The 220,161-nt window shown below is 42.9% G+C and overlaps 9 protein-coding genes and 2 non-coding genes across 14 annotated transcripts; 3 read left to right on the top strand and 8 right to left on the bottom strand.

The window, feature by feature from the left end:
* The first annotated feature begins 9,499 nt into the window (after positions 1 to 9,499).
* Positions 9,500 to 14,206, top strand: PTPMT1 (protein tyrosine phosphatase mitochondrial 1). The gene is made up of 4 exons (XM_090261429.1): positions 9,500 to 9,920; positions 10,022 to 10,102; positions 12,292 to 12,483; positions 13,929 to 14,206. Exons 1-4 carry the CDS (start codon positions 9,534 to 9,536, stop codon positions 14,085 to 14,087), a joined length of 819 nt encoding a protein of 272 aa, XP_090117555.1. The 5' UTR covers positions 9,500 to 9,533; the 3' UTR covers positions 14,088 to 14,206.
* Positions 14,207 to 15,151: 945 nt separating this feature from the next.
* KBTBD4 (kelch repeat and BTB domain containing 4) lies at positions 15,152 to 19,219 on the bottom strand. 3 transcript variants are annotated; one of them, XM_090261393.1, is made up of 4 exons: positions 19,048 to 19,219; positions 17,520 to 18,137; positions 16,621 to 16,727; positions 15,152 to 16,171 (listed from the first exon to the last, which is right to left on the bottom strand). In XM_090261393.1, the coding sequence occupies exons 1-4, from the start codon at positions 19,202 to 19,204 to the stop codon at positions 15,311 to 15,313; spliced, it is 1,743 nt and encodes a 580-aa protein (XP_090117519.1). In that variant the 5' UTR covers positions 19,205 to 19,219; the 3' UTR covers positions 15,152 to 15,310. The 3 variants fall into 3 exon arrangements, with proteins under 3 accessions (XP_090117519.1, XP_090117525.1, XP_090117533.1); XM_090261399.1 differs by having other exon boundaries at positions 18,942 to 19,094; XM_090261407.1 differs by having other exon boundaries at positions 17,520 to 18,133; positions 18,942 to 19,094.
* Positions 19,203 to 23,873, top strand: NDUFS3 (NADH:ubiquinone oxidoreductase core subunit S3). Its single transcript, XM_090261419.1, has 7 exons — positions 19,203 to 19,271; positions 19,382 to 19,450; positions 20,527 to 20,624; positions 20,835 to 20,984; positions 21,830 to 21,955; positions 22,081 to 22,200; positions 23,622 to 23,873. The coding sequence occupies exons 1-7, from the start codon at positions 19,214 to 19,216 to the stop codon at positions 23,787 to 23,789; spliced, it is 789 nt and encodes a 262-aa protein (XP_090117545.1). The 5' UTR covers positions 19,203 to 19,213; the 3' UTR covers positions 23,790 to 23,873.
* A 1,076-nt stretch (positions 23,874 to 24,949) lies between these two features.
* On the top strand, positions 24,950 to 27,314 carry FAM180B (family with sequence similarity 180 member B). Its single transcript, XM_090261380.1, has 3 exons — positions 24,950 to 25,070; positions 25,898 to 25,968; positions 26,178 to 27,314. Exons 1-3 carry the CDS (start codon positions 24,986 to 24,988, stop codon positions 26,574 to 26,576), a joined length of 555 nt encoding a protein of 184 aa, XP_090117506.1. The 5' UTR covers positions 24,950 to 24,985; the 3' UTR covers positions 26,577 to 27,314.
* A 354-nt stretch (positions 27,315 to 27,668) lies between these two features.
* C1QTNF4 (C1q and TNF related 4) lies at positions 27,669 to 32,082 on the bottom strand. Its single transcript, XM_090261370.1, has 2 exons — positions 32,004 to 32,082; positions 27,669 to 28,773 (listed from the first exon to the last, which is right to left on the bottom strand). Exon 2 carries the CDS (start codon positions 28,766 to 28,768, stop codon positions 27,794 to 27,796), a length of 975 nt encoding a protein of 324 aa, XP_090117496.1. The 5' UTR covers positions 28,769 to 28,773; positions 32,004 to 32,082; the 3' UTR covers positions 27,669 to 27,793.
* Positions 32,083 to 48,701: 16,619 nt separating this feature from the next.
* MTCH2 (mitochondrial carrier 2) lies at positions 48,702 to 62,999 on the bottom strand. Its single transcript, XM_090261348.1, has 13 exons — positions 62,812 to 62,999; positions 60,763 to 60,847; positions 60,502 to 60,608; positions 57,889 to 57,915; positions 57,631 to 57,693; positions 56,006 to 56,063; positions 55,706 to 55,757; positions 55,076 to 55,135; positions 53,798 to 53,891; positions 52,819 to 52,866; positions 52,117 to 52,184; positions 50,753 to 50,828; positions 48,702 to 49,069 (listed from the first exon to the last, which is right to left on the bottom strand). The coding sequence occupies exons 1-13, from the start codon at positions 62,896 to 62,898 to the stop codon at positions 48,983 to 48,985; spliced, it is 912 nt and encodes a 303-aa protein (XP_090117474.1). The 5' UTR covers positions 62,899 to 62,999; the 3' UTR covers positions 48,702 to 48,982.
* A 13,384-nt stretch (positions 63,000 to 76,383) lies between these two features.
* AGBL2 (AGBL carboxypeptidase 2) lies at positions 76,384 to 113,030 on the bottom strand. The gene is made up of 16 exons (XM_090261359.1): positions 112,963 to 113,030; positions 112,661 to 112,724; positions 110,517 to 110,651; positions 107,976 to 108,161; positions 106,057 to 106,164; positions 98,501 to 98,654; positions 95,615 to 96,397; positions 93,591 to 93,747; positions 91,017 to 91,143; positions 87,824 to 87,924; positions 86,526 to 86,656; positions 82,556 to 82,622; positions 80,909 to 81,034; positions 80,114 to 80,221; positions 78,279 to 78,368; positions 76,384 to 76,848 (listed from the first exon to the last, which is right to left on the bottom strand). The coding sequence occupies exons 1-16, from the start codon at positions 112,996 to 112,998 to the stop codon at positions 76,675 to 76,677; spliced, it is 2,547 nt and encodes an 848-aa protein (XP_090117485.1). The 5' UTR covers positions 112,999 to 113,030; the 3' UTR covers positions 76,384 to 76,674.
* A 1,324-nt stretch (positions 113,031 to 114,354) lies between these two features.
* On the bottom strand, positions 114,355 to 151,537 carry FNBP4 (formin binding protein 4). 2 transcript variants are annotated; one of them, XM_090261331.1, is made up of 17 exons: positions 151,164 to 151,536; positions 149,868 to 149,960; positions 143,928 to 144,064; positions 143,393 to 143,579; positions 142,201 to 142,348; positions 141,964 to 142,081; positions 137,741 to 138,079; positions 136,611 to 136,821; positions 133,291 to 133,415; positions 132,338 to 132,442; positions 131,399 to 131,532; positions 130,223 to 130,410; positions 125,210 to 125,520; positions 124,937 to 125,081; positions 123,744 to 124,096; positions 117,243 to 117,400; positions 114,355 to 115,420 (listed from the first exon to the last, which is right to left on the bottom strand). In XM_090261331.1, exons 1-17 carry the CDS (start codon positions 151,519 to 151,521, stop codon positions 115,330 to 115,332), a joined length of 3,201 nt encoding a protein of 1,066 aa, XP_090117457.1. In that variant the 5' UTR covers positions 151,522 to 151,536; the 3' UTR covers positions 114,355 to 115,329. The 2 variants fall into 2 exon arrangements, 1 of the variants encoding a protein (XP_090117457.1); XR_016507899.1 differs by lacking the exons at positions 114,355 to 115,420; positions 117,243 to 117,400; positions 123,744 to 124,096; positions 124,937 to 125,081; positions 125,210 to 125,520 and adding an exon at positions 130,976 to 131,078 and having other exon boundaries at positions 130,342 to 130,889; positions 151,164 to 151,537.
* On the bottom strand, positions 149,523 to 149,659 carry LOC150017866 (small nucleolar RNA SNORA2/SNORA34 family). Its single transcript, XR_016509522.1, has one exon. It is a non-coding gene; the product is annotated as a small nucleolar RNA SNORA2/SNORA34 family (small nucleolar RNA).
* A 1,626-nt stretch (positions 151,538 to 153,163) lies between the features above and the next one.
* On the bottom strand, positions 153,164 to 153,268 carry LOC150017864 (U6 spliceosomal RNA). Its single transcript, XR_016509413.1, has one exon. It is a non-coding gene; the product is annotated as a U6 spliceosomal RNA (small nuclear RNA).
* A 721-nt stretch (positions 153,269 to 153,989) lies between these two features.
* Positions 153,990 to 195,054, bottom strand: NUP160 (nucleoporin 160). The gene is made up of 36 exons (XM_090261321.1): positions 194,920 to 195,054; positions 194,539 to 194,650; positions 189,793 to 190,003; positions 189,271 to 189,493; positions 187,505 to 187,583; positions 186,915 to 187,029; positions 186,062 to 186,220; positions 184,698 to 184,775; positions 184,349 to 184,446; positions 182,433 to 182,517; positions 180,666 to 180,734; positions 179,057 to 179,140; positions 178,594 to 178,764; positions 177,747 to 177,846; positions 177,310 to 177,475; positions 176,821 to 176,948; positions 176,572 to 176,732; positions 174,467 to 174,600; positions 173,722 to 173,792; positions 172,833 to 172,992; positions 171,916 to 171,985; positions 171,276 to 171,374; positions 169,956 to 170,075; positions 166,181 to 166,276; positions 165,987 to 166,081; positions 165,794 to 165,890; positions 165,596 to 165,701; positions 159,846 to 160,006; positions 158,711 to 158,771; positions 157,863 to 157,973; positions 157,566 to 157,689; positions 156,837 to 156,938; positions 156,109 to 156,250; positions 155,866 to 155,991; positions 154,856 to 154,960; positions 153,990 to 154,405 (listed from the first exon to the last, which is right to left on the bottom strand). The coding sequence occupies exons 1-36, from the start codon at positions 195,017 to 195,019 to the stop codon at positions 154,316 to 154,318; spliced, it is 4,209 nt and encodes a 1,402-aa protein (XP_090117447.1). The 5' UTR covers positions 195,020 to 195,054; the 3' UTR covers positions 153,990 to 154,315.
* Positions 195,055 to 220,161: the final 25,107 nt, after the last annotated feature.

The raw sequence follows: 220,161 nt of genomic DNA, 5'->3' as shown, positions 1-220,161 counted from the left end.
CGGCGAGGAACCGTCAGCTTCTGGAGCTGCAGGGGCGCATCTCTTTGTCTCTGAGCTCTCCCGGAGGGAAAAATGGGGAGACCCCTTGCCTGAGAATCTGAAGTTCTCGGCTCTGCGTACCGCTCTGGATGACCTGGTGGGCAAGGATCCCTGCTTGGCACTAAATATGCGCATAACAAAGTATTTGATGAATGAATGAATGAGTTGAATGGAGTGGTGTGCTTGGCCAGCCTTGGACACACCCTCCCTTCGGCTCCTCCAGACTAGCAGCCGAATCCGGGCCTTCTTCCTTCCTTGCTGAGATGTGGAATGTGAATGTATTGCAAGCTTTTAGAATTAGGGGAATGCTTTCTAGCGGGTTGATCACGGAGAGAATGCACAAGCTTGCCAAAATCCCTGCCGCGCCTGGAAGCTTAGGAGGGTTCTATTAAGAAACCGATGGATAGCCCAGCCCTAAACTGCTTTCCCCAGACGGAGAATTTTTTCCTAAACAATGCAAGTTAGGACCTTAAAGACCTCCTTCAGAGTGCCTCGGGAATCCCGGGATCTAGGGAAAATGCAAACAGTACAATAGTTTGGTTTTTGAAAGGCTAACGTCATTTATCCCGCAGGTTCAACACCTTGTGGGACTGAAATACAGATAGAGAAATAAAACTTAGCTCTGGGACCTTTTGGCCCCAGCAACATACAAGTAACTCATGGGTTTGCAAATGATTTTTCCATAACATCGTCTGGCCTCCCAAAGCAAATATTCTTATACCCACAAATACTGATTATACCCTCCCTTACCACACAGAAACAAGTGGACTCCCAAGAAGAAACCTCAAGGGTTTTCCAATGTGTTGAAAGCACCTCTTTCCCCCATTGGGGAGGAAAAAAAAACTACCCACAGGTTTTCTGGTACCGTATAGACCAGAACAATTAGCCTATAAGTTGTACACTGTCATATTCCCTAATTGTACTCTGTAGTTTATCATTTTATATTTATTATCATTTATTATGCCAATATGTAATCGTATTAATAGTTTGGTGTGTAATTTACTGAAAACATCCTATATTCATAGACCATTATAGCTTGTAGAATGTATACATTACTACAATTAATATTATTTTATTTATTTATTTATTTTTAGAGAAAGGGGAAGGGAGGGAAACATCGATGTGTGATTGCCTCTCACACGCCCCCTACTGGGGACCTGGCCTGCAACCCAGGCCTGTGCCCTGACTGGGGATCAAAACGGAGACCCTTTGGTTCGCAAGCAGGTGCTCAATCTACTGAGCCACACCAACCAGGGCTGAGAGTACATTTATTAAAGCTGGGGACAGTGAAAGGCTTAAGATAGAAGAAGCAATGGCAAAGAGCGTAGGTAGGACTGCTTTGGCTCTCCAGAAATACCACAGGAAAAAAGTGAGGAAAGGCAGGGCTGCTGTCAGCTCATTGGAAAGTCAGAGAAAATGGGCCCTTGGAAACAGACCCGGGGGTTAGCTTGGGAGGAGCTGCCGCTGCCCACTGCTCCCCTGTTTGCAAATCTCATGGGGACCCTTAGGGTTTAGGAGAGGAAAGTAAAGATGTACATCTGAGCAGAGAGCACTAAATGTCTGAATTTTAAACAAATTCTTGGACTGGGAGTTCATATCCATTAGCTTCTTCAACTTCAGCACCTGTCTCATCCACAGTAGCTTTTCGAGAACTACGATCCTCACAATGAAGCAACATAAGTTTTCCCAAATTTGGACTTCAGCATTTTGACTTTTCTAACAAAGACACCATGGAGCAGATAAGTAGATTGGCAAGCCTCTTCTATGTCTTTTCCAACTTTATCTGGAATCAATTTATTGACCACTACTTTCAAGTCATTTGTCCACACCTGTGGAGTCATGACTTCCAACACCTTCTTCCAGATTTGGCAGACCTGTTGATGCTGAGCCAAAAAGGCTTTTGAATCTGATTGTTGCCTTGTTTGTTTGTTTGTTTTTTGTAAAACCAACACAGAATAGACGAAGGAAATAACCACTGCTAGTTCTGACATCAACATGAGCTTCAGTTATGATCTGCCAATTTTTGACCATAGAGCACATTTTCTCGTGGGTAAGATCCATGCCATGGAAATTAGGCAGGCAGTTTTTGCCCTAAACATCCTTGGTAATTAGCTTGAATTTTCAAAATGGGACTTCATAATTCTGCAGATCAGCTAGGCTCACTTCGAAAACAGGACACTTGAGAGAATCAAATGTGATATTGCTTGCTTAAGTTCCCTTGTCTAGTGTTCTTCCAATATTTCTTATATTGGATATAGCTGGTGCTTTCACGTCATACTAGTTATCTTTCTTAGAAAATCAGTCAACCACTTTCTTTTGGCTCCCTTTTCTGCCACCTTTCATAAGGTATCTGTTCCTGCTCACCATCACGGTGCTACTCAGAGGGCCAAAAGACACACAATTAATTTTATATTTGCCTTGCAGCTACCATAGATTGCAGAAACCTACAGAGAATCTGTCTCACTCTTTTGTAAACCATAGAATCATCAAGATATCCATGCGGCTCTCTTTGTCACCTCCTCAGGGCTTGACTTAAATATCCCCTTCTCAGTTGGGCCTTCCCTGATTACTTTATTTAAAATTTCATGCACATAAGTTCTGCTTCCCATCTCCCCTTTTTGCTTTGTTTTTATCCAAAGCACTTATCACCACCTAACATAGTATATTTTGTACTTCATACTTGTGGTCCCTGAGGAATGTAACTACTAAAAAGGGCTCCTGGTGGCTAACTGGGCTCAAATTTAAAAAACAAGAAAACAAAAAACAAAAAAACAGAGCCTAGCAGCCATTTCTACACAGGGGCCTCTCATGTAAACTGCCCTTCAGGGAGAAGAATGCAGCGAACTACCTGCCTCTGCACTGAGCTTCCTGCATACACCGTATTTCTGCCATCTGAGCCAATCCTTATTAAGGAGCTCCTGGAATCCTATTTCAATCAATAGGACTGAGGCTTTCCCCATCCAAGTGGAGCTGTGCCCCTATATCTACCCCTCCCCATCAACATCTTCGCCAACCAATCAGAGCAAATCCATTCTGACCAACAAGGACAGTGCCTTTTGAACCAATCAGACTTCGAGGATTTGGAGTCCTCATTTACATGAAGACGAACCAATCAGGGACCAGGGGTGGGGAACTTTGTTTAAGTCAGCTCCCCTCTGGCTCTAAAAGTGAACTTTCAAAAACAAAAGAAAGGGTTCACTTTCCCTGTCTAGGGCAGACTGCAATTTTCTGGCTGGCCTGTACAGGCAAGAGCAAACTGGCACAAAACAGAGCCAACTAGAGCAGATCAAAGTGGAAGAGTAGAGCAGAGTTGCCTAGCCAGAGAGGGGTCTGGCCCCAGGGCTGCTTCACAACTATGCTGTTTTCACAGCTGTGCTGTATCACAGTCGAGTTGTTTTGAACTGAGTGGTTTCCTTCTTCACCACACCCCAAACTGGGGATTTCTGTTGGTGTTAAATTGGCACCAGCGACCATCAGTTGATGTATTCTACTTATTTTATTTGTAGTCTTCCCTCACCAGAGGGAAACTCTTTGGGGACAGGGACTTTTATCTGCTTTTTGTCAGGGTCTAGAATAATATCTGACTCATAGTAGGTGCTCAATAAATATAGTTTTTATATTTGATTTATAAAATATATAAATCTCAAGATATATATATATATATGTATATTTACCACAATTAGTTAACATCCATTATCTCATATAGATATAAGATGGTTGAATTGCACAGACATAATATTGAGCAAAACAAGCCAGAATAAAGGAGCATATTTATATGAGTCCATTTAATTGAAGTTTGAGAAGAGGCAAAAGCAATAAGAAAAGTCAGAAAAGAGGTTACCCTTGCCTGGGAGAGAGTATTGACTGACTAAAGGGAACATGAGGGAGCTTTCTGGAGTATCGAAATATTTTATATCTTAGTCTACATGATGGTCACATGGGTATATAGACATGTAAAATTTATCAAATCATACACTTAGAATTTGTGCACTTCATATGACCAGGAAGAATAACAACAATCAACTTGTTAGACAAATCAGCAAAAGAAATGAACATGCAATTCATAAGAAGAATCTGAATGGAATGGCCAATAAATGTAAGATGCTTGATCTCAGCTCACAAATGAAGATATTCGAATTAATGTGATTTTTTTTACTGTCAGATTGGAGATACATTCAGTAACTAAAATTTAAAGGTTGATACAGTTATGAGAAACAGGCACTCTCAGTGTAGACAGATATAGCCATAGTGGAGGGAAATTTAACAATTGTCATTAAAATAAAAAATATTCCCCTTCTTTATATAAAATGCTAATTTATAGTGGATGGGTGGTTTCCAGGGAACGGGGTCTGAGAATATAGACGTGTGGGAGGAGGAAGTTACAAAAGGGCATGTGAAGCTTTCGGAGGTGATGGATATGTTTCATCTTCATTGTGGCGATCGTTTCACAAGTGTATACATGTATCACAATGTGTTAAAATGTAGACTTTATTTTATGTTTTTAAAGATTTCTTTATCTTTAGAGAGAGGGGAAGGGAAGGAGAAAGAGAGAGAAACATTGATGTGGGTTCGGTTGCCTCTCGCACGCCCCCAACTGGGTACCCGGTGACTCTGGTTTGCAGGCTGGTGCTCAATCCACTGAGCCACACCAGCCAGGGCCTAAAATGCATACTTTAATTATGTGTAGTGTATGTCAATTATACTTGACAAAATTATAAAAAGTTCTCCATGACCTCTTAGAAACATGCTCATATCTTTTATTTATTTATTTATTTATTTTTAGAGAGAGGGTAGGGAAGGAGAAAGAAAGGGAGAGAAACATCAATGTGTGGTTGCCTCTTCTCAGGCACCCAACTGGGAATCTGCCAGCAACCCAGGCATGTGCCCTGATTGGGAATCAAACTGCACAGGCCAGCACTCAACCCACTGAGCGAACCAGTCAGGGCATCTTTTCATAGAGCAATTGTATTTCTAGAAATGTTTCCTTCAGAAACATAGGTGGGTGAAGCATATACAAGGGCATTTTCTGCAACATTTTTTTATTCAGCCAAATAGTATTAATTGAATGCCAACTATGTCAGGCACTGGGATAGACAATGAGGTTATAGCTATGAATAAAGATAGGGTCTCTGCCCTCGTGGAACTGACTATATTTGTTATTGGTCAAAAAAAGAAAAAAGTAGAAGCTAACCATTTGGGTTCCCTATATGTTAATAGAGAAATGATGAAAGAAATGATGGTACAATTGAAGATTTGCATATCAAAACCTATTAGGAAAAAATATATGTTTATAAAAATATATATATACATTGACTGACATGGAAAGTTGTTCAAGATACATGGTTATACCATGGCTAGTGTGGCTCAGTGCAGGCCTGTGAACTAAAAGGTCACTGGTTTGATTCCCAGTGAGGGCACATTCCTGGGTTGCCAGCCAGGTCCTCAGTTGGGGGCATGTGAGAGGCAACCAATTGATTTTTCCCTCCCTCTCTTTCTCCCTCCCTTCTCTCTCTGAAAATAAATGAAGTCTTAAAAATTTTTTTTCTTAAAGGATACATAGTTAATTGTCAAAAAGCAAGCTACAAAATTCCCATTTTTGTTTTTTAAAAAAGGACATATATGTGTGTCTGTGGATAGACACATATATATGTGTATACTATATATATAGGTATATAATGTCAATTCTTGCTCATTGTTAACAACTAAGGGAAGAGATATGTTCTCGTGTAGGAGGGAAATATGGGGAGATGTGACCTTGGGAAGGAATGATGAGAAATAAAAAGGTCCTGGCAGCATTTGTGTCCCTGAAATGCCTGTTGCCATTTTCCCACTTGCCCTTTCTGAGGGTTGTTATGTGAATTATAAATTACCATTTTTGCCCAGGCTTATTAAGAGTTGGGCTTCAGAACCCAAGTGTTCATCGATGAATGAATGGATAAACAAAATGTGGTATATGAGGTCTGTCCAGAAGGTATCCAGCCATGCAATATGAAAAATAAAGACATTTACTGAAGAAGATACAAAATACAAGAAACACTGTACATAGGACAGTGATGCTTCAGTCCCCTTCAAAGTAGGCACCTTGGGACCTCACACAGTTCTCCCAATCGCCATCAGCTACCTTGTAGTATTTTCCTGAATCTCATTGATCACCTAAAAAAATCTCTTCCCTTTCACAGTTGATTTTAGTTTTGGGAAAAGCCAGAAGTCCCAGGGCCACAAATCTGGGCTGTAGGGGGCCTGAGTCACCTGGGTGATTTGATGTTTCGCTAAAAAACTCTGCAGGAGACGTGATGCATGAGCAGGCACATTGTTGTGATGAAGCTGCCAATCACCAGTTGTTCATAGCTGTGGCCTTTCGAATCATCCAAAGTTTTTATGAAGGAATGTTAAAGCTAACACAAAATTTGATGCAGATTCATTATTTCACATGCTCAGTCATTTTGAATGCAAAGGCCACATAGTACACATGCTCACCCAGTGGCATCTACCACCCCCACTGACTAGTACAGTGAAGTCATCATTGTTCATGCACGTGCATTCCTATCCACTCTCCTTGGCTGCCAGGTTACATCAATGTCACACAAACTGTTCTTTTATATTAACAATGATTGGACTTTTCCCAGACAGACCTTGTATACATACAATGGTATGTTGCTCAGCCTTAAAAAGGAAGGGAATTCTGACACCTTCTACAACATGGATGAACCTTGAGGACATGATAAATGAAATAAGTCCTAAAGGCCATATACTGCATTATTCCACTTATATGAGGTATCTAGACTAGTAGTCAAGATCTTAGTGACAGAAAGTAGAACAGTGTTTTCCAGTGGCGTCAGGGAAGGTTATCATGTCTCTAGGACTCCCCAATCTGAGGCAACCTCTCTCCCATTCTTTTTTTCATGCTTTACTTGATAAACCAACTAAGCTCATTTTATTTTTTTATTTGACAGAGAATGAAGGAAGACAAGGAGGAGGAGGAGGAAGGATAAACATTGATTTGTTGTTCCACTTATTTATGCATTCATTGGTTGCTTCTTTTTAAAAAAAATATTTTATTTATTTTTAGAGAGGAAAGGAAGGAGAAAGAGAGAGACACATCAATGTGCAACAGATACATCAATTGGTTTCCTCTTGCACGCCCCCAACTGGGGACCTGCACCACAACCCAGGCTCATGCCCTGCCTGGGAATCGAACTGGTAACCTTTTGGTTTGCAGGCCAGCGCTCAATCCACTGAGCCACACCAGCCAGGGCACTGGTTGCTTCTCATATGTGCCCTGAGCAGGGATTGAACCCCTCAACTTTAGCATGTGGCCAGGGCTGAGTCAGTTGTTTCTGTAAAACGTTATATATTCTGGACTTTTCTGTTGCTCCCCTGTGATGACATTTAACTTATCCCTCTATCACCTATGTTTCCTGTACATGAAAGTTAACCTGGCTGGTGTGGTTCAGTGGATTGAGCATTGGCATGGAAACTGAAAGGTTGCCAGTTCTATTCCAGGTCAGGCCACATACCTCGGTTGCTGGCCAGGTCCCTGGTTGGGGCCATGCCAGAGACAATTACTGAACACTTCTCTCACACATCAATGTTTCTCTCCCTCTCTTTTGCTCTCCTTTCCCTTCTCTCTAAAAATAAATAAAACTTTTTTAAAAGAAGTTAGCTCTTGAGGCTTGGTTAAATCCAGTTTCAACTTTTTTTGTGGTTGGTGCTGTGAACACCACTTCTGGAGGCCAATGATGTCAGGTTGTCCTGTTTTTATCCATGCAGAGATTAATCAAGGTTAGGTGGCCTCAGCCCCATCCCTAATGTGCATTTCTCATCAGCGTTTCATCTCATGCTTTTATCCACTGATGACCATTGACTGGATCAATTATTTCACCAGGGATTGCAAAATACTGAGTTTCTAATTTTATCATTCCTTCCACATTTATTACTGGAATGCAAAATATTGAGTATCTAATGTTATTATTTCTCCCACATTTATTAGCAGGAGGTATGCTGTAGAGAAAAACTTTCCCTCACCTACTAGGGATACTTGGTTATCCCAGAATACAGTTCATACAGGAAAGGCGAGAGAAGAGGGCTGCGACCCTCACTGGTGTTGCTCACTGACGTGTCCCAAGCGCTGGAATATTGTCTGGAATATAGAGGCCACTCAATAAACATGCTTAAAACCAAACTGAAAGCCATATATTGGAATACTGTGTAATTCTCTGAAAAGGATAAAGTAAATATGTATCTGTCTATATTGACATGGCACAATACTTATATTGTTGAGTGAAAAAAGGTCACAGAACAGTAAATAATAGGATTAGTCAACTTTTATTTAAAATGTATATTTTATGTTTCTTCTTTTTAAAACAATGTATCTTTCTTTAAATTTTTAGTTTAAATGTATCAAAAATAGGATAGATTAAAGGGTGAATTTGTGATTAAAGAAACAACAGTCCTGGTAGCACAGTTGGTTAGAGCATTATCTCCATATGCCAAGGTTGCTATTACATCCCTGGTCAGGAACATACAAGAATCAATCAATGAATGCATAAGTAAGTAGTACAACGAATCAATGTCTCTCTTGCTCTCTAAAATAAATTTTAAAAAGAAGAAAGAAAGAAACAATAGCCCCAGCCAGTGTGGCTCAGTTGGTTGGGTGGCGTGCGGCAAACCAAAAGGTCGCTGGTTAGATTCTGGTCAGGGCACATACCTGGCCTGCGGGTTCGCTCCACAGATGGGGTGCGTACCAGAGGCACTTCTATCTCTATGCCTCTTTCACATATTCATGTTTCTCTCCCTTTCTCCCTCCCTTCCTCTCGCTCTAAAAATAAATAAAATCTTTTTTTTTTAAGCACCAGATGCATATATCAGACAACTATTTAAATGTAAATAACCAGCATTTTACAACCATTCCTTTTACCACTTTGTCGGTTGCAGTTTTTATATTTAAGCGTATCATATTTTTCTTTATTTTTTTTTAAGATTTTATTTCGGGGGAGAACATCCAACCAACTGAGCCACACTGGTCAGGGCATATTATTTTTCTTAATGACATATTAATGTCTTTTCATAATATATTACAGATATTACATTTTTTCCATAATTTGCAGCTGGGCTAGGAGGAGGGAGCTGTAACTTTAGGCAAGTGGGGGGAGGGGAGAAGGGACGTATCAACCCAGGCTGACTATGGGTCCAGGGTCTGGCCGCTCCACCAAGGCAGTCCTCTGCTGAAAAGCTCAAAGCCCCTTCCACTCGCCCCTTCAGGGATACCCCTACCACGAGGCTCTAGCCGGTCTCGTCTTAGGCTTGGGTGCGGTCACACCCTCACCTGGGGTCACAGCCCCCTCCCGAGGGAAGAGGCGCACGGGCTCCAGGCATGGGTCGCACTTTGACACGCGGTACAGCCGCAGGCCTCTGGGCCGCCACTGGCGCGCCCTCGTTTCCCGCCCAGGAAGCCCTGGTCCCTCCCCCGAGGCCGGCGGCCCCGCCTCCAGGTCATGCCGTGGGTCCCGGGGTCCCAGGCGGAGTCCCCCGGGGTCGGGCCAGAGGTCGCGGCGCCCGAGGGGCCCGCGCCTACCGCGTCGCCTCCGCAGGAGGCCTCGGACGGCTCGCGGCCCTCGTCCTCGTCGCCCTCCTGGCCGTCCTGGCGGCCGCCGACCGCAAGCCCGGCGGCGGACGAGTCGCTGCCGCGCCAGGCCGCGCGCGGCGGGATGGCGTCCGGCACGTTGCTGGAGGCCGGCCTGGCCCGGGTGCTCTTCTACCCGACGCTGCTGTACACGCTGTTCCGCGGGAAGGTGCCGGGCCGGGCGCACCGCGACTGGTACCACCGCATCGACCGCACCGTGCTGCTGGGCGCGCTGCCGCTGCGGAGCCTGACGCGCCGGGTGAGCCGGGCCGGGAGGCCGGGCCGCGCCGGGCCTGGGAGCCGGGCGAGCGCCGCCCGGGCCTCGGCCGCCCGTTCTGAGCCCCCTCTTTACCTCGGCAGCTGGTAGAGGACGAGAACGTGCGCGGGGTGATCACTATGAACGAGGAGTACGAAACCAGGTTCCTGTGCAACTCCGCGAAGGTGAGGGGCCGGGGGCCGCGGGGGCCGGGGCAGCCGCGGGGCGCTGCAGGGGACCGTGATCCGGACGCCGGCGCCCCGGGCTGTTTGGCCTCCTCGGGAGGAGGGTCCAGTACTCGAAGCTTAAATGGCTGCGGCTGAAGGTAGAAACTAATTGTGAAACAAAACTGTTGTGAAAGGCGTTTAAAAGTAGAGTTGACAAAGCCTGATTTCCGCGGGGTGCACAAATGTAGTCTTAATTTCGGCCATTAAGACTGTGTAACTGAATTTGAAAGGCAGCTTTTCTTTGACCTGCTGATTTCATTCATTCAACGCTGAGCCCTGAGCATAGGTCAGGCGCTGCCCTAGGCATCCGAGATGAAGGCCCTGTAACCTGTAAGAAAAGCTGTGCCCTCTCCCCCACCCCCAGAGTAAATGTATCATAAAACAACGCACTGAAACACTGCATCAGGTTCATTTGGCTCTTGATTTGAGGGAATTTTTATTCATCTGTTAGAGATATTGTGGAATTCCAAAGTACTCTCATAACAAAGTTCAGCCCTAAAACATAATTTTCGTTAAATGTGAATGCCTGTTTGTGGAACTCTCCACAATGGTTTAGACATCGCTCTATCTTTAAATAAAGATGCTGCCCTATCTTTATAGTGTTTGACATCTATTGGCATTACACAATTATCTTTCTTGTTTACTGTACTAAGTAATACAGCCTGATGAAGATGCTGTGATTTCAACCTGTAGTTTTTTTGAGACCTTAAAAATATTTATGACTCATATTTAAAATATTTTGACTAGTGCTGGGATGCATTTTTAAGGAATGGATAACAGTTCCTTGCCACAAAGCCTCAGGAGCTGTTAGCCAGAATGGTAAATGTGCCTTAGTGTGGTCAGTCCTCTGGGGCGAGAGGAGTCACAAAAAGTGCTCCGTGTCTTGGATGCGAGGCATTGACATTTGTACGACTTTGCTATCTCATCCCATTAGCCTAGAAAAAAGAAATCTCCAAGGCAGGCAGTGGTTCTCACATTGTACTATGTCTAAGAATGATCTGGCAGTCTTGTTCAAATGTCAGATTCCTAGGTGCACGCCTCAGAGATTCGGACTCAGGGACTTCAGGGTGGATTCCAGGAATCTGAATATTTAGCAAGCTCCGTGGTTGTTTCTGGTATAATTGAAGCATAAGTCACATGCTCCAAAACTGCTCTTTGTTAATTTCATGAGCACTGTTGACCATTCAGAGTCCTAAAGTCTGGTTCTAACTAAAAAGATGAATAACCAGAGTAGCTTGAGCCTATCTGAAGTCTTAAAGCAAAAAAAATAAAAATAATAAAGTCTCCCTGTTCGCCAGAGACCTTTTTTCTCCTATTTCTGATTTTCTTCTTTGCAAAGTGATAATATGCCACAGCAAAGGTAGGTGCATTGTTTGAACTTTAAAATAACTCTACCATGTACCCTCTCGAGAAAAAAGTGGTAAAAAAGTGGAGACTTATGCACAGACATAAGAAAGCTCTTACAAACTACAGTAGTCCAACCCCACAGCTAGGTCACGGCACAGGCCCCAAGATTATGCAAAAACACAGTTGCACAACTTTTGTAGATGAATTTTATACAGCTAATGTTTTGCAGCTAAAAATTCAAATGCCCAAAGAGCACTTTAATAACATTCTACGTCTTGGACATAATTCTAACTCAGCAGCATAGCTATTGTTTGATGGTTATGTAGGTCAGCCATTTAATATATATATATATATATATATATATATATATATATATATATATATTAGATTTTTATTTATTTTTAGAGGGGGAGGGAGACACAGAGGGAGAGAAACATCAATGTGTGGTTGCCCCTCAGGCACCCCCAACTGGGGATCTGGCCGTAACCCAGGCATGTGCCCTGACTGGGAATTGAACCACCGACCCTCTGGTTCACAGGCTGGTGCTCAGTCCACTGAGCCGCACCAGCCAGGGTTTTTTAAAAATATTTCTAACACACACACACACACACACACACGAAAAAAGAAAATAAAAAGTATTTCTATAAGAAGTTTCTTGTTTAGAAAACAGTCAACAATGTATTCACATGGAAGTAAACCCTGACGCTTCCTTATTGCTTTGCTGCCCCTTGGGAGCCCATCTTCATACTACTAACATCTGGCTTATTTCACTCTCTTTATGCTGCTGGACCTGGTTGCAGGAGTGGAGGAAAGCAGGAGTTGAGCAGCTGCGACTCAGCACAATAGACATGACTGGAATCCCAACATTGGCTAACCTCCGGAAAGGAGTTCAGTTTGCTCTCAAGTACCAGTCACTGGGCCAGAGTGTCTACGTGCATTGTAAGGCTGGGCGCTCCAGAAGTGCCACTATGGTGGCAGCGTATCTGATTCAGGTAGGAAGGGTCTTTCTGGACTGGTCCCACTTACAGCAATTTCCAGAACTTCAGTAGCACAGTCTGCAGATGGGTCTGGTGGAAGGAGCCTTGTCCCTGGGTTCAGCTATTGGGAGGTGGAAAGCACCTGAGCTCTGTAGATAAGACTGATGTGTGGTTTTTCACCTGCCAGCTCTGTGACCTTAGGCAAAAGTGGCTTCTTTCTCTGATGCTGTTTGCTCAAATTAAAAGTTGCAAAGGATATTAACATCAGCTAACGGCTAGAAACACTTGTTAAAAATAGCAGGTCAGGAAATCTAGTACTGTAAATGGTGCTGATCACTTACAGCTCTACAGTGCTCAGATTTCTTTCAGTATTTCAGGGTACAGTTCTGGACATTAGTTTCTAGAAACAAGATCCAATGGAATTTTACCTATCAATTTGTTATGATCAGCAGTTGGAATACTTTAAAAAAATATTTAGAAGCCAATAACTTATAATTCCCTGTTATATACCTCTTGCCTGGCTCATCTTTGTTACCTGTCTAGCCCCTGCAGGGCAGTTACTAAGTCATGTGGATAGTTTAAGAAAAAGGGAAATGTAAAGATAACCAGCCTGGCCTTGTTTGTATTGCTGTGCACTGCTGAGTGTGTGATTTAGCAAAGCTTTGGTCATTAGGACTGTTTGCTGGAAACGGGGTCTCTGGAGGATATCTTGGGCCAAGAGAGAATGGAACCAGCAGGCTAGAAATCTGTATTTCCTTGATTCCATTGAATTCTAAACTAGTTAAGTTTCCTTAGGACAGAAAGATAAGTCTCAGGCAGATTTTAAAAGTGCTCTTTTCCTAGCCATGGGAACAAGTTGCATAAAAACATCTCTTTCCAGGAAACTTGCACCCAGGGGTCCAGCTCAGGGAGGACACCTGGTAGGCCTAGGCAGGCTTGAATTTAGGATCTAAGCTTCACATGTTCAGCCCTCTTTTGCCAGGGTTTGGCAGAGCAAGAATAAGGTAGAAAGACTGACTTCTTCCCCCCGGCCTGTTGCATAGTAATCGGACTGGTTAACTGAGGGCGCTAAAGTACTCTCCCATTTATAATATATGGAACATGGTTTTTAATTTCCCCCCAATGGAGTTTTCTTTCCTTCTTTCTTAAAAAGATTATGTATTTATTTATTTTTAGAGATAGGGGAAGGGAGGGAGAACGGGAAAGGAACACCCATGTGTAGTTGCCTCTTGCACACCCCCAACTGGAGACTGTGGCCTATAACTCAGGCATGTGCCCTGACTGGGAATCGAACCTGTGACCCTTCGGTTCGCAGGCTGGCACTCAATCCACTGACCCACACCAGCCAGAGCTAGTTTCTTAAGAAATGAAATTCTGGGAGCCCATTAGCACCTGTCATCAGGTCAAGGACACCATATACCAGCTTCTTTCTTTGCTGATTTCCTGACCCGGTACTGCAGGTGCACAACTGGAGCCCAGAGGAGGCGGTAGGAGCCATCACCAAGATCCGGTCGCACATCCACATCAGACCTGGCCAGCTGGAAATTCTCAAAGAGTTCCACAAGGAGATTACTGCAAGGGCAGCAAGGAATGAGACGTATCCTACATCACAGACATGAAGTATGTGGGTTAGAAGAACTCAAGACAACCGTGATGGCAACAGAATGAAAAAGTTTTAACCGGACCAATGGGGCTTAAGCCCAGGCAACGTAATAGAAGTGTGCTGAGTAGTGGGTAATTTTGCTCCCTTTGTCTTGATTTCATTTTCCTCAACATTGGTTTCAGTGTTCTGTTGTAGGGCTGGGACGATTTAGCATGGCTTCTGTTCACAGGGAATGGGGGTATGGGATAGGGATGAAGGTGTCTTATTTTTTTGGAATAGGGTCAAAGAAATCTATCATGCCCCTAACCTTTTATCTACTGATACTAGCACCATAACTTGAAGACATCTATCACTAGGGGAAAAGGAGAAATACTTGGCTCTGGCCAGACTCAATTCATGGACTTCTCCCTTTTAGAGCAGTGATCCTGTGTAAAAAGGGAAATATGGGATTCAATCAGGACTGCGGCTGACTTAGAAATGGGTGCACATATAATTAGCTTCCCTTAGAAAGTCACCCCTTCAGAATTCAAAACAGACACACATAGCCCTTCAAAACTTTTATTTGTATGAACAGTTCCTAGCTCTTGACTTTTAAAAGAGTAGAGACCTTATATATTTGAGTTTCAAAAATGTTTCTGCTATTTAATTAGAAATAATCCTTTCTACTTTTTTCTGGCTTATTCCTTAGAGTCAGCCAAAAATCAAACCAAAGTATACATTTCCTGACAGATAGTTGAGGAAACAATAGAATGTCCAGAATTCTAGAGTTGATGCTTGCTGGTGAAGGACACCTTCAGCTTTGTTCATTCCCCCAACCAAAGCCTGAAGGAAATCTCTCAACACCTAATTCTTTGTGAACAAATTACCAAGTAGCCATTTTGCAGACTAGAGAGAAAAGGAAGGTTGGGCATCTTTCCATTTGTCCTGGGTTCAGGAGTGCTTCTATTTGACATTAATCAGGTAAAGGGGGCGTCTCTGCCTAACATTCGAGAAGAGGCTTGCTCTCAGCAGTCTGTGGTGAGGCACAGCATCACCAGGGAGGGCGGAGAGCAGGCTGGACTATGCAGCTCAGGCAGCCAGCCCAGCAACAGCTGTCTTTCTCAGGGCTCCCGCTATGGGCTGAGTGCTGCCTTTCAACACATGCCAAAAAATAACATTGTACTCTGAACTGGGACCTTGGGGACGGGTAGGTGCTGGAAAAGGGGAGGACAAAAGTCAGCTGTCCCTCCCACCACGGCCTTAGGCCAGCACGAACTGCAAATTAGTAAGGAGCACCTTAACACCTCTGGTGACGGTTATCGTTGAAGTGGCAGGGTCAAGCTTGTAGGTGTTGGCATCTCCCTTTTTATATCGGTCCCGAAAAACATAAATGCTCCCGTTACAGCTGGCAATCTTCCAGAGGGATGGGGCAGAGCTCCAGGCCTCGGGAAGGCAAAGCCGGGTAAAGCTGTCTAGCAGGGGATTGTAGCACACCAGGGAGTCCCCTTCAGCCACGATGAACACCAGATCCTTATGCACAGCTGCGTGCATGCGGCCCGCAAAGGGCAGCACATAGGGCTTTACGTGGCACTTGTCTGTCTCTGTATCAAAGCACTGGATGAGTCGGGAAGGCTTGGTAAAGAAGTCCAGGTCATTCTCCTCCCCCCCCAGTAAGTAGATAATCCCGTTGAGGTTGGCTCCAGCGGCCCCTGACACAGCCACCTCTAGCTGCGTTGTCTCTGTCCAGACGTTATCACCTACCCGGTAATAGATAACTGCATTGGAAAGGGTATCCTGCAGTGTCTTGCCACCCAGGGAATATATGGCATCTTTCCCAGGCACAGACACCAGGGTGTGCTGGAGCCGGTCTCGGGGCAAGGGCGCACACCACTCCCAGTCCACGGTGGCATTGTTACACTTCCACATGCGCCGTGGGATGGACCCTCCCACCACGTACAAGTCTCCACCGTGCTTGCAGGCTGCAGTGATCTGGTGGCACAAGCTGTTTTGGCCACTTACGCTGATGGAGTCATCTTCTGCACAGTGCAAGGACACGGCCAACGAGTGGGTACGAGAGGACTCCTTCCCGATCAGATAAATGTGCACATTCTCCCCGATTTCCTATTGGAAAAATTAAAATTATAAATGCTATATATCAGTCCTAGGTTAAGGCTCAGCTGAGATGCATAAGCCTTATGGTCCTGGACCACACATTTGCATTTGGCTCTAACCTACTCCCTTCTAGTTTCTATATGTTACCCTGACAACTCCAATCACTTTCTTTCAGGGGTTTTTAAGCTGGGGCAGAGAATCTGTTGCACACATACTTTTAGCTTCTCAAAACTATCATGAGATGGTGACTCAGACAAAAGGTCCTTAGGATTGTTAATGCAATAATGGAAGTAGTTCTCTCAAAGAGGTTTTGGGCTCACACAAACATCCTCTTCCCTGGCTCCTATTAACTTCAAACCAAGGATGACTTATTCACCAGCCATCAAAGCAACCAGGCCAATGGACGGGTGTGACGCATGGCTATTACAGTGTCCTCTCACTAAAGAAATCTGCCTTACCTTCAAACTACTCCTGAGTGACTCTGCAAAAGCTTCTCTTTCCTCTTTATTAAAATTGATCCAGGCTTCTATTGCCTCTGTTGGGTTCTGGGAACATGGAACTCCATCTGTTGAGAGCCAGAGGGAAGGCATGGTCAATGGCACTCTTGACGTCTTAAAGGGAGGGTTACAGCCAGGGGCTTTACAGGTGTGAACCACTGTGTTAGGCTTACCAGCATGTATGTGTGTGTATGTGCATAAGGAATTAATCTAAAACTGCCTTGTTTCTTTTAATCAGAATGACGGTTTGATATAGCCCCATTTGCCACAAAAGCAATCTACTAGAGCTCACACCTAAAGTATGGTTATACCTCACTTGCAGGGTCAGGAAAAGTGTTTTGGATATCTTGACTCATCTATCATAAATTTACTTAAGTAACAGGTACATGCAGAGTGCAGGACAGATAAGAACACTTACGCACAGGGGAGATTACAGAATAAATATAAATACTTCCTCACTATCTTCTGTGGGTAAGTGCTACTGCTTTTATTTTCCTGGAGCCTTCCTCAGAAAGGGACTCTCTGACAGCAGCTGTACTAAATTTCAACTCAATTTCTCTCGGAAGCTATCTAAATTTCCCACCAATAATACAGTGAACTAATACCAAGAAGGCTGAGGGCTGTGGCTCAGTGGACTGAGCGTCGGCCTGTGAACCAAGTGTCGCTGGTTCGATTCCCAGTCAGGGCACATTACTAGGTTGTACGTCAGGTCCCCAGTTGGGGGTGCGAGTAAGAGGCAACCACACAGTGATTTAAAAAAAAAAAAAAAAAGGCTGAGGGTTCCTTTCTCCTGAACTACAACATTCAATGAGCATCATATCTAAGTAGGTGGGTATGATACGCCCTATCCCTCAACTTACCGGAGATGATATCAGTGAGTAGATGGTGGGGCAAGTGGAGAAATTCCTCTGTGCCCTGCAGCTGGGCCAGATGGGCCTTGGCACAGTGCTTGGCAGCAGTGTAGAGCTCAGGATCACTGTGCCGATCTGCCAACCACATCACCTGAAGGCAGTTCCCCACCTGCACTGTGCGGGCCAAAAACCGAGAACATTCCTCAAAGAGAGATGTCAGCTGATACATGTCTGACACCTCATAAATTTCCTGCAGCTCATCAGCTCGAAGTTTCACAGTCCCATGGTAGATATAATCAACCAGGAGCTGGAAAACAGACTCACTGACGTCCTGCAGCACAATCACTCGGTTGTGGGCCTCCTTCAGGTTGGAGGTGAACATGGATCGGAAGAAGCAGCTCTGTGCTGAGAGGACCAGCCGGTGGAGCTGAAACTCCCGGCCTTCCACTGAAATGGTGACGTCAGCAAAGAGCTCTTCTTCTAGACACAGTTTCATGATGCCCTGAGCCACACGGCCTGAGTGTGACCGATCTTTGAAAGTGTAGTTCACAAAGTAATTCTCATCCATGGATGCTCCAGGCTCCTCCGGTGATTCCATGGTAGCCAACTTCTCTCTCTGCCAGCTGTCTGCAAAGCAATGTCACCCTCAGTAACTTGGGGAGTCCACAGCCACAGTCTATTGAGAGCAAAGTGAGCTCAGGCCTTAGTCCTGGCCCTGCCCTTAACACCTCTGATGATCCCCTACAACCACAGCTGGGTTCATTCTCCAGCAGTGGCACCCCATCCCTAATAAAATCAGTAAAATTTCTTACTCTGGGTGTTTCCATGAGAAAACATTACTGTTCCTTTCTGTGATGTAACAAAAGGCCAGGTATTTTTGGTTAACTGATGAAAGGACTGGGCTGGAAGAAGCCCATGATCTTAAAAGTCTGGCAGAGTCTTGCAAACCAAATAATTAACTATCTGATATAAAACTAGTGAGGGTCTCGAGAGCAGAAACGGACAAAAGACCCCCAAGTCCCTGTGTCCAGGTAGAACACATCCCCGACCCCTTTCCCCACATTCCCGCGCGCATGGAGACCACACCTTCCAAGATGAGGCTTGGCTGGGACAACTGTCAACCCCACATCGGCTCTTTTCTGAGCTTCTCCCCTGCACTTCCCCGCTCGCCCTAATGACGCCCCAAACCTCCCTCTCAGAACCTGAAACAGAGCCCAGTTGTCCCCAGCCCCGGTTACGAGGAGGCCCATTGCCACGTGCAGTGTCGCGGCTATGCCAGGAGTCACCTGGGAACGGTCGCCAGGGAAACCGTTCCCCACCCCCATCCCCACCCACCATCCCCACCAGTCCTAGTCAAAAGCTTAGCTTAGAAAACGGGGGAGGGGTGGGGAATGTAGAACCCAGAACCCTCGACCCTTCCCCTCCTCTCACCCGTCCGGTTGCTTAAGAGTCCTCGCCTTCTTTCCAGCCTCTGCTACACCAAGCTAGGGTCAGGCTCACCTCACGGTTTGCCCACCTGCTCGCCTCGTTTTCTCACCTGCGTTCCCTCCTTTCATTCCGAAGCCCAGAGCCCGGAACCTCTGCTTCCGGCCTCGCGTCCGCCCGGAAGAAGATATAAGGTACACTTCCGCTACCGGTCCGTGCCCTTGGGGCTCCGTGTCCTGTGGGTCTTGCCTCCGGTACTTGGTCTGCATCCGGGGAACATGGCGGCGTCTGGGGCTTGGTGGCGGGGGCTCGTGGGGGCCGTGGCCGTGTCCAGGGGTGAGCAGGGGATAACTGAATGAGGCCTGGGACAGGAAGCAGCGGCGCAGCCAGCGCAGGGAGACCCTTAGGCCTCACTCTGCGCTCCTGTTTTTTATCTCCCCGTGCAGTGGCCGGGCGCCCATCAGCAGCGCTGTTGCTGCCGGTGAGAAGGGAAAGCGCTGCAGCCAATTCGCGCCGTGAGTATGTGCGGGTCCGGCCCTTCTCGGTACTGCAGGCGGGGGCCCGTCATCCCGTTCGTCACATGTTTGCCCTTGCTCTGGGACGCCTTCCCTGCGTCCTGGCAAGTCTGCTTCTCCTTGCAGATTTGACTGCAGTGGTCTTCACTCTGTAGGCAGAATCGGGCCCTGCCTGTGCCATTAGGCCTCTCTGTTATGGCCCTGATTCCTTCTTGTCCATTTCCAGCATCCCCTTTTTCTCTGATTAAACTGTCAGCTGTTTCAGAGCAGGAAACATAACATTTGGGCCGCAGAGCCCAATATAGAGCCTGGCAACCGCGAAGTGTTTTTATGAATGACCTTATTTAGTCCTCACAACAATCCTATGAGGTAGATAGTATTGCTTTTCATACTGTAGATCGGGAAACAGTCCAGAGGAAGAACGTGCTCAGGGTTACAGCCCTAGTGAGTGACAGAAGACTGGCCCACTGCCAGAGGCAGAGAACACCTAACTGTTCCCCTGCGGTCGATTATGCGCAGGTGCTCAGTGATTTAAGGTTGGACGAATCTGTGTAGAAATGGTTACAGTCAACGTAAGCCAACTGGAAGTCAGGAGGCCTGGCATTTCCCCCTTTTGGGGCCTCAGTTTCTTCATCTGTGCAAAAATAAATAAGGTTTCAACTAGATAATCTATGAGGGCTCTTACAGCCCGAAGTTTTTATGTTTAGAGCTTGCTGTGAGCCAAATGCTGAGGAGATACACAGAAGCGAATGTTCTGGTTCCCACCATTAAAGAGCTCCTAGTCTGGTAAGAGAGCGGAGACATTCTGCTTTAGCAGAAGTGCAACCATTGTGAAGGAAGAACCATGGAGTAGTTTTGAGAAAAGGCAACCACGCCAGCTTCAGTAATGAGAGTCTTTGCAGACTGAGTAGGTGGCATTTCCCCTAAATTTTCATCACTTCCTATTTCCTGGAAGAGGAACCCTGCACCCTCACCTTTCTCAAAGTTCTACAGGGTGCCCCATATAAGCCCCAACTGCATGCAGGGCTGGCTGCTGCCATTGCCCTTCCTTTGTTAAATATGCCTTCTCCTTCTAGCCACTGTCAGACCACAGAATGACGTGGTCCACAAACAGCTCTCAGCCTTCGGAGAGTATGTGGCTGAAATCCTGCCCAAGTATGTCCAGCAAGTTCAGGTAATACTCATTACTGTTGTCTGGTCGGGGTCAAGAAAGAACCGTAGTCTCAGGTCAGGTGGGAGTGGGCAGCCCAGTATCAAATAAACCGCCGATTCCTCCATCCCAGCTAGGGCGTCTTTCCCTGCCTTAAATCAGGAGAATCAGCTGAAGTTAGCTGCGCCCTCGGTAGCTCTTTGTTGTCTCTGCCCCCCTGTTCCCTGTCTGCAGGTGTCCTGCTTCAATGAGTTAGAGATCTGTATCCATCCTGATGGAGTCATCCCAGTGCTGACTTTCCTCAGGGATCACACCAATGCACAGTTCAAATCCTTGGCTGACTTGACAGCAGTGGACGTCCCCACCCGGCAGAACCGTTTTGAGGTCAGTCAGGAGATTTGAGAAGGTTTGTGGCATGTAGGCAGGAAAGGGGACAGAACACTTGTAGGGTGACAGCTACCAATAGGAACCATAGCCTTCTTAGTTTCAGTTTGGGTCAGACAGTTCAACAAAGCAGTTAAACTGGGGCCTCAGAATCAGGCATACCTCAAGTTTGAATCATGGTTCTGCCACCTATTGGCTGTGCAACTCTAAGCATTGTGTTTAATCTTTCTGAGTTTTAGTTTTCTTATATGCAGAATAAATATAAAATTGTCCCTACCTCATAGGGTGGTTGTGAGGACTAAATGAGATAGTATAGGTAGATTGCTAGCACACAAGGTCTCAGTATGTTTAGCTATTGATATTTATTGATTGCATACCATTGGCCAGATTCTGGGATAGAGAGAGACGCAACACCCAATAACTGCCCTCCAGGGGTGTTAGAGACATGCTATACAATGCAGGAGGGCTGCTTAGCCCTGTCTGGGAGGCTTCTTTGAAGGGGGAGAGAATGTGTGTGCTGAGTCTTCATGGGTGACCAGGACAGTAGGACTTAGCCCCGTGAGGACTGGGGGTGGGGAAGGTGGGTTTGGGAGACGCCCCAGACAAAGGGAGCAGCAAGAAGGATGACAAGCGTGCTGTCTGCTGAGCCCCGTGCCACCATGGCTCAGGCCTTTGGAGTCCAGGAGGGTCTTGAGGTTTTGAGCTTCAGGGTGGAAGTCAGGTTCATAGGGCGGAACCCTAATTCACCTTGTAGCCCCATCATTGATGTTCCCCCTCAGGGACTTGCGCCTCAGACCCTTCAGCCTGTGGCCGTCTTGGTCCTCCATTCCCTCTGTCCTCCCTAGATTGTTTACAACCTGCTCTCTCTGCGCTTCAACTCCCGGATCCGAGTGAAGACCTACACAGACGAGCTGACGCCCTTGGAGTCCACTGTCCCTGTGTATAAGGCAGCCAACTGGTACGAGAGGGAGGTGAGTCACTGCACGTGGTGGGTGCTGCCCCTGGGCCAGAGCTGCAGAACTGTTGAAGCTACTGTGTGCAGCACAGCGCCTCACCCTGGTGTCGGCTCGGTCGCCTGAAGGCCTCTTTTCTCTAGATCTGGGACATGTTTGGAGTCTTCTTTGCTAACCACCCTGACCTGAGAAGGATCCTGACAGACTATGGCTTTGAGGGACACCCTTTCCGGAAAGACTTCCCTCTGTCTGGCTACGTGGAGGTAGGAGACTTGGGCCCATGATAGCAGCCTCAGGGAGGGACTGACGGGGACCTAGGGGACCCTGGGCATGGCAGGAAATATGGATTGTGCTGGTTTAAAAGTGTAGGCTCTGGATTCAAATCCTAGGTCCACTTTTGAAAGCTGGGGCAACTTAATTTCTCTATGACACAGTTTTCTCATTTTCAAAATGGGAACAATAATAGTACTTAACCAATAAGATCTGCCAGGTGCTAAGTGGTGTATGTGTAATGCCTGGTGTATCCTAAATGCTCAGTTGATGTTGCCCATTACTGTAGTGATCATTTTAATGACCTAGGCAGCCTTGAAGACACACTTAGTCTGTCCTCAAGATCTGAAAGTGCAGCATTCATTTTACCCTGCTCTGGATCACCGAGGAGAGAGCTAACAGGGAAGATACTAACGTTCAGCCTTGAGAATGGCCAGAGGCAGGACCAGGAACATGTGACTATAAGGGCCTGGTAAAGAATTTCAGTGGTTTACTTACTACCAATGCAGGAAGCTGGAGTATTATATACATACACACAGGTGACTTTGCAGCAAAGTAACTCCTTAGAAATATTGAGATCGGGGCAGTCCAGCCCGTGTTTTAGTGTCCAAATGCTCCTGTTTTCTTGGTATTTTGCATGATCACATTTCCTTCTCAAGCTACTTCTGGTCAGAGTTATTTCCCCCTCTTCTCCTTTCTGTCACCCCAGCTGCCCCCCTAATGTGGATTGCCTCTTCACACCAGCACCTGTTTGTTTTTACCTCATCCAGTTGATCCTCCCATAACAAGAAAAGCCATAGCCCTGGTCAGGTAGTTCAGTTGGTTAGAGCACTGTCCCGATACACCAAGGTTGCAGGTGCAATCCCCAGTCAGGGCAAATACAAAAACCAACCAGTGAATGCATAAATAGGTGGAACAACAAATCGATGTTTCTCTCCTGCCCCGTCCCCTTCTCTCTCTGACATCATTTTTTTTTTAAGAGAGAGACCATGCTAAGATTTCCTGCCTTGTATCTAATGCTCTAATGCCAAGCCATAGGACCTAAACTGGAGTTCCTACCAGTTTAGGCTACTTCTTCCAGCCACTGACTTGCTCCCTAATCCTGGGCAGATGCTTAGCATTACCTTATAAAGTGTGGGGATGGGTGAGCAAATTCAGTTCTGCGGGAAAAGGAGCTCAGAGTTCACGATACGGTGGGCAGGCGAGCCTGACCCCATGATGGCAGGGCATGAGGTGGCAGCCATTCTGGACTGTGGGTGACAGGTAACAGGGTCGTGGATGGAGACTTGAAACGGGCTAGGAGTCGAGCAGAGAGGTAAAGGGGCTGGAGAAGTCACCCGCGGCCGTGGGAAAGCGGGCTGCTTACTGTGGCGAGGCCTGCCTCCGTGCCCAGACCTGCCCCCTCCTTCCGCAGCTGCGCTATGACGATGAGGTGAAGCGGGTGGTAGCGGAGCCGGTGGAGCTGGCCCAGGAGTTCCGCAAGTTTGACCTGAACAGCCCTTGGGAGGCTTTCCCTGCCTATCGCCAGCCCCCTGAGAGTCTCAAGCTTGAAGCCGGAGACAAGAAACCGGAAACCAAGTAGCTCCAGGGAAGGCACATGGATCTGAGAAAGCACCTTATCTGTAACTGAGTGTTTGTGTAAATAAAATCCTACTTGAACTCACCACTTCCTGTGTCCTCATCATCATGAAGCTGTGACTCAGGAGAGGGGAGGTACAGGCAGGGGTTCTTCCCTGCTCCCTCAGAGGGACTGCCGGACCAGTGGTTGTTTCAGGGGGACTAAACAGCGCAGGTGCAGACACGGTGACCTGCAGGCCTGGGTGCATTTCTGAGAGAGGGACTGTGCAGTGGAAACAAAGTTCTCATGGTGTACAGGGCTCAGGGTGGGTGTGGCATGGCCTCTTCTGAGAACTGGAAGGGTCTCCAACTGCTGTGGAAAGCCCCTTGGGGTAGCCGATGGGTCCAGGGCAACCCCTACCCACCCCCATTCCATCCAGACATCCATGGGGTTCCTTCCATTAGGCAACAGCCAGAGCCAGGAAGAGCCGCAGCTCATTTTTGAGTCTTGAACTCTGCATCCTGCTCCCTGTAACCTGACAGCCCATCACACTTGGGCTAAGGGAATTGTCCTGGACTCTGGCCTGAGCCAAGAATGTTGTAAACAGCAAAGGAGATCCCAGGGCTGGGACAAAAGAAACTCAGGAGCTGCGGATCTGTCTTCCAGGGGGACAGCACTCGTACTCCAGCTGGCCTGGGGCCGGCCCCGCCAGTCTGGCTGAGCGCCTGAGGTGGAAGTGCTCGGCTCTGCCTGTCCATGGGGCTGCCCAGCCAGGCCGCCATGCATGTGGAGGACCGGATTTTGCAGCTGATGTTTCTGGAGGCTGAGCTGGACTGGGCCTCAGGAGCTGGGCTCAGCTGGAGGATGTTTCGGGTGTGAGGACAGATAGTAAGGTAGTGTTACTACGTGGGGTCTTTCCTACCTTTTGGGAGAGCCAAGCTCACTGTTTGCTACCAAACACCTTTTTTCTATTAACTGAGCACCCCGCCTATCTGGTAGGAATGGGCTGAGGGCCTGACAAGCAGGGAGCCAGGCTTCTGCCAACAGCCAAAGATTCCACGTTTCCACGGGATGGAAAGAGCCCCTCCCTATTCAGACTGACACGCAAAGCAGGGAATGCCTGAGCAGCCTGCAGTGGAAAGTTGGAGCCCTGGTGTGTGGCAGGCAGATGCAGGAGCAGAGAGCAGCTGGGCAGAGTAAAACTCAGGACGTGGTGGGGCATGGCGGGGAAAATGCGGTTCCCGGGTTGGCTGGTGGTAGCCATTTGCCTCTTCCCTGGGGTGACAACAAACCAGCACCGTGCAGGTACCGGGGCTTCAGGGTGGGGTGGATGGGAGCCAAGGAAGGCTGCTGGCTAACAGCAGTCTCAGTGGGTTCTATCTGAGCCTAGCAGGACCTACAAACGGCATGGTCTGTACCAGGCTGACCTGTGCTATGGGGGCTCATGGCGTGGGTCCCACCCCCAGAACTGGGACGGTTAGGTGAAGTGAACGGCGATAGCCCTAGTTGCCCTCAGTGCTGGCCCTGGACCGAGTTGGACCTGGGCTTATTCCAGTTGATGCCCAAAGCAGCACCCCTTAATCTACCTTGGGCTTGGATCAATCATCCCCAGGGCCAGGGGCACCCTGGGGTGGGATGAAGGAAGCTGCAACAGACATCCTGCCCTGCCTGGCCTCCCTGCCTTGCATACGATCACTCCTGAGGAGTAAGGAAGTAGTGGGTTCTTCCCAAAGGGGTCCTCAATCTTTGGGGACGGTCATTGGCACTGTTTTAGATACACTGCCCCCAGATGCTAGGGAGGAGAAGTGGGAAGTAAAGTGTCTTGTGACCCGTTGGCCTGGAGCTCTTGGCCAAGGGACTTGTAGGAGTTCAAGGAGGAGTCCTGGACACTTGCCAAGGAGGTGTCTGGGTTTGGGATGGTGATTTTGGGATTGTAAGACCTATGCCTGGGTTAGTAAATGCCGCTGTGCATTTGTGTGTAGGGGAGAGGAGGACGTGGAATGGCATTCCTGCACTTTTGCAGGTGGGAGAACCCCTAGGCACCCCTGCCAGGCAGCCGAGAGGCATTTCTGGGAGGCTGGGGTATCGAGGGTGGAGCTTGGCGGGGGCCTGACTTCTCTCCGCTGCTCCAGGGCAGCCTGTGGACGGCACCAGCGCGGGAGGTGGCCGGCAGCAGCCAGAGGCCCCAGAAGTGATGTTTGAGGTCTTTCCTCCGGCCTGGGACGTGGGGGGTGGGAGCATCCAGAAGTCCCTAAACTCAGGGCTGGGGAGGGGGATGTCTCAAGCTGGGCCTGCGGGGGGAGGGGGGCAACCCAGCATGGGTCTCACTGCCTGCTTATGCCCCTCTGGCCCACTCGCTCCCTGCCCTGTCCCCGAGACCCCAGCCCACTCCTTACATGGCTCCCCTTGCAGCTGCTCTGGGCTGGGCTGCAGCTGGATGTCATGGGGCAGCTGCACATCCGGGACGAGGAACTGGCGTCCACACACCCAGGCCGCCGACTCCAGCGCCTCCTGCAGCATCACGTGCCCAGCGACTTGCAGGGTGCTGAGCGGCGGCTGCAGCAGCTCCAGGACCTGCGGAAGGAGCCTCCTCCTCTTAGCCCTTGGGACTTTGAAAATCTGCTCCTTACAGGCCTCTCCTGTGTCTACCGGCTCCACAAGGCTTTCGAGGCTGAGGAGAGGGGTCGCTGGGCCCAGATCTTTGCCCTCCTAGCACAGGAAACACTCTGGGACCTGTGCAAAGGCTTCTGCCCCCAGGGCCAGCCTCCTTCTTTGGGGCCCTGGGCCTCAATCCTTGACCGCTTCCCCTGACCCTCTTCTTTCACCTGCCAGCCCCCCACCCCCCACCCCCAAGGCAGAACCATCCTGGGTAGGGGCTTCCAAATGGCACCTGGTTCTTCCCACTGTGTCAGGTCTCTGGGCTTGGCTTGCACCCTGGACCCCCGTTTACTTCTCCCCCTTCTTTTTCCCTGGCTCCTGATAAACTGATCCTGGGCTCCGGGTCCTGGACAGCATGTACAGAGCTGAAGGCAGGACTTGCAGGGAGTGTGCATGGGGTCCGGACTGAGAAGAGTGCTTAAAAGATGCGGAAAGGGAAGCTGCCCCTATGTAAGGCTGGGTCAGACCCTCCTGCTCCTACCCTGGCAGTCCATGAGAGTAACAGGAGCCTTCTAAGTGCCCGGTGCCCAGTCCTAACTTAGACTCCCCTGTGAGCCCAGCCACTGCTCTGGGGTCTCTGAACCTCAAAGGTCCCCATTTGGGCCGGGAGAATAGACTGGACATTTTTAGTTTGGTCGTTGGAAGCATGAAGGGAAGCAAGTGGAGAAATATATTTTTAGGGGGTAGGGGGAGTGTTCTTTGATCCATCTCAGCAGTCTCAGATGACACCGCAGAGGAAGGCATGAGGCTGGGAGGGGCCTGAGTGGCGGGCTGAGTCTGGCTGGCGTAGACCCTGATTCTGTGCAGCTCACGCTATAAAACGTTCTGCTCCTGCCTTCTGCATCCTTCCGTGTCAGAGTAAGCTGTTTGACCCCGGTCCTGAGCAATCATCCCCACTGCTCACCCCATTCCCACGCCCTCCTGGAAGAAGCTATGTGCTGCGTCCTCAGAGAGCTAGGAGGGTGCTGCCCCTGTCACAGAGAGCCAGCAGCCATCAGTGGGCCCTAAGAAGGACGTCGAAGGTCAGTGGCGAGGAGTCAGGCAGAGGAACTGACCGGAAAGGCCCACAACACAAGGGATTAGGTGTGGAGGGTTCAGTCAAATTCCCATCCCCTCGCCTCCCCAGGCCTGGCCGAATTTTGCTCTTTTTCTCCAACCCTCACCCGGTGCCTGCAGCAGTCAGTGTCCTCCGCGCGCCCCAAGGCAAAACCGTCACCATCAAGACAGAGAACAGGACCCCGGGAACACAGGCGCCGGCGCAGGCCCGCTTTATTGGCAGAGCCCAGCCGTGCTGGGCGGGCCGTCATGCTCGCTCCGGCGGAGGGTCCGGCCCGGCATGCACGCCCTCGGGCTCCTCTACGGGCTGGAGCTCAGAGCTCCAGCGGCCCGAGGCCGGGCGAGCCAGTGGGGTCGGGGTCGGGGTACACCAGGAAGCCGGAGAAGGTGATGTACTTGCCGTGGTTGCTGTAGGCCCCGTAGCCGTCGTGGTCGTGGCTCAGCAGCCACACGGCGTCGCCGCGCTGCAGCGCCAGCATCACGCTCTGGCTCTGCATCTCGCGGCGCCGCGACGCGCCGTCGTCATAGATCATGGCCTGCACCTCGTCGCGGTTCTTCATCAGCTTCACCGACAGCGTCTTGCGCGGCAGCTTGCCCAGCGTGAAGGAGAAGAAGTAGGCGCCGGGCAGGCGGCAGCGGAACACGCCGGCCGCCGCGTCGAAGTCGCCACCGATGTTGACCAGCTCGGTGTCGAAGGCGAGCGGCCGGCGTCGCGGGGCCTGGCCGGCGTCCGAGCCCACCAGGCTGCGCGTGCGCGCCGCCGAGAAGGCCGAGCGCGGCTCGGGGGGCGCGGGCGGGCCGCGCGCGGGCGCGTCGGCGTCGGCGTACACCAGGTAGCCGCTGAAGGTGGCGCCGGGCGCGCCCAACGCATACTGCGGGGCGCCGTGCAGCCGCAGCCACACCGTGTCGCCGTAGTCGAGCTGCAGCATGGCGCTCTGGCTGGCGGCGCGCCGCGCCCCGGGCCGCCGCTGCTCGTCGAAGGCCAGCGCCTGCACCTCGTCGCGGTTGCGCACCAGCATCACCGACAGGCTCTTGTGCGGCGCCTTGCCGGCCGTGAAGGAGAAGAAGTAGGCGCCGGGCACGCGGCAGCGGAACTGGCCCGTGGCTGCGTCGAAGTCGCCCCCGATGTTCACGTACACCTTGTCGAAGGTCACCGCCATCTCCGATGTGCCTTCCAGAGGAGTGGTGCGCGCCGCGGAGAAGGCCGAGCGCAGCTCCAAGGAGCCGGGAGCCGGGCCCAGCGCCCAGCAGGCTACCGGGCTTAATAGGCCCAGCAGGAGTGGCAGCATGGCGCCTGGGACGGGACGCAGAAGGGGAAGGAGAAGAGGGTTGGACGTGGGGGTCCACCTACAGATTCCCAGAGCTCCCAGACCAGGAGACGGATTCCTTTCCCAGCCCTGCCCTTGACCCACAACTAGGATTCTGTTTCCTACGCACTTGGACTAGATCAGTGATTCCCAAACTTAAGCAGTCCTCAGTGTCACCTGGAGAGCTTGTTCAGACACACATAGTTGGGCCAGTCTCCAGAGTTTCCATTTAGTAGGTCTAGGATATAGCCTCAGAATTTGCATTTCTGACATTCCTGGGTAATGCACATGTTGCTTTTCCAGGGAACACAGTTTGGGAACCATTAGATAGACTTAGCAAGTCTTCAAGCTTTTTTTTTTTTTTTTTTTTGTAAGCACCAGAACCCCTTCCTCAGGTGAAAGCTGAGCGCATCACACAGATACAGGCAGAAATGCTCTCTTTGTAGGAACCCATAGCCCTGTCTACTGGGTTTACCCCATCCCCTTCCCCTTGGCACCCAGGGGCCCTGGAAACACAGGATTTGGCTGGTAGTGGCGTGGGGGTGGGAGGTTTCTGAGTTTCCTTCAACCTCCAAGTTGCTGCATTTTTCCTGTGGCTGTTCTTTGGTCCTTGACTTGCCTCTCACTCAGGCACTAAGCTTGCTGGACTGATGTCATCCATATGGCCACAGTTTCAGCCCCCATCTGGGCAAGAATAGAACTAGTCACTGACCCACACAAGGGTCAGCGTCCACACTGGACCTCTGGACTCCCCAGGGGCCCTTTTTGGACTAAAGAGGCCAGAATAGTTGAGCTTTGAGGCAGCTTCTCCCCACCCACGCCCACTCCCCTTCACCCCCAGGAAATTAGAGTAAGTGAAGGTGACTCCTTCCCCTGAGTGGAAGGAGGCAGCCAGGAGCTGCTGGGAACAGAGGGAGTGCAACAATTCCAGCAGGATTGTGAGGTCAGCAGCTTTATTCCTTGGTGGCGGAGTGGAGAGGACAGACTGCTGAACCTAGGCTTGGGTCCTGGCTCTACCACTTACATGCTGTGAAACCTTAGGCAAATTCCTTAACTTCTCTGGGCATGGCTACCTCTGTGGAAATGGGAAGGAGACCTCTCTCACAAGATCACTGTGAGGATGCTCTGAGATAACAGGTGTGCACACAGTTCATGAATGGTGGTGCCCCCCAGGTGTGTAGATGCTTCTGCTCTTGGCCTTGAGAAAGCAATCTGATCAAGTTCTTAACATAAGGGGTTAGGGACTCAGAAACTCCTACCCCTGGGAGCTTGGTGAAAGCACTGCTTAACTCCAAGGAGTCACTCTCTGATGGTGAGATTCCATCATGCTTCCTAGTAGGAACAGGCTTTGGGGATTGAATACCCAAAGGCCCTGAAGTGGACACAAGGCAGGACAGAAAGTGAGCTGACAGTCTAGGATGTGGGCTTCTATAGGCAACATCCTGGAGTGTGTGTAGCTTTGTGTCTGCTGAAATGGTTTGCCAGATGTGTCCTACACAACAAGAACATCCACCTGAGGGTAGATGGGCACTGGAATCTAGCCCACATTATACTTCCCCACAGGTGTGGGGCTGATGCACCTGGGGGAAGTGTGCCTTTTTATAATCCTCAGAATAAAGACCCCAAGTGCCAACCTCAGCTGAACACTCTTCTTCCAGATAGGTCCCTTTCCTAATTCCTAAAAGTGGGCTAGCCATTACCCTTTGTGGGAAGGGAGACTGGAGGGAGCCCATCCATCTGCCTTTGCAGAGGTAAAGATTGTACCCCACAGTCCTGACCCGAATGGCTCAGTGGGTTGGGTGGCGTCTGGTAAAGCAAAAGATCACCTGTTTGATTCCTGGTCACAGCACATGCCTGGCTTGCAGGCTAGGTCCCAAGGTCCCCAGCTGGGGGCATGTGAGACATCAGTGATGTCTCTCTCCCTCTCTTTCTCCCTCCCTCTCCTCCCTAAAAATAAATAAATACAATCTTAAAAAAAAAAAAGAAAAGATTGCACTTTGCATTCCCCTTTACAAAACTCTTTGGAAACATATGGGATCACGGCAAACCTGGGAGGCAGGTGGGCCCTCTCACACATTATAGATGAGAAAAGCTGAGACTCAACAAGGTCACCCACGGAGCACTGAGGCAAGCTCGAACCAGGATCTTTTGACTCCAAATTCAGTGTGCCCTTCTTTCTATCACCTTTACCTGCTAGACAGATATTTCCTAACCTGTCCTCTGCCTCAGTTTTTTTTATTTGTTTTTTGTTTGTTTGTTTGCAAAAACAGGAGGAGGGGGAAGTGGAATCAATCTTGCCATCAGGGGTGAAAAAGAAAGAAAGCAAAACCAAATAGAACCAAAGAAACAAAAACTAACGTTTTGCCTTCTGAAAGTATGGGGACACCTGAGCTTTTCATGACCCTGCTACTGTCAGCTCTTCTGCCCCAGGAACCTGCCCCCCATATGCCCCCACCTCCCCAGCCCCCGCAAGCTCCAGGCCAAGTCTGGTGCACCCGCCAGAGCCAGAGGGTCCTCCTGTGTGTCCAGGGGCCCGCCCCCTTTTCGCCCACCACTGCCAGGTTCCCAGATGCCTAGGTCCCCGTCCTTCCCTAGACCTTCCCTGAGCAGGTCAGAGGTGGGAGGGTGGCGGGTGGGCATCACATCACAGCTGCAGGGAAGGAAATGGCTGTTCCTCGTTCTGTCCAGGTGGGGCTCAAATACTCATCTTCAAAGAGAAAAAACTGGGACACAGAGAGGTGGGCAGACCCAGAGCCCCAGAAACCAACGGCGGAGGTGCAGCGATGTCAGGCTAAGGGGGATAATAGAGTCCCCTCCCCGCCCAGCCCCACTCCCCAAATACCGCTCCCTCAAGCTCCGCTGGAACCCCTCCCCACCTACCTTGAAAGCCCCCGATGCTCCCAATAAGCCCCCCTTTCACAGAAGCCAATTAATCATATCTCATGAAAAAAAATCCCTCACAAAGGGGTACCCCAGACCCCCTACAGGCAGGCCCCCTCCTCCCAGACGCCCCTTTATCCATCCCTTTGGCGAAAAAAACCCTTCAGCCTCTTTCATTAAAAATGCTCCCGGGTCCTCTTTTCAGGGAAGAAGGTCCCCGATTTCCCCGCGCCTTCCCCGCCCCCAATAAAGGAGAAACCTTGCCACTCCCCCCCGCCCCCCCCCCCACACTGCACCCCACCCCACCCCCGGTCCCTTGCCTCCCAGCTGCCCTTACCTGGCTGGGGACGGCGGTCGGGTCAGGTTCGCTCCGAGCCCGCGATCCGGCTCGGGCTGCGGGCTGCGGGCTGCGGGCTCCGGGCTCCGGGCTTCGGGCGGGCTCCGGGCTGCGCACTGACCGCCTGCGCTGCTGCGGACCGGGCCTGGCGGGGCGTCAGGGGCTCGGGCTGCTTCTCCCGGACCCAAGGCGGCGGCGGCGGGGCGCTGGGACCCCGAGAGGGCGCGGGGCAGCGAGGCGCGAAGCCAGGAGGGCAGCTGGAGAGCGAGCCGAGCAGACGGGCGGGAGGAGAGGCAGGGCAGAGGCGGGATCGGGGAGCGGGGAGCGGGGATGGGAGGCGAGAGGGAGGGGCGCGCCGCGGAGGGGAGCCGGGCAGCGCGCCTAAGGGCACGGCACGAGCGGCCCCTGCGCCGGCTGCGCTGAGCTCTGGGCCCTTCTCCGTGACCTCTCTGGGTCTAGCGGGCAGGCATCATTCATCCAAGGCAGCAGATGGGGAAACTGAGGCCTGAGGCCGAGGCCAAACTGGGGGTGGCCCAGGGCACTCGGCAGACCACCCTCCTCTCCGATTTGAGGAGTGGGGACTGGAACCGGACCCAGATACCAGAGTAGCCTCTGGGCTGCAAGGGCAGTGGAGGGTGAGGTTGTGGCTGGGACAGATGTCCAGGCTGAGTGGCACTGGGGGAGGGGGTCTGAGGGAAGAGAAAGATAAATGGGTCAATGTCGCCAGTACAGGGAGGGCTTTAAGTGACCTCATGTTCTTCCTCGCCTCCCAGTCTGAAAATGCTCGCAGCTGGTTAGGAAAGAAGGAGGAAGACAAAGCCCCCAGACACCGCAGGGTGAGTGTGGGCCGCCCTGGGGAGGGCCGAGAAAGGAGGGGTGTCCTTGGGGCAGAATGAATTTGGCTGCAAAAGCTGCTTTGCCAGCGCCTGAGAGAGGGAAGGAGACTGAGGGGCCCTGGGAGGGCTTGAGGGGCCTGTCGCTGAGGGACTCGGATCCAGGCAGGAGGCAGGGCTGGGAGGGCTGTCCTTATCCCTCAGCACTCCTCAGATGCCCTTAGGTCAGGCAGAGGACACACACGAAGGGCTGGGACCCCACGTGGGGACCTGAGGTAGCTGGAACTCTTCATCACAGCTGCGGTTCTCTCGTGGCCATGGTGGAGGGGGCAGCCGGCCTGGCCCCCAGTAGACTGAGCGGATGGCTTTTGAAGAGCCCTGCTCTGAGGTGCCAGCTGCTTCTGTCCTCTGCCTGACCTGCTCAACGGGGGCAGGAGGCCTGGGCTCCAGTCCTGGCTCTGCCACGGACCCTCCGTATGGTCCCTGAGAAGCTTGGTGCCCCGCCAAGCCCTCAGGAGCGTTCCTTCTGTTACCCCCAAACTTACGTGATCCCAGTTCACTTAACACGTGTTAGTCCTCACGAAGGTGTTGATAATGATGATTATTAGCTCATTAAGTTTCCTTCAGGGTGTTAGGCGAATGGTGAGTGAATGACCGTGTGCCTTAAAGAAAAGGAATGAGCGGAGGCCGGCAGAGGGGTGGAGGGCAAGCACCTGTCTAGCCCATCAGATCACGACTGTCTCCTTCACCAGCTTGAAAGCCCTATGGAGAGGGCATGAGGCAGGGTGAGGGGGCACAAGCCTCACAGGAACGTGGCAGGTGGGCAGGAAGCTGACCTCTGGCAGCCTCAACCCTTCTTAGGGCATTGGTCCTCCTCTGGACCTTGAGGGTGGGGGCTCCCATCTTTTTTGTATTTTTAAGGATTGTATTTATTTCGAGAGAGAGGGAAAGGGAGAGAAAAAGAGAGGGAGAGAAACATCAATGTGAGAGAGATCGATCAATTACCTTCTGCACACACCCTTTCCACCTGGGGATCCAACCTGCCACCCAGGCATGTGCCCCAACTGGGAACCAAACTGGTGACCTCTTGCCTTGCAGGATGGTGCTCAACCAACTGAGCCACATCAATTGGTCAGGTCAGGTGGTGGTGGGCTGCCATCTTGAGGTGCCTTTTGAAGGTGTGATTCCAACAGTGGGGGGAGGGAAGAAGGCAGGACTCTCCAGACAGGACCATTAAACCCCAGTGGGGGGCCTGGCTCAGGCTGAAAACCATTTGACACTTGCCCTGGGTTTCCCCAGAGAAGGCAGGGTCAGGGGTAGAGATAGGTGACTGAGGCAGATGACAGCAGGGTTTGCTTCAGGGGACTGGGACCAGGTAGAGGCCACTGGGAAAGGGACATGGAGGAAGAGGATGCTGTGAACTGTTGGATGGGCTGGTGGTGGTTGGGGGTGGGGCAAGGAGGGTGCCAGAACGGAGGTTAGGAGGAGGTGGCACAGGGTTAGGAGAACAGAGCCCTGAGCTAGGTTGTCGTCCCTGCCTGCTCCTGCCTCGTAGCTAAGTTGCAGCTATCAGAGCACAATAGTAGTTTTAGTAACAGGTACTTTACTGAATGTCACAAGTGCTGTCAGTGCCCCACCACAGGCAGGTGACCTGCAGACAATCCCAGAACTTGCCAAACTTCCCAGGGCCCTCCTGAGGCCTTCTTAGCTGTGGAAGCGAGTGTGGGGCAGGCTGGAGGTGGAGAGTTAGCGCCTTGGGGGCCACCCTCCCCCAAGGAGGCTCCGGTGTTAGTGGGTAAAGAAAAGCTCAGTCACTTGAGTCTGTATGTGCTACTTGCTGTCCTCCCATGTCTGATTTGTGCACTCCCTCACCCTGCTTTTTGGGACCATTTCCTAGATAAACAACTTGCACTCAAATCTGAACTAAGACAATGAACAACTCTTTAAGGATTTTTCTTATTTATTTTTAGAGAGAGAGGAAGGGAGGGAGAAAGAGAGAGAGAGAAACATCCATGTGTGGTTGCCTCTTGCGTGCCCCAACTGGGGACCTGACCCACCTACCCAGGCATGTGCCGTGATCATGGAATTGAACTGGTGACCTTTTGGTTCTCAGGCTGGCACTCAATCCACTAAGTCACACCAGCCAGGGCTGTTTAATTTTCTTAACATCCCCTGAAGTGGGTGTCATTGAGTCAATTTTACAAATGAGAGATAAATAGCTTAATGCAGCGGCAGGATTCAAGTCCAGGTCTGTCTATCTCCGAAACCCAGTCCTTAACCACTATGCCCTGCAGCCTCCCTAGACCTCTGTTCCTCTCTGGGCCTTTTTTTTCATCTGTCAGATGAGGGATGCGCTCTTGAGTTTGAAGGGAGGCAGTGTACTGTATCTCCTGAAGTTAGGCATTGTCAGCCAGATGTAAGCAGAAGCTATTGGGAGAGAAAACGCTCTATAGGGACCCACTCAGCTGGGAGGCTGCTCTTTCTGCCTTCCCTCTTCTCCTCCTGGAACGTGGACACGCAGGCTGGAGCACGAGTGCCACCAGGGGCCAGGAGGCAGCAAGGCAGTGTTCCAAGGCGAAGTGAGGTGGGTGCTCAGAGTGTGGGGTGAGTAAGACCTGGAGACCCTGCCCGAAAGGAGCTGATCCTGCAGCAGAGAGGCTGGGTGTGGACACTAAGAACCACAGTGGGTGAAAGGGGGGCAGTGCTGGGGAGAGGACCGCGAGGTTCTATGAGAGCTCAGGGAGGGAGCAAGTCCGCCTGGAGAGGTCAGGAAGGTGTCCCAGGGCAGGCTGCTTCTGCGTAATGGTGAGGATTTGACCTAGTGAGGAGGAGGTGGGGAGGGTGGGATCCAGGATATGTGCACGGGTGGAGGTGGCGTTGTGGGGGCGGCGGGAGGGAACAGAATGCTCAGTTCAGGAGGGTTTTTCCAGGGATGTCATGGTGGGTGAGGGCTCGTGAGCAAGGAAAAGGGAAGGGACAGGTGGGAGAGAGACTGAGAACAGAGGCAAAGAGATTGACAGAGAGGGCCACACAAAGTCACAATTTAATTAGCTTCCTGGTTTGTCAAGAGATTACAGAGGAATTAGCATAGCTCAGAATCTAGGGACCTTGCTGGGAGTCGAAGGGGAGTTAATGAGAAAGACAATGATGTGCCCCAGGGAGAAATGGAAAGAGGGGAATTGTCAGCCAAGCAGAGCCGCAGGCAGGAGAAACAGCTGTCGGGGTGCTGAGACTCTGCCTGCCTCAGAGACTTCAGACCTCCAGGGGGCCGGCCTTGTGGGTCACGTTCCTGGCCTGACTGGCCGGTTCCAATTCCTCTGGTACTTGATAAGATACCTGGGAGGGGAAAAGCAGGGAGGTGCTTCGAGGATCAGCGTCCCAACTCTCTTGGTTCTTTCCCCAGAGCAAGAACTGAACCCCCCACCCCCAACCCTTCTGCAGACAGGGAGGTGGAGGCCAGGGTTGGGAGATGACCTCCTCATGACCAGATGTGGCAAATTGCACTCTCCAAAGACAGCTGTGACAGCATCTCTCACCACTTCTTACACTGTGACCTTGCCACTCCCCTGTAGGAGGAGAATATAGTTCAGCCCTAAAAGGTGGTACTGCTTCTGCCCCGCTGTCCCTCTCTTGAAACTCTGTCACTTGGAACCCAGCCACCATGACATGAGAGTGTCGTGGCCGGCAGCCTGTGTCTGAGCCAGCGACCAAATTTGCAAGGTCCAGTGCAAAAATGAAAATGCAGGCCTCTTATTCAAAAATAAAGACTTCAAATGGTGATGACAGAGCATGAAACCTTCTACGTGTGGGGCCTTGTGCCGCCGGGAAGCTGTCCCCGAGCCCAGCTGAGGGTCCAGCATCATCTGCTCACAACACGGTGAGGACGCCTTCAAGGTGCCTCGGGCCAGCCTCTGTCTGTCTGCAGCTGCACGAGGGGTCCCGAACGAGAGCCACAGAGCGGACCCCAGTGGCCTCCAGACTTGCAAGGGACAGAAATGGTTGTCGTGTTACGTCAGTATTTTGGGGTTACTGCGGTGATAGATGTTTGAAACGTTGGGGAAACCTGAACTGCTCAAAACTGGGGTGAAGAGGCGGGACAGTCACTGAGTCTCTTCCCAAACCCAGGCTCATTTTCTGAACTATAGTTGCCAGGTCTCCTTGACCTGTGGTGGAGGGAGGACTGGGGGCGCAGGTAACTCCAGCCAGGTCAGAAGGCCCAAAGTCTGTGTGTCTGGCCGTGGAATGCTGTGTGGAGACACCCTGATTGGCATGTCCTTGAGGGCAAACGTCAGCTTTTCAATTGGAGGAGGCTGAGAAAAGACCCAGTCCTCCGTGGGCTGAAATAGTGGTGGCAGCGGCCCAGGCAGAAGACAGTGGGGAGGTCTCCATGGCCTGCAGGAGCCTCAGAGAATGACAGTCCCTGGAGAAGAGGAAAGGAGAGAAGAAAGAAAGGGGGTGTCCTCTCAGGGTGGGCAAGGGAGAGAATCCCTGTGGCCTCTGTGGTATTTTGTCTGTTTTTCTGACAATGAAGTGTCCTTTGATGACAGGTGTTGCATTCTGATTCTGAACAGCAGGTGTGATGTGGGGGAAGAAGGGAGGTGAAGTGTCCCTTTGTGATTATCCCAGTGCAGGGCTGGTCAGTGGGTGCCTCAGCAGAGTTCTGAGGGATTGGGGGAGACGGGCTGGGCTGTAAACATAATCCACAACCTAGCTGAGCATCTGCTGGAGGAAAAGGGAAGGAGACAGTGAGAGGCCCGGACAGCATACAGCAACTTATCATGGTCACCTCGGTTCTTTACAGAGTTGTCATAATAAAAAACACAGATACAATGTAATGAGAGAACAAGGGAAACAATTAATTCCAAGCAGAGGGCTCCAGCAAGGATTAATGAATGAAGTGACACTGACAGGAAGTCATGAAGGCTGCACTAGACCTTGACAGGTAACAGACATGGGAAGAGCATCCTGGGAGAAAGGACCAGGCAGCGGGTGTTCCCCCTGGGTCGCAATATGGAATCTCGGCGAAGTGCAGAGTCTGGCATCAGACTGCTTTAGTTTGAATCCCAGTTCCATCACTAATTGGGTGGCCTCAGTTTCCCCACCTGTAAAATGGGGATAAGGGAAGTATCTATGCCTTGTTGTCTTGTAGCAAACACTTACTAGGTGCTATTGCCTGGTATGTTTGAAAAATGAATAATCACCTTGAAATGGCTGAAGTATGAAATTCGGGGATGTTGCCAGGAGGCAGGTCTAGAAAAGTGGGTTTTGAATGTGCCAGGCTTAGCTTTCTAGACTTCATTCATAACAGCTACTTTGTAATGCCTCCTTTTCCCCTCCTGAAAGGAGACCCACAGAAAATGAATGACACGTGTATTCAGAAGTCAGTGTAATGCTCCAAGGGTGAAATAAAGGCGAAATGAAAGGGCAGTCATTTTGATACAACAATCTGTTTTTGATATGTAAATATTTGGGCACTGCCACACTAGAAAAACCACATAGAGAAGTTGGATGTTTATCCTTCTCCGCAGAATCACAAGGCAGCAGCTACAATACAGGCTGACAGAGTGCGCGGCTGGGAGCCCCAGTACCATGAGGAGCGTTGACTCCTGAAAGAGTAGATGACTCTTTTTGAAGTTCCAAACAAGAAAACTACAATCCACCCTCAATTTACAGGGAAGCTGCCTTCCTGAAAAATTCAGGGTACATTAAAACCATGCAAAAAAGCCCCGTTTGTATAAAAAAACAGAGTTAAGTTCTGGTTTTTCACCTGCATGAATATTGTGAGAAATAAAAGCTAATGTTTCACTTAATGGCCCTAAACATTACAGGACATCGAGCATTCCCCAGCCCTTGCCCACGAGGTCCTTCAATCATTGTGACAACCCAAAATACCCTCCTTCATTTCCCAGCTGCCCCCACCTCCTGCTTTGGGCAACATGGAATGAGGAAGGGGCATGCTATCCTTCTGGCCTTTGTGTAATGTTACGTGAGAAGATGATGCTTGGAGCTACTGCCACCATCTTGCAACCAGGCAGGGAAAAGGGCGAGGCCAAAAGCCAACATGCACACTGGGGATGGCAGGACAGACAGATGACAAGGATTGGGGTCCTTCATGATGCCACCGGACGCTGAGTTCACACAGCCTGGACTTACCCTGCCTAGGAACCTCTTATTACGAGAGATAATAAATCCGCTTCTCTGTCGAGCCATTGCGAGTTGCTTTCTTGTAGTTAAAAGCACTCTGACAAGTTACTTCTCCTCTCTGGGTCTTGGTGTCTTCATCTGTGTGTTGAGAGAATTTCTTAATCTAGGGCCTGTGGGTCTAAACGTGGAGGACTTGGGGACTGGGATGAAGAGGAGTGAAGGAGCTGGAAGAATCAAAAGCCGACTCCACCTCTTGTACTGGGTGTCTGGGAGGGAGAGGGAGGGGGAGTGAATACAGCCTGGGTACAGTGATGCCTAGTTCCACTTTGGGCATTTAGCTCACACTAGATTTGAGGGATGGAAAATCTCAACTGGGTAAAAATTATAATCGCATTAGGAAAACCTCAATGGATAAGCACCAAAATATTTAGTTACTTATGGCAGGTTCAGGGATGATTTTTACTTTCTGTATAATTTTTCCTACTTCTCAAACTTTTTACAACAAACATTTATTGCTTTCATTTCAAAAGTAATTTAAAATATTAATAAAAACTATAATTTCTTTCAAGTGTATCAAAAGAAGATTAATGGAACAAAATATAAAATCCAGTATTAAAACCCAAATACATATTGGAATTAGAATATTACAAAAATGGAATTTTAAATCAGAGGAGAAAAGATACATAATTTAGTAAATTATATGGGAATGACTAGGTAGCCATCTGAAAAAATATAAAGTTGGATCCATACATCATGTCTTATAGCAAATCAAATTCCAAATGGGTCACATATTTAAATGTTAAAAAAAAAAATAAAAAAAAGGTACTGAAAATCAAATGATGATTTTTTTAAAAAATTTTATTTATTTATTTTTAGAGAGAGGAAGGGAGGAAGAGAGGGAGAGAAACATTAATCAGTTGCCTCTCGCACGCCCCCAAATGGGGACCAACCTGTAACCCAGGCATGTGCCCTGATCTGCGACCTTTCACTTTGCAGGATAATGCCCAACCCACTGAGCCATACCAGTTGAGACTCAAGCGATGATTTTCTAAAATTTCCAGAGCGAGAAAGAACTTTGAACAATAACATATATTCCAGAGGTCATAAAAAAGGATGTATACATTTCACTACAGCTTAAAAGGAAAACATGGCAAAATTGCCAGAAACAAATCAAAAGACAAACTACAAACTGGAAAACATATTTGTAACTCATATCACAAAGAGCAAATTTCTTTATAAAAAGCGCTAAGAAAAAGACAACTCAGTAGAAAAATGGGTAAAGGATATAAACAAACAAACATAAATAAATAAATAAATAGCCCTGGCTGCTGGTGTGGCTCAGTGGATTGAGTAGCTGGCCTGCGAACCAAAGGGTTGCTGGTTTGATTCCTACTAAGGGCACATGCCTGGGTTGCAGGCCAGGTTCCTAGTTGGGGGCGTGTGAGAGGCAACCACACATTGATGTTTCTCTCCCTCTCTTTCTCCCTTCCTTCCCCTCCCTCTAAAAATAAATAAATAAATAAATAAAAGAAAATACAAGTATTAGAATAAGAACATTAGAGTAAGATGCCATTATTGTTTTACCTCCCAGGTGGTCAAAGAGCAGCAAGATTTACAACACATTCTATTGGTAAGGAGGTGGAAAAGCAGACCTCATACATTGCTAGTGGGCACAATCGAGCAACCGAACAACAGCTACCAAATTTAAAAATGTGCATACGCTTTGATTCAGTGATTCCACTTCTCAAAAAGCTATTCTTCAGATACATGCCCACATGTTTGAAATAAGTTATTAATTGCAGCATTGTTGTAATAGCAGAACCCTGGCAACAAACGACAGGGTCAGCAAAAGAGGACACAGTAAATAAATTCTGATACATACACACAATAGAACACTATGCATCCTTTATAAAAGAGTGAGGAATCATTTCAAGTAATGATATGAAATAATCTCTAAGATTTACTGATAAGTGAAAAACAAGGTGTACAGCATGCTGCCGTTTATGTAAAACAACAACAACAACAACATGCATTTGCTTTTATGCACATAGAATACATTTTGGAGGGTCTGCTAGAACCCGTTCACAGCAGGTGCCTCCTGGGAAGAGGAATGGCTACGGGAGAGAGACACATTTTTCCCTAGACACCTTTTGTACCTAAAATAAAAAATGGGTGGTGGCTCCTATTCAACCTGTGGCCAGGTGAGGGCCTCTACCTCTTTCTGCAGACACCACTGTCAAGCCAAGCTTCCTTCCTCCTGGGCTTGTGCAGCTGATTTAAAAAAATCTAAATGCAGGTCTTTCTACATTTTTGTTTGGGTGGATGGGGGACCTCAAGAAATGACCAAAATAGGGAGTTTTTATTCTCTTCAGACAAAGAAACAATAAATTTGTGAGGAATTGACAAGACAAAGAAACTTGGTTTGGGTGCTTAATTAATAAAGTAAGCAGAATTTGGGCTTAGGGTAGTTTGTCACTTAACAAGGGTACATTCTTTCTTTCTTTTAAAGATTTTATTTATTCATTTTTTATAGACGGAAAAGGAGGGAGAAAGAGAGGGAGAGAAACATCAGTGAGTGGTTGCCTCTCACACTGATGACCTGGCTGGCAACCCCGGCACATGCCCTGATGGGGGATCAACTGGTGACGCCCTGGTTCCCAGGCCGGCGCTCGATCCCCTGAGCCACACCAGCCAGGACAGGGATACATTCTGGGAAACGTGTGGTTAGGAGATTTTGTCACTGTACCAACATCACTCCTGAGCAAACCTAGAAGTAGCCTAATGCTCCTAGGCGACAAACCTGTACAGCATGTCACCGTACCGAGTGTGGGCAGTTGCAACACAATGATATTTGCTTCTCACTCTTTTAAATTCATCCTGTTGGTTTCAGCCCACTGTTTCAAGATGCTTTAGAATCTTGCTGCTGACATTCAAATATTCGCTTTTGCTCTCAGTAAGTGGTGCCATCGGCAAACACGGGTAAGTGTGGCAGGAGCTGCTAACTGCTGGGCTGACCCAGGGCAGAGTCTAGAAGCATGGGACTTAAGCCTTCTCTCCAGATTTGCATCAAGTGGGTAACCAACTGGGGGGAGGGGCGTGAGACAGGGCAAGCTCTGAGATCATTGTCTTCCTCGTTGTCCCCTCCATTGGGAGCATTCGATGTCTAACTGGAAACAAGGTATACATACTTTGTCCAAGGAATTTTCCCAGTGGCCTTCCAAATAAATAACAATAAATTATTGTTGGTATTACTGACTATATCTTGTTCTTTGTGAAGGTACCAATTATTTTTCTAAATGTTCTCAAGTGCACAGTTTAATATTGTATTCTAGAACAAATTTGGGGGAAAGTCACCTCAAATGCCCCCATCTAGAGTTTCCAGAATCTATCTTTTCCTGTTTTCTGAGTATTAGGACATGTGCAGCCATCAGTCCCTGTGGCCCGTTTCTCAGCCACATTGGCCAGGGTTCCGGGATGTTATCTGCAAAGGTATTTCAACACCTTAAGATTTGCACCTTTTTTATTTAAAAAAAAATTTTTTTGGGGGGGGGATCAGGCAATGGGTTTATTGAAGGAAAAGGGGAGAAGAGGGGAGGAGGGGACAGGCAGCTCCCGGACCAACTCAAGGGCCCGTAGGAGCAAGGGGAATGGGGAGAAAGGGAATGGGGAATGGGGACTCCCAGTCCTCCTTGTGGGCCCATAGGAGTCCCTGCACTTTATTTTAGGTGCTTAGTTTTCTTCTTACCATCATCCCTCCTATTTGGGGTTTCAATTTCCTCTAAACCTTGTATTGCTTTACTCATCCCAGCTCAGAAATGGATGTGTGTTTCAAGATGGAATCCACCAGGAGCTTCTCTAAGAGATATTGGCTCGTTCTCTGGAATTACAAGCTCTAAGAAGTCAAGTGAGTGGGGCCGCCATTTAGCATGTTGTTGCCACGTGGAATGAGCCTGTCTGAAGGGAAAACCAGGCCGAGATGGGCAGACCCATGGGAGGAAAATGGAGTCCTGATTCTCTTGTTTGAACCAGTGGATTAGCCTCTGGCCATTTCTGTTACTTGAGCCAAATAAATTCCTTTTGTTAAGCTAGTTAGTTGGGCTTCTGGGTATGCAACTGTAATAACAACTTACTTATCAGGTTTCATCTTTTAATTCCTTAAGTGGCTTCCCCTATTTTATGCCGGAAAAAAAGTAGGACTCAAAACATGTTCATGGCATATCAGAAGTTCCCCAGACTTGCAGCCACAGGTCTGAATGCTGGCTTTGTTATTTACCAGCCTCGGGCAAACCAGCCAACCCTTCTGAGTTTCACTTTTCTATCAGTAAAATAGGGGTGATGTTGCCTATATGGCTGTTTTATGGGTTGGAGCTAATGGCTTTATGGGCAGGAGATGCAGTAGGCCACCAATAAACACCCTATTATTAGGTGGCAAGTACATTTGTTCCCTCAACAGCATCTCCGTCTCCTCCCTACAGCTGTCTATGGATGACAAACCATTTGCATTTCCCACCCCGGTTTCCAGGTTCGTCATGACCGTAACCAAGGAGAGGGCAGGAATTTATGGGCTTTGGGAAAAGATGGAAGCTGAAGAGGCGGACAGGAATTTCAAAGCTGGAATGCAGGAGATGGACTTAGCTTTGTTTGAGATGCTTGCAGAACCTTACACCCACTTCCTATTTATAAATATCCTGGTCTCAGCCTGGTTCCTCCTGCGCAGGCTTCAATGGAAGATAACAGAGAGCAGCGGCTGGTGGGGTGTAAAGGCGAGGAGCAGAGCGGGTTGGAGAATCGGGCCCAGGATGCAGGGATTTAGGATGCGAGGGCAAGTTGTTTTAAGAAATGTGGGTCAGAAAGAAGTACTTGGTCCCTTGCCGGAAGCCCTCCAGGCAGACAGTCTGCAGACAGTCCTAGCTGTTCTCCAGACTCAGCTCCAGCTTATCTACCGCCTGCTGGGCTGCGCTGATGGCGGGAAGACGAGATAACAGGCCGCTGCACCCGCTGGGCAGAGATGATCCCCCCCAGACGGTGGGGTGGAGGGGAGATGACAAATCCGAGAGGCGTTTCTGAGAGCCTAGCAGCGACTTCTGAGAAGTAGAGGGCAGGGCAGGGACGACTCAGTCACCCCCAGGGTTCTCAGCTTGGGAAACAGGGTGATAACGAAGCGTGCAATGCAGCTGGAGAAGGCAAGTATCTCTGCAGGCCTGGGGGGAGGGGTGGAGATACATAATTCAATTTCAGGATCCTGAAGGACATCCATCCATTTACAAACATGTACTGGGTCCCCTGTGCAAGTTCCTGTCGTGGGCTCTTATTATTCAGATGAGCTTCAAATGCAGCTTCGAAGAAAGGTTAAGACCATTGGAGATGCAATTCCACTTGCCCTCAACTCTTCAGCCTTCACTAACGCCATGACTTTGCCCACATTATCTGCACTTGCACCCTCTCCCTTTCTAACAACTCTTAAATAATACAGCTACCGCATACGACATATTTTCTCTTAATAACCCAATAAAAGGGTTGCTCTGGTTTAGAAATGAGGAGCTTGAGGCTTAAAATGATCAAGTGTCTTGCCCAAGTTCCTGCAGCTGCTACACCTAGTGACAGAGCTGGGGCTTGTTCCCGTCCCAGCGTCCATCCTGCCTTCAGTACCCTCACTACCCTCCCTGAAGTCTTCCCAGCTGCATAAACCATCCCAATAGTCTCGTGGGTCCCGTGGTGCTCGGTTTCAACACCTCCTGGCACACACTGCCTTGTAGGACAGTCACCACCGCGACTGTTTCCGGAACCCAGTGTCTGTCCTCGTTCAGCGTACCAGGCTTTGTTCTGCATATGGTTCCACTTAATGCTCCCACCATTCCCAGTTTTCATGTTCTTGCCACACTGCACCATGAGGACAGGGGTGGATGGACCGCAAGCCCGCACGCCCTCCGCTGACCCTCCCCATGTAATACATTCTAAGTGTGGGGGTCCTTCAGTGGGAGGAAAGGCGTGAGAGCGGGAGGGAGCAGTCTAACGTGAGGTGTGGCTGTTGTTTCCATTTTCACCCTCCTTTTTCGTTCCCAGCCAAAGGACATTGTCACCAGTCTCATGACGCCAGGAGGGCAGGGCCCCAGACCGGACAGAATGCGAGTAGGTACAATTCTGTTTCTTGTCCTTACTTAACCTCTGGGTCCTCACGCTTGTCTGTTTGGAAATCAGCTGCCATACCGAATGGATTTTCCATGGAAATGTGGCACTACCAGAGAACGCTCCCTTCTTCTGGCTGCCTCAGTGAGGCGGAAGTTGGTGCAGAAAACTGTCTCCTGCCCACTGTCACCTTGGAGACTTTGGGAGGGGCGAGGTTTGTTCCATCGTCCACTCTCCCTCTCAGGAATTTGGTGACTCCTGAAGAGCTCCTCCAGGTCCCATTTCTGTTGCTCTCCCGCTTTTCCTTGATGCTCTCTAAAGCACTGTTCTCCAACCATATTTTGGAGTGTGATACTGATCTGAATCTATTTGAAAGCGTTCTTTTTCGGGGTTGCAGTAAGTTGGTTATGAACTTGCCTAATTGGTTCCACACCAGAGACTCAGGCCTGGATTGCAGAGGAATCCACTTATGAGACCAGCACAAGATGGGCTTTTCAAGATTTCACCTCACGGTCGGCTAACGCGGGGGGCGGAGGAGCTCCCCAACATCTCCTTAGGTAGCAAAGAGATGAGGAAGCCGACTCACAGGGACAAAGTTTGTTGGAAGGAGAACACTCGCAGTTGCTTTAGAAAATTAATCACGGTTATCAGATATCCTCCTGAAAAGAAGGCACTAGTGGCAAAAGTACCTTTCATTTGCAACTTGACCCCTACACAAATATCAGAGTGCAAGATTCTGACTCTCTCAAGTCTGGAGACAATAAGATGGGGGCTCAACGGGGGTGGGAGCATGAGATGTCACATGTGACATCCTTAGTTAAGCCCAAAAATCTCTGCAAAGGACGTAGAACACCTCTCTTTATATTTGAAAAACAAATGAACAGAAAAACCCTCCAAGAAACTACTATGGCACTTACGAAGGCAGCCTGAATAAAGCCATTCAATGGGCAAGGATGTTCTAGAAGAATCCATCAGTCCTCCAAATGTAGTAGAAATCCAAATAAAATGGACTGATGGGATCCCTGGGAATCCTTATTGCACAGTAACTTTGCTTTGCAGCTGCATAAACCATCTTAATGGTCTAGAAAAGTAATGGTGATCACTTCTATTTTCAGTTGGTTTACCTGTTTATCATTCTGCAGAGGTAAGAACTATGTTCCTGATTTAAGATTATTCTACTCTTTATCCTCTCGGAGGCCTGCTCTTTCGTTCACTGCTTTGACTAAAACGCAGGGCCTTCTTCCTCGGATAAATGACTTACTCATTGCTTGGTTTGCTGGCTATGCTTTTCCCCTCAGCATTTCATAGCCTCTATGAGGCGGTAACTATGCCTCACAATTTGAAATTCTGGCTTGAATCCAGCTCTGAAACCTGCTATGCAATTTTGAATGAATAACTTGATCTGAATCTCATTTTCTTTATTTCTGAAGGGGGAGAACTACCCTACTAAAGATTACGAGAAGTAAAACTTACGCGACAGGCTTGGCAGTCGTTACTCCCCAAAGTCTGTTCTCTCTCCCGGCTGCCTTACCTGCCACTGCACCTTGGATCGGCCAACCGCAAGTACTGCTGCTTGGCCAGTTCACTTTCCTGTAAAGCCGTTTTAGGGCACCTGTTTAAAAGGGCTAAATATAAGTTTTGTTTTTGTTTTTGTTTTTTTTGTAGAGAGAATGCCACTGCTGTGTAAGCCTTGGACCTGGTTTTGCATGTAGTTTCCTTTTTATCCGTTCAGTTTGTATTATACTGTAGTTACGATACTGGGGGTGGGGGGTGGGTTAAGGCAAAGACCTCCTCCAGTTGGGAGGATTATGAATGAGACTTAAAAAAGAGACGGCCCAAGAACTGAATCTCACCATATAGGAAAAAGTTCAATGCGGAGAGGGAAAGAACATTTCTGAAGTAGATTATAGCAAAGCTAGGGTACGTGTAGGTCGCAGTAAGAAGATGGGACACAGGGTGATGTTTCAGTTTATTTCATCCTAAGGTTGCTTTGTACCCTGGTATTTTTACAACCACCCTAAAATTTCCAGGAAACACCATGCTCTTCAGTCAACGCTTCAGCGACCGTCACACTCCCCAGGAGGGACACTTCCTGGCACTTGAGCTCAGCACGGCCAAGGCAAACCTCTTGCCCAGTTCCACAGGTGCAGTTTGCTAGATACTCCTTATCTATGTTACCTACACATATAATGAGTCAGTTCATTATATTTACGTATTTTAAGAGTACCTACTTGAATTTACTGGTCCCCGAATAAAGTTAGACTTTGATTACATTAATAACTTATACAATTGTGTGGAGGAACACAGGTATAGTACCCTTAATGGACCCATCGCTTGGATGCAGCTAGTTGATTGGACTTGGAACAACTCCAGGCCTTGGTGAGACTCCTTGGCAGCCCAACTTGCATAGGCAAAACCGAGGCCTTGGCGCCCTCTGGTGGTGGACTGCTTCTCACAGTCAGACTCGACTAGGGACGGACAGGCAGGCGGGTAAGAAAGAGCACAGAAGCCAGAGGATGATAAACAAGGCACGTTTTCCTAGATCATCTTTACTTAAAGACTTTTTTTTTGGGGGGGGATGGGTAATGCAAAACATTTTTATATTAAACAAATGCATATAATATTGAATAGAATATAAAATTTACATTACTTTTTGAGACAAAGTGAGAGACATCAAAGACATTTCAAGGTAAGCTACTCATGAGCTTCAGGCTGTTCCTAAACCCTGGGGGAGGAGGGAGACCCCTGCATGCTCACTCGGATATTACGGATATTACAGGGCTGCTGCTTTGATAGAGAAATCGGAGAAGCAGCAAATTAAGTGCTTACTCATTTGGCAACATCCTAGTGGATTAATTACTTAAATACTTGAAACCATACGCTTTCTCATCTTAGAGCATTTTAACCTGCTTTTAAAAGTCCTGAGTAAAGAGAAGCTTTATGCTTGAGTTGAAATTCATTTCCTTCTAAAGAACCCTGCGGGCTGCATCACCTGATAGGAAGTTACAAGTACGCTTTCCAAGGGTGTCCTAAGGAATGAAAAACAAACTACTCACCTTCTGCAACAACAAAAACAAAACAAAAACTGAAGAACAGAAGAGCATACACAATTAGAACTGTGTAATGATGTCATTTAGGGACTGGCAAATACTTAGCTTTTAGGGAACGGGCTACTTGCTGCAGTATTTGCTTTTCATATTTGAAATGACAAGAATTTCTTTTGGAAAAAATAAGCCATTATGCCCTTTTCCAAATCTTGCTTATTTTCTGTAATTTTTTCTTTCTTTCTGTTGTTGGCAACAATTCATCACTTTGCAATAATAGATCGAAGGTGTGTATGCCTCGTGTAGAGAGTTCCTAGGGTAATTTAGCAACATATTGTCCTTTCTATGACAAATGAGAGACAGCGTTAATCAATTATGCTTGGAGGCATATAATGGGAGGCAGATTCTGGTGGATGTTGCTGAGTTTTTAGGGTCATGACCTCCCACATAGTTTGCCTTACTAATTTTTTTAAGTTTCACAGAATTATTTCTCTTTCTTCTTGGGACTGTACTCTTCATTTTACAAAGCCTTGAATTAAGTAAGACTCAAATCACATGACGACCTTTAAGAAAATGCAACTTTCTTCTGTGTAGGTACAATGAAGAGTCTGGAGGAAACATATCCCATTTCAGAATAACTAAAGGGGGGCTGTTCATGGTAAATTATGCCATATCGGGACAAAGAACAACAAAGGCAGACACCAAACACCTCCACTTTCCCAGATTAAATGATTATTAAAAAAGCGCGCCACACTGTATAGAAATCAACATTCTCTCCCATAATTCTGTTCATCTGGGACTATAGAAATGTCACTGTCCCTGTCCCGCATCTTCAAATTAACATTCTCAGGTCGCAACAGTAAGTCTTCCCAAAGGGGACCTTCCGGAAAAACAAGCTATTTCCTCGGCTCATGTTTCCCTGGGGAAAAAGAAGACAAGCAAAGTCTAGTGTGAAATGAGATCACAGACACATAACTAAATGTCCAGGACAAAAGCGGACTATCAGTACAGAGTAGCGATTTGCACTCTGACTCACGCTGCGCTTTTGTGGAACTAACTACAATTTTGCCGCGTGGATAAGGCAACCATTTCTTTCTTATACAAAATTCCCAGTTTGGATTCTAGCTCTGCCACTCGCTAGCTGGGCTATCAAATGAGTCGCTATCTACTAAACGCTGAGAACAGCCCCAGCATTTAGTAAGTGCTCGCTCTCACCCATTTTTTAATGGAATGGCCAGGTCTCTAGGGAGTACTTACAAAACCTTAACATTAAAGTAACAACGTGTGAGCATAACTGAGGAGCCTCTGCAGTCAGACCGCCTGCACACAGACCCCGCTCTCCCAAACACAGGCTGTATAACCTTGAGGCACATTACGGGTGTTATTTAAGTGCTCAAAGCCTGTTTTTTCATACGGAAAGTGGGATAATAAAGCACGGTACCTACCTCCTATGGTTATTTTGAGGACTACGAGCTATAGGTGGAAAGCTCTTAGCATGATGCCTGAGATATGCGGTAAATGTCCAATCGAGATCTGCTGTTGCCGTAAGCACTTACAGGGCCAGCTGTTCCCTAGGTAACGCATTTTCTATCTGCCTTCTTACTGGAGAAGGGGGTTAGTTAGAAAGTAGGGAAAGAGCCACCTTTCCTCTTAAATTGGGATATCAACAGGAGTGTAAAACTCAGAATGAAACCCAGAAGGTTCATGTTAGGTCTGTACAAAAGCCATTCAAGAGTCCTGGCGTAGGCTCACGGAGGGGCTTGCTGAGCCTGCGCACTGAGCAAAAGCAACCGCAGAAGCGCGGAGGCCTTTTCATCTGACTTCAGGCCGGGGAAGCCTGAGCTCTGGGAACAAAGGCCCTTCTCACGTGCATCACTAGTGCTACAATGTAACGCAACAAAGAGCTTCTTCTCACACTTTGTTCTCCAATCCTATACAAAGTGATTCCCATTCAAAAACGACTTTAAACTGATGGCCATTTTAAGGGATCCTGTGTTAAATTTAGCACACAGCCATCCATTACTTTGGTTCCTAATAAAGCCTGTATCTCACAGCAATAACAAACAATAAACGGGAGTCTGAACAAAATTGTGCACTAACAAGACTCTGGAAGTAAGAGACCAGCTCTAACAACATCATTGTGAACAAATAATGTCATAACCAACTTATTTCCCAGTCTCCTGTTTACTACGTTGGAGGAAAACACTTGAATCTATAAGTACATTCTGAGAAGTTACAAAAAGGTGAGACCGAGAAAAAAAAACCTGAAACCAAGGCCATCATTTTAACAACCAGGCTAACTGTCAACCCAGGGCCTCTTCGTAAGTTGCACGTGATCACTCAGGCGGCCTCTGGATCACATCTAGGGATTCTATTTCTTCTTGATCCCTCCTGATGATTTCTAAGCAGCACACTTTACCGCTGCACTAGAGGCACACTTGGGACGTGGGAGAGGGCACTGTAACTGGCAGCTAAATGCTAAGCTACAAGAATTAACCTAGGATTCCAGTGATATTATTTAAAAAAATGAAAAGAAACAAAACAAAATTAAGTAAAATATATTTGGGGTGGGTGAAAGCAAGAGAGAGAATGAGAGAGGTACCTCTTTTTGTAGCACACACCAGCAATCTATCCAAGAAGCGTATGCTGGGGAGTAAGGAGGGCACCCACCAGCAAGCCTGAAACACAACAAAACAAGAGCCATTCAAGTTAGTATGTACAAAACATTCTCTCAATCTTTGTTAAAATATTCTCCTGCCTCAACGTTTCCCTGAGCGGCAATTTAGTTCTAATAAATTTCCCTCCCTTATATTTATGTTTTGAATCAATGAATAAACAAAAACTTGAATCAGTTACGTATTTTCTAAAACACCTAGGTTTTTAATTTATAGGCATATGAAATTCTAGAACACAGCAATTATATGATTAAAGAGTAGGAAAAGGGGATTTAAAAATTAAGTGGTGTTTAAAAGAACCTAAATATAACAATGGATATAAACAGCGGTGACTACATGCTCTTGCTCAGATATAATCACTTCCTCTCCAATGTATTAACTGCATTTATGTAAGGAATCATAATACAGTTAACTCATCCTTCAGGTACGCTCTGGGTTAGAATATGGCAGCTGCTCTACAAATCCCAAGACAAACAGAACGTAGCATGGTATGAAATAACTGTGCTCAAACTCCACCCAGCTTCCCATTTGATATCTTGTTTGAACACAGTGACATGCATGTCTAATGGTATATTGTATCAAGCACTGCCCTGGAACAGAGTTCTTCCGAACTGAATCAAGAGGCGAAACCTGTCCGACTCCGTCTGGTCACTTGGCACTAGTAGCTGGAACTCAACGGTGTCCATATCACACCTCCACCCACCCTTCCTGCCCAATATAGTGAAAGGTTAAGAAACTCTCCATGGACCAAATTTCCCATTTTCTTTTCTTTAAAGCTCACTTTCCCTATGAACCCCCTAGGAAAACAGGTACAGGTTGTTGTTCAATCCCTGATATACCTTTTGTAACTTAAAAAAAAAATAGTTTTTTTGTTATTGTTTTGAGAGAGAGAGAGGAAGGAATGGGGGTTGGGGGAGACAGACAGACAGACACAGAGAGACACTGATTTGTTGTTCCACTAATTTATGCACTCAACGGATGATTCTTGTATGTGCCCTAACCTGAGATCAGACCCACAACCTTGGCATATTAGGACGACACTCTAACCAACTGAGCTTCCCGGCCAGGGCTCTTTTGCAACTTTCAAGAAAAGAGGATAGATTTAAAATAAACGAGGTAGCCGCTTACAGTATAAATTAATGCCACTGCTGGTACATGGGGCATATAGAGGAAAAAATGAGGAAATCTAGTAATAGTATTAATTGTATTTTTCTCCCCCAAATTTCTACCAGGACTGCTCTGCCTATCAAGCATTCAGCTGATGCCTAGATCAGAAACGCAAAGCACTTACCCACAGTTGTTGACGGCCATAAGATTAGAGACAAGCACAAACGGGTAGGTCAACATACTGGCAAAAAACTGTAAAACAGTAAAAAGACAGCTCAGTTATTAGGTCATTCCCAGTCTTTATTCTATTCTTTCTTCTTCATTGAAGTCTAGTGCCACTGTGGTCAAATACTCCAACCCTGGTTTTGCTTTCTCAGGATCTCAGGAAAGACTAAATTACATTTTTGAGCCTGGAGATGCTTCCTTCTCTTAATATACCGTTACAGCTAACATTTTAACTAAAGGCCAGAAGAATTCTCTTATTCTGTGATTGAGTCCTCATTCAAATAAAATTGAACTACAATATTTAAGAGAAAAAGCAAATACAACTTAAATACAATTTCAAAACACCCCTGAAGAAAATAAGAAAACACAGCGGCCTTCCAAGGACAGTGGGAATGCCTTCAGGGTCAAGTACTGGGGCAGAGCTGTGATGAGAGGCCCCCACCCCTGCCGCAAGCGGAATGCCCAGCCGTCCGGGCCTGCTGCCCCTGTTACCGTGCTGCATGAACTCCGGGTTACTCTTATGTCTGACAAACATGAACAAACCTGACTTTGCTGGGAAACAGCTGGTTGCTTTAAAGCAGTGATAATACAGGCCAAATTTAAACGAAACAAAACAATTCTGAGAAGGTTAAGAGTATTAAAAAAACAAAACAAAACTCACTCCTGTGACAGCTTGGGAATAACTTTTCATTTCGTTCATGGTGGAAACCTAAAACAGGAAGAAAGCCTTTATTAGAATGAGTAAAAGAAGTTAAGCTGATAGTAACAGCTAGTGGTCCCCAACCATATCAATATATTCTATCTCTAAATTATCAGTTTCTTTGATAGCTTGAAGTTCAATTTTGAGGGTGAAAACATATTGATTATGAGCATAAAAAGGCAGTGGTTAAAATGATCAACTTGATTCAACATGAACAGACACATTCATAGTAAATGAATTTATTAGATGACTTAGGAACAAATATAATAGCTTCAGGCTTTCCAAAGATGAGACTGGTACCCTTGTCCCATGTCCTAGAAATACAATCCTCAGAAACTACATTTATGGTAAACCTGAAAGACATGTCACCACCTCTCTGTACACCCAGCTGTGTACCAGATGCTTGGTAGATCGGTCTCTATACTCAAGAAGCTTACAACATGGATTCAGTCCTAGCCCTGGGTGTGTTCAATTTCCCACCATGCCATGGGGCTGCCTGCATACAAAGAGGCCCACAACTGCTGAGGCAGGGGAAGCATTATTTTAGGAAAGGTTGATTCCCCAAAACTCCCAAACTGAGGTTTCTAGAAATCCCAACACAGGAGTCCCCTTAACACTTCAGATGAGAAGAAACACCCTGAATACACCAGAAAACTGTCCTGCTTCACGGTGTCCTCTCACATCAGGTATTGATAAAGAGGTGACCTCCTAGAGGCAGAGAGACAGAGACAGACCTCCTGGGCTCACTCTGCTACACCCTAGGACTTCTCAGGTGCCTCTCTCCATGATAAATAGTATAGGTTGTCCCAGTAGTCTGAGAACCTGACTGACGTTTCGCTATATAATGGTGAGCCTGGCACGTAACAAGCTGCCACCTTACTTTCAAGCTAACCTAGCTGCCAGGTCAGCACTCACACATTTGATTAAGGTCACAACCTACCCCGCTGTCCAGCGCGTAGGTATTGACGAGGTAGGCCAGTGAGTTACAGAGCCACAAAGAAATGATGTCACCTAGAAGGCGAGGAATAAGACCCCTACGTGAAGAAACAATAAAAATAAGAATCAAGAAACGTGATCAGTAAAAAGTTAATCCACTCAATACAGGCACTTCTCAAAGAACTGGAGCTTTCAAAATATTATCAGGAACTGAAAAGACACAGAATGCCGGAACCCAGCCCTCGTAACGGGTTTGTTTCAGCTGACACAATGGTCCTTGAGGCTTATCGCTAATGCTTTCACGCCTATTTTTAAGATGCAGGTCAGCCATACCCCCCTTAGCTAAGGCCGCTGGTTCACCTTACTTTTAATAACCGTAAGCGCGAAGGCCAAAAATCTGCCTACTTTGAAGAACAGACTTAAATACGGTTTTTGCTAAACTGTATCTGATATTCAAATTTGGCAGGGCAAGGGATGAGAAAAATTACAAAATGAGAATGGCCCCAACACAGGTACAGCGAGAGACATAAAGTCCCATGTTTCAAGAGTCGCAGTGATCTAGGCGAGGCAGCTTGTAATGGCGGGATAAACATGACCCCACAGAATGAAGAGCAGGTTTCAAATGCCACTTGTATCACTTATCAGCTATACAATCGGCAGCAAATGAAATTCCTAGAGCATCCAATTTTTTAAAAAATCTCTAAAATGAGAATAAATGGCTGTTCTGCCCGTCTTCCAGAATATTCATGATGCAGGAATGAAATAAATTATTCTGAAACACTCTGAAAATTAAAAAGGATCATTTACTTAATAAAGTTTTTACTATTAAAAAACAAACAAACAAAAAAAACAAAACAAAAAATGAGGGTAGCAGTCTTAGGTACTTCCAAAGTAAATTCAAGGTAATACAGCCTTGCAAAAATGTATTCTCTCAGGATAAGGAAACTACATGTTAGATGGCTTCTCCCTTTTTAAAAAATTAATTTTCCTTACTTTATCAATGGTACATACTGGAAACTTACTGTAAGGGTTGAAACCTGGAATGAACTTAATTGTTAAAAAATACAAACAAAACTCTCATTTCAAATGTTTTAGATAACCAGAATCAAAATTCCGGGATCTATCTTTACAAAAGAATTCAAGCCAGCTGGGTCTAAATAGAGCTTAGCATGAAGTAAACTGAGAAAGTACATTTTCCCCAAGGATTAAGTAGTCATGTCTGTATTTTCATTAATGCTTTCCACTTATAAAAATCACACACACGAATCGGCAATTTACTCACGCAAAAAATCCCAGAAGGCCCTCTTCCCGATAGATGGTTACTATGGAGTCACACAGTCCACTAGGTACAGAGGAAGGAAAGGTAAAATACAGTAAGATTATTGTGAAGCTATTTAAAAAAAATGTTCAAAGCCCTGGCTGCTGTGGTTCAGTGGATTGAGCGTCGGTCTGTGAGCCAAGTGTCATTGGTTCAATTCCCAGTCAGGGCACATGACTAGGTTGTACGTCAGGTCCCCAGTTGGGGGCACAAGTGAGAGACAATCACACAGTAAAAAAAGATAAATAAATAAATAAAAATAAATATAAAAAGAAGAAAAAAATAAAATAAAATAAATGTTCAATGATCACTTTTGACAAGGTCAAATCTACACCCTCCCCACCACCCCCTTCTGCCGCCCTCACTCTGCAAAGACAGTTGAATTTGGACACAGAAGTGTGGATACTACCAGTGGCTAAGGACGTAAGGCTCCTAAACCTGCCTGGGCTGTTTCCTTCTATTTACTGGCTTTTGTGCAGATCAAATGATATCCGTTCTGTAAGCTCTAAGGTAACATAACAACGCAGAGCACTATTATTTTAGTCCTTTGGCTTCACTAGATCTCCTTGAACACCTGAAAACGAAACCACTTACCAGTACTTGGATTCTCTGCCAATGAACTGTACCATGGATCTCAGAGTGATCACTACAGAACAGAGAGCAAATAATTTTTAAAACTACACAAGATAAATTTTGATAGACCTAAAAAAATAAAAAGGGGTTTTTCCAACTATGTGGATAAACTAGATAAAAGTCAAAGCATGCAAGCAAACAAAAAGCATGCAGACTAGGCGCCTGACTGGACTCCCACATCAACCATCTAAGCGGGTGGGAGAGATCATGTTACAAAAGGAAGGTCAGCAATCAGATTTCAGTTATCAACTGCAAACATACCGTGGAAGGGATGTGTGATGAGGGTAGCAGCAGAACGAGCCATCATCTCTCGTGTTGTCTAGAAACAATCAACACACACTTCTGAAATCTACATAAGTGACGCTCAAAACCCCTGCGAGAGCCCGTGGGGGTTGCAGAATAAGGATGCGCGGCCCTGCCCTGGAGTCGGAAGAGCAAGGCGCTTGAATGCATACGATGTAATACGCTGTCATTCTATCATACCTTTCACTCGTGGATTTCAATGTCTCAACATTTCTCTGCAAAGATTTGTTCTGTTCTCAACTTTACAGATAAGAAAAACAAAAGCAAAGAAACAGGGAGGGTCACCAGCAAATAGTCACAGAGCTGGAATAAAATTATGAGGCCTATATTTAAAGTTGCTTTCTCATTGTGAGTGACTGCAGAGACTCTGATACATATTCTAGACAAATGTCAGGCTTGATTTAATCTGTACCAACATCTCTGTGAGAACAGAACTTTGTTTTTGAACACAAACCCTATAACCCTGCAGTTATCTTACAGCTGCTATATTTATAATAGTTTACCTTTCTCTTTACAAGACTCCATAAAAAGGTAGCAAAGGAAATGAAGTTACAATTCTTGGAGGTAGTTATAAACAGAGCAGGTCTATCATTCATTTTTGCATTTAAACATTATCTTCAATCACTTAGTTAAGATATTCCTCACACCTATTCCAGTGGTAGTTCTGAAAAGATCCTACAGTACAGGATGGGCTAACTGAAGTTAAGAAAATGCAAAATGTCTATTAATACATTTACTTTTGAATAAATTCACTTCATAAAAATTTACAGAAAACCAAGTTGATTCACCTTAGTAAGGTTTGTTTTGAACTATATATATTTTAGATGATAGAATTTAACAGAAAATTGTGAACCCACTAAAGACAATTAGACAAGGTAAAGACTAAGAAACAAGAGAGTAGTTCTAAAAGCCATCAGTGTTAGGCCAGGAATGAAACAAACTCCATTGGCAGAATACAGGAGTGGGAAATAGGTAATGAGGAATATTCTAAACTCAGAGTAATGTTGTAAAAGCATTTCTGGATATATAATATCCAATCCGCAAAGTGTCTGGCCACTATTTTAACACTTTTGTACTAGAGGATTTCAACTCTACCAGAGGACTTTCAGTAGAAACTTCTTCAATTTTAAAGATGAAACGAGCCCTGACTGATGTAGCTGAGTTGGTTGGGTGTCGTCTGACAAAGTGAAAGGTTGCCAGTTTGGTTCCTGGTTGGGGCACATGCCTGGGTTGTGGGTTTGGTCCCTGGAAGATGGCATGTACGAGAGGCAACCAACTGATGTTTCTCTCCTTCTCTTTCTCCCTCCCTTCTCTCTCTCTAAAAATAATGAAATCTATTAAAAATAAAATGAAATGAGTGGACAAAATTAGTTACGTTGAAATGCATCTATTCCAAATAGCAAGCAAAGCGTTTCCACTCTCTTTTTTACGTTATACACATAGTAAAGCCCAAACTATACTGAAGGTTTAATTTCATTTGGAACAAACCCTGCTCACACAGGCCTGATGATCCTGATTCTACAGCTGCCACACTGTACACCCTGACTTAGGGAAATAGCACAGGACACCAACTGATCTCTTACCTCCTTGATAACTCGGTCAAAGGAAGATGAGACTTCTTTCGGTACACTTCCAGGTCCTAACTCCTGGAAATCAAATACAAGAAGACAGATATCTTGATGCTTTTAAATAGAACGGTTCAAACAGGAGCCCACTCTGCATGCTAACTTAACCCTCACTGAGGCGAAAGGGAAACTGACTGTCCCTTCTCCTAATGAGGACCACAGAGCAGGAACTTGCAAGGGAAGTGGGCCCATGCATGCACATGGGCTCCAACCTACCTCAATCTTGTCAGATTCCTGGTAATGCTGCAAAGGAAGAGAAAGGAAAAGAAGGGGTGGTTAGATCTAGCAATGTCCCTGGGAGAGGACATAATATAAAAACTCTGTTGTTAGAAGTAAAAGCTGATTTTTTTTTTTGCTGCAAATCTCCAATTAACTTCTGATTAGTTTATTGTAAGTACGTCTCTCTAAGACATTTTTGTTGCTAAGTTTAACATACTGGTCAGCTGAAGGGACAAGCAAATGCTCATGAGAACTCTCATCTAAAAGAAGAAAAAGGAAAACAAAAATCCAAGAACATCACTTACTAAACATACATTTAATAGACAAACAAATTTGCGAAAACACAGCCTAGGACTAAGGCTACGGAAAAAACCCTCATGGCTTTTTCATGGAAAAAGCAGGACCAATACCAAATTAGGGCAAGACTTTCTTCCCTGTACAAAAGAACAGAGAATTGGTGCTATGTCTGAATAGCCGAAATCGCCCCCCTTTGTCTTTTGTATCTGTTTCCAAAACAAGTAAGAGATTTTTCTCCTCTACCAGAGAAGAAAACATGAATACCACTGGAACTCAGCCTATACTGAAAGAGGAAATACTATTTGTTGGCTCTTTCAGAAGCAGAAGATGGCCTAGGTGAAATGAAAATCAATTAAGCTCCCAGTCACACCAGATTAAAAACTAGACAACTCTTTTGTAAAAAAGAATTATGTTTTTAAAGATCAGAGGCAGGAACCCTGACCAGTGTGGCTCAGCTGATTGAGCGTCATTCCTCAAAGCCAAAGGCCGCGGGTTTGATTCCTGGTCAGGGCACATGCCTGAGTAGCGGGTTCGGTTCCCCATCAGACTGCATACAAGAGGTAACTGATTGAGGTCTCTCTCTCTCTCTCTCACCCCTCTAAAAATAAATAAAATCTTAAAAAAAGAAAAAAAAGAATAACAAAATAACCGAAGGGTGAAACAGTTTCCATGTGAGGGACTGACTGAAAAACCTCTCTAATTCAAATCAACGAAGGCTGAAAAGCACTTAAAACCTAAGCCACTTAGATCATGCAACTAATTAACAAAATCATGATTTGCTCATCAGATGATAAGGCATTAGCAAGTCTAAAAAATGCAAGGAGGTTATACTGAGTACTAAATAAACTGTTACTAAATGTTTGAAATTTAGCACATGTGATACAGTATATAGATTGAAAGTATTGTATAAATTTGGTTAGCATACACTAACGCCCTTGGGGTCAGCAGGAAACAGGGCAATGTCCTAAAAAACCCCATCAGTTTTATATTCTCAACCTTACTCATGCTGTGCAGGATTCCCATGGACCATTCTAAACAGTACAGAATTTGTATTCATAACGCCTTTATAAATAAAGCAAAGGGCAACGCTGTTTGACCTACATTGTAATTGGTGCAACTGAGAAACCAGTACAATCAAGATCATGTCTTAGCATTTGAAGTTAAAAGAAGCTGGCAAAACAAAAGCATCACTAAAAATGAAATGTAACTTTGATGGTTTTAAAAACATTATGAAACATCTCAAACACACAGAAAAATTAAGAAAATAATTCACCTACATATCCACCACCGAGGTTAAATAGATGTTAAAAATTCTCCCTTTTTGCTTAAGCTCTCTTTCCTTTTTAAAATAAAATGCCACAAATACAGCTAAATTCCACCCTCACTTCCCCTTCCCCAAAATAACCACGACCCTGCAGTTGATATACACCTCAGTGGGGTTTGAAAAAACAATAACTTTCACCCCTGGCTGATATGGCTCTGTAGATTGAGTGCCGGCCTGTGAACTGAAAGGCTGCCTGTTTGATTCCCAGTTGGGGCACGTGCCTGGGTTGTGGGCCAGGTCCCCAACTGCAGGTATGCGAGAGACAATCAACTGATTAGATATTTCTCTCTCTCTTCCTCCCTCTCTTCCCCTCTCAAGAAACAAAAAACTTTCAAATTTAAGCAGATATAACAGGTATAGAAACAGTGCACAAAATATAAATATACAATGCAACAAATAACGAAAAGGTAAGTATCCACGTAGCCATGATCCAGGTCAAGGAAAATCATTTCCATTACCCCGGAACCCTCATCGATATTCCCTCTTCCTCCCTTTCTCCCCACAGATAAACACTATCTTGACTTTTATGTTTACTTTGTTTTTTGTTGTTGTTAAAAATAAATTTGTAACAGAAATCATTTTACTAGAGGTTAACTCTAGAAATGAGAAAATAACTTCAGAAAGAAATACATTTCAATCAGCTTCTTTCCTCCTTCACAGAAATAAAATAAGCTATAAAGAAATCAAATAAGTGTATTTAATTTCTCTACAGGAAACCGGTAAGTGTGTTTAACTTCTGCTCAGAACAACTGGTTCAGAGGAAGAAGGTTGTGTGTATTAAAATCAATTACTTCATTTCACACAAAATCCCCTTGCTTCCCAGGAAAGAACTAAGAATGTTAGCTTCCTGGTCTCTTTTCATGTAAATGTTTCCAAGATAAAGAAAGACCATGGTTAGAAATATATCTTTGGAATTGCTCTTGATCAGTAAAACAACTGCATAAAAGATAATCTAAATCTCTGGGAAGATTAACTCATTTTCTCCTTACCTGTAAAACTTTACCATGGACCACAGTCCCAAGAACTCCTGAACATAGTCTTGGAGTTAGGCCTGTGAACAGCCCACGCTTCCCATCGATGCTTGCAATGTGCTGAGCTAGAAACACAAGTCAGAGACTTAAATTCTAATTGAAGGAAATGGTAACATAGATATTTCAAGGCAACATGTTTTCTATATATTTTCTTTCAGTAACTCCTGCCTGTCATGATCCTCAATGTCATACAATTCCAAATAAATCAAAGACACTTACCGTAAGAAAAGAGCCCAGGAAGCTGACATACTTGCCGCCCAAAAATATTTCGTCCTATTGTTGGAGGAAGAGGTTCATATCCCACCTTTGAAAACAAAAGAATACATCAACACTAAGCAATATTTCCATCAATGCTGTGGTTGCAAGGTCTTGAATTAAGAACAAAATTAGGATTAATATTTAACACAAGTTAAAAATGCAGTGTATGTTTTCCAAGGCAATGATGAAGCATCATCCTTGTCAGGTTTTTGTTCTGTCGATTGATAAGACTGGTTTCCTTTTGGTTCAGTCTATAAAGTAAGCCATTTAGCTGAGACAGACTAATATCAAACTGAAAATAGAATAAGGGAACTCTGTGTTCTGAAAGCAAATGTTTACTGAGGAGGTTAAAAAATATTTTCTGAAGAAAATCTCGCACATCTCATATATTTGGACAAAATGAGAAGACTAAGCTATCAACTTCATATTTGGTTAGCAAGATAGAACACTCATAAGGCAAATGCAGATATCGCCGGCTAATTCACTCGGGAAGTAATTACAAACTAAGGCCATGTTAAAGAGCAGACTGTCATTAGCAATCTAATGAAGGGCATTTTAGAGTTAATGACTATCATTTTATTTCTACAATATATTCTTCTTAGTATTCAAGAGATAACGGAGAGAATGAAAAGGCCTTAGGACATGGCTGGGGCTCTATTACTGTGATTGTTAACCTGCCCAATTAAATAACTCCTGACTGCGCTTGGTGATACCGTGCCACTCTTTTTAAAAACTGTGTGTTTGGGAATTTCACTGAAACCCCTGAGAAACTTGGCCACACACAGATTTCTGTGTAAATAGGATTAAGGATATTTAAGTTTTTGAGGCAAGAGCTCTGACCGTCACTTAGAAAACCCTGCCTTCCGGGAAAGTACTGAGCAGTGGGCTCATAGCAGATTTACTGCAAAATGCTGTCATCGCAGATACTATGTAGCTACAAATGTGCCAATTCTGGTTTAGGCAAGATAGCATACATTTCATTCAAAGTCTTTGTTCTTGGTTCAGATAACCTAATTTGGATTAGCATCAACTCAGGAAATAAGAAATGTGTGCTCCCTAGTGCGTGCATATTTTTGACAGAAAGGTAGATGGTGTGGACGTCAGGGCTTCTAAAAGCCGCTCCCTTCCCTGGCGCAAGGCATGATGTAATTATGTCAACTCTCAACAGAGGTTTAAAAAAATGAATGGCCTGCCCATCACAGGGAAATCTACAAAGGCAATTGAATATACTACGTATCACTTTATCATCGGCTAAAACCTGGCCTGCTTGCCTGTGAATATAAAATACCACTTAAGAATTATTTTACAGCGAACTAGAAACTAACACATACACTTAAACGCGCCCAAACTGATTTCCAGCTCAGACAGATGTGATAGGCACTGTCAGGAGCTACATGGGCTGCCGTTGCTGAGGGCGCCCAGGGGATCCTTCCGAAATCTGACTCGGCCAGCACTTCATTATCACTTCTGAATGAGCTCCTGTGTTTATCTGGGTATCTGGTGCTAAAATCTCGGGACAGAATAGCAGCAGTAACAGTGACAAAATAAATAAATAAAAATCATGCTAATAAAACACTGGCTCCCTTCTAATTTCAAATTTCAACAGATTTCGTGTCTTGAGTTCGGGGCTAGGAAAAGGAGGTGAATGCTAGTTTCAGAGGGGCGAGAGGGTGGGTGTGGGAAGCCCTTGGTGGCGACCGGCCAAGATCGACCTCGGGGAAGGAAAAACAAAGTTCAGAGGAGCCACCGGGCAGGGCAGGGCGGCGGTTGGCTGCGGGGAATGGAGCGGGCCTCACCGCTTGGCGGACGGGCGACACCTCGGGCAGGCCCGCAGGTACCGGAATGGCGGCGGGCGGTGGGAGTTGTCCCTGCGGGGAGGGCTGGGACAGCAGAGGAGCAGCATCTCGGGAGACTGAAGGCCCGGGAAGGCTGGAGCTCCTGCTCAGGCGCCGCGGGCAGCGGCGACCGCAGAGGGTGCCGGGCGGGGAAGGGAATGGCGACGACTCATACCTGGATGAGCACCTTCACGTACATGAGCGGCTGGGACAAGATGGTGAGACCGGAGCCCAGGAGCACCTGACTGGCCGCGTCCGCCATGATGGCACCCGCGGACCGACAGACAGACGGAACCACCAAGCGACCGAGCGGGTCCCTGATCACGTGCCAGGGCTTTCGGCTCCTCCGGCCCGCCCGCAGCGCGCGCGCACGCACGCACACGCCGGCGCGCGCCTCCCCGCTCAGGCCCCGCCCTGAGAAACGGCAAGCGCTCGCGCGCTCACGTAGGGGTCTGGGCGGGGCTTACGGGCCAGGGGCACAAGCGTTTCGGGGTGGGATCTACGCCCTCCACTAGGAGAGGCCGTTTCTCTTGCGCCTGCGCAGACAGGATACAACCGGAAGAAGAAGAATGGGCGTGGCAGTGGGGCGTGTGTGACCCTGACAGCTAAGGCAAGGTTAGAAGAATAAGAATTGGAAGGATTCTTAGTTATGGCTCGCCTCCGCGCTTAGCTTTTGGCCATTAGCTGCATACAGTCCAAAGGGTATTCAGCGTTAGAACCATAAAAATATCTAATGGCCAACAAAAACTAGATAAGATTGATATCCATCAGTAGGTTGCTATTCATGCATTCATTCAATTAATGTTAACGTCTCAGAAATGTCGCCTCTGATTTCTTACTTTCTAGTATATCGTTCTGTAGCACATATAGTTGCAATTTATCTGTTTGTCTCCTCCACTAGAATATAAGCTCCATGAATTTCAGGAACCGACACAGCCTTTTTCATTGTTGTATATTCAGCCCAGCACATAACAGGTGCTGATGAATGAACAAATACTTTAGTGCCCATCAGGCTGTAGAAGAGCAGACAGAAGCCTCAGAATTTGGGGGATGGGGCTCAGTGGAGCACAGCCATTTACCTGAGAGATACCTAGTTTCTTAGTTACGCAAATATGGCCACTCCACTGGCCAAGGTGATGGGAGGGGCTTTGACCACAGAATGGGGATGAAAGAGCTTATGGGGCCTGCCGGAGATTCTGCGTGTGGCCAGGATCGGTCAGCATACTGACTGCGTCACAGGCTGCGGTCAGGGTTTTAAAATAAGGCGGCAGCCGTTTGGGGGAGAGAGCCATGTGGTTTGAACGAGAGCAGAAGCACCCCACCAGCCCGCCATGAGGTGCGTTGCATAAGAAGGTGCCACGTGGTTCTGAATTAAGAGCTGAAGAACACTGCAACATGGGTGGAACCTCCCCAGACAGGCGTGGATGAAGGGGAGCTGCTGTAAACGTCTGCTTTTCTGAAAGACTGTACCTCTGGCGTATTCTGACACTAGCTTGGTTTGGTAGGGGGAGGCAGGACTATGTGTGTTTGGGGGTGTTTTAAAGGGAGTGGGACTTACTTAGCAGCAGAAAACCGCCATTAATCTAAATCTGTATAACCTTTAATAAACAATTCCTTTCCTTTTCACCAAACTCTGTTATTTGGAGTTATGCTTTTTGATGGCGGGCAACTGAACCCTTAATAACTGAACAGCTTGAGGTTCTGTTTCAAGGCCACGGGCTATTAAAGGCAAAAAGAAAAAGGCATTATCTTTACCCCTCGGCCCACAACCCAGCCCAGCACAGAAAATGAAGTACACAGAAGACTTGTATTTAGATCTTGGCTTTCTCTTGTATCCAAGTGATTCAGAAATCATTTTCTCTTCTTTTGTTTTCAGTTTTTGTATCTAAATCAAGAGTAACACTAGTATCTATCTCTCAGGGTTATGGAGCACTAAGTGAAATTGTGTACAGGAAAAGGTTTTTTTTTAAACTGTGTATTAAAATACAAAAGTTAGTTTTAATTAATATTGTCCTATACTTAGCACAGCACTAGATGATATTGGGAGGCAGTTTCCAGAACAGGAAGGAGCACGGTCTTTAAAGTTCGATGGACCTGATCCAAATTCCACCTCTACTGGTTACTAACTGTGTGACTTTAGGCAAATCACAGGACGTCTTTGAATCTTAGACAAATTAGTATAGTAATGTAGTAATGTCTACTTCATACTGTTGTGGGGATTAAATGAGATCAAAGGTCCTGTAACTCCCCCACGCCCTGTTTTCCAATTTTGAGTATGCCACTTGCTAGTTGAGGATCTTGGTTGAGTCACTTAACTTGTTTGTGCTGTATTTGGGATGAATAAACCTCTTTCAGTGGTTCATTGTGATGAGTTTCAAAAGCAATCTGACATTCCCTATTTCCCCTTGCTTTATTCCCCACACCCCCAGCCTTTACACCTTCCAAGTAGTATTTAATCAAAATTTTAATTTGTTTCCCTCTGCACCCCAATACTAAAATGTGAAGTCCAACAAGGCAGGGTTTTTGTTGTTGTTGACTGCGGTATTCTCGGTGCCTAGAATAGTACCAGGGACATAGTCGGTACTCAGTAAGTATTTATTAGAATAATTACTTCTGTGGAAACCTCTGGAATTTACTAGGGAGTGAATGTCAGTTTTCCTTCCAGGTCCAGGCTGCTGAATTCCTTTGTGTTCCTCAGTTAACTATAGATAAGATCATATATCTCACTTACTACTTCACGTATGTTCTTTTTAAATTGCCTTAGTCTTAACTTCTGTCTTAATTATGACTTTTGTGTGCAAGTGACATAAAATCCCACCCACAAAGGGGTGTCAAAAGGGGAAGAGAAAGAACAAGAAATTGGAATTCTATTTGAAAAAATAATGAAAGGAAACTTCCCTAATTTGCTGAAGAAAATAGACATGCAAATCCAGGAAGCACAGAGTCCCAAACAAGATGGATGCAAAGAGGCCCACTCCAAGATAAATCAAAATTAAAATGCCAAAGGTTACAGATAAAGAGGGAATCTTAAAAGCAGCAAGAGAAAAGAAGTTAGTTACCTACAGGGGAGTACCCATAAGACTGCCAGCTGGTTTTCAAAAGAAACTTTGCAGGTTAGAAAGGATTAGTAAGAAATATTAGAAGTCATGAAATGCAAGGACCTACGCCAAGATTGCTCTACCCAGCAAAGCTATCATTTAGAAGCAAAGGGCAGTTAAAGAGCTTCCCATACAAGAAAAAAATTAATGGAGTTCATCATCACCAAACCATTATTATATGAAATGTTAAAGGAACTTAAGAAGAAGAAGGTCAAAACTATGAACAATAAAATGGCAAAAATATACACATCTATCAACAACTGAATCTAAAAATCAAACTAAGCAAACAAGAAGAACAGAGACAGAATCATGGATACAGAGAGCAGATTGATGGTTGCCAGATGGGAGTGGGCTATGGGAGAATGGGTGAAGAGGTGAGGGAATTAAAAAGTACAAATCGGTAGGTACAGAATAGCCTTGGGGATGTAACGTACAGTATAGGAAATGGAGTAGCCAAAGAGCTTATACACATGATCCATGGACATGAACAATGGTGTGGGGATTGCCTGAGAAAGTGGGGGTTGCTGGGTGAAGGGGGACAAAGGGGAAAAATTGAGACAACTGTAATAGCATAATCAATAAAATATAACTTAAAAAATTTAAAAAACTGTTGAAGACTGAATTTTGTCTCCAATGCATAAGGAAAGGAGAAATCTGAGAGCAGATTTAGATCTGAGAGGGCTTCATAGAAGGAGAAGGAACTGAACTAAGGTTTGAAGGAGTGAAAATTCATTCATTCATTCATTCACTCACATTTAAAATATATTATTTGACAGCCTGTATCTGGCTGCTAGGTCCTGGCTGGGGAAACCCACATGAGCAGTGCTGGAAGCAGACAAGAGCATAACTTCAATGGAAGAAAATTTGTGTAGCAGAATGCGTTGGGGTTGAAGTAGGAGAGGTGAGAAAGGAAGGTCCTGGAAGTTTTGATTGTGAGGCCATAGGGAGCCCTATAGGTTTTTAAACAGGGAACAGGCAATACAAATGGGAAGGTCACTTGGCTGGATGTCAAACCTGGAAGTGTACTCTTATTTGCTTTAAGATCTTGCATTCATGACCCTCTCCAGGCTTCAGTTTCCCCAGTTGATAAAACAGGGTGGCTGAGGAACTCCAGTGTACCATGCAGGTGAAAAAATCTGGGTCTATGTGGCTTCAGCAGATGAGTCCTGGGCTTGTGACAGGATGAACTGGACAGCAAAGATGCCATCTTGCTTCTTTCCTGCCAACACCCTCATCTACATGTCTACTTTCTAGCCTGACCCTTCCCTCCCCACACAGGAGATATCTTCTCCCACTCTCACTCTCTCTTATTTTCTTCTCTATTCTTTGGGCTTCAGGATTCACGAAGTCTTAACATTGTACTTTCTTCCTCAAATGACTCAAACAGGCTTAAATAATATAGTGTCTCTTTATTTAGCGTCACAGGAAGACCTGAGTACATGCGGTCTTCTGAATTGGATGAGTCCCTGACTCAAGGATGTTATTGAAAGAGCTGGATTCTTTCCACCTCTCCTTTCATCTTTAGGCTGATAGCAAGGTGGCTTCTGCAGTTTTCAGCTTTTTAATCCAAACACTAACATAGTCAAAGAAAGAAGAGAGGGGTTCTTTTCCCATGGCTCTCTTTTGGGAGAAAGAAAACTTTCCCCAGATGCCTCCCCTAGCAGACATCTCATGAATCACTGGACAGAAGTGGGCCACTTGCCAGTGGTGCACAGCAGGGGGTGATTCGACAGTCTTCGATGAGAGTCGCCATGGTCTCCTGCTTCAACAGTGCTTGCATGTAACGCGGAGCTCGACCCCCATCCCAGCCAGCCGCCCAGACCCATTCTTCTGCCACCACCTCACAGTGCCCTTGGACTGCCCCAAGGCTGCCGCCATCTCTCCAGTGCCTCGAAACTGCCTGTCCTCAGTTGGTTAAACTGTAATGAATCCTACATAACCCGACAGGAAGTTCAAAGCATTTCCTCAATTTTATGAGCCTCTCCTGGGCCAGTGGCCAAGGACGAGCAAGGCAGTAAAATGTATTATTGATGGCTTTCTGTTTGTCCCCTAATCATTTTCTATTTCTAACTCTATTTATTCCTTCCATCTGCTTTTCTTGACTTTATTTGGTTGTTCTTTGTCTAACTTCTTAAGTTAGATGCTGTATTAGTTTCCTATTGCTGCCATAATAAATTCCCACTTAGTGGCTTAAAAACAGCACACATTTATTATCCCACAGTCCTGTAGGTCAGAGTCTAGTAGGCTTGGCTGATTTCTCAGCTCTGGGTTCCACAAGGCTGAAGTCAAGGTGTCGGGCCACTGGGTTCTTAACTGAAGGCTCTGGGGAAGAATCTGCTGCTAGGCTCATTCAGGTTGTGGCAGAATTCAAGTTCAGTTCCATGTGGTTATAAGACTGAGATTCCCATTTCCTTGCTGGCTGTTGTCCAGGGGTTGTTCTCAGCTTCTAGAGGCTGCTAATGTTCCTTGGCTCAGGGCTCCCTTGCTCTGTCTTCAAAGCCAGCAGTGCTGGCTCCAGTCCTTCTCATGCTTCAAATAGCTCTGACCTCCTCTTCTACGAGTCTCTTTTCCCTCTTTCACCCCATCTCTCTACTTGGATAATCCAGAATAATCTCATTTTAAAGACAGCTAATTAGTAACCTTAATTCTGTCCACAAAATTCTTCCCTAGCAATACCTAGATTAGTGTTTGATTAAAGAACCAGAAGATAGGAATCTAAGGGGAGACCTTTCAATGTCTGCTTACTATAGACACTTCTTTCATTGTCACTCTTTCTTACTCATGACTGTAAGTATTTCAGTGTGACCTTCCACTGGAGCACAGCTGCAGCCCATAGATTCTAATACATCCTTCAGTAGTTAGCAATTTTGGTTTTGATTTCTTCTTTGGCCAAGGATTTGTTTGAGAGAGCCTTTTAATTTCTCAGTGGCAGTTTTGTTTTTACAGTAGCTTCCAGATAATATTATTCATGACTGGTTTTATTGCTTTGTGCTTTTCTATTTCTATCATACTTTTTGTAACTTTATACATTTATTTGCTTTGTGGCTTAATATATGAGTGACTTTTGCAAGTGTTTCATGAGCACTTGCAAAGGACATATATTTTCTTTTCTCAGGATTTAGTTTTTGTCCACTCAATCAAAGAAAGTTGAAAAAAAATCTATATTAATATGTATTTATCTAATTCTCCTTGCATTTCCAGTAGTTTTCTCTTTATGAATGTCAATTCAATGTTATTTGGTATAGAGAATTTTTAATTATTAGAGCTTCATTGTATATTTCACCCTTTTAATCTGTTTGTCTTGTTAATTGCTTTGGTCTTGCATTCTATCTTATCTGATATTAAGGCAATACTTTTTAATTATTATTTTTTATTTGCCTAGTGCTCCTCTGACCTTTCATTTTCGCCTTTCTTACTTTGTTTTAGGTTTGCTTCTTGTATACACCATATAATTGTGGGTTTTGTTTGGGATTCGATCTGAAAATCTTATTTTTTTAATAGAATGAATTTAGGAAATTCATATTTCTTTTTTTAGCTTCCTTAAAAAGAAAGATTTTATTTATTTATTTTTAGAGAGAGAGGAGGGATGGAGGGAGAAAAAGAAGGAGAGAAACATTGATTGAACCCATAACCCAGGCATGCGCCCTTACTGGGAATCGAACCGGCAACCTTTTGCATTGTGGGACATTACCCAAACAACTGAGCCACATTAGTCATGGCCAATTTTGTTTCTTGATATGACAGTTATGTTTGGTCAAACTTCCATTATTATACAAAATTTTTTACAACATTTAAAACGTATATGTAACTTTTTAAATAGCTTTTTGTTGATATTTAAAAAAAATAAACTTACTGTATGAACTACTTGCTTTGGGAGTGTGTGTAGGTATATTTGATAGGTTTCTATTTTAGATATAGTGGTTATTTTTGTGACTGCAACTTTATATACCATGCCTTATTCTCTCTTTATTAAATAGTATTCCCGATTGTGAGCAATGTGGAAATAAACTTACATTCCCTTCTTTTCCTTCTGCATCTCCATCACCTTCCTGCCTTTCAGGTTCCACATAATTGTATTCTTGTATTTCACGGAGTTTATACACAGTGTCCATAGTGTTACATACCATAGTGCTTACCTTTATACCCTCAAATGCATTTATACTTCTACTTCTGATCAGCTTTTCATTTCTTCTTGTGTAATCAGTATGGTCACACTACCTCTCACCTTTACTCCTCCTTCTCCCTCAACTAGTATTATAAATATAACTGATGCACTGCTAAGCTTATAATATTTTCATTCCACTCTATAACAATACATTGTCAAGTTTTAAAAAGTCCCAGGTCAAGAGTAAAATAGAATAGCTGTAATAGTGTCAATGAGTCCTTTTACTTATTTATTTATTATTTTACATTTTTATACTCATCCGATGATATGTTCATTGATTTGACAGAGAGGGGAAGGGAGGGAGAGAGAGAGAGAGAGAGGAAGAGAAACGTTGTGAGAGAGAAACATGGATCAGTTGCCTTTTGTAGGTGCCCTGACCAGGAACTGAATCTGCAACCTAAGTATGTGCCCTGACTGGGAATCAAACTCATGACCTTTTGATTTACAGGATGATGTTCCAACCAACTGAGCCATACTGGCCAGGGCTCTATGAGTCTTTTTGATATAGTTTTCTCTACTCACCTCTTGGTTCACTAAAGCTTATTCACTAATAGATTTTTCAAAAGAGGGCCATGGAAAATATATTCCTTCAATATATGCATATAAAAAAATTTAAGATCCTTAAATTTCACCTTGAATTTCAGTAACTTTACTAAGGCATGTCTTAGCGCAGTTTTCTTTTTATTTGATTTTCCTGAGACAAGGTATGATCTTTCAGTATGCAGAGTCAAGAAAATTATTTTATGCTGGGAAGAATTATATCTTTTTAAAAAAATTAATATTGCACTTTCAATAGATATTCTATTTTCTTAGTTCAAAATGAAAACACACATGAAAGGTGAGGACTGTTAATTAGACCAGGTTATGAAACAGTATATGCAGTATGATCTCAATTTAGAAAAATATACTTTTTAAAAGAAAAATAACTGAAAATATTAAAAACTAAAATGTTAACTATGATCATCTCTGGGTAATGGAAATATCGTGTTTTTATTTCCTTATTTTTGTTTAACTGATTTTATAATTTTCTGTAATAAACCTATGTTGTTTTTATAATAAGAATTTAAAAATCAAACCATTTTATTCATTTATTACTTATTTTCTCAGTGTTCCTTTGTGTAACACAAGAAAATTCAAATATGTATTCACATTCCATTCTTTATTACACAAAATGTAGCATTTTATCATACACATTATTTTTTAGCTTATTTTTTTATTTGGAAACATATTCTGTAGAATATTCTAGGCCATAAAACAAGTCTCAATAAATTTAAAATGATTGAAATTATACAACGTATACTTTTAAAAATGACATTAAATTAGAAATAAGAAATAACAAGAAATTTAGAAAATACCCAAATAGTTGGAAATTAAAAAATATATTTCTTAAATAACTCATGGATCAAAATAGAAATAAGAAAGGAAATTAGAAAATATCTTCAACTGAATGAAAACAAAAACACAATATATAAAATTTATGGATGCCGTATGTAAAAGGAAATTTATAGCTTCAAATATTTATTCTAAGAAAGTTCCATGTCAGGAATCCAAGAAGAAGAAAGAAGAAGAAAAGAAGAAGAAGAAGAAGAAGAGAAGGAGAAGAAAGAAGAAGGAGAAGGAGAAGGAGAAGGAGAAGGAGAAGGAGAAGAAAGAAGAAGAAGAAGAAGTCGTCGAAGGAAGAAAATAATAAAGCTCAGAGTGAAAATTGATCATATAATAAACAGAAACAATAGAGAAAAATCAATGGAACCAAAAGTTGGCTCTTTAAAAAAGATCAACATAAATCTTTAGCTAGACTGACTCTAAAATAAGAAGAAACAGACATTCCAAAATTAGGAATGTAATAGGGAACATCAACATAGATCCTGCAGAAATGAAAAAGGATTAAAAAGGAGTATTACAACTTTATGCCAAGAAATTAGACAATTTAGATGAAATGGGCAAATCGTGATAAGGACACAAACTATTAAAACAAATTGAAGAAGAAACTGAAAATCTGATTAGTCCTGGCTTGGTAGTTCAGGTTAGAGCATCGTCCCTATATGCCAAGGTTATAGGTTTGATCCCCAGCCAGAGCACATACAAGAATTGACCAGTGAATGCATGAATAAGTGAAACAACAAATCAGTGTTTCTCTATCTCTCCTTCCCCTTCTTTTCCTTCTCTAAAATCAATAAAAAAGAAAAACTGATTAGATGATAACAAAAAATCAAACTGAATTAGTAATTAAAAATCTTTATACTAAAAAAAACCCTGGCTCAGATAGTGTGACTTATAAGTTCTACCAAATATTGAGAAAAAATAATATCACTCTTGCAAAATTCTTTCAGAAAATAGAGGAAATATATTCTTCTTATTTCATTCTATAAGGCTTTTATTACCTTGATATCAAAGCCAATTGATTCTGGCCAATGATGCATAAGCAGAAATCCTCTGCAGGGCTTTTGGAAAGGTTTTCCTGGCTTTCAAAAGAGACACATGATCACCAGTGATGTCACGTGGACAGCAAGTGCCCCTGATTGATGAAGCACACTCTCTGTAGCAATATTTCCAAAAAAATCCATTACCCCAGTCAAACCATGAAAAAACATCAGACAAACTCAATTTGAGGACAATTCTACAAAATACCTAATTTGTACTCTTTGAAAATATCGGTCATGAAAAATAAGGAAAGACTGGGAATGATCACGGACCAGAGGAGACTAAGGAGACATGATAATGAAATGCATATTCTGAATTGGAGAAAAAGGAGATTAAGGAAAACACTGGTGAGCCTTGACCAGTGTGGCTCAGTTGGTTGAGTGCCATCCCATGGAGTGAAGGGTCACCTCTTTGATTCCCGGTCAGGGCACGTGCCTGGGTTATGGACTGGTCCCTGGTTCGGGTGCATGCGAGAGGCAACCAATTGATGTTGCTCTCACACATTGATGTTCTTCTCCCTCTCTTTCTCTCTCTCTTTCCCTCTCTCTCTAAAAATAAATAAATAAATAAATACATAAATAAACAAAACAAAACACTGGTGAAATCTGAATAAAGTCTGGACATTACTTAATAGTAATGTACCCATACTTTCTTGGTTTTGACAAATGTGCCACAGTAATATACGGTGATAACATTAAAGTAAACTGAAGGTGAGGGAGGGCATATGGGAACTAAATGAAATGGAGATAAACAACCTATCAGATGCAGAGATCAAAACACCGGTTATTAGGATGTTTCAGGAACTCATAGGGTACTTCAACAGCATAAAAAAGACCCAGGCAGAAATGAAGGCTACACTAAATGAAATAAAAAAATTTACAGAAAACCAACAGTTAAAGGGTTGAAGCTGAGAGTCAAATCAATGACTTGGAACATAAGAAAGAAAAAGAACATTGGATCAGAACAGCAAGAAGAAAAGAGAATCCAAAAAATGAGGATAAGGTAAGGAGCCTCTGGGACATCTTCAAAAGTACCAACATCTGAATCATAGGAGTGCCAGAAGGTGAAGACAAAGAGCCAGAAATTTAAAACTTACTTGAAAAAGTAATGAAAGAAAACGTCCCTAATTTGGTGAAGAAAATAGACACACAAGTCCAGGAAGCACAGAGAGTCCCAAACCAGATGGACCCAAAGAGGACCACACCAAGACACATCATGCCAGCACAGAAGCAAACCTACTAAAGAGAGTTCAGAATTTGTCTGCTGTTTTCTTAACCACTACCTCCTAGCCAGGTTGTTCCTGGCAGGAAGACCGTAGCAGGGGGGGAACAGGGGGCTTGAGGCAACGGAGAAGATGTGACATCACCATGGAAGAGGAAGGGTTGGGAGCTTCAGTGTCAGAAACAGGGTAAATTTCCAAGGCTAGAGGAGACACGTAAGTGGTGGCCCTGGGCCACCTGATGGCATGTTCTCCTGCAGTCATCCTGGCAGCCTGGGTGTAGGAGCAGAGAAGACAGATGGCCGGAAAGGCTGGAAGGATCCAAAGCTGGGGAACGACCATGTGGATGTGGCAGAAGGACAGAGAGTGAGGACTCTGGGGTGCTTGCAAGCAGCGGCTGACGTAATGCACTCCAGAGTCTTGGCTGAATGGGTCAGAAAGTGAAGCCCAGAGCTGGAAAGGAGGGTGCCTGGAGCTGAAGCTGGGCTAAGAAGGGGTTCACTGAAGTGATTTCTGGTCACCGAATCCAACAGTCTAGGAATAGCCAGTGTAGGGGACTAGGAGGAGAGATGGCCTTGTCCCGAAACTGGTTGGAAGCGAGATGGGGAGGGGCTGTACTCAGGGCACCAAGTCTTTGTCTTCCCGAAGAAGCTAACATATACAATGGGCTAAAGATAGTTTATTCGATAAATGGTGTCAGGAAAATTAGACAGATAATGTGTAGAAAAATGAAATTAGACCACCTTCTTACACTACACATAAATTCAATATGGATTAAAGACTTAAATGTTAGACCCAAAACCATACAAATCATAGAAGAAAACATAGGCAGCAAAATCTCGGACACTGCTCAGCAATATTTCATCAGCTATATCTCCCCAGGCAAGGGAAACAAAAGAAAAAAAAACAAAAAAAACAAATGGGACTACATCAAACTAAAGAGTTTTACACAGCAAAGGAAAACATCAACAAAATAAAAAGACAACCCAAAGAATGGGAGAACATATTCGCTGATACATCTGATAAAGGAGTTATATCCAAAATCTATAAAGTACTTATAAAACTCAACACTAAAAAACAAACAAACAACCCAACTGAAAGTTAGACTAAGGACATGAATAGACAGTTCTTCAAAGAGGACATACAAATGGCCAATAGACATATGAAAAGATGCTCAACATGACTAATCATCAGAGAAATGCAAATTAAAGTCACAATGAGATATCATCTCACACCTGTCAGAATGGCCATCATCAATAAGTCAACAAACAATTGCTGGTGAGGATGTGGAGAAAAGGGGAACCCTTTTGCTCTGTTGGTGGAAATGCAGACTGGTGCAGCCACTGTGGAAAGCAGTATGGAGATACCTCAAAAAAAAAAAAAAATTAAAAATGGATCTACCGTTTGACCCAGCAATCCCTCTTCTGGGAATATATCTGAAGGAACCCAAAACACTAATTCGAAAGAACATAAGCACCCCTATGTTTATTGCAGCATTATTTACAATTGCCAAGCTATGGAAGCAGCCCAAGTGTCTATCACTAGATGAGTGGATAAAACAACTGCGAGACATTTACATAATGAAATAGTACTCCGCTGTAAAAAAGAAGAAAATTTTATCCTTTGTGACAATATGGACGGACCTGGAGAACACTATGCTAAGTGAAATAAGCCAGTCAGAGAAAGACAAACACCATATGACTTCACTCATACTTGAAATCTAATGAACAAAATGAACTAACAAGGAAACCAGAGACAGACTCATAGATGGAGAGCAGGATGACAGCTAAGGTGAGGGAGGACTGGGGGTGGAGGGATTGAGCAAAAAAGGAAAAAGGACTCATGGGCATGGACAGCAGTGTGCTGGTTGCAGGACAGAGGGTAAGGGGTATAAGGGGACTACTAAATGGCAAAAAATACCAAAAAAAAAAAAGATTCGCAGTCAGTGTGAGTGGTGGGTGGGAAGAGGTGGACAGTATATGGGAACTCTGTACTATCTGTTCAATTATCTGCAAATCTAAAACTGTCCACCAAATGACCTCTAGTAATTAAAAAAAAATAAAAGACAGATACTGGGATTATAATAAGATCTACATTGCATGTGGCTCTAATCTCTAGTCACCTGGGTGGTGATGGTGGCTAAAAGAGTTTAAATGTGACAATGAAGAACATTAGGAAGAAGGTCAAGTCAAATAGGAGGCCTGGCATGCCCTGGAGTGACGCTTCTTTAACATGACTCCAGCATGTTGGTAGGACAGGCTGTAGAGGGCAGATGGTGCCTGTGAGGGATGTAAAATATCTGTTCACATAAGATTATGCACCTGGCTGGGTGGCTCAGTGGATTGAGCACCGGCCTGTGAACCAAAAAGACGTCAGGGTTTTGATTCCCAGTCAGGGCACATGCCTGGGTTGAGGGCCAGTTGGCGTTGCATGAGAGGCAACCACACATCGATGTTTCTCTCCCTTTCTTTCTCCCTCCCTTCCCCTCTCTCTAAAATTAAATAAATAAAATGTTAAAAAACAAAAAGATTATTCAGTTGACCAATCAATGGAGACAACTGGTTAGAGAGAAAGAATTTTAATCAATGGGTTTAAAAACTTACGTAACTGTGTTGAACATGATATATGCAACATTAAATTCCGGGTACTACGTGGGTTGTTTTCTGCACGTGGGAACCCCTCACCCTGAGCAAGCCCGGGATGCCACAGTCTGACCGATCCTGCCTCTCTGGGACGCTCTGACACAGACGTTTTTAACACAGCACACTCCCAGAATACGTTTAAAACAGAGTTTGATTTTTTAAAATTGATTTGTACGTAATTTTAGAGAGAACATCTGTTAAAATGAGGCATATCTGTGCTGTAGTTCCATGAGCACACACTTCGGCTTCTGATTAAAGCTTTTTTATGCGTCATGATGAAACCCCGTTTTGTGAAAAGTAACCGAATGCACGAGGTGTGCACCTCGGAAGCTGGCTCACTGTGCGAGCGCACAGGGGAAGGGCAGTGCACGCGAACACACAACACAGCGTGCCACAAACGAGAGCAGTTACCGGCCATACAACTGCCCTCGTTACAAACGTGTCTAACCCAAAACAGGCCGAGGGAGCACCTGCGTGGCGTGGCCCGGGCGCCCTACGGGTATGTGTATATGTGCAAGGACGGGTACAGTGTCATCGTGGCGCGGCCTCTCCTGGTGCCGAGAAACCTGTTCCTGGGCCACTGTGGCTTCGGGTCTGGAGCGGCCTCCTGGCTGGTGTTTGCGCTTCTCTTTGGAGAGCGTGATACTGTAAATCCTGGCTTTCCTCTCTGCGCAAACAAGATATACAGGTTGAGCTCAGTTTCTGTTGCAATTTCTAAAGTCATAGTAAGGATTTGGGTTGGTTTTAAAAGGAGTCAGTGAGAAGGAGTTGCTTCCCCCCCCCCCCGAAATACCAAAGTAGTTTTTGGTCCGGGGCAGAGGGGGGTCAAGCATTTGGCCAGTCCCTCAGAGCACCAACGGCCCGTGGACAATCTTTAATTGCTCTGAGAAGTTCAGGGGCTGCATTGTAATAAGCTGGCTGGAAGTGAAACGCTTATGTCTCTGTTAGAGACACGTGACACTAGGAACTTCGGGGAAAGGGAGTAAAGGTACAAGTTTGGATGGCATTGATCCAGGTCACCGGGTTTAACTGGGCCCCTCGTTGCATGTTACAGCTTGACTAGCATGTCCCGGTTGGGGGATATGGTTTTAGCCCCCCATAGACTTCTCCTAATAGCTGAATGAGGAAAAACGACAAGCTCATCACTTACTGGTCTGTCAGGAGAGAAACTCTCTTTGATTTGACTTTATTTAAACCTCTTTTCATTGCTCTTCAGTTTCTGTTCTACCAGGTGGTTGGACTCCCTGCCACCCGTTTGCAGAGGACCCCAGCCTAAAGGAGGACCGTGTCTTACTGTTCTCAAAGCGCCCACCCCTGGTACTGCTGGCAAATGAGAACATCAGCCTGACAATTTTCAAGCAGCAGATTTGAGAGGACAGCAGGGACTGCGCCTTGGGAGAACTATGGAGTCTGTATCTAGGACATCCGCGTGACCCAGCGGTTTTCAGTCTCCACCTAGACACGTGAGCAGCCCCCTGCCCCTGCCCACAGAGGCACCCGTGCTCTGAAACAGCAGCTCGCTCGCTATTTGCCCACCTCTTTTTCCTCCTTTTAAGGACAGAATATGCAAGTACCAGTGAGCAAGAGCGATGTTACAGGGATAAACATGAATTCACGCGCACTTACTCTTCTACAGGAGCAAACCCCTCCCGAAGCCCAGTACTGAACAATCACTGTGCCGGTGCCCGGTGCCCGTGAGGCACCTCACGGCTGACTGCAGGGCGCCCCCCCTCATTGTTAACATCTGGGTGGGCTTTTGCATCCTTCAGTCCCTTGCGAGCTGTGCGGACGGGCAACCAGGGAAACAGCAGCAGCAGAACTCCTGAACCTGCTCCAAGGCCCCCTTTTCCCTGACTTTCCACTGAGCTGACAGCAGCCCCTCCTTGGCTCCCTTCTTCCCTATAGCATTCCTGGAGAGCCAGAGCAGCCCTGCCCAGGCTCTCTCCCGTTGCTGCTATCCTAAGCCCTTCCTGTTTCACTGTCCCAGCTTTAATACGTGTGCTCTCAAAACAACGAAACCCCCAAATAAAGTAAATCTCTGGCATATATGTATGTGAATATATATACATGTGTATATGTATACATTACGTAAAATACCTGTGTTCTTTCTTTACTCTTAGTCAGAATCAAGGCGGCTGCTTTTGATGGGTCCAGGGAGATGCCTTTGTCTCTTCCGTTTAACTGTGACTGAAATGAATGAACACATTCTCATTAGAATTTCGACTTGGACAAGAGTGATTATGTATATTATACATTATTTTAGTGTTTTTATTCATGCATGCTGATTCATTATGATACTCTAACACAAAAAGAGAGACAGGATCCAAACAAATAATATTTCAAAGAAAAGAAGGAAACTAATATTTATTGAATGCCTACCATACGCCAGGCACTTTACACACAGTTTCACATCTAATTTTCTCAACCAACCTTATGATGTAGCTATTCTTTCCCCAGTATTTTAGATGCAGAAACAGAGTCCCAAGGTGGCAAAGTAGCTCATTACATGGTAGGGGGGGCATTTTAACTTAAGACAGACCTCAAAGCTTGTGTCCTTGTCACTATTATACTAGACACCAAATGTCCCTTGATGCCGAATGGAGACGGCTGTGCTCTGAGGGTTCTTCAGTTATTGTAGTGGGACCCTGTTATATCTCTGTTCTTCACAGGCAGCCTTCTGCCTGAGGAGGGCCAATTTTACACCTTATCCACTCAGAATTAGCTACTGTTGTACCAAAACCTGTTTTTATACATAAAAGAATCAAGGATTTTATAGCCACAAAAGTCCAAAGTACTAAAAGTCGGTTAGGTGCTTCTCTTCTGCGTTCCCTGCATCCCACTCTGTGATGTCATTTGCTGTTTGCGTGTTGAACTCCAGCCAAGACTCTAAGGTCCCTGAGGCAGGGATGGTTTTGTTCAATGTTGTCGCCCCAGCACCCAGTGGAGGGCCTGGCGTACAGTAGTTACACAAGACAGTCTGTTGAATAAATGGATGGCTGGGTGGAAATGTTCTGGGTCTAAAATCATGAAACACCAATATCTGATGTCAGATTTCAGTGTGTCTAACCTGAAGCAGAGCAGTCTCCCACCTGTTTTAATGCACCCCCGCGCCCAGTGGCACTGACAGGTAAGGGTGACATAGAGGGCGACTCTGTTCTTCACCCTGTGGGATTACAAACCTAAATGGAAGACCTGAAACTGTAAAACTCCTAGAAGAAAACATAGGAGGTAAGCTCCTTGACATAGGTCTTGGCAATGATTTTATTTGTTTTGACACACAAAAGCCAAGGCGACAAAAGAAAAAATAAACAAGAGGGACCACATCAAACTAAAATGCTTCTGCAAAGCAAAGAAAATCAACCACAAAATGAAAAGGGAGAATGGGAGAAAATATTTGCAAACAATATGTTGTTTAGCCATAAAAAAGAAGGAAATTCTGCCACTCATGACAACATGGATAAACTTGGAGGACATTATGCTGAGTGAAATAAGCCAGACACAGAAAGACACACACAACATGGTATCACTCATGATGTGGAACATAAAAAAGTCAAACTCATAGAAGCAGAGAGTGGAAGGGTGGTTGCCAGGGGCTGGGAGGTGGGGACAAAAGGGGAGGGTAGTCAGAGTAGAAACGGTCAGGGATAAGCTAAGGTCTGAAGATCTGACACATAACATGGTGACCGTAGTTAATGATACTGTATCGTGTAATTGAAGTTCGCTAAGAGTAGAACTGAACATGTTCTCACCAAAAGAAAAAAAAAGGTAAAGATGTGTGGTGCTGGATGTGTTAACTAACTCAAGGGTGGGAGTCCTTTCACAATGTATACACATATCAAATCAGCACACTACACTTTTTGTGTAAGTATATTACAACCAAGTTTTTATAAATTTTCCATGAGTGCGTTTAAAAAATCAAGCAAAAATATTACCTCATTCAGCCTTCGTTTTTCATTTTTCATTGTTGAAGAACTGGCATTCTCTGAATGTTTGGAAAAGGTAGACTGCTTTTGCACCATAGAAGCAAATCCTGCCCTTTCCTAGAAGGATTGAATGCAGAGAGAATGTTTTCTTCAGCTGATCCATTGCAATTAATCTGCTCATAATCAACCCAATTTGCCCCACAGTAAAACCCCCACCTCTGAAAGCAATGTCAACGCTAGAGATCAGAGGGTGTGATGTGGGAGCAGCTGCCAGGAGTGACTAGAACGGAGCTAGCCAGGCGTCTTCCACCTGGACTGGGCCTGACCCCTCAGCCCCAGCGGCCCTGGACTAGCTCCAGCCGCTGCTTTTCCAGCCCATCCCACCTCTTCCCTCTGGAAATTCAGACTTGGTCCTCCTGTTCCACAGGAGCTCAGTGAGTCATGGCTGAAAGCTGCCCAGAGATGCCCAGAGGACCCCCGAAAGGGCTCTGAATGCAAGATGACCCAGGGACATGGACAACTAAATGAGGAAGGACTGTGGGCGAGGGGGAAGGGAAGACGGGTGGAGCAGGAGAGAGCAAGGGGGGGGGAATGGGACAACTAGAATAGAAAAACAATTAAAAAAAAAAAAGTACAGATTGCTAGTTACAAAAACAGAAAGAAAGAAAGAAAGAAAAAGAAAGAACGAAAGAAATACAGAGAGACAGAAAGACTCCCCCGCCCCGTGCCTTCTGGTCTGGAGCAGACCACAGCCCTGTCCTGCTGCCCGGGGAACAGCAGCGGCAGGCAGCAGAGCTTTCTTACGAGGGCATCTTCTGCTGGTGTTAACTCCTGAATCAAGTTATTTTTCTGATACTGTTCATTTCGCTGTTTCCTTGTCTGAAGTGGCTTTCTTTTTTTCTTCTTATACATCTTCTTCTTCTGATTCAACTATTCCAGAAAGTACAGAGAAAGCAGGCATTACGGATTCCAGAGGACTCTTCACATAACACTCAGGACACAATGGCTAACCCTGGACGCGGCTCTCATGGAGCTCAATTGTTACTGGTTTGAAGAACAAACAGTTCAGTCACCTCCTTACCAGAGGCTGCTCCCCACCTAACACCTCCCAAACCCACTGTTATACATATACTGCCAAAGAGGCTCCTATACCAATAAGCAAATACCTGTGATTTATAACAGGAAACCAGATTACTTACGGCAATAATGTCAGGTACAGTCAATACTGATTATTAGATGTGTGGTTAAAAGATTCAATTTGGGCCCTGGCTGGTGCGGCTCAGTGGATTGCATGCCAGACTGTGAACCAAAGGGTCACCGGTTCAATTCCCAGTCAGGGCATATGTCTGGGCTGTGGGCCAGGCCCCCGGTTGGGGGCACATGAGGGGCAACCACACATTAATATTTCTCTCCCTCTCTTTTCTCCCTCCCTTCCCCTCTCTCTAAAAATAAATTTTAAAAATCTTTAAAAAAATAAAAGATTCAATTTGGTTGTGGCTACAAGGCAGCTTTGCTAATTAAGCAAATGAAGCTCCAGACTAATTTTCTAGGTACCTACGGTGTGGTGAAGCTTAATCTTATGTTGCTGTAAACCCAGCTGAAGAAACTGGAGGATCCAGTCTAATTTGGCCGGCTCCCTCTGACAGCCGTAATCAGAGATATTTCTTAATGCAACTAGGAAAGCCTGTGCACAGTAAACCACCAGAAGTATTTTGTTGTTTCTAAATATCATCTTATAGATCACCTATGGAAGAGAAAGTCTATGAACAGACGAGGCAACGAAGTTACTTATATGAAAGCCTAAAAAACTATCTAAGACTACAGGAATAAAGAAACACTTTGTATAAAAACATTTTTAAAATAAAAGAACTCTAAAAATCTTTAAATTTTTCATTACAGTTTACATGCAATATTATTCTGCATTAGTTTCAGGTGTACAGCACAGCGGATAGACAGTCATAGACTTTACAAAGCGTCCCCCTGATACTTCCAGTGCCTGCCTGGCCCCATACATAGTCATTACAATACTATTGATTATATTCCCTCTGCTGTCCTTCACATCCCTGTGACTATCCTGTGACCACCGATCGGTACTTCTTAAGACCTTCACTTTTTTCACCCAGTCCCCTAATCATTTCCCTTCTGGCAAATAAGTAATGGGTCATTTTTAACAACCTCTATCTCTTAACATGGTTTTCACTTTCAGATAAAACTTTTTTCCCATTTTTTATTTAACTTTGGGACACATATGGAGTCCTCACATTTCCCCCCCTAGATTTTTAAAACAGAAATTATAAAGGACAAAGTGAAAGACTCCATAACCAGTTAAGATGCTATTGCTCTATTTTCTGCAGCTCTTAGCATAGTTGGAAAATCCCACCACATTATCTATTTGTGTCGCCATTTTTTAAGGCTGACCCTTCCTGGGCACAAGAGTCTTCCTAGTCTCACCTCTTCTGCGATGTTCAGGAGGTGAACAGAGAGACCGTCTGAGAGGGAACTGTCAGAACCACTGGTGCTGTTTTCAAGAGGAGAGAAGAAAGGGAAATGCCTGTTACTAACGTCCGGAAGTGCATCGCGTACCTGAACAGGTGCACGGGGTCAGGCTAGCTAGTCTGCCAACTGCCCCCACTGCCTGTGTTTCAGTCACTATGAATCCCTGAGAAGCACAGCCATTCATTCATTCATTCCGCAAGCCCGCTGCACGCCAGGTGGTGCATCAGGCTCAGGAAACAGGGACAGACACGGCAGAGCCCCTGCCCCGAGGAGTTTGCAATCCGTGTGGCAAAAACAAACAAACAAACAAACAAACAACCCAACCAGCCAGGTGGGCAAAGCTGCCCATGGCAGCGACTGTGAGAGGCTGGAGGATCCTTCACGTGCAGGCCTGAAGGACGCCAGGGGACTGTGACCTGTTTGATGGCAGGAGCTCTGTCATTCGTTCCTGTCTGGCTGGCTCCAGTTCAGAGAGCAAGGATCCTACTAGGTGCCCTTTAAAAATGTGTTCCATATACAAATAAATATACTTAATACAAAGACTCTCTAGCTCAGAGACTAGGGACATCGCTCCTATTGCCCCAATTCTCCCTCCAGAAGTTCTGGATGGGCTACTCTGTCCGTGGTGGAACAGCCGCCCTCTGTCTCGCTGCCTCACTAACAAACTCACTTTCACTTTGAACTCTAACAAAAAAGGAAAAAGTTTTGGATGCAAGTCTAGACTGATCTGAAGTCTTCCCCCACTCCCTGTCCTGCCCCTTTTCTTCGAGGGCTAGGACACAGGAGGCCTCAGATCATCGATTCTTTCTTTTCTTTCTTCTCTCATCGGGTGTCACGTTACACTTTCCTTGTCCCTGGGGTGTGGCCGGCTGGAGCTGACAGTCCAGCTCTGGGACATGCTCTCCACATCCAAAAATATCTTTGGTACAAAACTCAAATCGGGGGAAAGACAGCATTTCAAACCACTCTGCTCAGCTCTGTGTTCTGTCCCTGCCCCTGCATCCCCCTGCCAGTGCACAAAGAGGGGCCCCACAGACAGACAGTGGGACGGAAGCCCTCTCCTCTTTGGTCTAACTCCCAGCTCTCCATTCTCACAAGGCTTTTCCAGTCGGAGGAGCAGCTTTTGAGGCCACCTGATAATAGTTTCTGACGTCCCTTTTGGAGACAGCAGAGAATTTTAACAACCGGGGTAAAAGCATTCCATGCAGCGTGCCCCAGAAATGCTGACGACAGCGTGTGCACACCAGAGCAGGCGCTGGCTGGGCTTGCACACTCAGTCTGCCTCTCTTTCACGGTGAGACTGGAAAGGCAGCACCCACGGGGGGTTCATGACAGCAGCTTCCCACTGCAGAAGCGGGAGAACTGGTTCAATAATTTTTAACTCAATATATCAGTTTCCCTGCTGAGCCTGCTAGAATGCAGTCCGGCTGTTTCTGAGTTGACTCCCTAGGCTCTTTGTGTGCGTTGATATGCAAGGGATGTTTTGTTTTTGAGGGTGGAGGTGAAGCGGGGTTGGTGCACTGGCCCTGGGGAGAAGGCAAAGGATTCTGGGAGAATGGAAGAGGAGATGTGGTGAATGGGGTGCTTGACCTGGCCTGATTGTCTGGGTTCAGGAGACATCTGGGAGCCTCCGCCAGCAGAAGTGCTGTAGGGCCCAGGTGTCAAAGTGCCACAGAGAGTCTGTGGGAGAGCCATCCACTGCCCACTGACCAGCACAGAGCACAGCATAGCTCCCGGCAGAATCCATACCCAGCCCAGAAACCTGTGACTGAGGGCATCGGGCTTGAGGCACCTTGGTGGGGAAGCTGGAGGAGAAGGTGTTCTTGCACACACGGGAGATACCCGCCCCCCCCTTGGGGGCTTCCTAAATAGCTCTGAAGACTCTGAGGGTGGGGCTGAGATCCTACATACTGAATTACTCAGCAAGTATTTACTGAGCTCTCCCTAGGAGCCAGGTACTGTTGCAGATGCAGGAGGTATCGACGTGAACAAAATAAAGATCTCTGACCTTGTGGGACGTACAACCTAGTAGGAAAAGAAAGATAATGAATAACAGGTGCAATAAAATTGTCAACGGTACAGAATGACAGAGGTGATGCAATGCTAGGAAGAACATCGGAGCACCTAAGGGGGGTACGGCAGGGCAGGAGGGTGAAGGCGGGGAGCCAGGTGCAGCAGCAGCAGAGGGATGGAGGTAGCGGGCACACTGAAACTGCTGGCGTGGGAGCAAAGGCGTGAGGGAGGTGAAGCTGGCAGTCCTGTGGACATCTGGGGGAAAAGTATTCCAGGCCCTGCGGGGGGAAATATCCTGGCAAGTCTGAGGAAGAGTGAGGAGGCCAGTGTGGCCCTAGCAGAGCGTGAGAGGGTGAGTGTGGAGGTTATAGAGGTATCGGGCGTCCGTAGGTCACTTATTGTTGGGTCCTTGACTTTTTGTCTGAGTGGACTGGGAGAGCCATAAAGGTATTTTAAACAGAGGAATAACATGATCTGATATATTTTTTAAGGTTTTATTTTTATTTATGTTTTAGAGAGAGGGGAGGGGAGGGAGAAAGAGAGGAAGAGAAACATCAATTTGCGAGAGAAACATCGATTGGTTGCCACTTACATGCCCCCAACCAGGGACCTGGCCCACAACCCAGGCCTGCACCCTGACCGAAAGTCAAATCAGTGACCTCTCTATTCATAGGCCAGCGCTCAGTCCACTGAGCCACACCAGCCAGGGTTGATCTGCTTAAAAAAAGAAAATCACTCGCCTGGTTTTCTTTTGGCCTGGTTGATCCCAACTTGGTCTCATTTGCTGGCTCCTCCCTATCCGTTTGACCTTTTAAAGCTGTGGTACCAGCCCTGGCTGGTGTGGTTCAGTGGACTGGGCGTAGTCCTCCCCCCACCCCCAAGGTGAAAGGTCCCCGGTTCGATTCCCAGTCAGGGTGCGTGCCTGTGTTGTGGGCCTGGTCCCCAGTTGGGGTGTGTGCAATCAGTGTTTCTCTCTCACATCAGTGTTTCTCTCTCTCTCTCTCTTTCACCTTAATTTCCCCTCTCTCTAAAAAAATAAATAAATAAAATCTTTCTAAAAACAGCTGTGGTACCAGCTCAGACTTGGACCTCTTCTTTACTCTATCTGCACTTACTCCACTGGGATCTCATCCAGTCTTAAAGTTTAAATATCTATCCAATGATGCCTCTGTCAGACCTCTCCACTGAATTCTGGACTCACACAGCCAACTGCCTATTCTACGTCTCCACTTAGATGCCTCACAGACATCTCCAACTGGACACGCCCACCTCGAGGCTCCTGGTCTTCACCACCCCACTGACCTTCTCCATCTCAGTTAAAGGCAACACCATCCAGCCAACGATGGGGTCATTCTTTCTCTTTCTCTTGTGCCCCATATCTAATCAATAAGCAAATCCTAATGTCTGAACCTTCGAAATATATCTCCAATCCAACCAATTCACACACCACCAACCACTACTCCTCTGGTCCAAGCCACCTTCACCTTGCACTTGTGGCCTTGAAAGAGCCTCCTAAAGAGTGTCCCTGCTTAGACATTTCCTCTTTATGATCTATTGCCACACAGCAGCCAGAGTATTACTCCTGAAACCAAAACCTGGGCAGATCACAACACTTCTCTACTTAAAATCTTCCAAAGGCTTTCCATCCCCCATGAGACAAAACACAAAAGCTTTCACAGTTGCCTACAAGGCCCTGCACTGACTGCCTGCCCATCCCCCCAACCCCCTGTAGTGCCTACAAGAACAGGCAATCAATACGTAGTTGTCAAAGGAATGAAGTGTATTTAAGTGCGCCACTATTTACTCAATATTTTGAACCTGAGGTTCAAAACCAACAAAACAACAGAGCAAACAAAACAATTAAAAACATAATAAAACTTTTCTGGTTTTTCTTTGAACTGAAGTTTGTTACCTGGATTCAATGTCAGACAAAGAGATGTCATTCCAACATCCTTCTAAATCCACATCTTGTCCAAGTTCACTGAATTTCTTATGGATTTCTTGTTGTAAGAGCTCTTCAAGCTCTGCCAGACACTGCATGAACTGCGGAAGTGAAAAAAGAACCATTTTAATTATTCATTTACTTACTCATCAAATACTAAGTACATGCTAAAAGGCACTTCATTGCTGAGGACATAAGGAGAGTAAGCTGTAACGTCTGCTGTTAAGGACAGGTTACCAGATAAACTACATGAGCTGTGGGAACACACGGAAGTGTTTTTGGGACAGAACACCAAGAAGCACTAGTTTAGCCACTTTTCCTTGGGTACAGCCAGTAATAAGCTTCTTAAACAACACAAAGGTCTGATTTATTTTATTTTATTTTTTGAATGGTAAGGAAGGAAAAGTTAGAACAGGGTTGTTCAGATACTGGCCTATTGCAAATATGATTTAACGGGTCATGTTATGCTCAAATACTCCTTTAAATGTTTTTTATTAAACAGTTGCATCCAGAGGGGGTGCACATCACGTGTCCCCAGGGCTGACATTTCAGAGGGGGTCTGAGAGATGAGTTAGAGACCAGGAGTACAGACTCCTTTTTCAGAAGCTGAGCAATGAAGGAGAATAGAAATAACCTGCAGAGGAAACAAGGCCAAAGGAAACTTCTGTGACTTCAGATGGAAGCAGCTGGAGAACATTTGCAGCTGAGGGGAAGAAGTTAGAGGAAAACACCGAGGACACCGAAATGGGGGCAGGTTATTTATTAATGAGGCAAGACCCCAGGGGGGCCGTAGGGAAGGTTAACAAATGCACAAAGGGCAGGGCTAGATTTGGAGAAGGGGAAGGACAGCGGATTTCCTGAAACAGGAGGAAGGGAAGTAGAAGCGGTGCTGCCATGGGCACCCTCAGAAGCGAGGGAGAGGCCTGCCGATGGGACTGGAACGACGGGCTCCATCTTCTTGGGGAATTGCGGTCTCATCATTTGCTGAGAGTGTGCCGGCTGGGCCTTTCTTAGTTTCTTTCATTATAAAAACTTCAGAAAAATATTAAGAGGAAATGAAGATCTCCTGAAATCCCACTGAGCTGACCTTGGACCCATGCGAAACTGACCACGGCATCAGCATCTCTCTCTCTCTCTCTCTCTCTCCCTCTCTCGTTCTTTTAACTAACCAGAAATCGAACCCGTGACCTTTGAGTTCATGGGGCGATACTCCAACTCACTGAGCCACGCCGGCCAGGGCGCTGCATTTCTGGGAACGCCATTTTTACCTTGGTTCGGTCAGGATCACAGAAATCCAGGAGGGTGTCACAGACGTGGTAACCTAGGGACTTCAGATCCTCAGTGGTAAAATGAGTGTCTCTTTTATTGCCTGGAAAAAAATCCATAAATATTTCTTATTAAATCTTAACGGGCAATTGCAAATCTAATTTATGAATATCTCATTTATAACACCACCTCGGACTTCCGGTAAAGATGGCAGTGTAGGCAGACATGGCTCGCCTCTTCACACAACCACATCAAAATTACAACTAAAATATTGAACCACCATCACTCAGAATCATCAGAAATCAAGTTGAATGGAAGTCTGACACCTACAGAATTAAAGAAACCACATCCATTCAGACTGGTAGGAGGGGTGGAGACATGGGTGGCTGCTCCCACATCCACGTGCGGTGGATAAAAATTTGGGAGCGAGGAGTCCAAGCCCTACACAGGCCCCTCACCCCAGGGTTCCAGTGCCAGGAAGATAAGTCTCCACAACTCTGGCTGCAAAAACCAGCGGGGATTGAGTTGGTGGAAGAAACTGCTGGAGCCCCAAGCAGTTCCTCTTAAAGAACCCACACATGGACTCACCTACTCACTCACTCCCTCTGAGCTCTGGCACCAGGGTAGCAGTTTGAAAGGCACCAGTGGCATACAGGGAGGAAATGAAGTATCTGGCATCAAGGAGAGCAGAAGCCATTGTTCCTTTTCTAAGCCCTCCCCCACAGAGCTGGCAAGCTGGTGCCATATCTGAGGCTCCATCAACCTGGCTAACACTGTTTGACCCACCTAGGAGATCCCCAGAGACCCTGCCCTACCCAACTTATGGGCCCACCAGGCTGCTTTTCCATATGAATGGCTGGGCTTGGCTCATGCTTCACAACTTCCTAAATCCTATCAAATGAGCAACAGTTGGCCTCAGTGAGCCCCAGGCCCAGCACTAGCAGCAGCCAGCCTAGAGTCACAGCTTGGCTTCACCTGGGAATCTCCAAGCCCAGCACAAGTAGCAGCCATCTCAGATTGCTTTGTAGCTCAGGCAGGGAGGCCCTGGGCAAAACACAGGTGGGGGCTGACCTTGGCCTGCACCACCCAGGAAACCCCAGAGCTTGCGCACCCAGTGGACAGCTACAGACCAACATTGGAGCACCACCACCCTGCCCCTGCACAGCTGATCCTCCACGGAGGGTGAAGGTTGGTGGTCGGTGGTCACAGCCAATCCTTGCAGCTGACAGGCCTTGGTAAATCCCTCCCATTGATCTGCCAACAGCAACCAAGGTTCAACTACAAGAGGAGGGTATACTTAGCCCACGCGAAGGGTGCACCTCAAGTACCCAACTTGGTTGATAGGGGAGGCTGTGCCACTGGACCCTACAGGACACCTACTACATTAGGCCATGCTACCAATACTCGGAGCGAAAGTAGCTCTACCATTACATAGAAACAAACGCAGGGAGGCTGCCAAAATGAGGAGCCAAAGAAACATGGACCAAATGAAAGAATAGATCAAAAACCCAGAAAAAGGCTAAACAAAATGGAGACAAGTAATCTATCAGATTCAGAGTTCAAAATACTATTTATAAGGATGCTCAAGAAACTTAGTGAAGGCTTCAACAGCATAAAAAAGATCCATTCAGAAATGAAGGATACACTAATTGAAATAAAGAACAGTTTATAGGGAAACAACAGTAGAGTGGATGAAACTGAGAATTAAATCAATGATATGGAACATAAGGAAAACAACCCATCAGAACAACAAGAAGAAAAAAGAATTAAAAAAAGTGATTAGAGTATAAACAGCCTCTGGGACAACTTTAAGAGGTCCAACATTCGCATCATAGAGGTGTCAGAAGGAGAAGAAAAAGAACAAGAAATTGGAAATCTAGTTGAAAAAATAATGAAAGAAAACTTCCCTAATTTGGTGAAGAAACTAGACATGCAAATCCAGGAAACAGAGAGCCCCAAACAAGTTGAACCCAAAGAGGACCACACCAAGACACATCATAATTAAAATGCCAAAGGTTAAAGAGAGAAAAGCAGTTAGTTACCTCCAGGGGAGTTCTCATAAGACTGTCAGCTGATTTCTCAAAAGAAACTTTGCAGGCGAGAAGGGGTTGGCAAGAAATATTCAAAGACATGAAAAGCAGGGGCCTATAGCCAAGATTGCTCTACCCAGCAAAGTTATCATTTAGAACTGAAGGTCAGATTAAGAGCTTCCCAAGCAAGAAAAAAACTAAAGGAGTTCATCATCACCAAGTCATTATTATATGAAATATTAAAGGGACTTATTTAAGAAAAAGAAGAAAGTCAAAACTATGAACAATAAAATGGCAAAAAATACAAATCTACAAACAATTGAATCTAAAAAACAAACTAAGCAAACAAGAACAGAGACAGAATCATGGATACAGAGAGTGTTTTAATGGTTGCCAGATGGGAGGGGAGTGTGGGGGGATGGGTGAAGAGGTGAGGGGATTAAGAAATACAAATAGGTAGTTGCAGAATAGCCATGGGGATGTAAAGTAGAGCATAGGAAATGTAGTAGCCAAAGAGCTTATACGTATGACCCGTGGACATGAACCATGGTGTGGGGATTGCCTGAGGGAGTGGGGGGTGCTGGGTGGAGGGGGGTAAATGGGGAGGAATCAGGACAACCCTAATATATTAATCAATAGAATATAATTACAAAAATAAAAAATAAAAATAATACCAATCTCTGATTCTAGTTTTAGTTTGATTCAGAACCATTTTTGACAACGAACGTTTACAATCATGATGGTTATAATTATGAAGTTATAATTGCAATGATAAAGTTTTACCTGGTAGCAGGCACATGCCAAGTGCTTTACATGCACTATCTCATTAAGTAGCACCTACAATGTAGGGGCTCTATTGACAGTTAAAGAAAAATGAGGTTCAGAGTTAAGTAACTTACCCTGGATCACACAACTTAAAAACAGAGCTGACATTCAAACCCAGATCTGCTTGGTTCCAGGTCCTTAGCAACCACTATGCTATACTGCTCCATTAAATATTATCTTTCACACCCGTATTTTGAGTACTCAAATTTGGCATAAGGCCCAGAGAAAATAATTCTTCAGCTCTATTCTCCCCCCAACACTGAAAGAGATTTATTCTCCCCAATGCTTTGCATAGCCCGCCCCGGCCAAGCTGGCCTGTGATCTACAGAAGAGAGCTCACCCAGGGTGGACCCGCCAAAGGTGGACTCCATGGTGTAGCTGTTCAGGATTCCCATCCGCCACATCACAATGCGCCCTGTTCCTTCTTTGCACTTTTGGACCTTAAAGTTACAACTATGAAAAGAGAACTAAACACAAATCCAAATCCTCTGTTAATCATGAGCTGGCACGTGTAAGCTATCTGGTTCATTAATATGATACAAGAACGGTTCCCCTGGGATCCATTATATTACTTCCTAAAGCATGTTCCATAAAATGCTAACTCTAAGGGATGATAATACGTATCACAGAGGAAAACAGGAGTTCTGTGGTCATGTTCACCAGGGCGATAAAGGGTTAACAGAACCGAACAGGCTTCTTCTGCAGCACCCCTCAGAATAGTTAAATGTTATTGTGGGCTGGGATCCTCCAGAGGAGAGGGAGTATACTGTTTCTCGTTGCCCATGAACCCTTCCTTTTAGTCCCCCCCTTCCCTGGGGACACTGTGCAGGACTAGGTTTCCTTGAATGCCTGCTTGGGAATGCTGGCCAAATTCGGCATTCAAGGCAGTAGACAAACTTTGTAAGACTTTTCTTTAAAAAAAAAACAACAATTATTTATTTTTAGAAAGAGAGGAAGGGAGGGAGAAAGAGGAGAGAAAAATCAATGTGTGAAAGAAATATTGGTCAGCTGCCTCTCGCATGCATCCCAGCCAGCGGCTGCCCTGCCACCCAAGCATGCGCCGTGACCGGGGAATCGGAACTGGTGACCTTTCTCTTTGCGGGACCGAGTCCAACCAGCTGAGCCACAGCGGTCAGGGCTGTCAGACTGATTTTCTACCCTTCCCCAATCTGAACCCTTGGCTCTTGTGGGGTTTATCCTCTGTATGTGGTTCGCATATGGCTCAGCCCTACAGTCTCTGCCTTTAACGCTTTCGCTCCCTCACGCCAATGTTCTCAGCTCAGAGTTCAGGATCCCCCGTTGTCCCCTCGCTTGGAGTTTGTAACATACACGCGGCACCTATCCCAACCCATCCTAGCCTATCCTGCTGAAGACGCTTTATGTTTGGGAGACACCGCACTACCTGGTGGTTTCTCACCGTGCTCTGCAGAAGCCAGGGGTTCTCAGGGAGCCTCAGGGCATTCCCGTCCAAGGACTGAGGAGGAGGCAGAACGGGCAGGGGTTCAAACCTTCTATCCCTCTTCACTAGCATAGTTCTGCTTTTAATTGTTTTAGACACTGGGTTCTGAATGTGATTTCATATGAAGAAAGAGACCCCTGGCAAAAATAGACAGGAATATTAAAACAAGAAAAAAGGAAGGAAGGAAGGAAGGAAGGGTAGGTGAAGGGTAAAGCTTTCTCCTTTTAATTTTTTTTACGATAAGAGCAGCAGATACGAAATATTTGTCTTAATTACCTTTATGTGAGAAAATTTGTACTATCACTTAAATACTTTCCTAAATACAACCTCACTTCTCCTTAATGTCAGTTACATTTCGTGGGTGTATTTATGATGCTGAAAACCAACTTCTAAACCAATGCAGATGCTCTGTATGTGCCCAACTGTCACAGAGCTGTCACTCAGCCAGCTATTAAAAACTTGCTGTTTCCATTAGTCCTTTAGTATCTTCCTTATTTGTGATCTTGTGTGATATAAACTTTTCCTGTGGAGGCTCATGTAACATTAACATTTTGTTTGTCCTTCAGTCCTTGCTTCCACTACAAAGCACAGGATTCAAGATGACAGATAACTTTATTAATAAGAGTTTGAACTGTTCCCAGGTAAAGCAGCCAGAGCAATAAAAAAAAAAAAATCACCTTTATTCACCCTGGCTGGGATGGCTCAGTGGATTGAGTGCCAGCCTGTGAACCAAAGGGATGCCAGTTTGATTCCCAGTCAGGGCACAGGCCTGGGTTGTGGGCCAGGTCCCCAGCTGGGGGCGCGCAAGAGGCAACTATACATCAATGTTTCTCTCCCTCTATTTCTCCCTCCCTCCCCCTCTCTCTAAAAAAGAAATAAATACAGTCTTAAAAGAAAAATCACCTTTATTGAGATATAATTCACATACCATCAAGTCCACACATTTAAAGTACATAATTCAATGGTTTAAGATATTCGCAGAGTTGTAATGTAAGTTTAGGACATTTTCAATGGCCCCAAGAGACCCAGTACACATTAGCAGGCACTCCCCAAGCTGTCTGCCCCCAGCCCTGGGCAGTCACGGAGCTACTTTCTGTCTCGATAGCATTTCATAGAATGGAATCAATCAACAGTTGGCCTTTGTGTCTTTTCTTTCATTTACCATCATGTTTTCAAGATTCCTCCATGCCCTAGCGTATCAGTAGCTAATTCTTTTTATTGCCAAACGACATTCCATTGTGTGGATATACTGCAAGTTACTTATCTGTCCATCAGTTTGATGGACATAGAATAATTCTTAAAACCACAGCTTTCTAAATTCTTGAAGTCCAGGTTCCTGGGATTTACCCAAGATAATAAAAAGAGATACAAAGTGGCAATCAAATACTACATATAAGAAGCAGAGAGCTCCCTTCCCCCCTAGTTAAGGGACAGAAAATTACCTCACGTACTTACCTTTTCTGGTGCATTTTTGCTTAACATTAAAGGGAAGACCCGCTCATGAAGCCAGTACTTGCGATCGTTGTTATTACAGCCATACAGGAAGGTGTTATTCTTGCGGCTGTGGCCGTGGAAATCACAGTACAAGAGAACCTCCCTTTCTTCAAGAAGCCTATGGGGGGGGGCAAACAAAGGACTCAGTGGACATCCAAATGCATGGAAATAATCAAGGATTTTTTGGTATCTCTTCTTTACGTGAAAAAAATTTCAACCCCTAATGGCCTTCAAAAGACCCTATGTCCATCCTCAGCCAGTGCTGTAAACATGCCACCAGCCTCCTTGCCCCTGCCAGTCAGAGGGACTTGAGATGGAAGAGTCCTGGCCTTGTGTAAGTTGACAAGGATGTGGAAAAATCTGTTGAAAGAAGCCCCACCCTGGTGCAGACCTGTGGAAAGGGGAAGAGAGGTAGAGAGGCTGTAATTGTAGGGATAAAAAGACAGAACCAAAGAAAGCCTTGGCTCCTCACTTTCCAGGGCTAGTTCCTACAAGGCTCCGATCTTGTAGGACACCCAGGACACCTATTCGATCTTCCAAACAAGGTCACCTTGCCCATAATGATGACAGGATGAAGAGTATGATAACAATACGCCACACAGTACCAATGTGCTGGGTACTATGATAAACAGACTACCTGGGTTATCTCATTTAGTCCTCACAGTAACCCTCCAAGGCAGGCGTTATCCCCATTCTACAGATGAGAAAGCTGAAGTGTCGAGGTTAAGTCACTTCCAAGGTCACAGGACCAGCCAATAATTAAACCATATGCCCGTAACCATTTTGCTACCAGCCCAACACTACACCCCCTTTCACACAGATATGGTTAGAAGGTGTGTGCATTCACATATTCTTCTATGCTGGAGGTTCTCTTCCAATGAAATGGAAGCTCCTTTAAGCTAGGTATTATTACATCATAGCCTTCAATTGCTTTTACAAAGGCTTGAAAAATGCTAACTGATTTATTACTCCTTCTTCACGACAGGCAATGTAAGATGGAAACAAGAAACTCAGACTCCAGCCCTGGTCAGGTAGGTCAGCTGGTTAGAGTACTGTCCCAATACACCAAGGTTGCAGGTTAGCTCCCCAGTCAGGGCACATACAAGAATCAACCAGAGCTCTGGCTGGTGTGGCTCAGTGGATTGAGCGCTGGCCTGTGAACCATAGGGTTGCTGGTTCGATTCCCAGTCAGGGTACATGCCTGGGTTGCAGGCCATGCCCCAAGTTGGGGGTGTGTGAGAGGCAACCACACATGGATGTCTCTCTCCCTCTCTTTCTCCCTCCCTTCCCTTCTCCCTCTAAAAAAAAAAAAAAAAAAAAAAAATTGACAAATGAATGCATAAATAAGTAGACCAAGGAATCGATGTTTCTCTCGGTCTCTCAAATCAATCAATCAATCAATCAAACAAACAAACAAACAAACACACACACACACACAAACAGCACAGACTCTGCAACTAGAGAGCCTGTATTTAAATATCTACTCAGTCACTACACTAGGCTGTATGACCTTGGGCAAGTTACTTAACCTTTCTGGGCCTTAATTTCCTCATCATATAAAAAATGGGGATATTGATTATGCTTACCCCAGGGGATTAATGTGAAGATTAAATGGGTCATAAGTATAAAGCACTGTTGATATGCCCATCACCTCATACAAAAGTACTAATAGTTAGATATTATTATTATATAAGTCTTATCATGAAGACCTCTGAACTCCTCTGACTTCTGACCTTTTCCATTCAATCATTTCACTTCTAAGTGAAATGCCTCTAGCAAAAATGTTGCATATTCAGTTTCCTTCCAAAGATAAGATCTGATTTAAAAGTTGGAAAAATGAACAAACCCATGTGACCCCCAAGAGAATGGTAAAGACTGTCTACAAAGTCTTTTCCACTTCCTCCAACATTAGAAGATACCTCAGCCCCCACCATTAGATAGGGCTCACTGTAATCAGAGGAAGTTCAACAGATCAGGGGTCTCACCTCTTGATCATGTTCCTGGTGTACCAAATGCAAGGAAAAGACTCCTTCAGGATGGTCTTATAATGCCTGTTCAGGTCCCTTCCAGCCAGCGAGCACCGGTAATTCCCCACAATTACTCCATCTGGGTTTAACATGGGAACCACTTTGAAGATAAAGACATCTCTGAGCAGCTCAGCATCTGGGGAGCTGCCGAGAATGAAGTCCAAAAACCCTTTCATGATCCAGGAGCCATTGCTCTCCCCGGGGTGGACCCTGGCGCTCAAGACCACGGCTTTCTTTGCGGCAGCCTCTTGAGGGGTCCGGGACGGGTTGGTGATGGTGAGCAGGTAGACGGTATTTCCTGCTAGGCTCCTGCATAAAGTTCGCAGTTTGCAGAACTGAGACTGGACGGGGTTGTTTGCCACCGACAGGAGGTAGCATTGCAAGTCAGTGTACGTATACGGGTAGAAGTGTGCAAAGAAGCATGTGTCTTGGTCATGCGGGAACTGAACGGTCCACGTCAGACAGTAAAAGGGCTGCTGCCCATCATCCGTGTTGTTCCTGTAGTACTTGATTTCGTTTCCTTCTCTTCTCCAGCCAATGTTGTGGGTGCTGGCGTCCAGCTGGGAGTACATGAGTGGCCTCATCCCTACAGTGTAAAGGCTCTTGGGTTTTAGCAAGTTGACAATAGTGAAGCGGTAAGTGGCATCTTTCCTGGTGTTCTGAACTCGAAAATAAAACCACTGAGTGTGTTTGTTTGTATAGAGGTCAGTTCGCAAGGTCAGTTCATACTCATAGGTGTCTCTGTAATGACAAATATAGAAGAATACTTCTGTAACATCTCCCTCAAAATACTGTTTTTCCCTGGTAAAAACAGATCTTATTACAAGAGAACACCAGGTACATCAAACATTTATTTTCTAATTTACCCAGTTCTCCAACTCATATATTAAGTTAACAGGACCTTGGGGAAATAAAGTATATTTGGGGTGGGACAGAAGAGTCTCAAAATTCACACTGTTGCACAGATTCTGGGGAACTCTGAGCTTCTTGGTGTCTTTCTAGAACATCCAGTAGGAGTTCCTACCCACTGCAATCCACTTCTCTGAGGCACACTGCAAAGCAGTGAAGCTGGAGCCCTCTGTTGGCTGCTCGCTACATCCTGGACACCACAGGTACGCACCAGACCCTTAAGCCTCCTGTGCTATTTTTATCTCCGATCATCAGTTGTTTGAAGATAAAGGGGCTTTGCTGGAATGCATGCACCCTGTTGAAAAGAAACAGGACTAGCTTGCAGAAGAGGAAACACAAATGCCAAAAAGGTGAAGATACTCACCCACATGCATCATTAAAGAAATACAGATTAAAGTAGGATGTTGTTTTCTCCTCCATCTAATCAACATTTCAACACTGGGAAACAGGCACTTACACACTGCTGAGGGGAACTGAAATCATGCGGGGGCTGGGGGGGGATGTCGCAAAACCCAGCAAACTCAGGGAACAAACCCTTTGACCCACAAATTTTATATTAGAATTTATTCCATAAAACTATAATACACAAGGGTGTTAATTATGCTCATTCATTCAACAAAAAATTGTGAATATCTTAATTTCTCATCAGTCGGGAACTGGGTAAATTTTTTCGGCAGCCGTCCGTCTCGAGAGACGATGGTGTAGCTTCTTAAGAGTCTATCTGCACCGCCGAGAATGGCTGTGCAGTCCGACTCGGGAGTGACACGGTATCTGTCTCCTCCCGTGTTGAATCGACATCTTGCGATGACGCTGGAGTGTCCTCTCCAGTGGAGCTGAAGCTACAGAGCCTGGGCAGGGTGATATGGAGGGTCTGCTGTTGCCCATGCAGCAGACCCCCCCTCTCTTCGCAGCTGAAGGGTCCAAGGGAAAGACGGAGTCGATACAGCTTGGGTTCAGGTGCGCCGCAGGAGTTGCCGGTGTTGACTACAAGGTCAAACCGCCTTAGGGACTCCGGCTCCGGATTTTCTGTCGGGGTTTACTCCCTTAGCCTTTCCCCTGAAGAGGTATGCCGCAAGGCAGCGGAGGTTTTTTGGAGTCAGAGTTTTCCTTCTCTGATGTGCCCTGACTGGGAGATCGAACCAGCAACACTTAGCTCGCAGGCCGATGCTCGATCCACTGAGCCAAACCAGCCAGGCACACTGGGTAAATAATGTATGGAATATCCATACAATAGAATAATATAAACTATTAAAAATAAGGAGATATAACTGTGGTATTGCCATACAAAAACATCTAGCCCTGGCTGGTGTGGCTCAGTGGATTGAGTGCTGTCCTTTGAACTGAAAGGTTGCCGGTTCAATTCCCAGTCAGGGCATATGCCTGGGTCGTGGGCCAGGTCCCCAGGTGGGGGTGCATGAGAGGCAAACCACACATTGATGTTTCTCTCCCTCTCTTTCTCCCTCCTTAACCCTCTCTCTAAAAATAAATGAGTAAAATCTAAAAAAAATGTATTAAGTGAAAAAAAACAATTTGTAAAATAGTATGGACACCATTATCCTATTTTTTAAAATATATAAAATGTGGGTATTACACATATATAGAAAAATTAATACATACAAGTATATATCAAACTGTTATCAACTGCTGTATCTGGGAGGCATGATTATAGGACTCAAAATTTTATGTTATGTATTTTTATTAACACAAATTTCAGATGAGCACTAATTTCTTTTATAAGCAGGAAAAACAATTTAGATAAACTTCTATTCTGGGGGAAAATATGAGGTATAATTATTCCATTTTTTATCATCCTTATAACCATTTCCCATCACCTCTCTTTTTCAAAAACATTCCTGACTCCTAATAAGATTCTTTAAGACCCTTCTCAGTCACTTCAGTCCTCATCCCTGTGGGAAAACCCTCTTCGTTACTCACACTCTGACAGCTTTTTGCAGATTCCCACTCTCAAACCGGGATTCAAACAGGAGAGTGTTGTCTTCTGGTCCCTGCAACGTGACAGTGAGTCCCTTGATAATTCCTCGTTTGCCTCCTACTCTGGAACTGGTGAAATAGGAACCTTTGGTGGGCACTGCAGATGGGACAGACATATTTAGGCCACATTCCTCTCAGAACCCATTCATCCAGCAATATTCAGTGTGCCCTTGTATGTGCTCAGCAGCACTGTTTCAGGTTAACAACAATGAATATTTAAATCTTCAACTGTCCTTGCCGAGACTTTTAATTTCAAAGTACATTTCTTGGAAGGCCTGGTTAGAGCACTTCCTTTTGTTACAGGCTACCCTTGTCATTAGATACATTTCTTGTACCCATTAAAACCCTCATTTAAAAGAATGTTTGGGTGGCAGGGAACAATGGGGGAAAAAATGGGACAACTGTAATAGAAAAACAATAAAATTAAATCTAAAAAAAAAAAAAAAAAGTAATGTTGGCACCCTGGCTGGTGTGGCTCAGTGGTTGAGTGCCGGCCTGTGAGCTGAAAGGTTGCCAGTTCGATTCCCGATCAGGGCACATGCCTGGGTTGTGGGCCAGGTCCCTGGTTGGGGGCATGTGAGAGGGAAACAATTGATGTTTCTCTCACACATCAGTGTTTCTCTCCTTCCTTTTCTCTCTCCCTTCTCCTCCTTCTAAAAATAAATGAAGTCCTTAAAAAAAAAAAGGATGTAGGCAAAAGATAATATTCTAAATGGAACATCTAAAAACATTTGCAGTCTTACTTAAAAACACAACAACAAATAGCACCTATATATTAATTTTAAAAAGATGAAGGCAAAAACAAAAAGAGAGGACATAGTACACCCCATAAAATTTTTTGCTCTATCCTTCCAAATTTAAATATAACAAATACAGAAATCTGAGAATTGGCATGGGTGAATCTCCTTAAGTAAGGAACCAAAATATCATAATTTGTTAAAAGTTTACAATTAAAATTTTAACTTTAAAATGAAAAAAAAAACTTTATCTTATTTAACACAATTTAGATTATAATCACAACCTCTTTCAAATACTTGGAATAATAAAAAATCAATCTTTTTTTTCCCCCCAGTGGGGTTGCAACTTTTCAGAAAAATTTAGTAAGGATGTCATATAACATCTTTTATTTTGCAGTTATTTTTGCAAAACTTTTTTTATGACTTCATAGTTTTCCCAAGGACTTCTCTTTGTACAACAATATTCCCATCATTGTGTCTAGAAAAAACTGTCTTAGTCATCTTTTGTTGATTTTTTTCTTTAACTGTTAACTGATAAAAAATTTCTAGGTTCTCATTTGTCAGTGGCTTTGCAAGTGATTCAAACAATTCTATAAGTCATCAACTTCATAAAATCTTGCGTCTTGTTAAGAATCAGAATTTCACCTTGCGATTATTTTTTTACTTTATTTGCATTATATTATCAGATGTTAACGATATCCACCCATCAGCAAGTGGTTGACATCAACGGAGACGCTGACCACGGAGCATGAAACAAACAGTAATGTGTGAGGGGCCTGATTACACAAGCAGCCAGTTCATTAGTAAATATACTAATGCTATGATGACTTTTGCTCCTATGCAACCACGTCGGCATGGAGACTTTATAATAAACACTTGGATAATAAATGAGAGCAAAGGACAAATTGATCTTGTAAAGAAGTGAGTGAAAGAAGGAAATGAGCACAGAAGGAGCCGAAGCAACAGCCAAGAGTACGTGTAATCCAGTTAAAAGCTGGGGGCCCAGGTGGTTCAGTCTCTTCATGAAACCAGAGTACAGACCAGCAACCGGATGCCATTAATAAAGAAATTTCAGTATTTTCTTGCGTCTCTTAGGTAACATTAAAGATCCAATCCATAGCCCACAGTAACATTTCTCAAAAAACCCAAACCAATTTTCTCCTCCCTCCAATATTCTTATAGCATGTAGTTGCTATGGGGTCGTTAACTGACAAGCCCCCAAATCCCCCCTGGAGCCCCATCTTCTCGGCTTTCTGTTTCTTTAGTCCTCCAATTAGGTGGGCTGAACTCTCACTGATGAATCTAAAGGACAAGATCAAGGCAGCTGCTACAATTGTGTGTTAACAGGACAACAAGGACGATTCACAAGAGCTGCCGCATGAGGTGAAAGCGCTCTGTGCCCCAGGGATCCCCCCTGGGGAAGCTATGAAGAAATATCTGACTAGAACAGAGAAAGCAATGAGGGTTCACGGTCATCTGGTTTACAGAAAATGACTCCAGCCTGATAAAACAGGCTTATAATCCTAAGACTTGCTTGAGGTTGTAGAAGCATTACATCCCCTATTATTTATAACCCAAGTCTACCCACTTACGATCTACTTTTTAAATGCAGATCATACAAACTCCTTCTCAGACATTCCACAAGGTGGAGCTAGGTAGACTGAGCTGCACATCGCTTTGTCTACCACATTATTATTGACATGAGGGGAGCTCATGATCATGGCAACTGGCGGCAGGGTATGAGCAGCTGCACCGTAGCTGGGCCCTCTGGAGTAACTGGCTCATTTTATTCTTCCAGTTGTAGGAACACAAGCAGTGCGGACCCTCCCTCCTACTCCTGAGGTTTCTCCGGAAGTCTCCCCTTTCGTCCCTTTAACACATTCCATTTCTACTAACTCAACTTAGTACATATTCTTCTTCCACTAAAACAGATTTCCTTTCTGATAATTATTATCCGGCAGAGACGATTTTCAAATTATGAGAATATCTTTCACTTTCTATCTCTTGAATACAGCATTTACCCAACTGCAGCGAACTCCTTTTAAGAGTTTCTAATGAGCTCTGGGGCCTGTGTGTGCAATGAGCACCTGATGATTTTTGGTGACGGCAGAAGATGCCCTTGTTGGCAGATTCCTTACCTCCCCATGTCCCTCACTATCACTGAGTTGGCGTCCTGACATTATTAATTCAAAATTTACTTCCCTTTCCTTTCAGTCTTAAAATGTTAGTATTGCCACCTGCTCCAAATCCTCCCAGCACTAGTTATTGTCTATATTTTTATATAGCTATTGTAGTGGGTGTGAAGTTATCCATTTTTTCCCCATAAATACCCTTTATCGAGTTGAGAGAATCCTCTTCAATTTCCAGTTTTTTAATTTTCTTATCATGCAAGGCTGGATTTTGTCAAAAGCTTTTTCTGTACTGGGATGGCTGCCTCCTACCCGCCCTCGCCCCCCTCCCCCAAGAATCTTTTATGGGGAACCACTCCTGCACTCCTGGGACAGATGTCTTGGTCATGGTGTATAATTCTTTTAATATGCTGTTGGATTTGGTTTGCTCGTATTCTGTTGAAAACTTTTGCATTTATATTCATGAGGAATATTGAGCTCTAGTTTTCTTGTGATGCCTTTGTCTGGCTTTAGTCTCAGGACAGTACTGGCTTCACCAAAGAGCTGGGAAATGTTTCCTTCTCCTCTGTTTCAGAGTTTATAAGAAATTAGTACTATTTCATTGTTAAATGTTTCATACAGTTCAAACAAACCCTGTCAAGCCATCTGGACCAGGGATTTCTTTGTGGGAAGATTTAAAATTACTAATTCAATTTCTTTGTTATAATCTATAGAGACTTCTAATTTCTTCCTGAGTCAGTTTTGGTAATTTGCGTCTTTCTAGCAATTGTTCGTGTTCATCTGTGTTGCCTAGTTTGTTGGCAGGAAGTTGTCGCTAGCATCGCACTGTAATTCTTTCAATTCCTGTAGAGTTGCTGACTATGTTTCCTTTCAATGACGATTTTGATCATTTGTGTCTCTCCTTTTTTCTTGGTTTTGTTAGCCAAAGTTTGTCATTTTGTTTATCTTTCCAAAGTTCCCCCTTTTGGTTTGATTTTCCCTATATATATATATATTTTTTACATTTCTATTTCATTATCTTCATGATTTCCTTCCTTCTGCTTGCTTTGTATTTATTTTGCTGATTTTTAAAATTTATTAAGGTGGAATATTAGGTAATTGATCTCAGATCTTTCTTCCTTCCTTTTATTTTTTTGGATGGTCCTGAATTGTTTATTGGTAAGAATTTCACAGCCATTCCTTAATTAGCAGTCACACGGAGCTGGAGAGGACCGCGCCGTCTCCACGCTGCAGGGCGGGACCCACCGGTAGTGCCGGGGGACTGTGGCTCTTTCCAAGGCACGACACTTGGTGCCTGCAGGTGTCAGCCCTCGCACCTTCCTGTGCCTGTGGACCAGTTTGGTTACTCACACTGGGTGTCAGGATTCCTTCTGATAGCACTATGGAGTGGATCAATGAGGATAACCTCGAAGAATCTGTGTGTGGAACCTTCATCCATCCAGTAAGAAGTCAGGACTCGCCGAGCCCCAAAGGCATGTCCGGCTCCCAGCTTGGCAACAGATTAAAGGCTTCGAGCAAACTTTAGCTGGTTAACATTACAGTGGACAGGCTGGCAGCCACCACTGTGCACACGAATCTGATATACGAGTATGACGTAATGGTGCTTGACCTTGTGTCCCAGTCTGCTGCACTTCATTGGGCCAGGCGGGGTGGGGGGCCCTGTGGAGCACAGAGAGCAGGCGGTACTGCCAGCAGCGCACCCTGAGAAGGAAGCACCTTACATCCGCCTGCTTCTTCCCCCACAGCTCCTGGAGGTACCTGTGAGATCCATCTTGGCTTACCTGATGGCTGCTGCCAGACAGAAAGGAAGAGACTTTCTCCCACAATCCCTTTTGGGCTCCTTCTTTCTTTCTTTCAAATACATGCATTTAAAGCCATAAATTTACCTCGCAGTGCTTTCAGCCACATCCCACAAATTCTGATATATTGTTTTATTTTCATTCCAAAATATTTTTTTAACTTTCCTTGGGCTATCTTTAACCTGTGGGTTACTTAGGAATGCACTGCTCAATTTCCAAATACCTATAGATTTCCCAAATGTTATTCTGTTGTTGATTTCTAATTTAATTTTGTTGCGGTCAGAGAATATATTTTGTATCGTTTCAATCCTTTTAAATAATAGGTATTAAGACTTTCTATACAACCTAGCATATGGTGTATACTGGGGAATCTACCAGCTGCCTTTGAAAAGAATGTGTAGTTTTTTTTATTTTCTATTCTTTTTTTTAAAAGTATATCTTATTATGTTGTTGCAGTAGTCCCAATTTTTTCCCCCTTTGTTCGCCTCTGCCCAGAACCTCTCTTCCCCCAGCAATCCCACACCGCTTAGTTCATGTCCATGGGTTGTGCATATAAGTTCTTTGGCTTCACCCTTTCCTATATTATTCTTAACTTCCACCTGTCTATTTTGTATGAACGAATTATGCTTCTTAATCTCTGCACCATTTTCCCATTTCTCCCCCTTCCCCCTCCCAGCTGATAACCCTCCAAAATGATCCCTATACCTATGATTTTGTTCCTATTCTGGTTTGCTTAGGTGGACTTTGTTTTTGTTTTTTAGATTCAGTTGTTGATAGTTGTTTGTTGTCATTTTAGTGTTCATAGTTTTGATCCTCTTTTTTCTTAAATAAGTCCCTTTAACACTTCATACAATAATGGCTTGGTGATAATGAACTCCTTTAGCTTTGTCTGGGAAGCACTTCATCTGCCCTTCCATTCTGAATAATAGCTCTGCTGGATAGAGTAATCTTGGTTGTAGATCCTTGCTTTTTATCACCTTGAATACTTCTTGCCAGTTCCTTCTTGCCTGCAAAGTTTCTTTTGAGAAATCAGCTGATAGTCTTATAGGCACCCCTTTGTAGGTAACTGCTTTTCTCTTGCTACTTTTAAGATTCTCTCTTTATCTTTAACCTTTGGCATTTTAATTATGATGTGTCTTGGTGTGGTCCTCTTTGGGCCTAGCTTGTTTGGAACTCTGTGCTTCCTGGACTTGTATGTCTATTTCCTTCGCCAAATTTGGGAAGTTTTCCTTCATTATTTTTTCACATAAGCTTTCAATTTCTTGCTCTTCCTCTTCTCCTTCTGGCACCCCTATGGTTCGCATGTTGGCACGTTTAAAGTTGTCTCAGGGGTTCCTAAATGTCTCATTTTTTAAAATTTTTGTTTCTTCCTTCTGTACTGGTTGACTGTTTTTTTCTTCCTTATGTTCCAAATCATGGATTTGAACCCCGGTTTCCTTCCCTTCACCATTGGTTTTGTGTGGATTTTCCTTCATTTTACTTAGCATAGCCTTCACTTCTTCCCTATGCATTTGTGGTACTCAAGTATATCTGTCAAGCCTATGAGCATCTTTATCACCAATGTTTTGTTAAGTTGGCTATCTCCCCATCTGTTAGGTTGGCTATCTCCTCATCACTTAGTTCTCCCACTGGAACCTTGATCCGTTCCCCCTTTTGGGCCATACTTCTCTGTCTCCTCATCTTGACAGACTCCTGTTTGTTTGCCTCTGTGTCTTAGGTAGAGCAGTTGCACTTGTTATGTTGTAAGGTATTCGTCAGTACAGGGGCACCCGTTTCACCACGTTGTGGTGATGTAAGTGGGGGAGGGGTCTGAAAGGGAATACCTCTTGCTCAGCACTCGCCCCTTTTCCAGGCACTTCTCCCACTTCTGTATGGGACTGGTGCCTCTCTAGCTGTTGCCCTGGCTGTTGTTCCCAGAGTGGGTGGGTCCCCAGATGTTATAGGACCATTAGGGTCCTTTAAACAAGTGGACTCTGCTGAGAGACCAGCAGTTTCTTCCTCTGCCTCAACCCCTACTGGTTTGCACATTCAGAAGCAATGAGGCTTGATTTTCCCTGGTGCTGGGACCGTGAACTGCGCAGTCTATTCAGGATCTGGAAGCGCTCCCCAGGTGTGCCTCCCCACTTTTTAAAACGTGTGACTGTGCTTTCTGCCGGCCTGCTGCTGCCGCTACCACCACACCATGTCCCTTCCGCCCCGGCTCCGCCCCTCCTCCCTGTCTGGATGAGTATTTCTTTATATCTTTGTTTGTTGGACTTCCATGCAGCTTGATTTTCTGGAACTTCTGGTTATCTCTAATTTTGAGGTAGTTGTATTCCTTCTTAGTTGTGGAGGGAGATCCAGCATGTCTGTCTAGGCCTCCAGCTTGGCTGGAAGTCCAGAATGTGAATTTTGTTGCTCTTGTTGGATACAATGTTCTGCAAATTTTTATAAAAGGCGTGGATTCTTCCCCTAGGAAGCCTGCTACTTAATGTAGGAAACCACATAGGAGATGTCAGTCATATGCACATACTATAAAGTACTCACCAAAGTATACATAGGAGGTGGAGAAAAGAAGAACAAGTTCCCCAAAGATCCAACATCTGAATTTCAGAAAAAGGAATAACAAGGGAGAAGCTATAAAATGAACTTGGAACTAGTAAGAAAAAGGTACTGTCATTTAAAAAAGATTGCAATTTTAAAGCTGACTGGTCATGAATAGCAGGGCTTCCATTCAGGTTGATTTGGAAAAGACAATTTATCACTGAACTATGAATTTTTAAAGATCACGATTATAGAAAATATTTATAACCTTGTCATGATTAATTACTCACTGTTCAGTGTAATGACAGTACCTGAATCTAACTGATAGACAACTGTGCCTTTTTCCTCTCCTACAATTTCTGGTACCTTTTCATTTCCTGTAGGTTGATAAAAATATTCCGGTTGAGGTGGAAGTCCCTCTGAAAAAAGACATTAAAACGTGAAAAATAAGAAATAATATAAAAAACACTTTATCGAACCTAAGTTTCTAGTTTATAAGTTGTCTTGCTTCTTTCCATAAGGCAACAACTCTTGAAATTTTGGCCCTGAGCTTCCTTTTAAAATCAGGAAAATATGATCAGCTACATACATTTTATTACATAGAGGAACAAGTATATCAATTGTTTCAGAGGAAACAAGACTTTTTTCATTAATTCTCAGTTCTAAGAGATTTCTCTCATGGAACTTGGGCAAATTTTCAATATCATTTTAAGTACAGGAGCCACTGATGAAAGCCAAGGGCATATAAAGGCACAACTCTGTAAAAGATGATGTTACTTTCTTTTCTGTAAGGTGATGGGAATTGAGGAGGCTTTGACAATTCACTTTAAACAGTAAGGTGCTTGCTATTAAATTTCCTTGAAACTGTTTAAAAATTGCTTTAAAAAAAGATTTAGTGTTTTAGTGGATTACTACAGCAATAATTCGAATATTAAACTATAGTTTCCCACTTTTTATTTTCCTCTTGGAACTGAGTCCAAAATCCTCACAGGAATTCTCTATCTTAGTCTGTTTTCTACAGAGAACTGCAAAATCCTATCATCTGGCCAGATCAACTTGGACTATTACCTAAAAATTGTACAGGATAAGGACAGAGGATCTTAGGACTCCTCAGCTATTGTGTCAACTCAAAATGCCCCCCTCCCCATTTCCAAACACCCAAAGAGCAGTCCTGTCCCAGTTCAGACACTAAGCCCATCCCTACATTTCACTTCATTTCTTGTCTTTCATGCTTGATGTTCCACGGCTGTCCAGACACAACGTGCCCTTTTTTTGTCCCTCTACCTGGAATCCTTCTCTTTGACCCTCTCAGCTGGATCAGTTCTAACTCTTCCTTCAGATCTCAGCTTATATTCCAACTCCTTTCGGAGACCCTCACCAATCTTCCAGGCTGGGGTTAAGCATTCCCAAAGGGACCAAGCTCTATGCAATGGCCTGTTACACCTTTAACTTCCCCACTAGTGTGTGAGCTCTGGGGGGTCTCAGTCTTATTCATCACTGTATCTTCAGCAGTAAGCACCGTACTTAGCATATGATAGATGCTTAGTAAATATTTATTGAATGAATATTATATGAGGGAAGTGAGAAAATAAGGAACATCCAGTTGTTGATCCAGCAGTCTAAAGCAGAGACATGCTTGCTAGACTTAAGTGTCCCAGCAGTCAGAAAAGTCCCCAATTTTCAATGCAACCAACCTACTTCTGAAATAACATCAAAAAATGAGTGCTGAAGATTATATTTGCACCAAAATTGCAAAGATATGACAAGCAATGTCATAAAAAAAGGCCTCCACCATTCCCATTAAAAACTCCAATAAAATAAAAATATAATTTAAAAAATTTATAATATAATTATAAAAAAACCCAGTGCTCTGGTATACACAGTGTGTATCAAACACACCAAACACTGGTAAAAATACAACTTTTATAAAACTCAGCTAAGCATATTAATACTGAGATGAAAATATTCCAGAAACAGTTAAGTATGAATATAGTTTGGCTTTTAGCAAGGTATGCCCCCATTCAAATACTCTGAAACATTCCAGGTTTACATATTAGTGTAACTTTTGACTTTGGTGAGTGCGTATCTGTTTCCCAGAGCTTAATCATTTCGGGGTGAGATAACATGTTGAATCTGTCCTGCCCTGTACTTCAGGTACAGGCTTAAAACTGTGAGGTCGTGTAACCAAGTCTGCCAGAGCAGCAGGACCACAGCATGGGAGCCACATTACCAACATGATGGATGTTTTCCTTGATGACCTCACAATCAATTGGCCATCTTGGAGCCTGCATCGGCCCGCTGCCAGAGAAGCAGCCAAAGAGGTCTCGGGGCTCTCGAAGACGTGGGTTTGCTTCACCAAACTCATCATGAAGAAGCTGTCTGCTCTTGAGAAGTGGTGAACTCAGCACAAAGGAACCTGCCAAAGGGCAAGGGAATGAGTGAACGGCTTCCTTTTCCTCCTTGGGAACTTCACTGCTCAACCCTAACAACTAAGTAACTCTAAGCACTGTATTAAAATATGGGCCCAGATATGCAACCTTATGACATGTTTTTCCTTCAAGGAGATTTATTCCAGGATGATAGCACTGAAATTATAAAAATCAAATCAAAATTCTGCACAGTCTATTAAATATATAAGTATAAAACTTTAAGAGGAAGTTAGAAGAAACTTTAAAAAAAAATCAGAGCTAATGAGTCTAAGACATTTCAACAGTAGGTTGCAAATGAATAAAAAGTTACTTAAAGTGCTTTATTATTTTTGTTTAGAGTGAGGCAAGAGAGGGAACTTTCATTTCCCCCATTAGCATTTTAGAAAAATGTACATAAAACTTTATTTAGAACAACCTGCAAACTAAATGTCAAATTCACAGGACCGAGAGACTTCTAAAACAGAGAACAAGAGAAGTGGGTGAGTAGTGTGAATGGTCGGGAGAGAGAGAAAGAGAGCTCCTAGGAAACAGAGAATGAGAAAAAAGGGAGGGGAGAAAAGACTTTCAGGAGAGAGAAGAAGAAAGGAAATGAGAGCAAGGATGCAGAGGAAGAAAACGGCAGGGGAAGGAAAGGCTAATGGCCCCCGGTGTGGTCCTTCTCAGCTCTGGTGGGGAGAGCAGCGAAGACATAATAAATACTTTGCCATAAAGAAGAAAAAAGTATCTCTCCGGCACTGGGGTGAACAAACATTGAGACATATCTGAAAGTGGAATTGCTATGTCTGAGGTTCAGTTTCCCAGGTATTGTCATATTATCTTCCAAAAAGAGTCTACCTGTCCACATTCCTAGTGAAAGTGTAGGGGAGTGTCCCCCCAATACACTGATATATACTAGGTATAATAAAACACTATTTTGCCCAAATCTCATATTTAAAAAATGGCACCTTGACATTTTGATTTGTACCTTTATTCACAGGTAAAATTGGGCACCTTTTCACAAAGCTTATGACCATCTGTGTTTGTTTTTTAGTAACTGTTTTCTCTTTGGTCATCTTTCCCGTACTGATTTATAAGAGCTGTTTTGTTAAAAAAAATTAATCCTTTGATGTATTTGTCACAGAATATGTATTTTTTCATTTTATTTTCCTTTATTGAAAGTACTTTTTCAATACAAAAGTTTAACTTTTTGTTGTAAAAATTATCAATGTTTTATTTCATGGCTCTTGGGTCTTGTGTCATTCAAAGGTTTTAACTAGAAAAGAGACACAATCAGCTCTGCAAATTAAAAAGAACACTGCTGTGTGGAAAATGCATTGGAAGGGGCATCATGGCACAGGAGAAGCCAGGAGACCAATTCTGAGGCTGTTTCAATAGTGAGAAATGACGGTAGTTTGGGCTGGGGACAGGGAGGATGTGGGGTAAAGAAATGTGGATTGATGTTTGGTTGAATATGTATTGAGGGACAAAGTCAATTGAATTCCTGTCCTTGGATTCTAAAATAAACCTGTGGAATACCTGTAAAAAAATGTTTTTTTCCTTAAGTTAGCTTGAATTGGTTTCCACCATTCTTATGCAAAGAGCCTTAACAAATAAATGTAACAAAACTGTGTGAAAAGTCCATGTTTTAGTGTTGACCAGTATAGCTCTGTTGGTTGAACGACCTTCCGAAAGGTCGCCAGTTCGATTCCTGGTCAGGGCACATGCCTGGGTTGCTCACATCGATGTTTCTCTCCCTTCCCTTCTCTCTAAAAATAAATAAATAAAATCTTAAAAAGAAAAGTCAACATTTTACTTCTGAGCAAAGAGTCTTAACAAATTTGCCAACAATTGAGGAAAATAACCTAGAATGCACAGTATTTTAATTTAAACCCACAATCCAAAGTAGATTTAGTGAGAACATTTAAAAAAAAAAAATCATCACCTGAGGACATTTCTTCACTGCTTTTAGAGAGGAAGGGAGAAAGAGAAGAAGAAGAAGAAGAAGAGAGAGAGAAAGGGAGAGAGAGAGAGAGAGAGACAGACAGACAGACAGACGGACATGTGAGAGATAAGTATCTACTGGTTGCCTCCTGTACATGCCCAGACTGGGGACTGGACCCACAACCTAGGTATGTGCCCTGACCAGGAATCAAACCTGTAACATTTTGGTTACGGGATGATGCTTCAGTCAACTGAGCCACACCGGCCAGGGATAGGGAGAACTTTTTTGAGTGATGTCAGAAACAGTGGCCAAGGCTGCTCCTCTGGCTTCTGCTACGTTGGGCCATGTTCTCCCGAATACCTACAGTAGTTGCTCACGGCACTGAGGGTTCTGGGGGTCATACACACTGATTATTACTCACATAGAAGCTTCTCTTTTTGCAGGGAGTCTGGTATCAAATCATCTCCTTCCCCAAAAGAGCCACTCAAGACGAATCGGGGATTAGTCTTCTGAACATGCTGGTGTGTAGCAGAGTTTGGTAAACTCCCTCTCTGAGCTAAGAAAAGGCAGTTTAATTAAAGGTGCTGGAAGATTAGTTCTTCCACTTCTATCATCTAGGTCCATACCAAAACCACTACTACCAAACCCCCACTGCCACAGGCCTTTACAATGAATACATCTCATTTTCCAAAGAGCTTTCACATTCCAATTTACCTGAGTTAAACATCATCTTCTCCATTCTACAGTAAGGGGAAGGCTTGAGAAGCAGCACGGATAGTGGAAAAAGAAAGTGCGTGGGAGGCAGACAGACCTGGTAGCTCCAGGAGCAGCTAAGAGAACCACCGCCAAGTGAAGGCCGCTTACTCAGGGTGGGAGTGGAGCCCCGGTGCCCAAAGGTGCTTTGTCCTGTGGGCTCTGCCGAATCTGGCAAACTGGATACTCAGTTTTCAACAAATTAGTAATCACTTCAAAAATGAAATAGTTAATAAGAAAGCTGAACAAGATTGATAGCAATAAGATCAACATAAAACTTTATTTCTAAGTAATAGGAACAAAATGAGAAAACCAGAATTTAAAAGGATACCATTTATAATAGCATAAAAATATGAAGTTCTATGAAAAAAGTATAAACCTTTATTGGGAGAAATTAAAGACCTAAATAAATAGGGAATTAAGACTATATTCATAGATTGGAGAACCCAGTATCAGCAAATTCTCAGTTCTTGTGAAATTAAGAGTCTGTAGACAGATTCGGTGCAATCCCAATAATTTTTAAAGTATCATAAGCCAATTCTAAAATTATATAAGAGGCAAGAATAACCAAGACACTTTTGAAGAACAAGACTGGAGGATGTGTCTTTCCAGATACTAAGACTGTACTAACAAAAGGCAATAATAATGCCTCATGCCACAATCCAGCATATTGAAGTTTTAGGTCCAAAAAAAAAACGACTTAATTTTAAAGCCATATAGTACAATTAACGAAGGGTGGTATTAGTGTAAGGAAAGAAAAACAGACAATTGGAAAAGGAAGTACTTTTCACTAACGGTGCCTGAAAAATTTGTCATTAGGTTATCCAAGTATAGCTCTGAGTTAATGAAACAACTTACTTCATGACCCAGGAAAGCTGATGCTAGATAAGAACAAGATATTGAAGCAGGATAGTAAGAGGCTAGGAAAATTTCTGGCCAAGTGGAATGGGGAAACTGAGCCAAGATAATTAAAAAGGCCAAACAATTTGAACCACTTCCTGCCAGTTAGTGAATTGCAAGGACACCTGAGAACAAATGGCTTATCCCTCTCCTCCTTAACCTGAGAATAAATAGCTTACATCACCCTGGTCAGGGAGACAGAGGACAGAGACCCAATTAGTGCCATTTCTTCCAGCCAAACCCAAGGACGGATGAAGTCAGGGGAACAAATAACAAACACTCAATTAGAGTCCAACAGAGCCAAGATAAAATAGCAAAGCAGATCGAAGAGTAATCCCAGACTCCCCTATATGCTTGCTTTGATGCATCAGCATATTGAAAGCACATCTGGAAAGCTGATGAATATTCTGAGAACCTCCCCCAAGATCCCCGCCCCTGCAAGAAAGAAAAAACCCTTAAGGCAAAGACCCAGTACCAGCTGGCTCTAGAGCTCGACCATGCCCCTTCTCAGGCATGAATTTTTTACTTCCTCCTAAACTCTAAGGGTCTCTAAGAAACTTGAACCAGGGGAGCAGTGGGCAGCAGCAGCTCTTCCTGGGCTTAGCCCCTAATCCTGTCTCCAAGGCCCTCCATTTTCTCTAATTTTCCAATGAGCTGCCAGCAGCCCCGCCTGGGCTCACTTCTTTCCTGTAACGTTTCCAGGGAGCCAAAGCAGAGCGCTGCCTAGGCTCCCCTGCTGCTGCTTCTGCCTGAAGTCCTTCCCTTGTTTCACTGTCCCTAGCTTTTATGTACTCTCAGAATCACCTGGACTCATGTGAAATCTTTCCTGCATGAAGTTAAGAACCCACACACTATAGTCTAGTCTCAAGCAGACCCGCTCTGGGCCTGGTCCCCATCCGGTAACAATATTACCTTTAAAATAGCCATAGTACTGGAGGTGATGGTACATAAAGGCTTCATAGGGATCAGGAAGAGGCTGTGAAAGTAAAGGCCATTACAGTCAGGAAAGTCCTTTCAATTAATACCGAACACTCAACAGAAGGTACACAAGCATCGTTGCAGAGGGGCACACGCCTCAGGACTTCTGTAAACAAACCAAATGAAAGACATTCATACCCATCCTTCAGTCTTGGAGATCAAGATCTCCAGTTAGGAAAAGGTACCTTCGGATTGTGCTGGATTTCAGTGGAGTTCCGGGAGAGGTGTGTACGCACCTCCTGCTTTGGGTCTGCTTCCAGTGCTGGGAACATCTTACTGCTGTGCTGTGTGGGATACTGAAGATCAGTCAATCACATGGGCATCCCACAGCCCCTGCCCGGTTTCCAAAAGGGCAGCTGATTACACAGGAGAAGCTAAGAAACCAGCAACAACAACAACAAAAAAAAAACAAAACAAAAAACAGGACAACTGAAAATCCTGTCGACATGCAGCACGCCCACACTTCGTTCCGCAGCTCCAGTGCGGTTTTAGGCAACGCTGCCACATCGCTCCCTCTTCCCTGCCAACCCAGCCTCCGCTCGGACCCCGCCGGCGGTCCCCACGCTGAGGCACGGAGGCGCACCTGAGGAGTTAGCGAGGGCCACCTGTCTTCCAGCCTTCTCCTCCGGAGGCGCCCGACCGCCTGCAGGCCAAGCTTCCCTCTCCCTGAGCAGAAGGATGCCCGCCACCAGGACACCGCGACAGTGAAAAAAACAAAAAAACAAAAACGAGAATGGGTGGGGAGGGGATACAGCGAGTTCGCTTGGGGTAGATGGAAAAGAAAGGTCAAAGGCTCAGAGAGTGAGCTCTGAAAATTCAGGGGTTCAGGGCTTCCTGGTCCCGGGGAGGGTGGTGAAGGGCAGTTACCCGCAGGGCGGGTAGAGAGGGGGAGATTTCTTAGAAGGGCAGAGGGAAGGGTGCAGCCGCCTCCACGCTCCCGCCCGTCCTGGGCTGAGGGGCGGCACAGCGCCTGCGGCGGCAGAAAGGCCTGAACGAGGCTCACCCAGCAGCTAGCGCACCACGTTCACCCGCGGCCGCCTTCTGCTGGGGCCCGGGTAGCCTAGCAACCGCGACCCGGAAGCGGGAGGGCGGGGCGGAGGGCGCTTCCGGGGAACGAGGGCCCGCCTTACGAGGGAAAGTTGCTTTTAAAAAAATTTATTTTTGAGAGGGGAAGGGAGAGGGAAGCACAGACCGGTGGCCTCCCGCGGGTCCCCACCTGGGGACCTGGCCCGCAGCCCGCCGGGTTTGCAGGCCGGCGCTCAGCCCAGAGCCGCGGCAGGCGGGGCAGGCGGGGCAGGCGGGGCGGCTTCAGGTCCGACCTTCCCGTCCGGTATTGCAGCACCGCCTCTGGGCGATCGGTCGCAGCGGGGCTGATGACTACAAAGCCTGCAGGCCCCCACGTGTCCCCAACTTCTTTGCCGTTCCTTAGCTTTAGGTAGCAAGTACTGCTGAAAGGGTGCTACTCTCACATCGATGTCTCTCCCTTTTCCCCTCACTTCCTCTCTAAAAAGCAATGAAAAATGTCCTCTGGTGAGAATTTAAAAAAAAACAAAAGACTGACTTAAAATAAGGCTTGGTTACATAATCACGGAGTAACAGCGTTAGAAGAACAAAAGGTCAATCAGAAGTATTAAAAAAAAGCTTTATTAGTGCATATATACAAATTTACAAGGTCAGAAACTGGATAAATACAAACAGCTTTAAAACACAATTTGCCTTTTCTTCAGTTTAAAGTGACTTTTACCTGATTGTAGTACAATAGAAAATACGGAACAGTAAACTTCTTTTTAAATACTGGAATTTTTTTATGGAAAATACGTTCACACATAAAAGGGAGGTGAATTCTGGAATAAGGGAAGACAATGGAGACATAAACATACAGTGGCTCTTGTTCCATTTACTGCCGGAGAGAAGGGGAAAATCCTCAAAACCCAAGATAAGAACACGTGCTGCTGCTGCCTGTACTGAAATTGGGGGTATTTCGTCTTGTGTATGAAATGACAACTATCAATTCTAGAATGTGTGAGACAATAGTTTTAAAGCGTGTGGCCACCTGCCAGCACAAGGTAAACACCACCTTGACAGACCTTAGCACTTCGGGGGTGGCTGACTAGGGGAAGAGGTCAGAGAGGGATCTGATAATCCCCGTGGCGCACGGTGGAACACAGAGCTGCCTTCTTAATTGCACTTGTTCTGGAGTAGAAGGAAAGAGCTCGACACTGGGACACTTAATTAGGAAGGAAAACTGTTCCCTTACTGTCAGTGTCCTCTACAGAGGCGTCACACGCACAAGCCACATGTCCCAGGCTGATGAGGTTAATGTACCTAACATGCTGAGAGTGCCAGCGCGAGAATAAAGGCAGCCAGGTCAAGTGTTCAGTCACCTCGCCCTTCAGCAAAACAGAAAAAAACTGCATCTCACAAATGTCAAATTTTGTATGTGTATGTTCTTGCCCAGAAAATTCATATGCTTTCCCTCATAACATTTAGTTTACTGACAACAGTAAAACAGGTTAAGACTCTGAATACACATACACACACACACACACACACACACACACACACTCACTCACACAATCAATAAAAATTAAAAACAAAACAAACTATGTGTTTGGAGCCATTTTCCTTCGCTTCAGTCTTGCTCGCCAATCCTCAGGAAGGGCTTCAAAATTAGCATTTCTCTCTGCCATGCCACTGTGAAAACAACACACAGATTACTTCATTAGAAAAAAATCCCAAACTGTTCATTTCCTAGCAAATAAAAATATATAACTGAAACTGAAAATCTGATCTATCACATCTATGTTCATGAAAATGCTTCAAGTTTCTCAGCTAAGTACCAGGAAATTTTTAATCAAATTTCTTCTGATGGGTCAATGAAAGACATACACAACACTTTATATAGTTTTATGTATATGTTAAGTACATATTTTTATATACCTTTAGCAACCATTAAAGCCACATTAAGGAATAAAACACATTCTTATCTAAGTTTTTCTTGGTCTCCCCGGAGTTATGGTTCTTTAAGGAAGATTATTTCACCTTCAATATCCCATCAGGGACATTTGGACCTAATTTTTTGAGATTCTCTTTTGACCAGTTCTATTTGTAAAGACTGATATCGCATGGCTTATTCAGTCATCTAAAAAAAGGGATTGAAGCTCTCAGATTTATCTTGTAATTACCAGAATGGGTGCACTAGACTCTTTTAAAAATCTAAAATAATTTAAGGTAAGTTATGGGATCATTGTGATTTCCCCCCATCACCTTAAGTAGTTTGGTATTTCATCATTATAGGAATTAATAATTACTGAATTCCCAGCAATACTACAAAAAAAAAAGAAAAAAAAAGGAAAAACTAAAATAATTAAAAAACAAAAAACACCAAATATAAATAATGAAATTACCTACAAGGATAATACAAAAGTGAAATAAATTGTCACTAATACCATCCCTCTTTTCTTATCATGTTGCCCCAATAGTGTATCACCTTTCAAGGAGTAAAAATATCAAGTCTGGAGACGACATCTGCATAGTTTCTTTTTTTCTTTTATAAATATAAAATGAATACAAAGTGACAGAGTGGCACTGCAGATTCTAATAATGATCAAATTTGAATGTTAAGAAGACTATATCCTAAATGAATTTTCTCAAATTCAAGACTGGTGAATAAACTATATTTTCTAAGGACAAAAAGGAAATAAGAGTATTCTCGTTCAAAAGGAACAACTTTATCACTCCGTACGTTATAACAAGAACCTGGACCTGCTTGTTTCCTAAAAAGATGTGTGACAGGAATCTTTCCGGTTTTACGACACTGCATGCTCAAATTTATTTAAGTGGACAAATGCTGAAAGCAGGTATGTAGTGATTGGAGAGAAATTGATATTTTAGAAAAAGAATTCGATTGGTGTTTATGTATCTAAAAATGAAAATATTTTGGCTTACGAAGCAAAGAATGGCTAACTTCTCCCAAATGTTTTCATAAGTACTGTGTTTATGGATACTGCAAGTTCAAGAACCAGAAGTAATAATAAACTACCTATTAGAGATGAATTTGAAATCTGCCATCACTATTTATGAGACGAATATGGTACAGGTTATGTATGACAATTAAACATTAGAAGAAAGTTGCTCATTTCAATATGTATACCTTCAAAACCAGGAAAATAAACAATAAACACTTGGATTAGCTATGTTTACATTCTTCTTAATATTTCTAATATATTGCTTTCTCCCCTTCCTTTTATTTTTACTTCTGTAAATTATATGTAAAATAAATTTTAAAAATATATAAAAGGGTCTATTGGATTTAGAAGTAAATGGGAATGATTATTTTTCCTGGTATGCTGAGTGTTAAAAGACAGTCCTTTGCATTAAGATGAGCAACTAGTGGGAGAAAGTATTGCAACTCTGATAATTCTGATTTTGAAAAAGGCTAAGCCATAACGTTTATGGATAAATATTTCTATGAATTAACCACAACCCACCCGACCTGTGATCTCTTTACTTTTACCTGACTAGCTGCTGCTGTTTCCACTCTTCAATTCGCTTCTGTGCAGTTGATTCCCGGTCCTCCTCACTGGAACTCGAGTTCTCCTCTTCGTCTAACTCACGCTGGATGCTCTGCCACTTCTTTACCAGAGACGGCATTTTGGTTTTACTCTTCTTCGCCTGTAACAAAGGTTAATGGTCAGAAGGAATTTAATACATAAAATAAGGAAATGAGTCCTCCACATGACATCACGGTCTTCTCCTAGTACTAAGGAATAAGTAAACTAAAAAGAAGAGAAACACAAATACCGCTCTAAGTTTTTGCCAAAAATTTATACCAACTCTAAAACGAATGCTTGGTTAAAAATCTAAAAAATGTAGGGGGTGGGCGGGGCAGGGGAGAGCAACAGAGGGGAAAATTGGGACAACTGGAAAAGAACAATAATAAAGGCAAAAAAAAATTTAAAAAATATCAATGTGTTTATTTCATGAAATCAGGTCAGAAAAATTTTTTCTAGCCTCCTTATCCTATGGAAGTCAGAACTGTTGCCTTTATCTCCTAAAAATTACGGTGTTCCCCTTCACAAATTTTAAATAGATGCAGTATTAACATCAAGTGAAAACCAGAGGTGAGAAACAAATGGTCAGCACTTCTGGAAAGAGCAACAAAGTCCATGGCAGTTATTAAATATGAAAAAAGCAAGGAGACCTTTCGGTTTACCTTCATTTTCTTAATTTTCTACAATAAACATGTGCTTTTATAGTAAAAAATAAAAAACTTGTAATATTTGCAAATGCAGAACTATGTGCATCCAACGTGGCTTGTTCCATCACGACCTGCAGGCTTCTGAATGGCAGTCTGGCAGAGGCCCTCCCTCCTCGCCCTGTCTGAAATAGCACCACCTCCCAAAGACCACTTTCTGTCCTCTTACACTGCCTATTTCTTTTCACTGCATTTTACTTTTTGCTTTTTAAAACATTTTATTTATTTTTAGAGAGAGGGGAAGGGAGGGAGAAAAACAGGGACAGAAACAATATTTGAGAGAAACATCGATTAGCTGCCTCCTGCATGCCCCTAACTGGGGAATAACCCGGGCATGTGACCAACTGAAAATCTAACTTGTGACCTCTTGGTCTGCTGGACGACACCCAGCCCACTTAGCCACACCACTCAGAGCTTCTCACTGCAGTTTAAAATGCCAAACATTTATTTGCTTATCTGTCTCACCACCTCTGTTCCCACTTCTCCTCGAGCCGGCCAGAAGAGAGGCTGTACAAAAGCAGAGATTATGTTTGTTTGATTTACCACCAAATCCCAAGCTCCTAAGGAGAATGCCTGACAAGCAGTATGCACTCAAAATATGCTTGACACATGTGATTAGTTATGTGAAATTAGAGAACCACTGTATTAGAAACTGATAAACCCAATGTGCATCAGTGTGGTTTTGAAGAGGAGCAGAGCTGCGTGCTGAAGATCTGACCAGGTACAAGCTCAGCACGCCATGCAGGCACTCAAATGGTGTGACCGCATGCTACGCACACTGTCGGGACTGCTTATGAGGGTTCAGGCTGTATTTCCCGCCAGCATTGGCACAAACACATTTCTTATGTCCCAAAGATCTGAGAAAATAATATTTTTAGCCTTAAAAAAAATTCCGGACCACACAGGGGCCAGAAGGATGTAGACATCTTTGGGGGCCATTAAAAAAAAAAAAAATCCTTGGCTCCCTGCTCCATACCCTATTTTGACTGTCATTGGCCACAAATATAGACTGCGCATAAAAGAAATGAGAAGGGAATCAAAACGTGTCACTGAAAAAATGAACTAAACACAAAGGAAGACTAAGAGAAAACAAGGGACAAAAAAGCTATTGAGACATACATAAAACAAATAACAAACATGGTAATATTACGCCTTACCTATCAGTAATTAGACCCAGACAGGTTTGAAGTGAAAGGACAGAAAAATACATTCCATGCCAACAGTAACCAAGAGAAAGCAGGGTTATCAATAAGACTAAATAGACTATAAGTCAAAAGTTATAAAAGGTAGAGAAGGACACTATATAAGGGTAACTAAACCCAACTGTATTAAAACAATACCACTTACAACAGCATCCAAAAGAATACCTGAGAATAAATTTAGCCTAGGAGGTAAAAACATTGCCAAAATGAATTAAATACTTAAATAAAAAGGAGTCCTGTGTTCACAGACTGATTCAAACAATATTGTTAAGATGGCAATAGGATCGAAACAATCTACAGATTAAATACAATCCTTACTAAAATTCCACTGGCCTTTTATGCAAAAATGAAACTTGGCCTTTAAATTCATGCAAAATTGTGAGGGTGGAGGTGGTGGTGGCGGCATTTTCAAAGATAATGAAGATTAAAGCACAGGCCCGTTGGACTGAACAAGGGCCCAGAATGGAGTAAGGGGGACTGAACAGTCAATACTGAAAAACTACTTCCTAATTTCAAAACATACTACAAAGTCATAGCAATCAAAACATTGTGGCACTGGCATATGGACCAATGGAATAGATTTAAAAGTCCAGAAATACACCCACACATTCATGGTCAATTGATTTTAGATAAAGTCTTCCATTTAATAAAGAATGGTCTTTTCAACAAATGGTGCTGGGAGAAAAAGAATATCCACACTCAAGAGAATGAAATTTGACCCTTTACCTAACAACCTAAATTGAAGTGCTAAAACTATACAACTTGGAGCATCTGAGATCTTGCTTCCCGTATGTCATGAACTTGGCTCAAATACACATAAAAATTAAAATAACAACAGTAACTACACAACTCTTAGAAGAAAACACAGAGGTAAATTTTCACAACCTTGAAATTGGAAATAAAATTCTCTGATATGACACAAAAAGCACAAGCAAAAATGCAAAGAGTACTTTGGACTTTATCAAAATTAAACTTTTGTGTACCAAAGGACACTCTCATAACAAAAAGGCAACCCACAGAGTGGGATAAAATATTCACAAATCATGTAACTTATAAGGAACCTGTACCTATAACATATACAGAACTCTTACAATTCAGTAACAAAAGACAGACAACCCAGTTAAAAAAAGGACAAGGGACTTAAACAGATGTTTCTCCAAAGATATACAAATGGTCAACAAGCAAATGAAAAGATGCACAACAAGATTACTCACCACAGAAAAAGAAATCAAAACCATGACATAAGATTCCACCTCATGGCCATTAGGGTCGGTATAGTAATTTTCTTAAAAAATGGAAAATCACTAAGGGGACTAAAAGGTAATGAGAAAAAAACAAACAAACAATAAAGATTAAATTTTTAAAAAATGGACGGCATGAACCACTCAATGTGGATCTTCTGCCAAATAAGGAAGGACGGGGAAGTTTAGGAGTTGAGGAAAGAAGATTAAAGAGTGTGAGATCTCCAACACCAGTGGAACACAGGCCTTTTGCATATAAAAACCAGGTGACAAGTTAACTGGCTACCAGTCTCCAAAGAAATACACTCTTTCATGACAGCTTGGCCAAGATGGAGGCATAGGTAAACACGCTTCACCTCTGTGGAACAACTACAGAAAAAAATCACAACTTGATTATAATACAAATTTCACCCAGATTTGTCAGAAGATCAAATTGTATGGAAGTATGACAACCAAGGAGTTAAAGAAGCCACATTCATCCAGACAGGTGCCTTTTCTATCACAGGCCACACTACTAAGTAAGACAGGGAGTCAAAGCAGCTCCACCTAATACACAGAAACAAACACAGGGAGGCTGCAAAAGTGAGTAGGCAAAGAAATACAGCCCAAATGAAAGAAATTAACAAAACTCCAGGAAAAGAACTAAATGAAATGGAGATAAGTGAACTATCAGTTGCAGAATTCAAGACACTGGTTACTAGGAAGCTCAAAGAAATTACTGGGTACTGAAACTGCATAAAAAAGACCCAGGCAGAAATGAAGGTTGCATTGAGTGAAATAAAGAAAAAGCTACAGGGAACCAACAGTGGAGGGGAGGAAGCAGAGGTTCAAATCAACGACGTGGAACATAAGGAAGAAAAGAGCATTCAATCAAATAAGCAAGAAAAAAAAAAAAAAAAAGAATAAAATAAGGAGCCTCAGGGACATCTCCAAGTGTACCAACAACTGAATCATAGGGGTGCCAGAAGAGGAGGAAAAGCAAGAAATTGAAAATGTATTTGAAAAAATAATGAAAGAAAACGTCCCTAATTTGTCAAAGGAAATAAGACATACAAGTCCAGGAAGAACAGAGTCCAAGAAGCACAGAGAGTCTCAAACAAGCTAGACTCAAAGAGGACGACACCAAGACACATGGTTATTAAAATACCACAGGTTAAAGACAGAGAATCTTGAAAGCAGTAAGAGAAAAGAAAAGAGTTACCAACAAAGGGGTTCACATAAGACTATCAGCTGATTTCTCAAAAGAAACTCTGCAGGCAAGAAGGCACTGGCAAGAAGTATCAAAGTGATGAAACACAAGGACCCACAACCAGGATTACTCTATCCAGCAAAGCTATCATTCAGATGGAAGGGCAGATAAAGTGCTTCCCAGACAAGGTAAAGCTAAAGGAGTTCATAATCACCAAGCCGTTATTATATGAAATGTGAACGGGACACATTTAAGAAAAGATCAAAACTATAAACAGTAAAATGACAACAAACATAACTATCAACAAATGAATCTTAAAAAAAATAAACTAAGCAAACAACTATAACAGGAATAAAATCATAGATATAGAGATCATATGGATGACTGTCAGTTGGAAGGGAGGAGAGTGAGAAGGGGGAAAATGTGCAGGGATCAAGAAGCATAGCTGGTAGGTACAAAATAAATGGTGATGTTAAGAATAGTATAGGAAATGGAGAAGCCAAAGAACTTATGTGTATGAACCATGGACATGAACTAAGTGGGTGGGATTGCTGTAGGGAAGGGAGGTACTGGGAAGAGGTGTGGGGCAAGGTGGACAAAATTGGGACAACTGTAATAGCATAATCAATAAAATATAAATGTATCCCCTGTATAACACGGTACTTCTACAACACGGTTTCACTCTAACATGCTATGACTGTAGAAGATATTCAAGAATGGTTGGAAGAAGAAGAAACTGATGAAGCAGTTTTGGTGGAAGTGACATCTGGAATGTGCCAAGATAACTTAGGGGATGAGAGCTCTGATGAAAACAAAACAGTTTACTCTGAAAAGTGTAAAGAAAGGCCCAGACTTATCCGAACAGTTAGTCCTATTTCTTAAATGCAGATCCTTGCCCTGAAAGGAGCACAAAGTGCAAGAGAGAACTTCACAAGTGCTTAGCACCGTGTAACGAAATTTATAAAGATCTCTCAGCTAAGAGCAAGCAATCTAAAATAACAGACTTTTTGCAAAAAGTAGAGCATAGAAATCAAGATAATGCTGAAGAAAGTTCAGAGGATGAGGCTATCTTGTCAAAAAGAAAACGCATTTGGTTAATGGAGCTCAGTAGTGATGACGAAGAAAACATTACTTAATTCATATTAATACGTAATACTTCTGATGAAAATTACTTTAATAAAGATATTTCTCTTTAATTATAAAAATAGTATTTCTTTTTAATTTTTGGAACCTAATGCCCCTTTTTTGTACTAGTTCTGTTTCATATAACACGCATTTGTTAGTAACCTAACAACTGTGTTACATGGGGTTACCTATACTTAAAAAAAATGGGGGTTTTAGGGAAGGGGGGCAAAGAGGGAAAAATTGGGACAACTGTAATAGCATAATCAATAAAATATATTTTAAAAACAACAACAACAACAAAAAAATGCAACAAAAAAAAAAAAAGAAAAAGGAAATCACCAGTGTTGGGGAACGTTTGGAGACACTGGAACTCCTGCACACTGACGCTGTAAAATGGGTTCAGTTGCTGTCGGAAAACGCTGGCAGTTCCTCAAAGAGGTTAAACACAGAATTAGCATATGGCCCAGCAATTTTCCTCATATATACCCCAAAGAAATGAAAACAAGTACTCAGTGTGCATATACTCATATGCATATTCATATGGATACTAGTTGTAATAGCCAAAAGGGGTAAAACAATACAAATGTCCATCAATGGATGAACGGATCAACAATCTGTGGTGTATATAGTGAACTACTTCTAAGCTATGGAATGGAATGAAATACGGACACATGCTACAACGTGGATAATAGACCTTGAAGACACTGCTAAATAATGGAAGCCAGACATATAAGTTCACATATTCATGATTCCAGAATAAGTAAACCCAGCGACAGACAGCAGATGTGTGGTCCCCGAGCCCGGGGAAGGTGTGATGGGGGATGATGCTGAAGTGACGCAAACACCATGTGACTAGAGAGGCGGTGGCTGTGCACTGTAAATGTAGTAAATGCAACAGGACTGTATCCCTTAAAACGGTTAATTTTATATGAATATCACCTTAATAAGAATACATTTTTAAAAATAAAGATTAAAAAAATATTTAGAGAGATATTCACTATACCTTCTCTTTCTTTCCTTTTTTTGTCTTCTCAGGTGGCGGCATTTTGGGGGCTGGTGGCGGCGGTGTTGGTGGGGCAGGAGGCGGCGGCGGTGGCGGCGGCGGCGGCTCCACAACAGCAGCGGTGGGCACGACCGCCCGGGCCTGGACTGGCTGCAAGGTGGGAGCAGTCACTGTCATTGGGACTGAGCACTCAGCATAACTCATGATTGCAGAAGCGGAGGCCAGGCCCAGGTAATTTGACTGCAGACTCATCCCTCGGGCCTGGTGACCCATTCCCGCTGTTGGATGGCTCACTGACATCGCCTGGTGTCCAATCCCTACAGACTGCTGTCCAGTCCCTGTCGCCTGGTGACCTAACACAAAAAAACGTAAAATGAAACTTCACAACAAACCGCGCAACAAAAAAGAAAAGGAAATTAAGGAATTTGTAGATCACCTACAAAATGATTCTAATACACCTTTTTCCTCAAAAAAGTCACATTTTCTAGGAGCAAAATACATATATTTTAAAAAAGATATTATGTATTTTCAGAGAAAGGGGAAGGGAAGAAGAGAAGGAGAGAAACATTGATTGGTTGCCTCTCATATGCCCCCAGTTGGGAACCTGGCCTGCAACCCAGGCATGTGCCCTGACCGGGAATCAGAACAGCGACCTTTTTGTCTGCGGGTGAGAGTAAAATCCACTGAGCTACACCAGCCAGGACACAAAATTTTTAAAAAAAGATTTTATTTATTTATTTTTAGAGAGTGGGGAAGGGAGGGCAAAAGAGGCAGAGAAACCTGCAACCCAGGCACATATCCTGAGCAGGAATAGGACCAGCAACCTGTAGCTTTGTAGGGCAATGCCACATGGGTCAGGGCAAGTAGCAAAATATTAATTTCTGAATACTTTAGCACTGAAGTACTTAAACATCAAAGTCACTGATGCTACATAAACGCACAATCTGGAAGGATACATGTCAAACTGCTAACAGTAACTTAACACGTTGTGTACTGGGGAATTTAAATGCCTTTTAGAAATGACGAGAATTCTGGCCACCCATACACAATGTGTTAAGTGTCTAGCAAGTGAAAAGAAACATGTAAATTGTCTTTGCAATGAGCAACTTTCAGCATTCCTTTAATTTATGACATCTAATTCTGGAAACAAGGATATAATACACTGAGGAAAACACTATAAGCAAAGCGCTTACCTGCAGCGACAGCTGACTGGCTGTAGAGGACTGGAGAACTCCCAATGGTAGCTGATCTCTGAACGACTGCAGTACTAATTTCTGCAGCTTTTCTTTTTACTGCTTTCGTGGAAGGAGAATTAGAGGTGGTAGAATCAACTGAACTCTGAAACACAAAAGATACCAATCAGTGGCTAAAGGTCCTGGTTAAACATCCTCTTCTAAAATAAAACAAGGTGTCAATCATGCCCTGGTGCCCTAAAACTCTTCAGGGTGCCAAACAGCTTTTCTCACCTGACTGGTTACGACCGTGGCTTGTGTAGAAGGTTTCAGTGGAGTATCCTCCTCTGTTCCTGGCGCAGGAGGCTCCTCACTCCCCTCATCCTCCATCTCTACCTCCTGGATCTCACCATCTTCTACAGGAGGAGGGGGAGGGGGAGGAGGTGGTGGAGATTCTGGGGGTGGAGGTGGGGGCGGTGGCATTTCCAAAGGTAATGGAGGTTGAAGCACAGGCACATTTGACTGAAGGAGGGTCCAAAATGGAGTAAGTGGCATGAGTGATGAAGAAGAAACTTGACCAGAAAAGGATTCTTTACAAAGAGAACCTAAAAAACCAAACAGGAGTCAGGGAGAAAAGCAATACAAACACTCCGTGGCTTTTATTCACAGAAATGTGCAACTGCCTGGTGAGACAAAATCTGACCTACAGATCTATTCTACATCGATGTCACTTAAATACTAAATAAGTCAGATAAAAAATCATTTTCATGGAAAGATACACTTATGAACCTCCAAGTTAGCACTCACACCCCAGCTATGAAATACTAATCTTGTTCTTTGGGTCCAGATTTATAAACAAGAAAGTGAAGCACATTAATTCAATGAGAGGTTCCGTCATCTCAATCTACAAGGTTTCAAAATACCCAAACGAGAAGGCAAACACTCTGGGATTTTTTTTACTTTCAAAAAGTTATGAGGGGAGTGATGTGCATTTGCAATGCTGATTCCATGTATTTTCAGTGAGCCAGACAAGTAACTGAAGAAGACCCAGAGAAGTACCCATTCAAGACATTCACACAAATTCTACTCGCTTTAATTATTTTGGAATGCTAAGATTTAAAAATCCATTTGCAAGATGCCAATGTCAACCGTATCATCCCTTCACACTTTTGTGTGAATTACACTCATTTCCTAAATCACAACAACACAAATCAGGAAGGGTAGTTTTTTTTCTGTGATGAGAAAAGGGAAATTTAGGAGAACAAATCTTTAAGGTAAATGATAACTAAGGTACACACACAAGAGGTGTTTGAAGATGCAAGGATTTGAAATTACTGTTGAGGTCTGAGTTCAATTATAGCTGAAAAACTAGAATCAGCTTTCTTCTAATTTTGCAAAATTCAGTTAATTACTGCCCTTTCTCTAGTGGGAAAAGCTTTCAGGATTAGAGAAAATATGATATACTTACTTGTAGCCTTCCCCATCCCTCTTTATCGTCAATGGGGAAGTTTCACAATATATGGGACTATTAGATATATATCCCAGGAATGCTGAAGGGTATTTTCTCCCTAAAATTTATAGAATTTAGGAGTAGAAGAGACATGAGAAATCATCTAGTTCAACCCTTTCATTTTAAAGGTAATGAAACCCAGGAGGGAAATATGTAACTTGCCCAAGATTACCCAGCCCTTAGTGGCCAGGTCTGACTCCTAGTCTAGTGCTGTTTTACCAGGATTTCCCTGTGAAGCATCAGGAGTCCAAGAGCTTTAGAAATCTCAGTCAAATAAACCTCACTTCTCACGGAGTAGAGATCCAGATGCAGTCACCTGTTAAATTTCATGGTCAAAAGCAGTGGATTAGGTAAGAGCTCCATTATAAAAGGCTCTGGGACAAGGATAAAGCATTTTACTTTACTTTGCTCAAAATACTCCACACTGGCACTCAACAAGGTAAAACCAAAGTGACCGTGAACTTTTCGGCTTTTCAAGTAGCTTTACTTTTCATGGAACAGAAAATAGACACATTATGTAAAAGACTTTAAGAACCTGATTCACATGATTACTGTAATTATTTTGTGGAGTTGTTTAGGACGAAGGGAAAGGGCACTGAAATACTCACCAGAAAATAGAAATGCAGTTTTTTTAGCTAAAGACTTCAAATGTGTCATTACACTTGTATTTGGTTATATCTATTATGAATTTATACACTAACGTTTAGACAAATAAAACCTGGGTATGGCTAAGCAGTTTACTACATTACATAACAGTATATCAAGATTACATAAGAATTAAACCGATAAACATTGAGGATTATTATCTTACTAAACTTCCTTATAATAAACCAACCACAACATACGGTAAGGCAAGTGAAGATGTCAGAGTTTACATATTGGCAGATTTCTCGTCTAGAAGCATGATGCAATGCCAATACAATTTCAATGGTGATATGCTGCTGTGCAGAGAAACTCAAGGAAACATAAATTCCAGATTAATAACGTGGTTTAAAACCTCCAAGAAAGCTAAGCAGAATTAAACTATTTGAATCTCCAACTGCATTTACTCAAACATAAAAGCTGCGTCTTAACATTCATAATTCTCTCCTTCAGCTTAAATACAAACAACTTCCAAGAAATTCTAGTTTGAATATCCACGGATGTTGTATTACACGATGCTTTTCTTCATTTCTAAATGTAACCCAGTTGCTATATTTTGCCATTGAAGAGGACATTTAAGTCTGAAGGCCAAGGAGAGATTAAAATGACATACACAGCTTTCATTATGTGGTAACAGATGAGGAAAACTGCAAGCTTAGACAAAATAGCATGGGGACGCAATTTTGAATGCTTCAAGAACATGTCTTTTCTCTGCATCTTTATTTCTATTTACAGGCAGGCGTCCTTTATTTTCCTGCAGTCCCACAGAGAGAAAAATTTTGCCTAGTATTTTGAGCCAAGAGTCCACTTGAGCAACTTAAAGAAGTTATATAAATAATAGGCCCTTAAAGGCTTTTTTTTTTTTTTGAAGAGCAGCCATATCTAAACTAAGTGACATGAGCCCAGTAAGAAAGACTGGGTGTCTTGAAATGTCACTCATCTTTAGAGACATGTTAAATTCAAACACTAAGCAATAAACAAGGATTAAAAATAAAGAGAACTCTGGAACTTCCTTGCTCCCTAAAGAATACTAATTTTTCTTCTCTAAAAGATTATTTTAACACTGCTAAACTGACAAAGGGCACATATTGTATTATAAACTTTCTTTATAGGCTTAAAATAGTGATCAGTATTGCTTTTAAATCCCAGAGACCTAGGTACATATTTGGATTTTACTTATGGCAAGTTTATCACATGGTTTTAGTGACTCTCAAAAAGAGGCTGAAGAATATTAAGCTGGTTTAATGGTGGCTTTTTCCTATAGCATAATTAATATTATTTTAATCAGACAGGAATGTCTCAAGGTCTTCCCTTTACCAGACAGAACCAGCTGGGTGTGTCATCAGTAAAGGGAGAAAATAAGTCAACTCTGAGGTTACTGAGGAATACTTAGTTGGTAATTCTAGACTATCCAGCTTTGGAACATATAGGAAAGAGACATTAGACACTGGTCAGGAATGGAATCACCTAACCAGAACCACCATCAAGCCTCATAAGTTCACTAACTACTAAAACACAAACAATAAAACAAACTTACTAGACACATCTATCAATCACTGCTACCAAAAGAAAGGGGAAAAGTAATTAAAAGAAAACATCTTCATGAAAATGGTAAGTAAAATACCCTATAACTTGAGAAAACATATTTCTGAAAAGATATGAATCTGATAATGATTTCATAGGCCATTAAGAAGCTAACATCATGATCAGTTTCATTTGGTACATCATAACTTTTCTACTGGGATTAAGGAGCCCAAAGAGTACAAGGCACCATTTTTGATAAGTATAACACAAAAGAACTCAGCTCTTTACTCCCTATCTTACTAACAAATTCCATGTCTTTTTATCTTCAAAGATTTATTTCTTAGAAATCACTCCATAATGGACCCCTGCCTTCATACGCCATCATTTAAATAAATATTAATAGCTACCAGTCCTCTTAGATCAAAAAGTTGTTAGTTTTGACTATGTTTCATTCTTCTCTTATTTTTGTGATTCCAAGATGAACTTGGCGGGGAAAAAAATATGTATCTTCTATTACGTGGAAATCAAGCCATGACTCTTAGAAAAGCTACCAGATTCTCAGAGTAATGGAGGAATTATTCCTCCCCATGCCCTTTAATATACAGCAGGTCCTTGAATAACGTTTTGTTATGTTAGCAAGACGAATGAGATAACCTAAGAACTCAATTCTTATTTATATCAATTACCCTGTGGTAAAATCGGTTTCATCATACATTGTTCTGTGTAGTCACAGAACCTATCGAAGAGTTATGTGAGGACTTACTGTAAGTAAACTGAAGAGCTCTAAGAGTAATGTAAATGGGTTGAGCCAGCCTCACTGTTTTATAGAAGAATATTGTTCACTATTTGCAATGATTAATTATTTTGCTCCTCTGGAACAAGTATAGTCCTAGATTCATAGTATTTCTGTGGATCATTTTGATTTATAACAACCACACTTCTTATAAGACTTCTTGTAAGTCAAGTTGAAAAATGAGGCTGTAATATGAATACACTAAGAGTTCTATAGAAGGTGGAACAAATCTCACATTACTCCACTCAGATTTTCACATATCAAATACCTAGTTCCTTAGCATTAGTTAGCATTTCCATTATTGGAAATCCACAGCTTTGTCTGTGGCATGAGAGAGTGGTTATATGACAGTCTTTTTAAAATCAAAATATAGTGGCTCATAATTTCATTTTTTTCTTTATCAATAGTATGCTGATTTTCAACCAATCACTGCCTTTGTTTTCTTCAGTATGACTTCTGCCTTCTTTTTTAAGGTCAAGCCACCTTCTTCTTGTTTTTCTTTTCTTTTTTTTTTTTAAGAGAGAGAAAAGGGGGAATGGGGGGGTGGGTGGGGGAGAGGAACAGCAAAAATAGTTGTTCCTCTTATTCATGCATTCATTGGCCACCTCCTATATGAGCCCTGACCGGGGATCGAACCTGCAGCCTTGGTTTATCAGGGCGATGCTCTAGCCAACTGAGCTATCTGGCTATCTGGCTAGGGCTCAAGCCATTATTTTTTAATTAGAAGTTTATGTTATGATTTAAATTATTTCCTTCTTTTATGACCTCAATTCAAGTTTTTTTTCTTTCTTTCTCTAAAATAATTTCTCTCCAACGAGTACAGGGTAAATTATCCCACCTGAGGAATTCTCGGAAGATTCTGTAGAATTTGAATCAGTGCCAGTTTTGTCTTTCAAGGTCTGTTTAGGAAGAGTCCCGTCTCTACTTTCTTGTGCTTGGCTTTCTTCCTCCTCCTCCTCACCATCTGGGAACTCCCACTGAGACTCGCCCGATTGTTCGTTTACATAGAAATACCGTCTATGATCCCTAAATTACAAGAAAGAAAACACATGTTTTAAGACCCATTCTCCTACCAAGACACGTCCATTTGGTCCTGTCCCAGGACAGCAGTCTGCTCTCACAGGGACGAACCTCTTCTTTACGGACTGCTATTCACAAAGGCAACAAAGAGCTTTGACATTTGAGGATGGAGAACCAAGGATCATTCAAAGCTATTTGCACTGCCAGCAGCTCTGTGAATATAGCCCTGAACCCTCTCACACCAACAAATGACTTAGAAAACATCTCTCATATCTTTTTTTTTTTTTTCTTTGCCAATGCTTAACAGGATTTCAAGTGTCAGTAACAGAGGGACTCAGTTTCCTAGAACACTAATTTCCCTTCCAAAGAAGAGAACAACGAAGTACGCGGAAGGCGACTCTTCCCCTCTTGGACCGTGGAATTCACATTTCATACTCTTGATACCAAACACAGTGAAAGCTAAAGAGAGGGAGAGGATCTGGGAGCTGAAAAATAAAAGAGCAAAGATTTCAAATAACGAAAAAAAAAAATCAAGAAAAGCCAAATATAAAAAGGAATGTTTTCATCTGACCTGCTGGCAGAAGATAGTAATCTTGTTCCTCATTCACATCTTCAGCCACGAAGCTTTCCTGAACTTCACCGAGGTTAATCAGGAGTAGTTGCTTCCAGAGGTCCTGTAAAGCGCACAGAGCTCTCGCATGCGCTTAACCCCCAAGCCCGCCCTACTCCGTGCAACACTCCGGAGAGTACAACCAGCTTTGTCCAATCTTGGAAAAAAATCCGTTACATGGAACACTTTAAACATTGTTTTTGTTTCTCCAACGCGTGGCTGGCCCAAACTCTGTAAGCGTTTGCGGTGCTTTGCCTGCCCAGCACCGCTGACTGCAGCTGCTCTCAGTCTCCAGACAGGCTGTCATGTTGTCAGGTGGTGGTGATCACAAATCATGTCTGAGATGTCAAAGGTGAAAGGTGAAAAGGGGAGAAGAGTGCGTACCTGTCCCAGTGGCAGGACCAGCCTTTAGGAGTGGCGTTTATTTCATACTGTTTTAGTTGTTCTGCTGCATCCTGAAGTTTTCGTTTAAGGTAGTTTCCGTTAAGAGCCCCTTCTCGCCAGTCTGCAATCCGAGTCTAGAATCAACAAACAACTAAGTTTTAAAGACTTATTATGTCAAGAGGCAGAAGTAAGACGGATGTGAGTCTTTTGGTCCATGACTGTACTGCTATACTGTAGCAGGAGTAGACCAAAGAGGAAAAGAATTCTCATCTTAATTTCATAAAAAAATGAGACTGGACCCCAGCACATTTTTATACTGCCAACTCTCCAGTATCTGTGAATTCAGTAGTAGTTTTAGTTTTCCCCTTTAGACTATATTAAGATTGTTTCCCAAGTAATTTTACCTTCCATTTGGGTAGATAGTTCATTCAATTCAGTAATGTTACTAACCAAAATTAAAGGTTCAGTTCTTAGGTAGACCAGTCAGCTTCTTACATAAAGCTGGTTACAAATGGGACTCAGAAATTTTTTTAAGATTCCTTATACTTTAACACTTATAAAGTACTTTCCACATTATATGGCTTCATCTGATAATTATGAATAGAATTTTAATTTATTAGAAAGCAATCTGTATTAAAATATATTCCTTTTCAGTTGTACACCTGAAATCTGTGTTATTAACCAATGTTACCACAATAAATTAAATAAAATATATATGCCTATTGAAAGAAGTAAGTTTAAGTTATCATCATTATACACAAAGTCTCAGTATTCATCTTAATATTCTGCTTTGGCTAATACAGTTTTATTTGCTGGATTAGTGGTTAAAATACTCATGAAGGTTAATCATTCAAATTTAGGATTAAAACATAACAAGACAGATTCTTCATATACAACATTTCATTTAAACATTGACTATAGCGAAAATGGCTAAATTACCTCAGTCTGTAAGAGCAGCAAATGAAAGTTGGAGATGGACTGTCTATTAATGCCTAAAAATTCAAATTTACTCATCAGGGTATTTGCTAGTTCTCCAATCTGAAACTGTAATGCAAGAAAGAAGAAAAGTTATAAAATAAAAATGGAATCAGCATTATTTTCTATGTTAAGTAAAATAAACCTGCTTATAAATTATAGAACCTTTCTCAAGAAACTGCACCCAAATAGTTATGTAGAAGATAAAATTGTAATTTATAGCGAAGTAATTCACAGAACGTATAGAGAAATTAAAAGCATTATCTACTCAAACACATGTAATGCAAGAGTTGAAAACAGATCCTAAATGATACAACTCCCAACATTGGTCAAGCTATCATTTATCCATCACTAACTATGTATACTAGCCACACACTTAACAAAATTAAGTCTCCCAGTTTCTTCTCCATTGCTGTACACTAGCTAATAATTGGATAAACTCTTTCAAGTCAAAGGAATATCCTAACTGGTTTTTTCAACGGATAGCCCTTAAAGAGGCACATACTTACATGACCCAATTCTCCTCATATAGAAATAGAAATGAAATTGGAAGCAAATTTGCTTTTGTGTACCTTTGTGTAAGGCCATGTGGTTCATGTAGGAATTAAATTTATAACTTTTAGTCTTTTTAGTACTTCTAACTTAGATAAGTCTTTGATAAGCTACTGCTTTCTCAAGAAGGCTTAATGTGAGAAAGTAATTATTTAAAATTTATTTTTAGATTTCTCTATATAAAATTGGTCTTGTAATCCCTTATTTTAGCCTTAAATATGACATTTTCATCTAACAAAGTAAATGATTCATATTTTCGAAAGAGCAAAGATTATTTTTACTATTTGCTAATAGACAGCAGTTTAATGGCTAGGCAATTTAAAAATATTTGTCAAGCTGCTTAAGTAACATATATATACACGTACTTTTAAATCCTGTTCTTCTTCTACTTTAGGTGCTGTTTGTACCTTTGTTTTCTCTGAAGATTCTTCTGTTTCCATCTCTTTGTCTGAATTCTCATCTACTTTTTCTGAATTTTCAGCACCAATTGCTACAAAAGAACACATAAAATTAAATCAAAGGGACCGATACTGATAGAGTACCATAAACATTTTCTTATCCCTGTAGCAGCACTTTGGAAAACGTTAATTTTCTTTCTGTTCCCTGTGTTTCTTACTTGCTAAAGAAGCCCTCATGACTTATCAACCTACTATCTTTATAAAGGCAAAAACTTTATAATCACCTTTCTTAATATGTGCCTATGCATAAAATTTACTTTGTTTTACTACATTACTTTGTAGTTTCTGCTTTCTCTTTTTCCTATATTAATCTTTTCTTCCAGAATACCATGGCTTCAAATTACTTACAAAAGCTAGATATCCAACTTGGAATATATGAAGGTTCTTTATCAAGTGAGTTTTTAAAAAAAGGCTTTCAAAAACAGCAGCATTTTAAATTACTGAATAACTTCCTTCCTGAACTGGTTAAGACCTGTAGACAATCTGTACTGGACTAACCTACTCTTTTGGTTGGTGCTGATTTCTGTTAGTAGTGGGGCTCTCCAAATGAGAACAGGTTTACCACTAACTTGAATGGAGTAAAAGATAGAAACCCTCTGTTATGTTTGCTTCTTAACGACTGCTTAACAAACTAATCCTCATATAAAATGTAAATCATTCTGCCATGAGAACCAGATTAAAAAAACAAAAAACAAAATACAAATTTTCTTAACTCTGGTTAATTCTTGATCTAAGGAAAAATGTGACATTAATATCACTTTCAACCACCTTTATTAGCCTAAAATGGCCTTATTCTCTTTTATTTGACCATTAACATTTCTTCTGCATTTTCTAATAATCTGAAATAAAATTTTTATGATCTTCTACTTATTAGTTTGTAATTCATTTAGGTATCAGACATTACACATTTGGTGACAGGCACAAGAATTTAACAATTTTAAGCACCACTAGAGCTGTAAGACTTGAAAATTTTGAAGGGCAATTAGGCAGGATCTATCAAATTAAAATGCATGCACCCCTGACCTAGCAATATACCACTAGGAATCTGTACGACAATGATACAAAAATCTGCATTAAAAAATATGTATCAGGATGAATGTTTACTACAGCATTATTTTCATCATGAAGTATCATAGCAAATGTTTGTGAAGTATCCTAACAAATGTGTACAACATACAGTTTTAAAATACGAACACCCATGGAACTACAACCCAGCTTAACAGAAGACTATTACGAGCAACAGAGGCGCCCTGTGCCTCTCTGCCGCCACATCCACATTGGACATAACCTCTGCCCTGATGGTGTTAGTAGTCCGTTCCTTTTCTTCCAGCATACACAGATCTTTCAGCACAGTATTTTTACAAGTTTTCCAACTTATAGAACATTAATGTGCATTGTTGTCATTTTTAATTCAACATTATTTGAGATTAATCCATACTAATGTATATAACTATGGATCATTTCTATCACTGCTATCTAGAATTTGACTGCAAGTATATATCATAATTTATCCATTCTACCTGTGATGGACATTTGAATGGCTTATAGGTTTGATAACATAAATGCAGTATTATTTTTTTCCTAATCCTCACCTGAGGATGTGTTTGTTGTTTTGAGAGAGAACACTGATGTGAGAGAGATATCTATCAGTTGCCTTCTGTATGGGTCCCAGCTGGGGACTGAGACCACAACCCTCTGGTGTACCAGATGGACAATGCTCCAAGCAACTGAGCCATCTGGCCAGGGCTAACTGCAGTATTATTCTTAAGCGTGAAACATGAACATAACTAAAATATCCAACAATGCGAGAAGAGTTAAATGAAGGCATCTAGGCCCTGGCCAGGTAGCTCAGTTGGTTAGTCCGTGTTCCCAAAAAGCCAAGGTTATGGGTTCGATCCCCAGCCAGTCAGGGCACACACAAGAATTGACCAATGATTGTAACAGAATAGTCATGGGGGTGTAAAGCACAGCACAGGGAATACAGTCAATCAGAGTCTAATAACTATGGAGTCAGATGGGTGAGAGATTTATCAGGATGATCACTTATTGAGTGATGTAATAACCTAATCACTGGGATGTATAGCTTAAATAATATACGTCAACAGTAACTGAAAATAAATGACTGAAAAAGAGTCAACCAACGAATGCATAAATAAGTGGAACAAATTAATGTTTCTCTAAAATCAATAAAAAAATGTTTAAATCGACTTACTTAAAAAAATGAAAATTTACACCATTCTGTGGTAAAGAATAATAATTTTCAAGCCATGTTAAGTGAAAAAAAAAAATCTTGCCTAACAATCCATATGGTTAATCCCATTTGTGTAGTAAAATTTACAAATATACAAGTGCATACAACTTCAAATGTAAATAGAGGAAAAGGTCTAGAATATATGTAGATGAAGGATGCAAAAATGGACCCTTAGGGTTACGGAATGAGAACAGAAAAAGATAAAGGAGGACTTATAGAATTCTACTTCTGTCTTCTACATTATTTGACTGAAGAGAGAAAATTAAAAGATGTTTGCATTAATTACCTTTTTTTTTTTTTTTTTAAACCATTACTTATAAGGCATCCTCTGATAGGTATACTCAACTAAGGTTTGGTATGCAAATCTTACTGCTGACATTCCACTATAGAATTAGGGCCAAAACAGAACTTTAATTAGTTCTAATAAAGGACTGGAAAAACGCAGCAGGGTCTCTTTTACATTACCCTGAATGGAGATAACTGAGTCCTCATGACAGGATCAAACTAGCTACACAGCCAACCAGAGGATGGGCAACTTGTACAGAGAGCAGAGACAGGGTTGGGCTCGCCAGAGGTGGTCTCTGCTTGCCCTGTTTACCAACTGGAAACAGTAAGCTAAGTAAGGCGAGCCCACGTTCTTATACAGATAAACACAATTTTTGTGGCAAGAGAGAGGGAATAAAAGGGTGGACGAGAGGGTCAATGTTGTTTTTCTGTTTTTTGAGGAAGAAGTAATTCCCAATTAGCAGTAAACATACAACCCAATGAATGCCAGTTTTTCAGAATCTTACTCTTTCACTAAGAGGGAGAGCAAGAAAAGGTACAGAGAAGTGAAAGGAAGCTTCCTTCGAGCATTCTTCTTAAAAGGTAAAGTGCTATCCCTGTTTTTTTGTTGAAGAGGGAACCAAAAACGGAAAACAAAGGACTTCACCTCTATATCTTTCACCTCTTAAGTTTAATGTCAAGTGTGAATTACCAGTTTCTCCATTTTCTGGAGTCTCTCGTCCAGTTTTGCTAGAACTCCGGCTGGTAGATTCTGGACTGGTAGCTCGAACAAACATCTTCCACTTCCCTTTTTTAGACGTAAGTCTACGCATTCCATCTTGGGACGCTGGCTGGCTGACATCAGAACGTGGACTAGACCCTGACACACTACCATCTCCTTCCTCCAAGGCTCGCAACTCTGCCTACAAAGGATGTGAAAATAAAGTTAGAGTGTCATTAACTGTTTATTACATTAAGTGTCTGTGACTAGCAAAAATGCTAGTCATGTGTTCTCTGAATTTAAACCCTTAAAAGACAGAAAGCATTTCTTAATACATTTTTCCATGAGAGCTGAGCATTATGGTCCACATTCAATTGTTACTCAATAAATGCTGATTCATAGTTATAGTGAAACAAGTATTGAATTGATGGAGATAGAGTCTAGGAATCCACTAACAGACAAAATTTCCAACAGGTGTACACAACAGCTAAAGCTTAACTTAAGTTAGTCCCTATTCACAGATTCAAGATGTTACTGTTACAACACCTGTTAAGATTTTGCTTCAATGAAGGAAGCAGTAGATTAAACTGTTCCAAGAAGAAAATCAGGGCAGAAAATAAGTAAAAATCAGCTTCTTAATCATGAAAGTTTCCTATGGACCTTCATTTTAAAAGATGGTCCTCCGCCCCCCTCCCCCCTTTTAAAAGAAAGGCACATAAAATTATGGTTTCCTCATAATTCTTCTGTTATCTTACAACACCCACTTAACTATCAAAACAATGCCATGGCTGATAACTAGACATCAGCTTGTACTTTAATTGTTGGAAGTTTACAAGAGTTTATAATGCATATTTGTTAAGAATCTAAATCAAATATATTTTATTCACTGTATCTATCCTTAAATCAGAACAATGTCAGTCATTACTGGTTGTCAACTACCAAGATAGCATCATCAGGAACCAAAAAATACAATGCATAGTTCATAAGCTGAAACATATCTAGATGAAAGGTTAAGAAAAACAAAATCCCAATAACGGTGCTGCAAACTGAGCACAGTGACCCCTGAGTATGACAGTACTGTGGGAAGAAAACGTACTTTAACTGAAATTTCAAAAACTTACTTTTTTCCTTTCCAGAACCAGCTCCAGTTCAAGGGTATCTTGTTCCTCTTCCTCCTCGCTTTCTCCAGACTGAACAACACTGCAAAGATCCTCCTGAGAAGGGTCCTCCATACTGTCCAGTACAGGTTCCGGTGGCTTGACTACTGTTGCTGCTTCTTCTGTTGCACTGGTTTCTTTCACTTCTGAAACTGGCTCTGCTTCTTTACAGATTACTTTTCTTCTCCATCTCTCTTCTTCTTCTTTTATTCCCTCAGGCAATAAAGGAGCAAGTAGTGATGCTGCCACCCCTTTCTTCTCTTCCTCACTATTTGAGAGAGCCTGAATTCCTTCGTTTACTTCCTAAAAAGAATAAAATAATCTCACTTAATTTTCAAATGAATCTTTTTTAAAAGACTTTAAAAAATATTATTTATTTTTACAGAGAAGGGGAGGGGAAGAGAGGGAGAAAGAAAGGGAGAGCAACATTGATTGGTTGCCTCTCACACGCCCCCAACTGGGGACCTGGCCTACAACCCAGGCCTGTGCCCTGACTGGAAATCGAACCGATGACCTTTTGTGGTTTGCAGGCTGGTGCACAACCCACTGAGCCACACCAGCTAAGGCTAAAAATAAATAAAATCTTTAAAAAGTAAATAAATAAGATCAAAGTTTTGTCAGCTCAGCCCTGGCTGGGTAGCTGGGTATATTAGTGTTGTCTCAACAGGACAAGGCTGCAGTTCGAATCCGGGTCAGGAGACAAACAAGAAGCAACCAATGAATGCGCAAATTAAGTGAAACAAACAAACAAACAAATCAATGTCTTTTCCTTTTCCTTTCTCTATAAAATCAATAAATTAAAAAAAGTTTCACAGGCTGAACAAATAACTGTTAATAAATCTTTACCTTTCCCTTCCATATGAGATAACCTCACATTTATTCTATGAAGGAGACTTAGAGGAAAATGAAATATTTCTAAAATGAAGTGTGTGATTATTATTAAAGTATCTATTTTACCTCCTTTCTGGAATTATACAGATGAAATTATTCTAAAAGTACTTTTCTGATACAACTGCCCACTCCATCATTTAAAAGTTCAAGATAGACTTCTGGCCAAGATGAGGGGGTAGGTAGACATGCTGTGTCTAGGTAGGCATGCTGCATCTCTCTCCACAACTAAGAAGGAATACAACTATCTCAAAATTGGAGACAAACAGAAGTTCCAGAAAATCGAGCTGCATGGAAGTCCAACAAAGATATAAAGAATACTCATGCAGACAGGTAGGAGGGGCGGAGCGGGAGCAGAGAGGACGCGGTGTGGTGGCTGAGGCAGCAGCAGCAGAGGCAGCAGGCAGGCCGGAGGAAAGCGCAGTCACACATTAAAAAGTTGGGAGGGACACCTGGGGAGTGCTCCCAGCACCAGACCAGACTGCGCAGCTCACAGTTCCAGCGCTGAGGACAATAAAGCCTCATTGCTTCTGAGTGTGCAAACCAGTGGGGGTTGGGGCGGAGGCAGAAACTGCTGGTCTCTTAGCAGAGTCCGCTTGTTTAAAGGGCTCCTATGGTCCTAGAACATCTGCAGACCCAAACACTCTGGAAACCACCACCAGGGCAACAGCTAGAGGGGCGGCAGTCCCATATGGGAAGTAGGTGAAGTACCTGGGAAAGGGGCAAGTGCTGAACAAGGGGCATTGTTCCCTCTTAGACCCCTCCCCACATACAGCGCCACAGCGTGGTGAAACAGGTCATGCTGTAGTAATGAATACCTCAGGCTCTGCCCCTTACAACATAACAGGTGCAACACCTCTACCTAAGACACAGGCAAACACAGGAGCCTGTCAAGTGGAGGAGACAGAGAGGTATGGCCCAAAGGAGGGAACAGATCGGGGTTCCAGTGGGAGAACTAAGTGATGAGGAGATAGCCAACCTAACAGATGTAAAGTTCAAAATGCTGGTGATAAAGATGCTCACAAGCTTAACAGATATGCTTAAGTACGGCAAACGAAGAAGGGAAGAATCTAAATAAAACAAAGGAAAATCCACACAAAACCAATGGTGAAGGGAAGGAAACCGGGGTTCAAATCAATGATTTGGAACATAAGGAAGAAATAACCAGTCAACCAGTGCAGAAAAAAGAAATAAGAGTTGAAAAAAACAAGGAGAGACTTAGGAACCTCTGGGACAACTTTAATTGTGCCAACACCTGATTCATAGGGGTGCCAGAAGCAGCAGCAGCGCAGGAAATTGAAAACTTATGAAGAAAAACTTCCCAAATTTGGCAAAGGAAACAGACATACAAGTCCAGGAAGCACAGAGTCCCAAACAAGCTAGACCCAAGGAAGACCACACCAAGATACATCATGATTAAAATGCCAAAGGTTCAAGATAAAGAGAGAATCTTAAAAGTAGCAAGAGAAAAGCAGTTAGTTACCACAAAGGAGTGCCTATCAGACTATAAGCTGATTTCTCAAAAGAAACTTTGCAGGCAAGAAAGGACTGGCAAGAAGTATTCAATGTGATGAAGAGCAAGGACCTACAACCAAGGTTACTCTATCAGCAAAGCTACCATTCAGAATGGAAGGGCAGATGAAGTGCTTCCCAGACAAGGTAAAGCTAAAGGAGTTCATCATCACTAAGCTGTTACATGAAATGTTAAATGGACTTTAATTTAAGAAAAAGAGGATCAGAACTAGAACAGTAAAATAACAGTAAACTCACAAGTATCAACAACAGAATCTAAATAAAAGCAAAAAAAAAAAAAAAGCAAACCAGAATAGGAAAAGAATCAAAGATACGGGGATCATCTGGAGGGTTATCAGCTGGGAGGGGGAAGGGGAGAAATGGGGAAATGGTGCAGGGACTAAGAAGTATAATTAATCGGTACAAAATAGACAGGGGGAAGTTAAGAATAATATAGGAAAGGGTGAGGCAAAAGAACTTAAATGCAGACCCATGAACATGAACTAAGCAGGGTGGGATTGCTGGATGGAAGAGGGGTAACTGGGTGGAGGGGAACAAAGGGAAAAGAAATTGGGACAACTTAACAACATAATCAATAAAATATACTTTAAAAAAGTTCAAGATATTAAAATCTTCACAACTGTCACGCCGGCTATTATCAAAGAGTCAACAAACACAGGTGTTGGTGAGGATGTGAAGAAAAGGGAACCCCTGTGCACTGTTGGTGGGATAGCAAAGTGGTGCAGCCACTATGGAAAATAACATGGAGGTTTGTCAAAAAATTAAAATCAAACTACCATACTACCCAGCAATCCTGGTTCTGGGTATTTATCTAAAGAAAATGGAAGTAAAATTCTAAAAGATACATGCGTTATGTTCATTGCTGCATTATTTACAGTAACAAAGATATGGAAGAAATTTAGGTGTCCATCAATAAATGAATAAAAATGCAGTATATGTGGGAGAAGGGGTGGGCAGGGAGCAATGGGAGAAAAAGTGGGACAACTGTAATAGAAAAATAAATTAAAAAAAAAGATGCAGTAGACATCACAACGGAATATTACTCAGCTATAAAAAGGAGGGAAATCTTGCCATTTGTGACAACATGGATAACTAAGTGAAAAAAGTGAAACAGGGAAAGACAGATGCCATAATATATCACTTACGTAAAATTTTACAAAATGAATTAACAGACTCATAGATACAGAAAATACACTGATGGATGTGGGAGCACAGAGGGATGAAGGAGAATAAGAGATCCAAACTTCAATTATAAATAAGTTACGGGGATATAAGGTACAGCATAAGAAACACAGTCAATAATATCATAACAACTTTGCATGATGACAGAACTTTTAACAGATTTATCAAGGTGATCATGTTGTAAGGTGCAGAACTGTTGAATCATTATGTTGAACACCTGAAACGAATATAATATTGTATTGGCAACTATACTTACGTAGAATCCCCAAACAAAACTATTTTGAATTGGAGAAGGGGACCTGAAGCCCTCCCTACCTGGCTGTTTCCACATCCTTGACAATGACCCAAGGAGCCTCTTAGGATGTATCCTAAAGCTCCAAGAGCCACTGAACGTGTCAAACCGCTATAAATGCCATAGAACAAACAGGAATATATTAAGTAAAACTTTAAGAAACAGAACTTATTCTATTTCACATACGTGTTGCAAAATATTAATAGAAGTCTTATTAAATAGCTGTGCCAGAGTAACATTCAAATTCCTTAAATTTAAAAATAAGCAAATGAGGTTAAGTTGTAACACTGACCTTTTTAACTTCTCGCTTGGCTATGACTGGTCCACTTTTACTACTGGAAACAGAAATATTTTTCTCCTTATACATGTCTGTATTTACCACAAAACTAGCTTCAGTACCTGTTATAGAACTTAAAAAAAAAAAAAAAAAAAAAAAAAAAAGGCTCAGCAAGAAAAGTTGAACGCAAGCATTATCATTAAAAAATAAAGACTCCAATTTCCTTCTAGGTAATTTCAAGTCTATTCCTACCTGGGCTGGTAATGTGGTAATCCCTGTACCTGGGTGGCAAGGTACTGGGGTAACTCCCATGTCACTTCATTTGTTTGCGTGTTCCAATAATAATAGCATCCTGTGTTCTCATCCCAGACTTCTTGCCAATCTCCCATCTCAATTCCAACTAGAAGAAAATAAAACAAGTTTTTAGAAGCACACATTCCTCCACAAGTCTGGCCTTATATCCCAAGCCATCTCTAAGGCCATAACCTAACAAAGGGCTTTTCAACCTCAGCACTGCTGGTGTTTTAACACTTGGGCAGGACAGTTCTTTGTTGGGGCGGTGGAGAGGCAGTCCTATGTCATGTTGAGCAGCATCCTGGCCTCTACCCAGTAGATGCAGTAGCACTCCTCCACCTCCTGTTGTGACAACCACAATTGTCTCTTGACACTGTCAAATGTCCCCTGAGGGGCACACTTTTTAAAAAGAAACACATTGATAATGCAAAACTGTCTTTGAATCCCAAAAGACTTTCTAAAATAATAGCTTCGATCATTCAGTTCGCACAAGCTATTACTGATTAAAAGGGCAAGCAATTATGTTTAAAAAATAAAAATATATCCCAGAGACAACTATCCTACTTATCATCTTCCAAAATACTGTATTTTAAAAGGCAGAATCCAGGGGGGAAATCGTGACAACTGTAATAGAACAATAAAAATAAAATAAAATGCACATGACTAGGTTGCACATCAGGACGCCAGTTGGGGGCGTGAGAGAGAGGCAACCACACAGTAATGTTTCTCTCCCTCTCTTTCTCCTTTCCCCTCTAAAAATAAAATAAACAAATAAATAAAAAGAAAAAGAAAAAGAAATAAAAGGAGGCGTCCACCCTGGCCAGTGTGGCTCAGTTGGTTGGAGCACTGTCCTGTAGCCAAAGGGTTGTGGGCACATACCTAAGGCTGCAGGTTCAGTTCCCCGGTCAGTGTGTGTATGAGAGTCAACCAACTGATGTTTCTCTCCCTCCCTTCCCGTTCTTTAAAAATCAATAAGTATATCCTTACGTGAGGATATTTTTAAAATAATAATAATAAATTAATAAAGAGGTAGAATCCTACAGTCTGGGGCTAAAGCATATTGGTATTTATCTTTGGGAATTTCGATTCCTAGAACAGCTTTAAGGATTGCACTTTTAGCTTTCTTTAAAAATCAAAGGACCAAGCTTACCTCCTGCCAGTGAACACTGAGTGTCATACTGCCACACTGATGCCGGGGTTGAGTCTGTTCCATTTGAAGTAGTGGAAGAAAGGGCAGATGCTGCCGACTCCTTTGGCTCTGGGCGAGGTGGAGTTGGAGGTGGAGCAGAAGCTCCTACAGTAGCTGCAGGCTGAGGAGCTGTTATTGCATCTATCTCCTATAAAAAGAAACAGTAACAAATCCATTAATCACATCCAAACCAGCAAACTGAGAAAATGGCCATCACTCTTAAAAAAATCCTACATGCTCAGTTCTTAAGTTTCTCAAATCAAAACCCTCATCTACTAATTACATAAGTTTCCCAAACCTTTCTATTCTGCATTTTCTCTCTTACAACCTTGACAAAAAGAAAAGACGAAGAGAAGCGAGGAGGAAATAAGGAAGAGAGGTAAAGGGGGAGAAAGAGGGAGGAGGAGACATAAACTGACAAGTAAGCTAACCAGTTGAGATCTGGGTTCCAAAGTGGCTTCAGTAACTTAAAAACCCAAACGAAAGCAGCACTAACCGCTAGAAAGTTGGCCAATGTACTATCAATATCAGCTGACTGATTTCCATTCGCTTCTTTAGACTGTGTTGGTTTTTCTGAAATGTCATTCTCTTCATCATCACTATCAGCATATGCACCAAGTAAGCATAAACCTCCTAGGAACAAAAAGGTAAACGTTAGTAATAACAATGCTAACATGTCCTAGGTAGTATCCAGATAAAATACAACATGGTTCTTTATCTAAATAGTTTACATTTAGTTTACTTACAGATTAGACCTCAAAATAAACCAGCAATGAACTACCAGAGCACTATAAATAAAATTATGCACTTAAAAGGTAATAAAATCAATCTGCATAGCTACTTGACACCCTATTCAAAATACATGCTCCATCATTCAACCTTATATCTTATCAAAGTAGCATACAATATATATCCTGATTTTAGCATGTTAATTTATGTATCCATCTCAAACAAGTAAACCAATTAGGGTTTAGTAGATTTCACAGATTGTCAAAATTAAAAACAAAGTTCTTTAAAATTTTTATTGAGAGAGAGAGAGAGAGAGAGAGAGAGAGAGAGAGAGAGAGAAAGAGAGAATCGCTTTGTTGTTCCATTTATTTGTGCATTCATTGGTTGTTTCTTGTATGTGCCCTGACTGGAAGGATCAGACCTGACAGAACCCACCACTTTGTCACATGGGGACTACACCCTAAGCAATGAGAAAGCCAGCTAGGACAACTCACTATTTCTTAAGAACAATCTTGTAACATGTATCAAGAACTACTTCAAGTTTCTTTTAGCAAGATAACCTCATCTTTGAGAATATAACCCCAGGAAATAATTTTAATTGTTTTTTTAAGTATATTGATTATGTTGTTACAGCAGTTTCAATTTTTTTCCCTTTTGCTCCCCTCTGCCCAGTACCCCTCTTCCCTCCAGCAATCCCACCCCCCCTTAGTTCATGTCCATGGGTCATGTGTATAAGTTCTTTAGCTTCACCCTTTCCTATATTATTCATAACTTCCCCCAGTCTATTTTGTACCAACTGATTATTATTCTTAGTCCCTGCACCATTTCCCCATTTCTCCCTCTGCCCCCACCCAGCTGATAACCCTGCAAATGATCCCCATACCTATGATTCTGTTTTTATTCTGGTTTGCTTAGTTGAATTTTATTTTTATTTTTTAGATTCAGTTGTTGATAGTTGTGAGTTTGTTGTCATTTTAGTATTCATAGTTTTGATCTTCTTTTTCTTAAGTAAGTCCCTTTGACATTTCATGTAATAATGGCTTGGTGATGATGAGCTCCTTTAGCTTCACCTTGTCTGGGAAGCACTTCATCTGCCCTTCCATTCCAAATAACTTTGCCAGATAGAGTAATCCTGGTTGTAGGTTGCCTTTTATCACCTTGAATACTTCTTGCCAGTCCCTTCCTGCCTGCAAAGTGTCCTCTGAGAAATCAGCTGATTGTCCTATAGGCAGCCCCCTGTAGACAACTCTCCGCCTCTCTCTTGCTGCCCGCAGGACTCTCTTTATCTTTCACCTTTGGCATCTCAGTCATGATGTGTCTTGGTGTGGTCCCCTCTGGGTCCAGCTCGCCCAGGACCACCTCTGCTTCCTGGACCTGTATGTCCATCTCCTTTGCAAAATTTGGGAAGTTTTCCTCATTTTTTTCAATTTTTGTTTCCTCATTCTGCACTGGTTGACTGTTTTTTTCTTCCTTATGTTCCAAATCATTGATTTGAACCCCCGTTTCCTTCCCTTCACCATTGGTTTTGTGTGGATTTTCCTTCGTTTCACTTAGCATAGCCTTCACTTCTTCCCTTATGTGTTTGCCGTACTCAAGCATAACTCTTAAGCCTGTGAGCATCTTTATCACCAGTGTTTGGAACTCTGCATCTGTTAGGTTGGCTATCTACTCGTCACTTAGTTCTCCCACTGGAACCTTGATCTGTTCCCCCTTTTGGGCCATACTTCTCTGTTTCCTCATTCTGACAGGCTCCTGTGTTTGTTTGCCTCTGCGTCCCAGATAGAGCTGTCGCTCCTGTTATGTTGTAAGGGGTGGAGCCTTAGGGATTTGTCAGTCCAGGGTGACCTGTTTCACCACGTTGTGGTGCTGTATGTGGGGGAGGGGTCAAGAGGGAACAATGCTGCCCACTCAGCACTCCCCCCCTTTCCAGTCACCTCTCCCACTTCCACACCGGACTGACGCCTTTCTAGATGCTGCCCTGGCTGTCTTTCCCAGAGTGGGTGGGTCTGCGGATGTTCTAGGTCCATGGGGGCGCTTTGAACAAGCGGACTCTGCCGAGACCGGCAGTTTCTGCTTCCACCCCAACCCCCACTGGTCTGCACAGTCAGAAGCAATGAGGCTTGATTTTCCCTGGTGCTGGCACCATGAGCTGCGAGGTCTGGTGAGGAGCTGGGAACGTTCCCCAGGTGTCCCTCCTGACTTTTAAGAACATGTGACTGCACTTTCCGGCCAGACTGCTGCTGCTGCTGCCAACACACTGAGTCCTCTCCATCCCGGCTCTGCCCCTCCTACCTGTCTGGGTGAGTATTTCTTCTTTCTATCTTTGTTTGCTGGACTTCCACGCAGTTTGATATTCTGGAACTTTTGGTTGTTTCTAGTTTTGAGGTAGTTAGTGTTCCTTCTTAGTTGTGGAGGGAGATGCAGCATGTCTGTCTATGCCTCCATCTTGGCCAGAAGTCTTCCAAAAATTTTTTTTGCACAAAGCTTCTAGCAACCTTACCTAAATGACTAAAAGCTGTGAACAACTCAAATGCTCTCAAACAGGGGACTGGCAAAGCAACTACAGCACAGTATCACATGCAGTGTTATTTTATGATTAATTGGACCATTATAGGATTATAAGAAATAATAAAAAGGGGAAAAAAGTAATGCTAAAGGAATAAGAACAAGATAAAGTCAAGTCATGAAATGCATGTAAGTTCTAATTACACCTTTGGAAGTTTAATCCATACATTGATAAAAACAGGAATGAATTGAGAACACTAAAAAAATGTTCACAATAAAAATTGCTAAGTCTTAGAAAAACAGAAGTCGCACAGGATCGCGTCCTAGACTACTACTGAGATGCTGCTGCTACTTGAGACCAGAGGAAGCAGAGTCATTCTTTGGAGCCACAGTCCTTAGCAACACTTTTTTGAAAAGGGGGCTGACCTCAGTCTGCTTTCCTTTAATGTATGGCGCCACACAATTTTTGCAAATCAACTACTACCATCAGGCAGTTATTTCTTAGATTATATACCTTACTTCCAAACAGTAACTGTGTTTTACACTCCTGGTTAACTCTATTATAATGTCCTCATAACATTGTTTGAACAGTAGTTTCTAATCCTTTCGTCAGAGAAACTAATAATCAAGGTGATAAAAGCTATGGACTTCCTCAAAGAAACATACACTTGAGTGTGCAATTTCAGGAGATCCATAGACGTCTGCCAGTCATTTGTGGAACCACATTAAGTACCCTTTTCTAGAAAATGCTTAAATACTGGCTGCCTATCATAGTATTCTACTGATCTAACAGGACTTATTCTGAAGTTTTCCTTAATTTCACATGCATATACTTTAAAAAAATATTTTTTAGGATAAAAGTATTGGATATGCTTGCTCTACTATATTATAAAAGCATACATTAATAACTTAAAATTTTTATTTCATTTTAGTGGGAAGAAATTTGGCATGTTTGTAGTGATAAAGGTCAAATTTGAAAACCATTTCAAGAAAAAAGTCAACTTGTGAGTACATACTCTATTACACTAAGCCATTCAAAAGAAAAATAATTTATGTAATTTACAAATACAAAATGATATTTTCCAGTCTGAATAATTATCTCAAAACCAAATTTTAGCTTTTCTAACTCACACTGGGTTTTCTTTCTTTTTTAAAAAAATATTTTATTTATTTTTATAGAGATGGGAAAGGAAGGAGAAAGAGAAAGAAACACTGATGTGGGAGAGAAACATCTACCAGTCGCCTCTCGCACGCCCCCACCTGGGGACCTGGCCTGCAACCCAGGCATGTGCCCTGACCAGGAACTGAACTGGTGACCTCTTGTTTTGTAGGCTGGCACTCAATTCACAGAGCCACACCAGCCAGGGCTCTTTTGTTTTTTAAATAAGTGGAAAATGGGAGGAGGAGGAAATGGTATCTATTATTTCAGGTGTCATATAGTACAAAAAGTATACCAAACTTAAAAAAATAAAATTATTGGGTTGGCCAAAAAGTTTTAGTTTTTTCCATATGATGGTTCTAGTTGTGCTTAGTTGTCTTTAACTTCATTCAAAACAATTTAATAAAAGAAAATGTATCAAAACTGGTGAATTTTTGTGCAGCCATTTTAATAATGAAGATGGAAGAAAATACACAATATTCCTGGCATATTATTATTTCAAAAAAATTTGTGCAGTGTATGGAGAAGGTGCTGTGACTGATTGAAAGTGCTACAAGTGGTTTGCGGAGTTTCTTGGTATTGACATTTTGGCCAAATGATTCTTTGCTGTGGGGCTGCCTTATGAATTGGAAGATGTTTAGCAGCACCCCTGGCCTCTACCCACTAGAAACCAATAGTGGGAGATTAGCCAAAATACTCAAAATATCCAAATCAATAGTTATTGGTGAAAATGAAAAATGTGTCTTTTATTTTATGGAAAAACGGTAACAGACTTTTTGGCCAACCCAATTATTACCAATTACAGAATAGTTAGTATCAAAACATATTTTAACCTTTTAAGATGTTCATGTGTATGGTGTATGTATACACACACACACACATATGTGAATGACACATTTGGCAGTTGCTCTGTACAAAACTTATGTAAATTGTTCAACAAAATCCTCAAAATAACACTTATGGCTGTAAGATGTATTTTATAGATGAAGGAGGACCTGAGGTCTTAGAATGAATGCTAAAGATTTGAACCCAAATTTGTCTTCAAAATCACTGTTGCAAATACTGTATTCCTTAATGCTTAAGAGCAATTTTCAGCTCTATGAACATCTGTGAGGTATCAATCAAAGCAATGTATTAGAAAAGAAATAGAAAAGACAGGATGGTGTTCCCTGAAGAACACCAAGCTAGATGGGGAAGCCAGAAACCTAACTACAAAATAGCGTTAGAATGAAAAGTAGTGCCAAGGATTTTGGGTACACATTAATCAGAAACATGTTTTACATTGGCTGAAGTGTATATATACCAACAAACTCTCAGAGAGAGATTTAAAATTTCCAATTTGCCGTGCTATGTAGCTCAGTTGATTAGTGTAGTCCCCTATTCACCAAGGTTGCAAGCTCCATCCCTGGTCAGGGCAGGTACAAGAATTAACCAATAAATGAACAAGTAAGTGGGAAAATGAATCAATGTTTCTTTCTTTCTCGCCCCTCTTCCTCCCCCACTCCTTCTCCTCATCTTCTCTCAAATCAATGAATAAGATAAATAAATAAAAATTTAAAAATAAAATTTCTACCTCTAGCAGAGAAAGCTCAAGACCTCCATTCCTCATGTTTTTATTGAGAAGGATATGCATGGGAGATACAAGGTCAAAATTCATAAACCATCAATAGCTTTTTCTTTCTTTCTTTTTCTCTTCTCAGATGTTTCTTTCTAATGAATTGACCACTACATTTCCTAAGTTCTGAAATGGCCAACAGACCATAGAAAGACATTTCTTTAGGCTCCTGCTTGAAACCAGCAGCTTCAGTAAACTGCTAGCCTTGATTCAGGGCCAAATCAATAGCTTTTAGGTGTCTGGATTACAGTTGACAGCTACAGATTATAGATATCAATATAGAGGGCACAGTGACCAGTCTGTGTCAGGGTCTATTAAATGTCTTGATGCCACACTGGCACCACTGAAGCAGTCAACAAAACACTCTATAAAACAAACCCAATTTGATCCTTATGAAAGCTATTATAGAAAAAAAATTAAAATTTTACCTGTTGCTTTAACAGCTGTGGGCCTGGTGGTCATGACTGGTTTCGGAGGATTCTGAACAACTCTGGGAGCCTCCACCACCACTTCCTGTTCATCTGGATTCAGAAAACGAACAAAAGAAAACTACAGTCAGAGGAGGGACCAGAGAAAACACCACAGGCAACAAAAACAATCTTTGACTTTTCAAATCCAGATCTCACTTTTTTAAAGACAGTGTATAATCACTAACCTAAATAATTGGGAGATAAGCAAGCAGAACCAGAATCTTCTATGGACGTTAACAATAATCTGAACATTACAGCCCTGACCGGTGTGGCTCAATAGGTTGGAGCATCCTTCTGCAAAGCGAAAGGTCTCGGGTTCAATTCCTGGTCAGGGCACATGCCTGAGCTGTGCGTTGGGTCCCTGGTCCGGCTGAAGCAATTGATCCATGTTTCTCTCTCTCCCTCTTTCTACCCACCTTCCCCCCTCTCTAAAAATACATAAAGTATTTTTAAAAATGAATTTGAACATTATAAATAAAAATTGCTTATAAAGTAATTAAACACACACACACAATAAATGTTCTCCAGGCTATCACGAAGCCTTTACAGTAAGCACCGCTATAGCATTTTCGCATTACCTCCCCTTTGTGATTTTTAAACACCTGAAATGATCACAGCCTCTCCGACGTCTGATCCCGGGAAGTTTTCTTCCGTTGCAGTTTACATTCAATATTATTTTGTATTAGTTTCAAGTGTACAACATAGCGGTTAGACAATCATTAGTTACTCTTAATCCAAGTACCAGTCCGGGAAGAGACACTCAAGTATTGTACTTGGGAACTTCACTTCAAAACATTTTGGGATACCTGCCAATCTAGGGGCTACCAAAGCTTTGGATGCCTCATATTGTAAAGAGGGCTTGCTCACTTCTGAAGGGTCCCTGTCGGTTTCAACAAAAACGAAGGGAGAAGCAGATGACGTGGAGAAAAGGCCTGGTTCCACAGTCACCAAGCCGTGCACGCGGAAACGCGTGTTCCCACATCTGCCCAGAAAGTCATCCAACACAGAGCGCGGACACGAACGAGGCTCAGGGTGCCGCGCCAACCCCTGCACCAGCGATGGCGCCTCCGGGACCCGCGCGATAGCTCCGCAGCCCTCCTCCCCGCCCGCCCCACGCGGCAGGCCTCGGATGCGGACGCCGCCCGTCCGCATTTCTCCTCCTCCCAGGGCCTTGCCCAGGGGACTAGGCCGCAAGCCCCGAGCTGGAGTTTCAGACGCCCCACTTAAGGGCCCGGGCCCCTTGCGCACTCTTACCTTCTGAAGGCGAGTCTTCTGGAGCCGCCGCAGCAGTCACCGCGGTCGTCGTCGTCGGAGGCGGCGGTGGCGGTGGCGGCGGCGGCGGCGGTGCCGCCGGTGCTGGCTGGCTGGGTGTCGCCGTCGGGGCTGGCTGGCTGGGCGTCACCGCCGTCGAGTCCGGCTCGGTTTCGAGTTCCGGCTCCGGGTCCCGGCTCGGCGTGCTGCTCCGGGGACCCGGCGGAGAGAGCTGCAGGATAGGCCTACGGCCAGGTACCGCCCTGGACTTCTTCCCCATCGCGAGCCCAAGCGCGAGCTGCGAGCGTCCGGAAGCCGAAAAGGGCGGTGCTGGGCACGGCGCTGCGTAATCAATATTCATGTACGACGACACAGCCTCCTGCAAGGACTTGATTTTAACGGCGGAGCGCGTACCCGCGCAAGCGCCTTGGGCCCGGTATGTTCTTCTGGCTCCTCCTCCGGCGGGGGAAAGGGCGGAGTTTATCCATAGCGCTACACGATTGGCTATTTCGGCCCGTTGAAGGAGCCAGTAGCCAATGGAAAGGGACAAAAAAAAGAGTGCGAGTCGAGCCAATAGTACAGAGGGGCCTGAGTTTAGATTTTCCCCAGCAGCTCGGGCTCCACCCATGCGTCTTTTGCGGTCTTTTCTTTACCCTCTTGTCCTCCATGTTGTACCTGTTTTCTGCTTCCTGTTCGTTGTCATTTGTCCCCTGGAAAGATGTGCTGCTTTCCAGGCCTTCCCCCAAGTTTCCCCGATTATTGTGGCTTAATTTGAGTATAGCATTGAAAAGTAAATATAATAGTGGGTCTTTTATGTGTTTGTGAATGTTTTTCTTAGAGCACAAAGATGATGTCCCGTATTGTGTTGCTTATCAACTGGAAAAAAAAAATCACTACAAATTATACCGTATACGAGGAAGAAGCCGATATCGTTGCGGTGGGATACAGGAGCCTTCCCAATCTGGCCCAGCGGTAGCCTCGGCCTTCTTTATGTATCTTCCTTTAGCACTTTCCCCTCCCCTGTCCCGTGTCCACCCTCTTCCACCCCGCTTCCGGAGCCAACCACTTGGAACATCACCTGCCTCACCTTCAATCCTTCACAGTGTGGAATAACTATCGCACACATGGCAATTTTTTTTTAAAAATTCCTCAAGACCTAGTGCAGGCATTAACTCTCCCCAGCACTTAACAGTTTATAAATACTGTTAATACTCGGTTTACTTCTTCTAAACTGAGCTAAAGAAGAAATCCACTGATATTTATTTTTATACTTGTGGCTGCTCAGTTCTAAGCATATTAATATCTAACATTTATCCAGAATTCATTGTCAGACATGAAGCGCTTTAGAGGCATAATTGCATTTAATTTTTACAACCTTATGGGGTAGATGTCATTATCCCCTACTTATGGATGAACCCTCAAATTGACCCATTAGTCACTCAAGAAAACATCAGGGAACGTAGTAAAAGAGGATACATATTTTGTGAAATGTTTATTTTGCTTATAAATGTGTATTTATGTAAGATGTATTTCTTGCTGTACTTGGAAGCCACAGGTTTATAACACTGGGAGGACAAGGACTCTCTAATATGTAATATAAATATGATGGTTTAAAAAAATGATTTAATTTAGAGAGGGAGACAGAAACATCAATGTCGTTCCATTTATCTATGAATTCATTGGCTGCTTCGTACATGTGCCCTGATCAGGGATCAAAGCCACAACTTGGCTTATCCGGATGATGCTCTAACCCAGGAGTCCCTAACCCCGTACCCGCCACTTAGGAACCAGGCGGCACAGCAGGAGGTGAGTAGCAGGCCGGCCAAGCTTCTCTAGTATTACCGCCAGAGCTCTGCCTCCTGTCTCCCCCACCCCCACCCTCACCACGTGTTCCCTGGAAAAGCTGTCTTCCACAGAACTGGTTCCTGGTGCCAAAAAGATTGGGGACTGCTGCTCTAACCAACTGAACAACCCGGTGAGTGTATTTTTTCTTTTTTAATTTTAAAAATATGGAACGCTTCACAAGTCTGCCTGTCTTCCTCCTACAGGGGCCATGCTAATCTTCTCTATTGTTCCAATTTTAGTATATGTCCCACTTAAGTGAGCACTAAATATGGTGTTGATAGTATAAAAATTAAAGGCTTATAAAAAACTCGAGAGCATTTGAGGTCATGCTCCCCAGCATATAGCATCAGTTTGGCTCAAGTAAATGCATTAAAAATTTCCTCAAACAAACAAACAAACAAACAAAAAACTCGAGAAAGGTCAAAGGGCGTACAAGCAAATAGGATAGATTGTTTCCTTAAAAGATAAATTTTAATATACAGAATAAAATGCAAGATTCTATTTTTCACTTTCCCCAAATTTGTGGGAATGAATGCTTTTGAATCTGACAAAGAAAGTTTACATTACTAGACTAACTGCATGATCAAGTCCGGCTTGATTACTATAAATCATAGAAGTTAACAGAATTTACTTTGAAAATCTGTTACTTTTATAGATGATGGATTTCTACTTTTTCTTAGCTAAAAGTTTATTCAACTTTAGCCTCAGAAGCAGATTTAAAATAAGGTATCTTCTTTGATAGCTGGTCTTTTCTGTAGGCTTAATTTAGGCAAATTATTTAATACTTTATTGAAGATCATACAAAAACTCCACAATAAATAATGAAGAGTATGTAAAATCATTAGCCTCTGCAATACAGAAAATACATGTCAATTCTGGACCAAAATAATTCCATTGAAATACAAAAAGTGAGAGGGAAGAATGAAAGGATTAGCAGTGACTGCTTTTGGTGGTCAGCTACAACAAACCAACAACCATCACCCATTGTAGAAAGTGAAGGTAGGTTTTAATTTGCAGATAAAGAATGTCTTCGGTAGTTTAAAAAAATATAAACTTTAAAAACGCTTGTGAATCATATACAAAAGCAGCTGTTTGAGACCAAGTTTGAAACCAGAAATTGTGTGTTAGCACCGCCAGCAAGCACAGGTCCCATGACTCATTTGCCGTCCTTCTCTTGCGCAGAATGCAGACTCAAATGTACACATCATTTACAGGTATAAAAATCAGCCTGGAATACAGGGTTCCTGTAGAGGAAAGTCTTAAGCCCTAAGAGGCACCAAGTGGTTACAAAGGCTAGGCAACCATCTAGATCACAAGTTCCGACGATATAATAAATCCCGAGTTGCCTTATCGACTTTTTGCTGGTAGTCCTCCAATTTGTCCAGTATTTTCTGGGACAGCTGTAGGAGAAAAGAAGGAAATCATTACAGAATATGTCAAGTACTGAAAAGAACTGAGGTTATTAGTCGCTCTGACTTCACCAACCAGACTCCCCCTAATAAAGATGTTACCCACTCTGCTTCGTTTAATCACTATTTAGTATAGGAGTCTGCTTTGTGACGTTACTGATAAAACTGGACTTTTCTTATATATAATACTACAATCCTGTTTGCCTAATCAATTTTCTAAATATGCAGACCACAGCAGTATTTTCAAGAAAAGCATTACCAGCTCTCTTCCCAGAACCAGAGAAGCTACTACATCTGATCGAACAAATCATTTTATGCAGGGTTTGGGGCATCATGTTAAGAGCAATACATGGCTTCTGCCCTCCCCTTAGTCCTTGAGAGCTAGAGAGCCAGCTGTCAGGTATAACTGTTAGTGCAGGAGCACAGCAAGGACTGACTCACTGCAATGTTGTGGCTGTTGGCACTGTTCTCTCCCAGCACGTGGAGAAGCTGATCAATGGAAGAGTATGGGAGCCACACCATTGGAGCAGTTGCAGACAGTGGAAACTGAAAGGAAAAATATTTTATTATTTAAAGAAAATCAGAAAAGTGGGTAGGTCCTTTCGCAGGCATTGATAACATAAAATGCTTGTTTTTTTCACAAGAATTGTGCAGATGTGTGTGTGCACACACACATATATAAAATTAGACATGCCCCCTTCTCTTTTCAACTGCGGAACTTGTCCTTTTCTCAATTAAATCAAATGTATTTTTAAATTCACGTCATCTCTTATCTTAAAGGAACCCCAAGGCTTCTAAGTTTATATCCTATTAAGGATAAACACACTCAATAAAACTATACATTTTCAAGGAATAACACTGTTTCCGGTCTGAAATTTATATTCACACGATCTGGGGAAAAATACAAGATTTGGGAAAGGAAAGCTTAACTTTCAAAGTTCTGAATACTTTCCTGAGAGTTTAGGAGCTTGGCTCTGTAGTTAACTAGACTTGAAATTTAGACATGGCTCTTCCATGTACCATCTGTGTGAGCTTTGGCAACTTCAAGTTAACCTCTGAGCCTCTTTCCTTATGGGTTAAGAGAAGGAAAGAAGGGATTAAAATAATCCCTTATTGGCTGCTGTAAGGATCAAATGAGAAAACCCTGTGAGAGATGCAGCCTTGTCTTCAGAACACACAAAATACCATTTTGTTCTTGTTTACCTCCTTCCTCCAAACACTAACTAAAGCCACACTCCTTTGATGGAGAAAAATAACATGTATTCCCATTTTATAAACAGGGAACTGAAGATTCTTTAAGAGTGCCAGTCCCTAATCTTATAAAAACAAGTTGTACAACTACTAACACAGTAAAGGTGAGATCCACTATTCCACAGTTCAATTTATTTTCAGATCCTGGTTTTACTTAGTGTGACAATACGGAATTAAGTGAAATGTGTATACGCGCCCACCTCAATTCCAAAGTACTGGTGTCCTTTCCCCAGAACAGCATCCACATATTCTGAAACCAAATCCACAGCTTCTTCCAAAAGGTCATAGTTTAAGTACAGACGGAGCAACTCAGCGGCATCAACCTTCTGTAAGTCAGTATATTTCCATAAATTATTAGTCTTAGCTTTTTTTTATCATCTCCTGAAGTTATTAAGAATGATGAAGGTCAGCTTCTTACTCTCTACAAGTGAAGACACCCTTACCTTATAACTGTTTATGAGCCAATTAGGCAGAGGCACTCCATGCGACAAGAGCTTGTTGATCACACAGTGGTGGTATAAATTATTCTGGACTTTGTATCTTTCCAGGTATGTAGATAACAGTCGCCATGCTTCATCTGTGGCACTTGATAAAAGCAGAGAGGATTACCAAGTTCCAGATTCTTAACAGATACTTACAGTACCATTCAAAGCATGCACTTACAAGAAAAAGAGTCTTTATAAGCTCCCAAGTGAATTAATAATATTGCTACAAGGTACCTAATATTATTAGGGCCAATGTGACTTCAGGATAGTACTAGAAGCTAGATGACTTGAATTTGTCATTTCCTTTCCTATTAACCACGTATTTACTTGACTATACAATTCACTTAACTTCTTTGTTTCAAATTTCTAAAATAAGAAAAATGGCTTAGATTACTGTTGCTAAACCTGACCAAGCACTACAATCATGCAGAAGTTCTGATTTAGAAGGCTAGGGCGTTATCTCATAATCTGTATTTTAATGGTGCTTCTGGTATGCTAATTTAGGAGTTAAAAGACTTCCAAATTATAAAGCGCTATAATTGTAAAGTGGTGAGCTGCATAACACAAATTGTAAATGCATTTCAAGGAAGTAAGTTTACTGACGGTTAGGGTTGTCAGAGAAGGATCCGGAGAAACGGAGGTCACTTGGATGTCCCAGGGAAGTGGGACAAGCACTAGGGCTGTACCTGGATTCCTTCGTAGTGATGACTGATGAGAGCTGATTGGCTGCCAGCCAGGCCCAGGCTTCTGCTTGTGCTGCCTCTCCACCAAACTGCAGTTTGATGCATCTGCAATGCAAATGGTTCCTTGCTGAAAAGTACCACTTTATTTTGTTACTAGAACCACCGAAAGGACAACTTGAGTTCTAGTCTATTGCCCAGTTTACTACTGGGATATTGGTTCTTCTCTCCCCTCATGGCCACATTAACTGAATGACCCACAAGGCCACCAGTAAGTGTTAAGAGAGAAACTTACTTTCAAGAGAAAACTGATGAGGAAAAATTCTGAAAGTTATTATTTCCAATCCCCAAACTACCTGACTAATATTTAGGTATAAGGTAACTTCAATAAGGAGTACTTTTTAATAATGCTTCCAGAGGCCAGTCACTGTCCTAAGGACTGAAGAGAATACGTGCCCGGCCTAAAACGGACATCACTATTCTTAACCCAGGGTATCTACTGTCATGTGGGAATGCGGGTCCAGCAAAGCCAGATCTTCTCAAGAGAAACTATAAATCAATATTAAAAAAAAGAAAGCCTGATCAACTAAAAGAAATTTTTAAAAAACCCCTTGTGTGGACTAAACAGAAATACTGGCTTATAGGATACTGGCTCATGTGACCTCTGCTTCACACTAAGCAACAGCATTTCTGTATTAGAAAAGTAAGACTCTAAAAAGACAATGGAGCACATACTTGAAAGCAAGTCCCTCAAAGACTGGCATTAAGGGAAGCTTAAACGTCTGAGAGAGTGATATGGCAGTGTCGAAAAGGCCGGCTTGAACCAAGAGGGTGACCATCTCCTCTGCGGACGAGCTTCCTGTGGAAACGGAAAAGTGCCACTGAGTGCAACCGGAGATACATGCAAAGGAGCCCCTGAATTGCTTGTTGATGAGTATCTCAGAGCAGCGTGCTCTATAGCCATCTAGCATGCGAGCTCCCTGCCTGGCCCTCCCACGCGTCGCTGGCACCGACAGGCTGCTGCATCCCCACCTGCAACCGCGACGGCCGACGGCTCATGCTGAGCCAGGGCCAGGCGAACGCGAGCCAAGATGCACTCTTTCTCGAGGTCCTCCAGGTCCAGGATTTCAATCTGCCGATTTGCTATCAGCCGAAGACAAACAATTTCAACCCTCCAAGTACAGAAGAAGGACCTATGAGACTAATTCAACATGGCGACTGCCACTTAATGTTACGTAAGTTTCCATTTAATTTCCAGGGGATAAAACAGGTGGCTCCGTAAAAGCGAACTTACTAAATAAAGCAGCATCCTGCTTCAAACGCACAGCTGAGTCACGCTGAAGCAGGACGCTAATCGTAGCTGCAGTGAGAAGGTGCTTACAAGGTATTTTACATATTATTTATTTAAATCTTAGAACTGTAAAATAATGGTATGTCTACGAGTAAGAAAGGAACATGCCCAAAGTGAGAGAGGCAGAATAAATAACCAGGTGTCCAATCCTGGAGCCCAGGCTCTTGAAGGAAGGGCATCATGCCCCCATGGGAGTATCAAAGGAGTCTGATCAAACAACCGTTTGCTACTAAGCTGATTTAAATACAAGGAACAAACCCCACTTTTAAGCATTTTCATTTCTCATACAGCCATACAAAGTTTTCAAAGTGCCACCAACCAACCAACCTGAGCAGATGAATATATTGAAAATAGACTAAAAAAAGGGAAGTTTACAACAGCATTACAATTTAACTACTATACCTATACAACATACAGTATACAATATTACTGTACTACAATGTAAGTACATTAATATATGTATAAACAATGCTACTATAATACAAGCCAATCGCTCTCTGGCGAAGAACCAGCGAGACGCCTGACTCACCTGGGGCGGCGGCGCACTCTCCGTCGTGGCTCCTCTTGGGGGACGCACCAGGGCGATCATACTGGAAGCACAAAGTCAGTTAACGGGAAGATTACTATTTTAATTTGAATCCAGAGCTTTCCTGCTTAAATTCTCTCAACATAAATTATTTAACTAGCACAGCTCTTCTTACAAAGAACCTGCACCTATCAGACAAAAAAAAAAAAAAAAAAAAAAAAAAAAAAGGGATGTTTGGCACTGGCTGGTGTGGCTCAGTGGATTGAGCGCTGGCCTGCAAATTGAAGGGTCACCAGTTCGGTTCCTGGTCAGGGCACAGGCCTGGGTTGCAGAGCGAGTCCCCAGTTGGGGGCGTGTGAGAGGCAACCAATCAATGTTTCTCTAGCACATGGGTTTTCTCTCCCTCTCTTTCACCCTCCCTTCCCCTTTAAAAAAATAAATTAATTTAAAAAAAAGGGATGTTTACTGAGTTGGCTCATTTAGCTCTAACATGTTACTGAGTCCAATGACATGGATTTGATCTCCATAAAACCACTTGAGTTTCCTTGGTTGCAGTTATATTCTCCACCCAGAATTCTGGGAAACATCTTACTATATATAGGAACTATACAATATAAGTAGCTGGGCATATATGACCACATCAGCACGACAAAAAAACCCCTCAAAGTGTACATCCTTTAAAATAGTCACTATAGATTGAATTAACAAAAATGAATGAAATAAAAGCGGCTATTAAAATTTATTGAGCATGTTTTGTGGGCCAGGCACTGTTACAATTCTAAGCAATCTATAAAAAAAGGATCTAATTTTATACCCTAACAGTACTATAAGGTAGATATTATTATTGTCTCTATTTTATGTAAGAGAATACCTGGACAGCAAAAGATTCATTTGCCTGAAGTTAGGTCTCTCTAACTCCAAAACTGCTCTGTAATGCTTCTTCCTACAATGATTCTGAGCTTGGGAACTAAAGAGGTAGTAATATATACCAAATGAATTGCTGCACAAATAGATTAAATTCACAAATAACTCAGGAGAAATTTTCAATGTCACAAAAGAAGATGAGGTCATAGTTCTGAAAAGACCAAACAAAATAAATAAAATGATCCCTAAATTCCAAGATGAAGAGTTTTCATACCACTGCACCAGATGCTGGTTGCACAATCCATGCATATTCTGGACGAATAAGTCGTAAACAGTTAATAGCAGCCAGATAGCAGTTGCCTTGCTTCTCAAGTCCCCGGAGAGTTCGAACTTCTCTGCCAAGACGCATTCCATACTCAAACATCACAGTGCCAGCTGTGAGGCAATAATAAATTAGACATCAGAATTTTAAAGCCCTGGCTGGTGTGGCTCAGTGGATTGAGTGCCGGCCTGTGAGCTGAAAGGTTGCTGGTTTGATTCCCAGTCGGGGCACATGCCTGGGTTGTGGGCTAGGTCCTTTGTTGGGGCCATGTGAGAAGCAACCGATTGGTTCTCTTGCACATGGATGTTTCTCTCCCTCTCTTATTCCCTCCCTTCCCCTCTTCCTAAAAATAAATAAATCTTAAAAAAAAAAAAACAAAATTCTGACTACAACATGGAGGAACCTTGAAGACATTACCTACACTAAGTGAAATAAGCCAGTCACAAAAAGAAAAATAATGCGTGATTCCAATATCTAAAACCAGAGACAGAAGGTAGAATGCTGGTGGTTGTCAAAGGCTGGGGGAAGAGGGGAAGGGGCAGTTGCTGAATGGTACAGTTTCAGTTTTGCAAGATGAAGAAACTGGGGGATTGGCTGCACAATAATGGGAATGTACTTAACTCTCCTGAGCTGTACACTTAAGAATGCTGATTAAGATGGTATATATTATATATATTTTACCACACTTTAAAAAATTGGTTTCTTAATGCTAATGACTCTTGTTTAGGAAAATTAAAGTAGTAAATGACCAACTTCTGTTTTAACACAAGATTACAGAAAACAATGAGAAGTTGTTTAATGAGTACAGAGTTTCTGTTTTGTATGAAAAGAGGTCTGAAGGTCGGTTACACAGCAATGTGAATGTACTGAACATGACTAACACTTCAAAATGGTTATCACTGTGAAGTCCGTGTGTACTTTGCCAGTTTTAAAGAGCACCACCCCCAGAACCATGTAAAATGTTATTTCTGACCATTAGAGCCTGCATTCCCAGACAGGACAGAGACTAAGTTAAGGGGCTGGTCTCAGCCAGATTGTCACCTGTCTCCACCCAGGATTCTGATACCAAGAGATGTTTGGATGCTCTGTTTTAAGAACACAGACTCTTATTTTATTTGTTTTTAAATTTATTTATTTATTTGTTTATTTTTAGAGAGAAGGGAAAGGAGGTAAAGAGGGAGAGAAACATCACTGTGTGGTTGCCTCTCACTCGCGCCCTGAACTGGGGACCTACGTGCAACCTAGTCATGTGCCCTGACTGGGAATCGAACCAGCGACACTTGGCTCGCAGGCCGACGCTCAATCCACTGAGCCACAGCAGCCAGGGGACTCTTATTTTTTAATAATACTTCAGTTACATAGGTTGAATAAGATAGTGAATAATATATTTTTCCTGAGACAGCATGGGACTCCAGAAACCAAAGAGCATTAACAAATTTTTTTTGTTTTCTCAATATTTTCCATTCCAATAAATTAAAAAAAAATTTTTTTTAACTTATTGATTTGAGAGAGAGAGAGAGAGAGAGAGAGAGAGAGAGAGAGAGAGAGAGGAACATCAATTTGTTGTTCTAGTTATTTATGTATTTATTGGTTGACTCTTGTATGCATCCTGACCGGTATTGAACCTGCAACCTTGGTGTACTGGGACAATGCTCTAGTCAACTGAGCTACCTAGCCAGGGCCCAAAAATATTTCAGAGTGCCTGTATTATGTAGGGCATTTTGTTAAAACAACAGCCTTGCTCCAAAACGACCTGAAATATTTATCCAGTTAAACCGATTTTAATCAGGCTGACGTAAGGGCTATTATTATTGTGAAAGAAAACAGGGGGGATCTTTAACCACTATTTCCCTTCCTGTATAATTCAAGAAAATAAAATAATATGCAAACACGTTTTTCCATTAGGAATATTAAAAACAAGCCTACAAATTACTTCTGTCCATTCTTTCCAATGAAAACCAGCAAGAAACCTAATGAAAAATTTTGAGTGAAAATGTATAAATACATTAGCTGTTCAGGAGCAGACCACAATGCTTATCTCATTTTAGCTGTTACGATAAAGACTTCACCATTCATCATACAAATCCAAATTACAATACATTCTTCAAAAATCACTGGCCTGGCCCTGACTGGTGCTCAGTGGATTGGGTATCAGCCAGCAAACTGAAAGGTCACCTGCTCCCCATCAGGGCACATGCCTGGGTTGTGGGTCAGGTCCCTGGATGGGGGCCTGTGTGAGGCAACTGACCAATGTTTCTCTCACACATCGATGTTTCTCTCTTTTTTTCCTTCCCTCCCCCTCTCTAAAAATACACAAATAGAATCTTTAAAAAATATGACCGTCCTGAACTCTTCAAAATATCAATGTCATCCAAGGCAAAGTAAGGCTAAAAGAAGTGCTTCAGATTAAAGGAGACTAAGGTGGTATGACAAATAATACAATACCATATGTGATCCTACACTGGGGGAGAGAACAGCCACAGTATGAGAGGAACATGCTATTACAGAAAATCATTGACAGTTGGCACAATTTAAATGTAAGCAGCACATCAATGATGTTACAGTTACATTTAATTCACTTGTTACATTTCCTTAATTTGATTATTATATTGGGGTTATGCAAGAAAATATTCCTTAGGAGATGCACCTGAAGTACGTATCCACTGAGTCATGATGTCTGCAACTTACTCTCAAAAGGATCAGCAAAGATAAAGAAAGAGAGAAGGCCCACTGGAAGATGGCACAGGAACTCAAAACCGACAACAAAAATTCAAGGTGCCTCTAATGAAAAAGTTTTGTTTAAAATCAGATAGAAGAAGATGGACTTCTAGTCAAGATGGCAGCAGAGGTAAACACAGCTCACTTCCTTGCACAACCACATCAAACTTATAACTATAGAACAATCATTACTCAGAACCATGAAAAACTGAGTTGAATAAAAGTCTGACAACTACGAAATTCAAGAAACCACATCCATTCAGACTGGCAGGAGGCGCAGAGATGTGGAACCATCTGAACCCATATCGATACGTGGTGGATAAAAATGTGGGAGGGGTATCTTGGAAATGAGGAGTCCCAGCCCCACACCAGACCCCCCAGCCCAGGGTTCCAGTGCCAAGAAGATAGCTCCCCATTGCTTCCGGCTGCAAAAACCAGCGAGTATTGAGTCGGTGGAAGAAACTTCTGGAGTCCCAAGAAATTCCCCGTAAAGAACCCACACGCGAACTTACTCAGACTCACTCCCTCTTAGCCCCGGCACCAGGGTAGCACTCTGAAAGGCCAGTGGCGTACAGGGAAGAAATCAGGTGTCTGCCATTAAGGCGAGAGCTGGGGGACAGCTTTCTCCCCGACAGAAAGGCTGGCAGGGGCCACTGTCCCTATTCTAAACCTTCCCCCTACAGAGTCACAGAGCTGACAGGAGGGTGTCATACCTGAGACTCCATGAACCTGGCTACCAGTGTCTGTCCTGCCCTGGAGACCCCCTGAGAGCCTTAGTCCCACCAAAGCTGTCAACAGTGGCTTTCCCATACGAACAGCTGGTCTTGGCTCATGCTTCACAAAGTCCTAAATCTTTTCTAACAAGCAACAGCCGGCATTAGAGAGCCCCCAGACCACCTACCTCTTTCTAAGCGGCCCAAGGCCCAGTCCTAGCAGCAGCCAGCTTAGATTCAGAGCCTGGCTTCACCCGGGAATCTCCAAGCCCAGCACAACTAGCAGTCATCTCAGATTGCTTTGTAGCTCACTCAGGGTGGCCCCTGGCAAAACACAGGTGGGGCCTGATCTTGGCCTGCGCCACCCAGGAAACCCCAGGGCCAGGGCACCCAGTGGACAACTATTGCCCCTACACTGCTGACCCTCCACGGAGGGTGAAGGTTGGTGGTCAGTGGTCACAACCAGTCCTTGCAGCTGACTGGCCTGGGTAAGGCCCTCCCATTGATCTGCCAACAGCAACCAAGGTTCAACTACAAGAGGAGGGTGTAATCATCCCACACAAAGGGTGCACCTCAAGTACCCAGCTTGGGTGATAGGGGAGGCTGTGCCACTGGAACCCATAGGACACCTATTACATTAGGCCATGCTAGCAAGACAGGGAGTCATAGCAGCTCTACCTCATATATAGAAACAAACACAAGGAGGCTGCCAAAATGAGGAGACAAAGAAATATGGCCCAAGTGAAAGATCAGGTCAAAACTCCAGAAAAAGAGCTAAGTGTAATGGAGATAAGCAATCTATCAGATGCAGAGTTCAAAACACTGGTTTTAAGGATGCTCAAAGAACTTAGTGAGGACCTCAACAGCATAAAAAATATCCAGTCAGAAACAGAGGGTACACTAACTGAAATAATGAACACTTTACAGGGAAACAACAATAGAATGGATGAAGCTGAGAATGAAATCAGTGATTTGGAACATGAGGAAGAAAAAAACAACCAATCAGAATAAGAACAAAAAAGAATCCCAAAAAACCCCATAAAACATGAGGATACTGTAAGCAGCCTCTGGGTCACTTCAAGTGTTCTAACATTTGCATCATAGGGGCGCCAGAAGGAGAAGAGAAAGAGCAAGAAATTGGAAATCTATTTGAAAAAATAATGAAAGTAAACTTCACTAATTTGGTGATGGAAACAGACATGCAAGTCCAAGAAACACAGAGTCCCAAACAAGATGGATGCAAAGAGGCCCACTCCAAGACACATCGTAATTAAAATGCCAAAGGTTTAAGATAAAGAGAGACTCTTAAAAGCAGCAAGGGAAAAGAAGCTAGTTATCTACAGGGGAGTACCCATAAGACTATCAGTTGATTTCTCAAAAGAAACTTTGCAGGCTAGAAGGGCCCTATTGGCAAGCAATCTTCAAAGGTATGAAAAGCAGGGACCAACAGCCAAGATTGCTCTATCCAGCAAAAAATATCATTTAGAATCAAAGGGCAGGTAAAGAGCTTCCCAGACAAGAAAAAACTAAAGGAGTTCGTTATCACCTAGCCATTATTATATGAAATGTTACAGGGACTTATTTAAGAAAAAGATGATCAAAGCTATGAACAATAAAATGGCAATAAATACATATCTATCAACAATTGAATCTAACAAACAGACTAAGCAAACAAGAAGAACAGAGACAGAATCATGGATACAGAGCATTTAGATGGTTGCCAGATGGGATGAGGGACGGGGTAAGGGGTGAGGAGGTGAGGAGATTAAGAAGTACAAACAGGTAGTTACAGACTAGCCATGGGGGTGTAACTAACATACAGGACAGGAAATGGAGTAGCCGAAGAACTTACACATGACCCATGGACATGAACAATGGTGTGGGGATTGCCTGAGGGAGTGGGGGTGCTAGGTGTAAGGAGGCAAAGGGGAATAATTGGGACAACTCTAAGAGCATAGTCAGTAAAACATAATTTAGAAAATAAAATGAAAGCGGATAGGAGACACACATAGAAGGTCATCATACTAGAAATGTATCAGAAATGTTCAAGAATTGGAGTAAGTGCCTATCTTTAAGGCTAACAGGTAATCTTCAAAAGGGTGAAGCTAATCTTCTCCTTAAACATAATCTCCCCAAATGCTTGTAGAGAACATTTGTCCAGTAGCAAAAATACAGTAAAAATTATATAAGTCAAGCATATCATATATTTGTCAAACATGATTAAACTGATAAGGTTGCCTCCAACAAGGACTGTGCGCTGCTGGTACTCACCCTTTCGGTAATTGTGGCGATAGATGTGAAAGGCATAGAGAAGCTCATAGTAATTATGAGTCATGAGGTCCACAGCTCTGGCACGTGATTCAATTATTCCCACAACCTAAGGAAGGGGAAGCAATCGGATATCAGCCAGGAGCCATCACGACAACCCAGCACGGCTGTGTCCAGGCATCAGTGGATCAATAAAATCACCTCATTATGCAGATTCACGTAGGGAAACTCTACAAGATCCTGTAGCTGCGAGCGTTCACAGAGAACTACCACGAGCTGCCGTAAACAATCTAACTGCCTAGAAGGAGAGACAAGGGAGATGCGGGTGAACTGTCTCAGTGGGTTAAACAGGGTTAGCAAATCGTCTTCTCTGAAAAAGACTGAGACTGCCTACCTGCTGGAGTCAGGAATTTGGGTTAAGGCTTCATATGCTTGGCTGTTGTGACCCAAATCCAAGTGATGTTTGAAAATGCATGTCCTTAAAGTAGCCTAAGTATCAAATAGAGGGGGGAAAAGAATAATAGAAATTAAAATACCACATTCATGACAAACCTCAGGAGAAATAACTAGATTATATTTAGTTCTTACCTGACTCTTCCAGTCATCACCTGCTTCAGTCACTGCTGACGTAGCCAGCTGAATAACTAGTTCAGGCAAACCAACGACGTCTAGTAGGCGCAAAACCTAAGGACAAATAGAAGAAACATGCATTAAAATCAATATGCTAATGCACTTCCAAACTGAAATATGATTTTAAATCCATTAGACAAATGGGTAAGATAAAAGATTAAATCAAACGTGCTGACAAGATGAGCACTAGGATTATTTGGTTAATATTTGAGATTTTCCTTTAGCTCTGTTGTTAATAGGCTTGTTGTAAAACTTTCTATTGGTGTTATTTCACAGCTGTCTTCAGTGTCTAGTACATTGTAGGCGCTCAGTATTTACTGAATGAAGGAACAAACATAATTTCACTACTAACTTTTTGTATTGTTTGGGTCATAGATGAATTTAAAGCCTAAACACCACAGCCTTATGAAAACCCTAAACAGATTACATTAATGTTTGACATAACTCATTTCCAGTACAAGGAATAGCACTCTTCAATCTTTTTAAATTGTCCACACTATTAACTATCTGTGCACACTCTAGACATGTGCTCACGGGTTTACTTATATATACCTGTTTCTCTAATATAGGTGTATAAAACACTCAAAATATAAATTTATAAAGATAAAAATATGTAAAATTATTTTTATTTATTAGTATTTTATTATTTGCTTTCTTTCCTTTATTAATAGTATAAAAACATCATTTTTGTTCTGGATACTATTTTTTTTTTTAAGGTTATACTTTTCACCAAAGTGTAACATATATTTATTTAGAAATGTACACAAACCCTAAGTACACAGCTGGCTGACTGTTCACAAAAGAAACATATCCCTGCTACCAGCACCCAAATGAAGAATTATATTAGTATTCCAAGGCTCCTGAGTGACTCCTTTCAGCCACTGCTGACTTTTTTTTTAAAAACCTCACCCAAGGACATGATTTTAGAGAGAGGGAAAGAGAGGAAACATCGATGAGAGAAACATTTGATTGGTTGCCTCTCATACACGCCCCAATAGGGGACCAAACCCCCAATCTAGGCAGGCACCCTGACTGGGAATCAAACCCGTGACCTTTTGGTTTACAGGATGACATACCAACCAAACGGAGCCACAGTAGTCAGGGCACCACTACTGACTTTTAATAGCTAATTTCATGGAATCAGAATCTTATGGTTTATGTATTTTTTTTGTGTGTCAGCCTTCTTTTGCTTAACGTGTTTATAAGACTGATCCATGTTACTACATGCAGCAATTCATTTCATTGAAAGAATATACCCTAATTCACTGATGCATTCTGTTAATGAACACTTGGGTTGTTTGTAGTATATGACTTTTATGAATGTGTTTGGAACATAAATTATACAAATCTCTTTTGGTAAATATGTACATCTGTCTGGATATACAGTGATCCCTCACTTACCACGGGTATTACGTTCTAGACCCCCCACGATAGGTGAAAATCTGCGAAGGAGGAACCTTACATTTATTTTAGTATTTACTGTACAGTACCGCAAAATCCTGCGATATGGTGAAAAATCCGCGATAAATAATTAAATATAATATTTTAAAAAATCCCGCGGTAGTGAGGCCACGATAAGTGAACCGTGATATAGAGAGGGACTATTGTATTTAGAAATGCAATCACTCAGTCCTAGAATGTCAATGATTGGAGCTACTAGATACTGACAGTTTCTCAAAGCAGTTGTAACCAATTTATACTCCACACCACTGGTGATTAAGATGCTTAACGTCTTGATAGCTCTCATCTATCTTGAATTGTTGCCATTTCAATTCAAGGTACACTTTCAGAAATCTTAAAATACCATCCCTGCAAAGTTCAATAGTGTTTGGCTGATTCTTGTCAGATCTGATTATAGATGGTCACTGTTTTTGCCTTGCAATGTGGCTGATGAAGAGCCCGTATCAAAGGTAGAAGTGTCAGCCCTAAATTATCCTCTCTTGCTTGTACTTTGTTAGTTTCTCCAATCTGGTTCCTTTGCAGAAATTTTTATTTATTTATTTTTAGAGAGAGGGGAAAGGAGGGAGAAAGACAGGGAGAGAAACATGATGTTTGAGAGAAACCGTGATCTGTTGCCTCTCATGTCACCTACTGGGGACCTGGCCCACAACCCTGGCATGTGCTCTGACTGGAAATAGAACTGGCGACCTTTCAGTCCGCAGGCTGGTGCTCAACCCACCCAGCAACACTACCCACAGCTGCAGGAATTTTTAAAAGCCAAGTCCATATTGAAAAGGTGATTTTCATTAAAATTAAGCAATATAATGTATAAATCAATTTAACCAGACAAACCTAACCTACTGAAATGAAGGGGATGAGGGTGCTACCATGTACCCCCACCCTTAGCTGTGAGACTCACTTTTCCCTCAGATGCCTACCTTGAGACTAAGTGACAAATGTCCACTTGGTAAAAGGTCCAAATAAAGGCATCAGAGCCAATCCTTATGATAAACATTAGCACATCTTGATCTATATCTTCTGTGAGTGAGAATTCTAGTATTTTCTTTCCAAGTCCCACTTTGGGGTCCACTGGAGCAGTGATTCTTAATGTTTTTTTTTAATCAATAAGTTTCTTCTAATAGAAGCTATGGAGCCTCTCCACAGAAAAAATACAAACAACATTTTGTATTTAATTTCAGGGGATTTATCGATTCCTTAAATCTATCTGGCTTCAGATTAAAAATTCTTACTCAAAATTCAAAATAATTTTCTCATTAGTAAGATAGTAGAGGGTTAATAGATATAAATCTATTCCAGTATAAATTCATTTATCTGTTTAAAAGAACAAGCAATGAACACAACAGTGAAGTCTTCCCTTTTTGCATTTCCTTTTTGGTGTGAAACCTGGGTAACAACACATATGTATCTAAAATATAACATCAAGCGCAGTTAAATGTCGTAAAGAAAAACAAAGCAGGGCCAGGGGACTGCCCATGGTGCCCCTCTCTGCACGTGTGCATGTGAGGGAGCGGGAGCAAGCAGGCAGGAAGGACAGCATGAGGATGAGTTCTTCTTTTTAAAAAATATTTTATTTATTTACTCTTAGGGACGTAAAGGGAGGGAGAAAGAGAGGGAGAGAAGCATTAATCAATGTTGCCTCTTGCACGCCCCCATCTGGGGACCTGGCCCACAACACAGGCATGTGGTCTGACTGGGAACTGAACCAGTGACCCTTTGGTTCAGAGGCCAGCGCTCGATCCACTGAGCCACACCAGCCGGACACGAGTTCTTCTATGTAGGCGAGGCAGGGAGGTGACACGTGAGCGGAAACGTGAATGCCACGAGGGCATGAGAAGCTGACTAAGGGAACATCAGGAGGAAAGGGTCTGAAAGGAGCAGAGGATGTGCTCAGCTTGTAGGAGATGGTAAGGAGGCGCTATCATTACACCCGAGTCACCAGAGAAAAGAGTGTTAGGAAAAAAGCTCAGGGGCCAAATCACAAACCAGGGCTAAACAGTGCAAGTTAATTCTTTGAGTTATTGGGAAAACTAATATTAAGTAATAAAATTCTAATGATGACTGGGCTTATAAAATGATATCATTTAAGTTAAAAACACTTATCAAATTTAATTTAAAATGTTTCAATTTTTCTAGGCAAATTCATTTCTCTTTACTTGGAAATTCAAGGAATGATTCATTTTTATACTGTTTTTCTCCCAGAACACCACAGCAAAGTATTTCAGATAAGCTTTTACACAGGGTGGTGGAAAGAGCCAAACCATGAACAATGTACCTTATCATAATACTGCAGCCTGGGGGTGGAAACTATCTCCCCGTCCTCCGACCGGATCAAGCGATCTAAGAATTCCTCTTTGCCCACTTCAGACGCTGCCTGGCAGAAACATTCCAGAGCCTGGAGAAATAAAAATACTAAGTGACTTATAATGGTTGTTCCAATTCTAAATGCTCATGTGCTAAAGAAAGGCAAAAAGAAACAAAATTATTTAAGACTGCAGACTACATTCACAATTTCTGCCATTCTAAACTCTATCTGATGCATTACAGTATTTAATATTTTTATCTTACTTTTTTACTTAAATACTATTAAAAAGTAAACTTTAAAAAGATAATAGATATGTAATAAAGCAGTTATAGCAACATGGTAACATTTGTAAAATTTGAGTGAATATATATGACTTTATTGTAAAAGTTTTTAAACTTTTCTGTATGTTTGAAAATTTACATAACAGGATGCCAGGTAAAAAATTAGGAATGTAAATTACCATAATAGGAAAAGAAGCTGCATTAAAAGAAAATGATATAACACCCATTGACTAATGAATGAATAGACAAAATGTGGTATATCCATACAATGGAATATTATTTGGCCATTAATAGAAACGATACATAAACATGGCTGAACCTTGAACATGTTACGCTAAATGAATGAAACCAGTCACAAAAAGCCATACAGTAGATGACTGTGTTAATATGAAATGCCCAGGAGAGGTAAATTTATTTATCATTCATTCTCTCTGTGGAGAAATAACGTAGAGGGCTGAAGAGGAACAGGGGAGCTGGGGAGTGATGGTTAATAAGCTGGCGTTTCTTTTTCAAGTGATGAAAGAATTCTAAAATTAATTGTGATATTTGCACAACTGTGAATGTATTAAAAACACTTACATGTACATTATATTGTATACTCTAAATGGGTGAGTTATGATATGTGAACGTTAGCTCAAATTGTTATAAAAAATGTTTTCAAAAGTCCTAAAAAGTTCAGTTAAAATTAAATCATAATTCAAGCTTTTCCATCAAAACAAAACAAACCCCCCTAAAGATATAATGAAAACAATGTAACTGAAAAATACACTTTATTTACTAAAATGCATCCCTAAAAACACCTGCACTAAGGCAGAAGGGTTTCACAATTTTTTTGTGTGTCCCAACTAATCTGCAAAGTACCTGAGACTGAACATTCTCCACAGGCACTAGCAGTCTTCTGCATCCTAATCTAGAGGATTCTATGCCTCCCACCCCCTCCAATTTGGTTAGATGGAAACTAAGTGTCCTCTGTGCACTAAAGTTTGTTTATCACTCAAAGGCAGTTTACCTTCTGGCCCTCTCCTGTAACCAGGTAACACCGTCCCAGCATAAACCGACAGGAACCAACATTGACTTGACACCAGGGATGTAGCAGTTGAATATAATCCTTAAAGGCATAAAAGGTGCTTTCTGATTAAGAAAATACTCGTTTCTATATTCTTCACAGAGGGAGAGAAGATATGGTCAATCAACACAAAGGTGTATTTCCTGACATCACCTGGAGAGTAAAACCTAATCCTATTAATTGATTCTTATATTAGGCTATTAGATACTTTAAGAAAGCAAACAGGACTCTAGTAACACAAACACACAAATTCTTTCCACCTTAGCAATTTTCCAACTTTTGGTATTTACTGGTTCAATCATTAGATTCCAGGAAAGGATTTAAATGAAGAGAATGGTATGCTGTTTTACTTAATAGAGAGAATTAAAAGAAAAATAAAAAGGATTCTAGAAAAAATTATGTTAGGAATGATACCATCAAGAAGGAAGTAGAGAAAATCTGGAGTATGTTTTGGTGCAGTCAAGTATAAATTATTATGGTTATTATCAGCCCAATTAAAATGCAGGTAACATTTACAAAGAAAAGAATCAGAACTCCCATTCTTTACAAGAATAATTAATCCTAAAATAGTCACAGTACTCACCTGCAATTGTACATACTGACAATTTCCCATCAAACATTCTAGAAAGAGGCTACTGGGATTACTGGGCCATCTAGTCATTGGTTAAGAAGATTTTTTTTAGTTTTTTATTTTGCAAAACTTAAACATACACACTGGGCAGTTGAGCTCTATAAAATGCCTTAATTTTTGAAAAAGTAAAGAGAAGGTGGGCAGAGCACATGTTCTTTCCACATAACTATGTAACTTTAATATTAGACAAATATAATGAAAAGGTTACACACAAGGACCCGATTCACCTAAACTAGAACTCAATTAACTATGGGCTAAAGCATGTATTTCATCCCTGTGTGATCATTTCTAATTCTGGCTGATAAATTGCACAAGCACCTAATATAATGCCTGGAATAAACAGCCATTCGATAAATATTTGATGAACATATAATGCTTTAGAAGAGATACAGGTATTAAATATGTACGTACCAATAAAATCTGGCTCAACTCCTAAGCAAAAAACCAAACCAAAATAAAATAAAATAAAAATTGGGGTCATATCTGAAAATAAGTACAATCATCTTTTGTGGGAGGAAAAGCAACCAACCTCATTAAAAATCTTTATTACAAAAGTGGAAAAAGAACCTTAGACTATTTTAGCTGGAAGAAACCTTTCACCCTGATGGGTGTGGCTCAGTTGGTTGGAGCGTCATTCCATGATTGAAAGGTTCCAGACGCTTACTGATCCCTCAGCCTGGTGCGGAGGATCCCTGTATGGGAGGCAACTGATTGGTGCTTCTCTCTCACATCAATGTATCTCTCTCCCCTTCCCACCTCCTCTAAAGGCAATAAATAAATGACCTTGGGTGAGGATTTAAAAAAAATAAAAAACAAAAAACAAAAAAAAGAAAAGAAACCTTCCAATTGGCTTTTAAATAAAAGGATACAAGAGCTGCAATAAATAATTGGTAATTGCAGTAATCATCTCAGGCCAATTCAACCCAGTCTGGCTCAGAGGTGCCTTTGGCTGAGAGAAGAGATGAGATATAATGTGTTTTCTTGCAACTTCTTGGAAGAATAAATCCACAATTGTCTGAGGGCTAGATACTTAAGAAGAAAAAGTAATGAAAATCACCAACTTGTGATAGTATCAATTTTCAATTAAGAGTCTACCAATTCATTTTATGCCTGTAACAAAGAACACTTATTATTTCAAAATATAAAATGCACCACTGGGATTATCGATTGCAATATAAATAAAAGCAACTTGTAAACTGTGAAGCACTATAAAATGCAGTTTAAAAAAGCCTTTTAAATCAACACTGTAGTCATTGCTTTTCACTGGTCTCACTAAACCTAAGTGTCTTCCCTAGAAAGTGTTTACAACAAATATAGTTAGAAGATCCCAAGGTTTATACCAAAACAACACAAAATAAATTCCCCAGAAAGGTTCTCAAGCATGAGAGGGTCTCCTTTTGAATATATACTGATTAAAACAAGAATACAAAAGCTACCGTGAACTTAGTAAATTTAAAAAATGATTTTGAATTAATCATGGGAGTATCATTATACAGTGGAAAAATGGCAGTGTGTATATACATGTAGGTAACACCCTTAATACATGTAGGTAACATCCTAAATTAAGGACTATGGTGTCCACAAGACCCACTGTCACAACCAGAGGTCTCAGGCCACAGCTTGCTTATACCCTCTCGGAGTGAAAGCAGAGAGAGCCTTGCCAAAACTTTCTATAATAAAGGTGGCAAAAGACCACTGTAATGAATATACAATAACTGCCAAATTAATAATCAAATGCATACGCAATCTGGTCCTTACCAAACTTGTTTGCCATTAAAGCACTTGAGTCAGTGAGTTCCAATACTGATAACTGTTGGAGGTTAGACTCTCTGTGAAAAAAAGGAAAAAAAAAAACAGCTTAATAAATTCTCTTATGCCCAAAACGACTTCAACAAGTTACACTATCAAGAATGTTGTCAATGTAATGAACAAATTGCACATGAAAGCGCCATTAAAAGCATGAAAAAATTCGGAAAACATGTCATACATAGTTCAGACACTTGCCCATGATACCACTCTGTGATCCTCCGGCGAGAAGCCACAGCAGAAATTTCTCCAAGACCTCCATGCTATGAAAAGCCTTACCTTGCCATAGACAATGGAGTGGTTTATCTTATTGGAAACATAAATCTTCTAATTGTTGGATTTTCTTTCTTCTTTGGGTTATAAAGAATCTCAGCCTACCTTTAATAACTAGCACAATGTTTTTGTGTATGGTCTAACTTTTTGTCCGACCTCATCTTATTTTGCTTTCAACAGGATTTATCTTTATATTATACACACCTATGTATAATAATATATAATAAATATATATTTATTATTTTCATTCTTATAAGTTGCCTTCAACCTTTAGAAAATGAAGCATCTAAAAGCTCTTCAAATTTTAAAGGCAAAATACATTACAGCATAATGTTTACAATTTTTTTCTTATAAGACAATGAACAAAATAATTAAACCTACACCTTATTTTAATAGTAATTAGAATAATGAAACTGAAACTCACAGTGTGTCAACTGGAACATCAATTGCCAAGCACTGACTTCCCCACTTAATGAGGTGGTAAGATAAGAGCAGGGGAGCTGTGCGATGGAGTAGGTCTTGCTGTGCTTGGAAGAGCTGACCAGCTCCCAAAATCACCTGTACATGATGGGGGGGGGGGGGTTGGGGGGAGGACAGTAAATAGCAATTAGTGTTTATAACTCTTAAGGTTCAGGTGGAGGGAGGTAAAATATAATAACAAACACAGTTACAAAGGGCATATGAAAAGTAACATATATGCAGCTCTGGCCGGGTAGCTCAGATGGTTAGAGCATTGTGCTGATATGCCAAGGTTGTAGGTTCGATCCCCAGTCAGGGCACATACAAGACTCAACCAATGAATACATAAATAAGTGGAACAAGAAATCGATGTTTCTCTCCCTGCCCCCCTCTAAAAATCAATCAATAAATTTTAGAAGAAAAGTAACTTAGGTATACATAAATAAAAGCAACACACCTATTATATTTTGGGATAGCAGATGGCAAAAATATCTACCCAAATAGGTAAAATAATCAAAAACAGCTCTCCAAGTCATGGGAGCTGATGATGAAAAAGAAGACATTGAAAGGCTTAACTTTCATTAACTCTGTGGATTCAGAATTCAAGAAGAGGAAAAGGGAAATCTAAGACTATTATTATTATGCTTCTGGTCTTGGGTTAAAAAAAAAAAGTAGAGGAAAATTTGGCAATATAGCCAAAAGTCTTAAAAAATGCATGTAGCCTATGACCAATCAATTCTAGTTGTCCGACTTTGTCCTGGAGATATGATCAGAGGTGGACAGAGTGACAGCTGTAAGGAAAGCTGGCCACAGCATAGATGCGCGCAAATGGCATTGGTTGAATAAGTTAAAACTGTACTAGATAATTAAAAATAATGCTCTAGATGAATACTGAGTAATGTGAAAATGCTGATGATATTTGTAAGTAGAATAAAAACTACCAGGTTACAGAGAAATTCAGTGTAACATACCCTAATTTTTAAGTAAAACAAAAACCAGTTGAATAGAAAATGAGGGTCACCAAAATGGAGAAGAGTGGCGATCATTGTGCAGAAAATTGCAGGCGAACTTTTATTTTCTTCCTGTTTTTATATAAAAGCTCAACAATGAACATCTATTATTTCTACGTTTAAGGAAAAAAACAACAAAGTTTATAATTAAAAAAGAAAAAGAAGAAAAACCCCACAAAAACCCCAAACCCCTAAAAAAACGGTAACATCTATCAGGTGTGAAAAGAACGTCGTAAGGGCGGGCTGCCGTGAGTGGCAGACTTGCAGGACAGGTTCCTGCTTCTCCTTGGGGGGCCGAATCACATCATCTTCCCAGACGTTTTCCTTACTCCTTTACCCGAAACTCCACCATTAGCAATGTATCTGAGTTAATAAATTCTGATTTAAAAAGTTTTAATATCTCTGGGAACCCCGAAGGCCGTTCAGTTGTTTACACGTTAACAGAAATCAATCAGACCGCTTCCTGTCAGGCTCATTAGAAATCACTTTCAGAGTCAGCAAAGGGCCTTCTGACCGTGGGAAGAGGGGTAACTTCTGAACACGGAATGCTCAGTAGGGTGCGGGACAAGGACTGGAGAGCCTTCAGAAGAACAGGATGGAAAAGGGAGCACAGAATGGAGTTGGGTGAACCCAAAAGACAAACTGCCGTCTCAAGACCATGCTTAGAGTAAATCCTGTACTGCAGACTGAGTTCTTTTTCTTCCCTGCCTCTCTCCTCCCACTAAATGGTACCCACCTATCACATCCAAAGCAGAACTAATAACACTCAGTTTTGGGAGAGCCAACCTGAGACAATTTCCTACGGCTATTGCATACAAAGGGTAAGAGTGAGACAACCTGCTCCCTATGTGTTCATCTGTCACTTTAGATTACGATGCTTACTCTTTCCTAATTCATCACCTATTTACAGAGCACCTACTAAGGGCCAAGCAGGGAAGAGAGAGCAGAGAACAAAGACAAACGTCTCTGTGATCACAGAGCTGGCATTCTGCTATGTGCCTGAAGGTGTACACAAGGTTTCAGATTTAGGATTTTAGATTTTCTCTCAAACAGTACTTACTGCATCTCCTAGCCTCATTAGTAGCTGCTGTAAGATCAAAAGGTCTCGGCAGATGAGGAAGCGAGTACTGGCCATTTTATACACACCTCTGCACACGACATGCCCTGCAGTTCTACTACCATAGAGCTGGGAAAGATTCATTCGAACATTCAAAGGCTGAGCTGCAATTAAAAGAAAAGGGGGAGGGGAGTTAAATGCATCACTGTTTTCTCGAAGTCAAAAGGGCACGCTTGTTGTTTGGTCATTTACCTGCATCCAGTCCCTTTTCCATCTCAACCTCTGTTTCATAATCCATTTCCCGTATAAGAAGCCCAATGGCATGGACTGGGTTCCTAATCTCCTGTAGTTTACTGCAAATATCCTCCATTATATTTTCTCTATAAGGACAATTAGACAACTCCTGTTACGACCAAGAACACACAAGACAAACTCCGTGTACGTCCTGAAAGCTTAAATGTGCCTTAAATGTGCTATGAAACAGGAAAACCAGCCATATCACAAAGAAACGGAGGTATACAAGATACTTTACTCCATGAAGCAAATTTCCCCCCTATTTTTCACAGATGACAGACAATATGAATGTGAGAAAAATACTTCTGTGTTTTACAGTTTATAGGCCAGTTAACAGTTAAAGCCACTACTTTGTACATACTTGAATGTACATTACAATCCTGACTTTGGCACTAAAAATTGCTGAATTTCCATTAGGAATTGCACTTTACCCTAAATTCTCCTTACACATCAATAGTGATCAGATCTTCGAGAATCTGTTCTGCAGCCTTTTCTGGAGACTGTAGGTTGAAACAACTCATTTCCATCATCACCGACATCTCCATAGTCACCGACTCTCCAATCAGCCGAAGGCATTTTATAAGACATATGACATCCCGAGCAACATCCACATCTATGAGTGAGAGAAAGTTAACATTCATGTATTGAGCCAGTGAAGAGCTACTGGTTAATATTATACAAAAATATTAATAATTAAGTGCTAAGGGTCTATCTGAGGTCTTAGAGATGCTTAGGCCTCTTCAGTTTTCTTTAGAATGTCTACAATGTGGTAAAATGACCAGGAAAGGTCTCCGTGGTAATCAATGGTCCTTGCCTCTATATGAAACAAAGCATAGCGTTCATGTAGGAGGGAGATTAAATACAGACATAACAATTGCTATTACCATCAGATATGGTTGTCTCATCCTCTGTCAAAAGGTTCTCATCAGGCAGGAGATACAAATGATCCACTAAGGAGGAAGGCATAAGGAAAGACAGGTACCCCTGGAAATACAAGTCCAGTTACATTCATTTCAGTGAATGTTTCAAGGTATAAAATAACTGATACCTCAATCTTATCACAAGGAAGCACCACACAAATTCAACTTGAAGGACACTCTACAAAACAACATGTATAGTCTTCTAAACATGTCAATGTCATGAAAGACAAAGAAAGGCAGACAACAGTTTGAGATTAAGGTAAAAAAGAAAACCTGACAAATAAACATATCCAAGATCTTGGACTGGATTCTAGATCAATAAGAAAACTCACAGGTACAACTGGTAAAATCTGAATATGAACTGTGTAGTGTTATATCAAATTGCCTGGTCTTTAAATTGTGCTGTGGTTATATAACAATACCCTTGATCCTAGGTCCATGCTAAACTGTGTACAGATAATGGGGCATGAAGTCCTCAACTAACTCTCAAGTGGCTCAGGAAAAAAAAATTATAGGAGAAAAAGTAAATCGAAGTTAACAAACGGTGAATCTGGGTAAAGGGTATACAGGAGTCCTTTGACCTGTCTTATACGTTTTATATTAAGTTTGAAATTACGTCAATATCAAGGTAAATAAAGTAAAATGCCAAAAAGTATAATTAATGCAGAAGACTATCTATAAACACAAATGAACTATAATTCTAGGGGAAAAAACCACAGAGCCCTAAGAGTCCACCGCACCACATAGCAGACGAGCACCCCGCAGGGCCCACTGGCTGCCTGGAGCTCTTCTCCAGCGTCAGCCCCCTTACTTTTTTCAGCAGGCACACCATGTTCGTGTGTGGGTTCAAATGCAGGGCAAGCGGGTGAGAGAGGGCTTCTTGATACTGCAGACAGCAGGCATAGAACTTGCACCAGAATTCCTGTTGCAAATTCCGAAACTGCTCCTGGGAAAATTCATACTCTGTGACACTTCCTTGGAGCTGGCAAAGAAAAAAAGAAAAGAAAAGAAACTTGATACCATTCAGGACCTTTCTCCTCCCAAAACATAACTGTCTAATATTATTTTACTAAGCTAGAGCCAAACATATATTCTCTATGGCTTACATGCCATGGACTATATAAATATAGATCTAATTCTCCAGGTAAAAGATTCAAACATTTCTACTTCCTCGAACAAGGTTCAGTGAACAAGCTGAACTATTCCTCGGTACCAGTCTGCCAATCCACTCAAAACAAAAGAACATATGTATTCTTTCTTTACCCAAACCTCACCTCACTTTCAACAGCTAAAGTAACTTCTTTCTTTAGTTCACTCCAGGAAAGATCTAAATTCCTCTCGGTTCCTCGACAGAAAATCTAAAATTAAAGAGACACGTTAGATTACGTAATACCTAAAACTGAATGAAAAATACTCTAGTTTAGAAGGCACTGAGGCAATAATATGACAACACATAGAGACCAGACATGCCCAGAATACACACTAACACCTAACCTTGTGCAAATAATTTCTGTAACTGAAATCAGAGCAAGTTGGAAGTAGTTTGGACCAGAATAAACTACAGAAGTCTATGAATCTGGGAGAATTTTAATAGTGTGCACTTGGGTTATGACAGGAGGCAAAGGGAAGCAGAGCAGCCCTGGCTCCGCGGGGAGGAACACGTCTGAAGACACTGAGCGTACACCTGAGCCAGGCACAGAGCTAAGCTGGAGTCGGGGGGCGGGGGTGGCTGGCTCCTACTGGGAATGATTCTAGTAGAGGAAAGCATCTGATAAATGCCTTACTGATTATTTAGTATTTCAGTGTGCAAGAGATATCATGAGAAATATCACCATACATTTGATTGTTCTTTACAAGGAAAAAGTGCTGATGAGACAAGAGAGAAGAAAAGAACCATGTCATTCTGAAGTTTGATCTGCGAGAAAAGAGAAAACATGCACTAGCCAGATATTCAAGAGTGTACCCAGAAGAAAAGTCAAAGGTCTGAAAAGTACAGCACCTGAGAGAAAGTTAAAGAACTGGCATATTTAGTCTGGAGGAAAAGAATATGGAAAGAGACTTAGAATACCCGAAGGCTGCTTTATAGGAGGGAGACAAGGTCTATGACGTTCCAAAAGAAAGAAGCCACCAAAGGGAAGGGGGTTACATCTGATCTGATACTGGAAGAACTTTTAAACAAGCGCCAGGGAGAAACCGGCCGCCGAGGAGGCAGAGCAGCTCGAGGCAGAACCGCCATCTTTCGGAGAAGCCTCATGGCTGCCGCACGTGGGAGGTCAGACCGGGAGAAGCGCAGGGAACTTTCCACTCTATGAGTGACGTTCTATTTTAAATTCACGAAGTATGGCAATGTAAGGAAGCCTAAGAGACTTTAAAGTAAAGAATCCTTTTGTGAAATTTTAAGTATCTTTTAAACCATGTGACTTTGAAGCTTAGATTTAGACTGAACTGGCACCAAGCCAGAACTTTACTGTACTAACAAAAGGGAAAAGACAAAGTACCACCCAAACTAACCAAGAAAATATTTTAGATTTCTTTCAAGCACAGAGATGATATGTAATGTAGTATAGTATCTTTTATACTAGGATAGGCACAAATTTCACTTTGCACCGCCAGCACGCTTAGTCCCTGGGAAAGTGCCCCATCCTACCTCCCTGTTGCGAGTCTCACTTCGTGGAAAGACCATTCATAAAAACTGCAGTAGCATTTATAAACACACTTATAAGCAGTATTTATAAAAAACAAAACAGTACGATACAATTGCAAAAACAGTGTTTAGTATATGCAAAACAACAAAATGAATAGCAGTCATTAATAATACCAGTTCTTCCCAGGAATAAAATAAAGAGCTAGTCTTAAGAAAACATGAAATATTTTCTCACTGACCTGTAAAGCTTTACATAAAGCTGCATTTACGAATCGTCCTGGTGTAAACAGACTCTTCAAATACATCTCCTGTTGGAACATTAAAACAAAAACGAACATCATTCTAAAAAGATAAAAGATTGGAGAAATTTGATGACGAATTCAACAGCTTTTGGCACCAAAGTTGACTTTCTATCATATATGCCCTGCTGCATTTGAGCAATAACAGGTAGGAAGCAGTCTTATAGTTTCTCCCTGGAAGTGAAGACCGCGGTGTCTTTGAGTCAACCAGCTCCACTGGGCTCCACCGGAAAACACACCCAATCCAAAGCCCAACTTAAATGGAAGAGGCGAATCCCACTTACTGGTAATATGAGTACGCTAGTAAGAACAATTAAACTAATAAGAACAATTAGACTGGTTTCTACACCATCCACAGAGTATTCATTTTATGGCTTACATATTAAAGAAAAGGAACCGAGAATAATAGGTGTTATATGTCAAAAACAAAACAAACAAAAAAACTGCAGTAAACTCTCACAAGTAGAGAAATGAAGTAAAGAGAGTAAAATCTTATACTGCCCAATTATTTTGACCAAATTTCATAAACCAGACCTGTCAGTGAGGAGTAAACCTGACTGACTCTCTTTCAAGTTCCTTCCTTCTACTGAGTTCCTTTGAGTTTCTGGGGGATGGTAAAATGACCAAAATGAAGGAGAAAAACAAGGATTTTAATAACCAGCATATGATTTTGGCATTTAGACAAAAGGTAAGTGCCAATAAACTCTTGGGATTAAAAGCATGGCAACAGATATTTAAAGTGGGTTTTCCAATCCTACAAATAGTTACCTTGATTGTTACATCTCATTTTAGCCCTGGCTGGTGTGGCCCAGTGGATTGAGTGTCAGCCTGCAAACCAAAGGGTCACTGGTTCGATTCCCAGTCCCCAGTTGGGGGGTGTGCAAGAGGCAACCACACATTGATATATCTCTCTCCCTCTCTATATAAATAAATAAAATCTTTAAATCTCATCTTAATATTAAGTCATCAACTGAAAGCTTTTTCTACCATTTATCCCAAGGGTGATCCTGTCCCTGGAAAACAGGGTGACTGGCCTGATTTGCTCTCTAGTGCATGGCCTTTTAAAGTTATCTTCTTCACAGCATATACCACTATCAGCATTTACCTTATTTCTAGATAATATGCATGGACCATCATGGTTAGTATAGTGAACACTTAGGTTTGTGCCTGACCAGAACCCATTTCTCCTTCTTTTACTAACAAATCCCTTATCTTTCCCTGGGGAACCATCTCTCCACTATCCACACTCAACCTGTTTCACAACTTTCCACAATAGCAAGGCCCAGGTTGAATAGGTTTCTCATGCCAAGCCAGAATATTCTATTCCTTCTGATTAAAGTGATTGTGTCAGGAATTATCACACGACTCAGGTCAGGCAGTGCGTGTCTATTCTAGGCCGTAGACAGAGGTGCTCTCTCTGGGTTTGCTTCATTCACAGAATGCACAGGCTTCGGCAGGGAGATTGCCTGAGAATAATCCCAGCGAGGAGGAACGCAGAATAGAGACAAAGGAGATATCAGCTGCCAAAGGCACTGTTCCAGCCATGGGTGAAGCCAGACAACTTAGCTTCTCAGTCTCCTTATAAACCTAAGTCAGTTTGGCGGGTTCCTTTCACCTGCAGCTGCAAGAGTTCTAATACAACCGGCTCTGCTGAGACTAATGATCAGGGTAAACCATCCCCTTACATAAGACTTTAGCGTTGCTTACTCTGGGGTCTTGATCATCTCTGATAATGATTTCTTCCTCTGGCAGAGGCTGCATAAAAACTGGATTCCACTGACCTGCAATATTACTACAGAGAAAAACAGTCTTTCAATCTACAGAAAAATGATGCATAAAAACACAGTTTACGCTGTTGACAGACCCCATCACCGAATCTCTGTAATGGCTACTTGATCAGTTGTTAAAAATGGTTCAAAGGTCACGCGTTCGATTCCCAGTCAAGGCACATGCCTGGGTTGCAGGCCAGGTCCCTAGTTGGGGGTGCACGAGAGGTAACCACACATTGATGTTTCTCTCCTCTTTCTCCCTCTCTTCCACTCTCCCTAAAATTAAAATAAATAAAATCTTAAAAATAAAAATAAAAATAAAAAAAAGGTTCAGCACTGGCCAGGTAGTTCATTTGGTAGAGCATCATCCTGATATGCCAAGGTTGCATGTTTGATCTTTAGGACACATATAAGAATCAACCAATGAATGCATAAATTAGTGGACCAACAAATCCATATTTCTCTTTCTTTTTCTCTCTCCCTTCTTCTCTAAAATCAACAAATTAAAAAAAAAGAAAAATGCCCTGACTGATGTGGCTCAGTGGGTTGGGCATCATCCTGCAAGACCAAACCAAAAGGTCACTGGTTTGATTCCCAGTCAGGGCACATGCCTGGGTTGCATGCCAGGTCCCCAGTTGGGGGGCGTATAAGAGGCAACCAATCGATGTTTCTCTCTCTCTCTTTCTCCCTCCCTCCCTTCTCTTCTCTCTAAAAACAAATAAATAAAATACTAAAAAGAAAAAACGTTTCAGAAAAAAGAAATTTACCCTGGTTTTATAGATGTGTTCTTACCAATTTTAAGAGGCACCTTCCTGAAATTAAAACTCTAAACACAAACCTATAAATAATAGCTAACTTATTCTGCATTTACTCTATGCTAGACATGCTAGGTGCAGCTGCCTTGTACCTTTGAAGGGTGTATTAACCCCATGAACAGATGTGGAAAGTGAGGCTTAGGGCATCCGACAGCTAGCAAGTTGCACAATTAGGATTCGAACTCTCATCTGACTCGATTCTTTGCTCCCCACCCCCCTCCCCTTGCTGGAATGCCATCTATCAGGAGTACTCTCATACATTTTCTGAGACGTGGCTGTTCAGGATAAACGTGGGGGCAACTATTTCTAGAATTCTATTCTAGAATATAAGGTTATGAGGGACCCCTAAAGCTCAATCAGTTTAGTTCCAGGGCTGTCAAGCTGTGTTCCAAGGAATCCTGCATAAGTGTTTCAGGAGTTACTCAAGTGCCTGACTCCAAATTAATTTTTTACAATATATTTTGTAACTATTAAACATTCATAACTCATATTATGTGCATTAAAGTATAAGATACAAAATATATATTAGAAAGTCTCAACACGTTGAATTGTTTATACTTATAAAATACTAGTTCTGTTATGTATTGGGGTTCATTATCTCTTGAAAAACAGCGTCTTGTTTTGAAAAAAGTTTGAGAAGCACTGTACTTGTGTATTCTGAGAACCCAAAGAGGATTTAGTGTCTTCTCCTGGAAGTTGTGGGTATCAGAAGTAGTTTTTGCTTAGAAGCAAAAAAAAAAAAAAAAAAAATCCCTTCCAGATTAGAGATATTTTGGGTATGTGCTACCTCTCCCAAGAAACATGGTATTTTCTTTGTCTCATGTCAATGCTGAAGGATCCTCATTTCATCTAAAAGCAAAAAGGTAAGATATAACACAAATGTAAAAGGTTTTTCAGAAAACAGTTAACAGCAGGCAGACCCAGGGCTGAGTCCTTTAAACGCAAACACTTGACTTTGGTACAACGTAAAAAGCCCTCCTGTTTTCTTAGTATGAACTGCTTGGGGTAAGGTAGGATGACAAAGGTAAGTGATACGTACTGTTCAAAGTTGATGTATTTCACAACCGTTTGGTTCTCGGCATCATGCCACAGGGCCCAGATATCCGTAGAAGTTAAGGCAAAGTCGATCAGGGTCTCCTAGGAGGAAATGGGGGGTAGAGGGGAGTCGGAGGGTTAAGATAAGGGTTATAATGACCTAAATTTGTATCAGTAGGAGAGGTAAAGGCATAAAAGAGAGCAACACATGAACTTGGTGAAACCCATACAAAATTTGGTTTGCATAAATGTGAACTATTCCATTTTAAGATTTCAACCTACTGCAACACAGTCGAATCAGCCCATAGTTCTTTCCTGTATTCGAGTGACATGCAAAGGACGACCCGACCTACCTGAGAAGAGAACAGGGAGGAAATGTGATCCAGACTGTAGCGGTTATTCTCAGCGCTCACCAGTTGGAAAATGCAAAACTGTGAAAACACAATTTGGTAATTTATTACTAGAAATAATCAACATGCTACTTTTCTAAACAAGAATTTTAGCATTCAGAAACCAATTTTTAAAAAAGTATGGTCAACTACACAGCATTTATCATCTTAACAAAAGCGTACAGTTTAATCGTGTTAAGTACATTCACATTATTGTGCAACTGATCCCCCAGACTTCTTTCACCTTCTAAGACTCCCCTCAGCCCTTGGCAGCCACCACTACACTTTAGTCACTATGGCTCTGACGACTCAGCATTTTATATAAGTGGAATCTCAGCAATATCTGTCTCTTTGTGACTAGCTTATTTTATTAAGCATAATGTCCTCAAGGGTCATCCACACTGTAACATTTATCATAACCTCATTCTTTTTATGGCTAAATAATATTTCATTTCATGCATACACTATATTTTGTTTACCCATTCATCTGTTGATGAATACTTGGGTTACTTCCAACTTTTGGCGATTGTCAATAATATCTCTATAAACATGGATGTACAAATATCTGAGACCCTACTTAAAATTATTATTGTTTTTTTAAAAATTCTTTTGGGTATATACCCAGAAGTGGAAATGCTGGATCATAGTGTAATTCTATGACTGATGCTTTTGAGGAACCACCATCCTGTTTTCCAAAGTGGCTGCAACATTTCACACTCCCATCAGCAATGCATAAGGGTTCCAATTTTCCCATTTCCTCACCAATCCTTGTTATTTACTTATTTTTTGATAGTAGCCATACTAATGGGTGTGAGGCGGCATCTCACTGTAATCAGAAACCTATTTTTAAGTTTATATTTTTACCAAAGTACCAAAGACAATTTAAAACATATACAATACAAATCAACACTCGTCAGTTAATCTTTATTAAAAATAAAACCCTATAATTCATGTTTACTATTTAACTCCACAGCCAAGACAAAAAATTTCAAACTCAATATTTGATGGGTGTTTTAAATAATTTTTTTGATAAAGAAAATTCACTGAAAAGAGTGACAGTAATTCTGTCCTTCTAACAGGCAGACTTCCAAATTTGTTCTTTCTTGACTGGTTTTGGTCAACTTTTCCTTACATATTCTTTTAAACTCTACTCCCTTTCACCCTGACTTCTCCTGCATGATCTTTAATACACACGTTAGCACAAACCCCCCATTCTCAGTGACAATGACACATGAGACATTTAGGTTGGTGTGAAGAACTGAGCTAGACTCGTTCCCAGCCACTTACCTACATACAGAATAACTTGATACATTTCATGTGTTTCCTACCTGTCCTCGTTTGGGTGCATGCATGTAAACCCCTAGATACATTCCCATGGAAGGGGAATAAGCAAGCCGCAATTTGTGTCCAGTCCCAGCCGTGAGCTGAAGGTCTTTTTTCACAGGGACATACTCCAGCATGTTGGCTGCCATCAGGCACAATTGGTCCTGCCCGAGATAACAGTGTTACCAAAGAATATGGAGATCAGAAAACAAATCTTCCACCCCTTTAAAGGATACCTATCCATTATATTTAGCACTCTGCCTCATTTATGTGCTGAAGGACCTAATGGCTTCTTTTGAGGGCTAAGATGAAATCATCTCGGTCTGATAAAATTATCAGCTGTTTTGTGAATCTTGGAACTATTTTACTAACTGCATTTCAACAGCATATTTGTTCATTTAAAAAGATTTTATTTATTTTTAGAGAAAGGAAGGGAGGGAGAAAGAGAGGGAGAGAAACATTCATCGGTTGCCTCTCACACACCCCCAACTGGAGACCTGGCCTGCAACCTAGGCACCTGCTCTGACAGGGAATCGAACCAGAGACCTTTTGGATCGCAGGCTGGCACTCAATCCACTGAGCCCCACCAGCCGGGGCTGTTCCTCTTAAGTGAAGGATATAGGCTGTACTACTGTTTCAGCTTTTCTGTAGGACCCATAATTTTCAAAATATAGATGAACACTTCGAGGGAAAGTGTATGAAAAATGAAACGAGATGAAACTGTTTGAATCCGGAAATGGCCTGCAATTTTCAAACTAAGCGGTCTGATAATCTAAGAGAAGCAGCAAGATTTACTTCAATTCTCTTACAAGTCACAATCCCTTTTTATCTTACTGTCATTAAAAATGTAGCATTTACCTTATACGACCACATGCGTAGTTTATGATCCTGGCACAGAGCAAAGATGAAGGCGTCGCTCTCAACATAGTGAACAGCAAGACTGAGGGGACGGTCCGAAGGTCCCTGATCACCTCTAAAAACATAAGGCCAAGTTGTGCAATTGAAAATCATCCAGTCATTATAATTTGCGATTTCAGGGATAATGTACACTGTTAATCAACAGGAGCAAGAGTTCGTATGTTGGTAAAATCAAATTTTCTATGTAATTTATAACCAATTACTATGATCAATTATAGAAGGCTCTGCATAACTATGGAATATTGTGTTAACCATCAAAAGCTTTCTACTTCTCATTATACACAAAATTGGGTTTGGTAAGTCAGGGCAGAGCGCTGAACTGGACGTTGAGATATAGGATCTGTGCAAGAAGCCAGCTCCTGTTGTCAAGGTGCCCAATCCCAGAAGTGGGCTCGGGAACGTGGCTCTGCTCAGGTGCAGTGATGCTGGGCAGACTCATCTCCTTTCCTGTATAATTTTGATCTGCCTTGGAGTAAGAATGGAAGGAGGCTAACCAGTGCCCTTTGATTTCCCTGCCGGACACCCCTCACCTGATGGCTGTTGGCATCCAGCCTACAAGCAGTCGTTGCATCACTGAACTCTGCTTCAGTTCCACGACTGACACCACCCCTGCAAATGAACACAGACCAGTGACACCTCCATGCCACCTCCTGATGATACTGAGTGAAACTCAGAGGCGAGGAGGATACAACCATGATCCGGGCCTTTATAACAGGTGACAGGTTTACACATTTCTATGGGGGCAATTTTTTAAAAAAAGATTTTATTTTTTTGAGAGAGGGAAAAGGAGAGAGGGAGAGAGAGCGAGCAAGAAACATCAATGCGTGGTCCCCTCTCACACACTCTCAACTGGGGACCTGGCCCACAATCCAGGCATGTGCCCTGACAGGGAATCGAACTGGTGACCTTTTAGTTCACAGACCGGTGCTCAACCCACTGAGCCACACCAGCCAGGGCTAGGCAATTCTTAGGATGTACTTTTCCATGTATATTGTACCTAAAATCTTTTGAACCATTATTGGATCAATAAAAGGAGCATTTTTAGATTCCTAGGGAAAAATCTTGCCATTTATAAACAGTAACTCATATTGCTCAGAATACTTCTTTCCAAATAATCACTGCATACCTTTCACGTGTCAGGCAGTGCTAAGTGTTAGAGATGGAGCAGTTAACATAATAAAAAAACTCCTGCCCTAAAACAGGAGGCAATTCCGACAGGCCCTTCTGGGCAACAGGAGTCTCACCCGCCTCCTCCGCTCCACTCCACTCCCCCCGTCCTGTACCCTCTTTCCCTTCCCTTGCTCCTATGGGCCCTCAAAGTGCACCACTTTTCCTTCCCTCCCTTTCCTCAATAAACCTGGTTAAAAAAAAAAGAAAAAGAAAAAGAACTCCTGTCCTCATGGAACTTACGTGCCACTGGGAGGTAGGAGAAGCAAGGAGATTAACAAATTGAGTAGCAGTAAGAGAAAAACAAAACATGGGAAGGACATAGTGAATGCCAGGGTGAAGTGTATGTGCAACTTCGATGCGTTCCCTTGACGGGGATATTGAACAAAAGGCCTAAAGGAGCTGAAGGAAGGAGCCAAGTTGGTAGCCAGGGAAAGACTACCCAGATACCCAGACAAAAGGCCTGAAAACGTGCACATGGTACGTTCAAGGAATTAGTAGAAGGCACGCGGCTGGTACCGAGAAAGTGAGGTGGAAATGAGAAGCCAAGGTGAGGCCGCAGGGGTTCACCGCACACCAATGTAGGGCTTCGGGTTTATTCTGAGTGAGATGAAGAACAACTCTCATTTGAAAGCACTGAGCAGATTAGTGACAGGACTCAACGTAGGTTTTAAGTTTATCAGTCTGCCTGAGGATTTTCTGTAGAGGGCAAGAATAGGTCCGGGGGATATTCAGGAAGCTAAAGCAATAACCCAGGCGAGAGAGCTAGGACTTGGAGCAGGGTATCAGCAACCCGACCTCCTTGCATCAGTTATTTTGGTTATACTACCTCAGCCTGAAGGTAGACAGCACATCTCCACTAGAGGCCTGAGAATAGGCTGTCTTACAGTTATCTTAACCTATGTCCCAATAAACTTTATAGTTCTCCATTCACTACATCAAATCTTGCTCTTTTGGAAAAAAAACAGTCAACCATTAGGGGCTCGCTAGGTAAGTGATACTGAACGACCATTTCAGGGTGGTAGGGGAGCAATTCCTGTGCTGGATGATGGGTCTGGACTTCTAAGGTCTGTTTTAATGCCCACCTTCCTTGCTTCAAGTTAAATCCACGCTCAGTTCCCATTCTTACCAGGTATGTCATAAGAAGGTAGTTTAAGAATAAAGATTCCCCCAGCAGCAGATGGTAGAGCAAACAGGGCCTCCCCATCACTGCTAAGCCAGGCTGCCGACGTGGTAGAGTTAGGGGGGAGTCCAGGAACTGCTGGAATCAACTGATAGTTGCAAGGATCCCTAAAGTCAACTTTTCCAATGTCAGTGAATATTGACTGCATCTGACTTTCAACTGCCAGCTCCTGTGGAGTAATTAAAAAGACAAATCTTTTAAATCAGAATAAGCTGAATTGTGCACCATTCCTTTCAGTTGCTACAAAAGCTTTTCAGGTAAAAAAAAAAAAATTGAGCTTAAAAAGAAAGCTATTGTTTTTAATAAAAACTATTTCTTCAACTTAAAGTGCGACTGATCATTTCAGATAGCAAAGTATGCTCGGTGAGGCAAGGAATCCAAATTTTCTCTAATTCCAGAGGATATTCCTCCAGCACTAAATCTGGACGGCTAGACGCATCTGGGAAATAAAGAACTAAACGAACTTACACTCCTATACATCCGAGAAGGGTGAGGTACAAGCAATCTGTGTACTGTTTGGTTGGTTAATATCAAGATTGTCACATCAGTCTGTGTCTCACAGACATGAACCCCTCCGGGTAAGAGGCTGCAATTTTGGAATTTGAGGCGAACTGCATTATTCAATAGATTTATGTCCAGTGACTCTTCCACCAGCTCCAGTGTATCTCCGGAGGTCTTCCTGTTTAAAAAAAAAAAAAAAAAAAAAAAAGATTTGTTTCAAAAGTTTATGTTTTTCTTTCTAATTGATTATTGCACTGAAATATACGAAAATAATTTCCAGGTGAACTCTCCCAATTTGAAAATTTTGGACAAATTCAGACCAATTTTTACATTCCAAACCACTAATTATATAGATTTACAAAATAGCATAATATAAAATCCACATCTTATATGACTGTTCAATGGAGGTATGTCCAAACTTGATAGTCCATTTATTTAGAATATTCAATGCAATTAAACTCCACTATTATGAAATCCATGCCCCTCTCCCCCATTACTTATGGATGGATATGACCTCTACACATAAAACTGCAGCCTCAGTGACAGTGCCCTTAGTATTTCTCCTTCTATTACTTCTGCTCCTTCTTCCCACTAGGACGCAGGGCAGACTCTACTTCAGGTGCCCCTCTGCCACGTGGTAGCCCAGCACCTCATTTACCATGTTACCCACATCCTTCCCTCAAGAGCAGGTCTCCTTCCAGCAATTAAAGGCCAATCTCTGACTCTCTCAAGTATATCCCTCCTGCCTCCATCTCTCCTTCCAGAGCCTTCCATAAACATTCAAATTCGCTCTTCCCAGCCCCCTCCCTTTCTATCACCTGCTCTGGCCCCCATCAGCCATCACGTTTTCTCCATTCGCCTCTACAGCCGCGCTTTCTCTATTTCCTCACCAGCCTCATTCCCTTCAATCTACCGTCTTCTTACTTAGGTCACCAGACCAATTCCAAGGGACTCTCAGTCTTCTTAGTTGACCTCTGCGCAGCAATCATCCACAGCCTTGACCAGGCTGGCCTTCCTAAGCCTGTCTCTGCTGGCTTCCATGGCACCCTCTCCTGGTTTTGCTCCCACATCTCTGGGCAGTCCCTCTGCTTCTGCTTGACTTGACCCCCACATGTCAGTTCCTCAGACCTTGACCTTGGGTCATCGTCTCTGCTCACGGTGCACATTCTCCAAAGCACATCTTACCCACTTGCCAAGCTGTAAGAACCACTGGAGGTCTGATGATTCCCCAGGGCCCCCTTGCTCCTGGTCATTCATGCTGTGTCATCAGCACAATTTTCTGGACCCTCAACCTCATCTCTAAATAACTGCTTCACCTCCCTGCCTTCTACTTCAAGTGGGGTTCAGGATCTTCCCAGAGGACAGCATCCCCCAGAGCCCTCTCTAATGGTGCTAGCTTTCTCTACCACACTCCGTGCAGTGGGGCCTCAGGGTAGGGCGCAGATGTCCTGCTTGTCCCCCACTGCCACTCTAGGCCATTGTTCCCCCGTCCATGCCCAAACCACTCAGCACCGAAGGTCATGCAGTCACATACCACCTGCTACCCTGTTCACTGCAGACCTCTCTCGTTCGCTGAAGACTGACCAGCTCCGGGCTCTCTCTCACTTCTGCCATAACTCTAAATGATTTTAAGATCTGTGTTGTTTTCTAATACCTCTCTTTCTCAGCTTCTTCAATTCCTCTCCTCTAGCAGTTACCCTCGACTGCGCGTAAGTGTACTGTACTTCCCCTCTGCTCCCCCACTGCCCTCCGGTTAATTTCCCTGCTTCCCTCATAGCAATGCTCCTTGAGAGCTATTTTACACTCATAGTTCCTCTCCTGCCCCCGCTCTCTTGAACCTACTCCACGGGGGCTCTGGCACCACTACGGAGCAGTTCCTGACAAGGTCACCAATGACCCTCATGCTGCAAGGTCAAGTTCCATTCTCTGACTTACATGTGGTACTTAACAGGTTTTTCACTCTTTTCCTTCTTGAAATATCTCCTTTAGCTTCTGGAACACCACTCTCTTTTTATTCAACTCCTACCTCAACAGCTACTGCTTCTGGATCTCCTTCACTGGTTCTTCACCTTCCTAAATATTGGCGGGCCCCAGGGTTCAGTCCTCAGATCTCTTCTCTTTCTTCATCTTCAAGTGGGGGATATTGTAGCCCACTCCCCAAGGACATACAGCAATACCCAGAGAGGTTTTTGCTTGTCACACCTGAATGTGTGTCTGGGTATATGTGTGTGTGCATGCATGCACTGATGGCAGGTAGTGGGTAGAGGCCAGGGATGCAGCTCAACACCCTACGACGTAGAGGACATTTATCTGGCTCCAGATGCCCACAGTGCAGAGGATGAGAAACCCTGATTTATGCTCCTTCTCTAGGCGATCTCACTTAGTGCAACAGCTTTAAATGCCATCAAACGGCAACAATTCCCAAATCTGTACCTTCAGCCCGAAGTCTCCACTGAACTCCTGACCCCTGCCAACACTTCTGCTTGGGTATCTAACAGGGATCTCAAACTAAACCTGTCCAAAAAAGAATTTCTGGACCTAGCAAACCCGGAAAATAAAGAAACAAAAACAAACGCTTTACCTGCACTCTCTTCCCACTGAGTTAATGGTGTCTCTGTAACCTGCAGTTGTCCAAGTGAGAGAAAGGGAGATCACTCGACGCTTCGCTTTCTGTACACCCTACACCTGTTCCAATAGCAACCTCTAACAAATTCACCTTCAAAACCTACGCACCGTCAGAACATTTATAACTGCCACCAGTGCCAGCCTGGTCTAAGCCCCCGTCATCCCTTGTCTGGACTGTGGCAACGGTCTCCCTGTTGTCACCCTTTCCCCACCACACTCTGTTCGCAACCTACAGCCTCAGCAATCCTTTAAAAACACAATGAAGCTCATGCCACTCCTTCAGTGAAGACCCTCACATAGCTTCTTCCTGCATCACTCAGAGTAAAAGTCAAAGCCTTAAAAGAACCGACGAAGCACTGACGTGGCCCTTGGCTACCTTATTACTCTACCCTTGTTCATTCAGCTACAGACTCATGGCCTCTTGTCACTGTCTGAACACAACATACAAGCTCCCGTCTCAGATTCTTTGCACTTTTTTTTCCCTGGGAGCCTCTACTTGAAATTCTTATAGCCCAGACATTCTTTCTTCCTTTGCTCAAATGCACCACAACACTGGGTCTTGCCTGACTACCCTATCTAAACTGTAAACTCCAACAGACATTCCTCTTCCCTTTTATCTTGCTTCCCTGTTATCTGTTCCACTTATCACCTGACAAACTACATTTATTTATCTATTTATTTTTGATTATTGTTGTCTACTGCTCGTCACCCTCCACCAGAGCAGGGCCTTTGTCTACTTTGCTCCCTGCTATATCTCCAGTCTCTAAACACTGACTAGAACATATTAGGCTCGCAAAAACATTTCTTAAATAACTGGGACTTGGACCATGAACATACATCTTTCTTCTGAGCCTCAGACCTGTAAATTTCAATACAGACTTTACATTGCCAAAGGGCGCTACACAGATACTTTATATTTAGTACATGTAGTAAAAGAATTACTAATCTCTCAAAAGCCTGTGTTCTATTACTCAGTAAATGACAGCTTCTCCATCTTCTGTCTGGTTAGTTACACCTGAAACCAGGGAGTTGTCCTTGCTCCTTTCACTTCCCTTAACACTCCCAACCCATGTGCAATCTATCACGAAGTCCTAGTGCATCTGCCTTCTCACTGTATCTTGAATCCACCTATAAATATTCTCTTTTTATAGCCACTCCCACAATTATGTCACCAGCATCTCTTACCTGGCCCACCATAAAAGCAAACTATTCTTTTCTGTTATACTTATCCAACCCAAATTCCCTTTCCACAAAGTAGACTGGTTTTTTAAAAATGTGATCATGTTAGTAATCCTGTAAAAACCCTTCAATGATTGCTCAATGTACCTGAGAGAAAACCCAAAATCTTTACAAAGGACCCGACGGTCCTTTAAAATGAGTCCTTCCTACTCCCCCAATCTCAGCATCTCTTACATCACGTTCTCCTGTTGCACCGAAGCCACAGACAGCCCCTCAGGTTCTTTCCACCTCATGGACTTTGCATATGGCGATCCCACTTGCTGAACTGCTCTCTCTCCCAACCTCCTGCCTGGCTACCCATTCATCCTTCAGATCTCACGGTCAATGCGACTTCAAGGTAAATGTGACTTCCTTAAAGACCTTCCCCGCCCCACAAATAACGTTTGGTCTCCCCATTAGCCTCTCATTGTCCCTAAAATGTCTTTCTCCTTAACAGCGCCCCATGAAAGTGGGTCCACATCTAACACCGCTACATCTTGCCTGATAGAAACGGTGGTGGTGTCTGTTCACCACTTTGTCCCTAGCACATTCGGCACAGCGCCTGACACGTAAAAGCTCAAATGTGTCTGTAGAACGGAGGAAGCTTTAAAGCGCTACAAACACACAATGGGCTTTGGGGCTCTATCCCCTAAGCTCCATTTCCTCTGCTGCAAGTGCTGTCCTGAGAGGCCACATCTCCTAGAACTCCGGTCTCCTTAATTTTCTCCCGATTCACATGTAATGAGAAAACAAGTCTTTCTCTTTTCCTTTCGGTTACCGCTTTGGAGAATGACATTAGGCAAACAGCCACGAAAATTCAGACGCGAACAACCCGACCTTTCGGGGGGCGTTGGCAAACACAGCACTTACCAATGAATGAACCTGTTTCTGGTGACGGATAACAACTTGCCGCTTTCCACATAGTAGAAGCCTCCCGCGCTCTCACTGTATTTCACGGTTCCGGCCAAGGCATTTGCATTCCCTGCAAAAGGAGCGTGATCAGCCTGCGCACACATGGTTCTCTGGGGATGACAGGAACCGATAGCGCCGAAGAAGCAGAGGACGACGGACTGACAACCCATACAAAGAGAAGGGGGAAAAAAGAAGGAAGAAATAGGACACTAAGGAAGCTGTGATCCCGGGGCTATAGCCATGTGGACTTAGGAGGATGAACTGGGGATCTGAGATTTAGGGACCCAGGGGAGGAGCCCGAGCGGAAGAATCGGATCGCGCCCCTTGGCTCTTCCGTACCAACGCCGCAGACTGTGAATTCCCGAAAGTGCCTCGGCCTTTCGCGCTCAGCACCGCTGAGCTCCACCAAGCTCCGTTCCAGGGCTCCCGCCGCCGCCATCTTCCCGCCGCTGCCGCGGAGCCCGACGGGACGCCAACAGGACCCGGCGGTGTCGTCACTTCCGGGGGCTGGACGGGCGAAGGCGCGGACAGGTGAAGAAGCTCGGGGAGGTTGGCGATAGCTCTGACAGTCGTTTGCGGGTCTCCCACCGAATTGACTGGAGACAAGGGTGGGCAGGGAGGAAAACCGCGAGAAAGAGGAAGGGGGAACCGACGCTGCCTGAAGAACCTTGGCGTGGTTGGCCCGGACGCCTGGGGGCGGTGCCCTTTTCCCGGCGGCCGCTGGGTTGCGGGGGAGGGGCCGGGTTTGTTTCCATTTTTTAAAAGCCGGCGCGGGCGGCTAGTCTGAACTCCCTGGGGTACAAGGTTCTCGGAGTCGGGCAGATCGGCGCTCTCTTCCGGATTCCGAGTTTGCGATGTCCCCACCCCGCGTCTGGGTGTCTTTCGGTGAATCTCCACCCGGTCTCCTTTTCTTCACCCTTCCCCGACACGTGGGACCGTCGCGAGGTTAAGGGAGGGGCAGAGGGGCCTTTTGTGTTACAATTTTTTCCCAGGAGAATGTGCTCTGTGTAATGAAACAATGGAGTCAGTAAGACGTTGATGCAGTGACATGCTGAGATTACTTAAATGCTGCTCATATGGATGCATACGTGAAAGGAACGTGCCTTTCCACCTGTGATCTGAAGGTTTGGAAAATACGGAGGCTTTATCCTCTCTAGGGCTGCGTAGATGCTCAATATTGAGGAACGTACTACCGGTAACCCCCCTTTAGGTTCGTAGCGAATCCGTGTTACACGAAACAACTAGTACAAAAAGGGGGGTTAGGTTCCAAAAATTTTAAAAACATACTATGACATTTTTTAATTAAGAGGAACATCTTTATTAAAGCAATTTTCATCAAAAGTATTACATATTAATATGAATTAAGTAACGTTTTCTTCGTCATCACTACTAAGCTGCATTAACCGAATGCGTTTTCTTTTTGACAAGATATCCTCATCCTCTGACTTTCTTCAGCATTATCTTGATTTCTATGCCCTACTTTTTGCAAAAAATCTTACTTTAGATTGCTTGCTTTTAGCTGAAAGATCTTTATAAATTTCGTTATACAGTGCTAAGCACTTTTGAGGTTCTCTCTTAAATTTTGTGCTCCTTTCAGTGCAGGGATCTGCATTTAAGAAATAGGACTAACTGTTAAGCTAAGTCTAGGCCTTTCTTTACACTTTTCAGAGTAAACTGTTTAACTTTGTTTTCACCAGTGCTATCATCCCCTAAATTATCTTGGCACTTTCAGATGTCACTTCCGCCAAAATTGCTTCATCAGTTTCTTCTCCCAGCCATTCTTGGATACCTTCTACAGTCATACCATGTTAGAGTGAAACCATGTTATAGAAGTGCCGTGTTATATGGGGATACATGTAATTTTGACGGGGCAAGTTTTTATTTCCTTGGTACAAAACGTTTGTTAAGCACTTCTGTTACTACTTTTTGTTATTACCAGTGACCACAACCCTGCTTTGTCTGTTTCATTCATCCTTTTATGACCACACTTTTCTCTCTGCAACTCATTCCAGGACACCAACTCTAGCAATGTGATCCCTCCATTCTGCATACAATCCAGTGTTCCTTGATCTTTCCTTCTTGCTCTGCTTAAATCCTTTTAAATTACTCCCTTGCCCAGCTCTGTTCAGCACACTCTGGTAAAAACTACAACTGCAATTAAATCTTAAGTTTGCAACGGAACAGACCTGCAGAAATACATACAGCCATGCTGACACGCTTCCCTCTACCTCCGTCATGACTGAACCTTGAGTGGGCCCCAGTGCTGCCCAGTGAACATACTGTGTTTCTCTTGTCCACTCACTGTCCTAGATGAGGAGTTCACAGCTCCTCTAGCCTTGCCCTCATGCTCACAGCTTGCTTTCCCACTTAGGAAATTGATGCAGTCAAGAGTTTTCCCACTACCATTTCTCCCTACCTACCAGCATCTCTACCCACATACTCTGCCTTGCCTTCCCTTCCCGTTACTATAAACGGAACTGCCCCTGAGTTTATAGAAGGACAACTTCCCTACTTTTTCCCTAGGTCACCTGCCCAAAGACATTTCAGCAATTGTCTCCTCTCTCCTACATCTTCAATTTCCCCCCCTTTTATTGAGTAGTTTCTCTAAGAACACAAACGTGCTGTTATTCTCCCCACCACAGAAAGCCCTTATTTGATCTCCACTCTCTTCTACTATGTATTAGGTCAGAGCTCTTCCCTACCTTTACAACAAAATTCAAGAGCAGTCTTATCTAATTTTTCTCTTAAATTTGCATTTATCAGGCTTTTTCAAGGTCACCAGTGACATCTCTGTTACTTTAATACTGGACTCTCATTCCTAAATTTACTCGATTGCCTGCAGCATTTGATCAATTGATTGCTCTTTCCTCCTGGAAACACTTCCTTCCCACGGCTTCCAGGACACCACACTTTTGATCTCCTATTTCACCGACTGTTCCTGTTCAGACTCCTTTGCTGGTGGTATCTCGTGTCCCCCACCTCTCAATGTTGCAGTGTCCCAAAACCCACATCCTGGTCCTATCTACACGTACTCCCTTGAGGGTCTCATCTGGCCTCTGGTTTTAAATTCTAGATTATTCACAAATGTATATCTCCAGTCCAGACCTTTTGTCTGAACTCCAGGCTTATATGTCCAACTGCACTTGGATGTATCTCGAACTGCCTGTATTAATAGTCTGCAACTGAAGTCTGTATGTATCCAAAATTGCAGCCCTGAGCTCTCCCCCAACACTTATTTTTTCCATCTCAATTACTGACATCCTTCCAACTGCTCAAGGGAAAATCCCTGTGGAGTCCTCTTTCTCATCTTATACCAGATCAGTCAGGAAATCCTATTACTCTACCTTCAAAAGGTGTCAAAAATCCAACCACTTCTCACCTTCTCAGTGCCATCACCCTGGGTCTAAACTACCAACAGCTCACCTGGATTATTGGAATAACCTCCTAAATGGCCTTCCTGCTTTCCATACCCTCCCCACCGGCTTCATCCCTCTACTCGACTGCACACTCCCAAGGACCGTGCCTGGCACAAAAGAGGCATTCAGTAAATATTTGATGAATGAAGAAGTGAATGAATGAATGAATGAGTGAATCGTCCAGGCAAGAGTTGAGGCCCTGAAGTTGCATGGAAAAAAACAAAGAGTAAATTTGAAGGAATATTTAGGAGGTAAAGGTAGGATCTGGTGGGTAAGCATGAAGGTAAGAGAGAAGGCCAAGTCTAGGATGGTTCCTATGTTTTTCTCTTGGCAACTGGGGGAGTGGTAGATGCTGTTAACTAGGTGGGACCAGTAGAGGAGTAGGTCTGGGGAACGGGAGAAAGCTGAGTTGTATTTCTTTGCAAGAACAATCAATAATAGTGGTAAAGGTTCTAATGTTACTGAATAATAATGCTGCATTATTGAAAAGAACTACCATTGAAAATATTTTTCCTGAATCAGGATTTCAAGCTCCTGAGATTTCACCTAGATAATAAATCTCCCCATCTTTAGAGCCTTAAACTTAATCACATCTGCCAAGTTCCTTTTGCTGTGTAAGGTAACATACTCATAGGTTCCAGGGATCAGGACATGGACCTCTTTCTTCTGGGAGGGGGTGCTTTTTCTACCTGCCATGTTTATGATTACTGAATATGTCACATTCTAATTCTATCCTCATAACATTGTTATAAGGTAGTATGAAACCTGTAAGATAACTTTTCTGAAGCACTTGTGAAAAACATAGTTTCCATCAGTTGTCAACCTACAGTTCAACCCCAGCATTTCTCACTAAGAAGGACAACCAGATATAAAGTACCTCTTGGTGTGATACAAAATGAAGAACATAGCATGGTCTATAAGGCATTTTTTAAAACAACTTTATTAAGATAATATTCACATACCATAGAATTCACATCTCTAAAACGTACAAGTCAATGATTTTGTCTACTCACATAGTTGTATAACCATCACCACAATCTAATTTGGGGACATTTTTATCACCCCAAAAGAAACTCCATATTCATTAGCAGTGACTGCCTATCCTTTCCCCTCCCCAGCCAAAATTACTAATCTGCTTTATATTTTTACAGATTTGCCTATTCTGGACATTTCATAGAAATGGAATCATAACACATTTGTGACTGGCTTCTTGCACTTAGCATAATGTTCTCAAGGTTCATCTGTGTGGTGACATGAACCAGTACTTCATTCCTTTTGATGGCTGACAAAAGTCCACTGTATGGATGTACAACATTGTATTTGTCTATTCATCAGTCGCTGAACGTTTCAGGTGTTTCCATTTTTTGGCTATTGTGAATAATAACTACTATTAACATATGGAGTATTCTTACCAAAAAGGTTTCATCCAGATTGTGGTAGGCAGAATAATAGCCCCCCAGGATGTCTGCATCCTGATCCCTGGAACCTGTGGATATGTTACTAACATGGCAAAAGGACTTCATACATGTGAGGAGGTTAGGATGCAGAGATGGGAAATAGGCCTGGATTACGCAGGTGGGCTATGTCTAATCACATAGTCCTTAAAAGGAGAGAGCGTTTCCCTGCTGAGGTCAGAAAGAGAGGTGAGGACAGAAGAAAGGTCAGAGATAGGTGACATTGCTGACATTTAAGGTGAAGAAAGAGGCCATGAGTGAGGAATTGGTCAGCATCTAGCAACTGGAAAAGGCAGGCACAGAAACCGGTTCTTCCCTAGAACCCCCAGAAAGGAATGGAATCCTGCTGACACCTTGATTTTCGTCTGCTGATTTCTGCTCTTAGCTGAAGGGAGCTACTTTGCCTGTGGTTACACTCCTTGCGTCCAGTCAGGGGTCAATATGGAAAGTCTAAAGGTCCTGCCCCTAGCCTTGATCTAGGATAACACTAAAGAACCGACCATCTCAGTTCCCATAGTGCCATGTGGGATTGGGTGAGGCCTCAACTTCTTTTTCTGCCCAGTCCTGCCTCTCAGTCTTTCTGAGATGCAGTTCCTGAGATCGCTCTCTGGTAAACTCCTGCATGCAAATCTCTGCCTCAGAGTCTGTTCCCTAGGGAATCCAACATGAGACACATGCATGTTACATCTTGCCTAAGGACGGGCAGCCATTTGAGAACCAGCAGGGAAAAAGAATCTGGAAAGGAAAAGAGTTTAGCAGAGGATCTATTCTAAATTGCAAAGTTGGTGATGAAATATTGGGAAAAACATCAGCTGGGCTTCAGAAGTAGGGTTTAAGTTCTAGCTCTGTCTCAATGAATCTCTTATCACGAGGCAAACCACCCAACATCTCTGTACCTCAGTTTCTTAGAAGAATGTGTTGAACATACTGATCTGACACCGAAGCTCTAGGGTCTGTGGCCTGAAAGGCAGAGACAGGCAGCATCTTTACCTTCATCTCTTAATTTCCAGGCTCTGAACTGAGCCCACCCCCGAAGCTCCCCAGGACTGAGGACAGGCATGTCCTCCCCAAGTCATGCGATCAATGTGCATATTTAATGTAGCCATATTCTTTTATTCTTTTTTGCCTTTTAAAAAACTTGTTACATCGATGAGGGCCCCTTACAGTTTCCTAGGCATCCAAGAATTACCATGTTTGACAGGGAGCTGTCTCATTCTTCTTATCTTCAACACCCATCAGAATTCTCAGGATTTAAAAGTTCATAATAAGTGTTTGAATGAATGAGTAAATGAATGAATAAGTAAATAAATGAATAAATGAACATATGCATTCTTAGGAAACTCAAATACTTTTTGAACTATTTGTATTCTGGTTGGTATGGTTGTAATCTAAATGGAACCCTACTGCCATCTAGTGGTTAGGTGGTATTAATAACTTCATTTAGAAACCATGGAAAACGTTACCAAGATTATTGTTTGTGCAGCAAATTTTTTAAAAGTATATTTTATTGATTATGTTGTTACAGTAGTTACAATTTTCCCCCCTTTGCTCCCTTCTGCCCTGTGCCTGCCTTTCCTCCAGCAATTTCACCCCCTTTAGTTCATGTCCATGGGTTGTGCATATAAGTTCTTTGGCTTCACCCTTTCCTATGTTATTCTTAACTCCCCCTGTCTATTTTGTACCAACCGATTATGCTTCTTAGTTCCAGAACCATTTCCCCATTTCTCTACCTCCCCCCTCCCAGCTGATAACCCTCCAAATGATCCCCATACCTATGACTCTGTTCCTATTCTGGTTTGCTTAGTTGGACTTTGTTTTTATTTTTTAGATTCAGTTGTTGATAGTTGTGAGTTTCTTGTCATTTTAGTGTTCATAGTTTTGATCCTCTTTTTCTTAAGTAAGTCTCTTTGACATTTCATATAATAATGGCTTGGTGATGATGAGCTCCTTTAGTTTCACCTTGTCTGGGAAGTACTTCATCTGCCCTTCCATTTCAAATGATAACTTTGCTGAATAGAGTAATCTTGGTTGTAGGTTGCTTTTCATCACATTGAATACTGCTTGCCAGTCCCTTCTTGCCTGCGGAGTATCTTTTGAGAAATCAGCTGACAGTCTTATAGACACCCCTTTGTAGGCAACTCTGCTTCTCTCTTGCTGCTTTTAGGATTCTTTCTTTATCTTTCACCTTTGGCATCTCAGTCATGATGCATCCTGGTGTGATCCCCTCTGGGTCCAGCTTGCCCGGGACCCTCCCTGCTTCCCGGACCTGTGTGTCCATCTCCTTTGCAAAATTTGGGAAGTTTTCCTCATTTTTTTCAATTCTTCTTTCCTCATTCTGCACTGGTTGACTGTTTTCTTCTTCCTTATGTTCCAAATCATTGATTTGAACCCTCATTTCCTCCCCTTCACCATTGGTTTTGTGGATTTTCCTTCATTTCACTTAGCATAGCCTTCACTTCTTCCCTTATGCGTTTGCCGTACTCAATCATATCTGTCAAGCCTGTGAGCATCTTTATCACCAGTGTTTTGAATTCTGCGTCTGTTAGGTTGGCTATCTCTTCGTCACTTAGTTCTCCCACTGGAACCTTGATCCGTTCTCCCTTTTGGGCCATACTTCTCTGTCTCCCCATCCTGACAGGCTCCTGTGTTTGTTTGCCTCCACGTCTCAGGTAGAGCTGTCCCTCCTGTTACGTTGTAAGGGGCAGAGCCTTAGGGATTCGTCAGTATAGGGCGACCTGTTTCATTGCGTTGTGGCGCTGTATGTGGGGGAGGGGTCCAAGAAGGAACAGTGCCGCCTACCCAGCACTCACCCCCTTTTCAGGCACCTCTCCCACTTCTGTACCGAACTGGCGCCCCTCTAGCTGCTGCCCTGGCTGTCGTTCCCAGAGTGGGTGGGTCTGCGGACGTTCTATGACTGTGGGGGCCCTTTAAACAAGCGGACTCTGCTGAGAGACCGGCAGTCTCTGCCTCCGTCCCATCCCCCACTGTTCTGCACAGTCAAAAGCAATGAGGCTTGATTTTCCTTGGTGCTTGAATTGTAAGCTGCTAGGTCCAGTGAAGAGCTGGAAATGTTCCCCAGGTGTCCCTCCTGACTTTTTAAAATGTGTGACTGCGCTTTCTTCCGGCCTGCCACTGCCGCTGCTGCTGCCTCAGCCACCACACCGTGTCCTCTCCGCCCCGGCTCTACCCCCCCACCTGTCTGGATGTGAGTATTTCTTCTTTTTATCTTTGTTTGCTGGACTTCCATGCAGTTTGATTTTCTGGAACTTCTGGTTGTTTCTAGTTTTGAGGTAGTTGTATTCCTTTTTAGTTGTGGAGGGAGATGAAGCGTGTCTGTCTACACCACCACCTTGGCCGGAAATCTGTGCAGCAAATTTGATTTACAGATACTTTTATAAGAAAAAAATGTTTAACACTTGACACTTGACGCTATGTCCAGAGACTGTTTTGGTTTGCCAGATCTCTGCTAAAGGGTGTGCATAAGTGTACAGTATCATAAATTGAACTTTAAAGCAGATTTCCCTAAACTAACAATGCTATTTCTTGAAAGAAGAATTTGGTGGTTTAATAAGTATGGGAAATGGTGATAAAGAAAGTTCAACATATTCTTTCCTGCAGAACTTCTCAGAGACATTAGTAGGATATTGTGCTTTGTGAAGCTCCGAGAGGGTCTTATGCATGATGTGTTTTCCAGACTCTATGGGAAAATATTTTGGGAAACACTGCTTTAGTGTCATTTCACCATATGTTAAAATTATCCATTAGTACACAGTGTTTTCCTGGCTACAAAGCCTTTGTTGACCTTCACATTCATGTTCTAGACACAGTGAATTCAAGGAGCATTGTAAGAAGTCAGTAATCATTCCTCGCATTTATATGGATCCTAGTTTTTAGGTAATAATTTCTTTAATTTAAATTAGTATTATTTCACATTGAACACTTTTTATAATGTCATTTACTTTCTTTTGAGTTCCAGGAGTGTGGTCTGCTGTCCCTTGCACAGTTACTTTCAAAAACTGTTGTCAGCGCCAGCGGAAATGACTTAAAATTTTCTACTTCCGTATGTTTTCTCTGTAGGCTTTTAACCTATGTGTTTCTGTATTAACCATAGCAACTAAATTTCAGAGTCCTAAAAAAAAGCTTCATTTTTCCTTCATTTATTCTTTCATTTTTTAAAAAAAATCCCCACTGGCAAATATATATTTTTTATTTTAGAGAGAGGAAGGGGGAGAGAGAGAGAAACATAGTTTGGTTGCCTCCCGTATATGCCCTGACTGGGGATTGAACCCACAATCTTTTAGTGTATGGGATGACTTTCTAACCAACTGAGCCACACAGGTCAGGGCTATTCTTTCACTCTTGTTTGCCTACCTACCATGTGCCAGGCTCTGGGGTTAGAAAGCTCCCTCGGAATAGGAGGTTATGCAGTCAGGGATCTTGTCTGCCCTGTTTTCTGTTGTCTCTGGTTCCTAGCACAGTGACTAGCACTGTTCACAAGGCATTTGTAGACAGAATAAAATTTCGCACACTCCGCTTTTGAGGTTCTCCCAGTTTGATAGAGACAAAGGAGAAATACAGATAACAGTAAAATATGATAGTAATTATAAAAGAGATATGGAGAAAAGGGAGAGAGAACATTCCAGGCAAGAATTCTTGAAAGCTTGCCCTGGCTGGTGTGGCTCATTGGATTGTGCGCCAGCCTGTGAACCAAAGGGTGGTTCAATTCCCAGTCAGGGCACAGGCCTGGGGTGTGGGCCAGGTCCCCAGGTGGGGGCGTGTGAGAGGCAGCCACACATTGATGTTTCTCTTCCTCTCTTTCTCCCTCCCTTCCTCTCTCTCTCTCAAAAAAATACACATACACATACACACACTCACACAATAAAAGTTTTTCATAAAAGTCATGAAAGCATGGAGAGAACTTGGGTGAGGAGTGGTTGAGAAAGTGGGGTCATTTGGTAGGGAGCTTTTCCTTTCTTCTTGAAGAGCTTAGATTAAGTCTTTCCTTACAACTCAGTGCTCAAAGTACTTGGTACATTCTTTTTTTTTAAGTATATTTTATTGATTATGTTGTTACAGTAGTTTCAATTTTTTCCCCTTTGCTTTCCTCTGTCCAGTACCCCCCTTCCCTCCAGCAGTCTCAACCCCCTTAGTTCATGCCCATTGGTTGTGCATATCAGTTCTTTAGCTTCTCCCTTTCCTATATTATTCTTAACTTCCCCCTGTCTATTTTGTACCAACTGATTATGCTTCTTCATCCCTGCACCATTTCCCCATTTCTCCCCCTTCCCCCTCCCAGCTGATAACCCTCCAAATGATTCCCATACCTATGATTCTGTTCCTATTCTGGTTTGCTTAGTTGGATTTTATTTTTATTTTTTAGATTCAGTTGTTGATGGTTGTGAGTTTGTTGTCACTTTAGTGTTCATAGTTTTGATCTTTTTTCTTAAGTAAGTCCCTTTGACATTTCATAGAATAATGGCTTGGTGATGATGAACTCTTTTAGCTTTACCTTGTCTGGGAAGAACTTCATCTGCCTTCCATTCTAAATGATAGCTTTGCTGGATAGAGTAATCTTGGCTGTAGGTCCTTGCTTTTCATCATATTGAATACTGCTTGCCAGTCCCTTCCTGCCTGCAGAGTTTCTTTTGAGAAATCAGCTGATAGTCTTATAGACACCCCATTTGTAGGCAACTCTCTGCTTCTCTCTTGCTGCTTTTAGGATTCTTTCTTTATCTTTCACATTTGACATTTTAATTATGATGTGTCTTGGTGTGGTCCCCTCTGGGTCCAGCTTGTCCAGGACTCTCCATGCTTTCTGGACTTGTATGTCTATTTCCTTTGCAAAATTTGGGAAGTTTTTTTACATTATCTTTTTCACATAATTTTTCAATGTCTTGCATTTCCTCTTCTCCTTCTGGCACCCCATGATTCAGATGTTGGCATGTTTAAAGTTGTCCCAGAGGTTTCCAAGCCTCTCTTCATTTTTTTCAATCCTTATTTCCTCATTCTGTACTGGATGACTGTTTTTTTCTTCCTTATGTTCCAAATCATTGATTTGAACCCTGGTTTCCTTCCCTTCACCATTAGTTTTGTGTGGATTTTCCTCTGTTTCACTTAACATAGCCTTCATTTCTTCCCTTATGTGTTTGCCATACTCAAGCATATCTGTCAGGCCTCTGAGCATCTTTATCACCAGTGTTTGGAATTCTACATCTGTTAAGTTTGCTATCTCCTCATCTGTAAGGTTGGCTATCTTCTCATCACTTAGTTCTCCCACAGGAACCTTGATCTGTTCCCCCTTTTGGGCCATACTTCTCTGTCTTCTCATTTTGACAGGCTCCTGTGTTTGCCTCTGTCACGTGGTACATTCTTATTGTAGATTTGGTATAAGAACTTTATCTTATCTCAAATCCAACTTTATTTTATCTCAAATCCAACTTTGTAAATAGTTGAAAATATTTTGGATATGTGGATGCGACCTCAGTATAGACAGCCTTCCATGTGGGCCTGCAAGAACCTTGCTGGAAGGGTGCAGACATCACTGTAAGGTTGGTAACTGCAGGGATGCCAGGATGACATTGTAGGTAGTTAATAATTGTGCTTCCTGGCTTCTAGAATTTTGAAATTCTCCCCAGGAAGCCCCCCAGAATGCAGCCCTACAGGAGACATTTCTTTAAAAAGCAAAGTTGTAGAATAAGTGAAGTATGCCGGTGACTTCTCACTTCCCTTTTCATTGCTCTTTCTCCTCGCTTAGGAAGCCACCATGACTTACTTCAGATGCCCAGGTGCCCTGATGGCCCCTGCCAGCCCAGGGGTCCCCCTCAGACCTGACCCTCCTGTGCTTTGTAGTTATACTTGAGGACATATGCCCTGGATTTTTTTCACCTTTGATGTAATATTTCTCATGCATTTTAGTATGTCGTGATTCATTACATGCTTAATTAAATGTTATTTTTATATCCTTGTAAGAGCTTTCACATAATTTAATTCACACAATCAGAAAAAAGAATCCTTGCTTGAACCATATGTCCTGGGTTTTGCTTCTAAAACGTAAGTGCTATTCCTATCAAAACCAGCTGTGATATAATTGGAAGTGACCTGACATGGATTCACGCTGAGATGCTGGTGAAATGAAAGCTTAATAAGTTGTCCTTCTCCGAGGTTTGGGAACTGCACGCATGTTGTCTTAACACATAGACAAAACTCACAACTATCAACAACTGAATCTAAAAAATAAAAACAAAACAAACTAAACAAACAACCAGAACAGGAACAGAATCATAGGTATGGGGATCATTTGGAGGGTTATTAGCTGGGAGGGAGGAGGGGGAGAAATGGGGAAATGGTGCAGGGATTAAGAAGCATAATCGGTTGGTACAAAAGAGACAGGGGGGAGTTAAGAATAGTATAGGAAAGGGTGAAGCCAGAGAACTTATATGCATGACTCATGGACATGAACTAAGTGGGGGAGGGGTTTGCTGGAGGGAAGGGGGATATTGGGAAGAGGGAAAGCAAAGGGAAAAGAAACTGGGACTACTGTAACAACATAATCAATAAAATATACTTAAAAAAAACCCCACATATAGATACTGCCACTCTGCTCATTAGTTGGGGGTCCTTTCCTTCCTCAAGGTCATTTTCAACACAGTGAAGTTGCTTGCAGTTGACTGGAACTGGCATGTGATATACAATTGCTTTACTATCTAATTCAAGGGAATGGGATTCCAGTGGTGGAACTGGAGGCATTCACAAGGAACCGGATGTGTAGGAAGGCTTAACAGGGGTGGTTAAGTCATCTCAACAAAATATGATTCCTATTCACCTTAAAAAGCAAGATAAAGCTGACCCAGTAAAGTGCTGTATTTGCATGTATAGAGCCCAGAGCTGCTTTCTTTCTTTCTTTCTTTTTAAGATTTTATTTATTTTTTAGAAAGAGAGGAAGGGAAGGAGATTGGAGAGAAACATCAATCAGTTGCCTCTCCCATGCCCCCAGCTGGGGACCTGGCCAGCAGCCCAGCCATGTGCCCTGACCAGGAATCCCACAAGGCAACTTTTTGGTTCCCAGGCTGGTGCTCAGTCTACTGAGCCACATCAGCCAAGGCCACAGCTGCTTTTCTTTTTTTTTTTTTTTATGTAAAAGCCTAGAGTTCCATTAAGAAGCTACAGATTCAGATTTTCAAGTATAGATTCTCATCAGATCTACACTCGTGTGAAGTTGCACCCACTTCAGATGCTCCCATCTTATTCGGTTCTTTCTTAAGACCTCAGGGCTGTCACTTCTTTTGTTGCTGCATGGGCAGCGCCTCTCCGCCCGCCCACATCTTGGCGTCTTCCTCTGCATGATAATGACAGTGATAAAGGGCAACTGGGAGATAATTGTCATCTCTTTCTTTCGTCCTTTCTTCTGCATCTGAAAGTTCTCTGATGGCTTCCTCCCGTTGTTCTACTCCTTCAAAGAGTAAAAAGGTTCATGTCATTAAAAGAGAAAGTGCTTTTAGAAGTATTAGCCCTTTCTCATTTGGCCTGCCAACTTTCAATTTGGTGCAGGTGCTTTCAGATGTTTATAGGCAACTGAAAGAAGTCATTTCCATATCGCAGAGCAAGGACGCTGGTTGACCTGAGGAAGGGTTAGGAGTCTGATTAGAGGCTCCAGTTTGAGGTCAGAGGCCAATGCTTTTCTAAGTCCCAGGCCGTAGTGTTGTTTCAGCTCGCCTTTGTCATCACTGCAAGAATGTGTGGAAATTCAATAAGTCAAAATGTCCGTCTGCAGTCTCAGGCCTGGCAGAGCCCGCACAGGCAACCGCAGGTCCGCACCCAGTGATTGTTTATATTTCTCCTGCACCCTCCAGGATCCTGCTTACGCACCAGTTTCTGTTGAGTAATGACGTGCGGAGCCAAGTCGGAATGGTCATGTTCCTTGTCTGCCTTCTCGGCCTGCTTCTGACACCGGCCTCTGACAGAGCCAGCCCCGGGAACGACTTGTTTCTGATCTCCAGCCAAGAAGTCTAACAATTCTCTCCCTTCCTTTGCATCGCCCGCTTCTTCACTACCCATGCCAAGTCTGGGATTTTCCTTGTCTGGAGACCAACGCAGGCGAGGAAATGAACTTTCTTCGGATATGATAGATCGTTTAACAGAAAATGTGCCCTTTGTTCTCATTCAAAGGCCTTCTACTTCCATGGCATTTCTCTCTAAGGCTTCTGCAGCTGGGTCTGTACTAGCCACTCCATTTCCACATGGTTCCTGTGAGAAGACTAGGCTGTGGGTGTTGGAATTCTCATTTTTCTGATTGGGAAGCAGCACTTCAAAAAGGCACTCTGCTTTGTCTTGGGATTTCGTCCTTTTAGCTCCTAGCAACCAGGGCCAAGACAGGAAGCACACCCTCATATTCACTTCCAGAAAACGGAATGACACAGGTCTGGTTGTGGATCATTGATTCCACCAGGAGTCCGGAAATTGTAGTTCATGTGTGGCTGCACCCAGGGTTGGCCCATCAGGGATTAGAGTCCTCCTTCCCACTGTGAAGAAGGTCCTTGACCTTGGGCAAGTCACTTCTCTTCTCTGGACCTTGCCTCCTCATCTGTAGAACCAGGCAAGTGGGTTTCATGATCTCTTAGGTTTCCTTCTAATGTCAGGAATCCACAACCAAGAAAATGCTGAGATAAGGGCATGAGGCTTAAACATCTTTAAAAAGTCACCAAAACATTGGTATATAACACTTTAAAAATAATCTGGGAAATGAAAATGTGTATATACTGTGACTCAGCAATTTCACTCTTGGGGCTTTATCCTAAGGAAACAGTCAGAGATGTACTTCAATGCAAGGATGGCTGTCACAGCCTCGTGTGTGTGTATGTGTTTTAAATCAATTTTTAATTTTAGGTTTGTTTTAGATTCACAGAGAAGTTACAAAGATGGTACAGAGAGTTCCTGTATACTTCCTCCCCTTTTCCTTCATTGTTAACAACTTCTAGTAGTACCGTGCATTTTTTACAACTAATGAAATAGTACATTATTATTATTAACTAAGTACATTATTATCAACTAAAATCCATATTTTATTCCTATTTCCTATTTCCTTACTTTTACTTAATGTCCTTTTGCTCTTCAAGGATTCTATTCAGAACTCGTCATTACATTTACCTGTCATATCTCTGTAAGTTCCATAAGACTTGAGAATTTTTCAGATTTCCCTTTTATAAATTTTTAAAATATTTTTTATGACCTTAGTGTTGAGGAGCACTCGTCAAGTATTTTGTGGACTATATCTCAATTTAGGTTTATTTGATTTAAAAAAAATCATGATTAGATTGGGGTTATTGGTTCTTGGGAGGAAGACCACAGAGGTGTTGTTAGACTTTATCACATAGCACAGGTAGTGTTTGCCAAATTTCACCGTGCTATTTTTTAATAATAAAAGTCCTCGGCCCTGGCTGTGTAGCTCTGTTGGTTAGAGTGTCATCCGGATATGCGAGGATTGCTGGTTTGATTCCTGGTCAGGGCACATGCAAGAATCAGCCAATGAGTGCATAAGTAAGTGGAGCAACAAATCGATCTCTTTCTCTTTCTCTCCCTTCTTCTCTCTCTCTAAAATCAAACAATAAAAATAAATTTAAAAAAATTTAAAAGTTCTCAAATAAGCCAGAAGTCAATAATAGGACTGTGGGAGTCATGAGGGGAGGGACTTCGCCCGTCTCCCTCCCCACTGTGCAGCCAGTGCCACGCACGGTTCTGAAGCACAGTTCTGACACATAGTAGCTGTTCAATAAATAGAATTTGTTAAATGAACAGGAGATTGATTACATAAGTTACATAAGTTAATGTATACAATGTGATGGAATAGTAGCAGTCATCATAAATATTTGGTGATAATGGAAAAAATACTAATGATATATTTAGTGAACAAAACAGATAAAAAACAATTCCTATACATCCTATTTTCTTTAAAAAAATCATTGATGAGAGAGAAACATCAACTTTCTCCACTTATTCGGTTGCTTCTTGTATGTGCCCTGACTGGGGATCGAACCCACAACCCTGGTGTATCAGGATGACACTCTTAACCAACTAAGCTACCCAGCCAGAGCCATTGTATTTTATATAAAGTGTGAATATGTGTGCATGCATGTAGGTGTGTGTGCATGTATGTGTGGCTGGGTGGGTGTAGAAAAAAAATACCATAAGAATATTGTTAACATGTTAACAGTGGTCATTAGTTATTTGATGGGGAAAAAAAAACAAAACCCAGGAGCCTGCTCCAGTCACTGTGGCTCTGTGTTTTTGGTGGGTGCAAGGATTATAGAAGATTTTAATGTTGTTCCTTGTTCAAAATTTTCAAAAATTTTAATAATAAAAATGAATTACTTTCGAAATCATAAAAAATACAATAAAAATGGAGAGAAGTTTTCAGTTTCAAAAAGATTCTCAGGCAAGAAAAACAGATGTTCCGACACAATGCCCAGCAGCCGCATCATTTAGCCGAGTGTTAGTCTCTGTGAAGGAACTGAAATCAGTGGTGTGTTGTCCTCAAAATTCTGCAGTTTCTAGGAAACAGGGTACACTAGGCACCATCTGGTTCTGATTTAGAGCATTAGAGTTGCAAGATCCTGAGCTGTATCTTTGTTACTCTCATAGCAAATTGTTTAAAGTAAAAAAAAAAAAAAAAAAAAAAAAAGGAGTAAAGAACAAAACCAAATGCACAGGATGCCAGAGTGAATGGCATTATTGTATCGTTTGCTTTCTCTGCTTTCTCATCCCTAGGGCTTTGCGTTTTAAAAACACATGTTGTGGTTTTTCTATGATTATCTTCCCACTTCCTGTGTTGTATCTCCCTTACTGTAAATACCCTTTTGTATGGTCATGCTTTTCTCTCCTTGGGTCTTGCGTCTGTACCATTCTAAATGCTCACTAACTTTCTCGAAACTTCCACTGTATATTTTTTCTAATACTAAGTTATATGAATCTAGGGGTATTTTTATTCTCCAACAAAATTTTTAGGGCCCTGGTTCCAGATCTTAGTTTCATCTTTTATTAGCTGTGTGGTCCAGGGAAAGTCACTTAACCTCTCTGAGTTAACCTCTCCGAGTTTTCCTCTTGGAAAAACGAGGACTACATTACATACTTGTTGCGAGTATTTCAGGGATTAAACGAGAAATGTAGACAATCTATCCAATGCTAGTCACTAATGGGGCGCTTAACCGTTGACATCTTCTCCTTACTGCCTTCTCCCCTTCCCTGCTTACCCTGTCCCGTGTCTTATAGTCTTTCTAAAGTGCCAGGACGCGCTAAAAGATGAAGTTTAACTTAGGCTTTCACAGTCCTCTTCAAATGAGCCCCAACCCATCTCTGTGGTCTCACTACCTTGCAGGCACATTCTATATATAGAGTATGCTCCAGCCACAGCAAATTACTAGCTGTTGCCTAAATACACGTTACTCTTTTTTTCTGTTCATGACTTTAAGCATGCTGTTCTCTGTGTCTGGAAGTCTTTTGTGTTCCTACCTGACAACCTTCTTTGTGAAGCCTTCTCTGACAGCCTGAGGCCCCCACGTTCCCCTGTGAATACAGTAGTTTGTTCAGAATTTGATTAATGTGATTCCCTACTCAGGGATCTATATCATTCATTCACTGATCCAACAAATAGCTATTCAGCCCCTACAGTGTGCCAACTACTGGAATGCAACCTCTAGTTAAATTGTGGATTCATAGGACTGGGGTCTTGTCTCATTCCCCCTCAGTGTTTGCACAGAAAGAAAGCAAACACTCAAATGTTTGTTTGTTCACTATTGAATAAAATTAGAGCTTTTATTTTCCAATAATCAGATTGAAAAATCATAATGCTACCGAGCACTTCCTCGTTTGCCCTTCAAAGGCAAAGATAAAAGACACACGTTTTCTTTTACATGTAACATATTGTTATGCTTATTAGCAATTCTAGGGGGCTCAGAAATATTCCTTTGCTTTGAATGTTCTCCATCTGGAAGAGTTTAGCTAATTAAACCAAAATCTGCAGATGAGGGGGCCCACTTATCTCCAATGGATGAACTCCTTTTCTTTCCAGAGGACGCCTCAGACGAATATCAAGGGTCAATGTTATTTTTAGCAACATACAGTTTTGAAAGTCTGTAAAATCTTGGCTTTCAATTTCTCAATCTGGTAACATATACTTTTGAAACTCTTTTTATTAAGTAGATTAAATTTACTAGTAAACCTTAGCCTATATACAGAAACATTTGCCTCTGCTCTAGAGGATGTTGAATTACCATACTCAGGATTGTTAGTTGTTAATCTACAAAAGAGAAGTTGGAAAAAATTCTCTCTCTCACACTCTTTCTCTTTTTGGTAAGTGCATGATGCCTGTTGGCAATGATATTTTGTGCAAATTGAATGGTGATTCAGAGAAAGCTATTATTATCTTTCCTTTTTAGGGATTTTCAGTTTTTAGAGATTACTCTTTGTTACTATTTCTGAGTTCTCATTCCCATCCTTACCCTCTTCCCTTCTCCAGTCTCTCCTAACCTACACAAACATATGGGCCTTGTTTTCTTGGATTCATTTGGATCCCCCTTGTGTACTTCACAGGACAAGAATGAAAATTCATGCACTGATTACATACTAATTTCTTTGAGCAGAATGAAAACACTTTAGAACTTCACATTAGCAACCATTAAATAAAGGCTGCAATTCTGAGTTTTATAAATTCAATTTTTTTTTCTTTAATTGGAAACAACTTGTCCATCTCCTGGGTTGTCATGAGACTTAAACTGACTGGCCCTGATAAGGAGCTAAATCAGGTTTTAGTGAAAAAGATGCTATGTGAACTTTGATAGTGAACAAACCAAATTTCGTGTCTTAACACTACCATCCTTGCTAGGCAATGTCAGCATGTACAACTGACTCAACTGAGTTTTCTTAAAAGCTAAAAACCAATAAAGGAAGTCAGTGTGGGGCCAAAGAACCCACAGGGGTTCATCCAGCCCTATTAGAGGGAGGCCTTCCTCTGTCACTTCCTGTCCTGGGGCTGTCCCTCAGCTTTTCTCAAGACTCTGACCTCCTCCTTTCCTATTCTTTTTCTAGAGACACAGAAGGGCCCAACAAGGACAGGGGTTCGGGGTGGCTGTGGAATTCATATCATCGAGTTTAATGAAACAAAGTCGTTCTGTGGTCATCGCAGCCCCAAGTGATAGGTTTGATCCCACCTGTGGCTCCTGAGTGGTGTTTGGAGCACCCCAGTGTCAGATCCCTGTCATCAGAGACCTCCCATTTCTCCTCTCTGACGCCCTGACTGACCTTCATGAAGGCCAGGCTGTTCAGACCTCTTCCTTCCCTTTGCTGTATATAACAAATTCATTTTATCTTGCTATAGTGTTTGCATTTGTATAAGCAGCCTTAAATTCTTCTTATAAGAAGACAGGTTATTGATAAATAAGCAAAATAAACATTTGTGAATAGGAAAATCCAGACACAATGGGTCCCGGCCGGCAAAAGACGGCTACGTCGGTAGGACCCAGGCCCATCGGGATGCACCCACAGCACGGGGTGGCCTGAGTTAGAAAACGCAGAGTTTCCCTGCACACTGTGGTGGTCCCTGTGCTGTGCATAAATATGGCAACAGGTGTGTGAATTGCACCCAAGTCAAAGACGCACAGGAATCAATGAATGAATGAATGGCAAAGCAGGGGTCAAGCAAGGTCTTTTCCAAATTTGTTGTTAAAGAAGATTAGATTTTCCTACAGGAGAAAAAGTCACGTGACCCAAAGGAAATGATTCACAGGAGATGGGACCAGAGAGCGGTGACACGAGGCTAAAGATGGCATCCCAGAGGGAAGGCGGGAAGTGCCAAGCAGAAACTACAAAAAAATAAATCAGCAGTTGTCAAAAGGCGAGAGTACCTAAGCCATCCAAACCGGGGTCACAAGCTCCCAGCAAAGTGGCTAGAATTTCTGCTGATGAATTGAAGGAAATTTGCAATAAGGAAAAATACACCCATTTGAAAAGAAATCCAGTTCACAAGGTCAGCCCAACCCAAACAACATCAGTGAACAGGAATTCCACTCCCCGAACAATACCGATCTTAGCCCTACAGCGGCCAGCTCATTCCTTTCCAGAGTGCACACAGTTCACACCTATTTTTATACTGAAAATTCTGCGGAGGACTTTTGAAAAAAGTCCCGGACAGGCAGGAACCCTCCAAAAATGTGATTTTATTTCCCTGTGCAGCTGCAGGCTGGCACCGGTCCCTCTGCCACTGTGAGCAAATCGCCAGCTTCACTAGACCGTTCGAGTGAGGGTAGTGAAACTGCCTGTCGCCTCACACACACAAACTCTCTCAAGGAAGGGAGACAATGTCACAATGTGATAGTTTACATTTAAAGCCCAGCAAATGACAAATGCCCACAATGTCTTACAAGGACAAATAAATAATACCGACCTATTATAGATATGATAATCATAATAATTAGAATAGCGCTAACTCTGTGCTAGACACGCTGTTAAGCATTTAACACGTATCGACTCAATTATTTTTAAAAATTATTATTTCTTAATCCTTACCTAAGGATATGTTTATTGATTTAAGACAGAGAGGAGAAAGAGAGAGAGAGAGAGAGAGACGTGGATTTCTTGTTTCACTTATTTATGCATTCATTGGTTGATTTTTGTATGTGCCCTGATGGGACTGAACCCACAACCTCTTGGTGTGAGAGATGACACTCCAACCAACTGAGCCACCTGGCCATGGCCATATTGACTGATTTAATTTAAACCTCACAGCATTCCTTTGGAGGCTGTCACATAAATCACTTCCATTTAAGGTAGTCACGTGGTATATGGCCTTTACCATTCCAATGTGTCTCCATTTATATGTCTCATTGCCATGAACGAGATCAGCAATTTCCAACCTCTGTGCCCCCAAAATTTTTAAAACGTGCAATACCTGACTAGTCAGGGCCATTGACCTCTTTTCCCTTAGACTGTTAAATGAATAAATGACAACAGCCAACACAACAACAGCTGTCCGATGTGAATGAATCAAAATTATATCTATTTTTTTGTCAGATCGGCAAAAATATGTATTTTTGGCATGCTGCAGAATTTTATTTTATTTTTTAAATAATTTATTTATTTATTTTTAGGGAGAGGGGAAAGGAGAAAGAGAAGGAGAGAAACATCACTGTGTGGTTGCCTCTCACTCGCGCCCCCAAACTGGGGACCTGACGTGCAACCTAGTCATGTGCCCTGACTGGGAATTGAACCAGAGACACTTGGCTTGCAGGCCGACGCTCAATCCACTGAGCCACAGCAGCCAGGGCTAGAATTTTAGTGATTAGTTCATATGGGGCATGAGATTAAAACGGTTGAAAATCACTGACCTAGGTCAAAATGACCCAAGTCTGAATATTTTTAAGCTCCTTCAAATTCCCTGATCTAGCTGGGTAAGGAGGCACTGGATGGACTCTTCATTGAGCCCCTACTCTGGCTACGCTATATGCTGCGCACACATATACATCATGACCCCCATCCTTACAACTACCCTTTGAGGTAGTTCCTACTATTAACCCCGTTTCACATTTGTACAAAGTAACTTCAAATGGTCAGGTGCATACAGCCCCTTGCAGAAGACTGCACCTCCAGCAAGTGGCAAAGCTGGCGTTTGAACTCAGATTTGTTGAGTCCTAGGGCTTTTATTCTTAAATGTGATTCTCTGCTGTTACTCCACTAGGCTCCATTTGAGGGAGTGGGTGTCCCAGTTATTTTTAGGTTGAAAAGGGAGCAGAGTGAGAAGGAGAACCTGTGGTTCGACCCTTCGAGATCCTTCCAGTTTTTCCCAGCTGTCAGGGAAGCCCGTTGAAAGGAGTTGACCTGTGTTAGATGCTTGGCACTGCATCTAGCACAGAGCTACCACTACGTAAGATATCAGTTTTGGGCCTTCCATCACACTGCTGAAACATGTAATGGCTCAGAGCTGGGTTGTGTACCCCTCTTAAAACAATAATATGGTTCCCAGAGCTTCAGTCTAAGCTGATTGAACACCTTGAATAGAAATAAAGAATGTGTTAATTAAGTAAGGATTTCATTAGATAAGAAAGTGGAGCATTTTCTGCTTGCTTATGCAAAACCCAGGGGGACTCGGGTAACACACACCTGTAGGACTCCCCTGTTGTGGCGATGGATGCACCCGCTTATCAGAGCCCGATGCCATTAAGCTTGAAGTCCTTGCTCCCTGCAGCAAGGACCTTCCTATTCATTTCATCCTGCATCCAAAGGATTTATTCAACACTTAATTACTATTTGCTGAGGCCTCTGTGCTTCGGCCCAAAGTATGCCCCAGGGAAGAAGAAAGGCTGACCAGTCCTTGACTTCATGGGGCTTCTGCTGCAGTCAGGGTTCCAGATAGGAAGCAATTAAAGCCACTCATAAGTAAATACGGGGTGCTTTGAGGGAAGTAACAGGACCTGCATGACTGGGCTCCTGTCCACCTTCCCGCATCTCTCACGCCATTGTCTCTTCCATATGCTCAGCCTCACTGGTCTTGTCCTGTCTCTCTTTCAGCTCCTTGTTTGTTTCTCATGCACACCCATTACAGTTTATAATTTCAGTGAATTTTACCTTTTCAAAAAATGTGTGCTTTTTCCTGATCACCCTCATTCGAATGCGAGCTCCTCACAGGCAGTGACTGTGTCTGTTTATGCACCTTTGTGTCACCGTCACTAGCATCCTCCTGGCTCTTAGAAGAGGCTCCAAAGTTATTTATCCAATGAATGCATGAGTGTACAAGGTGACTCAGACGGATTGGGACGGGGCAGGGACAGTGTCTCAGTGTTTATGCTCCACTTCGGGTCTTCTCAGTTTTACGTGTCTCGTTCCAGCTCTGCATGGTCTGGATGATGTCACACGGGTGCAACCCGACAGCACACTGTCCCCGTCTAGGCCTTGTATCTCCAGCTTCCAGCTCTGGTGCCACCCGTTGGCGCTGCCAGGGGCCCTTCTCAGCATCCACGCCCACACACAGAGCCTAGAAATGCATGGGAAGTAACATCCCGTGGGTGAGCCTTTGAGTATCGGGAGACAGGAGCCAGAGGGTAACCTTTCCCCATTGCTGGCCTCTGTGGGATGGTCCTCAGACAGTCCATTCAGCTTCCTGGGGATGTGACCCTGCAGATTTAGCCATCAGTCGCATTTGGAGACGGCCAGCACATCCTCACATTGGCTCTTCCTCCATTCCTGCCTCCCTCCCCTCATCTGTCTCTCTCCCTGTTAAAACAATAGCCTAGCAGCCTTTTGCCTTGGGTTTTATTTTCTGGGGAACCCAGGCTAACATGGAAGCTTCTTTAAGGATACTTGAGCTGAGACCTGTCATAGAAGAGTGGGGGCGGGGGTGGGGGGAAGAAGCTGGAGGGAGGTGTGGGAGTTGTTTTCCAGACCAGCAAAATGCAAAATATACATTGTAAGGCAGTGCTGAGGCCAGTGCACTGCAGGACCATAGGGCCGCTCTGCCATTGTCTGGGGTGAGAGAGGTGTGAATGGGGCAAAGGAGAGATGAAGAGATGAAGAGAGTGGCGGTCAGCTCCTGTGGGGCTCGTAGGATCTGTGTTTGTTCTAATGCAATGAGAGCTAGGGACCTGGCATTGTCACATGATTTATTTAAAAAAGATCTCTTAGGCTGCTATGTGGGAAATAAGCTATTTTTAGCTTTGGGGAAGGGGCAAGACTTGTGAGGTGGGGACAGCAGCCAGGAGTTTCTACAGTTGTCTAGATAAGAAATGATAATTAGCCCTGGCTGGTGTGGCTCAGTGGATTGAGTGCCAGCCTGTGAACCAAAGGGTCGCTGGTTTGATTCCCAGTCAGGGCTCACGCCTGGGTTGTGGGCCAGGTCCCCAGTTGGAAGTGTGCGAGAGGCAACCACCCATTGATGTTTCTCTCCCTCTCTTTCTCCCTCCCTTTCCCCTCTCTCTAAAAATAAGTAAATAAAACCTTTAAAAAAAGTAAAGAAAAAGAAATGATTATCCCCTCTAGAAATAAATAAGTAAAATCTTAAAAGTAAGAAAGAAAGAAAAAGAAACGATTGTTGCCTGGACCGGGACGGCAACAGCGGACACGGAGAAAAGTGGCTGTATCTGAGGCATGTTTGTGAAGTCTGGTCCTTAGGACTTACTGCTATGACTTCCTGGTGGCTTGGATGAGGAAGCGAGAATGGGAGGGAGAGGGAAGGACAGCTCCCAGGTTTCCGGCTGGAATGGTGGGCAAGGATGAAGTACAGAAAGTTAAATCTGGCTTTGGATACGTTAGTTTTGAGACACCTTTAAATCGTCCGAATGGAAATGTCAAGCAGACAGCTGGATATATGAGGCCAAAGTGCTCAAAAAAGAAGTCCAGGGTAAGGTCACACATTTGGGAGCAGGACCACGTACGCACTTCATTTGCAAGGCCCAGTGCAAAATGAAGACGCAGGGCCCCTTCTTAAAAATTAGTAAGAATTTCAGGTGGACGCGAGCAGAGTGTTATGCCAAGCACAGAGACCTCTAACGTGGGGCTGAGTGTGACTGCATGGGTCACATGCCTGTGAAGCTTAGAGGTGGGATTTAAAGTCATGGACATGGATGAGAGACTCAGAGAGCGTGTGTGTGAAAGGAGGAGGAGGAAGGACCCAGGATCAGACCATGGGGTTCTGTTTATGCTGAATTCCAGACTCATGTGTCTAGCTGCCTACTCAACATCTTTACTTGGATCGCTAATAGATGTTTCAAATCAAATGCTCAAAGCCCAACCTTGACTTGCACCCTCAGACACGCTTGTCCCAGTCTTTTCCAGCTCTAGAAATGACAGCGCTATCCTCCTAGTTGCTCCCATCTCAGACTTAGAATCACCTGGTCACGCCTCTTTTTGTGACACCTCATATCTAATCCGTCAACAAATCCTCCCTTCAGGAGGTAGTCACAATTTCCCCCTTGTTATGATGTCTCCCACTGCCTCTTCTGTCGCCTGGATTGGTGCAGTCGCCTCCTACTTTGACCCTTCCCTTCCACAGTCTCTTCTAAACACAGTCCCCAGAGTGACCCTGTGAGAGCACTAGTCAGGTTGTTCCTCTTCCACCCCAAACACTCTATTTGCTTCCCATTTCACTCAGATACAACCATCTCCCAGGCTCCTATGACTCACACCCCCTACCCCATTGCCTCTGGGAATACATGCTATCCCCCAATTCATTCTGCTCCAGGTACCCTGGGCTCTGCTGTTCTTCATACACTTTAAACTATTCTGCCTCATGGTCTTTGCTTTTGTGATCTGCTTAGAAAGCTCTTCCATGTAACAGCATCGCTTGCCTCCCACTACCTTTGGTTCCCCGCTCAAAGGTAACCTTATCAGACCATCCTATAAAAATAGCAAAGCCATCCTCGGCTCCTACAGTCTCCTTTAACCTGCTTTATTTTTTTCTGTAGCTTTTATGACCATCTAACATACAACATGCTGATGTGTGTTTGTTTATAGATCATATTCTACCCAGTAAGAATATATGCTCCATTAGGAGAAACTTTGTTCACTGCTTAGTCCCAACACGCAGTAGACACTCAGACATTGTGGAAGGAAGGAAAGAAGGGTCCCAGTACTTCTCTTTCAGATAGAGAAGGAATTGATGAGGAGACTGAGAAGTGGCCAAAGAGGCAGGAAGAAAGACCAGGAGCATGAGGTAGAACAGAAGCTTAGCGAGAAGG

The sequence above is a fragment of the Furipterus horrens genome, unplaced genomic scaffold (genome assembly GCF_987537825.1).
Source record: "Furipterus horrens unplaced genomic scaffold, mFurHor1.1.pri manual_scaffold_2, whole genome shotgun sequence".
Classification (NCBI taxonomy): domain Eukaryota; kingdom Metazoa; phylum Chordata; class Mammalia; order Chiroptera; family Furipteridae; genus Furipterus; species Furipterus horrens.
Note: the sequence above shows the minus strand (reverse complement) of the source record. Positions and strands in the feature narration are given on the sequence as shown.

Coding starts and splice junctions, on each gene's coding strand:
- FAM180B (XM_090261380.1), top strand. CDS start 24,986: ATGGCGGGGAAAATGCGGTTCCCGGGTTGGCTGGTGGTAGCCATTTGC. Junction 25,071..25,897: donor AACAAACCAGCACCGTGCAG/GTACCGGGGCTT, acceptor CCGCTGCTCCAG/GGCAGCCTGTGGACGGCACC. Junction 25,969..26,177: donor CCCCAGAAGTGATGTTTGAG/GTCTTTCCTCCG, acceptor CTCCCCTTGCAG/CTGCTCTGGGCTGGGCTGCA.
- MTCH2 (XM_090261348.1), bottom strand. CDS start 62,898: ATGGCGGACGCGGCCAGTCAGGTGCTCCTGGGCTCCGGTCTCACCATC. Junction 52,867..53,797: donor CCTACGCGCTGGACAGCGGG/GTAGGTTGTGAC, acceptor TTCCTGTTTTAG/GTTTCCACCATGAACGAAAT. Junction 52,185..52,818: donor ATTCCCAAGCTGTCACAGGA/GTGAGTTTTGTT, acceptor ACTGTTTTACAG/TTTTTTGCCAGTATGTTGAC.
- KBTBD4 (XM_090261393.1), bottom strand. CDS start 19,204: ATGCAGACCAAGTACCGGAGGCAAGACCCACAGGACACGGAGCCCCAA. Junction 16,728..17,519: donor ACTCACTGATATCATCTCCG/GTAAGTTGAGGG, acceptor GGCTCTCAACAG/ATGGAGTTCCATGTTCCCAG. Junction 16,172..16,620: donor CACTCAGGAGTAGTTTGAAG/GTAAGGCAGATT, acceptor TTTTTCCAATAG/GAAATCGGGGAGAATGTGCA.
- PTPMT1 (XM_090261429.1), top strand. CDS start 9,534: ATGCCGTGGGTCCCGGGGTCCCAGGCGGAGTCCCCCGGGGTCGGGCCA. Junction 9,921..10,021: donor TGCGGAGCCTGACGCGCCGG/GTGAGCCGGGCC, acceptor TTACCTCGGCAG/CTGGTAGAGGACGAGAACGT. Junction 12,484..13,928: donor TGGCAGCGTATCTGATTCAG/GTAGGAAGGGTC, acceptor CCGGTACTGCAG/GTGCACAACTGGAGCCCAGA.
- AGBL2 (XM_090261359.1), bottom strand. CDS start 112,998: ATGTTCCCAGCACTGGAAGCAGACCCAAAGCAGGAG. Junction 96,398..98,500: donor CTGCAAAAAGCTGTCAGAGT/GTGAGTAACGAA, acceptor TTGTCATTACAG/AGACACCTATGAGTATGAAC. Junction 76,849..78,278: donor AGAGTAAAGAAAGAACACAG/GTATTTTACGTA, acceptor TTGTTTGCGCAG/AGAGGAAAGCCAGGATTTAC.
- FNBP4 (XM_090261331.1), bottom strand. CDS start 151,521: ATGAATATTGATTACGCAGCGCCGTGCCCAGCACCGCCCTTTTCGGCT. Junction 117,401..123,743: donor AAAAAGGAAAGAAAGAGAAG/GTATAGTGAATA, acceptor CCTTTGTTACAG/GCGAAGAAGAGTAAAACCAA. Junction 115,421..117,242: donor AAACAGCAGCAGCTAGTCAG/GTAAAAGTAAAG, acceptor TTGTTTTCACAG/TGGCATGGCAGAGAGAAATG.
- NDUFS3 (XM_090261419.1), top strand. CDS start 19,214: ATGGCGGCGTCTGGGGCTTGGTGGCGGGGGCTCGTGGGGGCCGTGGCC. Junction 21,956..22,080: donor CCAACTGGTACGAGAGGGAG/GTGAGTCACTGC, acceptor TCTTTTCTCTAG/ATCTGGGACATGTTTGGAGT. Junction 22,201..23,621: donor CTCTGTCTGGCTACGTGGAG/GTAGGAGACTTG, acceptor CTCCTTCCGCAG/CTGCGCTATGACGATGAGGT.
- C1QTNF4 (XM_090261370.1), bottom strand. CDS start 28,768: ATGCTGCCACTCCTGCTGGGCCTATTAAGCCCGGTAGCCTGCTGGGCG.
- NUP160 (XM_090261321.1), bottom strand. CDS start 195,019: ATGGCGGCGGCGGGAGCCCTGGAACGGAGCTTGGTGGAGCTCAGCGGT. Junction 186,221..186,914: donor TACGCATGTGGTCGTATAAG/GTAAATGCTACA, acceptor TATCTCGGGCAG/GACCAATTGTGCCTGATGGC. Junction 178,765..179,056: donor CTTTAGCTGTTGAAAGTGAG/GTGAGGTTTGGG, acceptor TTTCTTTGCCAG/CTCCAAGGAAGTGTCACAGA.